This window comes from Globicephala melas, chromosome 2 (genome assembly GCF_963455315.2).
Source record: "Globicephala melas chromosome 2, mGloMel1.2, whole genome shotgun sequence".
NCBI classification, from domain to species: domain Eukaryota; kingdom Metazoa; phylum Chordata; class Mammalia; order Artiodactyla; family Delphinidae; genus Globicephala; species Globicephala melas.
This window is the reverse complement of record NC_083315.2, coordinates 152,251,123-152,509,121: the sequence shown is the minus strand read 5'-3', so window position 1 is coordinate 152,509,121 and position 257,999 is coordinate 152,251,123. Positions and strand designations below refer to the sequence as shown.

The following is a 257,999-nucleotide window of genomic DNA, read 5'->3' as shown; positions in this document are numbered from 1 at the left end:
AAGAAGAATTTTACTGACAGTTGCTGAATAGTAAGAAAGTGCTGATCGATCTTAGTCATTTTATCCCCCATTCATTCATTGACCTCTATTTACTGAATGTTTGTGTATAAGATGTACTTTGGAGACAATCATCAGACCTTCATTCCTTCTACAAACATCTCTTGAGCTACTTCGTGGGGGAACAGAGATGGGGTGGAAGATTGATCTATCAATTCAATGCAATTCTAATAAACTTTCCAACAGGATTTTCTCTGGACGTTTACAAGCTAAGCTAAAATTTACATGGAAAAACAAAGGACAAAGCATAGCCTAAACACTCTTGAAGAAGAGTAAAATGTTTCAAGGGCTTACCCTTACATATATCAACATTTATTATGAAGCTATAAAAATTAAGACTATGGGATATTAGTATAGGGATAGGCAGAGAGGGAAAATAAAACAGCCTAGAGAGCCCAAAAACAATCCAGGCACATGTGGAATCTTGATACATGACAGAGCTGGCATATGAGCTGAACCAACTGGTTCTCTGTTGGGCCCCTAACACAAAAAATTAATTCCAAGTAGATTAAGGAATTTTAAAGGAAAAAGTAAAATCAGAACTTTTGAAGGAAAATTTCCTACTATCTCAGGGAAGGGTTTATTAAATGACATCAGAAAAACGGTATGGAAAACTTTGATAAATTTGGATTACGTTAAAGTTAAGAACTTCCTCATCAAAAGGCATGAAGAAAAATACAAGCCACTAACTGGGAGAAGACACTTGCAGTACAGGGCTACAGTACAGAGCTAGCAGTATTATAGAGTTGCATAATACAGCTGCCACCACCTCGAGTTTGCAATGTATAAGTGTTAAGATGAAAACAAAGGAATAATTTCTGGGCTTCCCTGGTGGTGCAGCGGTTAAGAATCCAGCGGCCAATGCAGGGGACACAGGTTCGAGTCCTGGTCCAGGAAGATCCCACGTGCCGCGGAGCAACTAAAAGCCCATGCACCACAACTACTGAGCCCACGTGCCACAACTACTGAAGCCCATGCACCTAGAGCCCATGCTCCACAATAAGAGAAGCCACTGCAATGAGAAGCCCGAGCACCTCAGGGAAGAGTAGCCCCCGCTCGCCACAACTAGAGAAAGCCTGTGCACAGCAATGAAGACCCAATGCAGCCAAAAATAAATTAATTAATTAAATTAATATTTTTTTAAAAAGGAATAATTTCTAAATGGTGTGAATAGTGTTAGAATAGAGGTATGAACAAAGTGGTATAGGAACATAAAGAAGGGAGCATTAATTTTTCCCAGGAGATTTTGAAATGCTTTGTAAACTCAGACATGACTTACAGGCTGAGGATCAAAGGTTGAACAGGGGCTCCCTGGGAGAAGGGTGTTGGGGAGCAGACCAAGCATAGGAAAGTTCATATAAAAAAGCATAAAGATGAAGAATACAGTAAAAGACATTTAAATTAAAATGGAAAAATTTAAACCACAGAGAGAGAAAATATATTAAAAACTTAATACGGTTACTCTAATTGGACATTAACTTTAACTATGAAATTGTTACCAGCAGGCTAGCAGCTAACCCTGAAGAATGGGAATGGGGGAGGTGGGTCTGGAGTACTTTCAGTTTATACTGTACCCTTTTGTAATATTTGAATTTTTTACAGTGAATGTATGTATAACTTTTATAATTAAAATTTAATTGTTTAAATTTTTTTTAATTTTTAATTTAGCAGGTTTCCAGTTCAACATGCTATGTTTAGTATACCCATTTAAATCCATGCCTGCCTAAAATCCCATGAAAATGACAGGAAAGGAATAAAAAAGGCATAAACCCCAAAAGGAACAAGAAAAGAGACAACAGCAGATAGAAAAAATTTAAAAATATATATGGGAAACTCCAAAGCAGATAGGCGAGTGAGGCGCTTTTAAACAAGCTAGTGCCTGAGCCCCAGCCCCAGAAATTCTGATTTTGGAGTCTGGGCCTCTGTAATTCCTAGAAAGCTGCCTTGGTGATTTTAATGGGCAGTTTAGTGGAAAGGCTCTGTCAAGAAGGCAGTTCATATAGTGAAAAGTGGGTAGATTGAGAGCAGAGTTCTAGCCCCCGCAGAATCACCTGGAAAGCTTTAACAATCCTCCTGGGACACACCCTGGAGCTCTTGAGTCCATTTTCCAGGGACAGAACCCAGATAGAAGGAGTTTGCAGAGCTCCCCAGAGGATTTCCATGCACAGCCAAGGTTAAACACCACTGATTCACAGAATCTTGTTTGAACTGTGTGACTTAAAGCAAGTTTTCTCACTTAGCAGAGCTTTCATTTTCATCTTAATAAAATGGTGGTTTCCTTCTTGATAAAAGATATGAACTATCATCTGTCCTACTTACCTCAGAGGTTCTTGTGAGGATCAAGTGAGATGGTGTTTGTGCTTTGGAAACTGAATAGTGCTGTACAGATGTGTCCCATCACACTTAGAAGAAAATACAAACTCTTTACCCAACCCTCCCTTCTGCTCATGGCTGTTACCACTCCCTCTGTCTCCAGCCTTTGTTTCCCACCCATCTCCCCCAGCTCACACCACTCTAGTCACACCAGCTTCCTTTTTGTTCCTCAACCTGCCAATCTGCCTGCTCCCTTGAGGCCCTTACACCTGCTGTTCCCCCAAAGGTCTGCTCTGTCACAGCAATCTGTTCTCTCTTTCATCATCACCCCTCCAGAGAGGCCATCCCTGATCACCCTTATCTAACCACCACCCCCCCTCCACATTCCCTGAGACACATTCTATCCCTTACACTGCTTTATTTATTAAAGTACTCATCAATTCTAAAAATTATATCATTCATTTGTTTAAGATGGCTTTTATCTGTCTCTCCCACTAGAATATAAGCTCCACGAGAGCATGGATTTAGATCCGTGGTGCCTAGAACAGTGCCTGCCACACAGTAGGTGCTAAGGATATAACGGTGAATAAAATGGAAAAGGTCCCTCACAGAGTGTCATTTACCTGAGGTGGAGAAAGAGGAGACAGACAATAGACATGCAAAGAAATAACAGGATAGTTGCATGATGTAATAAACTCTGTGAAGGAAGGAAGCAGGGGGGTATGGTAAAGAGTAACTGGACAGAGGCCATTGATTGCGTCTTTGGAGAGAGTAGTCACACAAGGCCTCTTTGAGGAAGGTGCACCCGAATGGTTGAGGACATCAACCCTGGGGAAGATGAGGAAGCAGTTTCCAAGCAGGGGGAACAGCAAGCCCAGGGGTAGGAAAGAGCTCGGTAGGTTTGAGGAACAGGAAGGAACCCAGTGTGACTGAGCAGAGAGAATAGTGTAAGAGGAAGTAGGAGAAGCAGGCAGGGGCCTTTGGAGAGCTCATCAGTTTGGATTTTAGTCCAAGTGCACTAGGAAGCCACTGAAGGGTTTTAAATTGAGAGGGGACATGACCAGCGAAGCTAAACAGAAAATGCATTGAGCAACCAAAGCCATTAAGGAAAGCAACTAACTCATTCCAGAACCTGCCAGGGTCCCGGTTACATTTCTGGGACAGCAAGGCCTGGGTTTGGTACATTGAGTATTTAGAATGCTGTCCAAGAGAGGTTTTCATTCAGGGTGCTGTGTGGCTTGTCCCAGAGGTGGACCATCTGGGAGAAAGCATCACACAGCCAACCAGAGGAAAAGCAAGAGAAACCAAAGTACAAAATTCTTCCTTAAGGCAACAAGAAAAAAGCACGGCAGAGGAAGTAATAAGGGAACTGTGTTCTAGGCAGGGGGAGAAGGCTTAGGGCCTGTGGTAAAGGAAGCAGGAAAGCTGCATTGGCTCCCAGCAGCATCCCAAAGGGGAGCAATGCCCCACAGGAGTCCATCCACAGAAGCAGCAGCAGAAGGAAGCATGGGCTAGAGGCCCGAAGCTGGTGTTAGCACCTGCCCAGGACAGAATGTTCCAGTAGGACAAAGGAAGTCAACTCAGACCCAGGGCCAGAAGATCAGGATCCAGCTACCCCAGAGGGCAGTTTAGCATTTGCCAGAGGATTGGCGGCCCAATCCATGTGCCAATCCATGTACATCTGTGTAGTAGAGTGGAAGGGCAGAAACCTGCTTGGTCTGCCCCATGAGGTGGTCAGACGGGCCTGGACTTGATGGAAGCCTAAAGGGATTTTTTTTTAGTATCTGGGAGGAAGTAAATCAAGATGAGTAATCTGGAATTAATTTCCAACCTGGGGGCTGGAGTGATATTGAGAACAAGGATTTCTTATCTGCCTCTGACTGACTGAGAAATCCCACAAAAGGCACATCACCCAGGCCCTTCAGGCTTTTTTTGTTTTCCAAATTTATTGAAATCTAATTGACATACCCTTCAATTTTCTTATCTGTCATAAGGGAAAAGAAAAATTCCTTGTGAAAAATAGCTGATATATCTCAGTAAAAAAAACATATAAATTCTTAACCAGAATTGCAAATCTATTTATTGGAATATATACACATATATATTTCCCATATATATTTATATATCTGAATAAATATTATATATACATATATATGCTATCATTTATCAAGCACTCATTGCCAGATGCTAGTCTAAGTGCTTGAAGTATGTACGTTTTCTCATATAATCCTCATGCTATATGAGATACATATCACTATTATCCCCATTTTATAGTTGAACAAAGTGAGGAACAGAGAGTTAAGCAACTTGTCCAAGGTCATGCCGAAGGGCAGAGCTGGGCTTCCAACCCATGAGTCTAACTCCAGAGCCCACACTCTGGAATGGGCAGCCCACTATGATCACAGATGTATTTAGAGAGGGAATCATTTGAGGCAAACGTCTGGGGCCAAAGTACAATACACCCTGAGGTCTTTGAGCAGTTTTAACAGGAAATAGGCAAGCTGGCTCAGCAGTAATCCTTTATTACCAACGATTAATTGACCACAGTTCTCAAATTGAGAGGCATGATGGACTGGGAGCTAGGGAGCTGGGTTCCAGTCCTGCCTGTGCTACTAATTAGCAGCTGACCTTGGACCTGTCATTTTACATCCCTGGGATTCAGGATCCTCTTTTGTAAAGTAAAGGAATTCTATGGGCAGAACTCTAAGGACTCTTCCATCGTTCACATTCCACGATTCTTTGGGTCTGTAAGCACTGTCCTACCCCTAGAGACTGACACGGAGGGCAGGCTTGAGTAAGCCCCTTTGCTGAATATCCTCTGTATCCTCCCCGAGGTCAACTCTCCACCCTTCTCTGCCCTGCTCCATGCCCAGGAGGCTGACCAGTACAGGCTGCATCCCTGAGACTCCCCTGCCCTCTGTCTTCTAGTTGAGCTTGGCCAGTGGTAAGCGTGAGCAGGAGGCAGGGAGGCCAAAGAAGAGAGAGACCCCGATGTCTGCACACACACAGAGCCCCCTTCCGCATGTGCTCCCAGCCTTCCTGTCTGCGTTCTGGCAGTGGCTGGGTTCCTTTCCTGCCACAGCTCCCGTTGGAGCACCTCTGCCCTAGCCCCAGCTCCCACTGGGCTATAGGAGCACCACTCCCACACCACACCCCTTTAGACTTAGGGATGACCATGACTTCCTGCTCTGCTGGTGCCCAGCTGCTTCCCCGTAACGTCCCACACCTCCCCCAAGCAGTCCATCCGTTCAGTGCTCTGGATTTAAACCTTGAATGTGCCATCTCTTTCCCGTAGAACCCTGACTGCTGCAGCCCCTGGGAGTGGGGTGGCTTTCTTCCTTGTCATTGCCACCATCTCTCCATGTGTCATAAATCAACACAGGAATCCCAGACCTCCTTTCAGAGTCCTACAGGCATCCTCACCAAGTCAGAGGGCCTAGAAATAGGCACTTTCAGGGTGAGGGGGCAGGATTCCCCAATTCTCCTATGGTGGTGGGAGCATCAGTACCAATGTTCTATTCGCCAAAGTCTATAAAAAACTCTTGGGCTCTTTTGAGAGAGGTGACATGGAGTCGGACAGACCTGCGTTGGAATCCGGGCTCAGACTCACTGGGTTTGAACCCTGGCTCAGCTACTTACAGGCTGTGAGAACTTCCTGTGCCTTAGAATCCTCATCTGTAAATTGAGGAAAATAACATTTGCCTCTCAGCCTTGCTGCAAGGATTGAATATGATAATCTATGCAAAGGTTTTGTACAAATCCTGGCACATTCTAAATAGATGCTCAGTAAATGTTAATTCCCTTTCTCTACGAGGTAACTAGGAGGAAGAGAGGAGAAGCCATGAAAACAATTAGATGGGTTAAAGTGGCTTCTTGAGAAATACCATACCAACTCCTTCAGTTCTCCAGTGGGATAGCCAGGGCCTGATATGGCAATGGACCAAGGCAGGGGAAGGAAAAAAAAAAAGAACAACTCATCAGAAACCAGGCTTTTGTCAAAAAAAAAAAAAAAAAACCAACTGCAGCAAGCAATTAGGGAACAATAGCTAAATACTTTCTATAATTAGAGAGAGAAAGCATCGCAAGTGATCAGAGTGCCTTTGTCTGCACTGACCCTCTTCACCCAAAGAATATCTTGGCTCACATGATATGGAGACGGGGGATCTTTGTGGTTTTTTTAGTTTTCTTGAGAAATTTAATCTCACACCACCCTTCTGTTGCCAAGAAAGGAGGACAGCAGAGCCAGCGAGGACCCTCTCATCAGAAAGAAAGGCAATTGGAAATATGACTCATGTCTAGGACTAATTCAATCCTGAAAGAGGAGATGATCTTACAGCTTTGCCTGGGAGTTCCTGACACCCTGGCCCTATGCTGCTCGTGGGGCAGGTGGGTGGGTTGGAATTTCTGTAGGAAGAGGAGACGGATGGGTTTTGACATCCACCTAGCCTGCTCCTTTTGCTAAAATCTGGGGGGCAGCAAGTCCTTACTATTTTTTTTAATATTTATTTATTTGGCCATGCCAGGTCTTAGTTGTGACATGCAGTATCTAGTTCCCTGACCAGGGATCGAACCTGGGCCCCCTGCATTGGGAACTTGGAGTCTTAACCACTGGACTACCAGGGAAGTCCCGGGGTGCACAATTCTTCTTTTTTATTTATTTATTTAATTAATTTATTTTTGGTTACGTTGGGTTCTCGTTGCTTCGCACGGGCTTTCTCTAGTTGCAGCGAGCAGGGGCTACTCTTCGTTGCGGTGCGGGGGCTTCTCATTGCGGGGGCTTCTCTTGCTGCAGAGCACGGGCTCTAGGCACGTGGGCTTCAGTAGCTGTGGCACACAGTCTCAGTAGTTGCGGTTCACAGGCTTAGTTGCTCCGCAGCATGTGGGATCTTTCCAGACCAGGGCTCAAACCCGTGTCGCCAGCATTGGCAGGCGGATTCTTAACCACAGCGCTACCAGGGAAGTCCAAATCCTTACTTTTTTAACAATGGATATTCCAGATAAAAGCAAAGGAGAGGATATTTCCACAAACATTCGTGCTAGAGAATTGATCTCTTGGTCTTGACAGAAGGACCAAGCTGGCTTCCGCAGCCTGAATCTCTCTGCCTTCCCAGGCACTGCTATTCTCCCAAGCCCCCAGGTTCTAACCCAAGTCATCCTTTTTCCTTCATTCTTCTCAACCCCTCTTCATGAACTCAGCCTCTTGACACTTCCTTCTATAACCCTTCCCATCTTTCTCTTCCTCCCCATTCCTATCACCACAAACATTGTCAAGCTCCCCGCACATTCCATGACTAGACTTCCACAGACTTCCGTCCAGTACCCCTTCCTCCAGACTCCTCCCCATCAAAGACTTTCCACGAAACACCACCTAAGGCACTGCATTCACAGTGCCATTCTGTATACCCAGACTTTCTAAACTATGGTACAAGTGCCCCTGGTGGTAGATAATTTTAGGTGATGTGGTACACACAGTTAGTGTTCTGCCCAGGTCCCCTTGAGCAGGCCAGTGTGCCCATCACTCAGCTGCTGTGAATGTTGGCTGCTAACAGCTCACAGCTGCCTCAATCTCCAGAAAATTGATGGGCTGAAGGGAGCTGCCTCACCATGAAATGTCTGGAAGGTTACATCCTCACACATTGCTACATCATGTTTTCAAGAAGATATCCTCTTTCTTGAATGATGGGGTGCGACAAACCATTTCTTTGGCAGAAAACCAGGTCAGTCTAGGAAAATCTAGGACACCTGCAATTCCAGTCTGTGAGAGGCCATGGAGACCTAGTTGTTAGGTTAGGGAAGGTATTTTGTGATCAAAAGATTGGAACGGTGTGCTTGGGCTGGAGATGAGTAGAGCCTGATGGTGCCTGGTTTAAGGTTACAATATAGCTTTGCTAAAGTGACAAAACAATAGGGGCCTCCTGCAGAGAGCTCTTTCCTGCCGAAAGCTGCTTGTAAATCCCCACTTGTCAGAACATCATTCCATTTCTATGGGATTATGGGTGAAAGTCTGTCTTCTTTTTCTTCTTCATGCTAACATAGGGCGCCATATTCTCAGAGTGGAAGATGTTGACATGCGTCTGTAGGCTCTCTTGGCTGACAATTTTAGTTGCCTGCTTACTTACATATATGGGCAGAACAAGCTACAATGATTTTGATGCCCACAAAGATATAGATTATTATGAGCAACAGTGTTAATACCATTCTTTTAAGGCCAGTTCTTGGAATTGTGCTATAGCCATAGATTCAGTACTGCTCAAGGTGGAGCCGCTTAAGTCACGGCTGCAGTCTGGTCATCCCTCTGGTGGCAGTTATAGTATCTGTAAAACAACTCAGATGCTGAAAGATTCTGTGACTCTATTGTCCTGATCATTAACTGCTTGAGCCTGCTCTTTTGTGACACAGGGAGGCCTGGGAGACTTCAGTTTTTCTACAAAGAAGAGGCAGGGGACATGGAGGGGCCTTTGTACTTGGAGGGGCCCTGCAGGATTCTGCTCAGTTCCATGAGATATATCAACCAATCACAAGGGATAAAACTTACTTGGATCTCCATTCAGGTAAGCAAAACTGTGTGTGTGTGTGTGTGTGTGTGTGTGTGGGTGTGTGTGTAAAGCAAAACCAAGAACACATTAAAAAAACATGTAAAGCCTAATTTTAAGACAATCAGGGAAATTCAAACACTGGATATTTGATGATATCAAGGAATTATTTTTTTTAATTTAGGCATGACAATGGTACTGTGGTTGTGGTTTTTAAACAGGGGTCTATCTTTTAGAGAAACATAATGAAAGTTTTACAAATGAAATATAATGTTTGAGATTTGCATCCAAATAATCCGGGAGAGGGAATAGGAAAGGGTATGATAGGCAAGATTGGCCCTGTGTTGAAAATTGTTAAAGTCGGTGGTGTATTCTTCAGTTTCATTTTTCTGTGCTATTTTTTAATATCTTTGAAATTTTCATCAATAATATATTCTGGAAGTTCACAGCTGAAACTTGAAAGTTTCAGAAAAGTAAAAGAAGAGAACTTATATTATCCATAATCTCCCCCTGCAGAGATAATCACTACTATCATTTTACAGTATATTCTTCTTGACTTTTAAATAATATATAAAATAGAAATCCTGCTGTGAATATTGTTTTGTGATCTGCTTCTTTCACTTAAGGTAGCATTTTTTCTTGCCATTAAAAACTCTAAAACCTTATTCTTAATAGCTGCAATAGTGTTTTAGTTCCTAACATTTATTTAATGAAAGCTCTATTTTTACTGCTAAAAATTACTCTGCTATAAACATCCTTGAAAATCTTTCCTTGGGGGCAGCACTTATTTTTAAAAAGTAGAATTCATGTTTAAAAGACAATACACATTTTCAGGTATTTAATACATACCACCAAACTACTCTCTAGGAAGGTTATCCACTTAATGTCCTACAAATAGTGAGGTAGAATTCCCCTTTGCCCCAAATCTTACTCTTCTGGAAGAATTTAATTTTCCCTATTTAATAAAAAATTCTAAGTCAAAAGAGCAATTGATAAGTGTATTGGAGCCAGACCTTTGAATCCTATTAACTGTGTGACATGGGGAGAGTTACTTAACATCTGTGGTCCTGGGAAAAGAACAGCACTGGGAGGTCATACCCATTAAATAAGGTCATAAATGTAATGGTATATTATCTGTAAATTCCTAGCCACCATGCCTGGCTTGGCAGATGTTAGCTATAACTACCATCATTATCATTATTATTGTTATTACATACTACCTTCCTATAGAATAAAATTCATATTTTTGTAACAGCTGTTTTCCTTTTCATGAAGAGGCCTTTTTACTTGTTCCTGCATTCAAGTCTGTATTTAAGGTAGCTTATAGATGAGTTAGGATGCCTTTGGTTGCATCCAAAAAAAACGCCCAAGTTAAGCCAATAGAGCTGCAGCAACCAGAGGTACGAAGGATTCAGAAGATGTGGTCTGACTGTCCTCAATGATTCCCTTGGTTCTGCCCATCTCTGACTGTTGTTTTCAACCCCATACTGATGTCGCTAGAACAAGGCAGCTGTCAAATAAAAGAGACACAACTTTATCTACATGCTTCTTTGTTCCCTTCCGGCTGGAAAAAGAAAAAAACCCTGCCCCCTACCCTCCAGTTAGATCTTGAGATGTATACTGATTGAGAAAACTGTTTTTGTTTTATTTAGTTTTCAGTTTGTGTGTGTGTGTGTGTGCGTAACTTGATAAGCAGATTCTCAAGGTAAAGGGCCAAGATGTAACGTACTATTGAATAAGGAGAACAAGCTGAGAGGAATTGCTGAAACAGGAACAGAATAAGGAGCCCCCAAGCAGACCTACACATATGGTTACTTGCTACCTGACAGAGGCGGCCTGCAGAGCAGTGAGAAAAGAACAGATTTTTTAATAAATGGTGCTGATAAAATTGAGTATCCATGTAGAAAAATATTGAAATTGCACTTGTATCTCACCTCATACACAATAGTCAATTCCAGGTGGAATTGACCTACATGTAAAAGGGAAAACTATAAAGCTTTTACAAGATAGTACAGGAAAGCATATTAAAGACCTTGAGGGCTTCCCTGGTGGCACAGTGGTTGAGAGTCCGCCTGCCGATGCAGGGGACACGGGTTCGTGCCCCGGTCTGGGAGGATCCCACATGCCGTGTAGCGGCTAGGCCCTGTGAGCCACGGCCGCTGACCCTGCGCGTCCAGAGCCTGTGCTCCGCAATGGAGAGGCCACAACAGTGAGAGGCCCGCGTATTGCAAAAAAAAAAAAAAAAAAACAACCAGACCTTGAGACAGGGAAGAATTTCTTAAACAAGACACAAAAAGCAGTACTATTATAGAAAAGATTCATATATTTGCTTATTTAAGAATTAAAATTTTCTATTCATCAAAAGATACCATTGTTAGAGCAAAAAGACAAGCAGAGTAATAGAAAATACTTGCAATACTACAAAACAGACTCACAGACATAGAGCACAGACTTATTGTTGTCAAAGAGGTGGCGGGGGTGAGGGGATTGAGAGTTTGGGGTCAGCAGATGCAAACTATTATATAGAGAATGGAAAAACAGCAAGGTCCTACTGTATAGCACTGGGAACTAGATTCAGTATCCTGTTATATACCATAATGGAAAAGAATATGTAAAAGAATGTAAATATATGTATAACTGAATCATTTTGCTGTACAGCAAAAATTAACACAACATTGTAAATCAACTATACTTCAATAAAATAAATTTTTAAAAAATACTTGCAATAGACAAAGCACTAGTTTCCAAACCACGTGAAGAATTCTCACAAATCGATGAGAAAAAAACTTATCAACCAGTTAGAAATGGACAAGAAACTTGAGCAGGCTCTTCATAAAAGAGTAAATCAAAGACACTCCCCTCATCAGTAAGCATGGAAATGCAAATTAAAATCAATGCCATCGTTACATACCAGATGTAAAATTTTACATGATGAGTATATCAAGTGTTGGAGGTGGGAATGTAAACTGAATCAGCAACTTTGGAAAAGAGTTTGGCATTATCTGGAAATAGGAAGATCCACATACCCTGTGACTCAGCAATCTACTCCTAAGTGTGTACCCAAAGAAACTGATGGGCAAATACCCAAAGTTGCACTATTCATTAATTACACCAAATTGGAAACAGCTCAAATGTTCATCAACAGGAGAGCAAAGTCTTGGACAAGCTTGCCATTACCCTCTCTAATAAAAATTAATTAATAATAGCTAATCTTTTTATGAGGTATGGTTGAATAACAGCTAATCTCATTGGGCACTTACCATGTGCTAAATACTGTTCTAGGGTTTTAATATATAAATAATCATTAAAAATACTAATACAGAATTTACCATGTGCCAGGTACTGTTCTAAATAGGTTTCATATATTTAGTTATTTTATCTTCACACTTAACCTATGAAGGAGTCCCTGTAAGCGGCTATTTGCAGGAAAGAGCTCTCTGCAGGAGGCACCCTTTTGTCTTGTCACTAACCTTAAGTCAGGCGCCCCCATGCTCTACTCATCTCTGGCGCTAGCACACCTTTCAAATCTTCTAATCACACAATACCTTGCCTAAATTGTCGGTTCTTTCCGTAGATCAAGGAAGTAGAAATGAAGAATAAGTAATTAACAGATGACCAGATCTCTTCCCCAGCTTCCCCTTCAGTAATCTAACGAATACACTGTGTGAACAAGATAGCATCTAAAGAAAGATTACCAGGAGTCGACAAGCCTGCACACAGTGGGAGATGGCTATGAGTCCAGTCCCCTATCTCAGTGATTAACTGAGATTACTTCCCCTTTTCCCTTTATAAACTTTCATGGCCGAGCAGAATCTTCGGAGGTGGTTTTAACGTGGGACACTGAGTCCACCATTTCCGCAGATCGCTGGCATTCTGATTAAAAGCACCTTTCCTTTCTACCAACATTTGTCTCTCTCTCTCGAGTATTGATTTTTCCAGCGGCGAGCAGCTGGACCTGATTCAGTAACAATGCAATTATTATCCTCATTTTTCAAATGAGGAAATTGAGGTCAAGAAGTTAACTAATTTGCTCAAGATCACACAACCATTAGTGGTAAAGTTGGGAGTCTGCTTCATGGAGCATAACTAGAAAAGGGTCTAAAGCAGAACCTTAAGAAAAGCCAGCAGATAAGGAGTTAATGCGTAAAGAGAGGCTAAGGAATCTTTTTCCAAGATAAGGGGAGACAGACAAAAGTCCCTTGTGGCTTCTATTTATCTCAGACGGAGTGTGAAGAAACTTGGAGCAGAGATTTGTTTTAGTATCAGCTTTACTGAGATATAATTCCACATGCCATAAAATTCACCTTCTCAAAGTGTACAATTCAGGGACTTCCCTGGTGGTCCAGTGGTAAAGAATCTGCCTTCCAATGCAGGGGACGCAGGTTCGATCCCTGGTCAGGCAACTAAGATCCCACATGGTGTGGGGCAACTGAGCCCGCCTGCCACAAACTACAGAGCCCAGGCGCTCTGGACCCCACGTGCCAAAACTACAGAGAGGCCCTTGCCACAACAAAGAACCCACATGCCGCAACAATAAAAAAACATCCCGCATGCCACAACTAAGACCTGACGCAGCCAAAAAATAAAAATAAAAAAATCTGCCAGCAAAATAAAGTAAGACTAATATAGCTATTTAAAAAGAAGTGTACAATTCAGTGGGCTTTATTATATTAACAGAGTTGTACAACCATCACCACTATCTAATGTTAGGACTTTTTTAAGACTCCAAAAAGAAACCTGTACCAGTAGCAGTCACTTCTCCTTCCCAGTCTCCCCCTCCTGTCCTCCCACCCTGGCCCTAAGCCCCCGGCAACCGCTAATCTGCATTCTATACAGATAGGCCTATTCTGGACATTTCATATACGTAGAATCATATAATATCCAGTCTTTTGTGGCTGGCTTCTTTCATTTAGCATAATGTTTTCAAGATTCATGTATGATGCATCACCTCTGGGTACTTCATTCCTTCTTATTGCTGAAGAATCTTCTATTGTATGAATATATGTAACACATTCTGTTTACCCACTCATCAGTTGATGGACATTTGGGTTGTTTCCACATTTTGGCTATTATGAATAATGTTGCTATGAACACTGTGTACAAGTTTCAATGTGAACATATATTTTCATTTCTCTTGGGTATACACCTAGGAGCGGAATTTCTGGGTCATATGGTAACTCTGTGTTTAGCATTTTGAGGAACTGCCGGACTGTATTCCAAAGCGGCTGCATCATTTTACATTCCCACCAACAATGTATGAGAGTTTCAATTTCTCTACATCCTCTCTGGTACTTGTTGTCTGCCTTTTTTGATTATAGCCATCCTCGTGGGTGTGGAGTGGTATCTTATCGTGGTTTGGAGCAAATTTATCTTTTTTTTTTTGACCACACTGCACGGCTTACAGGGTCTCAGTTCTCAGTGCCCTGACCAGGGACTGAACCCAGGCCACGGTGGTGAAAGCCCCGAATCCTAACCACTAGGCCACCAGGGAACTCCCTGGAGCAAATTTCTTGACTATAGGTTGAACTTCACCTTGAATATTCTCTTCCATCCTCAGCTTTCACCCAGCCTTTGCCAAGTCTCTTAGACTTGGGATGGGCTCCCAATGCCCTCAAAAAAAAAAAAAAATTCTCAGTCTACCCACTATGAATAAGAGTATTTTTCCTACGGGCTGAGGCTGAGCCTGACCCTGTCCCTGACCATTCAGACAGGTTTCCATTCTCATGTTGAAAGGAGCTAGATTCCTCCTCTCTCCACTTTTCTGGATTCTCCCAGAAATACTCTCACCTCACCTCTGGAGGCTTCTCTTTACTGCCCTGGGAGGAATTTAACTTGCTTTTGTCAGGAACAGCATTTAGGGTGGTTATTTTGTAAGGGGATATAAATTCTACCTGCCACACGAACTAAGATCCTGCATGCACACGGCGTGGCCAAAAAAAAAGAAAAGAAAACAGTGCACAACTGCAACCGTGAATGGCCACTGACCCCCTCAGATACAATAGGGAGTGGCGGGGACTGTGGCCCACATTCCCACATTGGCAAACTGCCTCCTAGATGATTGCTGCCATGTGAGAATATAGGCCCAGTACTGCTATCTCTACTAGGTTTCCAAAGCTGGAAATACAGATGTTTATTAAAATCTCTCAATTTTTAAATGTCTGCAACTAATTCAAAAGTTTTGAAGCATGTGTGGACCAACAGGACACTTCTGAAGGCCAGATTCAGTCCACAAGCCCCCTGGTCTTTAGGACTCAGACTGTGCAGTATTTAACTCCAAGTCCCCCCAGATTAGCACAGGGTCTGGTACAGAGAAAGCACTTGATAGGTTTTTGAAGGAAAACACCTGATATTCATTTAGTACTCACTGGACCAAGCACTTACACACTGTATTATCTCATAGCACCCTCAAAGCTTTATGAGGTAGGTAGACTTGCTAAAGATTATAGAACTAGGAAGCAAGGGTGGCAGGACTCGAACTCAGTTCTGTCTGACTCCAAATTTTTAGAAAGGTACCCTCTTCCACTTGGGTGCCAGTATGGAACAGTGGTTAAGACCATATTTGGGGGGTTTAAGTCACTTTGCAGATTTGTCACTTTCCATTTGTCGTCTTGGGCAACTTACATAACATCTCTAAGCCTCCATTTCCCAATCTGTAAAATGGGGATAAATAAGAGTTAACTACTCATAGGGTTGTTGTAAGAGTTAAATGAAATAAATAGAAACAGAGGAGCTCATCAACACACAATAACTATTCTTATTGCCCCCGTATTTTCCCCCTTAGGGTTACTAAATCATAGCCATCCACGCCCACATCAGCTCCTTAGTACACAAACAGGCATATTTTAGTGGGATATCTTGTTACAAGACAAGAGAAAAGACAAGGAAGTAATGTAAGGAGTCACTTCAGGTATCAGATGGCTGCCTTCTGAGCCAGAAGCACACTTGATAGGAATGAAAACGATCAAAATAAATGACAGTGCTCAGGGCAAGGGGCAAATTGTTCCCCTGCCAGGCTGTTCAATAGCAAAAGGAATAGTTATCTTGGGTCTAAAGCTTCATCCCCACTGGAGCCTTGTGTTTCAAATCCCCTTGAGGTTAGAGCCAACTTTCAAAAAGAATAATTAAATCTGGAAAGAAATGGGGTCAGCAGGTCTCGCAGTGCTTTCAATCAGGAAGTCTCAGAGCTGGAGGAGGGAAGTAGCTGCCAGCAAAGCTGCTTTCCTCCATCTCAACCCAAAGAACTGCTCATGCCCAGGAAGAAGACATAGGAGCCCATCTCACCACATACAAGTTGACCTTAACTTTGGCATCTACAGTCAAAAAATTGATTCTATTCATAAATAGAACGTGATTATTGGCCATTCACATATTTTCTTTGAAGAAATGTCTACTTAAATCCTTTGCCCATTCTTTTAATTGGGTTATTTGTCTTTTTGTTGTTGACTTGTAAGAGTTCCTCTGACTACAAGTTCCTTATCAGATATATGATTTGCAAATATTTTCTCCCATTCTGTAGGTTGTCTTTTTACTTTCATGATGGTGTCCTTTGAAGCATAAAAGTTTTTAATTTTCATGAAGCCCCATTTGTCTATTGTTTTCTTTTGTTGTTCAGGTTTATCGGCTGATAGTAGACTACATGATAGAATTTTTACTTATTTTCTTAGGAGTATTAACGACAATGTGGTCACAAAGAGAATGCCCTTATTTTTAGGAGATGCATGCTGAAGGGTTTGGGAATGAAATGTGTCCCACTTTATGACATTGACATTTTGAAGATTCCAGGCCAGTTGTCCTGTAAAATGTCTCGTATTCTGGATTTTTCTGATTGTTTCCTCATGCTATTTAACCAATTCCTCTATCTCCTGAATTTCTTGTGAGGTCAAAGTTAGGTCTAGCTTGATCAGGTAATTTAGGAACATCCTGTCAGAAGCACCTAATATCAAATTGTCCCTTGATCCAGATTTCTCCACTATAAAGGTACATTTTTTCTTTTGCAGTTAATAAGTAATCTGTGAGTCTAGCCTTTTAAACTGTGCTTCAGTACAAATCAGTACTTTGATTTTAAAAATTTTTTTTAAGATTGTGAAGGCATATGAAAGGCTTCTAAAAAGGTAGGACAGTGCTACTTTTCACCAGGGAATGAATATAAATAAATAAAGCAGCAATAACTAAAGCATAATGGCATCAGAGCATAAAATACTGGCATTGCAATAAATAAAAACATGCATCATACAGAATAGAATGTTAGTTCGAAGGTACCCTAGAAATAAAATTGAGTTTAACTGCCTCACTTTACAAATGCAAAACCTGAAGCTCAAGAAGCTTAATAAATGTTGTTAAGGCCAATTAAATTAAGTCCAGAAAATAATAATAATTTTTTGAGTACTTACTCTATCCTGGACATTATTCCAGCACTTTATGTGATTAAATTAATTAATGAGTTCATTTATTTATCCCAACAGCTTTATGAGAATAGATTATAATTACTTTCCCCATTTTTTTGGCCAGCAAGAGATTTAGGCAGAAGTTAAGGGACTTGCCCTAATTCCCTAGTAAATTAGGGAGCTGGGATGGGAACCCAGGAAAGCTGACTCTAGAATCTGTGTGTTTAAGAGCTCCACGCTTCTACCTCACAAGTTATGTCACTGTGACTATGGGGCCACAGCTAGTTAGGAATCAAATTAGGCCCTCTGAGAACGAATTCCTCCCTCTATCTGGAATACCCAGAGTGGAGTCAGCTGATTGTTCCTCGTAATCTGGAGCATCACCAATTCCAGCCTACACTGGGCAGTCTGTTATGAGCAGGCAGCCGCTACTTACCTGTGATAATAAGGGAAGAATGCTACAAGGATGATCCAGCACAGCTGAACACAAGCCCCCTCCCCACAAAACTGAATAAAGTACTTGGCCTTGGGGTATAATATCGTGTTATTTTTTCAGTAGATTTGCCTTCATAATTATGTTTTGCTAACATTGCTATTAAAGTCAGTTGCTATTCTCTGTACACCCCATGGACAGCAAGGGACCACAAATGGTAGAAATGCTTCACATGGATATGCCTCTGTGAAACATGAGACTGGACTGTAAAAGCTCTTCTCCACCCCTTTCTTTCAAGCCTACATCCCAGACCTTGGTCTATATCTTACTGATCTCCCATGTTAATTATTTTAACCTTTTCCTCTGTGGGCTCCTTTGTCTCTCATCACCATAGAAACCCATTCTGCCTTAAGAACTGTCTTCCTTGCCAGTTTCTTTGACCCAGGCCCTTTGTTTATGTCCTCCTTCAGCTCCAAGTCACCTGCTGAATTAAATCTAAGCTTCTTGATCTTGGCTTTGGGACCTTTCTCTAATTTGCCCCTTTTTTATTCTCTTTTTAGAAATAATACATTCCTGGAGCAGAGGTTAAAGCAGATCACTGTCAGCCAAAATATTAACAGAAATAACTAATATATTTACACAGTACTTTAGATTTGAGTAAAACATATTCACCATTACCTCAATTAAGTCTCACAATCACTCTACGATATATACATAAAGCAGGTGATAAGATCAGCATTTTAAGTTTGATAAAATTGGGGGCCAAAGAAGTTCAGTGTCTTGACCATGATAACACAGCTTACCAGTGAAGCTATAGCTTGAATTTATATCTTCAGACTCCCAGATCATGCTTGGTACATCATACAATACAATCAATAACCCTGCATTTACCAAAATATTTTTTGTCTTTTGGCTTATATCCTGTGGCAGGCAGAATTCTAAGATCTCTCCCATGATCCTCTCCCCACACCCAGCTCTGTGTACATGCCCTGGGGCTGTGAATATGACGAGATATCAGTCCCCTGATTGTGTTATGTTTATAAGGCAAAGTTGATTTTAAAATAAGGAGATTATCTGGGTGAGCCTGACCTAATCTATGAGTCCTATAAAAGCAAAGACTTTTCTCTGGTTGATAGCAGAGGAGAAAGTCAGAGAGATGTGCTCCATCTGGCCTGGAAGAAAGCCAACAGCCATGATGTGAACTAACCACAGGGGTCATGTGGGAAGGACCTGAGAGTGGCGTGTAGGAGGTGAGGGTGATCCTCACCAATAGCCCACAACAAAACAGGGACCTCAGTCCTACAACTGCAACAACTAGAATGAGCCTGGAAGTGGATTTTTCGCCAGAGCCTCAGCCTGATGAGAATTCAGTCCAGTCAACATTTGATTTCAGCTTTATGATACCCTCAGCAGAGAGCCCATTCATGCTGTGCCAGCCTTCTGACCTACAGAAATGTGAGTTCATAAATGGGTGTTGTTTCAAGCCACTAAGTTTGTGATAATTTGTTATACAGCAATAGTAAACAAATACATCTAATATTCCCTTACTCTTCTTAAAAAAAACAAAAACACGTTTTCTGAAACCACTTCTATGGGCCTAGGAACCCAAGATGTGTTCTGAACCACAGCAAGTGTAGAGTAAACATTGCTGATGCAGAATGAGGCTAAGTAGGCCCTTCTAACAGTATGGTAGTACGAACTGGACCAGGAATTTTAAAAATTTTATTTTTTTAAGTGTCATACAGTAAAACTGACTTTTTGGGTGTACAGTTCTATGAATTTTAGCACATGTATAGTTGCATGTAACCACCATCACAGTCAGGATACAGAACAATTCCATAACCCCCCAAAATTGCCTTGTAGAGGGTCACATCTTTCCCCTACCCCTCATCCCTGGCAACCACTGATCTGTTCTCTGTCACTGTAGTTTTATCTTTTCAAGAATGTCATAAATAAAATCACATAACATGTAATCTTTTGAGAATGGCCTATTTCACTCATCATAATGCCTTTGAGATTCATTTAAGTTGTTGTATGTATCAGTAGTCCCTAAAATGGCATATTTTTAAACCTCTTTATGTAGAAGTTTAAAAACTAGAGAAAAGTACCAACAATCAAAGGATGTTGACACTAGAAGGGATGTGTGATATTACCTGAGCCTATGCTGTCCTTTAAAAGATGAGGAATCTGAAATCCAGTGAGGGTTGAGGACTTCCCAAAATTGTATGGCCACAAGTGAATGGTGAGAGAGATTCAATCTCCCTTGCAGTCACATAACCCATCAAAATCTATAAAGTGTGGTAAATGTTAAGACTGGGGGAAGTTCAACAGAGAAATTAAAACCTTTACAGACAAGCAAAAGCTAAGAGAATTCAGCACCACCAAACCAGCTTTACAACAAATGCTAAAGGAACTTCTCTAGGCAGGAAACACAAGAGAAGGAAAAGCACTACAATAACAAACCCAAAACAATTAAAAAATGGTAATAGGAACATACATATCGATAACTACCTTAAATGTAAATGGATTAAATGCTCCAACTAAAAGACATAGACTGGTGGAATGGATACAAAGACAAGACCCATATATATGCTGTCTACAAGAGACCCACTTCAGACCTAGGGACACATACAGACTGAAAGTGAGGGGATAGAGAAAGATATTCTATGCAAATGGAAATCAAAAGAGAGCTGGAGTAGCAATTGTCATATCAGACAAAATAGACTTTAAAATAAAGACTATGACAAGAGACAAAGAAGGACACTACATAATGATCAAGGGATCAATCCAAGAAGAAGATATAACAATTATAAATATTTATGCACCCAACATAGGAGCACTTCAATATATAAGGCAAATGTTAACAGCCATAAAAGAGAAAATTGACAGTAACACAATTATAGTTGGGGACTTTAACACCCCACTTTCACCAATGGACAGATCATCCAAAATGAAAATAAATAAGGAAACACAAGCTTTACATGATACATTAAACAAGATGGACTTAATTGATATTTATAGGACATTCCATCCAAAAACAACAAAATACACTTTCTTCTCAAGTGCTCATGGATCATTCTCCAGGATAGATCATATCTTGGGCCACAAATCAAGCCTTGGTAAATTTAAGAAAATTGAAATCGTATCAAGTATCTTTTCTGACCACAACGCTATGACACTAGATATCAATTACAGGAAAAAACCTGTAAAAAATACAAACACACGGAGGCTAAACAATACACTACTTAATAACCAAGAGATCACTGAAGAAATAACAGAGGAAATCAAAAAATACCTAGAAACAAATGACAATGAAAACATGACGACCCAAAACCTATGGGATGCAGCAAAAGCAGTTCTAAGAAGGAAGTTTATAGCAATACAATCCTACCTCAAGAAACAAGAAACATCTCAAATAAACAACCTAACCTTACACCTAAAGCAATTAGAGAAAGAAGAACAAAAAAAACCCAAAGTGAGCAGAAGGAAAGAAATCATAAAGATCAGATCAGAAATAAATGAAAAAGAAATGAGGGAAACAATAGCAAAGATCAATAAAACTAAAAGCTGGTTCTCTGAGAAGATAAACAAAACTGATAAACCACTAGCCAGCCTCATCAAGATAAAAAGGGAGAAGACTCAAATCAATAGAATTAGAAATGAAAAAGAAGAAGTAACAACTGACACTGCAGAAATACTAAGGATCATGAGAGATTACTACAAGCAACTCTATGCCAATAAAATGGACAACCTGCAAAAATGGACAACTTCTTAGAAAAGCAAAACCTTCTGAGACTGAACCAGGAAGAAATAGAAAATATAAGCAGACCAATCACAAGCACTGCAATTGAGACTGTGATTAAAAATCTTCCAATAAACAAAAGCCCACGACCAGATGGCTTCACAGGCAAATTCAATCAAACATTTAGAGAAGAGCTAACACCTATCCTTCTCAAAGTCCTCCAAAATATAGCAGAGGAAGGAACACTCCCAAACTCATTCTACGAGGCCACCATCACCCTGATACCAAAACCAGACAAAGATGTCACAAGAAAAGAAAACTACAGGCCAATATCATTGATGAACATAGATGCAAAAGTCCTCAAACAAAATACTAGCAAACAGAATCCCACAGCACATTAAAGGGATCATACACCATGATCAAGTGGAGTTTATCCCAGGAATGCAAGGATTCTTCAATATACGCAAATCAATCAACGTGATACACCATATTAACAAACTGAAGGAGAAAAACCATATGATCATCTCAATAAATGCAGAAAAAGCTTTCGACAAAATTCAACACCAATTTATGATAAAAACCCTCCAGAAAGTAGGCATAGAGGGAACTTACCTCAACATAATAAAAGCCATATATGACAAAACCACAGCCAACATAGTTCTCAATGGTGAAAAACTGAAACCATTTCCATTAAGATCAGAACAAGACAAGGTTGTCCACTCTCACCACTATTATTCAACATAATTTTGGAAGTTTTAGCCACAACAATCAGAGAAGAAAAAGAAATAAAAGGAATCCAAGTCAGAAAAGAAGAAATAAAGCTGTCACTGTTTGCAGATGACATGATACTATACATAGGGAATCCTAAAGATGCTACCAGAAAACTACTAGAGTTAATTAACGAATTTGGTAAAGTAGCAGGACACAAAATTAATGCACAGAAATCTCTTGCATTCCTATACACTAATGATGAAAAATCTGAAAGAGAAATTAAGGAAACACTCCCATTTACCAATGCAACAAAAAGAATAAAATACCTAGGAATAAACCTACCTGAGGAGACAAAAGACCTTTATGCAGAAAACTATAAGACACTGATGAAAGAAATTAAAGATGATACGAACAGATGGAGAGATATACCGTGTTCTTGGATTGGAAGAATCAACATTGTGTAAATGACTATACTACCCGAAGCAATCTACAGATTCAGTGCAATCCCTATCAAAATACCAATGGCATTTTTCACAGAACTAGAACAAAATATTCCACAATTTGTGGAATATTGGAAACACAAAAGATCCTGAATAGCCAAAGCCATCTTGAGAAAGAAAAACATAGCTGGAGGAATCAGGCTCTCAGATTTCAGACTATACTACAAAACTACAGTAATCAAGATAGTATGGTACTGGAACAAAAACAGAAATATAGATCAATGGAACAGGATAGAAAGCCCAGAGATAAACCCACACACATATGGTCACCTTATTTTTGATAAATGAGGCAAAAATATACAATGGAGAAAAGACAGTCTCTTCAATAAGTGGTGCTGGGAAAACTGGACAGCTACATGTAAAACAATGAAATTAGAACACTCCTTAACACCATACACAAAAATAAACTCAAAATGGATTAAAGACCTAAATGTAAGGCCAGACACTATCAAACTCTTAGAGGAAAACATAGGCAGAACACTCTATGACATAAATCACAGCAAGATCCTTTTTGACCCACCTCTTAGAGAAATGGAAATAAAAACAAAGATAAACAAATGGGACCTAATGAAACTTCAAAGCTTTTGCACAGCAAAGAAAACCATAAACAAGACGAAAAGACAACCCTCAGAATGGAAGAAAATATTTGCAAATGAAGCAACTGACAAAGGATTAATCTCCTAAATATACAAGCATCTCATGCAGCTCCATATCAAAAAAACAAACAACCCAATCCAAAAATGGGCAGAAGACCTAAATAGACATTTCTCCAAAGAAGATATACAGATTGCCAACAAACACATGAAAGAATGCTCAACATCACTAATCATTAGAGAAATGCAAATCAAAACTACAATGAGGTATCACCTCACACCAGTCAGAATGACCATCATCAAAAAATCTACAAACAATAAATGCTAGAGAGGGTGTGGTGAAAAGAGAACCCTCTTGCATTGTTGGTGGGTATGTAAATTGATACAGCCACTATGGAAAACAGCAATGGAGTTACTTAAAAAACTACAAATAGAACTACCATACAACCCAGCAATCCCACTACTGGGCATATACACTGAGAGAACCATAATTCAAAACGAGTCATGTACCACAATGTTCATAGCAGCACTATTTACAATAGCCAGGACATGGCAGCAACCTAAGTCTCCATTGACAGATGGATGGATAAAGAAGATGTGGGACATATATACAATGGAATATTACTCAGCCATAAAAAGAAACGAAATTGAGTTATTTGTAGTGAGGTGGATGGACCTAGAGTCTGTCACACAGAGTGAAGTAAGTCAGAAAGAGAAAAACAAACATTGTATGCTAACACATATGTATGGAATTGAAAAAAAAATGGTTCTGAATAACCTAGGGGCAGGACAGGAATAAAGACGCAGATGTAGAGAATGGACTTGAGGACACGGGGAGGGGGAAAGGTAAGCTGGGACGAAGTTAGAGAGTGGCATGGACTTATAAATACTACCAAATGTAAAATAGATAGCTAGTGGGAAGCAGTCGCATAGCACAGCGAGATCAGCTCGGTGCTTTGTGACCACCTCGAAGGGTGGGAGAGGGAGGGTGGGAGGGAGATGCAAGAGGGAGGAGATATGGGGATATATGTATATGTGTAGCTGATTCACTTTGTTATAAAGCAGAAACTAACACACTGTTATAAAGCAATTATACTCCAATAAAGATGTTAAAAAAAAAGACTGGGGGAAGAACAATTATTATGGGAGCACAGAAAATAACCTTTTTGTTGTAAATGATAATAAGCTCAAACTAGTTTAAAGCAACAAAATAATTTATTGGCTCACTTGGTTAAAAAAATTCAAGGTGGTGTGGTCTTTAGGCACTGCTGGATCCAGGAACTCCCATGATGTTGTTCAGAGGTCTCAACCTCTATCAATCTCTTACTCTCCTTCTCTTTACTCTCTGGTCTCTCCTTTTTGCATGGTGGCTTCCTTCTTCCCTGTCACAGGCTCTTGCTTTATGCCAGGAAAGATAGATACTGGTAAATCACACCTACAACCTTATAGCTTCTGATCCAAAAGAAAGGCCTATGCTTTCTCTCCTAATTCCATTGATCAAACCTCTAGCAATTCTCTCTCAGTCTCCTTACTGGTTCCTCCCATGTCCCCAACTTCTAAACTCCAGAAGTCTGTCCTTGGACTACTTCTCTTCTGTACCCACATTCCCTCCATTGGTAATCTCATCTGGTATCATGAATGTAAGTACTATCTGTCTCCAACCTAGATCATTTCCCCCATACTTCAAACTTGTATACAAACTGCCTACTTGACACATTTACTTGGCTGTCTAACAAGGCATTTCAAATGTAACATGTTGAAAACCAAATTCCTGATCTTCCTCCCCCCACCCCAAACATGACCCTCTTGCAGTTTTCCCATCTCAGTAAATGGCAACTCTATCCTGGTTGGAATCATCCTTGATTACTCTCTTTCACATCAATTCCATCATCAAAATGTGTTGCTTATACCTTCAAAATAGATCCAGATTCCAACTTCTTACCATATCCACTACTAACTCCCTGCCTAAGCCATCAGCATCTCTCCCCACATTATCTCAAAAGCTACGCATTGGTCTCCCCATTTCCTTCCTTGCTTCTTGGAATCCATTTTTAACATAGTAGTCATAATGATCGTCTTAAAAACATACGTCAGATCAAGTTTTTTCTCTGTTCAGAACCTCCGATGTAATCTCTATATCTTGCAAAGGAGTGATCTCCAAGATATATTGACAAGTGGAAAAAAGCAAAGTGAACAAAAGTGTGTATGGTATCTGCTACTTGTCTAAGAAAGAAAAAGAAGTATAAAAAAATATATATGGGGACTTCCCTGGTGGTGCAGTGGTTAAGAATCCGCCTGCCAATTCATGGGACATGGGTTCAAGCCCTGGTCTGGAAAGATCCCATATGCGTGGAGCAACTAAGCCCATGCCCAACTACTGAGCCTGCGCTCTAGAGCCCGCAAGCCATAACTATGGAGCCCGCGTGCCACAACTACTGAAGACTATGCACCTAGAGCCTGTGCTCTGCAACAAGAGAAGCCACCGCAATGAGAAGCACGCTCAGCACAACTAAGACTGGCCACCTTTCGCCTCAACTAGAGAAACCGGCACGCAGCAACGAAGACCCAACGCAGCCAAAAAATAAATTAATTAAATAAATAAATTTATTTAAAAATATATATATACTTATTTGTGTATACTTTTAAGTGGAAGGATAAACTATAAAAAATATTTTTAAAAGTTATCTACAGGGTGAGGAAAGGAAAAAGAAGGAAGAGACAGGGAAATAATCTAGACTTCTCTAAATGTACTACCTGCTTGGTAAATTTTGGATTTGAAACCATATTAGTGTTTCACAAAACTTTTTTTTTTTTAAAAAGCAGCTCCCAAAAATCCAAAGCAAAATGAAATATTCAGACCTAACTGGGTATCAAGCTAGTGGCATAATGACACACGGAGGAATTATTCCAAGTCACTTTAAAGCAATGCAACTTGACTGTACATGCCTAGAGAGATATACCCTGAGGACAGAAAAGACTTGAAAAAAAAATTCAGAAACTATTATCATTAGGCATATGTTTAGTAATCATATTAGAAATGTTATTCTGAAACCATTATATATATAGTAGGATAAGGCAAATGAGTAATTATGTTAACACCATTAGGTACTGAGATTTTCAGAAGAGATACACATATAAAATCAAAGTAAAATCTGTATAATCCTAAACTTGGATTGGAATATTAGTATAAATTCATGATGCATTTTCTCCAAAACTATGTGTATATGTGAATTTTTTAGCTCTGTCCACTGAAAAGGCTTACAAACAATAATTGTCCAGTAACGATGAGCATTTGTAGCATCCAGATTGTTTTCTTTAAATATCACTTTCCACTTAAAGAAAACCTTCTTGGATAAAGGCCTGATTCAAGGTCTGGGGCAGAAAAAGCACTAAATTAGCCTTGAACATCTTGTCACACCAGAAATCAAGTGATCCTGGATGTGGGGTGCTTCTGCTGCTGCTCAAACTAGTGTGTGTGGTTTGGAAAAATTCAAAGAACTGTACACTGAGTGCATGCACCTTTCTGTATGTGTGCTATACTGCTATTAAAAGTTCGTTTCGGGCTTCCCTGGTGGCGCAGCGGTTGAGAGTCCGCCTGCTGATGCAGGGGACCCGGGTTCATGCCCCGGTCCGGGAAGATCCCACATGCCGCGGAGCGGCTGGGCCCGTGAGCCATGGCCGCTGAGCCTGCGCGTCCGGAGCCTGTGCTCCGCAACGGGAGAGGCCACAACAGTGAGAGGCCTGCGTACCGCAAAAAAAAAAAAAAAAAAGTTCGTTTCTACATCATGGAAGATTTCAAACGTATACAAGAGTAGAGAGAATAATATAATAAATATCCATTTCCCCATTATCTAGCCTCAACAGTGATCAAAACTCATAGCTATTCTTGTTTCATCTACAGTATATTCCACCCACCTCCCTCTCCCCAATATTTTGAAGCAGATTTCATGTATCCTATCACTTCATCAAAGACTGTGTTTAATCCATAATCTATGTAAAAGACAATCTATCTAAAACACTTACGTATATAAAAACATACATACATAATGCACATAAGGAGTGTTCTAAAGGTAACTTACTAAGGATCACACAATACCTCCCCCCCGGAGAGTGTTTTGGAGGTGGAGTGTGGAGAAAGAAAGCGTGTAAAAATTTTTGAGTGTGAATGTTTTCACAGCGTCCAATAATTCTGCATTCGACAGTCTCACGATTTCCCACTCTTTTATTTAACGTTGCCGCCCCCGGAAGGCTTTCGTACTTGGGACCCCAACAAGGAAAATGTGATTAAGTGTAGAATAAAATAAAGAGACTTAAAAAGCATCTCAACTTCGTTAGTATTTTGCCTAGAGAACGCTCTATCGTGTCACAGTGGAAAAGATGCATTTGCTTTTTCTTAACTGAAGCGCTTATCCCGGGATAACTCCAGTTAGAAGAGAACCGAATTGTAGTCTTGTTCCAAGAACTACAAATCCCAGAAGGCCATTCGGCAAGGGCGCCTGCGCACCGCGCGCTCCTTCCTTTCCCCACCTCTCTACCGGGAAAGACCCGCCCCGCGGTGCTGTCGCTCGCGCTGGAAGAAGCGGAAGAAGATGGCGCTCACCAGGTGAGTTGTTGATTTGGGTCCTCGATACGGAAGGGTTTGGGAGTACCCACCTTTTTCATTTCTCTTCCCACACTCTCCGGGCAGTAACCCGGCCCGGGTCACAGAGCGACAGAGGCCGAGGCCACGGCTAGGCCCTCTCTCCGGCCGCCGGGGCGACTAGGCCTAGCCGAAGCTGGTGTCTTTCCTGAGCGGCTTCCCGGGTTGAGTTCGCCCCCTCACTAGGACCGAAAGCCGCGGCGTGGGGAATAGTTCTCTGGCTTAAGATGCCGAGGAGTTGCATGTGTTTTCGCTTAAGCATCTTGGGGGTGTGGAGAGAGCTCCCTCGGGTCCGCGGCTCGGGTGGGCGCGATGGGAGTGTGGAGGGCAGTGGCTTATTTGTCTTGGCAGAGTGAAGCGGGTGGGAGGCGACCGCCTGGCTTACTGCCCTTCGCCTGCCGAAGTCTCTCTCCTGTCTCTGTCCCTAAACAAGGATTCCCGGGGGAAAAAAGGTGGGGGCGCGGCACTGAACGGAGATTTAAAATCAGCCATAGTACTGGCCGCTGTCTACTAATTCGCGCCGCTGCTCCGCACTTTAACTTTGGGCCTTAGAATTTCTTCCCGTAGATGGAACCACTTCGGATTTTTGCTGTCCCGGTTGCCTTGGCAACCGCAAGTAAAGTGGTCCCCGCCTTTAAGAGAAAGATGCTTAAGGGGGAGATTCCAAGGAGTTACGTAACTCCTGTTAGTTGTCGACCTTGCTGCCCCATCTAAATAGAAAAACTTTCCATGCGAACGAACGCAACAGGAAAAGTTGAGTGTTACAGAGGGTAAAGAAAGTGACCACGTTAGTACATACGCTTGAGTTCCCTAAACACCCTTCATTCTCACATACGTTTTTCCTGGCTGATGACAGTTATGAATCCTAAACATATTTGAATGAGAAAATTCTTTCGGGAATTACTTTTGGATGCCTTGCTCTATCCTAGGGCTTGTGTGTATACAGAAGGAAATCTGACAGTCTTTGGCTGCAGGGAAGATGGGGTACAAGGCATACAGATATGAAACAAAGAACCACACAGAATGCTTATTGTGTAGTACTAACCTTAAGTGCAAAAAGAATTAGATGGAATGAGCTGAATGAAATGGAGCGTGTTCTTTAGTAAATGTTGCAGGCAGCAAACATTTGATTCAGTGCTCTCCAGATGGGAGAAGTGTGACAAAGACTAGTCAAGTTATGAGGAAAGGCTTTGTGGAAAAGGTGGAATTGGAAAAGGACACAAAGGAAAAATATCAGAGATATTGTGGGTATTGTGTGCTTAAAAGTGCAGTGGCAGGGACTTCCCTGGTGGTCCAGTGGTTAACACTCAGCGCTTCCAATGCAGGGCACGCGGGTTCAATCCCTGGTTGGGGGAACTGTGTGGCGTGGCCAAAAAATTATTATTTTTTTTCCTTAAAATTGCAGGGGCAGAGTGCAGTCTTTAAATAGCTTGACTTACATAGCTTTCAGATTTTGTTGAGTTTTAGCTAATTTGGTTTCTAGAGATGGTCTCAAGTTTCCAGGTGAACTGTTATCTCTGAAATCTGCCAGGGATTCTTAACAGCAGGGGCTGGACATGCTGATGTGTTACAGTCCTGGTGTTACTAACTAAAGATTTAAAGTCATACTGATTTAACTTTCTAAACTCGTGTGTTTAAGGTTATGTATCTAATAATATCACTTGCATTTAATACGCTTACTTTAGTAAAGGGGAAAGGATAGACTAAGATGTCTCCACAGTGGCACTACTGATGTTTTGGACTGGATAATTCATTCTTGTTTGGGACTGTCCTGCGCATATTAAGATGTTTAGCAGCATCTTTGGCCTCTACCCACTAGATGCCAGTGGAAACTCCAAACCCCTTTCTACCCCCTACCTCCCAAGTTCTAACAATCAAGATGTCTCCAGACATTGTCAAATGTCTACATTGTAGATATTTTGCTCCCAGTTGAGAAACACTGAGGTAGACTTTCTGCTGGCTTATGCAGCCCACCCCCACCATAGGAGTGTACCTCATGGGAATATCATCCTTTACAGGGAACAACAAAATTAAGACCCCCTGGAAGGCTAGGGTGTGTTCTAATCATAATCCAGGCCAGATTTTGTGTTTACTGGTTTGTCCAAACTCTGCCTTTTGATCATTTTACTGACTGGTTCTTCCAACAGAAGGTAAAGACAAGAGAAATGAAACATAAGTAAATATTTTGGCTTGTTACTGTCTTTGTATCCCTCCTATGTATTGGGTATACATGGTTTACTGAAAACAACTGTGGTATAAGCCCAAAACGTTTGACTCCATTCATCCAGTTATTAAATCGCATGTGTTGAAAGTCTACCATGTGTCAGGCTAGGGTTGGTTTTACAGTATTGAATCAGTCAGGCAAACCTCTTATCCTCACGGAACTTATATTCTAGGGAAGACAGACTGCAGGAGTAAACAAATCAGTAATGCAAGTTCAGGTAGTAAGTACTAAGAATAAAATACAAATAAAGGGATAGAGAGTGACTCAGAGTGTGGGGTGGAATGCTGTTTTGGACAAGGTGGTAATGTGACAGCTGTTGGGAGGTATAATTGAGCAGGGCCAATGAATACTAAGAAGCAAGCACTAAAAAATCTGGGGAAGAGTTTTCTTAATAAGTAAATAGACTACTTTATGGCAGTGGGAAAGCAAATGTAAAGATCCCGAGATGGCTTGTTTAAAGGAACAAGTAACATAAAAATGAGTGCAAAGAGAAGAGTGAATATATTTCTTTTGCCAACATTGAAGTAGGCCCTGCTGTGAGCTAGCTAGCCAATGCGTAGAGAGTTAGGAATAAAAGAAACAAAAGGCGTGATTCCTGCCCTCAAGTTGCCTACAGTCTAATGAGAGAAAGAAAGGTAAATAAATAGATGATAGCAGTAAATAAGGTAGATATTGTAATAATGATACATAGAGGGTCTTGTGAGAGCATGGGTGGTTAGTTTGGGCAACTGACCCAACTGGGGGAATTGGGGAACAGCTCCACATAATCAAATATTTATGGAACACATATTGAATGGTATTTAGACACCGTGCCAAGTGGTTCATGGGTACTGTCATTTAATACTTATTACAGCTCTGTGAGATAGGTAATCTTATGGTCTGTCATTACAGATGAGAAAACTGAGGTTCAGAGAGGTAAACAACTAATCCAGGTTAGTGAGTGGCATAGGTAGGATTTGAACTCTTGAGTTCTTAGCCATCACATTACCTGACCCGCCAGACTGGATTAGAGCCCTCTGACATACGCTGTCATAACACTCTGTACTTTTTCTTATCACTTAGTAAGTGGATTACTATGGATTTGTGTGATTTTGATTGTCTCTCTCCCCTGCAAGACTCAGCTGTCTTTTTCTGTTCATCATCTCATTGCCTACCTAACACAGTGCCTGCACCCCAGCAACCACTAAATATTTTTGAATAAATAAGCTGTACTGCTTATTCACATATTCTTTTTTTTTTTTTTTTTTTTTTTTTTGCGGTACGCGGGCCTCTCACTGTTGTGGCCTCTCCCGTTGCGGAGCACAGGCTCCGGACGCACATGCTCAGCGGCCATGGCTCACGGGCCCAGCTGCTTCGCGGCATGTGGGATCTTCCCGGACAGGGGCACGAACCCATGTCCCCTGCATTGGCAGGCGGACTCTCAACCACTGCGCCACCAGGGAAGCCCTATTCACATATTCTTACTAGTCAAGAATCACAAAGGAACCTTAACTTTTCCATTAAATGTATTATTCATATACTGGAATCCTTTTGTGGTACTTTGGGATATCTCTATAATAACATTTATCATACTTAAAAGTTAAGAATGGTTTAGTAGAAAGGCTGCTTTGATTCAAGAGTACCAAATTACATCTTTAGAATTTCTGCTTTGGATCTTTGACCTCTTAAATTTTAAATTCCATTCTAAACTAGATACCTTGGGAAAACACACTTAAATGTGCAACTCGTGTTTTCTTTTTTTATCCACCTCTTTGCTACATTCAGTGCTAATTATTTTTTTGTATTGATGCTAAAATAGTTAAAAGTAGGAAGCATAAGAGTAAAATAGTTAAAAATAAGGAGTAAAAGACTAGTAAAGACACTAAGAAAACCATATACTAAAGAGTTGACCCCTTGGTAATTGAGAAAATTTACTTATTGTAAGAAAAGAAAGGTGGAAGCATAAAAACTCAATGGTTTATTATGTGAAATATCTGTTAATTTTTTATTCTGGGCACCAGTTGCCTGCATCCTGGTCAGATATTTTTACTGTATGTCTGTTAGTACTTATTTCTTTCCAGGCATAATAAAATGACTGATAATCCTGCCATAAATCATTGGAAAGTTTGTTCTTTTGCTCAAAGGAAAAAGTATTACAGGAAAATAGTGTCTGATGGCCAAATTGCAATAATCAAATATAAGAGTTTTTAAAATTCTGACTTTTATTATCTTTGCTTATAGCTTTTTACCTGCACCTACTCAGCTATCTCAGGACCAGCTTGAGGCTGAAGAAAAAGCAAGATCGCAGAGATCACGACAGACCTCACTGGTCTCCTCCCGAAGAGAACCTCCCCCATACGGGTACCGGAAAGGCTGGATACCTCGGTTATTAGAGGTAAATAATTGTGCTGAAAATTATTATAGCACCTTTGTAAAATAAGTTTAAACCCTAGAACTTCTGCATATGAATGTCAGTATGATAGAAATTCTGGTTGTGAGCTCTCAAGACATGTACTTCCCTCAGAAGATTGAGCTTTTTCTTCTTGCTTATTCTCACTGCTTTATGATCACTGAAAAAGTGTACAATTTATGTCTATTCTTATGTCAAACTGTTACTTATGTACAGAAGAAACTAACAAACCCTTTATGTTTGGGGGGGATTATAGTATATGGAAAATAATGGGAAAGTAAGAGGAAAAAGATGAAAAATGGTTTCACATTCAGGTGCCTTTCCCTCCCTCTCCCCTTCATGCACAATGCCGCATCACCCTGAAGAAACAACTTTCTTCCAGGGAAAACTCCAGCAGCGTTTCCTTTTCTGATTTCTTCCTGTTGGTATAGTGGATAGACCATTGACAAGGAGTTTTTTTTTTAAAATTAATTGTTTTGCATTATAGCTGTGTTCCTTACTCTTTTTTTTTTTTTTTTTTGCGGTACGCGGGCCTCTCACTGCTGTGGCCTCTCCCGTTGCGGAGCACAGGCTCCGGACGCGCAGGCTCAGCGGCCATGGCTCACGGGCCCAGCTGCTCCGCGGCATGTGGGATCTTCCCAGACCGGGGCACGAACCCGCGTCCCCTGCATCGGCAGGTGGACTCTCAACCACTGCGCCACCAGGGAAGCCCTGTTCCTTACTCTTTGTGTGACCCTGGACAGGTCCTAAGCTCTCTTCATCTGTTTTCTTATCTTCAACTTGAGAATGTTAATATATCCTAACATACAGATTAGATAAATTTGGGGGAAGGTATAAGAGACAGAATTTGTTGGTTGATTCAGAGGCAGTGAGGGAGAAGGAGGAATCTGAAATGATCTTTTTATATCTCTAGCTTGTTCCCAAAGAACAAACTTTTTTGGCAGCACCTATTCACAGGATCTTGTGCGTCAGTTCAGTGCGTATTCCTTTCCCTAATTCCAGGGCATACTGCCCATGCTTGATCACCTTTTTTTTAATCTAGGGAGAAACGCAGACATTTGAGACTTTCCTCCTCCAAGCTGCTTCCTGTTCTCCATCTCCCTGTATTCATTCTGACACCTGCAGATTTTCCTCCTCCAATTCCCAAGGGATATACCTGCCCTATTGAAAACCTCTGTGCCTATTCATGTTTGTACCCAGTTATTTTCATTTTATCACTTTGTCGTGTTCTGTCTTTATATGGTTATAATTTTACTTTACAAATGGGAAGAGCCAAGTGTCCTTAGCTTTTTTTCATATGCCTGCAAGTGGTGATCATAGTGAACTAAGTATTCAGTGGATTGAAATATGTTGCTTAGCACCTATAAAAAGGCAACTGTATTCTCAGCCTCTCTCATGTTTGTCATTACCCCTGCCCTACCAAACTCTTTGTACAGCCTAGAAGAACACTCAACTAAAGAGATCATGTCTTCTCCTAACATATACCCTGGTGATTTTTTTGTTTCTCTGGTTGATTTTTGTTCAGCGGTCCTCTGGTCCTTATTAATTCTAGTGTGTGAAAGCCAGTCTTACCACACTTATGATGGGATTTTTGTTGTTGTTGCTTTTGTTTTCACTGATAATGTAATTTGTGAGAAGCAGAGCAAAATAAAAGATATCAAGGAAGCTGTGATGCCGTCTTATCTGTGGCAAGAAAGACAGAACTTGTCATTATCTAACAGAAGGCTTGAGTGTTTCTTTTTAGGGATTACAGATGCTCTACTTTTGGCCTCTCGATAGATTAGGGTGGGGTGGCAGGCATCATTTTACCTACAGTAGAAATCTCATCCTTACTTGCATTTCAGCATCAGGACATTCAGGTACTATTAGCTTTTAAAATCTTACTTGACTATCAAAAGTGTCATATATCCTGGTGGAGCAGAACATTTTATTTGAAAATCAAACCAAAATGGCCAGCTAATAGAAATACTGTGAGTGCTTCTTGAGGAGAGTGAAAGTTCTGTGGAAGAAAGCATCTTGTTCTAGTTTTTAAAGTAAAAGCTATGATTTTTCTGGCAAGCTTTATGACCACGTAATGCCACATCTACAGTCTTGAAGTGCTTATTATAGTTGAAGAACTCTAGTAAATCTGAGCCCATGTCAGATTGATGGCCTGGCTACAGGTAGTACCTTTCTTGGGAATACCTTAACTATTTTCTGCCTAATTTACAAGAAAACATCTCCTTTAGCTTTATTGTTTGTTTTAAAAAATGTCAAACCTTTCTTTAGCAAGTAAGCATGTTGTACCTAGAAAATCACATATCCAGGATCTAATGGAATATTTCTTGAAGGAGGAGATCATATAAAAGTGGCTATTTTCATAATTTTTTTCCATCAAACCCCCTCTAAATGATTAATATTAATATATTTTTTCTCTCATTTCTTAGTGAAATGATTTGCCTTTTTTTGAGTCAGGGTATTTCAGTTTAGTAAAAAATTTAACAACTTTTGGAGTCAAAAGATCTGGGTTCAGGTCCTCATAGCTATCCATGAGACCTTGGAAAAATCACTTTTAACTTTTCTAAACTTGAATTTTTTCCATATGAAAATATGAGGTGTTGAACTACAAGAATTAAATGAGAATATATGTGTAGGCAAGTATTATTAAATTTAACAAAACTATTTAAATTATATTTGATATTCATATATTAATTTGATGATATACATTTTTGTAATATTAAACTTCATTGACAGACTTAGCTTATTCTACTTTAGAAGTCTTAATTCTCTTCTAAGTAATTGTATAATCATCGTTAGAAATGTGGTAAACTCATTTCTGGGTCCTTCCTATTTATTTGCTTCTCATGGAACACTGAATAAATAAGATGTTGTTAAAATCTGAAGAAGAAATATAATTCTATACTTTTTTTTTTTTGGCTGTGCTGCTCAGCTTGCGGGATCTCAGTTCCCCGACCAGGGATTGAACCTGGGCCACAGTGGTGAAAGCCCGGAATCCTAACCACTAGGCCACCAGGGAACTCCCTAATACTTTACATTTTTGCTCTACCTATAGCATGCGTGACCTGTCCTTCACTAAGAAAATTATGTATGCTAAAATGAAAAATCTTTTCCTTATGTTAAACATTTTGTTTAATTTCTTCCTGTCATGTACATAAAATCCACATCCTTGCCATGGTCTAGAAGCCCTTTCGTGATCTGGTGTTTGTCCACCATGCAGACTTATCACCTATATGTCTGCTCTTCTGCCCTCAGTAAGCTACAGCCCCAATGGACACTCATTTCCTGGAACATGCCAAGTTCGTTCTTGCAGCAGGGCCTTCACACTTGCTGTATAATCTGCCTAGAAAATGCTTCCTTCAGATTTTCCCACGACTGATTTCTCATCATTCAGGCTTTAGCTCATGTTACCTCTTCACAAAGGTTATCCCAACCACACTATCAAAAATAGCCCCTCTTGGGACTTCCCTGGTGGCACAGTGGTTAAGAATCCGCCTGCCAATGCAGGGGACACGGGTTCGAGCCCTGGTCTGGGAAGATCTCACATGCTGCAGAGCAACTAAGCCTGTGCGCCACAACTACTGAGCTTGCACTCTAGAGCCCACGAGCCACAGCTACTGAAGTCTGCGCACCTAGAGCCTATGCTCAGCAACAAGAGAAGCCACCGCGATGAGAAGCCCGCACACTGCAAGGAAGAGTAGCCCCTGTTCACCGCAACTAGAGAAAGCCCGCGCGCAGCAACAAAGACCCAATGCAGCCTAAAATAAGTTAATAAATTAATAAATTTTAAAAATATATAATAAAGAAAATAGCCCCTCTTCCCAGTCCCTTTATTGCTTTCAAGGCATTTATCACAAGCCAAAAATTATGCTTTTTATATCTTTGCCCACTAAAATGCACACTCCACAAGGTCAGAGACCTCTGTTTTGTTTACTGCCATTTCTGTAGCATCTAGCATAATAAGGGCTCAATGGTTATTTGTTCAATAAGTGAATATATCTTAAATCTCAAACTACTATTAAATATTCTTTTTATTTCTTTTTAATATATAGGATTTTGGAGATGGAGGTGCTTTTCCAGAGATCCACGTGGCCCAGTATCCCCTGGATATGGGACGAAAGAAAAAAATGTCAAATGCACTGGCCATTCAGGTGGATGCTGAAGGAAAAATTAAGTATGATGCAATTGCTCGACAGGGACAGTCAAAAGACAAGGTAACCCTCTCATTGATTTTTTTTCCCCATTGATAAATATTTTGTGAGGAGTTTTTTTAATTGTATGAAAAATGATAAATCTGGCCATTTAGTTTATGTTAAAAGTAACAGTGACGTATACTTAGGCTAACTGAAGATGACTTCATAACAATATGAACAATATAATATGACTTCATAACAGCAATAACTTTTTCCTTTGAAATTCCCCAAATTGATGATAGGTTATGTATACTTAAGGGTTTTTTTTTTTTTTTTTGCGGTACGCGGGCCTCTCACTGTTGTGGCCTCTCCCGCTGCGGAGCACAGGCTCTGGACGCGCAGGCTCAGCGGCCATGGCTCACGGGCCCAGCCGCTCCGCGGCACGTGGGATCTTCCCAGACCGGGGCATGAACCCGCGTCCCCTGCATCGGCAGGCGGACTCCCAACCACTGCGCCACCAGGGGAACCCTACTTAAGGGTTTTTATGTATTTGTTTTACATTTAAAAAACAGTTCTTCTTTTTCCCTTCTAGTTTTATTGAGATATAATTGACATACAGCACTGTATATTAAAAACAATTCTTTTATAGTACTAACTTTTTTAAAGGCTAGCAAATTTTTTAAAATCTACAATCCTAGCACCCTAAAAAAATTAAATTTAGTTTTGTGTATAGTCTTCTATTTCTCTTCCATGTACTTAAAGTGTACATAGATACTGGGCTTCCCTGGTGGCACAGTGGTTGAGAGTCTGCCTGCCAATGCAGGGGACGCCGGTTCGTGCCCCAGTCCGGGAAGATCCCACATGCCGCGGAGTGGCTGGACCCGTGAGCCATGGCCGCTGAGCCTGCGCGTCCGGAGCCTGTGCTCTGCAACAGGAGAGGCCACAACAGTGAGAGGCCTGCGTACCGCACCAAAAAAAAAAAAAAAAAAAAAAAGAGTACATAGATACTTAATTATTTTAATGGTTCATTTGAATAGAATTAATCATATAAACTTCTTTCTCCCTCGATTAAGTACAAAACTGACACTTGCTACTTTTAGGATGGCCCTGCTTACAAAGTAATCCAAAGACCAAAAATGAAGTTTACTTAAAATAATCTCATCACAGAGCAGCCACACTCAGAGCCAAGGAACTGTTTTTAAGACCTAGTTTGGTTTTTTTTAATAAATACTCCAAGTATTTGGAGTATTTTGGAGGTAAAAGGGCTCTTCAGAATTGAAGATATTGGGGAAGGTACTTGAGAACCTTCACTACCTGTCCTTTGCTTCTCTCTCTCCCAAACATTTTCATTTTACCCTGTAAGACAGCACTAATGATAAACCATCCTTTGCTCCTCCGTTATGGCTGCTAGTTTTTGGGGAAAACAATTATGCAGTCATGCAAATTTGTATCTCAGGTTTCAGCAGAGCTGTCTTGATGTTCCTCCAAGCTTAGCTCCTACTCCTCTCCATCCCCCCTCAGTTTAATAGGCGACTCCCCATCTGTTTGCAGATAAGGCTATTGGAAGTAAATTGTAGCTTTCTTTATCCTGCACGTGTCTTTTTGTCTTGACTATTCCTTTTGTCTCCATAACAAATCTCTTCTCCTATCTAAACCTAATCTTGCCAGGTGTATTCTAGTGTATCCTGGATCTCGTCCCTTCCCCTTTTCTTTGTAACCTCAACTTTACATGTATTCCCACTTTACATATATACACACACGTACACACTCAAACATACACATCCTTTTTTTACATGAATGAGATTTTAATTCTCATAACTCCCATAGACGCTTTTTTTTTCTTACTTAAGATGTTTTGAAGATTTTCATTAAGAAAAATCTATATAGATATTCTAAGCATTAGTGGTTTCCAATTTTTTAGTTTTGCATACAGTGCTATATTCAAGATCCATACATAAACATCTTTTTGCACATGAGTATTTGTGTAAAATAAATTCTTAGTAGTCTATGCATTGGGTCAAAGGATATTCACATTTCAAATGTGACACATAATGCCAGTATGTTCTCTAAAAAGCCTTTGCTTAACAATCATTCCATTCTTTTGTGTTTCCCTCAGACCCTCCATCTGTTAGTCACCATGATTTATCTTATTTCCTTAACATTTCTCTAGTATTGTCCCTTCTTTGCTACTTAGTTCAGACGCTTATTTTTTCTTGCTTAATTTACTGCAGCAGAGTCTGAACCCATCTCCTTGGCATTTGTCTTGCCTGCCTGAAGAAACAGTCATTCACGTTTTTCTGTTTCTCTCGCTCTCTCCCCCACAAAAACACATACAAGCATGCACACTTAAAATCTTTCCATAGCCTTCAGGATAAGAACCAGCCAAGCACCTTACAGCACACTTGACCCCTTGCTTACCTTTCTAGCCTAGCATCAACTTTCATGACCAGAATACTGAAATCCAAAAATAAAGAGTCCAGTTTTAGCCGTTCTATTTATTTTCAATACAAAATAATCACCATAACAGGTGGTTGTTAAAGAAGAAGAAACTTGCAGGCATTCCCTATGAATGTCTGCTATGAGGAACTTCTTGCAGCTCCCCTATTATGGCACGTTCGTTCTTGCCTTGGGAGCTTCCCCTGGGTGCCCTCCGATGCTGGGGAAAGCCGTCTCCCTATTCTTTTTTCTGGCTAAATTCTATTGTTTTCAAGTCGCAACTCGCTCTTCACTATTCCAGGATACTGTCCCTGATCCTCCCTAGCTAGACTGGGTGTCCTTCCTCCCTATTCCCTGTGTTTACTATAAAGTAGCAGTTGTAATTATCCATTTTGTTGCAATTATCCTTTTGTTGTAGTTATCCATTCACTAACAATGTTCTATGTCATTTGACTAAGAGCTCCTTGAGTACAGAGCTTATATCTTTTCATTTTCCTCTTTGGCACCTAACTTAGTGCCTGACAGCTTGACACACAGGCATTCAGAAGTGTTTGTTGGAGGTATTATAGCAATATTTATTGAATAACAGAAAGCCACTTTTCCTGAAGCCACTAAGGAAGCATGATCCACTCCTGCAAAAGGAAAAATACGTCCCTATACTTGCAGGGCATATACTGGAAATTTACCCTGGGCCATGAAGGACTTCATTCACCTTTGTTTTGGTGCACCTCTCCTTCTCTGGAATAATAACTATGCTTTATCGGTATTTGCTACCTCTCCTCTCATTTATTAGGAAAAAGCAGCATTTTAGGACAATAATTTGACTTTGACAGGATGTGTAATTTTGAATGAAATACAGTTTTAGCCCATTTTACATGTATATTGGTGATTCTTTTGTATTGAAAGTAGAGTAGAAATGTTAAAACTGAACTGTTTATTTTTGGATTTCAGTATTCTGGCCAAATAAGGTCTCCATAGTATTGTTCGTTACACAGTAAAAGCCTTACATGTTTGCCTAGAAATCAGCCACTGGAAATGAACCCTAGACTAGTAGTTTATAGGGGTACCACTCTCAGGTTCATACTAACCCTGACTGTAATGGGGAGGCTGTACATGTGTGGGGTATATAGGAAATCTCTCTACATCCTGTTAATTTTGCTGTGAACCGAAAACTGCTCTGAAAACTGCTCCTAAGACTGCTTAAAAAAAATCATAATAAATAACCACAATGAAGATTAAAAAAAAAAGAATAGGGCACTCAATGAGTTGAGAGGAAAGATACTGAAGAGAGTGACTACCTGGAGTATTCTAACATTGTTTATGATGGATGTATTTCCTTGCTGGACTTTATACCCTGGAATATACACTTGAATTCCTTATACAAATTTAATTAATACGTTATTTTAAAAAGTGGATGTATTAATGCATGAAGTTCTAGACTGCATGTAATAATTCAGCATTAACTATGCATTGGCATTTAGAGGAGAGGGACACTTCTTGATTGTTTGGGACTGTCTTGAGCATTGTATTATGTTTAACATAACTGGCACTACCTATTAAATGCCAGTAGTGCCCCCTCCTGCCGCCCCCACCATTGTCTTAAACAGAAACATCTCACATATTTTCATAGGCCCTGGGAGGGGAGTTGGAGGCGTTAGCATTGCCCTGTGTTAAAACCACTGATTTTCCTGTTTTAGAAGTGGGAATTGGCTATTAAATGCACAAAATGAGATTTTTTAAAAATTTATTGTCATTCAGAATGCTGATATGCAAGGTCCTTGACATAGGATGAAAATGGCTTATTGGATTATTGAATTTGCGCTATACTGCAGTGGTTTCTGATTTGTATCAGAGGGATCTGGCATTCTTCAGAAACCAGGGACTTCTCACTGAAATATTAATAGTGAAAGAGCAAGAATGGAAAATACTAGCTGTAGGTATAAGAGGTGAACAAGGAAAGGTTCCAAGGGATAATATTCTAGGGCAAGTCTAAGGCGATTGATCTCTCTAAATGTAAAGTAAATACTGTGTACAAGACTTAATGGTAATACAAAATTGGGAAGGAGAAAAAAATTTTTAAGTAAATCTCAATAGAACTAAATCCTTTTTTTTTTCCAGTTGTGACTTCAGTCATAAATCTTGAAATAAAAAGCCTGGTGTTTACATTTTTCCTTCTGAAATTATTAAATAGGATATGTTACATACATGATATTGCCTAAAAGAATGCCTTCAACCCCTCAGCGCCCCCCAAAAAACTCCAAACAACCTTAACCCCAAGATAAATTGTATGTTATTACCTTGTTCATGGGATTTCACGAACTATGTCTATAAAGACAGTGTTTTCTTTCTCTACCTCTGAAATGGTAGCTATGCTGACAAGCTTATCCTTTTAGTCAATCCAATCCTTTGCCAGTTTTCAGTAATAAAAAACTTCTGTTTCATAGATGAGTTATTACTTTATCTTGCTCACAAAACTCATTTGTGCTCCTGATACCTTGGAAGGTATATTGTAATTTTTCGGATAATCCTCCCCAGCCCCTTTGCCCCCTGAGATATACTGAGTTTCTTCAGCACATTTGATTCTCAGGCAATAAAAATTGGGGGTTTTATAGTTAATACCATGGAGGAATCTTGCTCTTCAGATGTCCTTCATCAGTTTTGTGAAATGCTAGAATCTTACTGATGCTCATTTAAAGGGTTATTAACTTTGGAATACCCAAATAAGAAGCAGCAAATGGCTCTTGTATGCTAAATTAGTATTGAGACTTTATGTTGAGTATATACGACTACCAGGGAGTAGAATCCCTTCCTGTAGCAATTACTGTGTAAAAGTAATTAACTCTTCATAGTCTTGGTATTATTTTCTAGAGACTGTTATATAACTTTTAATTCTTATGATATAGATTTTTTCCATACTGAAAAGAAGTAAGACTTTTTTTTTTAATTTATTTTTATTGTTGGCTGCGTTGGGTCTTTGTTGCTGCATGCAGGCTTTCTCTAGTTGTGGCGAGCCAGGGCTGCTCTTCATTGCAGTGCGTGGGCTTCTCACTGTGGTGGCTTCTCTTGTTGCAGAGCATGGGCTCTAGGCACGCAGGCTTCAGTAGTTGCGGCACGCAGGCTCAGTAGTTGTGGCTCGCATGCTCTAGAGCGCAGGCTCAGTAGTTGTGGCGCACGGGCTTAGTTGTTCTGCGGCATGTGGGATCTTCCCTGACCAGAGCTTGAACCCATGTCCCCTGCATTGGCAGGCGGATTCTTAACCACTGCGCCACTAGGGAAGCCCAAGAAGTAAAACTTTTGAGGTCAGCTACAAGCTGTGTGATCTTAACGCACTGAGCCTTGCTTTTCTCACTGGAGTAAGCTTTAGGGTCCCTTCCAAAATGAACACTCTGAGAGGATGGTGACACTAGTAGCTCCCATATCAATAGACATGTTTTGTGGTAAATTAGCTACATTTCTTACCTGATCCCTTTTCTTATTCCTGAGAAAAACAAGCTAGAGATTTCAGTCTATAGTCATGATACAGTTTTTCCAGGAAATCAACAGCTTATGTAGAACATTCTGCAAGCCCCAAATATATGTACCTTTAGCATAGAATAGAGCATCTCTGAAAGTCACACATTCAATCATTTGTACAAAAACTATTGACTGAATGCCTCCTGGGGACCAAGCATTGTTAGAAGCACTGTAGATACTTTAATGAATGAGAGATTCCTCATCAATAATGTAGGTATAATCATTGTGCACACCTCATAGGGTTGATGCGAAAGTTAGGTTAGTTTATATATATAAAGCAGAAGAACAGTGGCACAAAATAAGTGCTTAATAAATGTTACCTATTATAATTGTTATTACTTTAATGGGCAAGACAGGTAAAGATTTAAAGTAGTTAATAATTTCATACTGTAAGCAGTGCTTTGAAGAGAGTAAACAGAGTTCTGTGACACTGAATGATTGGGTAGGGAGGGGGTTGCTCCTTTAGTGAGGGTAGTCATAGGAGGCCTCCCCCTTGCATACCTGACCTTTGAACGAAGACTCAGGTTGAGAACCCAATTGAAGAACCGGGAGCAATACTCTGTAAAGGCCCAGAATTGGGGGAAAGCAGGTTGTGTTTGAAAAACAGAAGAGTCCATGTGACTGAAGCATAAAGAATGAGGGAGCGAGAGGTACAGGGGAAGATTGAAGCTATAGGCAAAGCCAGGTCAGGTCGTATAGGCCATTAAGTTTTTTTGCTCTGTTGTTTGGAGTGAGAAATTAGCAATAGCATGCATTTCCTTTAAGCTGTTTTAAGGAATGTCATGGTAGAATGCAATTATTGATATAAGACTTTGACTTATAGTAGTAAACATTTTCTTCTGCAGAAAATTTCTGAAGATCTCAAGTGCCCAGGAATTTGGTTTTCTTTCATATTTATAAGTTGTCCTTTATCTGTATGTGTGTCAAAGAATTCCTAACTCAAGCAGCAAAATCTAGAATGCTGCTTATCTGTTAAATTTCCAGTACTTCTGTTTTTCTATAAAATCTGCCATGTAAGTTATTATGGAAGTATTCGAAAGGATAGATGGACATGAAAGTCAGTAATATTCTGTTCGGCAGAGGCCTACCAATCAGATAACAGTCCTAAATTTGGATAATGAGTGTAAAATAAGGTATGTGTATAGAATTTTTTTTTTTCATGGAAGAAAGTGTTCTGGGTTTTTTGACCATGGCATATGTTCATTTTCTTAGTCTATGAATAGAGTTGATGCCGTAAAAGACAAACATTATAAGTAGGGCGAGGTCAATGAAATTTTTTAGGCCTCCTGAATTTGGAAATTATTTAGTAACCTGACTTAAATTCCAGTGAGCTTGTAATCCAAGATAATGGTGCTATAGGCAGTTTATATCATCATTAATTTCAAGTCCTAGTGAGGCTCAAAAATAGGGATCACTGATGCATAAGGTTTTGTTGGCACAATTTATTTGGACACTGACTTGATTAGACGATCTCAAATAATTTAAATGCATGAGGTCAGAGGAAAATTATTAACTTTTATAGCCAGGGCAGCAATTTGTGTATATATATTTTAAACTTCCTTGGTTTTAGAATCTAAAAGACAAAATCTGTGTCCTAAATTTATAAGTGTGCTGAGAGGACATTTTGACTTCTGAAATGACTTAATGAGGTTGTTTCTCTTCATTCTTTGCTTTTCTTAAGCCTGCTTTTGTTTGAACATTTTAGGTCATTTATAGCAAGTACACTGACCTGGTTCCCAAAGAAGTCATGAATGCAGATGACCCAGACCTGCAAAGACCTGATGAAGAAGCCATTAAAGAGGTAACTGGGAATTGATATATATAATTATTTTAGATGACGTTTTACATCTTTATTAACTTTCAAACCACTCTATATGTTGTTTCTTATTTCAGATAACAGAAAAGACAAGGGTAGCCTTAGAAAAATCCGTATCGCAGAAGGTTGCTGCAGCCATGCCAGTCCGAGCAGCTGATAAACTGGCTCCTGCTCAGTATATCCGGTATGAATCATGCCTGGAGGTTTTAGTTTCATGTTGGAAGTGATTGTAGTTGGGGGTCCTGGTATTCTTTCACTATCTTTAGTCACAACTGTAAATGCAGTTTTTTGAAAAATGACTTGAAGCCTATTGACTCTTTGTGCATTCAGTTGAAAGCAGAATATTTTAAGCTATCCACTTTTAAGATATTAGCTATTATGCTATTTTTAAAACATTTTTTGTTTTTCAAAATTAACAATTACATAGAGTATGTGATGCAAACCACAATGATTATAGTTTTCCATTTTTATATAATATATAACATTAGTATATTGGAAATATTATGTAGTATAATACTATTATAATTATTTAATATAATAGTATACTATAAATATTAATATATTAATATCATTTATATAATAATAGGCATCCTTATAATACTTCCAAATTTTGAGGGATTTCACTCAACTAAATCTTTATGTGGAAAGATGATTCATATATAGATATTAACGGAGAATTGAGAGCTGGTAGGACTGCTGCCATTATTCTTTCTGTTTTACAGCCTATGCTTAGTCAAAAACTACTAACTATAAGTTGCTTGCTGAGGATATCATGAGGCATTTTTTCCTCAAATAGGTGCAGACTTACAAAATAGGTGCTATTTTCTAGACCTCTTATCTGTGAAATTGAACACTGTGGCTTCCATGGTTCAAAATGGACTGTGATGAATTATTTGCAAATTAATACAACTATAGTTTACATTGTGCTTATAATTCAGAATTGCTGTTAGTTCTCTTATCTCTGTTGCTATCTGCTCTGCCTAAATTTTGTTGCAATTTTCGATTAATACTTTGTGAGAGAAAATGACAGTGTAGTCCAGTTTAGGATTGTAATAGAAGAAAAATACCTATTGAAAACTTGAACTGGTTATACCTTTAGTTTCATCTACATTCTTTAGATATACACCATCTCAACAAGGAGTGGCTTTCAACTCTGGAGCTAAACAGAGAGTTATTCGAATGGTGGAAATGCAGAAAGATCCGATGGAACCTCCAAGGTTCAAGTAAGTAGGTGGTTTCATGAGAAGGAACCACTATTCCTAAAAAGAGATATCAAAGGAGGAAAATGTATATCAACATGTAAATGGGTAAACAGATCGTGAGACATCTATACGTGGAATACTGTTGAGCAATAAAAAGGAATAAACTTTATTTAATATGTGCAGGAAAGTGAAATGGGTGAATCTCAAAATAATTATGCTGAGTGAAAGAAGTGAGACACAAACAAGTACATACTGTATGATTCTTTTCATATAGAACTCTAGAAAATGCACACTAGTCTACAATGACAGGAGGCAGATCAGTGGTTGCCTGCTGGGAAGGAGGGAGTATGGATAGGCGATGAGAGGAAAAAGAGGGATAGGCAAAGGGGCATGCAGAAACTTTTGGTAGTGATGGGTATCTTCACTATGTTGATTGTGATGATGGTTTCACAGGTATTTACTTGTGTCAGAAGTTAATCAGATTGTACACTTCATGTATAGTTAATTGTACATTAGTTGTACCTCAATAAAGCTGTTTCTTAAGAAGGCAAAAGTATATTGCTCGATGAAATGATGTTAATAGTGTGGAGGTGAAGTGGGTAATGATGATGACAGAGTTGGCTGTGTTTTAATAATTGTTGAAGCTGAGTGGTTGTGATGAGAAAAACAACTTTTGAGGAAAACAACTTTTTTTTTCCTGAGTTGCTGCCTAGGCATTTTACAGTATGATAACCCTGCTCACACCTAGAGACTGGACATTTAGATTAAGACTTGTGTTTAGGATGCCGGTCATAAGTTCCCACTTTGCCTTTCCCAGGGAACCTTTCAAAATATAGTTGGCCCTTTGTATCTGCAGGTTCTGCACCTGTGGTTCCAACCAACCACAGATCAAAAATATTTGGGAGGGTTTTCCCTGGTGGTCAAGTGGTTAGTACTCTGTGCTTCCACTGCAGGGGGCACGGGCTCAGTCCCTGGTCGGGGAGCTAAGATCCCACATGCCGCGTGGCATGGCCAAAAGAATAGTTTGTAAAAAAAAATTCAGGAAAAAGAAGTCCAGAAAGTTCTCAAAAGCAAAACTTAATTTGCCACACCTACCAGAACTATTTATCTAACATTTACATTGTATTAGATATTATACGTAATCTAGAAATGATTTAAAGTATATGGGAGGGGCTTCCCTGGTGGCGCAGTGGTTGAGAGTCCGCCTGCCGATGCAGGGGACACGGGTTCGTGCCCCAGTCCGGGAAGATCCCACATGCCGTGGAGCGGCTTGGCCCATGAGCCATGGCCGCTGAGCCTGCGCGTCCGGAGCCTGTGCTCCGCAACGGAAGAGGCCACGACAGTGAGAGGCCAGCGTACCGCAAAAAGATAATAATAAATAAATAAATAAATAAAGTATATGGGAGGATGTGTATAGGTTATATGCAGATAGTACGCCACTTTTTTTTTTTTTTTTTTTTTTTTTTTTGCGGTATGCGGGCCTCTCACTGTCATGGCCTCTCCCGTTGCGGAGCACAGGCTCTGAACACGCAGGCTCAGCGGCCATGGCTCATGGGCCTAGCCGCTCCGTGGCATGTGAGATCTTCCCAGACCCGGGCACGAACCCGTGTCCGCTAGCGTCAGCAGTCAGACTCTCAACCACTGCGCCACCAAGGAAGCCCCTACGCCACTTTAATAAAGGACTTGAGCATTCACGGCTTTTGGTATCCTCAGGCGTCGAGGAACCAATCCTCCTCAGATACCAAAGGGTGACTATAACTACTTAGAGTTAAGCCCCAGGAAAAGTTAGTATCCTCTGTCCCAACTACCTTATAAGTAATAGGTATTGCTATGCTGCTCTCCATCTCCCGCTCACTTGTGGCCTAGGACAGAAGATTATCCTTCCTCCAGTTCTTTCCTCATTCCTCACTCCTCACTTCTGGGATCTGAAAGTAATAATAAATCTTGTGACTCTACTTCTTCAGGTGGGTGTATTAAAACTGCACCTTTAATTGAAACAACCCAATGTGTTTCACTTCCCCAGAGTGGGAGCTTGGATGCTCAGAGAGCTATCTGCGGACCCTGGGTGGGTGTCTTGTGCCCCTCATTCAGCAGGTCATAATCTGCACATTCTTAATTGAATACACCAGCTCTAGCTTCTCAACGCGTTGCTATATAATAGGTGGACATTTGTTATATACTCTCTGTTTTTGTATCTGTTTGAAGCTTTACGTAATAAAAAATAAGGAGGGGAGACGACATATTAACTAAAAAGGAAAAATCTGTATCACTCTGTGGTTGTGCTTTGGTTTATCCTTCAGGATTAATAAGAAAATTCCCCGGGGACCACCTTCTCCTCCTGCACCTGTCATGCATTCTCCTAGCCGAAAGGTAATCTTTGCTCTAGTTTAAAATCTCTTTTTGTACTCATGATTACTAATTTTATAAATAACCTCGCATAGAATAAAGTCTAGATGCCTATGTAGTTACATTTCACCACACTTATTGTTTCTTTAATTTGTTTTCCAAGACCAAATAGGGACCCACTCAAGACTATAATATGCAGTTCCAGAGTGCCTATGAGAATGTATGTAAAATATAGGCTAGTAGTTTTATTATTATTAACCTAACCCCTGCATTTAATGGAATGAAAAGGGTCTGGTATTTGACAAGAAGAATGTTATCATAGTTATAGGAAGGAAGTACCTGGGATCATTAGGTCTGTGCTTCATAGTCCAAGTGGCTTTTTTTAGATATTTTATTACCCAACTAAAAAAACAAGTTTCTCATCTGAAAGAAGTCACATCAGTTTAAATATGTAAAAATACTAACCAGCATTTATAACTGTCAAAAATAATTTACAGATTATTTTTTATATTAAAGTTATTACTAGAACCCATGATATGGGAACATAGTATATAGTGCCACCAAACAAATGGAATTAGGACCTTTGACTAAATCCATCCATATGTAGTGTATACTGAGCTGTCTTTGAAGAGAAAGATTGCACTTCGGTTTTTAGCTAGACTATAAATCTAAAAATGTCTCTTCTTCCTCTCTTTTCTCAATTCAGATGACCGTGAAGGAACAACAAGAGTGGAAGATTCCTCCCTGTATTTCAAACTGGAAAAATGCAAAGGTAATTAACTTGTCATAAAATCATAAAAGGTAATTAACTTGTCTTAGTTTTAGAACCTCCTGGAAAACACCCAGGAAGGACCTTCAGCCTGGGTACCTTTAGCTGAAACCTCAGCATCTCATTTAGCTGAAGATTTTCAAGAAGGAACACTCAACTTATGTGACTTTTCTCTTTTTATTTTAATGTAATAGAAATGTTAGTATGCCAGGCACATGAATACCATGTGGATTCTCCTAGTAAATTGTAGTTACTGGAAGCATATAGAGAAGGAAAGGGTAGAATAAAGTAACATATCAATGAAAGATAGTATTCTTTAGAAAACTCAAATTTATATCTAAAATTCTTCCTGAAAGGATTTAAACCAATTTAAATAATCATATGACAAAACAGAGTAAATGTTTGGATATATTCAGTGCTTTAATTTTTAAATTACTTGTTTCTGTTTATAACAATGCAAGTATAAACTATATGTACTAATCACCAAAGCTACCAGGAGTCATGAAGAATCTGTAAAATAATGCAGAATAAATTTCCTAATCACTGTTTCCTCTTTTCTGTCAAATAATATTTCATGATTCTGATGTTGATGGGTGAATAAGGCTACGTTAACCCATGGTTTAAATATAAATTATTCCTTAAAGGAAGTTAGGGAATTCCCTGGTGGTCCAGTGGATAAGACTCCGCACTTTCACTGCCAAGGGCCCAGGTTCAGTCCCTGGTCGGGGAAGTAAGATCCCACAAGCTGTGCAGCGTGTCCAAAAAAAAAAAGAAGAAGTTATACACTCATCCTGAAACAAAAAGATTGTTGGGTGGTCTGGTTTGGATTGATTAATATGTATGTAACTATGGTATCTTGAGCTGACTCTGTAACACTTCCTTATATTGGGAATAAAGACCATGGACTAGAGGTCAGTATTTGGGAGTGTAGTCAGAAATCTGGAAGAATAAAGCTAAGTCTGAAAATTACATGAATGTTCAAACGTATTCCTTGAGTTGTTGAAGTAGAATGCAAAATTTCAAAACACAGAATCTTAGTTGTCTAGCAAATTTTATCTTTTTTCCATTTACTAAAACTTGCAGGGTTCCTAGAATCTGACAAGTCATGAGAACAGTATAGCGGATTAAGCTACCTATAGACGCTGTGATTTTAGTGATTTGTTCTACCTTTGTATGGCTGTTACATTTACTTGATGAACAACTTTAACTATTTGATAGTGATTTCCTTTTATTATAACCCACAATCTTAACATGAGAATCTGTTTTCCCAGAGCGTGCACTCTGAAATCGTACTTCCCAAGTTTAAATCCTAGTTTGTCTGTTTATTAACTGTATGACCTTGGGGACGTTACCTCAGTATCCTTATTTGTGAAATGGAAATAATAATGTTACCAGTCTTACAGAATTGTTGTGAAGGTTAAGTGAGGCCATGGATATAAAGTGCTTAAACAATCCTCCACATAAAGCACTCATTGTTAGCTGCTGCTGTTGTTGCTTAATTGTGAAGAAAGATGTAAGGAAAAAACTTTAAATGGTTGTCAAAACGGACATATATAAATATAGTTTTAAAGACTCTGCAATAGCTCTTTTGTGACCAGTGTTTTCTATCTGCCTTCACACTAGGGTTATACAATTCCATTAGATAAACGTCTGGCAGCTGATGGAAGAGGACTGCAGACAGTTCACATCAATGAAAATTTTGCAAAACTGGCCGAAGCCCTCTACATTGCTGATCGGAAGGTTGATCTGTTATAATTAAGATGTTTAATGCTCTTGATAATTTGTAAATCCGTTCTCAGTTACCTAAGATACTGTTATTTTAGCTACACTGCTGAGTACCTGAAGAGGCTGTCACCTGTGGATGTGTTCGAGAGATGACAGGTGCTGGTTGCAGCTCTGTACCTGGTCTCAGCGTTCGTAGACTCGTACACCTTCCTCACCACTGGTGGTTCGGCTTCCTCACAACATTCCAGAATAATGATTAACTAGGCCGATCACATTTTGGGAAGATTGCCAGCTGCTCTTTTTAGGTTTCATCATTTTTCTCTCTTTTAAATGTAGGTGTCTCCCAAAAGGTATCAGGGAGGGGCAAATAAACATTCCGATGTGTTGAATGCTATAGAAAATGACATTCATAATATTGGCTGTCTATTAATATCATGGTATTAATATGTGTATTTGAACTTTACATACATCATGGCGTGTGTATAGAATATAGAAGAGTACACCTTCTGTGTCACAGTGAGCACCCTTATGGAAATTATCTCTTGCACATCTACACTAAGGCTTTATCTTTTTTTTTTTTGAATTTTATCTTGTTATACAGCAGGTTCTTATTAGTCATCCATTTTATCCACATCGGTGTATACATGTCAATCGCAGTCTCCCAATTCATCACACACACACACACACCCGCCACTTTCCCCCCTTGGTGTCCATACATTTCTTCTCTGCGTGTGTGTCATGTTTGCCCTGCAAACCGGTTCATCTGTACCATTTTTCTAGGTTCCACATATATGCGTTAATATACAATTTGTTTTTCTCTTTCTGACTTACTTCACTCTGTATGACAGTCTTTAGATCCATCCACATCTCTACAAATGACCCAATTTTATTCCTTTTTTATGGCTGAGTAATATTTCATTGTATATATTTACCACATCTTCTTTATCTATTCATCTGTCGATGGGTATTTAGGTTGCTTCCATGACCTGGCTATTGTAATTAGTGCTGCAGTGAACACTGAGGTGCATGTGTCTTTGAATTATGGTTTTCTCTGGGTACATGCCCAGTAGTGGGATTGCTGGGTCATATGGTAATTCTATTTTTAGTTTTCTAAGGAACCTCCATACTGTTCTTCATAGTGGCTGTATCAATTTACATTCCCACCAACAGTGCAAGAGGGTTCCCTTTGCTCCACACCCTCTCCAGCATTTGTGGTTTGTAGATTTTCTGATGCCCATTCTAACAGCTGTGAGGAGATACCTCATTGTAGTTTTGATTTGCATTTCTCTAATAGTTAGTCATGTTGAGCAGCTTTTGATGTGCTTCTCGGCCATCTGTATGTCTTCTTTGAAGAAATGTCTATTTAGGTCTTCTGCCCATTTTTGGATTGGGTTGCTTGTTGTTTTTAATATTGAGCTGCATGAGCTATTTATATATTTTGGAGATTAATCCTTTGTCCGTTGATTTGTTTGCAAATATTTTCCCCCATTCTGAGGGTTGTCTTTTCATCTTGTTTATGGTTTCCTTTACTGTGCAAAAGCTCTGAAGTTTCATTAGGTCCCATTTGTTTATTTTTGCTTTTATTTCCATAACTCTAGGAGGTGGATCAAAAAAGATCTTGCTGTGATTTATGTCAAAGAGTGTTCTTCCTCTGTTTTCCTCTAAGAGTTTTACAGTGTCCAATCTTACATTTAGGTCTCTAATCCATTTTGAGTTTATTTTTGTGTATGGTGTTAGGAAGCGTTCTAATTTCATTCTTTTACATGTAGCTGTCCAGTTTTCCCAGCACCACTTATTGAAGAGACTGTCTTTTCTCCATTGTATATCCTTGCCTCCTTTGTCATAGATTAGTTGACCATAGGTGTGTGGGTTTATCTCTGGGCTTGCTATCTTGTTCCATTGATCTATGTTCCTGTTTTTGTGCCAGTACCATATTGTCGTGATTACTGTAGCTTTGTAGTATAGTCTGAAGTCAGGGAGTCTGATTCCTCCAGCTCTGTGTTTTGCCCTCAAGACTGCTTTGGGTATTCGGGGTCTTTTTTGTCTCCATACAAATTTTAAGATTTTTTGTTCTAGTTCTGTAAAAAATGCCATTGGTAATTTGATAGGGATTGCATTGAATCTGTAGATTGCTTTGGGTAGTAGAGTCATTTTCACAATGTTGTTTCTTCCAATCCAAGAACATGGTATATATCTCCGCATCTGTTTGTATCATCTTTAATTTCTTTCATCAGTGTCTCATAGTTTTCTGCATACAGGTCTTTTGTCTCCCTAGGTAGGTTTATTCCTAGGTATTTTATTCTTTTTGTTGCAGTGGTAAATGGGAGTGTTTCCTTAATTTCTCTTTCAGATTTTTCATCATTAGTTTATAGGAATGCAAGAGATTTCTGTGCATTGATTTTGTATCCTGCAACTTTACCAAATTCACTGATTAGCTCTAGTAGTTTTCTGGTAGCATCTTTAGGATTCTCTATGTATAGTATCATGTCATCTGCAAACAGTGACAGTTTTACTTCTTCTTTTCCAATTTGTATTCCTTTTATTTCTTTTTCCTCTCTGATTGCTGTGGCTAGGACTTCCAAAACTAGGTTGAATAATAGTGGTGAGAGTGGACATCCTTGTCTTATTCCTGATCTTAGAGGAAATGCTTTCCGTTTTTCACCATTGAGAATGATATTTGCTGTGGGTTTGTTGTATATGGCCTTTATTATGTTGACGTAGTTTCCCTCTATGCCCATTTTCTGGAGAGTTTTTATCATAAATGGGTGCTGAATTTTGTCAAAAGCTTTTTCTGGATCTATTGAAATGATCATATGGTTTTTATTCTTCAGTTTGTTAATATGGTGTATCACATTGATTGATTTGTGTATGTTGAAGAATCCTTGCATCCCTGGGATAAATCCCACTTGATCATGGTGTATGATCCTTTTAATGTGTTGTTGGATTCCGTTTGCTATTATTTTGTTGAGGAGTTTTGCATCTATATTCATCAGTGATATTGGTCTCTAATTTTCTTTTTTTGTAGTATCTTTATCTGGCTTTGGTATCAGGGTGATAGTGGCCTCATAGAATGAGTTTGGGAGTGTTCCTTCCTCCGCCGTTTTTTGGAAGAGTTTGAGAAGGATGGGTGTTAGCTCTTCTCTAAATGTTTGATAGAATTCACCTGTGAAGCCATCTGGTCCTGGACTTTGTTGGAAGATTTTTAATCACAGTTTCAATTTCATTACTTGTGATTGGTGTGTTCATATTTTCTGTTTCTTCCTGGTTCAGTCTTGGAAGCTTATACCTTTCTAAGAATTTGTCCATTTCTTCCAGGTTGTCCATTTTATTGTCATAGAGTTGCTTGTAGTAGTCTCTTAGGATGCTTTGTATTTCTGCGGTGTCTGTTGTAACTTCTCCTTTTTCATTTCTAATTTTATTGATTTGAGTCCTCTCCCTCTTTTTCTTGATGAGTCTGGCTAATGGTTTATCAATTTTGCTTATCTTCTCAAAAAACCAGCTTTTAGTTTTATTGATCTTTGCTGTTGTTTTCTTTGTTTCTATTTCATTTATTTCTGCTCTGATCTTTATGATTTCTTTCCTTCTGCTAACTTTGCGTTTTGTTTGTTCTTCTTTCTCTGGTTCCTTTAGGTGTAAGGTTAGATTGTTTATTTGAGATTTTTCTTGTTTCTTGAGGTAGGTTATATAGCTATAAACTTCCCTCTTAGAACTGCTTTTGCTGCATCCCATAGGTTTTGGATCGTCATTGTCATTTGTCTCTAGGTAGTTTTTGATTTCCTCTTTGATTTCTTCAGTTATCCCCTGGTTATTTAGTAATGTATTGTTTAGCCTCCACGTGTTTGTGTTTTTTAGGGTTTTTTTCCCTGTAATTCATTTCTGATCTTATAGCGTGGTCAGAAAAGATGCTTGATATGATTTCAATTTTCTTAAATTTACAGAGGCTGGATTTGTGACCCAAGATGTGATCTATCCTGGAGAATGTTCCGTGCACACTTGAGAAGAAAGTGTAATCTGCTGTTTTCGGATGGAATGTCCTATAAATATCAATTAAATCTATCTGGTCTATTTTGTCATTTAAAGCTTGTGTTTTCTTATTTATTTTCATTTTGGATGATCTGTCCATTGGTGTAAGTGAGGTGTGTTAAAGTCCCCCACCATTATTATGTTACTGTCGATTTCCTCTTTTATAGCTGTTAGCAGTTGCCTTATGTATTGAGGTGCTCCTATGTTGGGTGCATATATATTTATAATTGTTATATCTTCTTGGATTGATCCCTTGATCATTATGTAGTGTCCTTCCTTGTCTTTTGAACATTCTTTATTTTAAAGTCTATTTTGTCTGATATGAGTATTGCTACTCCAGCTTTCTTTTGATTTCCATTTGCATGGAATATCTTTTTCCATCCCCTCACTTTCAATCTGTATGTGTCCCTAGGTCTGAAGTGGGTCTCTTGTAGACAGCATATATACGGGTCTTGGTTTTCTATCCGTTCAGCAAGCCTGTGTCTTTTGGTTGGCGCATTTAATCCATTTATGTTTAAGGTGATTATCGATATGTATGTTCCTATGACCATTTTCTTAATTGTTTTGGGTTTGTTTTTGTAGGTCCTTTTCTTCTCTTGTTTTTCCCACTTAGAGAAGTTCCTTTAGCATTTGTTGTAGAGCTGATCTGGTGGTGGTGAAGTCTCTTAGCTTTTGCTTGTCTGTAAAGCTTTTGATTTCTCTGTTTAATCTGAATGAGATCCTTGCTGGGTAGAGTAATCTTGGTTGTAGGTTCTTCACTTTCATCACTTTAAGTATGATCATGCCACTCCCTTCTGGCTTGTAGAGTTTCTGCTGAGAAATCAGCTGTTAACCTTATGGGAGTTCCCTTGTATGTTATTTGCCGTTTTTCTCTTGCTGCTTTCAATAATTTTTCTTTGTCTTTAATTTTTGCTAATGTGATTATTATGGGTCTCGGTGTGTTTCTCCTTGGGTTTATCCTGTATGGGACTCCTTGCACTTCCTGGACTTGGGTGGCTATTTCCTTTCCCATGTTAGGGAAGTTTTCGACTATAATCTCTTCAAATATTTTCTTGGGTCCTTTCTCTCTCTCTTCTCCTTCTGGGACCCCTATAATGCGAATGTTGTTGCATTTAACGTTGTCCCAGAGGTCTCTTAGGCTGTCTTCATTTCTTTTCATTCTTTTTTCTTTATGCTGTTCCGCAGCAGTGAATTCCACCATTCTGTCTTCCAGGTCACTTATCTGTTCTTCTTCCTCAGTTATTCTGCTATTGATTCGTTCTAGTGTAGTTTTCATTTCAGTTATTGTATTGTTCATCTCTGTTTGTTTTTTAATTCTTCTAGGTCTTTGTTAAACATTTCTTGCATCTTCTCGATCTTTGCCTCCATTCTTTTTCCGAGGTCCTGGATCATCTTCACTATCGTTATTCTGAATTCTTTTTGTGGAAGGTTGCCTATCTCCTTCATTTAGTTGTTTTTCTGGGGTTTTATCTTGTTCCTTCATCTGGTACATAGCCCTCTGCGTTTTCATCTTGTCTATCTTTCTGTGAATGTGGTTTTTGTTCCACAGGCTGCAGGATTGTAATTCTTCTTGCATCTGCTATCTGCCCTCTAAGGCTTTATCTTGAGTTGGTCTGATTGATTTTGAGAATATAACCAGTTCCTGTTATTGACATTGAAATTTTCTTTACTGGAATCTTGTTTAATTTTATTTTTTAGGTTGTTTCTGAGGAAACATTAGTGAAACACTGACTTACAAGATTGATTGGGGTCACTATAGTTTCAACCACTAAAACAATTCTCTGAGTGAAAAAGCTAAATTTGCAATGTCGTCTAGACAAGTAATCTTTTTGTAGACAAGAATCTTTGTTTTAATCGGCAGTAACAAATTTGAATTCTTTATAACTTCTTTCAAGCCAGAGTTTAGTCAGGGAGTTGCATGACAGCTGTAATTCTTTATCCCCAGTAGTGTCGTATTTAACATCTGACTTTACTAACAGGCTCGTGAAGCTGTGGAAATGCGTGCTCAAGTAGAGAGAAAGATGGCTCAGAAAGAAAAGGAGAAGCATGAAGAGAAGCTCAGAGAGATGGCCCAGAAAGCCAGGGAGAGAAGGGCTGGGATCAAAACCCATGTGGAGAAAGGTATGACATACTCCTTACTAAACTGAATTTGCATTGTTAATAATATCTATCTCATTTTAGAAAATCTCTATTGTTTTTTATTGCATACAGAGCAGTACATACATATAAATATAGATATTTCAGAAATAATTTAGAAGTGAAACAGTAGTTTCTGCCTTATTAAGCTGAAGCAGTAGAAAATAAAGAATGTGTATTTAAATGTGGGCCTCTAATATGCAAGAACACCAGAAGTTATTAAAGTTCTGAGCAGTATACTTTTAAAAATCACATATTACTCAAATGATAGGCTTGGTTTTCTCTTATTTTAATTTTCTTGAAACTTAGAGAAATCTTATCTCCATCTGAATAATTCATCTCCCCCACATGGTAAACTGATCGAGAGTTTTTCTATCTTGTAGGCCTTTGATCATTAAATTTGCCAGTATTTTCTCTCTGGCTTTATCTAGTGGTCTACATTGGTATATTAATTCAGGTAGAGTGAGAAGACTAATTCTAATTCAAGAAAATTATGAGGGTGGTTTTTCTTTCATTAATAAATCCTAGACTAGTGTAATTATTCAGTTCATACTGAGCACCTAATGTGTGCAAGGCTCTCTTCTAGACACAGAGTTTTCTACTAGACAGGTAGGGGGTATAGCAGTGAGCATTTTAGTGAATGTAGATAGACCAAAAAAAGTTAGTCATATAGTATATTAGAAGGTGATAATAGCTATGGAGAAAAATAAAACAGAGAAGGAGTATAAAAGTGCCAGAAGGAGAGAGTGGTTGGAATAGGCCTCACTTCTAAGATAGTAACATTAGCACAAACACTTGAAGGAAGTAAGGAACTGAGCCATGTGGATATCTGAGGGAGGAGCATCCCAGATAGAAGGAACAGCAAGTGCAAAGGCCCTGAGTTGGGAGTGTAACTGGTGTGTTCAAGGAAAAGCAGGAGGCCAGTATGGGTGGATTAGACTGAGAAAGCTAAGCAGTAGGAGATGAGGTGTCAGAGTACTTAGGGCAAAGTGGCCAGGTCATGTATGCCTTCTAGTCGTTGTAAGAACATAGCTTTTACTTCAAGTAACAAGGGAAGCAATTTGAAGAGTTTTGAGCAGAGTGACGTGATTTTGCATATGTTAGAAGGCTATGGAATGGTCATTTGGAGAAGCAGGGAAACCGTTTGGAAAGCTATTGCAGTAATCCAGATGAGAGATAATAATGAGAGGTAGTGAAAACATGGTCAGTTACTGGAAGTATTTTGGAAGTAGAGCTGACAAAATTTGCTTATGGATTTGGTAGAGGAATGACAGAAAGGGAGTCAAGGATGACTAGAAGTTTTGATCTAAATATTTGAGAAGGATTGAGTTGCCATTTACTAATATTGAGAAGACTGCAGGGGGACGATATTTGGGAGGGAAAGATTAAGAGTTTAGTTGTGGACATGTTAAGTTTAAAATGGAGGTGTCAAGCAGACAATTTGTTATAGGAGTCTAGAGTTCAACTATAGGGAAGTAACTAAGGTTATAAGTAGTAATCCACTTCCTTGAATCATATATATATGTCTTAATGAGGCAAGATTTAAAAAGCTACCTGTTGTAACCTAGCCTCTGAAGGTAATTCAGAGTAAAACTTCCCTGTATCTAAGTTCTCTAAACTGATTAAAAAACAAAAACAAAAAACAGAATGGTTCTTGAGAAATTAGTTAAAAATTTAAAAAATATCTTGCCAAATATTAATAAAAGCTAACGCTTATTGAGTGTTTATTATGGCAGGCACCACTCTGAGCACTTTACATATATTACCTTATATAATCCCTACAGCAACCCTATGCAGTGGTTCTGTTATTATCACTGTTTTACAGAGGAGGAGACGAAGTCTCAGAGGGGTTAAGTCATCAGCACAATTTCACATTTGCTAATCTGTTGTAGAAACAGGATTTGAATCCACACAGTCTGGCTCCAAAGCTCATGCTCTACACTGTATTCCTTCTATATCTACACTATATCCCTTCAGCCTGGAGAGGGCAGAGAAATGAAGATAGACATAAACACAATAGATACAGATCAAGGTGCAGCCAGCCCCAATGTACCATGAGCAAAAGGTTCTTTATTCGAAGTCAGTCTTTGAAAATATAAGGATAAACTTTGCATAATTCTTTTTTCCTGACATTTTATTATGAAAATTTTAAAACACATAGAAAAGTTGAAAGAATTGTACAATGAAAACCCATATCTCCACCACCTAGATTCTACAGTTAACATTTATTTAAAAACTATTAGCATTGCTAAATTTGCTTTATCACATACCTACCCAGCTCTCTCTCCATCTGTTAATCCACCATACTACTTTGATGTGTTTCATAAAGATATCAGTACACTTTATGCCTAAACACTTTAGCTGCATGCATGATTCTGGAATTCACATTCAAAAATTAAACGAATACTGTTGGATTTAAATTAATTGCAAGTAAGGTTAAAAGGGCTGAATGTGAGTACAAAGAAATTCATGGATTTTTCTGTCTAAGGTTAAAGAATATTCTCTTGTTCAAAATATTAATGGGTAATATAGTGATAAAGTAATTTTCAGGGCTTCCCTGGTGGCGCAGTGGTTGAGAGTCCGCCTGCCAATGCAGGGGACACGGGTTCGTGCCCCGGTCCAGGAAGATCCCACATGCTGCGGAGCAGCTGGGCCAGTGAGCCCATGGCCGCTGGGCCTGCGCGTCCGGAGTCTGTGCTCCGCAACGGGAGAGGCCACAACAGTGAGAGGCCCGCAAACTGAAAATAATAATAATAATAATAATAATAATTTTCAACTGTGTCCACACAGAGGATGGGGAGGCACGTGAGAGGGATGAAATCCGGCATGACAGGCGAAAAGAGAGACAGCATGACCGGAATCTTTCCAGGGCAGCTCCAGATAAGAGGTAGGTACTATTTGAGATAAATACGAATTATGAAGAGTGGCCTCTGTGAACCTTTTAGAGAGGAGGTTTAGTGCACTAAGACCAGTTTGCTTCTCTCTCTTTCCTCTTCAGGTTGATAACTTAATAAATCAGCACTTATTTTCTTGCACTTAACTGCTTACTCTGTCTTAGCAGAAGAAGTAACTACCCATGGAAGTTATCTTTTCTTCCATTACCTTGTAGAGTCAGCTAGAATTGAGAATGATGGGGATATAGAAAAGGGAATTGAGATCATGTTTGTGAATAGAAAGTTGAGGATATGCCTGTTCTGGTCTGTTCTTTTCCTGTTTCAAATGGTGAGACAAATTTATCATGTGCCTATTCCTCTAGACAGGAAATAAGCTTCTGTACCTTTATTGAGGTCCTTTCACGTGCAGAGTACTGTACCAAGTACAGTGGGGAAGAAGAGCAGGTTTTGTAAGAAGTGAAGGTCAGCCTCTTTTCATGAGCAGTTTTACTTAAAATTCAGAAAGACAGAGCTGTCATTTCAAATTACTTAGGAAAATTGACAGAGTGCTCTTAATAAGTACAGACTTGTATAGAACAAAGGAAATACATGTATGGAGACTGGGAATAAAGTAGAGATTAGTGAAGTTTGTGGTTCACCAAAGGCCGAGGACTGAAATTGCTGAAACGTTGAAGACATGCTGTAATACAGAGGTGGAATTCTGAGTAAGGGTTAAATGCAAATGTAAAACATTTTCTTTCCAAATAAGCAGTTTTCCATGCTCTCATCCTCCTCTGAGCTGATACAATCTATTTTTTCAAGTCATATCTACGACAGATTCCTGCTGGTGGTGTTCTTTGTTGTTTAATGGCATATTTCATCTCCCTGATGAGTGAAGTCATAGGGAAGCAGAAAATCTGAATTTAGAGTTGTGTTTAAATGTAGTGTAGGAGAGAGGAACAAAGTATGAAAGTGCACAGTTAATGACACTCTTAGTCTGAAATTCCTAAGCTGCAAAAATCAAAATGGCTCTGTGGATAAATTGAGCCCTTAAAACCAGTAATGTAACTATGAGAATTGATAACATAGAAAAGCTTTAAACTTGTGATTGTATGAAAATTAGATTGTCTATAGAAATCATTTTAAGACCTAAGTCTCTAGTAAAATAAATGATGATGGTTACTATGGTATCACTGCGATGTAGATTTCATATGTACTGAAACAGCAGGGGAATTAAGTTCATCTGAATGTCAAAAATCTTACTGAGTAATCCAGTCATTGACATGTTTACCTCAGAATTCTAATAGAATAAACTTACTAAGTGTGGTTAGGTAAAAGAACTGACTCTAGCTTATTGAAAATGATTCATGTGATACATCTAATTTGCATCTACTCCCCCTAACCCTTTATAATAGCAGATATAGACCATAGCAGTTTCATATCTCAGCATGCATTACAAGGTGATTGCTTGTATTAAAGACTTCCATATCAAGAATGATTCTTTTGAGAAAGGACAGTCTCTTCAATAAATGGTATTGGAAAAACTGGACAGCTACAGGCAAAAGAATGAAACTAGACCACTATCTTACACCATGCACAAAAATTAACTCAAAATGAATTAAGGATTTGAATGTAAAACCTTAAACCATAAAATTCCTAGAAGAAAACACAAGTAGTAATAAGCTCTTTGACATTGGTCTTAGCAATGTTTTTTGTGAATCTGACTCCAAAGGCAAAGGAAACAAAAGGAAAAATAAATGGGACTATATTAAACTAAAAACTTCTGCACGGTGAAGGAAACCATCTTCAAAACGAAAAGGCAGCCTACTGAATGGGAGAAGATACTTGCAAATCATATATCCAACAAGGGATTAATATCTAAAATATATAAAGAACTCATACAACTCAACAACAAAAAAACAAACCCAATTAAATGGGCAGAGGATCTGGATAGACATTTTTGCAAAGAAGATATGCAGATGGTCAACAGGCACATGAAAAGATAATCAACATCACTAATTATTAGGGAAATGCAAATTAAAACCACACACCTGTTAGAATGGCTGTTATCAGAAAGACAAGAAATAGCAAGCATTGGAGAGGATGTGGAGAAAAGAGAACCCTCATGCACTGTTTGTGGGAGTATAAATTGGTACAGTCAGTATGGAAAACACTATGGAGATTCCTTTAAAAATTAAGAATAGACCTACCATATGATCCAGCTATTCCACTTCTGGGCATTTTTCTGAAGAATACAAAAACACGAATTCAAAAAAGTATATGCATCCCTGTGTTCACTGCAACATTATTTACAATAGCCAAGATGTGGAAGCAACCTAAGTGCCCATCAACAGATGAATGGATAAAGATGATCTGGGGCATGTGTGTGTACTAGAATACAACTCAGGCATAAAAATGAAATCCTGCCATTTGTGACAACATGGATGAACCTTGAGGGTATTATGCCAAGTGAAACAAGTCAGAGAAAGAAAAATACTGTGTGATTTCACTCATGTGAAGTCTACAAAAACAGAACAAAATGAACAAAACAAAACAAGAACAAACTCATAGATACAGAAAACAGATTGGTGGTTACCAGAGGGGAAGGGGGTTGAGGGATTGGTGAAATGGCTGAAGGTCAATTGTATGGTGATGGATAGTAACTAGACTTCTGGTGATCACTTTGTGTAGGGTATACAGATGCCGAATTATGTTGTAGTCCTGAAACTTATATGTTATATACCAATTTTATCTCAAGGAAAGAAGGGTCTCTTAGCAGTTCTTTTCTGCTATCATGAAGGCTTAACTGTAAAACCCTATCTCTTATAATCATGTATCTGAAATGCCTTAAGAGCTGCCATCCTGATGATGCATTATCAAGGAATATATATATTCACAAGATGTGAATGTACATATTTACTCTGCTTCTGATATCGATTGTATTTAAATGGAAATTCAACTTGTTTGTGAAGAATTTTCAGTTTGTGACATGGTATTTCAAAACAGGTCGAAACTGCAGAGAAATGAAAATCGAGATATCAGCGAAGTCATTGCTCTGGGTGTGCCCAATCCTCGGACTTCCAATGAAGTTCAGTATGACCAAAGGCTCTTCAACCAATCCAAGGTACAAAGAGTCTAGAAATAGCATATATTAGCTGTTATATGAATACCAATCCTCAGGGAAAAGGAAATTAACATACTAGTATCCTCCAATTTTAAAGACCACTATGCTAAAGCAGTCAGTTGTTAGTGAGCACCACACTTAACCTAAGAACCCAAAGCGGGTATGAACAAAAGTTAATGGACTTTGTGACTGTTCTTTAATGACCTTTTTATTTGCAGTTCAGATTACTGAAAATGTGAGCTATAAATGAGCAAGGGTTTTTACTCTTCACAAGAATGTAATCAGATTCAACTTTTAATAAATAATAACGTACATTTTTAACATCCTCTATTTTTCCACAGGGTATGGACAGTGGTTTTGCAGGTGGAGAAGATGAAATTTACAATGTTTATGATCAAGCCTGGAGAGGTGGTAAAGATATGGCTCAGAATATTTACAGGCCCAGTAAAAATCTGGACAAGGACATGTATGGTGATGACCTAGAAGCCAGGATAAAGACTAACAGGTACCAAGGCAGACAGTTTAGTTTGTGTCTGCACCAGTGAAAACAAAGTAGTTCATGGTCGTTTCTTTTTCCTTAGATTTGTTCCCGATAAGGAGTTTTCTGGTTCAGACCGTAGACAAAGAGGCCGAGAAGGACCAGTTCAGTTTGAGGAGGATCCTTTTGGTTTGGACAAATTTTTGGAAGAAGCCAAACAGCACGGTGGCTCTAAAAGACCCTCAGATAGCAGCCGCCCCAAGGAACATGAGCATGAAGGCAAGAAGAGGAGAAAGGAGTAGATACTTTCTTCAGAGTGAATGAACTATTATTCATAACCCTAATGATGAAAGTCATATAGGGGAACACTTTGTAAATGGCCAGGATGAAAACAAAATCTGGGTGTCAGAGCCCAGCACTACTTTTTATTATAGGAGAAAGGGGGGGATGGAAAAATTCTACTTTGAATTATTTAGTTTTTTTTAAAGAGTGGGTTGTGTTTGTGCTTTCTCCCACCTTTTGGCATTTACAGAACATACTGCCCCACACATGAAATTAAGGCCACTTCCCTTTCGAGTGACATTAGTACTTTGGGGTTAATATTTTGTCTAAGAATGACTGCTTACAAATAAAGTTAGCCCAACCACAGTGCGTAGAAAGAAGGATGTTCACATATTGGAAGTGTCCTGCCAAATGATGTTGGCCCCTGTTGTGCTCTGTTTTAATTTGGAGTGGGGAAAGTAAGCTCTTGCTTGGTGCAACTATCTGTTTCCAATAAAAACATTTAGACAGAATTTCCAGTTTTGTTTACTTTATTTAATAGGCAGTGATGTTCTCAAAAATCTCTCTCTTCATCAGATGTTTGGTCCCCTTGCAAAGCTTTGGGTTTTTGAGCTTGAACATGGAGCTGGGAAAAAAAAGCAATCACATAATAAGCACTCTAAGGAAAGGCAATGTCTGCAAAAACATTAAAACTGAAAACTGTTGTTTTATTAGGGAGTCAGCACCAGGAAGTCAAAGGATGTTATTTGTTCCTTGTACTTAAGACTCTCTGAACTTCAATTAAAAATTGTAAATCAGTCTGGCCCAAGATCACACAGTAAGTGGAAAAGCCAGGATTTCAACCAGGGTCTCCCTGCTGTTTCCACCGTTCTGTGTTGCATATACCTTGCTAACCATTAAAGTGTCTTCTTGTACTTCCCTTTCCAGACCTTTTAGAACTGGGCACTCTCCCACCACCACCATTCTTTAACAAACATTAAATTACACATCTTCCAAAGTCCCTGTCATTTCACACTTCTGACCTATTTAACTGATATACAGAAAGCTCATGACATGATACAGAAAAATATTTACCTTTACTCCATCAATAACGTGATTTTCCTGTTGTAGTGCATTGTGAAGTTCTTCTTCTGAAGAAAATTGAATCCAACCCATACCTCTGTGAAAGCCAGTCTCTTTGTCCTAAAAATTCAAAATTTAGGAAGAGATTAATAATCATGAACTTGAGAAAGTTTCCAGGAGTTCCAAATCAAACTACCAACTTTTTCATCTGCCAAAATGGAGTAAAACACATTTTAATAAATATAAAAAACCCTGCTTTAATACAAATACTCTCCTATTTACCCAAAGCTTAATCTCTTAATCATAACACTCTCTCTGCTTCTCTACCGCCACTGGAGAAATAAAATATGAGTAAAGAGCTTTCTCTGTCATTCTAGATATAAACCATTAACAGCAACAGTCAAGCGAAATTTTGATCACATAAAGAAGTACTCTTCCTGTTTCTAACTTCTTCACTTCTAGAAACTAGAAAATTAACCCTTAAGACCTAGGTGCATTTCTAGTAATTTCTGAGATTAACTACCCTCATCACAACTACCATCATTATCATCACATGCTCCTAATGAAAAAGGGAAAAAAAGTTACCCTTATTTACCTAGTTCTAGACTTCTGGTTAATTTAAGCAGTTCTGCTACTTCCCTTTGTGCAAAAGACAGAGTGCTTATCATTCAACCTATACATCAGATTCTATATGTCTTATACATCAGAGATTCTAGTGTGCTTAGACGTACCCCGCCCAGCCCTCCAGCCCTTCTATGTAAAAAAGGCCAAGATGTCTATTCACTCAGTGTACATCATCAGTCTTGTTACAAAGTTATGTTGTGCTCTGCCCCCAAAAACACATTCTTGGAAATTGCCCCCATATACCTGGAAGGTAAGTTTATAAGTATTAACCTAGAACACAGGAAAAGTTTCTGTTAATGTCCCAGTGATTCACTCCTTACCTGAGATAGGACGATTTCTAAAGCACTCTACTCCAGGTGGCCATTTCCATTTGTAAAGGCATTAACATTTTTGTGCTAAAATTTAGATACTATGTATCTAAAATTGGAACCTGCATTTCTAACTTGAGTACAATGAACTTGTTACTAGAAACTAATTTTCTTCCTGTTACACATTACTTAATTTTCCCAAGAATCAAAACCTCATGTTTAAATCTAAAATCTGTTAACTCTGGCTCCTAAATTCTTTAACCAAGAAAAATGTTACCTTTTGGAGAAACTTTATTTTTTAATATTTTTATTTATTTTTTGGCCACGTGGCATGTGGGATCTTGGTTCCCCAACTAGGGATCGAACCCTTTGCCCCCTGCAGTAGAAGCACGGAGTCCTAACCACTGGACTGCCAGGGAATTCCCAAGAAACATTTTTTTTAATGCTCTTCAAAAAATACAAAGTTCATCACTTTTTTTGGGGGGGAGGGTACACGGACCTCTCACTGTTGTGACCTCTCCCGTTGCGGAGCACAGGCTCCAGACGCGCAGGCTCAGCGGCCATGGCTCAAGGGCCCAGCCGCTCCGCGGCATGTGGGATCTTCCTTGACTGGGGCACGAACCCGTGTCCCCTGCATTGGCAGGTGGACTCTCAACCACTGTGCCACCAGAGAAGCCCAATTTCATACACTTTTAAAACTATTTTTTATGCTTATAGATTTTCATGTCTGTAATACGCATGCTCATTTTTTTAATCAACTATAAATCCCATTGTATCAATGAATTAGTATCTATTTAACCAACCCCACTGATGAACACTTAGATTTTCCAATTATGATATTATTAAACAATGCTGTTTTGAACATTCTTGACCTCACATTTCTGTAGAATAAATTCCTAGAAATGGAACTGCTAGATCAAAGGCAAATTCTTACTGTTAATAGATTTTGCCAAATTACCCTTCAGTGAAGGTATCAGTTAACTTCTCAACAATTTCAGTACCAGTTTCCCTACACCTTTACTAGCACTGGATATGCGTAATCTGTTAGATCTTTGTAAGGCAAGTAACGTTTAACCAAGCGTTAAGAATTTAAGTTGATACTTTACCACAGCCTTTTCAGTGCCATGAGGAAAAAAGCAGTTTTAGTGAAGCATGTGTAAATCTGTGTATTCACATCACACACCCCAAAAAACAGTAATCTAGAGTCCACAGAAAAAGACAGCCCAGGATAAAGTAGAACAAATCTATAGATTGATTTTTTTAAGACTTTTTTTTGGAATTAAAGGACTCCATTACTTTTTTTTAACTTATTTACTTATTTATGCCATACCCCGAGGCTTGTGGGATCTTAGTTCCCCCACCAGGGATTGAACCCACGCCCTCCACAGTGAGAGCACAGAGTCCTTACCACTGGACCGCCAGGGAATTCCCTATAGATTGATTTCTGAACCCTCATGAGGAGGCAAAGAAAATGTAACAAATAGAAACACACACAAAAAGCACTCAACTCAATGAGGATAAAGGTTAAAATATTCTCCACCAGTTAGTTTTATGATAAAATTATCCTCTACTCTCTGAAGTCCTTATTACAACACTGTAATAGACAAAATTCCAAAACAGCCCCAAGATCTCCATGTGTCCCACCATGTTGACCCTGTATAATCTCTCCCCTTGAATGTGGGCAAGGCCTATGACACGCTTCTAACCATAAGAATATAGCAAAAGTGATGGGATATTGCTCCCTTGATCAGGTTATACAGCAAGGATGATGGCGTGTCACTCCAAAGACTACATTATAAAACTATCTTACCAGACCAGAGAAACTCCCTTGCTGACTTTGAAGCAAGCTGCCACATGGGAGAGAAGCTGGCTAACAAGGAACTGCAGGCAGTTCCTAGGAGCTGAGAGCAGCCTCCAGCTGAAAGCCAGGAAGATAGCAGACACCCCACTCCTACAGCTGAAAGACTGATTCTACCAACAACCTAAGGGAGCTTGGAAATCAATCGTTCCCAGTTGAGCCTCTGATGAGACTGCAGCTCCAGCTGACACCTGATCACAGCTACGTGAAACTCTGAATAGAGGACCCAGCAAAGCTATGCCTGGACTCCTGATCTGTACAAACTGTGAGATAATGTATGTGTGTTGTTTTGAGCCATTAAGTTTGTCATAATTTTATGCAACAATAAAAAACTAACACAAATACCTCAAATACCTAGGATAAGGTTTATTTTTTTAAAGCAGTATCACCCATAATTTAATCAACAAAGACTGAACAGCTTCACTTCATTACAAATTCTATAAATTGATGCTTTCACACAAAAAAATCAAGAATTAGAGGATAACATTATTACTTTTTTAAAAAAAGATAATACTCACAAAAGGAACAGTGCACTTTCGTACATGGCCAAATTGTGAAAAGTGTTCTCTCAGTTCACCTGTGTAAGAAGAGAAAACTATTAAGAGTTGTTAATTTTGTATCCTCCATCCTAGATTGATATAGAAACCAAAAGGGCTCCTAGAGCTCCCAAACTTCTTGTGAACAGGAGTTACTTTGTATTCCCTTGAAGCCTTAAGATCTAGGAAATAGCTATGGTATTGATTATAAAATTGTAATGTACTAGATTTGGGAAGGTGATGAGGTGGGAACATGGACAGATAAATTGCTGAGTTGACTGTAATCTTCATCCCCAGCAAATACTGAGTGTCTTCACCACACCAGGTACTGTGCTAAACGCATGGATTATAATCCCTCAGAAGATTACACAGAAGACAGAAAAACAATTACAGTACAGCATGTTGTTAGCTATATTAGAGATTTCCAAATAAAATCTCAATTTACTTGCCTTTCATTATTTACAGTTTACATTGGGTTATATCGTTGTTACTCTTAAGTTTGTTGAGTCGACCCTACCTATCCTTCCTGCCTTACTTCCCATTGCATGCCCATAGTTACTTTCTAGTACAACAAATGAAAATCTGTGTATCTGTCCTGTGGATTCCTGTCTTTGCCTGCTGTTCTTTCCCTTTAACATGTAGTAATCCAATCTCCTTTTGCCTAAATTGTATCTATCCTTCAAGACCCAGGCCAAAAACATTCACAGATTTTATTGGGCTCCTACCGCAAAACAAGACAACATACTAACCCTGTGAGGCCTCAAAGATGAATAGTGGATTATTTTAAAGATCAAAAACTACATGATCGGCGTGCCCGCGTCCAGGAAGTGTGGGGTGACGCTGTAAACGCTGGGGTGAGAGACTAATGTGTGGAAACTCTGCACCCCGCACCTGCTGCAGTAGCTGTGCAGGGCTGGGTGGGTGCGGGATCCGTACGTCATGATACTCTCGGCGCCCAGGAAGAGCGTGAAGCGTGAGACTGGGACGAGGAAGTGTGGGTGCTACTTTTCCTGCACAGCCTGCAGCTGCAAACCAGAACTCACAGGTTTGCAGAGGCCCAGGCTCAAATTTAACCGTGCAGCAGTGGCTCACCCCCAGTGTAGTTCACCAGGCCTGGGTACTCGAAGGTGTCCAACAAACTTGGCCGTATGCATGCAGCTGAGGCCTCACAGCTTCCCTAATGTCTCCAGCACTCTGGCTGCGCGCCCAGGTGTATCTCATTGAAGGGGACACGGAGGGCGCCGGCAGCTTCGGGGCTTGCTGCACACCTTTGGAGCCCGCCTCCCCCAGAGCGTCTGCTGAATCCTTACCAGATCCCACCTGGCCGCCGCTGGCCTCCTCCCCGCCGCGTGGCTGCCCACCCGGACTTGGATAAGTGGGTACCGCGTGTCCCTGACCGGATGGCTGCGCAGATGGCGGCAGGATCCCCGGTTTCCTTTTGGCCCCGAAGCTGAACGTTCGCGCTGCTCCTCACTCTGCCCAAAGTGCCTGCAGCCTTCAAGTGTGTGCCCACCGCCCTTGGTTTCCCAGTAAGTTACTGAGCAGCCTCACTGCATCAGCCCGACCGACCACTTGTACTGTGAAGAGACCCTTCCCTGGCCCTGTGAAACAGCCTTTATTGGCCTGCGACGCTGGCTGAGCCCATCAGCTGCTCCTTCTCCTAACTACTGTTTGTTGTTGACGCAAACCAGCAGCCTAACCTTAAAATACTGAAACACTGAAAATACTGCTGACCTTTTAGCTAGCAGGCAGCAGCAGGCAGAAGAGTTCAAAATAAGCATTGTTGAGGCGCAGTCCGCTTGCGCCCCGAGCCGCGCACGCGCGGTGACGGTAAAATGGTGGAGTTGGTACCTTTTGCGGTTCCCATCGCGGGTGACAAAACCTTGCTGGTGTGCTGAGCTCTGGACCCACGGCCGAGGCCTTGTAATCTTCTCCCAGTTTGGCCTTCTGTATTCGGTCCGAGTCTTCCCAAACGCAGCAGTGGCCGGTCCTGGGTTCTATGCCATCATCAAGTTTTATTCAGCAAGGGATGCCCACAGAGCCCAAAAGCCATGCGTCCAGAAGCAACTTTTTCAGACATCTCCAGTGAAGGTTCGTCTCGGCACCAGACATAAGGCGGTTCAACATAATACGCCTGCCCTAAACAGCTCCAGATGCCAAGAATTGGCAAATTACTACTTTGGTTTCAATGGGTGGTCAAAAAGGATCATCAAGAGGTGGTGTTGCCCTCCCACGAGTGCAGGAGTCCCGAAGTTGGCATGGCTGAGGAACCTTTGGATAACTTGCAGGAAGGGTCATTATCATTCCTTATGAAAAGGAAGGTAACCCAGAAGGTTGCTGTTCAGAAGGCTATGAGAGATGCATTCCAGAAACTGCTGACTGTGGTTTTAGAAAGTGGTAAAATAGCTGTGGCATATAGACGGTGTGAAGAGGTCACAGATGCTAGAACCGAAGAGGAACTACAGGATTTAATTCAAGTATGTGGAGATAAAAACTCAAGGGGTACACAGCCAGTGTAGCCATAATTCAAAACAACCAGCAGGATTTGGAAGACTTTGGCATGTCTACTCAGCTCTGTCATCCTTCGGAAAAGGTGAAACTCTGAAACTGCTTTGGAGGCAGGGAATTTCTAGGACTTTTCCAAGTCCCGAGCCTTGTCTCTGGCCCCTTATTTGAAGTTTGGAGAGCAGGATTGAGGGCCATCAGTGTACGTCTACAGTTGTGGACACAGGAGAAGACACAGGCCTTTTAGAACTCCCCTCTAATAGAATTGCAGGGATTTGGGAAGAAAGTAACTATGGCCTTAAGTGTGATTATGCTACAGTGTTTAAAAACTATTCATGCCTTTCAAGTAACGTATATTACCCAGATCTCAGCATCTCATATATATCTTGTGTTAAATATTTTGCCGAAGAACCTTTCTGTAAACCAATTATATGGATGCCTCAAATTAGGGATTAAGTTGTCAACGTAATTTCTAAAAGAAAACATTAACGTACTGCATATAGGATTTTTATTAAAAAGGAGCAAAAAATGTGTTTCATGTCATTGAGAGCTTAATTTGGGGCTAGATTTCTGATTATTTAACTCACCCCAGTGTTGCAAAGTTTGTTTCGAAGGGAAGAAAGTAGAGAAAGAAAAGGTGGTTATGTTCTGAAAAATGTAAAAATTTTGAAAGTTTTTCCTGTACAATATAATTATTTTAATTCAATTTAAATCAGTCAAGGAAACTTCAGACGTATCCATGTTTGGGCTTTAAGAAGTTTAGCTTCCTGTGAAATGTGAGAGGAAAGGATTCCGTATTGATACTAAAGATTTCGGAAACCTGATTATAACAACAGATCCTTTCCTAAATGAGGCCAATTTTGGAATCAGTTCCATTTAGAAACCATTATGTGCTAGGCACTGGAAATAAGATGAAGCTCCTTCTCTCTTGGAGTTTAGGTGTTAAAGGTGTACCAGACAATTAAAAAGGACTAAAATTAAATAGATTATGAAAAGGACTGTGAAGAAAGTAAATAGGGTGCTAGTTACAGTATTTCAAGAAAATTGCTTAACATGCTGACTTTAACATTCTAAGTGTCTTCTCCATGTGTGCACACAGGGTAGACCTCTGAAAAGTGACACTGTAGTTTTTTCTAGGTTAATGGCTCTGTTGAGACAAGGTGGGATGTGGGAAGTCTGCCCATGCTAATTTAACGGCCATTCACTTGCTTTTAGACTCTCTTTCCCAGAATGAATTGCTCACCTGCCCCAAACCCCTTCTACAGAAGTTCTGGAGTCATCACTGATTCAGTGGTAACCCCTAATAACAGAGTGGTGAATTAATAACGAGACGTGAATACTGAGAGTTTGGAGGAAATGGCAACATTTTATTTTATTGTTTTTTATTTTTTTAACATCTTTTTTGGAATATATTTGCTTTACAATGGTGTGTTAGTTTCTGTTTTATAACAAAGTAAATCAGTTATACATATAAAAAAAATAAGCATTGTTCACCTAGCAGAGTCAAACTGAGGCACACACAGACCTTCCGGGATGTGAGTGTGTAGTGTGTGAGTAGCTGTGCTAAAGTTGGGAGTAGTAAAGGTGATGACCCACAATACTATGTTAAAACACACCAGTGGATCCATAGAGAAACTGGATGTTAACCTCAATATAGGACAAAAAGTCACTTATTTAAATTTGTTCTCTAAGAACAGGAAGTAAAAGAAGAAACAATACATTAATTTGTCCATCTCTACCAAGAACAAATTAACAGCTCTGGGAAGCATAGATAGGAAGCTGAACCGTTCTCTGGAGATTGATGTGATCATTGGGCATGGCCAGAGGAGAGACCCCACAAAATGAACATAGATCCTCTTCCCTGAGGTGTAACAGTTAAACAGTGAGGAGTTTTCAAAAAATTGCTTCCTGAATTAGGTAGTGACATCTACACATATTGGCTGCAACCAGAGATGTACAAATCCACCCACAATCTAAATTCAGTCATTCTTAACATTTTGTCATATACACATATCTATATGCATGCATATATATGTAGTTTTTCAAAAACATTTTAAGTAAGATACACACATCAGTGCTATTACGTCTCTCAATACTTCAGCACTCCTGTCCTAGGAATAAAGACATAATTTATAGCCACAATATCATTATCACACAAGTCAATGATAATTTCCTAATTTCATCTAACTCCCAGTGTAATAGGGAAGAACTTTTGTATTCTATGACAAGTTAATCACTAAAGGGATGTTGCCTATAAAGCTTAAATTATACATAATGGGGCTTCCCTGGTAGCCCAGTGGTTGAGAATCTGCCTGCTAATGCAGGGGACACGGGTTCGAGCCCTGGTCTGGGAGGATCCCACATGCCGCGGAGCAACTAGGCCCGTGAGCCACAACTACTGAGCCTGTGCTCCGCAACAAGAGAGGCTGCGATAGTGAGAGGCCCACGCACCGCTATGAAGAGTGGCCCCCACTTGCCACAACTAGAGATAGCTCTCGCATAGAAACAAAGACCCAACACAGCAAAATAATTAATTAATCAATTAATTAACTCCTACCCCAACATCTTCTTTAAAAAAAAAAAAATTATACATAATGGCCCATCTCTGGGAACCCTGCCTCCCTGGTAATGAGTGTTAAGCTAAAATACCTTTGTTTAGCTCATAGGAAATGTCCGGACCAGGCCCACCTGTGAATGGCTGTTCCAAAGAAGAAATTAACACATCCCCTCCGGAGTCTGGCTGGAACCAGGGGTTTACCCGCTTCCCTTTCAGCATAAAAGAAGCCTGAATTTTAACTCAGGGAAGGTGTTTCTTTGGAACACTAGTCCACCGTCTTCTTGGTCTGCTGGCTTTCCGAATAAAGCTGCTATTCTTTGCCCCACCCAACAACTCATCTCTCAATTTACTGGCCTGTTGTGCAGTGAGTAGCACAAGCTTGGACTTGGTAACACCAGTATATATTTTAAACTTCCAAATTGTTTCCTAAATGTGTTTTTAAAATGTCCCCCCTCAACACAGGATCTATTAAAAATCACACATTAAATTTGAAAAAAACAAAAAACAAAAAACTACATGATCGCTTTCTCTTCTGTACTACAGTGCTTGTACTTTCACTGATTTACATTTCATGTTACCTGTTTCACCACCCTAGTTCATTTAAACCTCACTGGTTCAAAAACTGCCTATATTTGTTGTTTGTAAGTCTCCTCAGCCCCACCACTATACCATAAGCTTGCCAAGTGTTTAGTCCACTATGTCCACAGTGATTGGTACACAACAGGGCAATATTTGCTGAATGAATAAATAAATGTCCAGTAATCCTTCAACCAGCCACAGGGGCTAAATTTCTGTAGTGCTCTAATAGTTAATCAAACCAGTTGGCAAGATCAGGCTCTCACACAGAACATATTACTGGAGGATAAACAAAATAGTTTTAAACCAGGTATTAAAAGTTCTAGAAAACATTCACTTCCAAAACAAACTAGCTCTAGAAAGTAACCCTTTTCCCAAATTACCTACAACTGTTATGGAAAAACAGCTGCAAACACCAAGAACAATGCCTACCACATAACAGATACTCCTTAAACATCTGCTGAATGAATGAACTGAGAGAGACTGTAGTCAAGGTCGTATTTTATACACTCTTTAAGGATCTTGAGCAAGTCCATTATGGTCTGGAAACGCATCTGCAAGATGCTTGCAGAAACCCCTCGGCCTTTCCAGTTTCACAGGGCCTAAAACAAGACATTCTGCTGGGTGTGGTCTGAGAAGGTGGGGCACAAACTGATCTATTTCCCATTCTACTACCCACACTCATTCCATTCCTTGTTTAAGGGAGCTGACCTGATACCTGAATGTCTGCAAAAGTGACCACGGATTTTTAAAGTTTTGTAAGCATATGTAAAAACCTTAACTCAAAACTGCAGCTGACAAAAATCAACGTTGGTGAGAGATTTCAGTACTGATTACTCCCAGCCCTCTATCTCCAACCTAGGCCTCTCCCATGAGCTTCAATTTTTGTAATCATGAAAACAACTATCATTTATTGAGTATTTACTCTGTATTGAGCACAAGTCTAAGCAGTTTACATATAAATTCATTTAATCCAATCAACAATCCTAGGAGGAAGTTATTATTGACTCCATTTTGTAGATGGTGAAACTGAGGCACGGTAGTGAGCCCTTTTCCCCAGTTACTTCCGTTAGTCAGGTTACACAACTACCAAATGGCCAAGCTGGAACTCTAACCCAAGGAGTACGGCTTCAGAGTGCATTTCTCCATCGATACACACCGTCCTCTGTCCAACTAACGGAGACCTCACAGGTTTTTCAAACTAAACACATTTAAACTTTACTCCTCATCTTCTTTCGATGTGCTTCTCCTACATTCTAACCACGAAATTCACCAACGCTAAAAACCTGTAAGTCATTCCACCCTTTCCCCCATCCGTACCCTTCCCCCATTCAAGCCATCTGTCGATTTTGTTTGGTTAACATAAGTGAATCTAACCCTTCCTTCTATCACTACCCTGAAATCCTCACTTTTGAACTAAATCACTGAAACTACTTTTGCCACTTTGAATCCATCCTCCACCCTGCCGTCAAAATAACCCCTTCTAAATCGTTAGTCTTAAATTTCCAAGTAACTAAACCTTTAAACTCCGAAAGGCTAGAGACCGTGAATACGTGCCCCAAAACCTCAAGGGGCATCCCTACACGGCTAATTGCAAACAAACTTTTTTTCTACTCAGTGGCTTGCTCAGAAGCATACTCAGCCGCCTTAATCCAACCGCCACGCTGATTTAAGTGCTCCGCAGAAAGCAAGGTTTTTCAGGATTGCTTGGACCTAAAACTTCCGCCCTTACTACATCTGCAACTCACTCGAGGCCGCGGTCCATGGAATTTTTCTGACAAACGCAACCGGCCGGCGGATATTCGTACGCAGCGCGACCGCTCTCCTCGCTGCCGAAGCCGCCATCTTCAGAATGAGAGACCTCCAGTGACCTGAGGTCACGACCCCGGAAGAACTTGCCTGATCCGGAGCACGGAAATCAGCTTCCGGGTCAAAGGAGACCGGGCAGCGAGATGGGGGAGATGGGGAAGATGGCGGCCGCCGTGGGTTCTGTGGCGACGCTGGCGGCGGAGCCTGGGGAGGACGCCTTTCGGAAGCTTTTCCGCTTCTACCGGCAGAGCCGCCCCGGGACCGTAGACCTGGGAGGGGTCATCGACTTCTCGGTAGCCCACGCAGCCCGCGGCACGGGGCCTGGTGCCCACAAGGTACGGAGAGAGGAGCGGCGCGCACCTCCCCGTCGCCACGCCTCGCTTCTTGGAGAGGTTTCAGTGTTCTCCTATCCTCTTTTCGCTTCCAGACTGATGGTTATTGAGCGATCCCCGCCTTCCATGGGTGCACAGTTGAACTGCCCAGAAAGTATCACACTTTGGCGATGAAGGGCTCTATTGACCATTTTTCCACGCAGCTATTCCTGGCTGCGGCCTCGGTCAAAAAATGCTTGGGAATTGGTGTTTATTACTTACATTAACTGTCCATTTGAATTTGCACCTAGATTTGTGTGAAAACCCGTAAATCGTGTTCGCAGACGTTACGGTAGCGTTCTACAGCTTGAAACCAGTTACCCGAGTCTTCCTAGAAGCCGTTGTCCATAAAAGGGCCTGTCTTCTCTGGGACTTTTAGAAAGAGGGCATTGAAAGATTCTGAGATAATCCCTCCAGGTTGAAAGTAAAGGGCAACTGAATCCAAGCATTATACATTATTTCTACCTTATTTCTGCATTATTCCTCATGGAAATTGAAGAAAACATGGGGAGAGGGGGAGGGGACGCAGGGAGAATCACAACTATAACGTATGTTTGTTTTCAATCGCTTTAACACTGAAGATAGATCCCTAATTTGCCATTGGTGTTGTCCACAGATGGCTGGTTGAGGCATTCTTTTCAAGCTTAGTAATAGATCTCAATAAAATTGGAATACTATAGTAACATCGTATTTATCTAGAACTCAGCTTCTTAGAAACTTCATTTGTTAGCAGAGATGGTCTTAGAGTTGTCAAAATAACATAGAGAAAGTCCAGGAATAGTGTACTTGGCTCATGGAAGAACCCCTCAGACTTTCATTCAACTCCTTTTGCCCATATTTTACTGTAATACTTACATAATTTTAAAATGTAAGCCACCTGAGAAGGGGACATTGTATCTGGCACAGTACCTAAAACAGTAAGTACACAGTAAATGCACTATTTATTTAGTACATAAAAACATGGGTAGTATTTCATTCTCCAGCTCAAAACAGATTGAAAGTAGCAAATTAGAGAAGAAGAAAGTTGCTATTAATAAGACATCAGATGAGAGCAGAGGAGAAAGTGATGGCTAACAGTCTGACAAGGGAGGAAGCAGACAAACTTTAAAAGGCTGAGAGGTTTGATTCAGCTTAGAATATGATAGATTAGGTCCACAGACTTCTTTCCAGTTTGAGGGTGTTGCTTAATTACAGTGCAGTATTAAGTAAGATCTATTTAAGAAATCATTATGAAATGTTTGAAATAAAAACATTCTGTTCTCTGGGTACTTGAAAGAGTTAGGTGGTCAGGACTCTCAGAGTTTCAGATAGCCATTTCATTATAGAGACTGGGTATACAGCAGCCACTTGTTGGTGGTTTGTCTGGAAATCTACACTCTTGGCAAAGTTAATAGATTAAGAGATCATCATATCTTTTGGGGAGAGAACATTGGAGGTATTCTAAGGCAAGCCAGACCCTAAGTTTATTACTAATGTAAGAATAGTTTGGTTTTTTTTAAATATCCTTAGTTACTTTAGTGACTGAATATTGGATTTCTCAACTAGTTTAATGAGCCATCCATAAGATACTCTTAAATGCAAAGAAACCTTCATAGGCCCCTTAAAAGCTTAATTTTTAAGTAACTAACAAAGACAAAAAGTTACAAGTTTCATTTTGAAGCTCCATCTAAGAGAGCAAATATTGTACTTCTAGCAAACAGGATTCCCAATGTTTTATTGAACCATTTTTTCTGAGTGGTTTGAGCACTCACCCTCCCCAGCCTGGTGTTCCTCATAGCTCTGTTTAAGCACCATCTGTGTACAAGTTCCTCAGGAGCATTACTGTTAGCCCTAACCGAAGTAAATAGCATTGTGACTTAGAGTATTCCATATACCAAACACCTTTCATAATTCAGAGTCCTATAAGAAATCACAAAGGTGTGGTATCATAGGAAAAGATAGTCTTAAAGGCCAAAGTCAGTCTGCTGCTCATCACTACTTCAATTTTGTATAGCTCTGTTGTGTTTTTTAGTACATAGCTGAGGAAACTGAGGTTCTAAGAAGTTAAGTGACTTATCTGAGTCATGCATTAAGTAAGTGATAGAGCTAAGTTTAGTACCCCAAACTTAGGACTCCTAACTGCCCCATATCACAAATGCCTTTAGAGGTTTGAGATTCTCACAGTTAATCTGTAAAATAGCTCTAACCCACTGACTTCTGTTTCCTTCCTCTGCCAGGTGGTCAAATCTCACCTAAATGTGTCCTCAGTCAGTGACCATGATGCGTACAGAGCTGGACTTCAGCCCGTAAGCAAGTGGAGAGCCTACGGTCTCCAAGGCTATCCTGGTGAGTGCAGTTGAGCTCAGAAGGCAAAATCAATCATTTGTCTAATTTTGGAGGAGGAGTTATAATCAAGTAAATAGACAAAGAAGAAAACTAAACACACAAATGTTCCACTCCCAAACCCCTCCTGAATTCTGCCATGTCTAAGATTTCCATTTATTTGGCATTCCCAAAGGATAGAACAGGAGTCAGTAATGCCTGCCTTATAGTGCAGAAAGTGACAAACCAGGTACGAATCAAAAATTAGGGCACTGACTCTGGACTCCTTGTTGCAGCTCTGAACATCTACTCTGGCAAAAGAAGCACTTTGAATTGATAGAGTAACTCATAATGTTCATTCAAGTCGCATAATCCCTACATTCACGAATGGCATAACAACTTAAAAATTGTTGCTATCATCAAGGCTGAATTTTTGAAAAGAGAATTGAGGTTAATGAGATCAAAAGTCCTAAAAGACTAAATAATCTAGAATTTTGAATTTTAGTGATATCAGGTAGTTCATTTTACAGGTAGAGAAATTAATGATGAAGAGTGGGTAATGTTATTAACCCTTTTTCTAGGCTCATGGGACCATTGTGTTGATAGATTAATTATCATGAATGATTTAGAAAATTTGTAAATGCCTTATTTGGCCGAACGATTTTATATTTGCATCCTGTTTCTAGAAGACATAAAGTTAACATTGCACTTGTGATTTCAAATATGGGTTAAAAGCAAGAAAAATTCCTTTAAAAAAATTAATTTTCGTTGTACCAAGGGCCAGGTCTGTGTTACAGTTATTAGTACATTATCAGCACTGAAGTATATGTTAATAACATTGGAAAGGGTAACAGCTTTAAAACTTTTATAAAAGGCCTTGTGCACTTTAGTTCTATATTAAAGAACTAAAGACCAGTTCTGTGTCTGAAGTCACAAAGAAAACAGTTGAATGGTGGCTTTTATATATGAAAGCATTGCTCTTCATGAGTTTGAGTAAATGAGGAGCATACATGAGCAGTAGTGTTTTGTGCACCTTTTGTTCTTGAATGCTGCTCTTTACCTTTCAGGCCTTGCTCTTGTTTTCACGGCTATGTTTCTGTTGTTGTGCCTTCTTCCCTTAACAGATTGTTCAGACTACAAAGTTATCAATCCCACTTCGGTTTTCTGTTGTCCAGATTGGAGTATACCTCATTTTATTGTGCTTCACAGATACTGTTTTTTGTTTGTTTGTTTTTCTTTTTTACAAACTGAAGGTTTTTGGCAACACTGCATTAAGCAAGTCTGTCAGTGCCATTTTTCCAACAGCATTTGCTCACTTTGTGTCTCTGTCACATTTTGATAATTCTCGTAATATTTCAAACCCTCCACCAGCAAAAAAAGTTACAACTCATTAAAGGCTCAGATGATGGTTAGCATTTTTCAGCATTATTTTATATAATTAAAATAAATTAATTAAATTTTTTAATTAAAGTGTGTTCATTGTTTTTTTAGACATAATGCCATTGCACAGTTAATAGAGTACAGTAGAGCATAAGTATAAGTTTTATATGCACTGGGAAACAAAAAATTCATGTGACTTGCAATATTTGCTTTATTGCTGTGGTCTAGAACCAAAGTCGCAGTGTCTCTGAGGTATGATTGTACTTGCTATTTGAGGTTTCCTAGGACTTCACACTTAAGCCACATCATTTGAGTTGGTACCTCATTGTGTTATGTTTCCTGCCATTGTAAGCTGCATTTAATTGAAGTACAATGTCCAGAACATGGGAAAGGAGTCTCCTCTTACTCTGACTTGATCAGAAGGATTATGTTTACTTCCGGATCCTGCTTATTCTGAAGGAATCTGAGTATACCACAAGCTGTCCTTACAAGAGTGAGCAGGAAGGTGATGGGTCTGAAGACCAGAAGCTGAGCCTGGGGAAGAGTAGACCTGAGTGGGAACATGACAGCATCAAACATTTGAAAATTTGTTGTACACAAAAAGGGGTGGGAAGCAATGCATACTAGTGATTAAGGTCTGACACCAGACTACATGGCTTCACGTCCTGGTTCTGTCACTTCCTACTGTATGATCTTGGGCAAGTTTCTCAATCTCTCTTGGCCTCAGTTTCTGCATATGTAAAATGTGTCTAAAGGTAGTACCCACTTCATAAGATTAGGATTAAATGTGAGTGTACATGTAAAGTACTTAGGTCAGTGCCTTGCACATAGTAAATGTTCAGTAAATGTTAGCTACAGAGTTAGAGGCATTTATCAAGAAGAATTGACAACTGATTTGGGGTTGCTATATGTGTCAGGACCTGAGACCAATGCATGAAAAATTAAAAAGAGGCAAATTTTAACTCCATAAAAGGAAGACAACAGTTGTCTGGAATGGACTGCCTATAAAAGTATTCAGTTTCCTGTCACTGTTCAAACTTGAATTAGATCAGAAGTATTCTTCCTTTGATGTGATATCTTTGTGGGTATTACAATATTCTTATTTTGTGAAATAGTGGTGATAGCAGACAGTAGGTTATTGGAAATTTTTTTCATATTTTTTTTCTTTATAAATATTGGCAGTCCTGTTACTCCTAAATTACTTGGAGAATTTGACTAATACATGACATGCAGAAGTGGCCTCCACACTTATAAGTGAACGTCCATTCCTTCCTCCAATTTTAGAGGAAAATGGATTGCTTCTGTTCAAAACCACTCCCTTCACCCTTTAATCCCACCTTCTTTTACCCCTTCCAGCTTTCAAGACCTTGCTGTGGTTCTTTCTTCTCTTCTGTTTTCAGCCAGTTCCTTTCTGCTGGCTCTTTGCTCATGTAAGCATGCTTAGGTCTTTCCAAACCCTAAAAACGATAAACTCCCACCTTGTTCTTCTGTGACTACTCCTCAGCCTTTGTTTCCTTTCACAGCCAGACTTCTAAAGGCATTATCTGTATAACCGTCTCTACTGTTCTATCTCCAGGTACTTAGGACAAAGTTTTTCATCTCCTTATCTCTAATTCTTAAGAAAGTACATATAGTGTATGTTTGTTGAATGTTTGATGAATGAATCCTTAACCATGCATAGGATTCCAGTTAAGTATTGTTATTCGTCTTTTACAGAGGAGAAATGGTTAGGTATTTGCATACTGAGCAGATGTGTATACCACCTTTCTTCCCTGTTATAGTGATCAAAGTTCAAAGGAAGCAGAAATCACACCAATTATTTTAACAGATGATTTTATATTAAAAAAATCATTAGCACAGATATTAGAAAACAAAAAAGGCAACACTGCGATATCACAAAAGTAGTAACTACAGGAAGCAGTTTCCACCTCTCTAAATGATACCTGGTGAAATTTGAGAGGTGACTTGTCAGTTTCAGTTTTGAAGTTTGCTTTGGAATAACACAATTGATAATTGTGTAGTATTTGTTTCTCTTGAGGATAACCCAAAAAACTAGAGATAATTGCATAGTGGTAGATGTCTAACATTCATCATCAAAACAGCTTTTATTAACTTGAAGGAACTCCTCTTCCTCTGAAATTAGAGAATAGGAATGAGAATATATGCTTATGTGTGGAAGCCACTGGAAGCATTAGCAAAAGGAGACACGGAATAAATAATAATGTAATGGGTATAAGGATGTCACCAAAAATACATGATCTGATTAACTGATGGAGGATTTCCTCCTCTTCTTTTTTTCTCATCCATCTTTTGTATAGGATTTATTTTTATCCCAAACCCCTTCCTCCCAGGTTACCAGTGGCACTGGGTGAAGCAGTGCCTTAAGTTATATTCTCAGAAACCTAATGTATGTAACCTGGACAAACATATGACTACAGAAGAGACCCAAGATTTGTGGGAACAGAGCAAAGAGTGTCTAAGGTAAGTCTTACCAGTCACAGTAAAGCATTCGTATTCAGCTCACGTCATCACAGATCTTTAAATGAACTACTCTATAATAGTTCAGTGAAAGTCACTAACATTTATTTTTCCCCATTTCCATTCAAATACAGCACAGTTATATTCTTTCCCCCAGGAACATTTGGACAGACACTTTGACAGTTATATTAAATTGAGGCCAACTTTAAAGATTTGCTTATCATATCTTAGATAATGAGTTCATCCTCAATCATCAGATGATCCATTTTCTTTTTTTTTTTTTTTTTTTGCGGTACGCGGGCCTCTCACTGCTGTGGCCTCTCCCGTTGCGGAGCACAGGCTCCAGACGCGCAGGCTCAGCGGCCATGGCTCACAGGCCCAGCCGCTCCGCGGCATGTGGGATCTTCCCCGACCGGGGCACGAACCCATGTCCCATGCATCGGCAGGCGGACTCTCAACCACTGCACCACGAGGGAAGCCCAGATTATCCATTTTCATTCGGCTTCAGCCCTTTTTTCTACCTAAAGTAGAAAAGACTTCAGAAGTCTTTTTTGAAGACTTACGGTATCCTGAAGAAAGTAACACTGAAAGCACTACTCTCCTAGATGAAGTCAGTGTTACTGCCTGTTTTACGGTAGGTCAGCTGTTGTTCGTGGAAACCAGTTCTTGTACCTTAATGTTGTTTCAGCATTTCATTCATTCTACAGATATATATTTTTAATTTATTTATTTTTATTTATTTTACTATCATTTGTATTTATTTAGTTATTTTTTGCCTTCATTGGGTCTTCGTTGCGGTGCACGGGCTTTCTCCAGTTGTCGCAAGCAGGGGCTTCTCTTCGTTGCGGCGCGCGGGCTTGTCATTACAGTGGCTTCTCTTGTTGTGGAGCACGGGCTCCAGGTGCACAGGCTTCAGTAGTTGTGGCACATGGGCTCAGCAGTTGTGGCTCGCAGGCTCTAGAGCACAGGCTCAGTAGTTGTGGCGCACAGCCTTAGTTGCTCTATGGCATGTGGGATCTTCTCGGACCAGGGCTCGAACCTGTGTCCCTTGCATTGGCAGGCAGATTCTTAACCACCGTGCCACCAGGGAAGCCCCTACAAATATTTTTTGAGGGTCAGTTATGTACCAGGTGTGATGCTAAGCATTGGAGATAAAAAGATAAACAGGACACTGTCCCTGCACTCAGGAGTGCATAGTCTACAGCAGGAACTCGGTATCAAAAGGAATAAAATAATAGAGCTCAGAAACTGCTACGATAGGTGTTTAGGAAAATGCATTGGGGGCCAGAGGAAGAAATAATTCTTCTAGGCAAGAAGGAGGTGTCAAGGAAAAATGATTTTTTAATTGGGCCCATTATCCTCTTTTTTTCTCTGTCCATTTGAAATGAGTCTTCAAAAATGATTAGGAGGGCTTCCCTGGTGGCGCAGTGGTTGAGAGTCCGCCTGCCGATGCAGGGGACGTGGGTTCATGCCCCAGTCCGGGAAGATCCCACATGCCGCGGACCAGCTGGGCCCGTGCGCCATGGCCGCTGAGCCTGCGCATCCGGAGGCTGTGCTCCGCAATGGGAGAGGCCACAACAGTGAGAGGCCTGCGTACCGCAAAAAAAAAAAAAAAAAAAAAAAATGATTAGGAATTTGCCAGTCAGAAAAGCAAGAAGGTGTTGTCGATAGAGAAAGCAGCCTGAGCAAAGACAGAGTAACTTGTTCTGTGAGATAGGCGCACAGAATATGTACATTCATGTGTTCATTCAACAAATACCTGTTGAGTTTCTGCTGTGTCAGATAACTGCGCTTGTGTGTTAGAGATTCAAGACCAAAAAGACACACTTCCTGTCTTCAAGCAGTTTGTAGGTTAGTCGACGACAGAGACATGTAAACATAATTAAATACAATTTGGCATGTACAGGGATAGAGTTTATAAGATTATGAGTATGGTCACTTAAGTGGCTAGATTAAAGATAGATGATGGGAGATGCTTCCTGGAAGTCGTGAATAGAATTGGCAAGAGATGACATCGGAAAGGTAGGTTAGGGCCAGATTGTAAAGAGTTCAGTGATGTAAAGTACTAGTTCTAGCGTCAGATTGCCTGGGTTCAAATCCCAGTTCTGCCACTTACTAGCTTTGTTAACTTAAGCAGTTTCTTAACCTTTCTGTACCTCAGAGTCGTCTTTTCCTCATTTAATAGTGTGAGGATTAAACAAGATAATATGTGAGAAATCCTTAGAACATCCTGTTAAAACCATTATACCAGCTTTGTGTGGTCTGTTTGAACTTAAGTGGCTCTAATGGTATAGTTTTCAGAAACTATGTCATATTAATTCTAGCAGGGAAATAGACGATTTTCTTAAGTTGAAAGGAAAATGAAAATTAAATGCATTGGTTCTCCTTTAAAACCTTCTTGGTCTGTAGGTTATGTTATAGACAAGAGCAGTAAGGAAAATCCTGTTCTCAAGTGTATCTTCTGTAGAATTGAGAGCAAAGTAAAGGAAGATCATGGCTGAGTGAAATTAGTCAGAGAGGTTAGAGTTTGTTACTAAGCCAGCCTGTGTTTTCAAGTAATTGATTTTTTTGTTTCTGACAAATGACTCTGTAGAAATCCCAGTTGTCATTTTCTATAATAGCTCAGATGAATCTCTTTAATAAATCATCCTGTAAACAATGGTGAGATACCTTTTTTTTTGGTCTAATAAATTAGCAAAAAATGAAAAATGCTATGGTCATACCTTCTGTTGTCAAGGATTGGAAGAAATTGATATGCTCAGACATTGCTGGCAGCACTGAAAATCGATGAGGGACTAGTTCTCCTTCTGTCACTGTATAGAATGTGTGTTTCAGTTTCCTCATCTGGGAAACAAAGGGATTGGGCTGGATAAGCCATTCAAGGTGACTGAATCACGGTCAGAGTCACCTAGACAGTACATGCCAGTTCTCCCACTGTCCCAGAGCATATCAGAAAGGGAGAAGGTCTGTGGTTCAAAAAGATTTCCCTAGAGATTCTGATTATCTACCATAACATTCACATTGAGAACCACTGAACTAGAGGACCTCTAAGAATCCTTTCGATTTTAACTTTCTAGGTTTCTGTGGTCAGGGAGGAAGAAACTTTTAAGTAGGAAATGAAGGAATATTTGGAACATATTAGCAAAAATAGTTTGTTCACAATATTAGGGCACCTCAATTCTATGTTTTGTTCAAAGTTTATTGTCAGTGAATGGTGTAGCTAGAGATTCTTGCACAAGCGTACTATAGTTAGGTGTAAGCATCTTTATTGCAGCATTGTTTGTAATGGGGGGAAAATGAGAAACAAGTGTCTGTCAGCAGGAGATCAGATAAATCAAGCATGACAGACCCCAGCAGTAGAATGCAGCCACTATACAGCCATTAAAAAATCCTAACTCCAACCCTCCAGCAAATATAGTAGGGTCTACAGTTGTAATAAACAAAATCATTCCTCAGCATCTCCATCACAACCACTGTAGTCTAAGCCACCATCATTTACTGCAGTAGCCTCCTAACCAGTCTCCCTGTGTCTGCTCTTGTGCCTCTTCAGTCTGTTTTCTACAGAGTATAGAAATTGTGTCATTTCTTTTATAGTTTCTAATGTGCAATACTGCAGTTCAATTCTAATGCAAACCATCCAGAGTCAGCACAGACATCGCAAGTTAAGGGCGTGGTCCTTAACCAAATTACCCTCACTTCAGACACCACCTACAAGTTTGGGAGGGCCCCAGGCTGTACAACACTTCTTAACAACTGGTTACAAATTCAGGGGAATTCCCATGACCTCCTCGGGTTCATTAACTCACTAGAACAGCTCATAAAACTCAAGAAAGCATTATACTTATGATTATAATTTCACTATAAAGGATACAAATCAGGGCCATCCAATGAAGAGATCTGTAGGGTGATGTCTTGGAGGGTCCTGAATACAGAGCTTCCATGTCCTCTTCCCATGGAATCAGGGCATGTAGCCCTCCCAGGAAGCTCTCCCAAGGCCTAGTGTTCACAGCTTTATTGGGATTTCACTACTTGAACATGACTGATTGACTCATTGGCCGCATGCTTGAACTCAGTCTCTAGCCCTCCACCTATCGAGTAGGTCATGCTAATATCACTTCAAGCCTAAACCCTCTAAGTTGACATTGGTCTTTCTAGCTTAACAAACCCACATCCTGAGTCATCTTTTAAGCATAAATTCAGGTGTGGTCTTAGGGTCCACAGTGAATAACAAATACTCCTATCCCTCCCAGAAATTCCAAGGGTTTAAAACCTTGCTGTAAAGAACCAAGGACAAAGGCCAGTCAGATTCTTTGTTTACAGCCCCATCACACTTAGAATAAAATCAGACGTCTTTATCAAGGCCATGAGGCCTAGATGATCTGGCTCTCCCACCTCATCTCCTATTCCTTTTCATTTATTCTCCAGCAGTACTGGCTTCCATTCTGTTCCTTAAACACATCAGGCATACTCAGATTCTTTGTACAAGCTGTTTGTTCTGGTGTCATTTTATGAGATGATTCCTTTATTCAATTAAAAATAGCCCGTCCTCTTTATCCGTCCTCTTTACCCGTCCTCTTTATCCCGTCCTCTTTATCCCTTTGCCCTGTGTTTTTATTCTTCAGTGCATGGTAGTTACTAAATAAATATTTGTAGAATTACTTAGTTAATGGATACTTTTTTATGCCTTTTGAATTTTGTGAATGTATTATCTATTCAAAAATAACTTTTTAAAGAATAAGGCAGGGCTTCCCTGATGGCACAGTGGTTGAGAGTCCGCCTGCCGATGCAGGGGACACGGGTTTGTGCCCCGGTCCAGGAAGATCCCACATGCCGCGGAGCGGCTGGGCCTGTGAGCCATGGCCGCTGAGCCTGTGCATCCGGGAGAGGCCACAACAGTGAGAGGCCGCATACCGGGGAAAAAGAAAAAAAAGAATAAGGCAAGGGAAAATATACATTTAAATAAAGCAACTTAGCTTTATTTATTCCATAAGTTAGCTTATGAAGTGCTTTGTATCCATTTTTGTATGTGTGCTTTTTTCCATTGATATTCTCAATGTGGAAGCAGAATTAATTCCTTCCCCTTTCTATTTCTTTAAGACTTTATGATGCTGTTATAGCATTTATTGTAGTGAATCCTGTCATCTGCCCCCTTCTCCTTCCTACTACCTGCCCTGCCCCATCCCTGCCCCCAGACCTTGAAATTCTTGTAGCCTTGGCACCAACCACAATTCTTAGTATGTATTAGAAGGTGTTCAGTAAATACTAATTTTAAGTAAATTGATATCTTCTCTATTAGTCCAATAAAAGCATAATGCTGAACTTGAGAATCATCAATTAAAAACTGTATAGTACAATACCTTTCCATCTTATTTTCATTAATTTATTAAATAATGTACATTTGTGCTTTAGGAAATATTTGGTGCTAGCATGGATATAAAACTCATTACATGTCTTTGAGGAAGGGACTATTAAAGGAGGAATTCAGGTGCTTTCATAAGATATTTACAGCACTAAAGCTGTATTCTTTAATAGAGGAAGTTGCAAGGTGCTGTATGGGCACAGTAGATAGAGGGAGAGACTGAGTCGAGGATAAAGATTTCCCTTAAGTGTTTAAACTGTGTGGAAAAGCAAGTTAGAAAAATCTGCTATGCAGAGAGTAGAGTAGGAGAGGAGAGAGCATTTCAGTAGAAAATTGTATGGTCAAAAACACAGCCATGAAAGAAGGAAGGTAGGTTACCTTGTAGGAAATGTTTGAAGATGAAAGTAGAAAGGTTTGTGCCAGATTATAAGGGGGTTTGCATGCCATATACTGTAGACAAAAAATTAATTAATCGATCTAAGAAAGAAATGGAAACATTTTATTCGAGCCAAATTGAGGATTATTATTTGGGAACAGCATGTCAGAAAGCTCCAAGCACTGTTCAGCCATTAGAAGTCAAGGCACAGTTATATAAGTTTTTTGACACAGAGAGTTGTATATTAAGTGATGGATTATTGACAATTTACACAATCCAGATCTAAGCATCCCCTTACAAGATCAAGAAGGAACATTATCTTTTAAGGAGTTGTCTTGTTGCTAAGAGAATGTTGCTCTTTACGTGAGCAGGTATTTCTGCCTATGGGGGGAGGTTTGCTCGATGCATAATGCAGATACACAATGCACAGTAAGGGGAAGAGAGGGAGCCAAAGGGCAGAGAAGATTTTTTTATGTTTAAATTTTTCTCGTCTTGGGAGTTCCCTGGCGGTCCAATGGTTAAGACTCCACACTGTCACTGCCAAGGGCCTGGGTTCAGCCCCTGGTCAAGGAACTAAGATCTCACAAAAAAGTGCGGCGCAGCAAATGAATGAATGAATGAATGAATTTATCTCATCTTGCCATAAAACATAAATTTCATTTCACAATAGGAAAATGTGGACTTTGTCCTTATAAACAGGAGGAATTCATCAAGATTAGTAATAGATTTTTCACTTTAGAGAGATAATTCTTGTGGCAGTGAGGAAAATGGATTGAAAATTTAGTCATTGCAAAAAGTACAATTAAGAACTTAGCTTGGGCTTCCCTGGTGGCACAGTGGTTGAGGGTCCGCCTGCCGATGCAGGGGACACGGGTTCGTGCCCCGGTCCGGGAAGATCCCACATGCCGCAGAGCAGCTGGGCCTGTGAGCCGTGGCCGCTGAGCCTGCGCGTCCGGACGGGAGGGGCCACAACAGTGAGAGGCCCGCGTACCACAAAAAAAAAAAAAAGAATTTAGCTTAAGGGACTTCCCTGGCGGTCCAGTGGTTAAGACTCCCCTGGTCGGAGAGCTAAGATCCTGCATGCTGTGCCGTGCGGCCAAAAAAAGAAAGAATTTAGCTTAATAACCCACACAAAAGATGAAAAAGGCCTGGAAAAGACATTTTGTATAGGGCTTGGGAACCAAGAGATTATGAAAAGTGACAGAGAAGTAGTTAAGGATTATGCACAGATTTCTAAGTGACAGGCAGGTTTACACTTCAGTTGTGGGGGTTCCCCCAAGTTTATTGAGGTAATTGACACATAACAGTGTGTTAGTCCAGGGTGTACAGCATGATGATTTCATACGTGTATATATTCCAGATGGTTATCACGATAAACTTCGTTCACGTTAGTCACCTCACATCGTTACAAATTATTTTTCTTGGTGATAAGAACTTTTAAGATCTACTCTCTTAGCAACTTTCTAGTATATAATACAGTGTTAACTATAGTCACCATGCTGTACTTTACATCCCCAAAACTTACTTCTCTTACAATGACAAGTTTTTATCTTTTGACCACCTTTACCCATTTCTCTCTCTCTCTCTCTCTCTCTCTCTCTCTCTCTCACACACACACACACACACACACACACACACACACACACACACACACACACACACACACACACACACACACACACACACACACACACACACACACACACACACACACACACACACACCCGCCTCTGGCAACCACGAGTCTGTTCTATTTTAGATTTTTCGGAGTCCACATAAAAGTATGATCGTTTGTCTTTCTCTGATTTATTCCATTTAGCATAATGCCATCAAGTTTCATCCAAGTTGTCACAAATGGCAGGATTTCCCTTTTTGATGGCTGAATAATATTCTGTGTGTGTATCACATCTTCTTTATCCATTCATCTGTTGTTGGACCCTTAGGTTGTTTCCATGTCTTGGCTGTTGTAAATAATGCTGTAATTATTTATTTATGCAAAACAGTATAGAAGTTTCTCAGAAAATTAAAAATAGAACTACCATATGATCCAGCAATTCCACTTCTCAGTCTGTATCCAAAGAAAACAAAATCATTATCTCAAAAACATACCTGCACCTCCGTGTTCCTCAGTGGAACATTATATACTAAGATTTAATGGAAATAGGGTTTGGAGGAAGAGGAGAATGAGCAGAGGTGATCCTTAGTGTAGTTTGGGGCTTATTGTTTTTGAAATGCCTGTGGAGTATCCACATGGAGATGTCTAGTATGCCTTTGGAAATATGGAACTGAGCTTAGGAGCATAATGAGAGAGAGGGAGAGAAACAGAGATAGATATAGATGTGGGAGTTACACATGAAGGCCATAGTGAAGCAAACAGTGGGAATAATGTGTTTTTTTGTTTGTTTATGGAAAACATACAGAGAAAGGCGGCGATTGGCCCTAGGAAGCATCAGCTCTGGGTGGGAAAAAAGGTACTATTAGAAGCCAAGGCAGGGAAGTGTTTCCAAAATAAGAGAAGGACCAACCATGTCTGTAGGCCTGGGATTTGACAATTAAATGGTATAATTGAAACTAAACTAGTTTTGGTAGAGTGGTGTAAGCAAAAGTCAGATCTCAGAGGAGGGGTGGGGGCAGCAAATATTGAGTCCTTTTAGGAACATTTAATTGTGAAGAGAAGAAGCAATGTGGAGCAGAGGGAGGCAGGACATATAGGGTATCCGAGTAAGAGGTCAAGTTGAAATGATGTTTTCTCAAGTATGTGGAAATGTTGAACATTTTTGCAGATCAAGAGGAAGAAACAAGTACACAGGAAGAGTTGAAAATATGAGAAGAAGGATGATAATGGAGAAGGGCCTCAGAGGCCACATCAGGGAAATGGGAGATAGTATAGATGGAGAATTGGCCTTAATGAAAAGAAGTAAGACCACTGCTGAAACCAGGAAGGAAGGACAGAGTAAGGATTTCAAAAAGTTTAGAGGTGTAGGGGAGGAAAGTTGAAATCAGTAACTGGATCACTTGATCAGGCCTCTGTATTCTCCTTGTCCTGGAAGGGAGCAAGAGCAGGACTGAGGACTTTGTATAAATGGTGAAAGTTTACAGCAGAAGGTAGAAGATTAGATAAGACTAACATTTGCAAGATAGCAAAAGAGTGTTAAGGTAGAGTTGGATGTCTATTTGCGCTGACTGACAGATTCAGGTTGAGAAGGGAAACAAAACTGGAAGCACTCAAATACTGAAAAAATGGAGTTCTAGGGACAGGAGATGGAATTTTAGCTTTAATGGAAATGAGAGACTAGGAAAGGATGAAGGACAGAAAGCTGTAGTCGTGGAGGGAAATATTCAGAGTTGTGAAAGACTCAATCCCTAAATCTTTAAAAATAATCGAAAAAGCAATACCTGCAATAGGATTTTGAAGGTTTTCTGTCATAAACAACCTTCAGACTTCTGCCCTGAGTGAGTAGTTTTGCTTTCACAATGGTTCACTACTGTCCCTTGAGGCAAGAAAGAAAAGAAAATACCAGTGCTTACCCACTGCATAGAGAGTGGACAAGCAGGACAGGAGTTCGTTTCCACCCAGTTAGGGTTCAGTTGAAAGCAGTGCTATAGGATGAGATTGCTGAAAGAAATGCCAACGCTTACATTAAGATTTTACCCCTGACAGAAAGTGAGCAAAGTGCTGGGTGGGCACATTCACCAGGGGAGAAGGTGCCAGCCCACCCATCCATCATCCTCCAGCTAGTGCCTGGAGGGGCAGCATGTTTCTGTTTGCAGTGAGAAGCAATAATTAGGGGCACACCTGCTTGAAAACATTCTTTTGGATAATTGGGTGAAGATTTAAAGTTAGGTTAGGTGCCAGCATGTTCCCTGCCTTCCTTTGGGTGGATAAGTGGCTCCACTGGCACTGAGCCTTCTTGGCTTCTTTTTTGGACAAATCAGGTACAAAAAAAGAACAGCCCACCCATCCTTTCATTAATCCCTCAGTATTTTCTGTTTGAAAAAGATCTGGGAGCATGTGAAACTTGGTTTGGGCCTTATACTATTCACAATGTTCAAGTGAATTTTTTGGAATCTTTGTTAACCCACGAGGCCCGTGGGGACCAGAAAGGTCCCTAAATGGTACTAAGACAAGAAATGTCTAGCACTGGCCAGTCCTTCTCTCACATCTTGAAGGCAAGTGTTACAACAATTGTTGCTACTTTTCCTTCCAGAAATTCTATACAAAGGCAAGAATGGAAGTCAAGTTCTCAGAAGAGTATATGAAATAAGGGATAGAATCTCATACCTACCTGGGTCTAACACAGTACATACATACACACACACACACACACACACACACACACATTTTCACCTCAAAATGGCATACTCGGTGATCACAACTGTTCTTTCACTAAGCGTCTTTAAGCTTTTTTTTTCCTTTTTGTTATGAGGACTGGACTTATTGCTTGTGAAAGCATGGCTCTTCTCTGACTTCTTTTGCATCCTGGACCTATCCCCCTCTATAATATAGGCAAAACCCAAAGCCTTTTTTATAGTGATACAGTTAAGGTAGAAAAGACATGTTCTTTTTGGTTTCCTAAAAAAGAAACTAAATTTTAAAGGATATGTTATAGGCTATATGTTCGTGTTTGGTTGTTACTATAATTTTGATAATTTTATTAATACCATAAACCTGTGTTAATTATAATAATGTATACCCTGTTCTTAAAGAACATTAGACCCAATCTTTTGATGAAAAGCAGCTTATTGGTGCCATATCAAATGTCTAAAATGCCGTCAAGTTTTCAGAGCTGCCTTGTTATCTTTATTTGTACAGATCAATCTGATTTGGGGTTCTTTGTCAAGAATAAAATGATCTCTTATTGAGCTAGAAAGAGATAGAAGGTGTTTTGTTTTTTAATTTTGGCTAGAAAAGTGTGGTTCCTGGACCAGCAGCATCAGTATGATTTAAAGAAGCTCAGTGCCCAGATTTTTACTAGGGGATGGCACATAGGCAATCTCTGCCTGACAAAAATTCAGACTCCCAGAAGGGAGGCAGGTGTTCAGCATGAACTGTATTGTTTATACAGACAATGTAGGCACAGTGAGTTCTGGCAATGGTGTGAACCTCCCCAGAATCCAAGTTCCAGATGCTTGCCAAGGGCCAACCTAATATGCAGTGCTTTCAAAGGATAGCAGTCGGACCTGCTATGCTTCTTTCTTCACAGCTGTCCTCAATATATCAGTGTTTGATCCATTCTTTTTATTGAGTTACTGGTCTTGATGTATGTCTGTGTGGCAATCTCCTTAGAATGTAAACTCTTTGAGGACAGATAGCATCTATTCTGTAAACTTTGTCAGACCTCAAGATGAGTGCCACTTACAGTGTGAGCCTGTAATAAATCCTTGGCTTCTGTTCATGCTTTGTGCCTATATTGCCTATTGCATCACTCCTTGTTTAAATGCTGACCATTCTTCAATGCCATACTCAACTCCCCAACTCTGCCATGAAGCCTTAACTGATTAGACTTGACTTTGAGCTCTGCTTTTTCTTAATTCTAGTGGCCCTCCAAGTCTTGTGCTATTCAGTTTAGTGCCAAATTTTATACTGCCTTAAATTTTCCCCTCATTTCTTATACTTATCTGTCATCTCCTGTCAAAATATAAACTCCTTAAAGCAGCCTAATCTTTTCTTTTTTAAAGAGCAGTGGTTCCTAGACCCCCCCAAAAATTTTTTTGATTCATTAATGATGTAAATTACATAGAAAAAACAAACTAAATAAAATGATTAGACCTAGCATTCTTGTATTTTTAGATACTTAGAGGTAAATCAAACAATCTTCCTCTTTAGAAGGAGAGTAGTTAGGGAATTCCCTGATGGTCCAGTGGTTAGGACTCCGTGCTTTCACTGACAAATGACCTGGGTTCAATTCCTGGTCGGGGAACTAAGATCCCGCAAGCCATGCAGCGCAGCCAAAAAAAAAAAGAAAAAGAGTAGTTAATCCCATAGATTTGATTAAACAAGGTATAATTACAGAAATGATACCTCCATTTTACAGAAACCTCCTGTGGTTTGAATAAGGGAATGTCAGAAACCAAATCAATTACAGTGGCCCTTAATTGTTAGCTGGGCCTCAGTTATCTAAGTTGTTATATGGGGTTAAAGAAGTCATGTTAAACCAGTAATTTTTGATTGTATACTGTATTTTGCCAAATGTTTTTTCCCCAAATTGCAATTCTGGGAAGCCGCCATTATTCTAGACATAGTTGATAGCTGTAATTAATCACGTCCTGCTTTTAGCAAACCAAATTGAACATGTTCTGTTAGCCAAATTTTCGGTTATCTGTAGGGCTCTTTGTCCCATTTCCCATGGACTGGTAAAGGCATTTCTGTTGTCATTTTGTTTAATTATTATTGAGATGCTGGAAACTCGACATTTAAAATTGATCCCATTCAGCAGAGGATTTAGAACCAACGATTAGAAATTAGAAATGCTAACATGTGTTTTAGTAGTATTGTATTCTTTTTTTATAAATTTATTTATTTTTGGCTGTGTTGGGTCTTCGTTTCTGTGAGAGGACTTTCTCTAGTTGTGGCGAACGGAGGCCACTCTTCATCGCAGTGCGCGGGCCTCTCACTGTCGCGGCCTCTCTTGTTGCGGAGCACAGGCTCCAGACGCGCAGGCTCAGTAGTTGTGGCTCGTGGGCCCAGTTGCTCCGCAGCATGTGGGATCCGCCCAGACCAGGGCTCGAACCCATGTCCCCTGCATTGGCAGGCAGATTCTCAACCACTGCACCACCAGGGAAGCCCCAGTAGTATTGTATTCTTGGTCAACTCATTTCTGTTCTAATTTCCCCTGTGGAGATCTTGGCTAACAGCTTATATAGAATACCAAATTTAGACTCCAGGATCCATACAACAGGCTATTGCTGCCATTTGAAGTGAATAAATCATTTTTGTCTCCAATCTTTGCAGGTATAAAGAAGTGAATAAACTGAGACCCCGAAGTTTACTAGAGAAACTGCGCTGGGTGACCCTAGGCTACCATTATAACTGGGACAATAAGGTATTAAAATTTTCTTGCTAATTCCATTGTTTTTCCATTTTTATTCTTTTTGGACCCACATAGTTTGACTTCTTCCTAGCCAAGCTTAAAGTATCAGATTATACATATGTGGAAGGATTTCTTTCATTTATCCCCTCCTAAAATCCTCTTGATATGGTATCTCGAGAGTAATGAATAATTTATCAAGAGAAAATTACTTTTTCATATGTTCTCAGGTTATATTATTTTATCAGAAGTCATTGGTGCTTCTTCTGGGGAGGTTTCAGGGATACAGATTTTTCTTTACTGTATTCAAGAGCAGTTCTCAATTACAATCTTTATTTCCATTATTATTTAGTGTTTGTTGATCATTTATTTTCTACATAATATGTGCCTGGAGTAAAAGAAGCTCCATGTGCTTCTGGTATTCTCTTCCATCAACTCACAAAAGAACTTCCAAGATCTAGACGCCTTTGACTGCTGTATAAGGTCTGAGCAGGAGAGAGATGGGAAAGAATGTCCTACAGTTAACAAAGTTCCATGTTTTCTTGAGGTACAATTTCTTCTTTTGTGACCCCTACGATTCAGAAAACGCCTCCTTTATCGCTGGCATCTCAGTGCTTCTTTTCACAATGATATGTTTGCCACCAAGTGGAAGGACTAATTCTGAGAGTAAACTGAATAAAGCAAATTAGTATAGACCATCTTCCTACTAATCAGTTACTTTTTAAGAGCTCCATAGTTTCAGTCAACCCAGCTCATTAATAAATATGTTAACTACTCAAAATAATGGTAAATGTTGCTCAGAACTATTCATGATAAAATTCTTATTTTCAGTGATATAGATTTAATGGAAAACTAGACATCTGTATTTGGGGAAATGGCCATGTGGTTTTCTTTGGGTTAGACACCTTGGATTTGAATCTTGCCTTCAATATGGATAGTGCCTCCCTCATAAGGTGGTTGTGAGGATTAAATGATTAACACCTTTGTAGTATTAACAACAGTACCTGGCTATTCTAAGCAGTTAAATGTATTAACACCATAAATGTTAGCTTATTGTTTTTTATGATATGAATTTTACTGTAGATATTGTTATTCTCCAAGGAATAAGTTAGCCTCATTTACTAAGAAAAACATGGAGTGAAAATTATCAAAAGCACTGAAAGGGTAATCAGAAAAAGAGAAAGAGAATTAAGAAAGAAGAGTAGTGCATAGACAGTTTGGATAGGGATGAAAGCCCAAAAAGGTAATTCTTATATTATAGCAGAGGCAATCTAGTGATAGAATAAGAGCTCTAAGTGGCTGGTCTTCTGAAGGACTAAAACAAAATGTTAGAGAAAACCTTAAAGTTCTCTAACTACACCCTTAGTTTTCAGAAATTAAATAGGAGCTCTCATATGCAGTTCAGGAAAAGAAGAAAAAAGTAAAACACATTCCAACTGAAAAGGCTTGGCCATCCATCAAAGACTTTTCAGAAAAGTCTTTCTTAATGAAAAGTTAAAGCTCACTTCTCAGCCCTGAACCAAGACGCTGGTGTAGAAGGACGTGCTCTCACTCCCTCTTGTGAGAACACCAGAATCACAGCTAGCTGCTGGACAATCATCGACAGGAAGACACTGGAACTCACCAAAAAAAGATACCCCACATCCAAAGACAAAGGAGAAGCCACAATGATATGGTAGGAGGGGTGTACTCACAGTAAAATCAAATCCCATAACTGCTGGGTGGGTGACTCACAGACTGGAGAACACTTATACCACAGAAGTCCACCCACTGGAGTGAAGGTTCTGAGCCCCACGTCAGGCTTCCCAACCTGGGGGTCTGGCAACAGGAGGAGAAATTCCTAGAGAATCAGACTTTGAAGGCTAGTGGGATTTGATTGCATGACTTTGACAGGACTGTGGGAAATAGAGACTGCACTCTTGCAGGGCATACACAAAGTAGTGTACACATTGGGACCCAGGGGAAGGAGCAGTGACCCCAGGGGAGACTGAACCAGACGTACCTGCTACTGTTGAAGGGTCTCCTGCAGAGGCGGGGGTTGGCTGTGGGTCACCATGGGGACAAGGACACTGCCAGCAGAAGTTCTGGGAAGTACTCCTTGGTGTGAGCCCTCCCAGAGTCCGCCATTAGCCCCAACAAACAGCCCAGGTAGTCTCCAGTGTTGGGTCGCCTCAGGCCAGAAAACCAATGCGGGGTGGGGTGGGAGGGGCGACCCAGCTCCACCCATCAGCAGTCAAGCCGATTAAAGTTTCACTGAGCTCTGCCCACCAGAGCAACAGCCAGCTCTACCCACCACCAGTCCCTCCCATCAGGAAACTTGCACAAGCCTCTTAGATAGCCTCATCCACCAGAGGGCAGACAGCAGAAGCAAGAAGAACTACAATCCTGTAGCCTGTGGGGAAAAAAACCACATTTACAGAAAGATAGACAAGATGAAAAGGCAGAGGGCTATGTACCAGATGAAAGAAAAAGATAAAACCCCAGAAAAAAAACTAAATGAAGTGGAGATAAGCAACCTTCCACAAAAAGAATTCAGAATGGTAGTGAAGATGATCCAGGACCTCGGAAAAAGAATGGGGGCAAAGATCGAGAAGATGCAAGAAATGTTTAACAAAGACCTAGAAGAATTGAAGAGCAAACAAACAGATGAACAATACAATAACTGAAATGAAAACTACACTAGAAGGAATCAATAGCAGAATAACTGAGGCAGAAGAACAGATAAGCGAACTGGAAGACAGAATGGTGGAATTCACTGCTGCGGAACAGAATAAAGAAAAAAGAATGAAAAGAAATGAAGACAGCCTAGGAGACCTCTGGGACAACATTAAACGCAACAACATTCGCATTATAGGGGTCCCAGAAGGAGAAGAGAGAGAGAAAGGACCCAAGAAAATATTTGAAGAGATTATAGTCAAAAACTTCCCTAACATGGGAAAGGAAATAGCCACCAAGTCCAGGAAGCGTAGAGAGTCCCATACAGGATAAACCCAAGGAGAAACACACCGAGACACATAGTAATCAAATTGGCAAACATTAAAGATGAAGAAAAATTATTGAAAGCAGCAAGGGAAAAACGGCAAATAACATACAAGGGAACTCCCATAAGGTTAACAGCTGATTTCTCAGCAGAAACTCTACAAGCCAGAGGGGAATGGCATGATATAATTAAAGTGATGACAGGGAATAACCTACAACCAAGATTACTCTACCCGGCAAGGATCTCATTCAGATTCGATGGAGAAATCAAAAGCTTTACAGACAAGCGAAAGCTAAGAGAATTCAGCACCACCAGACCAGCTCTACAACAAATGCTAAAGGAGCTTCTCTAAGTGGGAAACACAAGAGAAGAAAAGGACTTACGAAAACAAACCCAGAACAATTAAGAAAATGGTCATAGGAACATACATGTCAATAACTACCTTAAATGTGAAGGGATTAAATGCTCCAACCAAAAGACACAGGCTCGCTGAATGGATACAAAAACAAGACCCATCTATATGCTGTCTACAAGAGACCCACTTCAGACATAGGGACACATACAGACTGAAAGTGAGGGGATGGAAAAAGATATTCCATGCAAATGGAAATCAAAAGAAAACTGGAGTAGCAATACTCATGTCAGATAAAATAGACTTTAAAATAAAGAATGTTACAAGAGACAAGGAAGGAAACTGCATAATGATCAAGAGATCAATCCAAGCAGAAGATATAACAATTATGAATATATATGCGCCCAACATAGGAGCACCTCAATACATAAGGCAACTGCTAACAGCTATAAAAGAGGAAATCGACAGTAACACAATCATAGTGGGGGACTTTAACACCTCACTTACACCAATGGACAGATCATCCAAAATGAAAATAAATAAGGAAACACAAGGTTTAAATGACACAATAGAACAGATAGATTTAATTGATATTTATAGGACATTCCATCCAAAAACAACAGATTACACTTTCTTCTCAAGTGCACACAGAACATTCTCCAGTATAGATCACATCTTGGGTCACAAATCCAGCCTCAGTAAATTTTTAAAAAATTAACTCATATCAAGCATCTTTTCTGACCACAACACTATGAGATTAGAAATGAATTACAGGGAAAAAATGTAAAACTCACAAACACATGGAGGCTAAACAATATGTTACTAAATAACCAAGAGATCACTGAAGTAGTCAAAGAGGAAATCAGAAAATACCTAGAGACAAATGACAATGAAAACACGGCAATCCAAAACCTGTGGGATGCAGCAAAAGCAGTTACAAGTAATGAAATTGAAACTGTGATTAAAAATCTTGCAACAAACAAAAGTCCAGGACCAGATGGCTTCACAGGTGAATTCTATCAAACACTTAGAGAAGAGCTAACACCCATCCTTCTCAAACTCTTCCAAAAAATGGAAGAGGAAGGAACACTCCCAAACTCATTCTATGGGGCCACCATCACCTTGATACCAAAACCAGACAAAGACACTACAAAAAAAGAAAAATTACAGACCAATATCACAGATGAATATAGATGTGAAACTCCTCAACAAAGTACTAGCAAACGGAATCCAACAACACATTGAAAGGATCGTACACCATGATCAAGTGGGATTTATCCCAGGGATGCAAGGATTCTTCAACATACACAAATCAATCAATGTGATACACTGTATTAACAAATTGAAGGAAAAACCATATGATCATCTCAGTAGAAGCAAAAAAAGCTTTTGACAAAATTCAACACTGATTTATGATAAAATCTCTCCAGAAAGTGGGCATAGAGGGAACCTACTTCAACATAATAAAGGCCATATACGACAAACCCACAGCAAACATCATTCTCAATGGTGAAAAACTGAAAGCAATTCCTCTAAGATCAGGAAGAAGACAAGGATATCCACTCTCGCCACTATTATGCAACATAGTTTTGGAAGTCCTAGCCACAGCAATCAGAGAAGAAAAAGAAATAAAAGGAATCCAAATTGGAAAAGAAGTAAAACTGTCACTCTTTGCAGATGACATGATACTATACATGGAGAATCCTAAAGATGCCACCAGTAAACTACTACAGCTAATCAATAAATTTGGTAAAGTTGCAGGATACAAAATTAATGCACAGAAATCTCTTGCATTCCTATACACTAATGATGAAAAATCTGAAAGAGATATTAAGGAAACACTCCCATTTACCATTGCGACAAAAAGAATAAAATACCTCGGAATAAACCTACCTAGGGAGACAAAAGACCTGTATGTAGGAAACTATAAGACACTGATGAAAGAAATTAAAGATGATACCAACAGATGGAGAGATATACCATGTTCTTGGATTGGAAGAAACAACATTGTGAAAATGACTCTACTACCCAAAGCAATCTACAGATTGAATGGAATCCCTATCAAATTACCAATGGCATTTTTTACAGAACTAGAACAAAAATTCTTAAAATTTGTATGGAGACAAAAAAGACCCCGAATAGCTAAAGCAGTCTTGAGGGAAAAAAGCAGAGCTGGAGGAATAAAACTCCCTGACTTCAGACTATACTATAAAGCTACAGTAATCAAGACAATATGGTACTGGCACAAAAACAGAAATATAGATCAATGGAACAAGATAGAAAGCCCAGAGATAAACCCATGCACCTATGGTCAGCTAATCTATGACAAAGGAGGAAAGGATGTACAATGGAGAAAAGACAGTCTCTTCAATAAGTGGTGCTGGGAAAACTGGACAGCTACATGTAAAAAGAATGAAATTAGAACACTCCTTAACACCATACACAAAAATAAATTCAAAATGGATTAGAGACCTAAATGTAAGTCCAGACACTATAAAACTCTTAGAGGAAAACATAGGAAGAACACTCTTTGACATAAATCACAGCAAGATCTTTTTTGATCCACCTCCTAGAGTAATGGAAATAAAAATAAACAAATGGGACCTAATGAAACTTCAAAGCTTTTGCACAGCAAAGGAAACCATAAACAAGACTAGAAGACAACCCTCAGAATGGGAGAAAATATTTGTAAACAAGTCAGCAGACAAAGGATTAATCTCCAAAATATATAAACAGCTCATGCAGCTCAATATTAAAAAAACAAACAATCCAATCCAAAAATGGGCAGAAGACCTAAATAGACATTCTCCAAAGAAGACAGATGGCCAAGAAGCACATGAAAAGCTACTCAACATCACTAATTATTAGAGAAATGCAAATCAAAACTACAATGAGGTATCACCTCACACCAGTTAGACTGGGCATCATCAGAAAATCTACAAACGACAAATGCTGGAGAGGGTGTGGAGAAAAGGAAACCTTCTTGAACTGTTGGTGGGAATGTAAATTGATACAGCCACTATGCAGAACAGTATGGAGGTTCCTTAAAAAGCTAAGCATAGGGGCTTTCCTGGTGGCACAGTGGTTGAGAGTCCCCGTGCCGATGGGGGGGACGTGGGTTCGTGCCCCGGTCCTGGAAAATCCCACATGCCGCAGAGCAGCTGGGCCCATGGGCCATGGCCTCTGAGCCTGCGTGTCTGGAGCCTGTGCTCCGCAACAGGAGAGGCCACAGCAGTGAGGCCTGTGTACCGCCAAAAAAAAAAAAAAAAAAGCTAAGAATAGAATTACCATATGATCCAGCAATCCCACTACTGGGCATATACGCAGAGAAAACCATAATTCAAAAAGACACATGCACCCCAGTGTTCATTGCAGCACTATTTACAATAGCCAGGTCATGGAAGCAACCTAAATGCCCATAGACAGACGAATAGATAAAGAAGATGTGGTACATATATACAATGGAATATTACTCAGCCATAAAAAGGAATGAAATTGGGTCATTTGTTGAGACGTGGATGGATCTAGAGATTGTCATACAGAGTGAAGTAAGTCAGAAAGAGAAAAACCAATGTCGTATATTGACGCATATATGTGGAACCTAGAAAAATGGTACAGATGAACCAGTTTGCAGGGCAGAAATTGAGATACAGATGCAGAGAACAAACGTATAGACACCAAGGGGGGAAAGCGGCGGGGGGGCAGGGGTGGGGGTGTGATGAATTGGGAGATTGGGATTGACATGTATACACTAATATGTATAAAATTGATGACTAATAAAAAAAGAAAAATGAGGAAGAGGAAGAGAAAGAAACAGGAAATAAGTATATTGTTAACATACTGAAATAACAAAAATATACTGAAGCCCATTTTTTAAAATGTGGATGAAAGATTAGTGTGTGTGTGATAGGTTTCTAGTTGGTGTTACTGTTCGCATTCCTGTTAATGGATTGTTTCTGCTGTATAGAATCCTCTGTGCTTTGGAGCAGATGTGTACCAAATTGTCTTTTGTCCCAGTAATAATCACTTACTGAAGACAAAAAAAAAAAAAAAAGAACCTCACATCTCTCCAGAGCCATGACCATTGCTCCAGCTAGTCAACACTAGTGGGGATGTGAGACAAAAGTGGATTTTCTAATCAGATTTGAGGTTGACTGAGTAACGGGAGGAATGAGAGAGGAGCATCAGCCCAAGGAAGAGATCAGGATGCTGCTGGCTTACATAGCCAGACTAGCCGTCAGCCTCATCTGCGTAGGAGGCTGCTGCCTTGTCATTCTCTGAAATTGTATATGTTTTGTAGAGAGAGTATTCTGGCCTTTGTTTTTTTGTTTTTTAAGAGAAAAAGGATATTTATGATCCTTAGGTACAAAAAATAGAGGCAGTTCAGGGGGTAAATTGCTGAAAATTACTTCCATTTTAAGGTCGTGCATTGACCACAGTGTAAGTCGGTTTAAATTCAGATGTTTTGAGCATGTCATCCCATCAGATTGACCAGTGAAATCACATGAAACTACGTTGCAGGCTGAGGGGTCCAAAATCAAACTGGCTATAGTATTTGAGGGATGGGTAAATCATGCTATATTAATATTACATGTAATAGAGAACAGACTTGTGGTTGCCATGGGGGAGGGAGGGATTGGAAGTTTAGGGTCAGCAGATGCAGACTATTATATAGAGAATGGATAAACAACAAGGTCCTACTGTATAGCACAGGGAACTATATTCTGTATCCTGTGATAAACCGTAGTGGAAAAGAATATTAAAAAGAATGTAGGGCTTCCCTGGTGGCACAGTGGTTGAGAGTCCGCCTGCCAATGCAGGGGACACGGGTTCGTGCCCCGGTCCAGGAAGATCCCACATGCTGCGGAGCGGCTGGGCCCGTGAGCCATGGCCGCTGAGTCTGTGCGTCCAGAGCCTGTGCTTCGCAACGGAAGAGGCCACAACAGTGAGAGGCCTGCATACCGGGAAAAAAAAAAAAAGAATGTATACATAGGTATAACTGAGTCACTTTGCTGTACAGCAGAAACTGACACAACATTGTAAATCAATCAATCAATATATTACATGTAAATTAGATGATTTTAAAGTGGTAATTAATCTTATGCCACACTTTCCTATTTTCCTGAGATCATTGTTTATTTTTCTTATTCTCCCTACTTTTATCAAAGAAATACTCAGCAGATCATTATACACCTTTCCCTTCTGACCTGGCTTTCCTCTCAGAGCAAGTAGCCGCTGCCTGTGGATTTCAGGGTTTCCGAGCTGAAGCAGGTATCCTGAATTACTACCGATTAGACTCCACACTAGGAATCCATGTAGACAAATCTGAACTAGATCACTCCAAACCCCTGCTTTCATTCAGGTAAGTTGGGTCTAGGGATTTTGAATTACTTATCAGTTCATTCCTTTTTCTAAAGCACTTTTAAGCTTAAATAAAACATTAGATTTTTTAAATGGTTGGACTCTATAATCTTTCACTTCTGGGCATCTTAGCCATGTATCATAAGTAAAATTAGCCTAGTCCTTTTCGAGTAATGACCAAATTACAATGAATATTTCTGTTTAAGATGCATGGAGTCTGTCTTATAATGAGAGGTATTGTCAGTGTCTGTGGAATAGATAAGTGGTAGAGGCCATAAGGCAAAGTGAGCAACCTTTTTGGAATAGAGGAGAGCAAAGCACAGAAGCCTGAAAAGTTTACTCTCCTTTTCTCCCTAAATGTAAGTTTATATTTCTGCAAAGTACTGCACCTGTATCTCATGAGGAAAGTGCAGGAACAGAATCTTTTATTAATTGCATTATCTTTAAAGTGAACAGGAATTATAAATATATATTAAAGGACCCAAATAAATTTTAATTTGCTTATTTAATTGCTTCAGATTTTATTTTGCAGCAGTTCTCTGGGCTATAATAAGTTTAAATAACAGATCATGGGCTGGTCGCTCATAGACACAAGCCAGAAAAGAAGGATCTTAGCATGGTATAAAAAGGAGGATTGGGACTTCCCTGGTGGTCCAGTGGTTAGGACTTGATGCTTTCACTGCTGTGGACCCAGGTTCAATCCCTGGTCAGGGAACTAAGATCCCACAAGGTGCACAGTGCAACCAAAAAATAAAGCAGTGGGCAGTAACTTTCTCAGTCATGGCTAGTAACAGAAACTTACTATTCGTATTGTTTTACTTTTTTTTTATAGCTTCGGACAGTCTGCCATCTTTCTCCTGGGTGGCCTCAAAAGAGATGAAGCGCCCACCCCCATGTTTTTGCACAGTGGTGACATCATGGTAATGTCAGGTTTCAGCCGCCTGTTGAACCATGCAGTCCCGAGGGTCCTTCCCAGTCTGGAAGGGGAAAGCTTGCCTTGCTGCCTAGAGACGCCTCTCCCAGCTGACCTCCCCAGAGACTCAGTGGTGGAGCCCTGTTCTGTGGAGGACTGGCAGGTGTGTGCCAGCTACTTGAAAACTGCTCGTGTTAACATGACTGTCCGGCAGGTGCTGGCCATAGGTCAGGACTTCCCTTTGGAACTCATGGAGGAGAATAAAAGAGACATCACCCCAGAGGGTTCCTGCCATCTGGATGATGAGAACAGCCAAGTAAAATGAGCTAGGTTAAACCCTGACTGCTGAGACTTGGAGAGCCCCACTCTTTTACTCAGGCAGGTCTTAACGGTAAATGACCGTGCTGTTTTGTATTGCCGCAGACTTAGCACAAAGACAGGCCAAAAGCAGAGACAGGGAAAAACTCATCATTGATCACACTGTTGCCTTGGAACCCTTCCTGAAGAGAAAACTGATTAACCACTTCGGTCAGAGAAGTGCTTGACGTGATCCAGTCCCGGTTAGGTTTTGGCACTAACGTATGTGCGAAGTCCAAGGAGGTATGAGCTCCCACAACAGCCTTCTCAGCCTCGCCGTTATCTCTGAGCAAGGTAGACGTGAATTTCCATGTCTGTGGAATCTTTAAATACCTCAGGTTTTATTGATGGGAAACATAATTCCCCTTCCACCACCCCATCTAGTGATTTGTGGTTCCATGAACCAACCATTAGTCTTACCTTCTTAATTCTTCCAGTCAACACCAAATTCTTTGATCTTCTCTGGCCTTCACAGAAAAATCCTATACACTTAAGACAGTGGAACTGGAAATCGCATCTCCTAGAAAAGACAATCACAGTTATCTCTCTTGCCTAAAGGGTAAATATATATAAACCCAAGGAAAGAGGGACAGTAGTTTCTCCAGATGTCTTTCAGGTCTGTAAATAAACTCTTCCCGTTGGCTTTTAAATGCAATTTTAATTGTTGGACTAAAAAAGTCCTAAGGGTATTCTGTAACTGTTTTCCCCATGAATAAACTTACTCAGTTTTAAATTAAAGATCTGTATCTATGTTTGAGGGTAAGTGATTCTGGGATTCGTTTTTTTCCTATTTTCACTTGCTGTATTCATGCTATTGAAGCCTTCTAGCTGTTTCTGCCCTAAGTATTCTTTGTGGCTGTCTCACAGGAGAGAATATTCCTTGATATTCCAGTCACTGCTGTTTTTGGTATTGTAGACAGTATGGAAAATGCATGAAGCACTGCGTTTAATCTGTGTACCCCCACCAGTTCACCTTGGTACACCCTGAGCCTTTAAGTTACCTTGTCTCGGTGGGCCTCAGTTTCCTCACTCATAAAATGAAAATATTTATTACCATCTTCCTAGATGGATATTGCTATTTCAAACAATAATGGAAATTTAGTGCTCCTTTCTAGAAACATAATATTGCCAATATTTTATTACTATCTGGACTCTTAGAAACATTCTGGCTTATTTGTTTGTGTGGACGACTGACCAGAAGCTGCTTTGATACCTGCTGCTTGCGACATGACTTGCCAAATTTGCATTTCTCCTCTGTCCTGCCTTTTTTTTCTTACGAGTGTTGAATATTGAGTTTATATTGTAATCCTTGGTAGGTTTTTTTTTTGTTTGAAGGAATAAAAGTTAACAGGTTCATCCTTTATGTGTACATACATAGGTTCTAAAATTCGTTTGTGATAGGATAATTTTATATAATTAAAATTACCACTGGAAAAATCCCTTAAATTTTTAATAATGTACATTATATGAACACTGTGTACGTTATATGTGACCCACTGAACACCAACACATGTCATTTAATAAATCCAGCAGTCAGCTTATCTTTCAGCATTAGAAGATTGCTCTTTAGTCAGTTATCAGATGAAGGTATTGCCTTGTGTTCAGGGTCAATATTTTACAAAAAATACATGTTCCAACTGTAAACTCACACTCCATCAAGCAAGATATGTATGCTGTGAGAAGCATGTGGAAACTGAGGCCAGCCAAGAGGATGGAAGACTCCTGTCTCCCAGCCCACGCTTCCTCTAGGGATGTGCTCCTGGACTCATTTGTGGGGTGGAGAGGGTTGAGCAGAATTGTTTGCACAGTTCACTTCTCTCGTTTTTATGTATATTTCTGTGAGGCACATATAGTTGAAGATGTATATAATGCAACTATACTTTGACAGCAGAAATGATACAGCTCAAGGAAAAAGGAAAAGTTGGTGATTTTTCTACATTTAAATGAGGATGATCCCCCCCCACCACCAAGTTTGTTTTAGTTGTCTACCAGATGTTTTCTAAGTCAGGTGTCAGCAAACTGTGAGCTACCCTCTGTTTTTGTACTGCCCATGGACTAAGAATCATTTGTACATTCTTAACTGGTGGGGGGAAAAACTCAGAAGAATAATATTAGTGACACATGAAAATTATATGAAATTCAAGTTTCTGTGTCCATAAATAGTTTTATTGGAACACAGCCACACTAATTCATTTCCAGATTATCTGTGGTTGCTTTCATGCTAAAATGACAGAGTTGAATAATTGCAACAAAGTCTAAAAGATATGATCCAGGCTGTACAGCAAACATTTGCCAACATCTAGAAAGGAAACAAAACCCCTAGAAAGGAGCCTGAAACCAAGAGAAAACATCAAGGGGAAGATATTTTGTTTTCTTTATTATTTTATATCAAAAATGCCAGGGTAGATACTCTGTGTTCTAGGATGTATATGATATTAAGAGTGGAGTCACAAATGTTAGGTCTGGGGAAACTGGCACTCATGCTCTGCAAGTGGCAGTGTAACTTGCTATATAACCTTTAAGGCTCAGTTTGGCATCATGTAACCTGTAATTCTGTTGTACATCCCAGTTGGGCCAGGGCAGGCCTGAATGATGTTCCCTTTTCCTCTCAGAAGGGTTCTGGTTTGATGATAAATTATATGGTCATCCTAATAATGTTCTAAAATGTGTACCATTTGACCCAATAAATTTCACTTCTAGTTGAGTCTAAGGAAGTAATTAGAGCTGTCTGCAAGATTTTTGTATAAGAATGTAATAGTCAGTTTGAAATAAGCTCAATGTCCAGCAACAAGGAGTTGATTAAATTCATGTATGTGTTCAATAAATGGTTATTGAGCACTGTTCTTTGATTTGCACAAAGTACCCGCTTTTGTGGTGCTTATATCCTAGTGGAAATGACATAACCATACAGAGGAAAACTATAGCCATTAAAATTCATGTTTTGGAAGAACAAGTAAAGATATGAGGAAATACTTGTGTTTAATGAGAAAACCCACTTATGAAACCATGCATAGTAACCTAATTCTGTATAGATTGTTTATATATTTTTTTAAAACTGGAAGGATAGGTATACCAAAGTGTGAATGATAGTGGGATTATAGTTGATGTTTCTTCTATTTGTGCTTTTCTGTATTTCTATTTTTTTTTACATTGAAAATTTTTTTGTCTTTTTTTTAAATAAATTTATTTATTTATTTATGGCTGCGTTGGCTTCGTTGCTGCATGCAGGCTTTCCCTGGTTGCGGCGAGTGGGGGCTACCCTTTGTTGTGATGCGGTGGCTTCTCTTGTTACGGAGCACGGGCTCTAGGCGCGCGGGCTTCAGTAGTGTGGCGCGCGGGCTTCAGTAGTGTGGCACGCGGGCTTCAGTAGCTGTGGCTCCCGGGCTCTAGAGCGCAGGCTCAGTAGTTGTGGCACATGGGCTTAGTTGCTCCACGGCATGTGGGATCTTCCCGGACCAGGGCTCGAACCCGTGTCCCCTGCATTGGCAGGCGGATTCTTAACCACTGCGCCACCAGGGAAGTCCCTGAGTCATTTTTTAAATAAAGAATACATGCTTGAATTTTTTTTCCAATTAAAAAAAATAGTCCTTTACGTTGTAATTCTGCCTCTACCTGAAATATATTAGAATGCAAATCTAGGAACATCAGCATTGTCTAACAAGAAGAGCTTGTTGGGCTTCCCTGGTGGCGCAGTGGTTGAGAGTCCGCCTGCCGATGCAGGGGACACACGGGTTCGTGCCCCAGTCCAGGAAGATCCCACAGGCCGCGGAGCGGCTGGGCCCGTGAGCCATGGCCGCTGAGCCTGCGCGTCCGGAGCCTATGCTCCGCAATGGGAGAGGCCACAACAGTGAGAGGCCCGCGTACTACAAAAAAAAAAAAAAAAAAAAAGAAGAGCTTGTTGGAGGAAACTATTTTATGTAATAAGATACTATATAACCACTATCAATCACGTTTTAGGGACATATTCAGTAATCAGAAGAAATGCTCAATATGTTAACTGAGAAAAACAGCTTAACAGAATGCACAAGCATTTTACCAGTGCTTTTTGTATGCACAGAAAAGGCTGGAGGGTTATAATCTTACATCTCCCAAATTTTCTGTCGCCAGCACAAACTGCTCTTTTGAAGAAGGCCTTTGTGTTGCTTTTTTGGAAGGGGCAGGTAAGGCACACACTGCACTCAGCAGCAGCAGCTTTGTAGTGTCCACTCACCTTTTTAACTGCCCTCATCAGCTCCGTTCCAGTCTGAGGCCCTTTCATCTGGCTAAGATGGATCTTCTCACTACTGCTTCCTTATTATTTCAGTAGAGCCTCTTGCCCGTTTCCAGCACCCTACATCAGATTTTTCCTAAAGCATCCCAGGCCTGCAGTGAGACAGAGATGTGCTGAACAGGACAAACTCAGCAAGACTTGGCTTGCCACGTTCTAATTTTCCCAATTCCTTTTTTACTAAGATAAGCTGGTCTTACCCCTTTTCTGTTTTCCCTTCATCTAAAAGGTTGGTTTATTAGAGTAGGGGAAAAAAATAAAACCCTAATATCCTAGGTAGATTATACTAAGGCAAATTAGAATGGTAATGAGGTGGAAGGGAGCCCGAGGAATGATTACTGATCTCAGTGTGAATGAGGGGCTGGCAGAGCTAGGCAGGAAAGACACCTCACCTGTTTTCTCCTGCTTCGAAGATTACAGTGGAAAAAGCAATGCAAATCTAGTTTCTTAGCCTGCGTAGTAAATTTTTATTGACAATCCTTTTCATCAACTATCCTATCCAAATTTGAGCCCTCATGGAAATGAGTTTGTTGGTTCTCAATTAGTTTTATTGGAAAAACAGATTTCTAAGAAGATGGTATAGACGATGGAAAGTGAAATAGAGTGGTTATCAGGAAAGCTAAATTTTAGTAAAGCTCCAACACTTAGCTGGGTGACCTTGTATAAGTCACTCCACTGAGCCTCAGTTAACCTTTTTGAGCAACCCAGTTTTCTCACCTTTAAGGAGGTTTGACCAAGTAATCCTGTGTTACCTACCAGCTCTGCAATGCTGTTCTTCTAAAATGAGAAATTAATCTCAGAGTTTGGCCTAAACAGCAAGGCTACCCAGTAAGCAGGATTGTTGGTAAGGAAATCAAGTGTTAACCAAGAGAAAGAGGAGGGTAAGGAGGGATTAGGGAAAATTCAAATTAAAGCAATGAGACGTAAGTAAATTAGATGTTTGTACCCATCTATTTGGAAAATTTAAGGAGATTTTAACCTCTTGACTGTTCTTTTTACTTCCACCCTATTTCTTAATGGTCAGTATGGCTCTGCTCTCAAAGTATCCAGAGTCTAATCCCTTCTTTTTGCCTGTAGCGCCCTGACCCAAGCCACTATCATCCGTCAACTGGATTATTATTGCAGTAGCCTTCTGACTTCTTCCATGCTTGTCCCCACCTTCTACTCCTATAGTTTATTCATAGTTTATTCTTAACTATGGCCAGAGAGAGGCTGTTAACACCTAAGGCAGCTCATGTCACTCTGGTGCTCAAAACTTTCTAATGTCACTTGTTGCGCTGAGTAAAAGCCAAAGCCCTTTTAGTTGACTACCAGTCCCTCGCCATTCTGGCCCCCCATTTTCTCTTGGTCCTCTCGCCCACTCTGTTCAAGCTACACTGGCCTCCTTGCTGCCCCTCTGAACAGACCAAGCACGTACCTCACCTTTGAGCTGGACTTGCCTTTGCCTAGAACACTCTCTTCTCTGAGATTTGTACTTACTTCCTTCAAGGAAGGCTCAGAATCACCGGGGTGAGGCCTGCCTTCACTATCCTATTCAAAATCTCAACCCCACTGCCATTCCTCATTTTCTTTACCACACTATTTTCCATAGCATTTATGACATAAAACTTCATTATAGGAAATAAGGAAATAATTTCTTTTTAATAGGAATTTCTTTTTTCCTTATTTTTAAGAAATAAGGAAAAAATATTGTTTCCCACCACTAGACTCTAAGTGCCCTGAGGCAGAGGTGTGCCCTAGTTTTCTAGAACAGTGCCTGGCACATAGTAGTTTCTCACTATATATATATTGAATGAATGGATGGATACCAGTGTTGGTGGGATGTGTGAAAATGAAATTTACATTGATAAAGCTATTATATTATCAGTGTTTAGCTAAATTTTGACGCAGCAATTCTAGGTATCTCCCCTATAGAAATGCCTATCAGGGACACAATGATATGTGTAAAAAGATGTTCATTACAGTGTTCAAAATAGTGGAAAACTAGAAACAACCCAAATGTTAATCAGTAGGGAAAGAGTTATTTGAATTATGGTTCATACACACTATGGAATATTAATACTATGGAGCCCTTCACAATAATGTACTGACATGAAAAGTGCTCCAAGGGACTTGCCAGGCAGTCCAGTGGTTAAGACTCTGCGCTTCCACCGCAGGGGACTCTGGTCCAGGAACTAAGATCCCGCACGCCACACAGTGGCCAAAAAAAAAAAGTGCTCCAAGACAGATTGGTTATTGAAAAACATGAAATAGCAAAACTCTATGTACAGTGTATGAATTAAAATGTAAAAAGTAAACAAGACTATTATCTGTATATGCACGTACATGTGTGTAAAGATGGGGGAAAAGATACATCCAAACATAACAGTGGGAAGGAGAGGGGCTGGGCGGTGGTAGAAGGGACTTTTTACTCTATAGGCTTTTGTGAGGTCTGATTTCTTTGTAAGAACATATTTATGTATTATTCATATAATTTTTTTAATTATGCATGGCAAACCCTATAAAGAATTATATGCAGTAATGAAAAATGGAGGAAATACATCTCCAAACTCTCTGGAAGTTTCCTATTATAAATAAGATCGGGTACTGTGTTAAGTGATGCAGAAAGCAGCCAGTTTCAGCTGCTCCCACAAAGGCTTTAGTTCTCGTTTCTGGGTTGGGATTCTCCATGGGCTGACTAGGGAGTGTATGATCCTATCCATCCAGGCAAGAGAATCAGCCTCCGTCACGTTTGTGTCTGTCCTAAGCTCAGCTCGCCACGCCTGGAAACCCTGTTCTACCTCCGCCATGGAAACACCAGCGTGGGCTTTGCTTGCTAGGGCAGTGAACAGTCAGCCTTAAGGTTGAACCAGTTGGCGAGGGCCACAGTCCTCCCCTGAAAATGATTACTGTATTCTAGGGATATGGCTGGCTAGATAGCATTGAAGTCCTCAGGGCCCTAAGATTTATTGTTTATTAGGTGAGGGGAAGAGGGAGGAGAGGTAAAACCTGCTGTTGGGGCACACAGGTGGGTGTTCGTGCGCGTGTACCTTTCCTGGGTTCAGTGTGTGTTCCCTTTTGGTAGATGTTAACTGTCCTGTCTCCAAAGTGAGATTAGGCCTGAAAATGAGCCCAACTGATGGCCGGCTGCTCCCATTTGCTCCCATCAACAGGAATGAAGCACTTCCTGAGAGCCACCAGATAGAGGCCCTAAACGTTTTGCCTTCGTTTTTAAGAGGTGCTCAACACCAAAGGCTCCGATCTCAACAGCTGTAAAAGAGTTAACAAACCGCCTTGCCTGGGTTCTGGCCATGGAAGAGTCTTCTCCTATCTCTGAAGACAACCATGCCATGTCTGTGTCATTATCCAACTACTCCTGCCTTTGGAGGGGTCACATGGTAGAAGAATTGCCTACAGGAGTTGTAGAAACATCAGTGTTGCTGCTGTCTGTCAAGCAGCAGCCCTTGTTATTTATTAATCCAGCAACTTTATTAAGCATCTATGCAGTGTGAGTCACTGTGTTATGTGAATGCGATGGGCATTGTTCCTGCCCTCAGGTCCTACAGTACGTGGGAAAAATACCTCTGTAAACAGGCAATAAAGTATGCTGTGATGAGCCAAGTGCAAGGTGCAACAGGAGCGGCATGTAACAGAGAGCTGGAAGGGAAAGGCTTCCTACAGGAAGGAACATAAAAGCTGGCAAAGAATGAGCCGGACGTAGCTTCACTACCCTCCTGTGTGGCTAAAGGCCATTTATTATCTCTTTTGTTTCTTTGGTCTTGTGGGAATAAAAGCATCTGGAAAACTTTTGAGGACTTTTTCAAACCTTAATAGTTTATGATTCTGTATGATTCATTCGTTTTGTTCATAGCCCTTAGCAATGTCTGCTATCATGTCCTTTGTTCACTCTATTATATGTGTCCTCCAAAGAACAAGCTCCCTAAGGGCAGGTTCTCGTCTGTCTCGTTCACTGATATTTCCCTAACATCTAGAATACTGCTTGGTACATAGCTGCTCAATAAAATACTGTTGGACAACTGAAAATTTTCCAGGCAACCTTTTTTGAGGAGTTTACTGCTTATCCTGAGTGGGAATGTGGCTAGAAAAGGCACTTCCAGCATCATCAACCAAACCCTATCCAAGTGCTCCTCATGCCTTAATCAGGGACCATTCCACTGCAAGACACAAACTTACCAAATTACAAAAAGCATCTGAGGGCAGGAAATGCACAGAGCCTCCCTGAGAACCAGAAGCAGGAAAGACCCGTGGACCACAGCAACTGCCACATTTCCCTCCCTCAACCACCCTCTCTGGTCTTGACTTCCCTCTGCCTGTGTCTGCTTCCTGGGACTGCAGACCCTCTTTGCTGACTTTACTTACACAAAGCTGCCCCCAAGTTGCACCTTAAACCTTCCAGGCTGTTTGCAAGTAGATAATTAACCCCCATCCAGACTGCTGGAGGGGAATCTGCTTGGTATTCTACATGTTCCCCCTGTCCGGTCAGCTGTGGCCAGGGACACAGGGATACTTTGCTCATCAAAATCAAAGGAAGGCTAATGGGTGGAAGGAAAGGAAATGATTAGCAGAAGAAATGATTGGCATCTCTACTGACATTCATTGTACAAATTTCCTTCTAGAATGAAGTGCTGGAGAATGTTAACCCCAGATCACTGGACTCAGAGATAATAGAAGGGGGGGCCTATCCATGGCTGTCCCCAAGCCCCTTCACCAGAGGCTACTCCCAGGGCCTTCCCCAGACAAGATTCATCAGTGCCCCCATGTCACCTCCCCTGCTTATTACCTCTTGGGCTTTGTGAAAAGGTTGGAGATGAGGCATCTGCTGCCCCCGCACCCCCATTGCTTGGGAGACCAGAGGTGATTGAGGCGCTTTCAGCCAGAAAAATATAATTTAAGGGCTTGGCATCTGGCTGGGAACAGAGAGCTATGTTGCCATGGCAATGCCTCGCTTCATTTAACAGCAGCATATCCCTGAGTTTGGTCACATCCACACTCAGGCACATGTAGCTCCCTGTCAGCAGCCCCCGTGATGCGCACACACACACACACACACACACACACACACACACACACACACACACACACACACACACACACACACACACACACACACACACACACACACACACACACACACACACACACACACACACACACACACACACACACACACACACCCCCCACTGGCAGAAATCCCTCTGCAGAAGCAAAGCCCATTCCTGCGCCTGCCTCCCCATCGTAGACACCCAAGCTCATACCCTTTCCTGCAACACCTCGGCCAATCATGTGGACTCCAAAAGCACCCCCAGACAGCACAGAGCCCTCCAGGGAATTTAAAGGGCTACATGAGTGCAGAGCCCCCATACAGGTCCACATGGAAGCCTGCCAGGGTCCATATGCTTTCCTGCATTCCTAACACAGAGCCATATCTCCATCTTCCTTTATAAATCTTTGTGCGTCATCTCCAACCCTTTCATGATGCCCAAGAAGATAAGAGAGAGAGGAACAGTGGTGGCCGGGGCACAAATGCTTCTTTGTTTTCTAGAGAGGAAAGGGGTTAGGCCAAAACCTTGCAGATATTTACCCAGAGGCCCCTAAGCACCTACTGAGGTTCTGTCCCTGCCCCTCCCTTAACTCAGGCAGCAGTGGACAGGATGGATCAGGGCAGGGAGACTTGAAAGCACAAGGATGTTTGTAGCAATGATATTCGTGGCGGTGAACAATCAGAAATAACCTAAATGTCCATTAGTAAGGAACAGGTAAATAAATTTAGAGAAAGAGCAAAGAAAGTATAGCTATTTCACTAGATTCCCGATGATAAGAAATAAATGTAATCAGACTTTGAAATAGCTGTATATGTGAAATAGATGTGCATATTATTACTGAGCTATCAAAATGGATGACAGGATTTTCTGTTCTCTTCTGGATCTCTGCCACTGCTTGCTGATCATTAAGTAATTTTCAGAACCACATTTTCACCCATAAAATGTAATGATTCTCCTTGATGAGGTCTTTGTGAAAAAAAAAAAAAAAAAGAAGATTGATGATTTCACACTTATACAATATTCCTGCAAAGATGGTTTGGTCCATCGGCACTGATGGTTTAATAAAGCAGTGCCCCCAAGGCTAGGAACAACAGGGCAAGCTAAAGAGAAAATAGAAAACCTCAGTCTCAAAATGGCAAGTTTGAAGCATCGTGATTCCCAGCATGTCCTGAGTGAGGGCCTGTTATATGCAGAGCACTGTGCAAAGCATCAAGTTCCCAGGACACAACAGGCATAAGAATAACACTATTAGAAAGATGCCAGGGGTGCCAACCCTAGAGGGAAGAAAGAGGTCACAGGTCACGTGCATGGGATAGGACCACAGACAGATAGAAAGGAAGGATATGAGGGAGGGAACTTCTTCCTCACTCCTGACATTTCCTCCCGGAAGGAAGCTTGATTAGTGGAACTTCTGGAACTCTCTCTGCCCCACTGCTCCTCCTGCCCTGGTGAGTAGAGTGGTGAAGAGTGAGTAGAGACTGACTGTTAATTTTGGAAAGAATATTTGGGCATCCTTGACTCGGCCCACATCTTGTCTCCCTTGGGTGTGAGCCCACCTGTTGAGTAAACATTCTTCCCACCTTCTTGCTTTTACTCTTATAGGGCAGGACCCCTCTGTGAGGGGAAGGACTGTCTCCACTCAGTGTTGGGATTGGGTGGGTACGTCTGCTTAAATTCTGGGTCTCAGTATTAGCAGACTCAGTTGGCTAAAGACTGGTCTCTTACTACCAATAAAGGTGATATTTCATCTTGCACGTTTCATCTGTTTTATGTCTTGACTTATGCAAAACCCAGGCAGGAAATAAGAATGCTAACTTTGGGGAACCCCTTGAAGCCTGCAGTAGTTATCCGTTGCTGCATAACAAACTACCACCAAACTCAGTGACTTAAAATGACAAATGTGTATTATCTCACACCGTGTCCCAGGGGCACCTTAGCTGAATGGTCATGAGGCTGCAGGTCAGGGCTGCCTTCATCTGAAGCTTGTTCAGAGCTAGAGCATCAGCTTCCAGCATGGCTGTTGGCAGGAGGCCTCAGCTCCACCCTACGCAGCCTCTCCACAGGACTGCCTGAGGGCCCCCTTGACACAGCTGAGGGCGTCACCAGAGCAGTTAGAGGAAGTCACAGTGCCTTTATAACCTAGTTTCCGAAGTCGAACACCATCACTTTCTCTGTATTCTTCAGAAAAGAGTCCAGCCCCGAAGGGGAATTGAGCTCCATTTCTCCAGAAGAGTGTCAAAGAACTCGAGATCTTTCTTAAAACCACAGAGTCCTCGACAAAGGAAAAGTGACTCTGCTCTCTCACACAAGAGGCCAGTCAAGAGCTGGAGAAGGAGAAGCAATTCTGCCCACTAGCTTCTGGGCTTCAAGCTGGATATGACGTGGAGAGACAGAAATAACACAAAATCCTTCACTCAGGATCTGGGTGAAACAGGACACATCCTTTGCTCCCTGCTTTAGCCACAATCCTCTCCTCAAGGCCCAACAGAGGTGCCTACCCAGAGCTCTTAACCTCTTTCTAGACTGTGCTCTGAGCACCCAGAATCCCAAAGTTCTCTTCCCAAATGGCCCGAGCCTGCTCCCTGGGCCTTTGCAGTCCTCACCCTCAGGTTCATTTTCCCACCAGTGTATGCACCCCTGGGCCCGCAGGTTACTTGCTGGAGTGTGGACAAAGCTCGGCCATGCAGGCTGGGGTGTCCTCACACATGGTGTGGAGGCGAGGCAGGGACAGGAAGAGAAGGAAGATGGGCTGGGTCAGTTGTATAGATGCATGTATCTATAGATGCATGGAGGTCAAGGTGCCCACAGCATACCAGGGGCGTTCCTTTTCTTCCTAACTTGCCAGTGTGCTTGTCCATAACCTAGCAAGCCTGCCTCAGCCGAAGGGCTGATGTGAGTCAGGATTTGACTGCCTCCGTAGCATCCCTTTTAGGCCAGGGACCAGCAGACTGTCAACAACAGGCAGTGAGGCGCCACTTCTGAGCCCAGGCCTCCCTCTAGTGACCAGTCCGGGGACAACAGCTAGAGGCTCTTGGCCACTTTCCTGAATGGACACCTCTTCCAGAACCTACTTTCCAAAACCCATATCTGATCCTACTGTTCTTTGCTTAGAAACCTCAAATACAAGCAAAATTTCTCAAGCGCCCCACACACCCCTCCATGGGCTTCAAATGAAAAATAAAGCCCAAGCCTTGGGCTTCCCTGGTGGCGCAGCGGTTAAGAATCTGCCTGCCAATGCAGGGGACACGGGTTCGAGCCCTGGTCAGGAAGATCCCACATGCCGCGGAGCAACTAAGCCCGCAAGCCACAACTACTGAGCCCACGTGCCACAACTAATGAAGCCCACGCGCCTAAAGCCCATGCTCCGCAACAAGAGAAGCCACGACAATGAGAGGCCCATGCACCACAATGAAGAGTAGCCCCTGCTCGCCACAACCAGAGAAAAGCCCGCGCGCAGCAACGAAGACCCAACACAGCCAAAAATAAATAAATAAATTTATTATTTTTTTTTAAAAAAAGCCCAGGTCTCAGCCTGGTTGACAAGGCCCTTCTCAATGTTAAGTGAGCCTACATTTCCAGGACCCGCCTCTGCCCCACCACCACACACACACACACACACACACACACACACACACACACACACACACACACGTACACGCACGCGCACGCACGCGCACACACACCTCCACCCCCGCAACCTCTGCCTCCCACGTGGCACACACACCTGTGCTTAGGTCAGGCCAGAGGGCTTGCTCTTTTCGCACCTGTTCTTTTGCTGGCAATAAACTGCCCATCAAACAAACTCTTACTCCTCCATAGAGACCCACTTCACTCTTCTTTGCGGCTCCCTGGGGGAGAATTCACGACCCCTCAGGGGGTCCCTCTGAGCACTTTTCTATAGAACAATAGCTAATGCTGACTGAGCAGTAATGCCAGTCCCAGCGCTGAGGGCTCTAGAGGCACTATGTCCTTTAATCCTCACTATAACCCCAAAGCCAGGCGCTATGATCATCCCCATTTTACAGACCAGGAAACTGACAGGAAAGGGGTTAAGTCACATTCACAGGACACATGGACAGCAAGTGAGAGCGGGGCAGCCACAACGCTCTCTTGCGCTCCAAGCCACCTCCTCGACCACGGCTCTCGGACACATGTCCTTGTTTCCTGCCTAAGAGCCTGAGAGAAGCCTGTTCTCTTGTCTCTGGATCTTGAGCATGGGACACGGCCACCCCTGTGACTGGTGCCTGGAAAGCCCTCAGTCTAGTTCCTGAACTAATGGCAGACAGGAAGGGTTGGCTTTGCCTGCCACACTTCTTCTCACTTCTTCTCACTTCCTTTGGTTCTGAATCTTTTAAAAATTTATTTATTTATTTATTTAATTTATTTTTGGCTGCCTTGGGTCTTCGTTGCTGTGCGCAGGCTTTCTCTAGTTGCAGCGAGCAGGGGCTACTCTTTGTTGCAGTGCTGGGGTGTCTCATTGCAGTGGCTTCTCTTGTTGCGGAGCACGGGCTCTAGGCGCACGGGCTTCAGTAGTTGTGGCACATGGGCTCAGTAATTGTGGCTCATGGGCTCTAGAGCGCAGGCTCAGTAGTTGTGGCGCATGGGCTTAGTTGCTCCGCAGCATGTGGGATCTTCCCGGACCAAAGCTTGAACCCGTGTCCCCTGCACTAGCAGGCAGATTCTTAACCACTGTGCCACCAGGGAAGTTCCTGGTTCTGAATCTTGATTCTAAATCTCCCATCTTGTTCCAGACTCAGAGCCGGTCACACATTCTTAACAAGGAAGGGCAGACCCGTGGGCATAGTTTGCAGTGTAAAGATTAAGAATAAGAAACAGGGTGTAACTTTGAGCTATTTGCCAAAACAACTGATCCCTGATTCCCCATCTCTAAATTAATAACCCAAATTGGCGACCTGTCAGGGTTTGTGCTAACACAGTCAGCTGCTCCCACAGGACTCTCTGTGCCCCGGAGGGCTGCCCACAGTCCCTGCTGTCCCCCTTCCCCTGGCGGGACCAGCGTGTGTCATCCCTGCTCCCTCCTTCCTTTCTCCCGACTGCCTGCCTTCTCTGCTCTCTGTCCTCTAATTTAGGCAACGAGCATTAAATTAACACTTTTTTGTCCACCCGAAATACTCAAGTGACTAGGCTGCTATCATTTCTTCCTTTTTTTCTTCAAAATGGAAATACAGGATCATTTTTTTTCTTCCTGATTATGAAAGTAATACAGTCTTGTGAAAAATGCAAGCATACACGTTTAAAGTGAAAGTGAAAGTTGCCAGCCATCCCACCTGAACAAGATAATCACTGTTTTCAGTTTGGTTTGTAGCATTCCAGATGTGTGTGTGTGTGATTCCATATTAGTCTGAATTGTAAATGAAGACCTATCTCGTGGTAATTTTATTCCAGCAGTCCTGGGTTGAAACAATAATGCTGCTACAAGATCCAGGTCAAAAACCAACCAGATTCACCTGAACAGAATTCTCATACTTCCATGGGGGAAGACTAAGAACAGGGATAGGGAATATTGGAACCTTTGGTTCCAGAAGATTCCTGAGGTCCTTATACCAATTGGTCATAAAAGGTCTATGTATAAAGTGGCTTTTATTAAAGCCATAGGAACGTCATCTTATACTATTTGCTCAGAGCTAAGTTCCTACCTACTCATATTACCAAAACTAAGGGAGCCAAGCGACATGGTATTTCCCTCCATAGTAATGAAACACTGCTCTCTTGGGTAATTTGCTCTCTTCCCTTTACAACTGAGCAGACCATGGCACAGGGTTTAGGGAGAGAGGGAGACGAAGCCACTTCAGCAGACAGCAGGCTTTCATCCCTTCCAGAAGCGCGGACTGTGAAGCTGATACCTGGTTTCCGCCCAGAGAAGCCCACAGACTGTGGGAATAATTCCTCCAGAGTGGGAGGCACTAAGGGTAAATTTCTCAGCAAAAGGAAAAATGCCAGACTGTGTAAAGCAGGACTCATGCCCCCATGGCTGATTCACACCACCAAACCCCGAGAGACCGATGTATAAAACCAGGAGAGCTGTTTAATCATTTTCTAGTAAGAAGTAAAACTTGTAAATGGATGGATAGGCTACTTGTGTTTGCTGACCAGCAAGGTCTCTCCCTATGCGCTTATGACTACAAAGGAAAATAATAATATATAAATAGTAACGATAACAATCACAGTTACTCTGTTGAGTGCATACCGTGTGCTAGGTGTTGTGCTGAGCATTTTATCTTCATAAGTAAGTCTCTCTACAACACTATACAGTGGGTACTATTTTTATCCCCACTTTGCATTGGGGTTCAGAAATGTTTAGAGCAAATAAGCGGTGGACCCACAATTCAAACCCAGTTCTTCCTGCCTCTGAGACCCAAGCTCTGAATCTCCCACCTCCCCGGCCTCTCCTCCCATCTGGGAAACTGGATTGCGATCTGGACTCAGAACAAGGGGCATTATGTGGAGTCTCAAACACAACTCAAATGTAACTGGGCCTCTTTGCAGCCAGTCTCAACACAGTGAGGTACAGGGTCTGCATCCCACATACGCAGCGCCCACTGTACTAGCCATCCTACATAGAGGACTTGAGCATCCTTGGATTTAGGTATCCGCAGGGGTCCTGGAACCGAGGGACCACTGTACAAAGAAAGCACAGATCTGACTCCCAAAGCGCCTGTGCTGAAAGTCTTATTTTCCTGAAGGTTTTATGAAAAGAAGAGTGAAGAGTTTACACATCATGAAGCTTTCTAAATATTCTGTCTCAACATCTCTGTCTTTTTTCCCAGGTCCGTCTCCCTCTAGGATCTGTCCCCATCCCTTTCCTCCTGCTGCTCTGCTCCATTCCACCTTCCCTCCTTCCGGAGTCCTTCTCTACTTCTCTCCAGATTTCTCCTCCCTCCTCCAAATCTCTCTATCCTGGTTTACCTACTTCAGAGATGGCAGATTGATAGCTCGAAGCTTAGCCTACAACAGTGTTTAGATTGGCTCACACAGTTATTCAAAAATTTGAATTAGTGACAAAATTTAAAATCAGCAGGTTTCACACATAAATTTAATTTGCAACTTAAGGAAAAAAAGGTGTTTTTTTTTTTTTTTCTACATAGCAACCACTGGTTGGAGCTGAGTAGCACCTGCTTTTCCTGGAAGCTCAGATTCTTCCCTTTGTCAGTCTCCTCCCTTCCCCCTAGCCTGCTGACAATGAGTTTGAAGGCCAAGGGCTCTTTGTCATCCTTTTTATCACTAAAGTTATCACCTGACCTTTTCAGGTATTCGAATTTCCAAGCCCTATTTCTTTATTTGGGTACCACAGCATGGTAACTAGTGCAGCTAGACTTTGGAGCAGTCCTTGGGATGGGTTTTCCTGGCACGTCTATGAATATACTTGAACACCTTGTAAATGGGACCCTGACGGAGAAGACTGTGGTTCTGTACTGGTTTTTATTGAAAATACTAGGCCTGGGCATGTATGCTCATGGGACATTATCCAAGTGGGTACACCACAGGAGCACATGCCCTGTGTACTCAATTGAATACTGAGCAAAAGTCAGGTTTATCTCCTAGAGACTTGCTCTTATCACAGGGTAAGAATCAGTCGGGCAATAAAACATGAATACTTAACACATCACATGGTGATAGTAACACAATATAGAGAGCTTAATGTTTGTTCTAAGATGGGTGCTTCTTATCTGACTTTTATATTTATTATAAGAATAAGCTTAGTACCTAGTGATTCATCTTTGAAATAAACTTTCTCATTTTTACTTCAAGCTTGGGAATTCATTTAATTAGAATCCTTGAGATCGTCAGGTGAGCTTTTATCATTTCTAATGAATCCAGTTTCTGTAGTATCTTGCTGTGGTAGACTGTACTGTTGTTTAAGAGTATTCACTGCTTCTCCCTTGGATGAGATTATATGTCCTTGCCTTGTTGACATCAGGCTTGACCATGTGATTTGTTTGGGACAATAAAATGCAAGTGGAAGTGATATGTGTCACTTCAGAGCCAGAGCTCTAAGAGCTAACAGACGTTCATCGTTGTTCTCTCTTCTCTGGACCACAATGAGGAGAGCCAGGATCTGAGGTGAAGGCAACATGGAGCAGAGTCTGTTCCCTGCTGGATATAGAGCCTGAATGAGAAATAAACCTTTGTTACATGCCACTGAGATGTTGGGATCATTTGTTATGGCAGCATAATCTAACTTATCCTGACCAAGACATGGGCAAAAAAAGCAAAAATACTAACTCTGATGCCTCTGATATCACAACAGATTGCAAAAATTTCAATTTTTTTTCTGTGTATCAGAATGATTTACATTTTCTCATTCATTGAGAAGTAAATGCCATAAATTTACTTATTTACTTATTTTTGGCTGCGTTGTGCCTTCGTTGCTGCACGCGGGCTTTCTCTAGTTGCAGCGATCAGGGGCTACTCTTTGTTGCAGTGCACAGGCTTCTCATTGCGGTGGCTTCTCTTGTTGCGGAGCATGGGCTCTAGGTGCACGGGCTTCAGTAGTTGTTTCACCACGGGCTTCAGTAGTTGTGGCATGCGGGCTCTAGAGCGCAGGCTCAATAGTTGTGGTGCATGGGCTTAGTTGCTCCGCGGCATGTGGGATCTTCCCGGACCAGGGCTCGAACCCGTGTCCCCTGCATTGGCAGGCGGATTCTTAACCACTGTGCCCCCAGGGAAGTCCAGTAAATGCCGTAAATTTAAACTCATAAAATAATTATATACTCATAAAATGCTCTCTTTATATGATACATAAAATTACAGATATATAGATACACATATCAGATACACATGTATCACCCTCCCAGGACAAAGCTTAGATGGGGCACTGTCAATGTTTGCTTTTTTGCATATCCTTTTTTAAGTACCCATTGCTGAACAAACCCCTTTCCAACAGACATATTCTTTCTTGAGATAAGCCAATGGCTTCAATCAAGCTACTGTGTCAAGTTCTGCTAACCTGGAAGGCATTTTGCCCCTTTAAGGTGGCTGTGTATGTCTCAGCTCAAATCCATTATGAGTGAAATATTTTTAAATTATTGCCATAATACATGTACCTGGAAAAAAATGCCAGAGTATAAAATGATAAGCAAATTCTCCCTCTCTGCCCCAATTCCCAGTACCACTCTACAGAAGTAATCCCGTTAGGAGTTTCTTATCAGGGCCAGCTTCATGGGTGTACTACCTCTGCAGTCACCCAGACCCCCATGCTCAGCCCTCTGCACTTGGTTTAATGTGCTACCATTACCATCTGAAATTCTTAATCACGTTTGAACAAGGACCTAGCATTTTCATTTTGCACTGGGCCCCCAAATTATGTAGCTGGTCCTGCTTATGTATATCCTTCCAGAAACATTTTTATGCACACACAAGCATATGTTTGCTTATTTTTTAAAAAACACAGTGGTTCGGAGGTTTCCCTGGTGGCGCAGTGGTTGAGAGTCTGCCTGCTGATGCAGGGGACGCGGGTTCGTGCCCTGGTCCGGGAGGATCCCATGCGCTGCAGAGCGGCTGGGCCCATGAGCCATGGCCGCTGGGCCTGAGCGTCCGGAGCCTTTGCTCCGCAACGGGAGAGGCCGCAGCAGTGAGAGGCCCGCGTATCACAAACAAAAAAACAAAAAAACACAGTGGCTCATCAAGCCCTTTTCTTCTTCCTGGGCCTGCAGAAAGACTACATTTCTCAGCCTCTTTTGCAATTAAGTTGGAACTCTGTGACAGCTCGGGCCAGTGGAAGGCGGGCAGAAGTGATATATACTACTTCCAGAAGGATCCCCTAAGGGGACCTGCCCACTTTTCTGCACAGCCCTTCTGCTATATGTATGGCTCTCTATGTTTGCCTGGAAATGAAGGACTCTAAGGGGGCACAGTTACATGATAGGAGGATCCCATCATAAGTCATCACTGGAAGGGGAGCCACTTGGAAGAACCTCTAGCCCACATTAGACTGCTATCCTGTAAAGCTACGGAGTCTTTGGGGTTGTCTACTACAACAGCTATAGTGTTAATTACCGTAAGACATACACAGGCGGGACCACGGTATGTTTATACATAAATATATGTGTGTGTGTGTGTGTGTGTGTATGTCTTTTGGCACCTTTAAAAAACCCACATATTTTAGGAGTGTTTTCATTACATGTATGTTGAATTTATACTTAAATTCATCATGAGTTCTTGGTAGGCAACTCACCACGGCTCTTGAGTAATGACGACCTAAGCTATGTTTGTCAAGCACAGAGCAGGAGAATTTCTGTGAAGCTCCTTGGGCCAGTCCAAGCCCCAGATCTATTTACCTACTCCCCCTGCTCTGTGCCAAAGCAGGACTGGCTCCTGTAGACTGCATTTCCCACGACTTCCTGAGTCAGCTGGCTTCCTGCTGGGCCTAGCCAATAGAAGACAGGAAATCAGGAGGTGGGAGAAAGGGAAAGGCCAGAGTGTTTTCCCCTTTTCTCATTGCCTTGAACAGCATCTGTAGCAGCTGCTGAATCTTTTTTTTTTTTTTAAGATTTATTTATTATTTATTTATTTACTTAATTTATTTTTGGCTGCATTGGGTCTTAGTTGCGGCATGCGGGATCTTCCTTGAGGCACACAGGATCTTTCGTTGTGGCACGCAGGCTTCTCTGTAGTTGTGGCGTGTGGGTTTTCTCTTCTCTAGTTGTGGCGCGCAGGCTCCAGGGCGCATGGGCTCTGTAGTTGTGGCACGCAGGTTCCAGAGCACGTGGGTTCTGTGGCTTGTGGCACGCAGGCTCTAGTTGAGGCGCGTGAGCTCAGTAGTTGCAGCATGCGGGCTTAGCTGCTCTGCGGCAGGTGGGATCTTAGTTGCCTGACCAGGGATCGAACGTGCATCCCCTGCACTGCAAGGCAGACTCTTTACCACTGGACCACCAGGGAAGTCCCAGCAGCTGCTGAATCTTTTCAGTGCCTCTACCTCCTGCTGGGCAGGCCCTCCACAGTTATGACTTAAACCAATTGACCCCATCCCTGGTCTCCATAACACCACCTTCCTTTTTTACCCTTCCTTACAGACTGAATGGTTGTGTCGCCCCAGAGTCAAATATGTTGAAGCCCTAACCCTCAACATGACTGTACTGGAGGTAGGTCTTTTATGGAGGTGATTACTGTTAAATGAGGTCATCAGGATGGAATACTGATCCTTTTAAGAAAGACACCAGAGAGCTCTCTCTCTCTCTCCCTCCCTCCCACCCCTTCTCTCCCCCATCACACACAACACAGTGAGTCGGTAGCGGCCTAGAAAAGAGGCCTCAGAATGAATTCTACCTTCCTGGCACCTTGATCTTGGACTTCCCAGCCTCTAGAATTGTTAGAAATAAAGTTCTGTTGTGTAAGCCACCCAGTCTGTGGCATTTTGTTATAGCAGCTTGAACAGGCGAAGACACCCTTGCAGCTGAGGAGCTCTGGTAGCTGCCTGGCATTGCTAAGTTCTGGGCTGTCTCCTTCGGGCTTCTCCTTCGGGCTTCTCAGCTTTTCTATCACCAATTCTCTGCATTAAACTCCCTCTATTTCAAGTGCTCACAGTGGTTTCCCGTTTCCTGATCAGACCCTGAATGATTCACTCTATCATTCTCAAAGACATTGCATGGACTGAGATATATCCAGCTTCCTTCACTGACAATGCAGTGTGCTGCTTAAGAAAGACACTATCAAATTAGGCTGACCTGAGTTTGAATCCTGACCCCACCCACTTCCTTGTTCAGTTGCCAAAGTGTAACATTAGTCTCACTAAGCTTCAGTTTCTTCATCCGCAAAATGGGGATAAGAATATTAAAGTCTAGCCCACAGAGGAAATAATGCTTGAAAGGTACTTAGCATAGCGCCTGACACAGAGAAAGTGTTCAGTAAGTGTTAGCTAATATAATAGGAGGAGGGACAGGGCCTGGTGAGGAGCTGACATTGTCGGCCATAATTACCAGAGCGTTCTTATAATTTGCGATGTGCAGTCAGTCTCCTAACAGTGCTGGGAGCCTTTGCGCAGCATCCTAGAAACTTGTTTATAATCCCCTCGTTTATAATCAGTGTCCGGAACACATTATGGGAGAGTCTCAGGAAGTCAGGTTGGCCCTGATTTCCTAATTACCACAGACCACCTTACATTAGGCCTGCCTTTTTTTCTGTACTACCTACACCTGGCCCTGAACTCACCCTTGGTTTCCGGGCCTTTAACCAAAGGACCCCAACATCAGACTTCCCTGGTGACACAGTGGTTAAGAATCTGCCTGCCAATGCAGGGGACACAGGTTCGAGCCCTGGTCCAGGAAGATCCCACACGTCGCTGAGCAGCTAAGCCCGTGCGCCACAACTACTGAGCCTGCGCTCTAGAGCCCACGAGCCACAGCTACTGAAGCCCATGCACCTAGAGCCCGTGCCCTGCAACAAGAGAAGTCACCTCAGTGAGAAGCCTGAGCACCGCAACAAAGAGTAGACCCTGATCTCCGCAAGTAGAGAAAGCCCGTGCGCAGCGACCAAGACCCAACGCAGCCAATAAAAAGCACCCCAATATATGCAGTCCTCTCTCCCCTCACCCCTCACCCTTCACATACCCCAGCCAGTCCCCAGCATCTAAGGCCTTCCAAAGCCATCGAAAACCTAAGGAACTGCTGAGAATTCCCGACCTGGAATCAGCAAATGTTTTCTGTAAAGGGCCAGATAGTAAATATTTCAAGGTTTGTTTGCAGGCCACTTACAGTTTGCATGCTAACTACTCAGTTCCACCTTTTTAGTGTGAAAGGAGCAGAAAGTGAATGGGCATGGCTGTGTACTAATCAAACTGTATTTATAGACACTGATATTTGACTTTCATATAATTTTTACCTGTCACAAAATATTATTCTTCTTTTGAGTTTTAGCTATACCTAAAATATAAAAAATATTCTTAGCTCTCAGGCTGTACAAAAACAGGTGGCAGGCAGAATATGGCCTGCAGGCCATAGTTTTCTGATGGCTTTTAGTCAAGTTCCTATGCTTTTTTAGTTGTTGCCCTTTCTTTCCTTCTTTGCTGTGTGACACTGGGTAAGTCACTTAGCCTCTCTGGGCTTCAGGGTTTTTTAATTAAATTATTCAGTTTTATTGAGATATAATTGACATACAATACTGTATACGTTTAAGGTGTACAGCATAATGATTTGACATAACATATATTGTTAAATGATTACCACAATAATTTTTTTTTTTTCTTTTTGGCCCTGCTGCCCAGCATGCAGGATCTTAGTTCCCTGATCAGGGATCGAACCTGCATTCCCCTGCAGTGGAAGCCCGGAGTCTTAACCACTGGACTGCCAGGGAAGTCCCATACCACAATAATTTTAGTTCACATCCATCTGGGCTTCAGTTCTTTCCCAGTAACCCCGGAGTAGTAGTAAATGAGTGTTTATTAAAACCAGCTCTTCCGTGAGGATGGGGCAGGAGAGCAGCTGTTGGTTTTGCTGTTCCTGTTTTCAATCTTTTTTTAATTGTTTAGGTTTCCAGGTAAAAATGTCATTTCAACAGAAGTTCCCCGCGAACGAATTAATTTGAGAAATCACTAATTGATCCAGGGGTTCCAAATCTTTCCCCTGCCTCCTCATTCTTTACCAGCACAAAACAAATCCAACATTTCAAAGAGACGAAGTGGCGTAAAAGTTTACTTTCCTCCCTGAGTACTCCCTTATCAGACGATCAGTATGTTTGTTTATGTCTTGTTTATATATTTGTTCTACGCACAAAGTTCCATTCACTCATTAAAGAAACATTTGTGAAGCATCTCCTATGTGCAGCGCACACCCTGGAGGTTCTGAAGTGAACAAAACAGACTTGATTTCTCCCGAAGGAGCGGAGTGATGAAAGAAGGGGCGGGGGTGGGGTGGGGGGATGGCTAGTGCTGTGCGGATGGACCACGTACGAATGCTGGCAAAGAGGGAGGGACAGAGGGAGGGAGGGACAGTTGGATGGAAATCGACCCCAGCTTGTGTGTTCCAAGAACTGTCCAACTGTCATTCCGAACCCCTGCTATCTTACCTCCCCGACTTCCTTCCGGTGCTTTACGCCAAACACAGGCTTCAGTTTCCTGGGCTAGCGCCTGCGCCAGCGCATCCTTTCCGCCCCTGCCGTTCCCAGCGCACAGGAGGGGAAAGAGTTTGGAAGTCACACCCTCCTGCTCCGCACGCCACCAGCCCCCCCTCCCTCGCGCTTCTCGGAACTGCTCACTGCCCCGCTCACAGCCGACGCCCCATTACTGCGCTTATCAGTTCGGGCCACGTGAAAACCTGGCGACCCGCAGGGCGACGTTCTGGCCTCCATGCAAGTGTTCTGATCTCTGTAGGGAAACAATATTAAGGCTAACCCCAATCTGTTTCAGTGACCTTTTCTAGACAGAAACGTTGCTGCCAGCTATTGCTAGGGAATGCATACCTACGCACGCTCTCTGTGGGACTTCGGCCTGAAACAGACTCAAGTCCTGGCTTTCACTCTTCCGGGGTGGGCCTGGGCTGAGAGGTTAGAGGGATGCCTAATCCTGCCCTCTATTTTCTCAGTGACAACTCTTTTTCTTCTCTAGGTCCAGTCCTTTCTTTCCTTCTTATTTCTTTACCCACCTCTTTTCCTCACTCCTCATTCAAGAAAAGTCCTTACAAGATCGAAGTTTGACTTCTTTTCTGAGGAATTTTCAGCAATGCCCAGGGATAGCTTTTACCTCTCAGCTTTTCACCTGCTGTTGGAATCTGTTTCTCTCAAGCTGATTGGCCCCTTCTCACCCACTCCCTAAAGTACATAACATGATTTTTATCTCCCTTCCTTTCTTCCTCACCCAATATGGTAGACACTTAGGGGTATCTTTTAGCCCCTGTCTCTCCCTTCTTTGAGAACTTCACACACACCACACTTCTGGGTGAGCCCTTGGCAGCACATGACCTTGCCTCCATGGTATTAACTGGGCCAGGGAGGTATGGGACTCACAACTGGGTCAAGCCTATTCTCTCTTCCAGACTTTGGAATTGAGCTGGAGACTCCAATGGCAACCTGAGCTGGTCTCTTAGGTGCAGGAAATGCAGACAGGGAAGGCTTTGCCACGTGAATGTTGAATCAGTGAAAACTGGTCTGTAGAGAAGAAAGAAGGACACAAATTCTCAGAAGCAGAGATGAGGCTAGAAGAGTAACTCCCTAAGGATATGACAGCTTTCTTGTTCCAGCTTCCTGACCTTTGAGAGCAGCTGCCCTTGGGTTCCTTGAGATTCGCAATGAATGTGATATATAAGCCTGTGTGAGATAGGATGTATTTTACTGCAAGTAAGAGATAACCTAAATCAGGGGTCCCCAACCAGGCTGCACAGCAGGAGGTGAGCAGCGGGTGAGCCAGCGAAGCTTCATCTGCTGCTCCCCAGTCACTCCCCAATCGTTCCCTGTCGCTCACATCACCGCCTGAACCACCACCCCACCCGCTGTTGTCTGTGGAAGAACTGTCTTCCACGAAACCGGTCCCTGGTGCCAAAAAGGTTGGGGACCTCCGACCTAAATGACAGTTGCTTGAACCATTAGGACATTTTTTTTCGTTTAAAAAGTCTGGAGGCAGGCATAGTTGGGGTGTGTTCAGTTCAGCTATGTCATTAAGGACCCAGGTTCTTTCCACCTTTTGGCTATGCTACTCAGCATGATGAATTTCCATTCTTGTGCTTGTTGTTGCCTCATGGTCTCAATATCGCTGCCATGGCTCTAGACATCATGTTTTCACATCATTGCATCAAGTAAGAAAGAAGAGAGGAGAGAGGAAGGGGCTCAATTTTTGTTAATAAAGAGAAATACCTCTTTCTCAGAGGCTCTGCAGAAGACTTCCTCTTATATTGGCTAGAACAGTGTTGAGTATCTACTCTACCTGCAAGGGAGGCTGGAAAAGTGAGTGGCAAAGGGGAATTATCTTTCCATGATTAGCTTAGACCAATTATGATTCGTGGGGTTGGCAGGACAGCTGCTGTGAAATCAAGGAATATCCTTCCTGCACCTGAATAAAATCAGCAAGGAAGAAGGTAAGAGGGGGAGGGGGTTGGTGTTGCATATAAAACAAACAGTGTCTGCCACACCTTCCTCAAACTTCCAGTTCCATTTAGGCTAATTTAACTCTATCTGTTACTTGTAACTAAAAGAATCTTGACTAAGACTCCTGTAAAAAGAGAATGCCTCTTTCTGCATTTCTCTGACTTACCTCCTGCCCCTCCTTCCCCAGGGAGGTGGAATGGGGTACCTGGTTGGTGTGGGGTATGTTCTCCCCTGGGTGGCGATGCTCTATTGACGGTCCTGGCTAGGAGGATCTGGTTTCTTTCTTTCTCTCTCCACCAGGACCATTGGGAGACGGAAACATGCATATGTGTTGCAGACTCAAACTTTCCCTTAGGTGGGCTGCCCAAGGTCTAGATTGGAGGTGAGAAGTTGTCACTCACACACAAGCCACAGATCCCTTATAACAGTAATAAAGGTGACATTTTTCAGGTGACATTTTTGTAAGCTACGTAATTTGGGGGACCCAGTACAAAATGAGTCACTGAAAATTTCAAGATGGTGATGGCAGAACATTAAACCAAGTACAGGGCCCTGTGCAATTCACAAAGGCCCCAAGCCCATGGATTTAACCCAACGCTTTAATTCTGCATCTGCTGACCCTTTTGTCTTACTTCTCAGTTGGTTCAGAACTTTAGTGAAGTTAAGGTTATTATTTACTGGGCCCCTTTGAACCCCAGTGACACTTAACATGGATTTTCAGCAGTTATCCCTTTCCTTCCCCTCCCAGTGCCCCCATCAATGCCCTGATGCACATGCATCTACAGTTCTCTTACTCATATCAAGATAGCTGAGATTCACCCCTATATTTTGAAATCTGTCCTTAAGCCTCACCACCAGAATTATAGAAATTAATATACAGGCTATTTATTGGCTTCGGTGTATACAGCCTTGGGTTCTGATTTTCCCTCTGCCATTCACTACTAGTATATGGATTTGAGTCTGTTACTGATCCTCTAGGGCAGCGGTCCCCAACCTTTTTGGCACCAGGGACCAGTTTCATGGAAGACAATTTTTCCATGGATGGGGGTGGGGCAAGGGGAGTGGGGTGGTGGTTCAGGCGGTAATGCGAGCGATGGGGAGGGGCAGATAAAGCTTCGCTCGCTTGCCCTCCGCTAACCTCCTGCTGTGCGGCTGGGTTACTAACAGGCCGAGGAGTTGGGGACCCCTGTTCTAGGAGACTCAGTTTCCTCATATGCAGGGTGGGGCCAGTCATAATGTATGTTAGCTCTCGGCACACTATAGAAAGTGAATAGTTTTTGAAGGAATATCACAGTCGTATCCATCCATTCCTTCCTCCCCTCCCCTCCCTCCTCCCTTCTCCCTTCCCTCCCTCCCTCCCTCCCTTCCTTCCTTCCTTTTATTCAATTATTATCAAATACTCCATGGGCCAGGTACTGAGGTAGGTGCTGCTGAAATTACAGAGTTTATAAAACACAGACCCTTTCCTATCAAAGAAGACGACAGTATCCTGGTGAGAGTTGGTTGTTTTTTTGTTTTGTTTTGTTTAGTAAAGTATCTTAGGTTTTGTTTTTCACAGCTTTATCATGATGTAATTTATATATATTAAACTTCAACACCTATAGTATACAATGCAATGAGTGGTTTTTAGTATATTTATAGAGTTGCACCGCCATCACCATAATCTAATTTTAGACTATTTTCATGATCCCACCCCCAAAACCTGTACCCATTAGCAGTCATTCCCAATCCCTCTGCCCTCTCCTTATTCTACCCCCACATATACCCCACCACACCCCAGCCCAAGACAATCACTAATTTATTTTCTGTCTCTGGTTTGCCTGTTCTGGACCAATATATAGTTTTTTTGGTCTGGCTTCTTTCACTTAGCATAACGTTTTCAAGTTTCATGTATGTTGTAGCATGTATCAGTACTTCACTCCTTTTTTATTGCTAAATAATATTCCATTGTATGGATATATGACCCTTTATCTATTCAACAGCTGATGTACATTTGAGTTGTTTCTACATTTTAGATGTTATGAATGATGCTGCTACGAAGATTTGTATACAAGTTTTAGTGTTGACATATGTTTTCATTTTTCCTGTGTAGGTATCTAGGAGTGGAATTGCAGGGTCATATGTTAACCCTATGTTTAACATTTTGAGGACCTGCCAAACGGTTTTACAAAGCTGCTGAACCATTTTACATTCCCACCAGCAATGTATGAGGGTTCCAGTTCCTCCACGTCCTCATTAACATTTGCTATTGTCTGGCTTTTAGTTTTAGCTATCCTAGTGGTTATGAAGTTGTTGGGGTTTTTTTTGGTTTTGTTGTTTTTTGGGTTTTTTTGCGGTACACGGGCCTCTCACCGCCGCGGCCCCTCCCGTTGCGGAGCACAGGCTCCGGACGCGCAGGCTCAGCGGCCATGGCTCACGGGCCCAGCCGCTCCGCGGCATGTGGGATCCTCTCGGACAGGGGCACGAACCCGTGTCCCCTGCATCAGGAGGCGGACTCTCAACCACTGCGCCACCAGGGAAGCCCGAAGTTGTGGTTTTGATTTACATTTCCCAAATGACTAATGACGTTGAGCATGTTTTCATTTGCTTATTAGACATTTGCATTTCCTCTTTGGAGAAATGTTTATTCAAATCCTTTGCCCATTTAAAAATAAAGTTATTTGTCTTTTTATTATTAAACTATAAGAGTTCTCTATATGCTCTGGATACAAGTCTCTTATCAGATGAATGATTTGCAGATGTTTGTTCCCATTCTTTTTTTTTTTTAAATAAATTTATTTATTTATTTACTTTTGGCCGCGTTGGGTCTTTGTTGCTGCACGCGGGCTTTCTCTAGTTGCGGTGAGCAGGAGCTACTCTTCGTTGCGGTGCACGGGCTTCTCATTGCGATGGCTTCTCTTGTTGTGGAGCACGGACTCTAGGCACACGGGTCTCAGTAGTTGTGACTTGCAGGCCCTAGAGCACAGTCTCAGTAGTTGTGGTGCACAAGCTCAGTTGCTCCATAACATGTGGGATCTTCCCGGACCAGGGCTTGAACCCGTGTCCCCTGCATTGGCAGGCGGATTCTTAACCACCTGCCACCAGGGAAGTCCCTATTTGTTCCCATTCTGTAGGTTGTTTTTTCACTTTTTTTTTTTTTTTTTTTTTTTGCGGTACGCGGGCCTCTCACTGTTGCGGCCTCTCCCGTTGCGGAGCACAGGCTCTGGATGCGCAGGCTCACCGGCCATGGCTCACGGGCCCAGCCGCTCCGCGGCATGTGGGATCTTCCCGGACCGGGGCACGAACCCGTGTTCCCTGCATCAGGAGGCGGACTCTCAACCACTGCGCCACCAGGGAAGCCCTGTTTTTTCACTTTCTTAATGGTGTCCTTTGAATACTAAAATTTCTTAATTTTGATGAAATCCAATCTTGGTATTTTTTCTTTGGTTGCTTATGCTTTTGGTATCATATGTAAAACCATTTCTAAATCCATGGTCACAAAGATTTATACCATTATTTTCTTCTAAGGATTTTATAGTTTTTATCTCTTACCTTTAGTTCTTTGATCCATTTTGACTTTGCTCACTTCCTGATGTTGCGTCACTCTTACTTGGGCTTTCCTTTTGGTAGCCAAATGGCTACAGCAGCTGTAGGCTTCACATTCGTACAGCACACCTTCTGGAAGAACAGGTAGATTTCCTCCCTCCAAGCACTGAACCCAAATCTCCAGTCTTACCATGACTGAATCAACTAAGTTCCTGTGTCTGTCCCTGAACCAATCACTGTGGCAAGGCTCCGGGCAATAGTTAACTCTAAATATATGACTATTGACCAGTGAAGGAAGAACGGAATAGATGATGGAGAAGCAACCAGTTGAAATGTGAGATATAGACTGGCAGATTAGCATGGGATGGTCAGCATGGGGAAAGGCAGGTTTGGATTGAAATAGAAGGTGACTCTATAGTTGTCATTTGTGTCTTAAAAGGTGTTATTGATATAAAACAGAAATATACTGTATTTTGAGACGTTAGAGTATCAGTGTCATAAAGTAGGTACAAGAAAGTTCCTTTTCCTTGTCAACTGCTTGAGCACCTCTGTTGCATCCCCAGAACTTGTTCTAATTCCTGTGCTTTTCAAGACATCTACTGAGAGAACTTGCAGTGTGACTTTGGAGATACCCCGAGAGCATAAACAACAGAACAGCCCTCTTCTAGATACAAATTGAAATGGCTCTCCCAGACAGCAGGTACCAGAATTGGTTTGGGGGGTAGTAAAAGATAGGAAAAAAAGTGCAAAAAAGTTAGGAAATATTGAGGATGGGGGAAGAACCCCAAAAGGCCATTTTAAAGGTAGTTATTTTGTACAAGAATTATGTAGCATTGTCAAGTGAATATAAAGAGAGTGATGGGGAAGACAGCAAAATCTTTGAAGAGTTCTATAATGAAGTGGAAAAGAAATGGCTGCCTCACCGTAAACAAATTCTGCTTAAATATGTAAACTTCGCACTCCATAGAGTACATATGCCACCTTGCCTCAGGATGAATGACCTTCTTATTTATGTCATTTTTCTTTTAACTATTTTTTTATTGAGGTATACTTTACATATAGTACAATTTAATTTACATCATTTAAAGTTGACAATGCATAACATTCAGAGCTGGTATGCTTGTCTCTGGGTCCTTTGTCACGGTTAATGCTCTCTTAAGGAGTAAATTCTGTCTATAGAGATGATATTTCTATTTTTTCTTATACAACTACATACACAGAGGATGTTTATTAATTGCTTTGAGATGACAGTTTGATGAAGATGATAAGATATTATCACTTTAATCAGTTTAACTAAACGTACATTTGGGGTAAATTTCAGAGGTTAGATTTGGGAAGAGGGAGCACCTAGAACCAGTATTTCTTAAAACATCTTCTAAAAGTGTTGAGAATCTCCTAGGCATTCCTTTCCCCTGCTTCTTGTCATCGTCATATTTAACATGAGCAGTATAATGGACATCTGTTGTTTATGCCTGCCCAACGCCCCTTTTTCTGGTAACAGCACCCATCTCTTCCCCATTTGGGAAACCACTGATCTCCCATTCTCAGAGCCTGTGGCTCAGAATCGGAGGAGTGGGTGGGCACAAGATTCAGGCCTGGCCAAACAATTCAGCATCCACCTGAGACATGTGACCTGAGCTGGGCCAATGGGAGCTTAGCTAGGACTCTCACTGGGACCCCAGAAAAGAGGCTTTCTCTCTCAGCTGAGATTTTAAAGCTGGTGGAAGGCAAGCTTGCCAGCCGTGGGCCATCTTTAACATCACTTGGTGAATCTATCTGGGAATGAAGCCAACTCAGAGGGACGCTAAACCAAGGAACCTGTTTCTGATTCCTGATCACCTGGATCCAGTCAGATCCACCTCTAGTCTTTTTGGTTATGTGAGCCGAACCTCCTCTATGCTTAATCCAGTTTGAACTCAGTTTCAAAACTTGCAAAGCAGAGTCTTGACTAATACCACCACCATCATTGTAATCGTTATCTGCAACACCACGCCCTTCTCCTCCTTCCTGGAGCTAGATGCAAAAGTCCACTTCCTGAAGCAGAGCCTCAGATGATTACAATAATCAGTGGAGTGAGTGCCCACAGGAAGTCCAGGGTGGCAGTGCGAGTGTGGTGGCTGAGTAGGGCAAAGGAAACACCAGGCAGAGCTCTACCACTGAGAGACAGGCTCCAGCTGCCTATTCTTGGAGTGTTCATCTGTCTCATCTCTGAGCTCTGATTGCAGATGCCTTGTTAGACACAGATTAAAATCACTCTACTGGATGCTCAGCAGGCACCCCAAACCAATCAGGAAACATCATTCCTCTTAAAGCTTTGCTTTTGCAATCATTCCTTTAAACAGCTCAGGCCTCACAACAATGCAATTCTAAATTCTTGTCTCAGGGCCTACTAAGTTTTGTGAATGCAAACATTGTCACTGAAAATGATCCAAAAACGTTATTCAAGATATTCCAGCAAAAATAGGGCCAGAAACTCTAGGAGAGAAGAAGTAACTCTAAATTCATTGTATTAGCTTAAGAGTAATAAAAAGGGAACTAACGGACCCATTTCTTGTAAATCAAGACTTGTAAATGGGGAGGGGGAAGGGTAAACGGTGACAAAGCAATAAAGAGGCATGGACATGTATACACTACCAAATGTAAGGTAGATAGCTAGTGGGAAGCCGCCGCATAGCACAGGGAGATCAGCTCGGTGCTGTGTGACCGCCTGGAGGGGTGGGATAGGGAGGGTGGGAGGGAGGGTGACGCAAGCGGGAAGAGATATGGGAACATATGTATATATATAACTGATTCATTTTGTTGTGAAGCTGAAACTAACATACCATTGTAAAGCAATTATGCACCAATAAAGATGTTTAAAAAAAATAAAAAAAAAAAAAAAAAAAAAGACTGTAAATTCGGGGACTTCCCTGGTGGTCCAGTGGTAAAGAATCCATCTTGCAATGCAGGGGATGCGGGTTCGATCCCTGGTCGGGGAACTAAGATTCCCACAGGCTGCAGGGCAAGTAAGCCTGCATGACACAACTTCTGAGCTTGCATGCCTCAACAAGAGAGCCTGCGTGCCACAAACTACAGAGCCCATGTGCCCTGGAGCCTGCACACCACAACTAGAGAAGAGAAAACCCACACGCCACAACTAGAGAGAAGCCCGCGCACCACAACGAAGAGCCCGCATGACATAACGAAAGATCCCACGTGCTGCAACTAAGACCCGACGCAGCCAAAAATAAATTAAATAAATAAATAAATCTTAAAAAAAAAAGATTGTAAGCTCCACAAGAGCAGAGACCATGTTTCTATCTGCTTATCATTGTATTTGCAATACCTAGAATGATGCCCAGAAAAAACTATTTGTTGAATGATTGGCCAAAGAGATAACTGATTTTTTAAAAATTAATTAGTTAATTAATTAATTTTTGGCTGCATTGGGTCTTCATTGCTGCGCACGGGCTTTCTCTAGTTGTGGTGAGCGGGGGCTACTCTTTGTTGCGGTGCCTGGGCTTCTCATTGCGGTGGCTTCTCTTGTTGTGGAGCACGGGCTCTAGGCACACGGGCCTCAGTAGTTGTGGCTTGCGGGCTTAGTAGTTGTGGCTTGCGGGCTCTAGAGCGCAGGCTCAGTAGTTGTGGCACATGGGCTTAGTTGCTCCGCGGCATGTGGGATGTTCCTGGACAAGGGCTCAAACCTGTGTCCTCTGCATTGGCAGGCAGATTCTTAACCACTGCTCCACCAGGGAAGTCCAAAAGAGATAACTGATTGAATGAAGCATGAAAGGTTTGGAAAGGGAAGACCAAGTGATGCTCTTAGAGTCAGGATCAGATCGACTCAGCTCTGAGTTGTCCAGCCCTGGGTTTTGTACCAAAGCAGATTTCTTCTGGAGGGCCCTTTCTACCTTATGATTCTATTGTCATTTTAACTACTATTGGACATTGGCCATTTTCGCCTGCCCAGTGTTTGTTCCCTTTTTCTATGAGGTCCTCAGTTTCCTTTTGGGAAAGTCCTCTGCTCATTTTGTGTCCTCTTTTGGAGAGGTGGATCCTGTTAGGCACCTTCCACCATGAAAGATGAAGGTATCACACCCTTTTCTTTGTTTGCCACCCACCCCCATGGACCAATGTGACCTAAAGTCAGCCAATCAGATACTCTCTCCCATGACTGACTCTTGGGCAAGTGACTCAAGGATGGAAGGGCTGGTTAGAGCTCATTTATTTTGATGGTGGTGCGCTCACCAGTTTCTGCCACAAACCCTCGCTAAGGTCCTTGCTGCCTAGCCCTCTGGATCTCCGCTCACTCCTGAGTTTTTCTAAGCCTGGTCCCCCAGCCTTTAGCCAGGTCTCTGAGCTGCTAATAACCTTCCAGTGAATTCCCATCTGTGCAAGTCAGGCAGCATTAACTTGTGCTGCATGCAACCAAGACCCCTATTTGACAGCGCAGGCCAGCTGCTCCTCCGGCTGTACAGTTTCTCTCACTTTATTTCTCTTCCTAGGCTGCAGTCCTGCATGGTCCTTTAAAAAAATACTATACTGGAAGCCTCCTCCTTTAATACTGATTCCAAGCAATTGTTATTTGTCCTTTCCATTCCATTCCTTGTAGTGGGCAATGATAGGGTTGTTCCTTCCTTCTCCACAGTGAATCCTCCTTCTCTGTAACTGATTCCTCACCTCCAGCAGCTTGACCTTGGGCTTTGACCATCATTGATTGGTCAAGCATTAGATATCTCACCTTAAACTGGGCCAATCAAATTTCTGTTTCCTGGGAATTTATAAGCTTTACCTAGGGAATGTGAAAGTTGTAGGTGGCTGACCGCTAAGCCTCAGAAGTGAGCTGGTTCTAGGGGGAAGGTCTATAACTTTCTGTTGCTGAGGTTTGGGATTCTTTTCTGGGTCCCAACACTTACCTATCTTGAGGAGAGTGCCAATAAATATATATAACTCTCTCTCTTTTTTTTAAAAAACATCTTTATTGGGATATAATTGCTTTACAATGGTGTGTTAGTTTCTGGTTTAAAACAAAGTGAATCAGCTATACATATACATATATCCCCATATCTCCTCCCTCTTGCATCTCCCTCCCACCTTCCCTATCCCACCCCTCTAGGTGGTCACAAAGCACTGAGCTGATCTCCCTGTGCTATGCGGCTGCCTCCCACTAGCTATCTATTTTACATTTGGTAGTGTATAACTTGATTAAGTTTTCTAATATTGGCTTATCTGCAGTCAAAACAACCTTAATTCAATTCACAGTCTCCATGTGATAGAAGGCTCCTTGGAGGCAGGGCCGGATTTTCATTCATTCATCCATTTATTCACTGATCAAACATTTATTGGGGGCTTCCCTGGTGGTGCAGTGGTTGAGAGTCCGCCTGCCGATGCAGGGGACACAGGTTCGTGCCCCGGTCCAGGAAGATCCCACATGCTGCGGAGCGGCTGGGCCCGTGAGCCATGGCCGCTGAGCCTGCGCGACCGGAGCCTGTGCTCCGCAGCGGGAGAGGCCGCAACAGTGAGAGGCCTGCATACTGCAAAAAAACAAAAACAAAAAAAAAACAAACAAAAAAAACATTTATTGGGCACTTACTATGTTTCAGGCACTATGGTAGGTGCTGAGAACACCAAGAGGAATTAGACAATCCCCTGAATTCACGGAGCCTGCTCTCTGTCTAGTTGGGGTATTAATGTCTTCAATCATTCATTCATTTAACAAGTAGTTCATTTATTCTAATGAACTAATCATCGCCAGCACTTATTGAATATTATGTGACAGGCCCTGGTACTAAATGCTTTTCTTATTTAATTCTCATAATTCTATGAGTTATGTCCCAATTTACAGTGAAGGAACTGAGTCACAAAGAGGTTAGGCCGCTTTGCCAAAGTCACAAAGCTTCTAAGTGCTGGAGGTGGGGCTCCAATCCCGTCTGACTACAGAGCTCTTGCTTCTAATCATTGTGTGACCTCACTCTCAAAATAAAGAATCCCAAAGCAATGTGACATATGCCTACACAGGTGTGTATAAAGTCCACAGAGAAGAAAGTGACTGATTTTGCCTAGAGGTTGGAGTTCAAGAAAGGTTTCACAGCTGAAGAGGTTTGAGCAATCTTGGAGGAAGAGAAGAATTGTAAGCCTGGTGCCTTGCACAGAACTTTGCACATGAACTCAGTAAAATGATGATAAGGCAGCTTATGCCTCTGGAAGGAGTTGTTTTCCTGTGTACATGGAGTCTGGGGTGTTTCCTACTGCCTTCTGAGGCATCCCTTTTGTGATTTAGCAATGGTGTGCAAGATCATCAGATCATTTATGTATTATATCATTCATGTTCACAAAAACTTTGTGAGGTAAGTAGTACAGGTATTAACTTCGTAAGATGCGTGAGGAAGCCAAGGTTGATGTTGCATAACTTGTACAAGACCACACATGGTGAGTAAGTGGCAGAACAAGACAAGGCCCTGGTGTCCTACCCTCTGGAGGGAGGGATTGCCTAGCAGGATTCCTTAATCTAGCCAGGCTCCTTAACTCTCACTCTCCAGTAAGGCATTGCTGTTTCCAGCCTCTATACCTAAGCTTCCAAAGGTTCCCTCTCCCAGGATCACCCACCCCTTCCTTCTCATTTCCATCTCTCCAAATACTGCTCATCCTTCAAGATCAAGCTCATTCCACATCTTCCTCCCAGGCCTTCCCTAGCTTCATTCAGCTCACTGTCTAAGCCCCAGTTAAATCCGTTACCCGTGCTTCCAACCAGATTCCTGCCCTGAGAACTTCCTGTATAGAAAGTCTAGACTTGTCACTGTCAACCAGCCTTCCGCATCAGAACTCCTGTTGCCTAATCATTCCAGCCTTTGGTCAGCCTTTTATTGTTGTTTACTTTATTTATTTATTTAAACATTTTTATTGGAGTATAATTGCTTTACAATAGTGTCAGTTTCTGCTTTATAACAAAGCGAATCAGCTATACATACACATACCTCCCCGTATCTCCTCCCTCTTGGGTCTCCCTCCCACCCTCCCTATCCCACCCCTCTAGGTGGCACAGCCAGTATTCAAACCCAGACTGACTCCAGAGTCCATACTCTTAAACATGACACTAAATTCTTTTTTTTTTTTTCTGTACGCGGGCCTCTCACTGTTGTGGCCTCTCCCGTTGGCGGAGCACAGGCTCCGGACGCGCAGGCTCAGCGGCCATGGCTCACGGGCCCAGCCGCGCCGCGGCATGTAGGATCCTCCCGGACCGGGGCACGAACCCGTGTCCCCTGCATCGGCAGGCGGACTCTCAACCACTGCGCCACCAGGGAAGCCCCGACACTAAATTCTTTATGGGTAACCAAAAGTTTCTTGCTACAATGTAAATCCATTTCTTCTCTTTCTAATAACTATGGGAATATAGAGCTAAAGAGATGAAAAATAATATGTATACATTATGCTTCTAATAGGAGCCAGGTATTGTGATAGGTGCAAAATGGCTTATTAATGTAATTCTTGCAATGAGTCTATGAAGCAGGAAGTATTAACTCCATTTTGAAGAATTTGGCTCCTAAAGTGGTTAAACCCTCAAGGTTTAGATTCTGGTTACTGTCAGAGCTGGAACAACCAGGTTTCTTGTTTTTCAAGGAAGTGTTCTTAAAAGGAAGTTGTACAGAAAACCCTGATAGGGACAGATGTGAAGGGCAAAGAGACACCCGAATCATTACTTAAAATGTGTTAATGTATGATGCATATTGAAGAATGGTGAAGGAATGTCGAAAAAGGCTTACTATAAAAACCCACAGAAGAATTAGCTAATTAAATTAAGGGCTGGGATTCAAACCCGACAACTTCCCGGGAGGCAAGGGTAGAGAGGGTGCCACCTGTCCAGAAGAGGGAACCCGCTCTAGAGACCTGGTCCCAGGTCCAAAGGTCGCTTCAGAAAACCCCCTTGACACCCGCGGGCCGTTTTATTCCATCCCGTCATTGGACAGGTAGGAGCCTGGGGTCCGCCTCCTCCTCCTCCAGATTGGTCAGCAGTCCTCAGGCTCACGACACTCCTGCGCGCCCCGCCTGGTCTCCAGCTCCCGGGCCCAGCCTACGGCGATCCGCTGCTTCGTGGGGGAGTGGGTCCCGCCCCCATGTGACGGCCCGGCAGGGAATTGGCGGCGGCGTGCAGCCATTTCCGGTTTCGGGGAGGTTGGAGGGGTGCGGAGGGGGACTTGGAGCCGCTGCCGCCTCGGCCGCCGCTTACGGATCCTGCCTTGCGCCTAGTGCTGCCGGGACGATGCGGACGGAGCCCGGAGGGTGCTGCTGCCGTCGCCCGGTGCGGGCGAACGACTGCGTGGCGAACGGGGAGGTGCGCAACGGGTACGTGAGGATCAGCGCCGCTACTGCCGCCGCCGCTGCCGGCCAGGTACTGTGGGACCAGGCGGCCGGGCCGGGCTGGGGGCGGTGGGCCGGGACCCCGCGGGCTGGCGCCCTTGCGGAGAGGCGGCGGGGCCGGGCGGGGTCGCGGTGACTGTCCGCGGGGCCGGGCGCGGCTCAGGTGTGTTGGTGGCAGAGTCCGGGCACTGACTGGGCCTGCCCCGGGCCGGAAGGCTCAAGGGCGGCGCTGGGGCTCCCCAGTCTCTCCGTGCCTGAGGTCTTCCTCACCTCTCCCCGGAGGTTGGGCTCTACTTCCTCTACCCGATCCCGCCAGAAGTGGGGTCTGCCCTCCAGGAGAGGCAGGGAGTGCCCCCTCGGACCCCAGGAGGATTCCCCCGAGCCTCCCTCCTGTGGCCTTCGGGTGGTTGCTTCCTCCTAGAGCTCTGAAGCCCTCCAGGGAAAACCACATTTAGGATCCTCAGGAGGCAAAGCAAGTTAGGAGGTGGTACCAGGCGGAAACACCCAGTCTTTTCCTACCACGTACCTACCCCCGTCTACAAGTAAGGCCTTGGACCACAAGTCTGGCAGTGAACCCGGTCCAGAGCCTAAAAAGCGTTACGGTCTTGGCCCGAGGTGAGACCCCCATCTCGGGCTCCAGGTTGAGTTAGGTGGTCCTGCTGACCCCTTGAGCAAGAGTGCTATCTCACAAGGGGATGGTTTAGCCTGGTGGTGACATGTGATGAGTCTGTACTAATTCACCAAGGCTGAATCACCAACCCAGTCCAGGCAGTTCTGAAATGTTTTGAAAAGTTCTGAATTCAAGACAGTAATTATCATCAAGCTTCACGTTCTCTGGACTGACAGCTATTATGCTGAAATGTCTTTTTAACGATGAGCTGGTTAAAAAGATGCAAGGTCAGTGTTGGTGGAAGAGAGTGTTGAGACGTCTGCAGTTGACTTTGGTACTTATAAATCTCTTTAAGAAATTAAGGAAATCCTTTTTTTTTTTTTCACAAATAGTCCGTTCCCCACGGCAGGAAATGTGACTGTTGTAATTTGGCATTACCATAAATATCTGGCAGCCTTCTCCCTCGGTCAGTAGATAGGAGAGACAGGCCTGTTACTGTTTGGTGTGAAACAGAAAGTAAAGCATTTCTCCGGGTCAGGTTGAGATATTAAGACCACAAGAGTTGGGGGGAAATACATAAAAGAGACTTGACCTCCCCTGAAGTTGTAAGGTGTAAGGCAACATAATATACAGATTCAAAAAATTTGTTTTCATTTTTGAAGAAATAATTGTGTGAGACAGGAAGTGATAAGAATCAGCTCATTGTAAGCCATGGAAGAAGTTGTTTTCCCAGCAGTGTAAATGGCTAATAAGACAAAATTGTTGTATAAATTGTAAAAGGGAAACCTCATGGTGGGAGTTAGAAAATACATTGCAGGCCAATGAGTGCGTTATGATTTTTAAGAGGGAGAAGGAAATCAAGAGCAAGGTGTACACACGATAGAGGTGCTTCGTGTTTAAGTGCTCTTTTCATTTAACACACTTATGTTCTGAGTTAGTAGTGAATCAGATTTCTCCCTCCCATAATCCTGAACAGTTTAGCATTGGTGGGCATGACATTTCTTCAGAGATTGCTGACTGATAAGATGAAGAAATATCAAGTTGCTAGCATGAAATTTAAAAATCTGTATAACTGGAAAATCTGCCTGACTTTTTCTAATATATTTTAGTGAAAAAATTCACTCAAGCCACAATGGTGGCATTTGGAAGAATGGTCTGGTGGAACGCCCTAAAGAATGTTTAGGGGTGCAGTATCCCTTCTAGAAAACAATTTCTCGGGAGTCTTTTTAAAACAAAGACTTTAGGTATGTAGCTTTTACACTATAAGAGGACTATTGTCTGTGGGGTGTTTTTTTCCCCCCGTTTCTTTTTCCTTAAGCAAAAGAAACTTCATAAGAGCAAGAGTATCTTTAAAATATTTTTGAAAGTTGTTTTTGTTTCGATTAAAGTGATGTGCTAGTGCTCCAAGCCCTGTATATTTTTCCCCAGTTTCTGGGGGAAATATTGCCAATTATGCCGTAAAAATGCACATAAGATGTCAAGTGCACAGGCGTGTGTCTTGCCTTTTCTAAAATACAGTGTAACAGGGTTTTGTTTTGTTTTTTCTTAATAAACTTATTTATTTTTGGCTGCGTTGGGTCTTGGTTGCTGCACACAAGACTTCTTTAGTTGTGACGAGCAGGGGCTACTCTTTGTTACCGTGCGCGGGCTTCTTATTGCCGTGGCTTCTCTTGTTGTGGAGCACCGGCTCTAGGCGGGCGGGCTTCAGTAGTTGTGGCTTGCGGGCTCTAGAGCGCAGGCTCAGTAGTTGTGGCACATGGGCTTAGTTGCTCTGTGGCATGTGGGATCTTCCTGGACCCATGTCCCCTGCACTGGCAGGCAGATTCTTAACCACTGTGCCGCCAGGGAAGCCCTGTAACAGGGTTTTTAAACCCAGGATATAAGTTCATTTCCTCACATATACCACCATTTGCCTTTTAACGAACAGAAGAGAAGTTAGAAACTTCTAAGATCCCTCTACTTTCTCAGGAGTCTATATGCTTGCCTCTTTGTTGGATTTGGGTTTAGAGTTTGAGTAAATAGCTCCTGTGGTAGAAAGGATGTTATGAAACAATCAGACATTACTGTTTGGTTTTGTTTTCTGGGTTTTTTTTTTTTCCAAATTTTGTGTGTGTGTGTGGGGTAAAATACACATAACATAAAATTTACCATCTTAACCATTTTTTTTTCTTTCTTTTTTTTTTTTTGCGGTACGCGGGCCTCTCACTGCTGGGGCCCCTCCCGCCGCGGAGCACAGGCTCTGGACGGGCAGGCTCAGCGGCCATGGCTCACAGGCCCAGCCGCTCCGCGGCATGTGGGATCCTCCCGGACCGGGGCACGAACCTGCGTCCCCTGCATCGTCAGGCGGACTCTCAACCACTGCGCCACCAGGGAAGCCCCATCTTAACCATTTTTAAGTGTACAATTCAGTGGAATTAAATACATTCATAATGTTGTGCAGCCATCAATACCATCCATCTCCATAACTCTTTTCATCGTGTAAAACTGAAACTCTGTACCTGTTAAACAGTATCTCTGCATTCTCCCCTCCTCCCAGTCCCTGGCAACTACCATTCTGCTTTCTGTCTCTAGGAATTTGACTACCGTAAGTACCTCATATAAGTAAAAGTACTTGTCTTTTTGTGACTGACTTTATTTCCTTTAGCATAACATCCTCATGGGTCATGCATGTTGTAGCATGTATCAGAATTTACCTCCTTTTTAAGGCTGAATAATATTCCATTGTATGTATATACCACATTTTGCTTAGCCATTCATGTGTCAGTGTACACTTAGGTTGCTTCCCTGTTTCAGTTGTTGTGAATAATGACACTATCAACATGGATGTACAAATATCTCTTAGACCATGAATTCTTTTGGGTATATACCTAGCAGTGGAACTGCTCGATCATGTGGTAATTGTATTTTTAATTTTTTGAGGTAACACCGTACTGTTTACACAGTGGCTGTACCATTTTACATTTCTATCAGTAGTGCACAAGGGTTCCAGTTTCTCTACAGTCTCACCAACAATTGTTCTTTTCTTTTTTTTTTTTTTGACAGTAGCTGTGAGATTATAGGGACAAAAAATATATGTATATAACTTCCTCTGCTGCTGGCGTAGAGCTCCTAAAACCTGTGTAGTTTCCTAAGTGATAAGAGCACTAGGAGCATCTTTTGTCCTAATGTTTCGTCTTTGGCCTCCAGTTTCTGACACAGGGCTCCTACATCCCTTGACATTTCCTAGACAATAGAAACATCTTCAGTTCTAATGAGCTGACTCTTGGTGGGCTCCTGGATGGGGTCACCAGAAAGACCAAGCCATGAATAGAAGCTTGGATTTCTCAGCCCCACCTCCCAGTTCTCCAGAGAGGGGAGAGAGGCTGGAAATGGAGTTAATGATCAATCATGCCTGCATGATGAAGCCTCCATAAAAGTCCCCAAAGTACTGGGTTTAGAGAGCTTCTGGGCTGCTGACAACGTGGAGATGCTGGGAGAGTGGCACAGCTGGAAGCTCCGTGACCCTCCCCACTTTCCCTGCCCTACATATCTCTTCCATCTGGGTGTTCATCTGGATCCTTTATAATAAACTGGTAAACAGTAAGTAAACAATTTTTCTGAGTTCTGTGAGCTGCTCTACGAAGAGAGAGTCCCAGGAACCTCTGGTTGATCAGAAGCACAGGTGACAACCTGGACTTGAGATTGGCATCTGAAGTTGAGGTGGAGGCAGTCTTGTGGGACTGAGCCCTTACCTGTGGGATCTGCCGCTATCTCCAGGTAGATAGAGATAGAAGTAAGTTAAATTGTAGGACACCTACACTTGAAACTAACACCACGTTGTAAATTAACTATATACTTCAATTTTTAAAAAAAGGAAAAAACAATGTAGGACGCCCAGCTGATGTCACAGTATTGCTTAGTGGTGTGTACCCCCCACCTCCCAAACATCTGGTCAGAAGTGTTAGTGGCAAGGTAGTGTGAGAGTAAAGGAGAGACATCGCAGGAGAATTAGGTTTTTTCTTTACGGTAGCCATCCTTATGGGTGTAGACATTACTGTTTTTTAATGATGACGGTAGATAGAGTTTTCACAAGGAAGAGAAATGGTAGTTTTTCCTCCCTGCCATTCAGAGGAGTGAGAGAAGCGGGTCAGCCTTTCTTGAGGTAACAGGTGGCAATTAGTATTAAGGAAACAGAAAGAGAATTGGAAGCTTTGGCAGAATTAGAGCTAGAAGGAACCTTTAGGGGTTTATGTAATTCATTCCCTTTTCTATTTGTAGGACTTTATTAAAGCTAATCTTGATAGATGATTCTATCCTATTTTTAAAGACCTCTAGAGGCTTTGCAGGAAATTTTCTCAGCAGCGATTTGGAGTATTCAGTGATCTTAATTACCAAGAGTTTATTACTGTGGATTTAACATTTGATTAAATAAATGGCATATTTTGGTTGCACCTGAAATATAATACAGTTGGTTTCTACGTTTAAAGCCCCTTGTTAACATTACTTTCTTTTGGTCTTCCATTTCTTTAAAGAACTTTTGAGATTTGTTCACACATTTAACCTTCCTTAATTAGCTAACAAATATGGAAGAAAAAAATTATCTGCCTTGGAGAGAGTTTGGACCTAAGATTCTTCCCTTTAGGAATAGTTTTAATGAGATATTAGAAGGATGATAGCCTTCTACCTGCCAGAATAAATAAGATTCTTAAGGAGGAATTGGGGTACAAGTTATGTTCTTATTTAAATGATAAGAAAAGTAGAAAGAACAAAGTGCTGGTTTTGCTTCTTATGCTTAGAAGAAGGCAAATGAATAACTAATGAGCGGTGGTTTACTAAGTAGCGACTAGGCTTTTGTTTCCACTGAGAGGAAACATTACCTGGGAAAAGGAGAAGTTAGTTATGACAGAGGAACTGGAGGAGGAACTAGAATGGCCAGTATACCTGTTCAAGTTTTTCAGGGCCTGATGAGACATCCAAAGACCTCAAAGCTTTGCAAAAATAATGCTGTTAACTGTTTACAACTCGTGGGACTAGATTTTTGTTTCAAATGCTTTTTGTTCCAAGGGGAAGAACATTTCAAGTCTTACTAGTTGGATGTGAAAGATTCCAGAGTCATTTGAGGTACTCAGGAATTCTCTTTAATAAAAATTCTTGGGAAATGAGACCCGTGTTTAATATATAAACCACTGTATTCTTAATATAGTATTTTAGAACTTGGATATTCAGGGAATGCAGACTTGCCCACTTTTTAAGGTTGGACTAGGTGCCCCAGAAACTTCATAGTGTTCTGAACGAGTAGTTAATTGGTTGAGATTCAATCAGATTCCATTTTTCTTTTTTCTTTTTTTTTTTTTTGCGGTACGCGGGCCTCTCACTGTCGCGGCCTCTCCCGCTGCAGAGCACAGGCTCCGGACGCACAGGCCCAGCGGCCATGGCTCACGGGCCCAGCCGCTCCGCGGCACGTGGGATCCTCCCAGACCGGGGCACGAACCCGCGTCCCCTACATCGGCAGGCGGACTCTCAACCACTGCGCCACCAGGGAAGCCCCAGATTCCATTTTTGAAAGAAAGAAGCAGTGTTTATTGGCAGAATAGGCAATTGAGAGGATGGGTAGAGGCTGTGTTTGCATTCTGAGTGGGTGTGTCTTATTTGATTAAATACATGGTTTGTGGCCTCAAAAGCCAGTTGCCTTCTGAATAGCTTCTAAGAAGGCTTCTATAATATAATTTGTAATTTGTGACCCATTAAACCCATTAAGCAAGTAAGCCTTTTTCTCTTGACTGATTTAAGCTCAGAAAATTTAGCTTAACATTTGTTGTCTTTAAGACTACCTTCAAGACCCATTATGAAGGTTAAGGTGGCAATTTTTCCTTTTGTTTTAAAATAATTTTTGCTTCTGATTGTAGGAAAAATACATGTATACTCTAAGACCCTAAAGGATTGAGATAACCCCTGTGGTGGTGGCTCATTTTTATTTATTTTTATTATTATTATTTTTAGAAATATTTATTTATTTATTTGGCTACACCAGGTCTTAGTTGCAGCACGCGGGATCTTTCATTGCTGCGCAAGGGCTCTTCGTTGGCGGCGCAGGGGCTTCTCTCTAGTTGTGGTGCGCAGGCTCAGTAGTTGCGGTGTGCGGGTTTAGTTGCCCCACTGCGTGTGAGATCTTAGTTCCCCGACCAGGGATCGAACCTGCATCCCCTGCATTGGAAGGCAGATTCTTAACCAATGGACCACCAGGGAAGTCCCAGCTTTCTGATAATTTCTAAGTACAGTGAAATATGCAGTTATACTGAGACTATGGTTGTGATCCAGCCTTACTCCAAATAATACATATTGAGGTCGGGGAAAATATTCAACAATTTTTATGACTTGGAAAGCTTTAGAAACTACTGTACAGATGAAGTACTGACCTGTCAAATGTGGTGGTTTTGAATTATTCTAAATAAGCCTCTTGCTGCCTAATAAGTCAGCCCCTTCAGCAAACATCTGAGGTTTTACTGTTTGAATTGTGCCTGGTATGTAATAGGAACTCAGGAAATCTTAGTTGAAGGAATGAATGGGTGGTAGTTAAAGCCATGGGAATTGGTAAAGTAGATAGAAGAGGGCATTAAGCAAGAAGAGGAGGCACTAAGGATGTAATATTGGGGAATCAGTGTTCTTGCGAGAAGGCAAGCACAAACACACACCACTGCTGTAGAAGGTTGGTTGAGAAAGAACAGAAGTGTTGGCAAGTGGTGTGTGAAAGCCCAAGGAAACGGAGGGTGTTTCTTTTTTTTTTTTTAAAAGAGAAATTATGTATTTAATTATTTATTTATTATTTATTTTTGGCTGTGTTGGGCCTTCATTGCTGTGCACAGTAGTTGTGGCACACAGGCTCAGTAGTTGTGGCTCAGGGGCTCTAGAGCGCAGGCTCAGTAGTTGTGGCTCACAGGCTTAGTAGCTCCGCGGTATGTGGGGTCTTCCCAGACCAGGGCTCAAACCTGTATCCCTTGCATTGGCAGGCAGATTCTTAACCGCCACGCCACCAGGGAAGCCCGAGGGTGTTTCTTTAAGCAGTGTAAGCAACATCTTGGTGGTCAGAAACCAAGAATAATAATGGTAATAGGTATCATTTACTGTGGCCAGGGCCTCTCCCAGCCTTTTAACCTATCTGATCTTCACAGGGCCCTTGGTAGGTGAATATTATCTCCATTTTACAAATAAGACTGAATTCCAAATCATTTAAATAACTGACCCAGTTAGGAAGTTAATAGAGCCTGGGTTGTATTCTTTATCTTACTCTATCACGTCACTGGATTTGGCAATTCAGAACTTACTGATGATTTTTGAGGATTTTAAATTAGATATTAGGGATGACAATAGATTTCATCTCTTGAGAGTTGATTATAGAGGCTGATCTTTTCTTGGAATTTTACTGAAATGTACTAGCCTCTCACTACTGCCTACCACACATACTAGAGAAAATAGTTTGGAGCTTTATGCCCATCACACAAGCTGTGCCACACTCTGAACATATATTTCCAGAAGTGTCTTCATTTTCTTGGCAGGCAAATTTTGAAAAGTTGGGAGTCCACATTTTTTCTTGCAATCAGGATAAGTTCCCGAATTTTTGTGGGTAAGTATCTCGTATGGAATGGACTAAGGAGTGCTTCCAAAGCCAGCTGTGAAAAAAACCTATATTTTGACATTACCATATTCCTACTGAAAACTCAAAAATGCAGACCTCCAAGTATATATGCACTGCAGGATTTCAGTCAGTGTCATCCTGTGCACTCTGGGCAGTGATGTTCTGCACAGGAGTTATTATTTTCACTTGCCACTCACAGCTCTGTAGCACTTCCCTATCTCTAGATAAGCATCAAGGTATGACAGACGGATGTAATAGGAGATTTGCGTACCAGTGCAGTTCTGCCACAAATTCCATGTCTTTTTCTGAGCTCTGTTCCACTTCTAACATGTTCTAGGCCTGTAACACCGTGCCCTCCACTTTGGCTTTGTAGTTGACATGAACTGGAAAGGCAACCCAGTTTGCATCAGTCTCCCTTCTCTGGGAATACTCCCTTATACCAGGGGTGGGTCCCTGGTGGTCACATCCGTGCAATATGACCGATTTCCTGGGTCATAACTGACTGGCACAGCAGTAGGCACCTATGCCAAAATGAACCCAACAACCCTCTCTCGTGGGGATTTAAAATTTCAGTGGGGAGAGTTTGCCCTTAAGTAGACTAGCACCTGTGTTACACTCTTTACAATAGTTCATATACTTGAAAGTTCTAAATTTTTTCGTTTTATAAAGAAGTATTTCTTGAAAATTTGCATACTTTCAATAAGATTTAAAATGAACAGATGTAGTGTTTCTCTTGTAAAGTCAACATACTTTACATACTATTTTATATGAAAATATAGGAGTTGGAAAAATACCATACTTGCAGAACATAAAATATGTTAATGTTTAAAGAAAATAAATTAAGAAATTAAATTAAAATATGAAGAAATATGAAATAAATGAAGAAATATGAAATATTTCTTAAATTATGAAGAAAATAAATTCAGTTGACCCTTGAACAACTCAGGTCTGAACTGCACCAGTTCACTTTTATGCAGATATTATTCAGTAGTAAATACTACAGTACTGCACAGTCTGTGGTTGGTTGAATCCGTGGATGTGGAGGAACCTTGGATACGGAGGGCCAACTATGAATTATACTGAGATTAACTGCAGCATTGTTCAAGGGTCAGCTTTATCTCCTGAAATTCTATAACCTGGAGATAAATACTGTAACATTTGGATATATATCCTGCCATGTATTTAGATATGTGTGTGTGTGTGTATATATATACATATAAATGTGTGTATGTGTGTGTGTATATATATATATATATATACATACAAATGTGAGAGGGAGTGGGTTACAATTTTACATAAAAGAGATCGTACTACATCTATTTTACAGTTTTTTTCTCTTAGTATCATGAATATAATCTATCATCAGTCAGTAGAGACAAACATCATTTTTTTACAATGTATTTTTAAAAACATTATCTACCTATTTATTTGGCTTTGTTGGGTCTTCATTGCGGCATGCGGGGTCTTCATTGCAGCATGCGGGATCCTTTGTTGCGGCACAGGCTTCTCTCTAGTTGTGGTGCACCGGCTCCAGAGTGTGCGGGCTCTCTAGTTGCAGCATGCAAGCTCAGTAGTTGTGGCATGGGCTTAGTTGCCCTGCGGCATGTGGGATCTTAGTTCCCCGACCAGGGATCGAACCCACGTCCCCTGCACTTGAAGGCGGATTTTTAACCACTGGACCACCAGGGAAGTCCCTACAATGTATTTTCTTTCTTTTAGTTGAATGAAAGATTCTGTAAATTCTACAGTGCTTTACAATTTTCAAAAGTTTCACACAGGGGAATTCCCTGGCAGTCCAATGGCTAAGACTCTGTGCTTTCACTGCTGAGGGCACGGGTTCAATTTTTGGTGTGGGAACTAAGATCCTGCAAACTGTGCAGCATGGCCAAAAAAAGAAAAAAGTTTCACACACATGATTTCATGTAATCCCATAATAACTCTTTTTCTCCTTACCCCTATATAGCCCCTCCCCCACAAACATCATTCTTTAAAAGGGTGCATAAATTCTATAGTACAGATACATAGCGTAATTTATTTAACCAATTCTCATGCATAATGTTTAGACTTTTCTCAGTATTTCTGATATATGAGCCCTTTGTACTTCTCTTAACACTTTTGGGTTTTTTTGTTAGGATAAATGCCTAGAAATGAGATTGCTCACTCAGAAGATGTGTGTGTTTGTGTGTGTGTGCGCGCGCATGTGTATAAAATCAGAATATCATTTTGTAAAATAAAGGAGGTTTAAAGATTAAAATTTTTTTTCTGATTTCTAAAATGCAGTGAACCACCACTTAAGTGATCCAAACCGTATCTTTTTAAAAATTTTTTATTTTATTTATTTATTTATTATTATTTTTTTTTTGCGGTACGTGGGCCTCTCACTGTTGTGGCCTCTCCTGTTGCGGGGCACAGGCTCCGGGCGCGCAGTCTCAGCGGCCATGGCTCACGGGCCCAGCCGCTCCGCGGCATGTGGGATCTTCCCGGACCGGGGCACGAACCCGCGTCCCCTGCATCGGCAGGCGGACTCTCAACCACTGTGCCACCAGGGAAGCCCCAAACCGTATCTTTAAATGAATAAAACCACTATCTCAAAATATAATGTTACACAGAGTCAGCTTGGGTTCCTAAAATTCACAGGTGAAAATGTGTTACAAGTGTCAGTTTCCTCAAATTGATCTTTAAGACGATGCAGTTCCAGTTAAAATCCTACCCTCCAAGTGTTTTTCTCTTCTGTTTTTCTCCCTCCCTCTCTCTTATTCTTTCTTGACAAATTGATTCTAAAATGCATGTGCAAAAGCAAAGGGCCAAGAAGAGCCAAGGCAGTTTTGAAGAAAAATTAGATGGGAGTAGTCATCTTTATTAGATAATAAGACTTGCCATAAAACTACAGTTATTTAGGCAGTAGATTTTGATCAGATAGTATATAAATGGAGCAGAATAGAAAACACTATGAATATGGAATTTGATAGATAAGGGTGGTGGCATTTCAAATCAGTGGGGAATGGATTGCCTTTTTATTAAGTGGTGCTGAGACAAGTCGTATGGAAAAAAAAATAGATCCCAACTTCACACCACTCTGTAAAAATCAGTCCTAGGTTGTTAGATATTCATATGTGAACATCAAAAAATATAAAGCTATAGCATATAAAAGAAAATGTTTATGACCTTAGCATATAGAGTGATTACCCTAATGTCATCAAAGCACAACTTTTGCACACAATAGCATCAAAAAGAATTAAATGATTAGAAAAAATGCAATAGAAAAAGTGCAAGACTTGTACACTGAAAACTACAAAACATTTTGAAAGAAATCAAAAAAGATTTAAATAAATGCAAAGACATCCGATGTTCAGGGATTGAAAGACTTAATATTAAGATTAATCTACAAATTCAGTGCAACTCATTGAAATCCCAGTTGGTTTTTCTGGTGATATTTACAAGCTGATCCTAAAATTCATATGAAAATGTAAGGGACCCAGAATAGACCAAGTCTTGAAAAAGAAGAACAAAGTTGGAGATCAGTGGAATATAATTGAGAGTCCAGAAATAAACCCTTACATTTATGGTCAGTTGATTTTTTTTTACAAGAGTAGATAATTCAAGGGGGGGAAAGAATGACCTTTTTAAAAAAATGGTGTGGGGGGAACTGGACGTCCACATGTAAAAGAACTAGCTTGGATCCCTGCCTTATACCACATACAGAAAAATTACTCGAAATGGACCAAAGACCTAAATATAAGAGTTACAGCTATAAAATTCCTAGGAAAAAACATAGGTATAAACCTTTATAGACTTTGATCAGGCAGTGCTTTTTTGGCTATGACTCCAAAAGTATAAGCAACCAAAGAAAAAGTAGATAAATTGTACTAGATCAAAATTACAAGCTTGTATTTCAAAGGACACCATGAAGAAAGTGACATGACAATCCACAGAATGAGAAAATGTTTGAAAATCATATAGCAGATAAGAAACTTGTTATCTGGAATGTATAAAGCACTCTTATAACTCAACAATAAAAAGACAACCCAAGGAAGTTCCCTGGCGATCCAGTGTTAGGACTTGGCGCTTTCACTTCCGTGGCCTCAGTTCAATGCCTGGTCGGGGAACTAAGGTCCCACAAGCCGCCATGCAGCACGGCCAAAACTGAAAAAGACAACCCAGTGTTAAAATGGACAGAAGACTGTGATAGAAGTATCTGTTGGAGACCTCTGCTGTTCATGCTAAAGGATAATATCTTTATCGCCTCCCGTACAATTGTGGCTTTGTATGTAGGCAAAGGAAGCAGGTTATTTCCAGGGCAGCTAAGTTAATTAGCGTTCATTCTGGTTTCCTAAAAACAGACATTTTTTTAGCAGGGGAAACGAAACTCATATCCATTTATCTCAATCCATGTATAGCTGATAATATGAATAGCAAAAATAGCTAATTATATGAAATAGCAAAAATGAGCACGAAGGTTGAGTTTAAATTCTAATTTTAAGCCACTGATAATTTTAAAACAATCATTTTAAGTTGTATTATCTCTGAAATAATTAAAAGAAAATTTGATTCATAGAAAATCTCAGGAATATGACTAAGAAATGGTAACAAATGGAAAATGTAGAGACTTGGATTCTCGTCCTGACTTTGAATCTAACTTTCTTGTGACTGGACAAGTAGCTTAAATTTTCCTTGGTTTTGTCATTAGTAATGTGAAGAAGAAAAGTGAGACAACTTGAGAATTGCTTGTAATAGAAATGCTTCTCACTTTGTGTGCATTTTTCGTCCTCTGCATTTATATATAAATCCCTTTAGACAGTATCCCTTAAAATAGTTTCTTTATTCTTTTTTTTATTTGTTTTTTTGTTGCGGTATGCAGGCCTCTCACTGTTGTGGCCTCTCCCGTTGCGGAGCACAGGCTCTGGACGCACAGGCTCAGTGGCCATGGCTCACGGGCCTAGCCGCTCTGCGGCATGTGGGATCTTCCTGGACCGGGGCACGAACCCGTGTCCCCTGCATCGGCAGGCGGACTCTCAACCACTGCGCCACCAGAGAAGCCCTCTTTATTCTTTTATCTCAAAAATCATGTTGATCTTTGCATGTTTTTTCTCTTAAAAAATGCAGAATTCTTGAAGACTTGAAAAAGGACTGTCTCTTATTTGTATGGTCAAATACCTTGTACAGATCTTGACATATAGATAGAAATGAAATATTTGTTGAATGAGTGAAAAGAATGAGATGATTATGATGATTTTGAGCTCTTTGGTAAAAAGGGGGCTCTGGGTTCCTAGGGGAGTCTTTGATGTCTGAAAATTATTCTTGCAGTTTTAGAAATGTTAAAAAACTTTAACAGGAATCTACACTTCTGAGGACATGAAATTAAAGGGAGGGATCAAGGGGTGAGAGATTTCCCAAGACTAGCAGTACTGAAATATAAGGTGACTGTAGACTACTGTATACCGTGCCTTCTCTTTTTCAGTCATACTCCTATTTTCTCTCCCAGCCTCTTGGGAAAGCAGGATTTTTTGATTGATTGCTGGACACTGTGAATAAAAGACCTGCAGAGGGCTTCCCTGGTGGCGCAGTGGTTGAGAGTCCGCCTGCCGATGCAGGGGACGCGGGTTCGTGCCCCGGTCCGGGAGGATCCCACATGCCGCGGAGCGGCTGGGCCCGTGAGCCATGGCCACTGAGCCTGTGTATCCGGAGCCTGTGCTCCGCAACGGGAGAGGCCACAGCAGTGAGAGGCCCGCGTACTGCCAAAAAAAAAAAAAAAATACCTGCAGAGATTAAAGTCAGTGTTATTTTTGCCTTTTGCTATTTTAGATATGGCAAGGGCCTGAGCACCTCCATCTAACCAGGGATTGAGCTGGGTGGGCTGGGCTGAGTTTTTTTTTTTTTTTTTAATAAATTTATTTGTTTATTTTTGGCTGCGTTGGGTCTTCGTTGCTGTGCACGGGCTTTTTCTGGTTGTGGTGAGTGGGGGCTACTCTTCATTGCAGTGTGCGGGTTTCTCATTGCGGTGGCTTCTCTTGTTGCGGAGCACAGGCTCTAGGCACGCGGGCTTCGGTTGTTGTGGCACATGGGCTTAGTAGTTGTGGCTTGCGGGCTCTAGAGTGCAGGCTCAGTAGTTGTGGCACACGGGCTTAATTGCTCCATGGCATGTGTGATCTTCCCGGACCAGGGATTGAACCCGTGTCCCCTGCATTGGCAGGCGGATTCCTAACCCCTGCATCACCAGGGAAGTCCTGGGCTGAGTTTTTAGGTAGATTCAGTTCACTCTAGTGAGTACAGTGTCTCAAGGATGAGATCCATTGTGTGTTTGTGGTAGGCCCCTCCCTCTGGTATGACTTTACCTCTTAAGCATTGTAAGACTGTGGTTGATTTCAAGTCACCTTTCTAGTCCATCTCCCCAGCTTCTCCAGCACTTAGTAAACGTCCTATGCAGAAAACTGGTCACTTTTCTGTGACTCTTCATACTAACCTATATAGCTGTTATAGACTCTGTTGGTTTTTCTTTCTCTTGGTAGAGTTTCTCTGCCTTTGGCAAGTCCAGTTATGGTCAGTTCCTGTTCAATCTCTGCAAGTACCACGAGGAGAGAAAATGACTAGCAATTTCAGCTCAGTAAGGAAAGGCTTTTCCCTCTTCGGAATTTTAGGTCATCTTGTTCTCTTTGCATGGAAAACAATTCTTCATTGTCTTTAAAACTACTTCTTGTTTTGAGTAATCTGTTCAGTTTTATGTAGTTTTTCTGTGAAAGTGATGGCTTGCCTCTACATATTACCTCCAACTTGGAAGCAAAAGTCTCAATATTGTTTTCTGATTTATTTGTTTTTGTTGCTATAAATGTGACATTCAAATAAACAAGATGGAAATGATTTCTCTTTGTGAAGTCTGGAGATAGACAGGTAGTCCTGGGCAGGTAGGTTATGAGGTATCTTCTCTGTTGTCTTGTAGTCTTTGAGGATGTTGTCTTCAGTTAGCATCTTCAACCACATCTATGTTCTAGGCCACAGGCAGAAGGAAAGAGAAGTGAGGGAAAGCAATTGCTGTTTTAAAGGATGTAATCCAGCCCTGGTACTCATCATTTCTATTCACTTCCTATTGGCCCAAATTCCTCACATGGTTACCTTTTGCTGCAAGAGAGATTGGGAATGTGGACTGTAGCTGGGTAGCCTTGTACCCAGCTAAAACTGAGAGAGTCTATTACCAATGGGAACTTACGGAGAATATATACAAGGGGCGAGTTAGCTGTCTCTTCCACAGTACGGTATGAGGAAAAGCTCTAACTAGGGGTTTGGGTTTTTTTTTCCTGAACAGTCAATTTTCTTAAAAAATTTTTTTTACATTTTATTTTATTTTTTTGGCTGCTTCGTATGGCTTCCAGGATCTTAGTTCCCTGATCAGGGATTGAACCCAGGCCCACGGCAGTGAAAGCGTGGAGTCCCAACCACTGGACCGCCAGGGAATTCCCTACATCTTAGTTTATTTCTTTGCAAATTAAAGGTGCATTGAAAAATAAACTAATGAAGAGAAATGAGAGGTCCAGAGCAGGGGTATCCCAGGCTGGGAGCAGGCAAGCCTGGCCACCATTGAGCCTAGCCCTTGTCCGGCCGCAGCCAGGTCAGGTTGGGAGATAACCGTCAGCCACTCTGTCAGTACGAAAGCCTGAGTGGTGTCCTGGCAGGAGAGACTAGCCACCTCTGCCTCTCTCCCCAGCAGCCCCCAGCTTGGAGAGCAGTGTTTCCAGCAGCAGCTCAGAGTGGGATGCGGGCTGGCTCTGTGAGGTACTGCAAGTTGATGGCCAGGCTCCCTACAGAACCATCCAGTGCTGGGGCCTCTCCAGCTGGAAAGGAGGCTGATACCTCTCCCAGGTGTTAATACACTTTACAACTCTGTTCCCAAGCTCATTCATCTCTGATGATGTTCCTCTGTCCACCAAGCGGTCACCAATCATTGCAGGAGAGAGAAAGAACAGTGGAAGCAGAGCAAGAAAGCTAGTCAACCACCCTTAGTGACTCTTGAGTTGGCTATTGACTTCCAGGCCCTAGAAAACTGACCCCTTTTCTGTCTACTGTGTATGGTCTATACCTGACTCCTGTGCACCTGTATGTATGTTTATCCCTAATAGAGGAAGTTGATTACACTGAGATGAATTAGCAGCCCCTCCCCCTGGGATCCCTACTCCTTCCCGCCTGCCCTTCTCTTCTTGGAGGCTGGTCCAAAGGGACACATAATATTGCGAGGGTCTGGGTGGCTCCAAATCCTCCAGCACCAAATCATATACAGTGAACTGAGAAACTCCATTCATTACGACAGGATTAGTTAGAAAAAGGAGGGTAAAGTGAGGGAATAGGGGCACCTTCCAACAGCAGGATGTGATAGGGTGGTCGGATACTTGAGCCCAGAAAAAAGGTGTCTCCTTATTCTTCCCTCTTCCTCCAAAGAGACTGAGGTCAACTTACATAACTTATAAGATATGGAACTGTCCCAATTTCTCTGCTGTCCTGGGGTATCTTCTGGAAGCTGGCCTGGACCCTATGCTGTTTACCCACTTACTATAGCTTGGTAGCTGCCAAATCTCCTTGTGCATATGACAGACAGGGTCCACGTCGGATCCTCCCCCGCCCAGGCTCTTGTCTTCTTCTGGGAAGTGTTTGTGTGCATATGACAGACAGGGTCCACGTCGGATTCTCCCCCGCCCAGGCTCTTGTCTTCTACTGGGAAGTGTTTGTGTGCATATGACAGACAGGGTCCACGTCGGATTCTCCCCCGCCCAGGCTCTTGTCTTCTACTGGGAAGTGTTTGTGTGCATATGACAGACAGGGTCCACGTCGGATTCTCCCCCGCTCAGGCTCTTGTCTTCTACTGGGAAGTGTTTGTGTGCATATGACAGACAGGGTCCACGTCGGATTCTCCCCCGCTCAGGCTCTTGTCTTCTACTGGGAAGTGTTTGTGTGCATATGACAGACAGGGTCCACGTCGGATTCTTCCCCGCCCAGGCTCTTGTCTTCTGCTGGGAGGTGTTTGTGTGCGTATGACAGACAGGGTCCACGTCGGATTCTCCCCCGCCCAGGCTCTTGTCTTCTACTGGGAAGTGTTTGTGTGCATATGACAGACAGGGTCCACGTCGGATTCTTCCCCGCCCAGGCTCTTGTCTTCTGCTGGGAGGTGTTTGTGTGCGTATGACAGACAGGGTCCACATCGGATTCTCCCCTGCCCAGGCTCTTGTCTTCTACTGGGAAGTGTTTGTGTGCATATGACAGACAGGGTACACGTCGGATTCTCCCCCGCTCAGGCTCTTGTCTTCTACTGGGAAGTGTTTGAACAGCATCTCCAGCTTGTCCTCTTATTTCACCATGATAAGCTTCAGGTACCATCATCTCTGTGCCCTCAAACTATCAATGAGGCCTTGCACCTTGGACAGCAGATTATCCAGAACTGGCAGAACGCTCCAGCCACTGGTGATCTGACTGAAGGAGGAGACGCCGAAGAGCCTCTGGACAACACCCTGCTGGACACTTGTTCCACGCAGAGGAAGAGGTTGAGCCTATTCTCCAGCAAATATTGGGTTGGCCAGAAAGTTTGTTCAAGTTTTTCCATAAGATGTTATGAAAAACGAACGAACTTTTTGGCCAACCCAATATATATCCCCGTTGTTTAGATGCTCTTCAGATGCTCGAACTGCCTGTGGTTCAGTGGTATTCTCAATGGGGAGACTTGGTTAATGGTAGGAGCTGAGGATAGAAGAAGACGTTGGTCTCAGCCATGTCCGTGGAGGTAACTAGCTGTCGGACACAGGCACGGTCATCAGTAGTGACTTCAGCTCCAGGCTGCAGGACGTCACTCTTCAACAAAGAGTTCAGGTAAACTGGGAGTAGCTTCATGTACTCAAGAAGGATCAACTATCCCACAGAGCAGGGGCTGGCACAGTTCTTTCTGTAACAGGCCAAGATCTGGACACACTGAGTGATGAGAGTGTCACAAATAATTTTCACGGGGCTGTTCAGGAGGCCCCGGTATGCAGACTTGGCCATGTAGTTGATGAGCACGTCAGTCTCACAGTTTCAGTACAGATCAGCCAGCTGGATGCAGCAGTTGAGGGCCAGGTTGTGGATGCGGAGCCATCACTGCCCTGCGCAGCTGGTGTAGAGCAGGGCACACTGCAGGAGGGCTCCACTCTCTTCATTGAGCCGGTCGTCGTGCTTGAACTCCACAGTCACCGTCTCGTCCCCATCCAGCCCAGCCAGCTCCACATCTTTTGTGTTGCTCATGTAGAAAGCCCCAAAGAAATCAGCACGGATACCAGTGCTTGTCGGGACCCTCTTTACAGCATCAAAGCCAGTGACCTTCTGTACATTCTGACCAGGTCACTAAGGAACTATTCCTGGTCATTCTCCACCTGAAAGCAAGCATATTTATGGACAGAGCCACCACTTAGCTGGGGTATGACAGAGAGCATGGCCACTTCCACATACTGGCTGGGGAAGAGGAAGAGGTCTACACAGCAGCTTTGGGCCACACACTCTTTGGCAGTGTCTGACAGGCACCTGTCTGAGGCTGTAACAGAGTCTCCTCCTTGTCTGTGTTGATCAACTTCCTGTCGTCTCTGTTCTTCAGTTTCCCTGGGACCTCTGCGATGGGCAGGGAGGTGTGGAACAGAAATAGCTTCCCTGCACACTCAGCAGCCTTCAGAGCCTCCACGCCAGCCTGGATAACAGGAGCAAATACTGTCTCCGTCTCCCTTGTGTCTGCAAATGTTTCTGGAATCTGATCCAATAAGCCGGTGATGACTGCCCGAGACTCATTGACGTTGACCAGGAAGCCATCCAGCAGTGGCACAAACATGTCACCCACATCAGATACAACCATCATCTGTGGCTGGGCCAATGAGCTCTTCACATTGTAGAAGCAGAGCACCTTACTATAGGTGACAAAGCCAACGTGAATTGCTGACTTTTCTGCTCTGCCCTCCCTAGGCAGAAAGTCTAACAGTGACTTGAGCTCCTCACAGAGGAGCCTAACAAGACCACTCCTGATGCCATTGTAGGAGACATCAGTCATGAAGATAAGGCAGGAGGGCTGGGGAACTTACTGTTCTTGCAGCAATCTACAGTGGCCAAGAATTCATAAGAGCCCAGGGATAGCTCAGGACGGTCATAAGCATCCACACATTTGCCAGTACGATCCGGATGTTGAAAATACTGGGGGGGAACATCGTTGATACAGCTGCAAAAGCAGCACTGGAAACGCCTCCCTCCCCAATGAACTGCATGAAGGGGCACATGTATGCTTTGCAGCGATTGCAGCACGCAGGACCAGGTTCCCCGTGGTCAGCAATATATGGTGAAGCCTCCTCTTGGGGCAGGCTTGCCAGCAACTTGATGACAGCTGCCAGGGGCTCCTGAGCCTGCTAGACACTTCAGATGTGCAAGGGATATTATAGGATGTGCATCGGATATATCGGGGGCTTGCATTTCCTTGGTCTCTCACCAGGAAGTTGGTGTTGACTAAGGGTGGCACCTGGCCCCATACACCAGCAACCATTGGCTCTGAACCCTGGTTGTTCCTGTCATCCTCAGCAACCTGAATAGGGCTCGGGATGGCATCAGGGTACAGGCGCTTAGGAGGCAATAGTTGAGGTGTTCCTGGCTGGCTGCCCAAAGTGTCTGCTCCTGGGTAGGGACTTCCATAATTGGGCTGAGGGCCCTGGGCTGGTCCAAAGGAACCATTTTGTTGCAACTGGTAGCCTGGCTGCTGGGAGGAGTGCATAGGTGGTGGTGGTCCTGGGAGCCCAGTCATTTGGGTGCCAGAGGGCAGAGCTTGAGGAGGTGAGGACACATGGTTGGGCTCGCTCCCTGGGGGCCCCCCCAAACTCTGTGCAGGCAGGAGTGGACCAGTCATCAGAGGCATTCAAGGACCCCCTGAAGCTGGGATATGAAGCTGGAGGCCTGTGGTGGGGCAGATTGCTGGGAAGGCTGGGCCCCAGGATGACCCTGGGCCTGGCTAAGGGGAGAGGCCTGGCCCTGAGGGTAGGAGCCATGCAGACCGGTGTTAGGGAAACTTCCTGAGGTTGAGGCAAGTGGTGTTGGCGGACCATAGGCTAGACCCAGAGCGGGAGGCGCTGGGGCCACAGCACCACTGATCTGCATTCTGGCCAGCTGAGCAGTCACCTTTGTACTTGTCAGGGGAGGGCCATAGGGCTGAAGCACAGCTGGCTGGCGGACCACGGGAGCCAGTGGGACTAATCCAAATGGCTGAGACCTAGGGAGCCTCTGCATCTGAACAGTGGAGCTTGGCCCATTCTGTACCTCTCCTTGGCCAAACTGGCCATATGCTGTCTGGCCACAAGGGCCCTGTGTTGTTGAGGCTGGAGGTGCCCCTGGAGAAGGTGGGACTCTTGAAACACCTGGGGGAGGGGTTTGCCCATAGCCTGGCACTGGGCCACTGGAGGCTCCACAGGGGGTGGGGCTGTGGGTCCTGGTTGCCCACCACAGCCAGATTGATGACACCCTGGGTGGACAGGCTGAGGCTCCCCAAATGGCAGCACAGGTGGGGCTGACTGACTTGGTTCCACCCGGCTCCAGATCCAGGTTCGACTTCATTCCTAATGTCAAGGCTCCCAGGCTCCACTTCCAGTTCCCTTAAAATCTTGTATTAAGGCTTCCCTGGTGGCGCAGTGGTTGACAGTCAGCCTGCCGATGCAGGGGACACGGGTTCGTGCCCTGGTCCGGGAAGATCCCACATGCTGCGGAGTGGCTGGGCCCGTGAGCCATGGCCGCTGAGCCTGTGTGTCCGGAGCCTGTGTTCCGCAATGGGAGAGGCCACAACAGTGAGAGGCCCGCGTACCACAAAAAAAAAAAAAAAAATCTTATATTAAATAGTCTATTACTTGCCCTTTAGTTTGTGATTTTTCTACTGTGAAAAGTTAGTCTTGTTTAACGGTTATGAGCATATTCTCTGTAGTTAGATGAGCTTAGCAGACAGATACTGTCTGAATTTTGATTTGAGGCATTATATTGCCCTTTTTAAAAAAAAATACTAGTTCTGACTTTTTTTCTCTTTTGGCTCTATCTTCATGGGTATTATTGAGAACCTGGGAAGAGGTTAGTTATAGCGGGCAAATAGAATCTGATGTCCCTTAATATAGGGAAGTAAGTACTTAGGATTTTGAACCAGGTATCCCTTATCCTAGATAAGACAGTCAACAATATTCCAAATGCACAAAATTGACAAAGTGGGGAGCCATTCTTTAAAATTTGCTAAAGACGTAAAAGTTTGCAGGCTATGCCAACATATAAAAACCTGTTCAGTAAGTGCAGAAAAGAAGTTCTAAGAATTTTAACATAGAGTCTGTATCTGTTAAATTTCTTTCAGTTGATAGCAACTGACTCTAGCTAAACAAAAAGGTGATTTGTTGCAAGGATGATAGGTATACAACAAAAGAAAAGGAAAAAGTAGGGAGGAATTGATGAACAACTCAGAAAAGGTAAAATGGCAGGAAATAACACAGCGCTTGACACCTTGGCAACAGGAGTTTATGGACCTTTTCTCCAGGACGTTGGCAGTCCAGTGTCCTTCAGACTCCTTCCCCACTGAAATTTTAAATCCCCACGAGAGAGGGTTGTTGGGTTCATTTTGGCATAGGTGCCTACTGCTGTGCCAGTCAGTTATGACCCAGGAAATCGGTCATATTGCACAGATGTGACCACCAGGGACCCACCCCTGGTATAAGGGAGTATTCCCAGAGAAGGGAGACTGATGCAAACTGGGTTGCCTTTCCAGTTCATGTCAACTACAAAGCCAAAGTGGAGGGCACGGTGTTACAGGCCTAGAACATGTTAGAAGTGGAACAGAGCTCAGAAAAAGACATGGAATTTGTGGCAGAACTGCACTGGTACGCAAATCTCCTATTACATCCGTCTGTCATACCTTGATGCTTATCTAGAGATAGGGAAGTGCTACAGAGCTGTGAGTGGCAAGTGAAAATAATAACTCCTGTGCAGAACATCACTGCCCAGAGTGCACAGGATGACACTGACTGAAATCCTGCAGTGCATATATACTTGGAGGTCTGCATTTTTGAGTTTTCAGTAGGAATATGGTAATGTCAAAATATAGGTTTTTTTCACAGCTGGCTTTGGAAGCACTCCTTAGTCCATTCCATACGAGATACTTACCCACAAAAATTCGGGAACTTATCCTGATTGCAAGAAAAAATGTGGACTCCCAACTTTTCAAAATTTGCCTGCCAAGAAAATGAAGACACTTCTGGAAATATATGTTCAGAGTGTGGCACAGCTTGTGTGATGGGCATGAAGCTCCAAACTATTTTCTCTAGTATGAGTGGTAGGCAGTAGTGAGAGGCTAGTATATTTTCAGTAAAATTCCAATAAAGAACCATTTCAGCAGAACTTATTTTAAGGAACAACACAGCGTATCACTGGAAATGAATAGGGTTCATTTAAAGGAAAAGACATAACAGTCCTTTGATTGCTGATGCATAATGGGTGGTTCATATTGGACATTAATTTTTAAAATAATGTCCCAAGCTGTCTACCAGTTGGGCAGGTTCTGTTGTGATAGGCAGGTTCTGTCATCCTGCTGTCACATTAAGCGGGAATGTGTTTATTTGCTTTAAAAAATCATGCTTATGTGATTTTGTATCTATGTCAGGAATGTAAGCTTCTGTTTTCCAATAATTACTTCCCCAAAATTGCATAGTTACTTTGTGTCCTTTCATGGGATTCTTGAAACCTCTGCTCAGGATTATTCCTTCTAAGTCATTTTACAGAGTAATGAAAACCCCCTTTTTTTTTTCTTTTCTGAAACTAAAGAGAGAATACAATACATTTTCCAGGACTTTCTTTTGCTGCAAAGGACACTCTTAGGACGATTAGCGGAATCTAAATAAAGTACGTATTAGTATTCTAGCAATTTCCTGATTTTGATAATTGTTCTGTAGTTATGTAAAAGAATATCTTTGTTTTTAGAAATATGCACTGAAGTATTAAAAGATAAAGGTACAGTATAACTGCAACTGACTCACAAATGGTTCATGAAGAAATTCTCCATCATTCTGTCTCTCTCTACACACACACACACACACACACACACACACACACACACACTCTCACACTTATTTTTTCCTGAACCAATTGAGGGTAGGATATGTGCATTATGTCTCTTTACCTCTGTCTTAGTTCAGGCTGCTATAACAAAATACCATAGATGGGGTGGCTTAAACAACAGATATTTATTTCTCACGATTCTGGAGGCTGGTAAGTCCAAGATCAGAGGTGCTGGCAGGTTCAGTTCTTTGCGAGAACCCTCTTCCTGGCTTGTAGACAGCCACTTTCTCATAGTATGCTCACATGGCCTTTCCTCAGTGGAGATCTCTGTCTTCTCTTCTTATTAGAGCACTAATCACATCGAGAGGGTCCCACCCTCATCACCTAAACGTAATTATCTCCCAAAGGCCCAACCTTCAAATACCTTCACACTGGGGGTTTAGGGCTTTAACATATGAATGGGGTTAGAGACACAAACACTCAGCCTCTAACATTCTGCCCATGGCCCTCCTAAAAGTCATGTTTTATGGTGTGTGCTTAGTCGACTTTAAAAAAATTTCTTCCTTTGCCTTTTTTTTTTCCTTCTTCATTTTCTAGAAAAAATATTACTGTTCAGGCAAATGTGTCTTGGTATTCATTGGTGTTCTTAAACTTCTCTTGAATAATAATACAGAGTGTCACACTCGTGTCTGCTTAATGTGAAATTTTTTGACCTGGAGGGAGTGATATGCTAATATTTTTCTTGATTGCCTTGTCGACAGTGTAATTCTCAAGTTAGAGTGACTGAAAGGCCTCTTAAGAGCCCTCTTGCATGGTGAATCCGGAATATGAAATATTCTGTAAGTGTTTGTAGACTGTGTTTGTTTAGAGTGAACTTGATCTCCAGTCCAGTTGAGACTAGAAGGTATCAGATATGGGTTCTAGAAATGTTCTAATATTAATTGTATAATCATCATAAGTTAACCCCTTCTGTGACAGAGCAAAGAGCAAAATGTGTATTTTCATTTACAAATACTTGTTGAGCTCCTATAAGGTGCCACTTTCTGTAATACTAATAGTAATAAAAGGAAACGTTATTATTTTTCCTTTTTTTTTTTGGCCAGTCCACGCAGCTTGCAGGATCTTAGTTCCCCAACCAGGGATCAAACCCATGCCCTTGGCAGTGAAAGCTCGGAGTCTAACCACTGGACTGCCAGGGAGTTCCCAAAAGGAAACATTATTGAGTACTTATTATTTGTTAGCACTTAATAAATACTATCCTGAGTGCTAGTTGTGCAGTGAACAAAATAAGCCTGGTGCTTTCCCTTATAGAATATTATACACGTATAAGATGGTAATACCATTATTTTTATTTGAATCATGTCAGAGATAGCATTTAGCATCTGCATTTGAAGATCAAGTAATTTTGTTTTCTCTAAGACTTTTTCACCTATCAGAAGTTTGCATGTCAGTTGGTCTGTCCATTCTGACTCTGTGAATGATCATAGTGAACTGTGCTTTGAGGCCACATTGTAAAAGTTACTTCATAGTTGAATCTCAGTTCCTTAAAATGCATTTAATTTTATTAAGTGAGGCTATGATAGAATCACACAATATTTAAAAGCAAACTAATGATTTAACTTTCTCCTTCCTAGTCAGTCCAACCAACTGTATAAATATACTTGGTCTTGCTGGTTTGGGTGTGTCTGAAATAAAGGTGGATCTCCTTTTAAAGAGATCCACCCACAGCATTCCTGGCATATAAATCTGCCACACGTTTGTTAGAGACTTAGGAGCTCTGAAAATTGCCTTACCTTTTACTAGTATGTTCAGTTGAGAGAAAATAGTGTAAACAATTTCAGAGTTACAGTGAGTTGGGTACTGGTGTGTTCTTATGGCAAAGTATTTTTAGATATAGTTTTTTAAAAAGATAATCAGGGGCTTCCCTGGAGGTGCAGTGGTTAAGAATCCGCCTGCCAGTGCAGGGGACATGGGTTCAAGCCCTGGTCCGGGAAAATCCCACATGCCACAGAGCAGCTAAGCCCATGTGGCACAACTACTGAGCCTGCACCCTAGAGCCCATGAGCCACAACTACTGAGCCCACATGCCACAGCTACTGAAGCCCGCATACTTAGAGCCCGCGCTCGGCAACAAGAGAAGCCACCGCGATGAGAAGGCCGCACACCGCAGGGAAGACCCAGTGCAGCCCAAAATAAATAAATAAAATAAATAAATTTATTAAAAAACAAGATAATCAGAATGTTATTTTTCTTGTGTTTTAAGTGCTCTTGATTTTGCTTTTTCCAGGTTAATTGCTTGCTTACATGTTATTACTAATTTTTAAACAATTTTCTATATTCAGATATTGGTTCATTTTTAGCTATTCTGTTCTAAACACATTACAACTTTGCTCCTGCATGAAAGTTTAAGCAGTAAATGTTAGCACAGAATTCCACCACTGGGGAAGAGATTGATGAAGACCTAAGTCAGTTTTATGAATAGTTTTCAGAGGTTCTTTAGGCCATCAAATTGAATCATTACCAACAGATTTCATGTATCATGCCTATCCAAGTGTCTTTCCTTTGTCAAATACAGTAATTTGTTTCCAAACTGTTCTAACTTGTAGCATTCTAGTAGCTTTCCCAAACTAATATTTAGCTCTTCGATCAGGTTGCCTGAGAGGCCAAGAAAGAATCTTTTATTCCTTTCGAATTCTTCTTAACTCTAGTACAGTGCTCAGTAGAAAATATGTTCCTGGTAAATTGTGACTGACCATCCTCACAGCAATGTGTTGTTTCAGAGTTAAGATTAAAGTTGACGCAGAAACTACTTTAGTGGAATTTTTCTGTAAAACAACATTTCCATTAAAATTGACCAAAGAGTAAACAGCTTTCAGCTATGAGATCAAAGTACAGTACCTTGGTGTTTGTATGTTAAAATTTGGATATCCCTAAAGAGGAAAGTAGGGATAATCTTATGTTTGGAAAAGGTCACTTGGTCAAGATGAAGGAGGACAGAATGATTTCAGGACTGTTAGTGATCACTCTAACAGTTTTTCCCCTTGTGTTGGATTTCACTTTCTTCCTGCGTTATACAGTGCTGGATCACTTAATGTAAGCGTTTTATTTTTGTGAATAATTTATTTGTGTTACCACTGACAACAAAGCTGGTATAAACTATGTGTTTCCATAGATGCCTAGTGCTAATAATTATTTGAAATGCTGTGGCTCGGTGGCTTTAAGAATATTTGGCAGTAAAACATTTACAAATATTTTATTTTATTCTAAAACTGAATTTACTTTCGATTATTTGTAAGCTAATATACTATTTTCAGGATAGGCTTTCTCTTTGTTTTATATTTTTTATTTTCTTCATTAGGACAAAGAAAATTATGCATTCTCTAAGCATAGCATTCTAGGATCTCTTGCATAAAATCAAGTGATAGAAATCAGTGTTAAGTGTTGTTCTTACACAGTCCTTCTCCCCTTGCTTTTCTTTGCTGTTCATCTGAAGTATGTATAACTTAAAACTTATTTCCACAGAAAAAAATTAGGCCCCTCTTAGAACTTAGCAGATGTTTGGTAGTGGTGGTGGGGGGGGGTTGACAATTACTTAGAGAATTCTGAAGGTATGCAAATCTGTAAGGACTCAGATTTTAAGTAGCACTCTTTTTGTTACCATGACTGAAAGAAACATTTTTAACCTCCCTTTTAGATACATCATGTTACACAAAATGGAGGACTATATAAAAGACCGTTTAATGAAGGTTTTGAAGAGACGCCAATGCTGGTTGCTGTGCTTACTTATGTGGGGTATGGTGTCCTCACTCTCTTTGGATATCTTCGAGATTTCTTAAGGCATTGGAGAATTGAAAAGTGTCACCATGCAACAGAAAGAGAAGAACAAAAGGTAATTGTTAGTCTTTGATTCTGTAAATGGAAGCCTCTTATCTTGCGGTTTTCACTCATTTTTTTCTTTAGATATTTGGGTATACATTAAAATAAAAAATATTCTAGATGCAGTTAAATGAAAACATTCCACAAGGGAAGCTAAAAACAAGGGTAAAGCCATGGAGAAACCAAAGCATTTAACATGTTTTAATTTAATCATCACAAGAATCTATTCTTATTTTATGGACAAGAAAGCTAAAGTTCACAGGTTAAGTAACATTTCCCAAAGATGCCTAATGTCAGAGCTGGTATGTGGACACAGTTCTGTGAAGAGCCAGAAGCCATGTCCTTTCTGTTCACAATACCATACTGTATCCCAAGTTGTGTCTGCAGTCTTCTGGAAAGATTGTGTTCTTCAGAACTCATGTTGTGTTTTCACATAGGCACATTACACATACATGTCTGGTTCATAGATCGCCTCTTCTCCACGAAAAAACAAGCCCTGAAGCAGAATTTGGCTGAGCTACTCTGTTTCTGTGGAAAACTATCTTGTTTTAGTAATGGTAAACAGATGATACTGATTGTCTCTGGGGAGGAGGACGGCATTCACCTCACTTCACTTTTCTCTGCATACTCCTTTGTGCCTCTAGAGTTTTGTACAGTATACATGTATTATCTACTCTTTAAAAAAAATAGTTGTAAGTCAACTGTACTCCAATAAGATTAAAGAAAATAAAACAACCTAATTTGTCTTGGACTAAGGAACACTATGTTCTTTCCCAAACCAAAATATTTCTTTATGGGCATTTTTTTTAATGCTTTAAATTTTATTATTTAAAATGATAAAAGATTTTCTTGATCCCATAATAAAGTTTTTTTTTTCATTAAAAAAATAAATTAGAGTGAAAAATGCCTGATTTTATGAAAAACAAACTTGTTTGTTCTTGGCATGTGAAGTATGGGGAGGGTTGTCCTCTAGCCCAGGGAATGCACTAGATTAGAGAAGGGATTCAGAAGTTAGAAATTTTTTGTCTATCATACGTCTCACTTTCATGGGACATTAGAGGAGAGAGGCAGATGTGGTGGCATTAAGATCAACACTGAGAGGGGAGCCAGTAAACACTGGGAATGGATGATGGAGACATGGGAAGGGGGAGAAAGCACCAAGAAACATGGGAAAGGAAAGGACCTCATCGTCTACTAGGAAGCCAAAACCAATCAGCATAGGGATTGAGGATCCTGAAGCTGGGAGAACTGAGGATCCAGGTGTTCTCCTCTCATCTCAACCATTCTGCACCCTTCACAGCCCTGGTACCACAAGTTGGCCCTCTTTCTCATTGCCCTGAAATGCCTACAAGTTCATTTCATTAAGAAGGTATGTTTTGGATAACTAATAAGAACCTGCTGTATATATATTTAAAAAAAAGATATTTTTTTGCTAAAACAAGCAAAGCCCTGCATTCAGAACTTGGTCCAGTAGGCGAAACTAATTTTCATCATTGAAAAAAAATTAAATTTCTTTGATTCACTTTTTTCTACCCCTGTACATCCCAAACAGATTTCCTGGTAGGGTGCGTCCACAATATGTTGATTTTTTTACATCCCTTAGGCATGGCCTACTTACTATAGGTTATTAGCTTACTATGTACTTACTGTGTTGTACAGTATTACAATGATTTGTGTACAAACCAATATCTTCCTGCTAGACTGAGGTGATGGTGGCTGTGACTGATGGGGGCTAAAGTTTTATTCGTATATTCAAACTAGAAAGTCTTTATATACAGGGACCTCTCATAGTGTCTAAACACTATAGAGACCTAATAATTGACATGTAGAGATGGGGGTGGGGGGGAGTGCTGACTGTGGTGTAGACAGCGTTCCTGCTGAGGGGATAGAAGTGTACGCAAAGGCATGAGGAATGTTTGCGAGAACCTGGAAAGTGAATGTATGAGAAATTGTGTTTTGAATGTTTGGTAGGCAATGAGGAGTCCTGGGCATTTTTGAGCAGGGGAGTGACTGGAGAGTTTGCACAGCTGGTGCTGTCTCAAAGTATGATGAACGAATGAGTGAACCGGTGGGGATGCATCTGAATTATTTTGTGAATGAGGACATTATCTTTGGAACTTTTTCTTGTCTCTAGAGGGTAAATTGACTGTTTAAGTATTGGGGCTGCCTGTGTGTACTTAACTTTGTGTAAAAGAATTGGAGGGGTCTTCCCTGGTGGCACAGTGGTTAAGAATCTGCCCGCCAGATGAATGGGTAAAGAAGATGTGGCATATATATACAATGGAATATTACTCAACCATAAAAAGAAACGACATTGAGTTATTTGTAGTGAAGTGGATAGACCAAGAGTCTGTCATACAGAGTGAAGTAAGTCAGAAAGAGAAAAACAAATACCGTATGCTAACACATACATATGGAATATATATTTTAAAAATGTACTGATGAACCTAGTTGCAGGGCAGGAATAAATATATAGACATAGAAAATGGACTTGAGGACATGGGGTGGGAGGACGAAGCTGGGGCGAAGTGAGAGTAGCATCCACATATATACACTACCGAATGTAAAATAGTTGGCTGGTGGGAAGCAGCAGCATAGCACAAGGAGATCGGCATGGTGCTTTGAGATGACCTAGAGGGGTGGGATAGGGAGGGTGGGAGGGAGGCTTAGGAGGGAGGGGATGTGGGGACATGTGTATGCACGTGACTGATTCGCTTTATTGTGCAACAGAGGCTAGCACAGTATTGTGAAACAATTATACTCCAATAAAGATGTTAAAAAAAAAAAAGATCTATTTTAAAGAAAAAAAAAAGAAGAATCCGCCTGCCAATGCAGGGAACACGGGTTTGATCCCTGGTCCAGGAAGATCCCACATGCTGTGGAGCAACTAAGCCCGTGCGCCACAACTACTGAGCCTGCACTCTAGAGCCCTCGGGCCACAACTACTGAGCCTATGTGCCACAACTACTGAAGCCCATGCGCCTAGAGCCCATGCTCTGCAACGCGCCTAGAGCCCATGCTTTGCAACGAAGGGTAGCCCCGCTCGCCGCCAGTAGAGAAAAGACAGCATGCGGTAACGAAGACCCAGCACAGCCAAAAATAAATTACTTAAATAAAGTAAATTAAAAAAAAAAAAGAATTGGAACACGTGGATTTTCTTCTTAAGTAGTTTCTAATTTTGTTGAGGGAACATAAACACTTCAAAATTATGGACCTTTGCAAAGCACTATGCAGGTAAATAGTACTTGAATTGTATGCAGATGTAGAACAAAAAAGTAAACTGAGTAGCATAGAGTTAATCAGGAAATAATTCTTTTTTAAAAAATTAATTAATTTTAATTTTTGGCTGTGTTGGGTCTTTGTTGCTGCGTGCGAGCTTTCTCTAGTTGCGGTGAGTGGGAGCTACTCTTTGTTGTGGTACGCGGGCTTCTCATTGCAGTGGTTTCTCTTGTTGTGGAGCACGGGCTCCAGGTTTACGGGCTTCAGTAGTCGTGACACACGGGCTCAGTAGTTGTGGCTCTTGGGCTCTAGAGCACAGGCTCAGTAGTTGTGGTGCACGGGCTTAGTTGCTCCGTGCCATGTGGGATCTTCCCGGACTAGGGCTCAAACCTGTGTCCCCTGCATTGGCAGGTGGATTCTTAACCACTGTGCCACCAGGGAAGTCCCCAGGAAATAATTCTTGAAATAAATAATAGGAGGAAATATGTAGGATGGAGGGGGACATTTGCCTCTAGAGTTTGTTTAGGGGAGGACTGTACTAGTTTATCCAAATTCATTTTAGTAGGATTTTCACAGAAGATAATATTAGCAGTTAAAATAGCTGAATTCTGCCATTTTCTTATAAAAATTCAGCTATTAGAAGGGAAGGAAGGCTCATTTAGCGTTATGGCAGATCGTGTTTGTTTTCTGATGCTGGTTTAGATGTAGTGAGAGGGATAGGGCAGTTTTTAAGTGTTACACTGGGAAGAGGTGAGGGAAAGTGCTTGCTTAGGATCATAAAATGCAAATATAATGTTGCTACTTTCTCATTTCTCTGAGTGAGTAGTGTTCATAACCACATCCTTATTTTCTCCCTCATTCCATTACAAAAGAGAGCCTGTTTAAACTATTTATGCAAGTTCTTCATATGTTGCTTTGGGTAGAAATGAACCACATGGTCATGCTAATAAAGATGAGTTAGCATAAATGTGTTCTATTTTATATAAATTGCTAAAATTACTGGAATTCTTTACTGCTTGATCTTCTGTTATTGGTGGTGTTTTGGATAAAAATGTTTTCTCTCAGTCTGGTTTTTTTTGTGTGTGAGGTGAGGCTAGTAGTTCAGAAACATGTATGTGATAGGTATAGTAAAAGCTTGAATTAATAAAAATGTTCTAGTATCTAGATAGGAAATACCTAGAAATCTAAGGAGTAAGTTGTGGTAGATAGTTACCACACACTTACTAAACTTTAACATTTGCCTCTACAGTTCATGATCATATATTCAGAAATGGGAGGGATAGGATACTGGGAAGGGACATTATATGTCTATATCTTGATATATTTTAATTTTCAAGATACAAAAGAATTAAAATACATTAATTCAAATTCCTGGAAGGATTTATTCTTGACCTCCTTCAAAAAGTAGCTTACTAAGAATATTCTGATAATTGTCACTTTAGCAGTATCTTTGGAAACAATGAGTATAGTTGCTTGATATATTAAGCTGGGGGATTATCAATTGGTTTGTCTTTTTTAGTTCTGTGGGTTTAAAAAGAGCTCTACTTTCCATAGTTTTGTGGTAAGTGTGGAGCCCAGGACAGCAGTCAAGCAGTCACCTTTTTTGGGGGCCGCACTGTGCCACTTGCAGGATCTTAGTTCCCCGACCAGGGGTCTAATCCATGCCCCCTGCAGTGGAAGCACAGAGTCCTAACCCCCGGACTGCCAGGGAATTCCCTACTTAATTTTTTTTTTAAATAGCTTTATTGAGATATAATTTATGTACCATAAAGTTCACCTGTTTAAAATGTACAGTTGAATGATTTTTATTACTATTTACAGAAAGTGTACAGCCAACACCATAAGCTAATTTTATAACGTTTTCATTATCTGAAGAAGAAACCCCATACCCATTAACAATCACCCCTTCCTCCTGCACCTCATGCTAGGCAACCACTAATCTACTTTCTGTCTCTAGACATTTCATATAAATGGGATCATACCGTGTGTGATCTTTTGTGTCTGGCTTCTATCACTTGGAATGTTTTTGAGGTTCATCCATGTTGTGGTATATTTTGGTAATTCATTTTTTTATTGCTGAATCATATTCCATTGTATAGAGCAGTCATCTATTTCCTCTTGGGATTTCTCACTGAAAAGCTATATCCAAAATAAACCTTTTTAAAGAGTTTTATTGTACACTATTACTGTGTGTGTGAATGTGTGTGTGTGTGAACGTGTGCTTCTTTGTGTGCTTGCACATACACACATGCTGGCTGTAGGCCGACCATAGGAAAGGGGTGGGAGGGCCAATAGTCCAGTGGTCTTAACATGCTTTGAATGCCGTAGAAAGTGATTTCAGATTGACTTAGTAGCAGCACAGAATGGGAGGCATTGTGGCTAGGGTTAGGAGCATAGACTCTGGAATTAAAAGACCTGGATCAGTTCCTGGCTCTGCTTCTGGCCAGGTCTCTAGGTGGGAAAGCCATTTTGCCTTTCTGAAAATGGGAGTAATAGCTTCTGTAAGAGAGTTCAGGGATACTTAAGAGAAAAAATATGTGAAGCCCTTGGCAACACATATCATAAGTACTCAGTAATTGGGAGCTCCTGTTTCTATTGATGTGATTATTCATCATCTTTATCCTCATCATATAAAAGTATCTGGGCATGCATCTGTGTTGGCCTGAATTGTCTTAACAAACATGGCCCATTTTTATAAAGTCAACTTCTGAAAGTGGTAGCACCCAACCTTTTTCCCCTGTGACTTTTTTTTGAAATTAGCTTTCAGAACTCATTTACGTGCAGAGGTTAACATGGTGCCTAAATATGTAAATACCAGAATAATGCTTGTGTTACTGAACCAGGTCTGTTTGCCCGAGATGCCGCAAGCCGAACACTGAGACTCGGGTTGGTTTACAGCCAAGAGCTTATTCATAAGGCAGCCAAGCGAGGAGATGGAAGAACAAGCCTCAGGTCCACCTCCCTGAAGGCAAGGAGGTTGGGGTATTTATGGGATAAGCAAGAGTGGTCTTAGGCATAGAGAAAGGTGATTAAAGGCAGAGAAAAGGTGAGGTAATCCTTGTTCTGCACAGGCACATTTGGGTTACATGCTTCTTCATATTCAAACTAGAGTCGCTTAGCTTGGTCTGAGGGTAGAGTTTTCTGGCCCTCTGATGTTAAAAGGCCATTTACTGAACATCTGCGCAGCCCCAGGTTTAGGGTCAGTGGTCCCATGCAGCCCCCAGCCAGCTTACACTGGGCGGGAGCAGACTCCAAGTTCCTTTAAAACAACTGGGGCTGTGTGAAAGCTGGGAAGGCCTGCAGTTATAGAAGAGGCAAAAAGAGAGAAAGAAAAAAACTAAGGCGAACTTAATCAATGAAAGCAGTTTACGAGCAAAGGGTTTTTAACAAGCTGTTCCCTTATCTGTTGTTCTGTAAGACAAGTTCAAGACTTTCTCTTAGTTATCAACTTCTGTTAACTCTTTGGGGCACAATTTCACTTGTCAGGATCATCCTGTACTTTTCCAGAAGGTTCACAGTCCCATATCTACAATCAAAACTCTAAAATATCTGAAAACCAAAAGTTTTTTTTAACACATTTGGTGGTAAAACCTGACCTGAACAGATGTGTTGCTCTTTACAGCTCTTTTTTATCCCACTTGGTATGAACAATCATAGCTTTCCTGCAGATATATTAAAGTGTTGGGTTTTGGGGTGCTGCAGATCCCACTGGTTATATATTAATAGATTACCCTGTGATCTTAAGGCCTGTATAGACAGTAGAATAGGTGCCTATTTATTTTAAACAATATATAGGATGTTTTCTACAAGACTTACCTCAAATAGGCTTAAATAATAAAGGATATTTATTGGGTGATTAAGATGACCCCAGACTACTTCGGGTAAGGTCTTTACTGATCCCTAATTAACAAATCCATGAATTTCAATTTTACCTTTCAGGCCAGTAGTAGAAGTCACTTAACTTGTGAGTACCTCAAGCCCAACAATCCAAGGTGGTCTCAGCTAGGTTTTATTTCTGCTTATCATGGATATGTGCTGGTGTATGGGGTTTGTAAAGATCTTCAGAGGTGTCCATGAGGAGGGTATCCGTAAGGCTGTTTGAACTTGACTCTATCATTGCCACTCACCTACCAGTTAGGCTGTTTCTGGGCAGGCCTCCCTCTACAGTACTTGTTATATTGTGTTGTAACTTTATCTGTGTGCCTCTCCACTACATTAAGAGATCCTTCAGTGTGTAGAGGTTGTGTCTTACTCATTTTTATCCCCAGTGCCTTGCTTAAGTGCCTGGAAAGTACTGCTCAGTAAATGTTGGTTCAGTGCCTGAACAAATGAGTATTAGGTTGGCCCTGACTAAAGTCATTTCACAGTGACTAAACTGAGGAGGAAGAGGAGAGGGAGGGGGATGTGGAGCAGGCTGGGGTGTGGGGTGTCATTGTTTGCAGAGAGAACTCTCCTGTCCTTAATGTATCCCAAGTCTAGCAATGAATCAAACATATATTGAAAGATTTGAAAGAATGAATGAAAAGTCCTCTAGTTTACCCCTAGTCCTAAAATATTTAAAGTGTAAAGTGTATATGTTTTTAGAAACAGACGTTCTTATTGCCTAGAACTAGAACCTCAAATCGTGGTCCCCTTCCATCCCCTTTCTTACTTCATCGCAAGGCTGCAGCGAGTTTGGTTAGCATCCCTTCAGATCTCTACTGAACCTTCTAACTGCAGTCAAAGCTGCTACCCGGGCCACAAGTCCCTGTCTTCTACCATCTATCTCACCTGCTTTGGGTCTCAAACATCCCTCACTGTGACAACTTCCTCACTGTGCAAGCCTGTTCCCTTCTCAGGGACTTAGTCGTTCTCTCCTTGTAAGGAGAGGCAGAGCTCCCTGATCTTGGCGGTCTCTCTGTTCAGATCAGAGCCCATCCCTGCCCTCCTAACCTCAGACAGCTCTGTCACAGGTTACCCAAAGCTCACCTCATTCTGGTCTGCAGCCCTTTTCTCTTTGGGGTTTAGTAACCCTTCTGGTAGATAGGACCGGACTCTAAGTTTTTCCTGATATTTATATACTAAAAGCAAAAAATACTGCGTTTTGTCGCTAATAAAAACTTGTCCATGATGAAGTATTTCTCTCAAGTATTTGAGTTAATACCTTTAACGTTGATGTGCAGTTTTAGGAAGTTGTAAAGAAATGAGATCAAGAAGAGTTAGTACTGTTTACCCATTGAGAAGGACTGGAGACTGGTTTTTTGTTTTTTCCTTTGTGAAATAAATGCATGGTGAATAATAGTTAAAGGAAAGTCCTTAATTAGAATTTGGGTGTCTCTGTTCCAGTTTTAATTGATCCAGTATGTTGAAAGAAAAGACTATCAAACGGGACATAGTATTTAAGTAATAAATTTCCAATTGTGACAGACACATTATTTATGGATATTTTCTCTTTAGGAAATGTAAATGTTAGAACCAGTTGCAGGAGAGATGGTATCAGCTACCACAAATTCCTGAGTTCTTCGTGACTCTGCTTAGCTTTATTTAAGGAGATTCTTATCTACTGTGAGGCTTATTTAGTAGGCACTTCTAGAGTCCAATGTCAGAGAAGGTTAATTTTAAACTTTTATGTAGAGCCTTCTTTAGCAATGAAAATCTTTTACAGAATAAGGCTTAAACTTTTAATGTTTTTGACTAGCTTATTTAAAAGATGAATTTAGATTGGCCCCAAGCCAGATCTGAGGGCTAGAAGCTCAGTGATTTGCTGGCTATCATAAAGCGGTAGTACAGTTTTCTTTTTGTTTGGTTTACTCTTTACCTTCAAGTAGACCTCGTGTGGTCTGGTCACTGTGTTCTGAGCAGAACATTGTGCATTAATTAAAGCTCCACTGTGACTTAATTTTTACAGACTTAAATTTTAGCATAACTTATTTTCAGGGAGGAAGGGTGAGCTTTAAATCCCTGATCATGAAAATTCATTTTGAGATTTTTTTTTTTTTAATTATTTTTTGGCTGCACCGGGTCTTCATTGCTGCGTGCGGTCTTTTTCTAGTTGAGGCAAGTGGGGGCTACTCTTCCTTGCGGTGCGCGGGCTTCTCATTGTGGTGGCTTCTCCTGTTGCGGAGCACGGGCTCTAGGTGTGTGGGCTTCAGTAGTTGTGGTTCATGGGCTCTAGAGCGCAGGCTCAGTAGTTGTGGCGCACGGGCTTAGTTGCTCCGCAGTATGTGGGATCTTCTCGGACCAGGGATTGAACCCGTGTCCCCTGCATTGGCAGGCGGATTCTTAACCACTGCGCCACCAGGGAAGTCCCATTTTGAGATTTTTAAAAAATGCCCATCCAAGGAAAGAAACCTCAAGTAGCTGTCCTTCTATAACCTACCTTTTAGTGTTTCTTGTTTATAATTTTTCTTTGGATTTGTTTCATTTTGATCCTTGAAAATATGCAGAGGATGAAATCTTAATGTTGGAATTATTTTTCTTGGTTGAAACTGGAATTATAGGGGTTTTTATGGCATTTCCCCTAATATATTACTGGTGGGGGTGGGGCAGAAGAGCCATGTTTTTAAGGTTTTTAGGAAAGAAAACCATTTAATGACAGAATTGTACAAACCAGGTTTATTTTTATGAGGCCTGCTTTACTAAGCTAAATTCTTTGGCTCTACTTTCAAGCTGTCAGATAGTTACTTGCAACCATTTCTTACAGCTCAATGGTCAAAGCTAAGTGAATTTTACCTGATTGAGTTGTTTAAAAATAACATGAGGAATTGATGCCTTTCCAATGTTTTCCATATCAATTAATTCTGTATAATTGACGTCTTAGTCTAAAGTGCTTTTGCATTACAGAAAGGGAAGTTGTAAAACTTTCAAAGGAACTCAGTTTAATTTATAGTATTTTCACCATTTTTTGGCAGGACTTTGTGTCATTGTATCAGGATTTCGAAAACTTCTATACAAGGAACCTCTACATGAGGATTAGAGACAACTGGAATCGGCCCATCTGCAGTGTGCCTGGGGCCAGGGTGGACATCATGGAGAGACAGTCTCATGATTACAACTGGTCGTTCAAGTGAGTCTCAGTTGGGAAATTGTTTCTTGACAACAAAAAAAGAATTTCTTCACTTCAGAAGATGTTGTATTGCAATTTGAATATTCCGTCAAAATAGGAGTGGAAGCTGAGAGTACAATACAGCATGATTAGTTTCCTTTCATATTGTTCATTGTTACTGAGATTTTTTTAAAAAAAATAAATTTATGTATTTATTTAATTTTGGCTGCGTTGGGTCTTCGTTGTTGCATGCGGGCTTTCTCTGGTTGCGGTGAGCGGTGGCTACTCTTTGTTGCGGTGCGCAGGCTTCTCACTGTGGTGGCTTCTCTTGTTGCGGAGCATGGGCTCTAGGTGGCTTCAGTAGTTGTGGCGTGAGGGCTCAGTAGTTGTGGCTCACGGGCTCTAGAGTGCAGGCTCAGTAGTTGTGGTGCACGGGCTTAGTTGCTCCGCGTCATGTGGAATCTTCCTGGACCAGGGCTTGAACCCGTGTCCCCTGCATTGGCAGGTGGATTCTTAACCACTGTGCCACCAGGAAAGTCCTGAGATTTTTTAAATGCATTTTGCTACTACATTTGTCACTGTGTTGGATTATAGTTGAAAACAAAATTTGACTTATTAAAAAAACTCACACAAAGAAAAAACATCCTTTCTCTTATGCCATTTACCAGAATCAGTTATCTGAATTTATTTATGGATATTTTGATTTCTCAAATGATTCAAGGAGTATTTTTACTTAAATGGATTGAATTGTTTAGAAAACTTTTTATATTCGTAAGATTTTGTTTTGTTTATATTGTACATGGTTGTATGGTCATTATTTTAAAAAAAAGACAAGTAATACAAATAAACTGAAGGTTCCCTATGACAGCTGACCACTATCCTTTTGCAAATCCACTTCGCCACAAATCCTCACTTCCCAGAGGTGACCATTGTTACCAGTTTATTGTATATTATTCCTCCATATGTTTTCTGTGGCGTGTATATATATGTATATTGTACTACTGGGGTTGCACACAGGTAGTTTTTGATTTACAAAAATAGGATCATACTATGGAAATTATTTTATATCTCGCTTTTTTTACTTGCTAACATACCGGTAACAGCATCCTTCCTGTGTACGTTCACAGCAGGCTCACTATTTGTAGTGGCTGCTTAGTGTTCTACAGTATAGATACATATAATGTAGAGTAGATTGGGCTACGCCATCCTGTGTTAAAAACCCACAAAACCTCAGCGTTGAGACAGAAGCAGTTTATTTCTTGTCCCTACTTCATGTCCATCTTAGATCGGTGGAGCCTCTGAACCATGTTGTCCTCACTCGGGGTCCCAGGCTGACTGAGCTTCCACCATGTGGAAAGTCACTGGTCTGTGTGCCTGGGAAAGGGACACAGTAGACAAATTGTGTAGTGACTCTTAAAGGATCCTTAAGCGTATATCCTTTTATATGTGTGTAGGAATTGCTGAGTCAAAGATATGTATATCTTTTAATAGAGAAGTACTGTCAAACTGCCCTCCAAAGAAAGGTACTGACTGATATTCTTATCTACAGCGTATGAGAGTGTCCTGGCCAACACTGGATGTAGTCAGTTTTTATTTTTATTTATTTATTTTAAAAAATTAAAAAAAATGTTTTTTGGCTTTGCCTCATGGCTTGCAGGATCTTAGTTCCCTGACCAGGGATTGAACCAGGGCCACAGAAGTGAAAGCGCCAAGTTCTAACCATTGGACTGCCAGGGAATTCCCATGATATGGTCAGTTTTTAAACATCCCTATTGATAAGTAAAAACTGGTATTTTGTTTTAACTTCCGTCTTCCTAATTGGTAGTGAGTTTGAGTTGCTTTTCATCTAGACCATATTCTCTCTACTTCCTATAGATGGTGCTTCCTTTTGTATTATCAATAAGTTTATTATCACATGTATTTGATTTGCTTTTGAGTTTCATGAACTTTTATGCTATTGAAATACAGGTACACAGGGAATGTAATTAAAGATGTTATAAACATGGGTTCCTACAACTATCTTGGGTTTGCACGGAATACTGGACCATGTCAAGAGGCGGCTGCCAAAGTCCTGGAGGAATATGGAGTTGGAGTGTGCAGCACTCGGCAGGAAATTGGTAAGTGTAGGCTCTGTTTGGCCAGCTGATGTTCTTATTCTTAACTTTTTTACTCAGGAGGGAATAATACTGAGATAGAGCTAGAATACTGTATAGAGCATCCAAATACATACTTTCCCATGTAGTTCAGATCAGGTAAAAAGAATGCTTTATTTTTCTGAAGTGATGGATGATTTTAATGCTTTCAGTGTGTTTTGAGATATATTTATCTTTTCCATTGTGCTACACTTACAGAACATCTCTAGAGAAGTTCCATTAAGTATTTGTTTCATTTATAACTTAAATGTTGACTTTATTGGCTTTTGCAAATGATAGTGATTGAGAGTACTACTTACTAGTACTGAGCTCATGGGCATATGAGCATTAATCTGCTTCCATACTGGTAAATTGGGGCTAATAATAATTCCTACACTATAGAGGTGTTTCAAGAATTAAAGAAGCTAATTCATGTAAAGTGCTTGTAACATGGTAAACCCTCAATAAACATTAACTCTTTTATTATTATTACAAGTCTATAAAATGTGAAAGTGAACAGATTGCTACAAAGAGATTTATTTAAGTTCAAAGGAGGACTCCTAATTTTTCCATTTTGTTCAAGAGAACTGATAACCATAAAAGTTATAAGGCAACTTTCTGGATGTTTATTACTGTGAATCACCCCAAAACTTAGTAGATTAAAACAACAATTCATTATTATTTCACATGGGTCTATCCCCAGTGATGTGGTTAAGGGAGCATTGTGCAGTGACGACATAGAGTAATCATACCTTACATCTTTTTTAAAAGGATACTTTTTAATTTTTATTTATTTATTTTTGGCTGCATTGGGTCTTCGTTGCTGTGCGCGAGCTTGCTCTAGTTGTGGTGAGCGGGGGCTACTCTTCGCTGCGGTGTGTGGGCTTCTCACTACAGTGGCTTCTCGTGGTGGAGCACAGGCTCTAGGTGCGTGGGCTTCAGTAGTTTTGGCGCATGGGCTCAGTAGTTGTGGCTCACGGGGTCTAGAGCGCAGGCTCAGTAGTTGTGGCGCACGGGCTTAGTTGCTCCGTGGCATGTGGGATGTTCCCGGGCCAGGGCTTGAACCCGTGTCCCCTGCATTGGCAGGCGGATTCTTAACCACTGCGCCACCAGGGAAGCCCACCTTATGTCTTTACGGCGCTTTATATTGTATAAATTTCTTGAACATCTTATCCCTTCTGATCTTTACAACAATGTCATGGGGTAGATAGAGCAAATATTATTATTGGTATTTAACAGATAAGAAACAGGCCCAGAGAGGATAATGACTTGCTTAAGCTTTAAGGACACAGAGTATCCAAGTTCAGCAGTCTTCTTTCTCTGCTGCTTTTCTCTCTGCATGCAGCCATTATCGTTAATCAGTGTTGTTCGGTCCTTAAGGATTTGAGCACTTGATGTAAAATTTGAGCATTTGATGTAAAATCATAATACAAAGTGAGGGAAGGTGTTTTTTAACTTGGCTTTTGCTACATAACAGATCATTCCAAACCTTAGTGGCTTAAAACAGAAACATGTACTTATTTGCTTGTGATTCTGTAATTTGGAAAGGACTTGACATTTTATCTCGGCTCCATGTGGAGTTGGGTGGAGCATTATGACTGACGATAGAGTATCCAAGATAGTGTCACTTACATGTCTGGCGCCTCAGCTGAGTGGTGAGCCCTGCCCCTTCCTTCCATGGTCCCTCATCCTCCAGAGCCCCTCCCTGTCCACATGATCTGTCTTTACAACAGGCTAGTTAGACTATTTTACATGGCAGCTGACTTCAAATGTATAAAAGCAGATGCTGCCAGTCCCCTTAAGGCATAGACTTGGAACCAGCATGTGTGAACAGGAATGGGAGAAATTGTTGGCAACCCTTTTTATAGAAATGCCACCACAGGTGCTGCATCTGATTTTATTCAACTATTGTATTCTTTATGAGCCTTTACTCTTCGTAATACTGACTCCTTCATAGACCTTAGTCTGAAAAGGTTATAACACATAGACTATGATTTCTTTTTATAAAGTAATGAGTAATTCTTAGATTTGGGGTTTGGTGGTATTGACTTCATTAACTTCATCACACAGGAAACCTGGACAAGCATGAAGAGCTAGAGAAGCTTGTGGCAAATTTCTTGGGAGTGGAAGCTGCTATGACATATGGCATGGGATTTGCAACAAACTCAATGAACATTCCTGCTCTTGTTAGCAAAGTAAGATTTAGTCTGTCATTTATGAAAACTCCCTCGTATATATCTTCTTTTGTTTTGTAAGGCATTCAGGCAAGCCAGAAGCTCTTGTAAACTTTAAACATAGTTTACCCAAAGATATTTCTATCATAAAATTTTATATAATTTGTGTGTAAGTGTATCCCATGGAGACTTTTATCAGTTGAAGCTTTTTCTCTGGAACCCATGATCTTTTCTCCTTCCATTAGATGACTCTTGCCTTCTCCGTTTCATACAGTTTTAAAGGGATTCTCATAACTAAATTCTCATAACAGACTAAAATTATGGAAGAAAGGATGTTTAGTTTGGAAATTATTTATCAGGTGGTTTTTTTGTAATAGAAAAATATGAAAATATATAGGTCCCTAATACTTGTTCTTATGGTAATGCATGTTGATCAGAGATATATGGGCCAATTATGTGTGTATATATATATAATACATATATGTATAATATAGGTAATAATATAGGTTAAAAGTAATAATATAGGTAAATAATAAGTTAAAAGTAATATATATGTATGTATCTTACTTTCTGTGGGTAGAGTTTGTGAGGGGACAGTGGAAGAGATAAAAGATAAGAGACCTTGTAAATCACATTTTAACAGATTGGCACTATCAACTTGAAAGGGCCCTCAAGGGCTGGCCCTACACATCTCATTTTAACATTGATATCTAGGCATGGTATATTGAAAAATCAGTGTATTAATGAGCAGAAGACCTGAGATTTTTTTGGTTGGTTATATGGTCAGATTTAGCTGTGTGACCATGAGCATGTCACAACCTTTCTGAGCCTCAAATTTTCCTTTTTGAAATGAGGTACTTGGACTACGTTAACATACATATATGGTTCCTCAAGGAATAGATGGGACAAATAGAACACAAAAAGCAAGAGAAGAGATTTAAACACAACTATATTGATATCATATTAAATATGAATGGTTTATATATTACAATTAGAAGATAGAGATTGTCAGACTAGATAAAATTAAATAGGCTTCCACCAGAGACCTACTTTAAATTTAAAGACACAGGGAATTCCCTGGTCCAGTGATTAGGACTCAGTGCTTTCACTGCTGTGAGCCCAGGTTCAATCCCTATTTGGGTAAACTAAGATCCTGCAAGCTACACGGCATGGCCAAAATTAAAAAAAAAAAAAAAAAATTGAAGACACAGGTTAAAAGTAAAAGGATGGAAAAAGTTATAGCATGTAAACAGTAATAATATTTTATTATAATATAATAAACTAATAAATATATCAATATCATATATAATATTAATATAATAATATAAAAGATTTCAGAGCAAATTGATAACTTTGCCATTGTGCAGGCTTTCCTTAATAAGATATAATTATTAATGATTTTAGCATTTTGTAGTTTGGCTAACTAAACCTTTCCCCCCAGCTTCTTACCTTCCTGTGCTTGTGGTTTTGCAGGGTTGCCTGATTCTGAGTGATGAACTGAACCATGCATCATTGGTTCTAGGAGCCAGACTCTCAGGAGCAACCATTCGAGTCTTCAAGCACAACAGTGAGTTTGTTATGGAATTTACTGCTGGCTTTAGTGTGTAATATTCTTTGGGTTAGTGGCAGTGGTAACATTAATTACATTAATAGGAAATACAAGTGAAACTGAAGTAGCAACATTTAAAATGTCTTTCTGGTCCAGTCTTTTAAAAGTTATTATCTTTCTCATTGGAATAAAAATAAAGGCTGAAGGAAGGCTTTTGGTACAAAGTAAAAACATTGAAAAAAAAAATTGTTCTTTTTTTTTACTTTGAACTTTTTCATCTTCCTTGTTTACAAGTCACTTGTTTAGTATGCACTTGCTAGATGCCTGTGGTATGTCTTGCCATAACATTAGGGGTATTAAGGTGAATAAAGCAAGCTCCCTGATCTCAAGGATCTCTGACTGGTTGCTAAAGAGACTATAGACAAACCAGTAGTTAGAATACAACAGACGAATACTGAAATGCAGATATGAACAGGTGCTGTATAAGCACGGAGAAGAGTGGCACTAAGCCAGACCTTTCTCTCTAAATGGAAATATCTTTGTGCATTATTAAAATAATCACAATAAAAATGCATAACTTTTCAAGTTAAAACCCTCATGTAGAGAGGAAGGATTACCAAGCTGTTCAGTATCATCATTTACCAGACTGTACATGTATAGACAAAAGGCTAAAACAATATACGCCCAAATGTTAGGTCTGTGCCTCTGGATGGAGGTTTATGGATGGTAATAACTTTCTTCCTTTTGTCTTTGTTTTGTATAAAATGTTTTACAGTGAGAAAGATATATACAGTATTTTGTTTTATGTAAATGGGATTTATTAAACACTGTTGTGTGACTTGCTGTTTTCTTGCAACACATCGGGAACTTTGGAGTACGTGTGACTGTCCTCCTCCCATAATGCCGGGGTGGCAGGCAATGCCCTCATTCAGTCCATCCCTCAGTTTGAACATCCAGGTTGTTTCTGAATTTTTCTGCTAGAAACAGTACTACTTAACATTCACATTTTTGCTCACTGGTCTGGTTAGTACCTTAGGATAAATTCCCAGCAGTCTTTAGAATGCATGGTTAAAATGGTATAAATTTGCTATGCTTTTCCAGATTGCCTCCAAATATGGTACAAATTTTTACACAACAACTCAACTCAAAAACAGTGACTGTTTCTACTCACAGGCCAACATAGGCCATTATGCATCATTTAAAATCTTTTCTAATCTAATAAGTCCAATAACATATTAATTTTTATTGCTTTGATTATTAAGTGTTGAGCAACTTTTTTTTTTTGGTGGTACCTGGGCCTCTCACTGTTGTGGCCTCTCCCGTTGCGGAGCACAGGCTCCGTCCGGACTCACAGGCTCAGCGGCCATGGCTCACGGGCCCAGCCGCTCTGCGGCATGTGGGTTCTTCCCGGACCGGGGCACGAACCCGTGTCCCCTGCATCGGCAGGCGGACTCTCAACCACTGTGCTACCAGGGAAGCCCCAAACTGTTTCTCTTTTTACTGATTAATAAAGCCCTTTATGTTGCAGTATTTTTTATTTTTAACTTTGTTTTTAGTGTCTTGCTGTGTAGACTTATTAAAATGTTTATGTTGTCACATTTATTGTCTTAAGACTTTTGTTTGGATTTTGTGTAATGGCCTTCCCCATTTTTATCTAAATCTTTAGTTTACATGGGATTTGGAGAGTATACTATGAGAGAGATATTGAATTTTTTTTTTCCTGAGTAGATAATATGGTCAAGCATTCCATAGATATTTCCTTTCATCTAAAATTTTGAATCAGTGTTTATTTTTCCCTTCCCTTCTGTATATAAACAGAGGAAACTGAAACAATGAGTCCATTTTTACTTGTCTCCTGCTGTTTGCCACATGTCGCCCTCTGCAGCAAGACTAGTGGCTTCAGATGAGACTTTTTACTTTGTGGGAGCATCTCCTATCTCTAGGTTAGATAGCAGATAGATTATTTTGTTATGAATAACCAAAGGTGTAAACACAGTCACAGCTTTTGGCCATTTTGTGTTTGTAGTATGTGTTTTTATTATCTTATTTCTCTTTTCTGCCAATTTGCTCTCTTCTTTTATGAAGAGAGCAAATTCATGTAAGTTTGTAACCCCTTCCTTCAGTGATGAACAGTAAAGAATATAAAATCAGATTTATGGGATGCCTCCCACCCCTGGTAAACACACCCTAGACTTAATGTTGCATAGATTTTTGGGCGGGGGGTTCGTAGGGGCGTTGTTTCAGGGCAGGTATTTTAAGTATGCAGTCTGTAGTGGTGGTAGCAGTGGTCTTCAAAGCATTTGTCTTTAACAGGAAAATTATGCTCCTCATTAGTGGTAGTACTAGCCAAGTGTTTCCTGGGCCTGTTAACCACCTTAATGACCAACAGAGCCAGAAGACCTTGGTTGTGGACAGGCAACTGGTCAAGTCAGACATGGAACAGTCTCAACTGATGGCCAAGCTTGCTAACACATAGATTCGTGCTTGCCCAGACTGGTGTATATTCAACCCACTACCAAGATGAAGCTACTTAGCAGGCTTTTATTGAATATATCCTAGGTGAAAGGAAATGGGGTGTACACTTTGAAGCTTTTCTCCCATATTTTGCTTCTTAGGAGGTGCATGTATTTGTAGTACTTCATTCACACTTTCTTGCTCAGCCTTCTTTATGCATTTACTTCTGAGTGACTCACTAGGATTAAAGATACAGTTGATTGTATAAATACAAAAAGAGCTAACTGAATGGCAAGGTATTTCACATGAAACACTGGTCATTTCATAAGCATGCTAACCAACTGAATCACTTGTGCCACACTCATTTAGTCGAGTTTCTGTGGTTTTGAACACTTGTTACATTCTAGATGAGATTTTAATTCAAGCCAGCAGTAGCTTACCCATTTGGCCCTATCTTTTTCTGCCCAGTTCTAATTATGTTAATGTCCTTTGCTATCTGAGACACACTTCCTGAATAAGAAATGTATATTTGCACTTTAGGAATAAAGTTAGCAAAGAGGAAGATACTTTGTGCTGAAATTATTTTTTGTGTGCCATAGATATGCAAAGCCTAGAGAAGTTGTTGAAAGATGCCATTGTTTATGGTCAACCTCGGACACGAAGGCCCTGGAAGAAAATTCTAATCCTTGTGGAGGGAATATATAGGTAATCCTGCTTTATTATTCTTATGTCTGATTTGCGCCATGGAGTCATAGACTAATCTAGACTCCTCTGGAACTAAGGAGACAGGGTTTCTGACTTGTTAAAATACCTGGCTCTTCTTTATTCTTTCCATCATGCTGTATGATCTCCAGATCTCCTTTCTATTTGGCTCCTTTATTTTTTCCACTGTTTGTAGAGGGGGTTTATACATAGGGGCAAGAATTGGAATATGTTTCCTAATATGTCAGAACAAATTACACGCCATTTAATTTTAAGAAATACTTTATTTTGCTTACCTATTTGCAGCCCTTGCATTTATTCTCTCATCTCCTAATGTTTTTTATTCTTTTCATGTAATTTTAATTACACATGCAATGTGATGCAAAGTCTAATGTTGCCTATAATTACAAACTTCAGAAGAATCTACTGTGACCTCTGTCCCTCTGTGGTGAATTAAGATCACTTGTATTCTGGTGTTTGTTTTAAAAGATCCAGTCTCCTTTCCTTTAGATATCTGCCTATCCATGGCATTGTCTTTCTTTGCCAGTTTAAAACCAGAGGTATGCTTCTTTTAAGGCTGGCTAATTTCCTTCACCATGTGCTGCTTTGTAGTTTAGCCTTTGGAGGGTAATCTTATTTTTTCTTGTTCCCAAATCTTGTTGTAACTCTGAATATGGAAAACTAGTGTAATGAACTCGGCACCTTGTTGATGTTCAATAAATATTAATCCTTTCTTTTTCCTTTGGGGGATAAAAAACCATTGCAGTCTATTAATGAACAAAGATTTAATAAGTGCTGGAAGAGAGTAGTGAGTTAATAACAGAACTGCCTTATAAAATGTACTGGAAAAGTAAGTTAAGAACTGTTACATGTTTTATGTAGAAGACTAATAATATAGATTGCAACTTGGTTCCAATGGTATTGTTGAGACTGAATGAGAAGATTATGGACCACAAGTGTAATATATCTGGGGAAAATTTTTTTATTCTAAAGTTGTCTGGAAGTTCACCTGAATTAGTATGAACCCAAGGAAATAAAGAATTGTTAAAACTGCTAAAAAAAACACCACAGGCAGAGTTGTCAGACCATTTAGAAAGGCAGTAAACTTAAAAAATTAATAATAATAAAGTGTCCAACTCCTAATTTTTGAGAGTTAAGAAGTCTCAGTGTGTGTATTTTTTACCCTGTTTTGCCAGCATGGAGGGATCTATTGTCCGCCTTCCTGAAGTGATTGCCCTTAAGAAGAAATACAAGGCATACTTGTATCTAGATGAAGCTCACAGCATTGGCGCTCTGGGCCCTACAGGCCGAGGTGTGGTGGATTACTTTGGCCTGGATCCTGAGGATGTGGACATTATGATGGGAACATTCACAAAGAGCTTTGGTGCTGCTGGAGGATACATCGGAGGCAAGAAGGTAAATGGGCCCCGAGAATCAAGCAGTTAAGGTTCATAAAGGTACTGGCTACTAGATTTCGATTTGGTTACTCACATTTAGCAGATAGAGTCCCAAACTTGGATGTGGAGATCCTAAGTTTGTTTGTGATTTAGGCGTATAATGCCAGCACACTTCACACTTCAGCTGCCTGGTGAGTGACTCTGATAAGCTGGTTCTGTTCATTGTTGTTTTCTTATTCGTTCTAAACTACATCCTGGTCTGAGTACAGAATACCCTCTTGTATGAAAGAACACACAGTGGTGCTGCCTGTTTGCCATAGTCTTCTATTGGGTTTGAGCTGTGCTCACTATTTCAAACATAGTGGGGGATGTCAGGGGAACTGGTGGGGGATAGAAGACCAGTTTCTTCCCCTACCCTTGGATTCAGATGCATCTTGGGTGAGCATCAAGACAGGAAGAAAAAAGATTACTCTGCTAGCTCTCGTGTACTAACAAGGCATTGTATTTTCCAATTCAAAAATTATGTAATGAACTCTGGGGTATTTGAGAATCAATGTAGCATGGTGGAAATGGTTCAACCATGGAGACAGAGCCCTAGGTTTGAGTATTTCCCGAACTTCATGAGACCTTGGGCAAAGTATTTAACCTTCCGATTTCCTTATCAGGAAAACAGAGATAAATGTGCCTGGCTTATAAGATTGTAGTTAAGGTTTAAAAAATAATACATGTCCATGCTATAACGTAGAAATAACCTTGAAAGCCTTATGTTCAATTAAAGAAGTCAGTCACAAAAGGCTAAAGTATTTTTTTTATATGATATATCCAGAATAGGCAAATCATAGAGACAGAAATAGGTTAGTGGTTGCCAGGGCCTCAGGAGATGGGGGAAGTGGAAAGTGACTGCTAATGGGTATGAGGTTTCTTTTTGAGGTAATGAAAATGTTCTAAAATTAGATAGTAATGAAAGTGGCACAGCTCTGTGAATATACTGAAAGCCACTAAATTATACAGTTTGAAAAAGTGAATACTATGGTATGTGAATTGTATATCAATAAAACAGTTATTTTAAAAAACTCTCCAGTATTAGGAAAAAAAACAGTGTATGTCAAGTATTTGTACATAGTACATGATAGGTGCTTAAATGTCCTTACATAAATGTCCTTAAATTCCTCTTTAAAATTTGACGCTGGGAGTCTTAAAGCATGGACTTTCTCTTAATAATTCATTGTCTTTTAGAGAAACCCCATTATCAGTGGTTTTAGTCAAGTTCAATAGGTATTTACTTCAATTTTTGAAAGGACCAGGCTCACTTTGGAGAATTGATTGGTTTTTGGTAAGATTTGTTGCTAAACAAAAGGATAGAAAAATAATGCTCTGGGAGATCATTGAGGTACCGTGTATTTATGTTTTTTTTGGTTTTGTACAATTTTTAGTATCTACACTGTTTTCTGGCGGCATTTTCTGTCTCCTGTTTTGGTTCTGGAACATAAGCTTCTTTGTGTGCACATTTTATATAAAGACTTAGTGAAGTTAAAAGGTATCAGAGAATAGAGATATACAACTGATTGTTTTGAAATTTTTGTGACTGACAGACAAGTTTTTTTTTTTTTATTCAGTGAGATGGCTTTAGCGTCCTTATGAAAGACCCAATGAATTTCTGTTTAACTTTTGCCACATTTATATCATTTTATAAATCTCTGTTTATCTGGAGAGGACATTTAGTGTCTTTAAAATTGATATTAGAGACCTGTCTCTTATTTGGGAATGTAAGGATGAGCTTTGCAGGCATGGGATAAGATGCAAATGATATTTTCTGTAATACTTAGAAGTAGGTTGTATCTAAACAGCAATTCAAACGCTTTCTTGTTGAATTTAGCATTGCAGAGCTGTTTATAACATTAAATGATACGTTCTCTAAGTTTAGAGGTCTTCTTTCAAGCTAGTTCTTCTTCCTTTCATGTTGTGGCACGTTTAAAAAACGAAACAGAGAATTCCCTGGCGGCCCAGTGGTCGGGACTCCTCTCTTTCACTGCTGAGGGCGCAGGTTCAATCCCTGGTCTGGGAACTAAGATCCCACAAGCTGCGCAGCACAGCCAAAAAAAAAAAAAAAAAAAACAAAGCCTAAGGATGTTGCCATGTGTCTGACCCGGTTGTTGCTGACAGTGTGCTTTGACCGTATTGGTTGATCTCGTGTCTCAGATAGATGTGCCTATTCCAGTGCTATTGAAGGGAGGAGGCTTCTGTCACCTGGGTGGAAGGCAGTGACATTGCCGGTGAATTCACGCACTGCCTCTAATGACTTGCTTCTGTGAACTCCCCAGGAGCTGATCGACTACCTGCGGACACATTCTCATAGTGCAGTGTACGCCACGTCACTGTCACCACCTGTTGTGGAGCAGATCATCACTTCTATGAAGTGCATCACGGGGCAGGACGGCACCACCCTTGGTAAGTCTTTCTTTTCTTGGAAAATTTCCTGGGCTCAGTAAACACTTAGCAACCAAAAGTACTCTTTTTCTTGAGCTCTTTTCCTAAAAGGAGGAGTCAGGTATACTAATGGGCAGCGCTGGCAGGTATGTGAGGTCTTGGTTTCTAGGGACACTTTTCAGTGTGTTTACACACACCATGAGAACTAGCCTGGCTCGTTTCCTGTTGAATTTTCTTGTCTACAGATGGTGAGGCTTTAATCTCACTATCCTACGTATTCTCATATCTTAGGTGATAAGTCTTCAGGGTCTTTCTTTTTTTTTGCGGTACGCAGGCCCCTCACTGCTGTGGCCTCTCCCACTGCGGAGCACAGGCTCCGGACGCGCAGGCTCAGCGGCCATGGCTCACAGGCCCAGCCGCTCCAAGGCATGTGGGATCCTCCCGGACCGGGGCACGAACCCGTGTCCCCAGCATCTGCAGGCGGACTCCCAACCACTGCGCCACCAGAGAAGCCCTTCAGGGTCTTTCTTGAATTGCATAATTTTATGTGAAGATGTAATTCACTGTGTAGCGATGTTTTGTTCCCATAGTATTTAAAAGCTGCTGTTTCCGTGAATTAGTGTCCTTGATTTAATACCTTTTAAAAGAGTTTCTAATTTAACATACAGTATATAATAAAGGTCATCCTGAATCTATTTATTCTGTCTTTGGTGGGATTTGTAGTCCAAACTAGATTCTCTGACTAAAACATACTCAAGTGAACCAACAGTGATCTTCACTTTCTGATATTTGACTTTTATATCACTAGAGGGCAGTGTTGACTACAGAAAAGTTATAAAGGGGGAGCAATTGGGTTTTTTTGTTTTGTTTTTTCACTTTGAGAAGAATCTCCATTGTGAGTGTGAGACATACATTTGCTCTTTGCTTTTTTAATACTTCTAAAATCACTTTTGCTCTAGTGAAATATTTCATGTTATCAGCCTTGAGCTCTCTACTCTTCAGCTGTATAATATTTTGTGGTAGGATTGATCTGGTTTGCATTGAAAAACAAGAAAAAAGTAGTATGTCTCATTTTCATTGATTTAAGCCTGTTTTCTTAAATCAGAATTTTCCCTTAATATTTTTTCTGATCTGTGGTACATGCATCCTTGTTGTCTCTTGGAAGTGTTGATCATTTTTAGTTTCATAAATTGATTCTTTGGGGAAGAATATAATTCATTAATGTCGTGAACACCACATGGAGCCTTGTGAGAAGCTCCCTGCTAACAAAGCTACAGCGTTACCTTCTCTCTCTCATATAAGGTATTAACTAGAAATAGTATGCTTTGACCTAAGTGTACATATATGTTCATATATGTAAATGTATGTGTATCTATGCTTTTATATATATATATATATATATATATGTACGTAGCTAGCACTTAGCTAGTTATTTGCCATAGGTGCATCAGCCTTGTTGACTCAGCACACAGATTCAGGTGACTGAAAAACGAATGGTAACAGCTCTCAAAGTTACCGTAGATAATTTCTTTGCCCTATCCTAGAGCATGGATCCACGTGATGCGTGACCTCTGGATAAATGACCTATCTGTGCTAGATAATGAAATCTAGGCTCTACTGGTAGACAGAAAATGAAATATGGTAATTAGATATAGACTTCGGGTTAGCACTCATTTTCCAGTTTATCTGTTGGCTCTCTAACCACCCCCTAAGCTTAGTGGTGTGAAACAACAGCCATCTTATTATGCTCACAGATTCTGTGGGTCAGGAATTCGGTCAGGGCACAGCAGGGATAGCTTGTCTTTGCTCCACAGTGTCTGGGGCTTGAACTTGGAAGACCCAGGCGGCTGGGGAAGACTCTGATGGCTGGGGGCTGGGATCATCTGGAGGCTTCTTCACTTACACATCACTTGGGCTGTAGTGACTTGAAGGCTGGGCTCAGCTGAGGCTGTTGACCAGAGCACCTTCACGTGTCCTCTCCATGTGGCGTGGGCTCCTCACAGCATGGAGACCAGGTATCCAGATAGGACCCTGCAGAGAGTGAGCATTCCCAGAGAACCTGCTGAAACCCCATGACCTTCTGTGATCTGTTGTTAACAAGCAAGTCACCAAGGCCAGCCCAGATTGCAGGGCATGGGGAATCAGACTCCACTGCAAATGGGAGGCAGGTTAAAGAATTTGTGGCCATTTTTAAAACTTGCCACTACCAGCCTTTAGATAATATATTTTAAAATTAGTCCCTAAAACTTTTAATTAGTGTGACAGACTTGTGCTGGTTATGTTGTTTCTCTCCCAGAATAGAGGATAATAAAAATCTAACCATTTCTCATAAAGCCTGCTACCTGATCCTATTTAAATTTGGCCTGATTTCTTTTAGATTTGAGTGGGTTAAGGCAGTGCTTATTTTTATGACATTTTTTTTTTTTTTTTGCGCTACGCGGGCCTCTCACTGTTGCAGCCTCTCCCGTTGCAGAGCACAGGCTCCGGACGCACAGGCTCAGTGGCCACGGCTCATGGGCCCAGCCGCTCTGCGGCATGTGGGATCTTCCAGGACCGGGGCACGAACCCGTGTCCCCTGCATTGGCAGGCAGACTCTCAACCACTGCGCCACCAGGGAAGCCCTATGACATCATTTAATGCATCTTTTCATTGTCCTTGAAGAAAAAAAGGTGGAACCAGACAGTAGCCTTTTGACTATGCCTTAAGGTGACCTTTAAAAAAGAGGTATCTGCAATTAATTATCTGAGTGTGATTTTATAATAGAAGTCACCTACCTTAAGAGAAACTTAATTTCATATGTTCAGAACATTGAATTTCATTAATTCCACAAACATTGAGTATCTCACTACATGTTAGACTCTGTGAATCAGAATTCATAGGCAGTGGGCATCCAAGCAGGTCATTTGAATGAGGTGTACACTTGGGGGTTACTGGGGCTGTAGAGGGTAGTGGGCTGTTGTATTAATCCCAGAGATTACTGTACCATAGAAAAATTGAAGTTTTATTAATCATTCACCAAATATTTGAGTGCCTGCAGTGTGTAGTAGGTGCTGATTCATCAAAGAATAAAATACCCCCAAATTCCTGCCTTGCGGGGTTTCTAATAAGGGAAATAAATCATACAGTTGCTAGAAAGTGGTAAGTACTCTGGGAAAAAGCAGGAAAGGTAGGTGTTGAGGAGTTCTGGAGACACAGTTTGTAATTCTAAATAGGGTGGTCATTGAGAAGGTAAGATTTTATGGAGCGCTTGAGCGAGGTGGGAATTTAACCCTGAAAATCCAGGGCTAGAAGGCCCCGAGATGTAGGTGACTCCATGTTCAGCAATAGTATGAAGGCCACTGTGGCAGGAGCATAATAGTATAGGTAGAGTGCCCGAGGATGAGTGAGTGAGGTGAGGACAGCGGGGAGACTCTTGTCCTGCAGGGGTGTTAGGTTGATATGAGAACACAGACACACTGGTTCTCTTGCCTTGTCTAGTATCAAACTCAAATTCTTGAATAGTTTCTGTGGGCTTTTTAATATTGGCCGGCTTGTGGCCTGTTTCAGATAGGTTAAGAATTTTACTGCCCCTTCAGATTTCATGAAAAGTACAGAATATAATATACCCATGATTATATTTTGAAGAAATTTGTCTAGAAAGAGTCAGATTTGCCTAAGACCTATACGAGTGGTTTTCCTTTCAGTGAATTTCAGTAGCACTGTGAGTTGGGAATGGAGGAAGCAAAGTGTAACCCATATATGAACAGAAGAGACTGTTACATGATAATACTGATATTGCAAATGGAAGAACTCTCTCTTTACTTTGTGGTAAATATCTCACATATGATTTCTATTTAGGAATGAGAGGGGAAAAGATCATGTAATGTTAGGGTTTGGTCCTAGATTTAATGTTGGTTTAAGGGAATATTAAAAGTAAGAAGCTGGTTTTCTTGCCATGTCCGTACTATTATTCTCTGACTTTTGTTACCAGGCATACAAATATTAAGCATTATTTGAAAAAGCTCATTTTTGACATAATATCTTCTCCTTCTTGTAAGACATAATAGTTTTATATATTGCATGTTTTAAATTTCTCTGTTGTGTAAACTTATTTCATCATAAACAGTCCTTCCTGTGGGGCCACTCCAGAAGCTTTTCTCACCAAACAGGATGCCTAGCCAATGGAATTCCCTTGCAGATGGGACTAAAGACAGCAAAGAGTCACCAGGAACTTGATTTCCTTTATTTATTTATTTTTTCCTCCTGTTTCAGTTTCAAATAATTCAAAGAATTATAGGAGGCTTTAATTATAAATTATAAATTAATTTAAATTATAGAGGCTTTAAATAAGCTGTAATTAGCACAGCATTTATTTATTTATTTATTTTTATACAACCGGTTCTTTTTAGTTATCTCTTTTATACATATTAGTGTATACATGTCAATCCCAATCTCCCAATTCATCCCACCACCCCATCACCCACCCCCACTTCCCCCCTTGGTGTCCATACGTTTGTTCTCTACATCTGTGCCTCCATTTCTGCCTTGCAAACCGGTTCATCTGTACCATTTTTCTAAATTCCACATATATGTGTTAATATACGATATTTGTTTTTTCTCTTTCTAGCTTACTTCACTCTGTATGACAGTCTCTAAGTCCATCCATGTCTCTACATATGACCCAATTTTTGTTCCTTTTTATGGCTGAGTAATATTCCATTGTGTATATGTACCACATCTCCTTTATCCATTCATCTGTCGATGGGCATTTAAGTTGCACCCATGACCTGGCTATTGTAAATAGTGCTGCAGTGAACAGTGGGGTGCATGTGTCTTTTTGAATTATGGCTTTCTCTAGGTATATGCCCAGCAGTGGGATTGCTGGGTCATATGGTAATTCTATTTTTCGTTTTTTAAGGAACCTCCATACTGTTCTCCATAGTGGCTGTATCAATTTACATTCCCACCAACAGTGCAAGAGGGTTTTTCTTTTCTCCACACCCTCTCCAGCATTTGTTGTTTGTAGATTTTCTGATGATGCCCATTCTGACCGGTGTGAGGTGATACCTCATTGTAGTTTTGATTGCATTTCTCTTATAATTAGTGATGTTGAGCAGCTTTTCATGTGCCTCGTGGCCATCTGTATGTCTTCTTTGGAGACATGTCTATTTAGGTCTTCTGCCCATTTTTTGATTGGGTTGTTTGTTTTTTCTTAATATTGAGCTGCATGAGCGGTTTACATATTTTGGAGATTAATCCTTTGTCTGTTGATTCGTTTGCAAATATTTTCTCCTGTTCTGAAGGTTGTCTTTTCGTTTTGTTTATAGTTTCCTTTGCTGTGCAAAACCTTTTACGTTTCATTAGATCCCATTTGTTTATTTTTGTTTTTATTTCCATTAGTCTAGGAGGTGGGTCAAAAAAGATCTTGCTGTGATTTATGTCAAAGAGTGTTCTTCCTATGTTTTCCTCTAAGAGTTTTATAGTGTCTGGTATTACATTTAGGTCTCTAATCCATTTTGAATTTATTTTTGTGTATGGTGTTAGGAAGTGTTCTAATTTCATTCTTTTTACATGTAGCTGTCCAGTTTTCCCAGCACCACTTATTGAAGAGACTGTTTTTTCTCTGTATATCCTTGCCTCCTTTGTCACAGATTAGTTGACCACAGGTGTGTGGGTTTATCTCTGGGCTTTCTATCTTATTCCATTGATCTATGTTTCTGTTTTTGTGCCAATACCATATTGTCTTGATTTTGTAGCTTTGTAGTGTAGTCTGAAGTCAGGGAGTCTGATTCCTCCAGCTCCGTTTTTTTCCCTCAAGACTGCTTTGGCTATTCGGGGTCTTTTGTGTCCATACAGATTTTAAGATTTTTTGTTCTAGTTCTGTAAAAAATGCCATTGGTAATTTGATAGGGATTGCATTGCATCTGTAGATTGCTTTGGGTAGTATAGTCATTTTTACAATATTGATTCTTCCAATCCAAGAACATGGTATATCTCTCCATGTGTTTGTGTCATCTTTGATTTCCTTCATCAGTGTCTTATAGTTTTCTGAGTACAGGTCTTTTACCTCCTTAGGTAGGTTTATTCCTAGGCATTTTATTCTTTTTGTTGCAATGGTGAATAGGGTTGTTTCCTTAATTTCTCTTTCTGATCTCTTGTTGTTAGTGTATAGGAATGCGAGAGATTTCTGTGCATTAATTTTGTATCCTGCAACTTTACCAGATTTATTGATTAGCTCTAGTAGTTTACTGGTGGCATCTTTAGGATTCTCTGTGTATAATATCATGTCATCTGCAAACAGTGACAGTTTTACTTCTTTTCCAATTTGTATTCCTTTTCTTTTTCTTCTCTGATTGCCATGGCTAGAACTTGCAAAACTGTTGAATAATAGTGGCAAGAGTGGGCATCCTTGTCTTGTTCCTGATCTTAGAGGAAATGCTTTCAGTTTTTCACCATTGAGAATGATGTTTACTGTGGGTTTGTCGTATGTGGCCTTTATTATGTTGAGGTAGGTTCCCTCTATGCCCACTTTCTGGAGAGTTTTTATCATAAATGGGTGTTGAATTTTGTCAAAAATTTTTTCTGCATCTATTGAGATGATCATATGGTTTTTCTCCTTCAATTTGTTTATATGGTATATCATATTGATTGATTTGTGTATATTGAAGAATCCTTGCATTCCTGAGATAAACCCCACTTGATCATGGTGTACGATCCTTTTAATATGCTGTTGGATTCTGTTTGCTACTATTTTGTTGAGGACTTTTGCATCTATGTTCATCAGTGATATTGGCCTGTAATTTTCTTTTTCTGTAGTATCTCTGTCTGGTTTTGGTATCAGGGTGTTGGTGGCCTCATAGAATGAGTTCGGGAGTGTTCCTTCCTTTGCAGTTTTTTGGAACAGTTTGAGAAGCGTGGGTGTTAGCTCTTCTCTAAATGTTTGATAGAATTCACCTGTAAAGCCATGTGGTCCTGGACTTTTGTTTGTTGGAAGATTTTTGATCACAGTTTCAATTTCATTACTTGTGATTGGTCTGTTCGTATTTTCTGTTTCTTCCTGGTTCAGTCTTGGAAGGTTATACGTATCTTTCTAAGAATTTGTCCATTTCTTCCAGGTTGTCCATTTTATTGGCATAGAGTTGCTTGTAGTGGTCTCTTAATGATGCTTTCTGTTTCTGCAGTGTCCATTGTAATTTCTCCTTTTTCATTTCCAATTTTATTGATTTGAGTCCTCTCCCTCTTTTTCTTGATGAGTCTGGCTAAAGGTTTATCAGTTTTGTTTATCTTCTCAAAGAACCAGCTTTTCGTTTTATTGATGTTTGCTACTGTTTTCTTTGTTTCTATTTCATTTATTTCTGCTCTGATCTTTATGATTTCTTTCCCTCTACTAACTTTGGGTTTTGTTTGTTCTTCTTTCTCTATTTCTTCTAGGTGTAAGGTTAGATTGTTTATCTGAGATTTTTCTGGTTTCTTGAGGTAGGATTGTATAGCTATAAACTTTTCTTAGAATTGCTTTTGCTGCATCCCATAGGTTTTGGATTGTCGTGTTTTCGTTGCCACTTCTCTCTAGTTATTTTTTGATTTCCTCTTTGATTTCTTCAGTGATCTCTTGGTTATTTAATAATGTATTGTTTAGCCTCCATGTGTTTGTGTTTTTTATGTTTTTTTCCCTGTAATTAATTTCTAATCTCATAGCGTTGTCAGAAAAGATGTTTGATATGATTTCAATTTTCTTAAATTTACCGAGGCTTGATTTGTGACTCAAGATGTGATCTATCCTGGAGAATGTTCCGTGCGCACTTGAGAAGAAAGTGTAATCTGCTATTTTTGGATGGAATGTCCTATTAATATCAATTAAATCTGTCTGGCCTATTGTGTTATTTAAAGTTTGTGTTTCCTTATTAATTTTCTGTCTGGATGATCTGTCCACTAGAGTAAGTGAGGTGTTAAAGTCCCCCACTATTATTGTGTTACTGTTGATTTCCTCTTTTATAGCTGTTAGCATTTGCCTTATGTATTGAGGTGCTTCTGTGTTTGCTCATACATATTTATAATTGTAAAATCTTCTTCTTGGATTGATCCCTTGATCATTATATAGTGTCCTTCCTTGTCTCTTGTAACAGTCTTTTTTTTAAAGTCTATTTTATCTGATACGAGTATTGCTACTCCAGCTTCTTTTGATTTCCATTTGCATCCCCTCACTTTCAGTCTGTATGTGTCCCTAGGTCTGAAGTGGGTCTCTTGTAGACAGCATACATTTGGGTCTTGTTTTTGTATCCATTCAGCAAGCCTGTGTGTTTTGGTTGGAGCATTTAATCCATTCACATTTAAGGTAATTATCGACATGTATGTTCCTATTACCATTTTCTTAATTGTTATGGGTTTGTGTTTGTAGGTCTTCTTCTCTTGTGTTTTCCACTTAGAGAAATTCATTTAGCATTTGTTGCAGAGCTGGTTTGGTGGTGCTGAATTCTTTCAGCTTTTGCTTGTCTGTAAAGCTTTTGATTTCTCTGTTGAATCTGAATGAGATACTTGCCGGGTAATTTAACCTTGGTTGTAGGTTCTTCCCTTTCATCACTTTAAATATTTCATGTCATTCCCTTCTGGCTTGTAGAGTTTCTGCTGAGAAATCAGCTGTTAACCTTATGGGAGCTCCCTTGTATGTTATTTGTCATTTTACCCTTGCTGCTTTCAGTAATTTTTCTTTGTCTTTAATTTTTGTTAAGTTGATTACTGTGTGTCTCAGTGTGTTTCTCCTTGGGTTTATCCTGCCTGGGACTCTCTGTGCTTCCTGGACTTGGGTGGCTATTTCCTTTCCCGTGTTAGGGAAGTTTTTGACTATAATCTCTTCAGATATATTCTCGGGTCCTTTCTCTCTCTCCCCTCCTCCTAAAACCCCTGTAATGCAAATGTTGTTGCCTTTAATGTTGTCCCAGAGGTCTCTTAGGCTGTCTTCATTCTTTTCATTCTTTTTTCTTTTTTTTTTTGCGGTACGCGGGCCTCTCACTGTTGTGGCCTCTCCCGTTGCGGAGCACAGGCTCTGGACGCGCAGGCTCAGCAGCCATGGCTCATGGGCCCAGCCACTCCGCGGCATGTGGGATCTTCCTGGACCAGGGCACGAGCCCATGTCCCCTGGTTCGGCAGGCAGACTCTCAACCACTGCGCCACCAGGGAAGCCCTCATTCTTTTTTCTTTATTCTATTCCGGGGCAGTGAATTCCACCATTCTGTCTTCCAGGTCACTTATCTGTTCTTCTGCCTCAGTTATTCTGCTATTGATTCCTTCTAGTGTAATTTTCATTTCAGTTATTGTATTGTTTATCTCTGTTTGTTTGTTCTTTTATTTTTCTAGGTATTTGTTCTTTAATTCTTCTAGGTCTTTGTTAAATATATCTTGCATCTTCTCGATCTTTGCCTCCATTCTTTTTCCAAGGTCCTGGATCATCTTCACTATCATTATTCTGAATTCTTTTTCTGGAATGTTGCCTATCTCCACTTCATTTAGGTGTTTTTCTGGGGTTTTATCTTGTTCCTTCATCTGGTACATAGTCCTCTGCCTTTTCATTTTGTCTGTCTTTCTATGAATGTAGTTTTGGTTCTTTGGGCTACAGAATTGTAGTTCTGCTTGCTTCTACTGTCTGCCCTCTGGTGGATGAGGCTATCCAAGAGCCTTGTGCAAGCTTCCTGATGGGAGGGGCTGGTGGCAGGTAGAGCTGGGTGTTGCTCTGGGGAGGGCAGAGCTCAGTAAAACTTTAATCCGCTTGTCTGTTGACGGGTGGCGCTGGGTTCCCTCCCTGTTGGTTGTTTGGCCTGAGGCAACCCAGCACTGGAGCCTACCCGGCTCTTTGGTGGGGCTGGTGGCGGACTCTAGGAGGGCTCACGCCAAGGAGTACTTCCCAGAACTTCTGCTGCCAGTGTCCTTGTCCCCGTGGTGAGCCACAGCCACCCCCCGCCTCTGCAGGAGACCTTCCAACACTAGTAGGTAGGTCTGGTTCAGTCTCCAGACCTACCTATGGGGTCACTGCTCCTTTCCCTGGGTCCCGATGTGCACACTACTTTGTGTGTGCCCTCCAAGAGTAGAGTCTCTGTTTCCCCCAGTCCTGTTGACATGCTGCAGTCAGATCCCTCTAGCCTTCAAAATCTGATTCTCTAGGAATTCCTCCTCCCGTTGCCAGACCCCAGGTTGGGAAGCGTGATGTGGGGCTCAGAACCTTCACTCCAGTGGGTGGACTTATGTGGTATAAGTGTTCTCCAGTTTGTGAGTCACCAACCCAGCAGTTATAGGATTTGATTTTATTGTGATTGCATCCCTCCTTCCGTCTCATTGTGGCTTCTCCTTTGTCTTTGGATGTGGGGTATCTTTTTTGTTGAGTTCTAGTGTCTTCCTGTCAGCGATTGTTCAGCAGTTAGTTGTGATTCCTGTGCTTTCGCAAGAGGGAGTGAGCACACGTCCTTCTAGTCCACCATCTTGAGCAGCACAGTATTTTTTGGTTTGCTTTTTTCCCTGGGCCAGTTGCACTACCATCTATGGGTTCTAATCTCATTACCACACCCTTACCCCTTTGAGACTCAGATTCACTTTTCTGAACATACAGTGTTTGAAAGGTATGTGTGTGTGTGTGTGTGTGTGTGTGTGTGTTTTAAGATCATGAATTTTTATATCTTCTCTAAGCTACTCTGTTATTGGAGCTGTTAGCATTTTATATATGATCATAAATTTGAGGCACAATTTCATTTTTGAGACTGATTTAGGAACTTAAGGAGCTCATATATTACATCTACAAAAGTATTTATTTTCTTCTTTCTTGGCCCAATATGGACCCTTGTGGATATGTAGTGCACGTCTCTTGTTGCTGTACAACGATCATCTTTCCTGTCTTTTATTTTTACATGTATATATTATTTCATTTTTTGAAACTTCCTGCAACTTCTGGAAACAAATGGACATTGTAGGGAAAAACAGGAGCATTCTAATCTTCCTTGGTGTTCTTGCTTTTCCCTGTTGGCTTTAAGGAACTGGGGGCTGGGGAAGAGAACTAAAAATTATGAAAAAAAAGTCACAATAATTTCAAATGTTTGTCCCTAAATTCTGTGATGTAGACCTGTAGGCATATGGCAGAGTTGATGTTTCTCATCATAATTTTTTTTAATATTTATTTTATTTACTTATTTATTTATATTTTTGGCTGTGTCGGGTCTTAGTTGTGGCATGCAGGATCTTTCATTGTGGCTCGTGGGCTCTTCGTTGCGGCACGAGGGCTTCTCTCTAGTTGTGGCACGTGGGCTCCAGAGCGCATGGGCTCTGTAGTTTGTGCCGTGCACAATCCCTAGTTGTGGCATGTGGGCTTAGTTGCCCCGAGGCATGTGGGATCTTAGTTCCCCAACCAGGGATTGAACCCACATCCCCTTCATTGGAAGGTGGATTCTTTACCACTGGACCACCATGGAAGCCCCTCATCATAATGTTTTTAAATCTTTTTCTTATCTGTAAAACAATCACAAGCTTACATAAAAGTTGGAAGTACAGCCCCCAAAAAACCTTTTTTCCTGAACCAGTTGAGAGTTAGTTGCTGATCTGAAGCCCCATCATCCCAAATGCTTTAGTGTGTACTTCCTACAGAACTATAATACAACCGACCACAGCAAGAAATTTACACTAATATGTTATTTAATTAACTAATATGAACATGTTATTAATTATTTCAGTAACTGATAATGATACATTATTACTGTCTGTTCCTCAGACTAGCATCCTGAGGCTGTGGATGTGGTTTAGAGTCACCTTTTGTACTTAGTTGTCACGTCTCTTTACTCTTCTTCAGTCACAGTTCCTCGGTCTTTCTTTGACTTCTGTGACGTTGACACTTTCAACAATTACAGGCCAGTTATTATACAGAATATCCCTCAATTTGGGTTCATCTAGTGTTTCCTCGTGGTTAAGATTCAGCCTACGTATCTTTAACAGGAACAGCACAGAAATTATGCTGCTTTTTCTCATTGTATCCTCTCTTCATCTTCTCAACTAAATATGTAACTGTCTTCAGGTTATGTAGGCCTGAAATCGTAGCCACATTTCCCCATGTCTAAGTCAAAATCTGTTGATTCTGCCTGTCACTTCTGCTTATTCCCACTGCCATATGACTGTTTCAGGCCCTGACTCCCTGTTCCTTAAACAGTTGCACCACTCATAACTGCATTTTCCTTGCTCCAGTCTTTCCTGTACCACTTATTAATCTTCCTAACATACAGCTTCTGTTGGTGTCTGCCTAAAGATGCCGAAATATAGAATAACAGTCTTTAGTAACTCCTAGTTGCCTACAGAATAAAGTTCAATTCTTTATATGATGTTTGAAATCCTCTATAGTTTGACTTTAGCTTAACCATCTTTTCCTGTACCCTCATTTAAACCAATTTGGTGCTTCTGACAGAATGCTCATCTTCCTGTCACCGAAATTCTGTTCATTCTTCACAGCAAAGTGAAATGCTGTCTTTTATGACACCTTTGTGCTGATTCATTTTTTCCTTCCAAAAGCCATGTTTCACAACTTTATATCTCACATTTATAATTTTGTCTCACAGAGCCAGTGCTTAATGTTTGAACACAATGTTTTCTTCAAAGTGTGTAAGTCAATCAATAGACTTATATGATAGATGTTACAATTGTTGTCCCAGTCCTAAAATACTGAACATATAATGAAATCTCTAAGCCTTTTCATTGCAATTCTCTAAGCCTTTTCATGCAATTTTTTAAATGTAAATAAGATTTTTTTATTTAAAAAATCTTTAACTTCTTAAACAAGTTTTAAAGGTTACTTTCCATTTACACTTATTACTAAATGTTGGCTATGTTCCCTGTGTTGTACCCTACATTCTTCAGCCTATCTTACACCCAATAGTTTGTGCCTCCCACCCCTCACCCCTCTATTGCCCCCCCTCATTGTAATTTTGACTGTATATCTCAAGTATTTTATGTTACTGAATTTTGATTTTTTTCTCTTTAACATGTCGCTAATTGGCTAATAATAGCATAATTCCAGTGAGTATATGAAGTTTATTATTGCCACATTCAGCATGTCTAATAATTTTTGGGTTTGTCCTGAATGAATTAAGTTTGAGTCCTGTGTATCTTATTAGTATTCATACTTTATTTTTTCTCTTCAGAGTCAGTAGATACCGTCTTAAGTTTATAAACAACACATTTTGAAATTACGAAATAGTCTTTAGGGAACTCCTTGGCAGTCCAGTGGTTAGGACTCGGTGCTTTCACTTCTGTGACCTGGGTTCAGTCCCTGGTTGGGGAGCTAAGATTCTGCAAGCCACGCAGCACAGCCAAAAAAAAGAAAAAAGAAAGAAATACTCTTTAAATTTATAAAGATAACTAGCCACTAGAAGAATTTTAAAATAGTAGTATTACAAAAAGTGGTGGTGATTAGTGGAGGAAACATGGAAAGTAGGAGTACAGATGCCTTATCTAAGCACCATCCAGGGTTGACGGAAGAGGCAGCAGAGGTGTAAGTTTATTATTCAGCATTTTGGTACTAGCCACGAAGAGAGCCAGAAACAGAGCCTGGAACTTCTTGCTGGGAGTGGGAATGGAGGTGGCTGGGTGGAGGAGGGCAACTTCTTTTTTTTTTTTTAATAATTTTCTGTACTATTAGAATTTTATTTTACCAGATTGAATATGTTACTTTTATATTTAAAACTTTTTTTGTTTTAGACTCCAGAGTACATTAATAACTTACATGAAAGTAAATCCTGCCTAAGATAAGTTTGAAAGTAAGCCTTAAACATACACACAAATAGTCTGTGGTTGATTATTGATAAATGTTTTCATCTTTTTTGAGGGAAGACTTGTTATTCTTCGGTGATGAGAGTGTAGAGCCTTCAGAAAAGCTGCAGCATGCAGGGGCAGTTGAGATCCTTTCCCTACCCTACTTTGTAAGCACTCCTTTCTTCTTTCTCCCAATCTTTTCCACATTTCCCCTCCAATTCCTATCCTTTTCTCAAAGAAGAGAGGGCCATGTGACTACAGTGATGGGTAGATACTGAGAGCCGTCTTGCCTAGGAACCACCTAAGAGCTGTCTTACCTAAGATAACAGTGGTTAGGAATTGTGTTGGTACCTTGAGTAGACATACTGAGTTAGAACAGGCTGGTGAGTAGAAAAAAATGAGACCTAGGAAATTCTGACAAATTACACAAGACATTTGAAATTCTAGATTTTACTTCACACGTCACTAATCCACGTCCAGTAATAGAAATTTAGCTGTAAGATCTATTTATGAATCAAGGCAAAATGTCTGACCAAAGGAACTAAAATTGCGCTTTTCCATTTTCCAGAGTTGTGTTTTGATGTATTTTATTTCTGTCCAAAGATGTAGTTAATAACAAGCACAGCACCTAGCTTAGTGTCTGAAATCTAGTAGCCTTTTGATAAATTTGGTGAATGAATGAACACACACATGATCGAGAAATATTAGAAAATGGATGGGTTCTTAAAGTACGTTGCTTGTATACTTGAATGTTAAGCCAGAATGGCCAAATTGTGGAACAAAATAAACTAGATAGGTACATTTTACTAGATAAATTTTGATATGATGACAGAAATAACTTTCTTTGTAGAAAACTGCACTTTTTGTACTTCTTAGTATTGAAGGGAACTGAGAGCTCATTCAGGTGGCTGTTGGCATAGGAGGAAGAAAAAGAATACCTTGGGCAGATAGAGGTTTAATTAAAATTCTGTTTGGCTCATTTGAATTAATTCCTATAATAGACTTGTTAATGAGGTGTTAAATGATCACCTTGAGAATCCCAAGAACTGTCAAAAGCTAATTAGAACTGAGAAGCTTTTTTTGTAAATTTCTATTCAGATTCTCTGCCCATCCTTTTTTTAAAACTTTTTTTTTTTTTAAAGCATTCCAGGATCCCCATGCTGAGGGGGCAGAACCCTTAAAGAAAACAGTCTTGAGAGAGGGTGGCGGTGGGAGTGGTCATAAAGAGAATTTCCTGCTTCTGGAGAGGGGGTGCTGACATCCGCTCGTTACCTTTGGCAGGCAGGCTTTTCATTTGGTTGAACCTGGGTACCCTTCTTTCCAATCCCTATGCTTTCTGAGCCTAGGAATATTTGGGTTCCACTTTTTTCTTTATTATTATGTATCTGCTTTTATGTAATTTGTTTATTTCACTATTAGAGATTCATCTAAGTAAAAATCAAGTTTTCTAGAGAACACAGTTTAATTCTTAGCCACAGTACAGTTTAGCAGTATATCTAATGCTGAAGAGTAGATTAGATCCCTCCTTTCTTGTAACTTACAGCCTAGAACACTGTTGAGAAATATTTAATTCTTCATTTATCAAACATTTCTCAAGCACTTGCTCTGTATCCTGTGGTGGGTATGCTGTTGAGGGGTACAGAGTTGAACAATACATGATCCTTGCCTTTGAAAATGCGTATAGTCTAGTGGTAGGGGTAAGATTCCAGAAAGGACTGGTTTCAGAGCCACAAATAAATTCTTCTTTGTTTCAGCTTCCCCTTTTCTTGTTTTCCCTCCTTCCTTCTCCTCCTCCCTCACCCCCACCCCCAAAAAACCCCCTTAAACTTCCTTAAATCCAGCTAATTATTTGAAGCAAATTCAGATCTTATTGATTTTATGTTTCTTACTAATTTTTCTATCTAAATGGATTTTTCCTATGGAATATATATCACTTTAGTAAATTACCAGCAATCAAAGAAAAAGATTTTCTTTCTGTAAAGTAGCCTCTTTATTACCTAGCAAAAAGGGCTTTTTAACGAATGGCTAAAGCCTTCTGAAATCAGCAAGCAGTATAACCACTTTACAGGTAGAGAAAATTGAGCTCACACACAAGATAAGTTTTCTCAATATTTTGTCTTCAAGTAGAATGTGGCTTTCCTGAACTCCATCCACTTCATAATCTATTTTTAATTTTCTGATTTCTTGTCTGCGAATTTTCAAAAAAACAGCTAAGTTTAGTTGTGAGTAATCGCCCCTACAAATGAAAGCCTACCTCTTTCCTCTCCATGGATCAGTAACCCCTTTAACCTCCCTCTCTACTTCAGAAATCTGTCCTGAATACTCAAGAGCTTTTGTAGCACGGTCTGTCTATTACTTCTTCCACTCCCATTTATTTCTTTCAAATCCAAGTGCTAATAAAAATTTCTTGCCACAAGAGTGGTCTCTCCTTTTGCATCTTGTTTCAGAGTTTGTTTTAAGCTGGCTGTTAAGATGCCCACAGGCAGCAGGCTGGAAGCTAACCTTTGAGCAAATGTAGACTTGTTCATTTAGTAGAATGTTGTTATTAATGCACAACATAAATAAGGAGTTTGAGGATGTTCCCCTTGGACAGGAAAGGAGCCCCAAAGTCGATGCCCCTCATATTGGAGAAGATGTGGTAAGATGATATAAGGGAACTAAACTCTTAATTAAACTACTGTGAATCACATTATTATTATTTTTTTAAGATTGAAGTAGGTGAACTACCTTAGTTTTATTTCATAATAAAATTAATTTTAAAGATTTTTTTCCATGATTTGATTTGTTCATTTACTGTTTGGGTGAGATGAATGACCATTTCTTCTCATCACTTATAATTTGTCAGCTTTATAGCCCAGTCTCTGTTTTGTTTGTTGAAGAGGAATAACTTTCTCAATCTTTTCTTTTTTAATATTTATTTTATTTATTTATTTAGTTGTGCCGGGTCTTAGTTGCAGCAGACGGGCTCCTTAGTTGCAGCTCATGGGCTCCTTAGTTGTGGCATGCATGTGGGATCTAGTTCCCTGACCAGGGATCGAACCCGGGCTCCAGGCATTGGGAGCACAGAGTCTTAACCATTGTGCCACCAGGGAAGTCCCTTTCTCAATATTAACACAGTTGGAATTGCTTTTTTTCCCCAAAAATTATTTTTTTATTTGTCTTTTCTTTTATTTAATTTTGGCTGCACTGTGCAGCATGTGGGGTCTTAGTTCCCTGACCAGGGATCAAACCTGTGACCCCTGCGGTGGAAGCACAGAGTCTTAACCTCTGGACCGCCAGGGAAGTCCCTCCCCCAGAATTATTATTATTATTATTATTATTTTTTTTTTTTGCATTATGCAGGCCTCTCACTGTTGTGGCCTCTCCCGTTGCAGAGCACAGGCTCTGGACACGCAGGCTCAGCGGCCATGGCTCACAGACCCAACCGCTCTGCAGCATGTGGGATCTTCCCAGACCGCGGCACGAACCCGTGTCCCCTGCATCGGCAGGCGGACTCTCAACCACTGCGCCACCAGGGAAGCCCCCCCAGAATTATTTTTGAGGGCTTTATCTAGGAGACTTGATCCTAGATTTTCATCAACTTTATTGCAGTTTATTGCCACAGGAATACTTAATATGTATAAATAAGTGACAAGATAGATGGACTCTTCTCAGTTAAGAACAGATATCCTCCTTAAGGCTTTCCTTAAGATTTGAGAGCTTTTTGAAGAGCATTTGATTTTTTTTTTTGCGGTACGCGGGCCTCTCACTGCTGTGGCCTCTCCCGTTGCGGAGCACAGACTCCGGACGCGCCGGCCCAGTGGCCACAGCTCACGGGCTCAGCTGCTCTGCAGCATGTGGGATCTTCCCGGACCGGGGCACGAACCCGTGTCCCCTGCATCGGCAGGCGGACTCTCAACCACTGCGCCACCAGGGAAGCCCTGATTTTTTTTTTTTAATTGTCACCTGTGGTTTAGAAAAAATAAATTATCTAAATACTTGTATCTGCCTGCTATCTACGTTGACGTAGATACGTGGAATGAGTTTCAGAAGGATCTCATTAAGGTGTACTCTTTTAAGCCCCTGTTCTCAAACTTTGTCCATGGACCACCTGCGTCAAAGTTACTTTTAGTACGGTGGTTCCTAACCTTGGTCACACACAGGAAAGCTTAAAAATTAGTAATAATGCCAGTGTCACGCCCCTTTGCAGACCCATGACTATCTGGGGGTGAGGCTCCTGCAGGATGTTATTTAAAAGCACCCCAGATGATTCTAATGTGCAGCCAGGGTTGAGCACCACAGTTATAGAGCTTGTTAAAAATGAGGATTCGAGTCTGTTTCACCAGACCATGAGTCTTGGTGGACAAAGGCCTTAGACTATGCATTTTAAATAAAATCTCAATTAATAATGCAAACTAACTTTTAAGAGATTTGAGGATTCTCTCTCTTTTTTTCTTGAGCTCGTTTACATCAATGAGAACCAAAAGCCACTCTACTGATTGGTGGTAATTGGGGAAAAGAAAGGAAATTGGAAGACAAGATATTTGATCTGTTTCTTTTAAAAGAAAAATAAGGGAAATATTGGCCTGTGGAACAGGAGTTTGGTGGTGATGTTAAGTTGCCAATTTTCATTGTTTTTGGAAATCTAAATGCATTGATGCTTCCTTCTAAAGAGCTGGTGGTCCTTGCTGAATGAATCAGTGGCATAGGTGAAGTTAGAACAAATTAGGAGAGGGAAAAGAGACAAGTAAGGATTCAGAGACCTATGTTCAGGTCTCTTAAGGATGGTTGGAATTACTTTGTTTTATTTTTTTTTTAATGCTACTTGTATTTTTTATAGCCTATTAATTCAGATTCTCAAATTTTGTACGTAACCTACAAAAGGCCTTGCTCACTATATACTCTTTTTTTAAATGTTCAATACTAACCAGTTTTGTGAAATTCTTACTTATTGCCTTGCCTTCTACCTCTGAAGCTAGTTTAATTCCAAGCCTCGCTTTCACCAGTGATTGCTGTATTTGCTAACCCTCTTCATCTGTCCGTGGGTGCTTGACCACAGTACGCATATTTGCTCATCCCTTCCTTTCTGTCTAAAAGTAGCTTGTAATATGTTCCAGTACCAAAGGAGGACAGTAGGACAGTCTGGACAAATTAAGCCTTTCTGTCCTAATTGTGAGCTGGCACCCTTTAAAACTCAGTTCCTTAATTTTTCAGAGGCACTTGGCCTCTTTTCTTCCTTTTGTTTAGGGCCCTGTTTCTGGCTCTGCATTAGCAACCATTTTTAAAAATTCTTGATGATATTGAATCAACAACTTAAAGCCTTGGCCCCTGCTGCTTGTTGCACATCCTGGGGCAGTCCTCAGGAAATCCTAGTTTGGGGCATTAAAACTAATTAAAGGATTAAACTACTACTAGGGACAGGGTGATAAACAAGTGCTTGTGACAGGAATTCACTGTGCAGTGCTTGGTGTTAAGGAGCTGCTCTAGCTGTTGGGGAGAGAAATAGCAGTAGTAATAATGGGAGAGTAGATTCAAATACTTGTATGCATTCTTGTAGGGAGATGAAGAACCAAAGGGCTGCTTTAGAACAGTATCCCTAGGGTAGGGAGGGGCGGGCTGTCTCCTTTGATGATCATTAACTTAACAATTGCCCAAGCTGAGCACTTTGATATTTGTTGACGGTCTAGCAAAACAGGGGCTGTGTCTAGAAGATGGTAAACCTAGTTCCCACTCATTTTGCTTCAGTGTTCCAAAGTTACTGAACTCTTGCTTCCTGAAAGTCCCTTATAAATACCCTTTTTACAAGACTGTTCACTGGAGCAGAAAGGTACATTTATTTTCCTCTGTTCCCTGGAACTCTTAAGAGCCTAACGGGAAGATTGTCTAGTGCCATTTAATTGGGACTTAAATGTTATTAAAGTCAGTCTGCCCTGCCTTTCAGCTAATATTTCTTTTACTTTTGTTTTAGGTAACATTTTTATTTTTATTTTATTTATTTAATAAATTTATTTATTTTTACTTTTGGCTGCATTGGGTCTTCATTACTGCGCACGGGCTTTCTCTAGTTGCGGCTAGCGGGGGCTACTCTGTTGCAGTGGACGGTCTTCTCATTGTGGTGGCTTCTCTTGTTGCAGAGCATGGGCTCTAGGTGTGCGGGCTTCAGTAGTTGTGTCACGTGGGCTCAGTAGTTGTGGCTTGCAGGCTCTAGAGCACAGGCTCAGTAGTTGTGGCTCACGGGCCCAGCCGCTCCGCGTCATGTGGGATCTTCCCGGACCAGGGCACGAACCCGTATCCCCTGCATCGGCAGGTGGACTCTCAACCACTGTACCACCAGGGAAGCCCCGGCAGGTGGATTCTTAACCACTGCACCACCAGGGAAGTCCCAAGGTAACATTTTTTAAATAGGATACTTTATTCTTCTTTGTCTGAGGTCATGTGAAAAACATGAATAGATAAATTCAAGTTCCAGCATAGTGTGGTTTTAAAAATAGCTTCATTGATGTTTTTTTTACATCCTATGCTCTATTCTCTCTTCCACCACTACTTCCTTCTCCAGTCCCTTTTGGTATTTTAAGATATTTTTAGATATAATGATGTTAATTTTCATCTACATCTCTGCAGGTGTTCATGTAGAAGTTAAAGAACTAAGGATGACCATAAAGGTCAGTTGATTTGTGTGTTTGCTGGCATTCTTTTGTCTCTCTTGCTCCTTCCAGGAGGCCATGAGTTGCTGCTCTTCATGATGCATCCTGACTGGATACTTGTGACAAGTACATAATTTATTGATCTAGAAAGTGCTGTGGTGAGAGTTGAGAGCGTTGTCTGCTGCTTTGCCCCCTCACTTTAGAGCTGTTCAAAGAGAGTGACTACTGATGATTTAGAAAGATGAATGAAGAAGAGACTGATTCTTTAACGAAGAAAACTTTAGGACCTAGTTAAGGATTAATCCCTCTTCTGCCCAACTCACAAACTACGGTATCATCTAAATGTGAAAAATATATATATCATGAAGTAGAAGTTCCTTCATGGTTTAACCTTGTTAATTATCAATATATTTCTGTTGGCATGAAAATCAACTTCAGTATCTATACATTTGTAAGATTCATAAAATAAGCAAAAAGTATCAAAATTTTAACAAGTACCAAATATTTGCTACTACTTGTAGAAAAGGTTTTTTCCCCCCACTGTTACCTTTACTTATTCAGTTTTTTTAAACAAATATTTTGTTTATTTTAATGAAGCTGGTACAGACAGTGTCCATTTAAAACCCATATCCCAGGCCAAAAAGTACCAAAAAGAGCAGTGTTCTGTTGTATACACTTCTGCATGAATAACTTTAACTGCTAATGAAAAGTAGAACTTTTCTGGGATCTTCAAGCAAGGTTTTTTTTTTGTTTTCTTTTTTTTTTTTTTAATTTTTTATTTATTTAGTTTATTTTTGGCTGCACTGGGTCTTTGTTGCTGTGCACGGGCTTTCTCTAGTTGCGGCGAGCGGGGGCTACTCTTCGTTGCGGTGCGCGGGCTTCCCATTGCAGTGGCTTCTCTTGTTGCAGAGCACGGGCTCTAGGCGGGCGGGCTTCAGTAGTTGTGGCACACAGGCTCAGTAGTTGTGGCTCGCAGGCTCTAGAGCGTAGGCTCAGTAGTTGTGGTGCTCGGGCTTAGTTGCTCCACGGCATGTGGGATCTTCTCTGACCAGGGCTCGAACTCATGTCCCCTGCATTGGCAGGCGGATTCTTAACCACTGCACCAGCAGGGAAGCCCCTCAAGCAAGGTTTTTCTTTCATCTTAAAATGCTTTCTCTGCAGTGAAGCCATCTTTGGAGTTAGTCATTATTCTCACCACCTCTGTCATCTTGACTCCAACCTGATATTCCTGTTCTTTTGGTCCAGACCCTCAGATTTTAAAAGTAGCTTTAAGTTAAGGAAAGGGCATTTTTCCACAGTTCAGTTCTCTGAAAAACTTCCATCTCCCACTGAAAGTCACAGTCCAGGAGTGAAGCAATCACATGCTAGAACTTCAGGGCCAATTGGAAAGTCATTATGAACACTCGCATTAGTCGCTGTTATTTATCACAAGCGTGCAAATGCACAGTCCTGGAAAAGGCGGCCTCTCTGTGCACACATGTAATTTTTAAAAAGGAGAGGGCATTATGAAGGGGGCTGAGGTTTGATCACCAAAATCAGCACAGTGAAAACAAACAGTAATGAATAATGGGCACTAGAATTCAAATTACCAGATGTTTTAAAGAGATGCGGTGCCAGTTTTCAATTCTGTTTTGAACACTACATTACAAAAGAACTTTTTTTTTTTTTTTTTTTTTTGCGGTACGCGGGCCTCTCACTGTCGTCGTCTCTCCCGTTGTGGAGCACAGGCTCCGGACGCGCAGGCTCAGCGGCCGTGGCTCACGGGCCCAGCCGCTCTGAGGCACGCAGGATCCTCCCAGACCGGGGCACGAACCCGTGTCCCCTGCATCGGCAGGTGGACTCTCAACCACTGCGCCACCAGGGAAGCCCAGAACTATTTTTTTTTTTTTTAAGTGCCCAGAACTATTTTTAAAAATAAAAAAAGGATTGAGGGAGAAGAATAAAAAAATCTAAACCATTGAATGCCCCCATTTGTTTCTGATAAACTTCAATCACATCTTCTTCCTCCATTCCCAGTTCTTTTGGAGTGTGAGTGTCAGCAATTCTCTGACCTTCAAAGAGAAACCTGAGTGAATTCATGGGAACTCCCTGTCTTTGACAGTATGATTCTTTGAGTTTCTTGTGATGCGTCATCATTTTCACCTTGAAGTGAATCTCACTGCTATCCTGTCTGATGACTTTGAGTTTAGTGTTCTCTCCTTCCTTCTTATCCCCCAAGTCCTCAGTTGAAGGTTTTGCCTCCTGGTCAGACATGGTGACAGTGGCTTCCCCCAGGGTCTCCACCCAGCAGTGGCCTCGGGTAGGCAGAACCTTGCTCTAGGATTTACAAATCCGTCTCTTCCCCACAACACAACACTATGGCTGGAGGGACTTCTGCTATGCCTCCTACTTGTTCAGTTTTTAATTATTTAGGAAGCCTGCCTGCTCTTGTGGGGATATATAGAGAGCATGGCTACAAGATTTTTTATTCTAAGATATTTGCTGCTATATGTGATTTTGAGTAATGTCTCCCATTCAGTTTTTCCTGAACAACACCCCGTCAGTGACAGGGTGCTCTGTTCCCGGGTCCTGGAGAGCTGTTTGTTTTTGCAGTTGATAAAGGATAAAAGAAGTACTTAGTCATTTTTATATTTGATGTGGGGAGTGGTTCTTATCTCTTCTTTATAACCAAAACCATTTAAGTGAAGTACAGTAATTACATGGGTTAGTATTCTTTCCAATTCCATGCTTATACTTCAAATGATAGTACTGGGGATTGTGGCCATTTGCAGAGAGAAGTAGAAAAGAGAGTAGAAGATAAGTGGCTCTAACAGCAGTTAGAAATTGTTCTTAACTTCTAAGTAAAAGTATGGCCATTAATCAAGAAAATTTTCTGTTAAGTATCATCTAAGTCCCATTGGACCTGGAATAACTTGGTCAAATGAATAGATTGCTGTCTCTTGGAGAGGGTTCCACGCTTTCTAAGGCATCAGTGCTAAAATCATCATCATAAAGCATGTGCTGGGCTTTCCTTGTGTAGTATTTTTACAGGGAGGTAGAGGGAAAGAGGGAGAGAAAGATGTTATAAGGAATCAGCTCATGCAGTTATAGAGACTGACAAGATTCAAGATCTACAGCAGGCAAACTGGAGACCCAAATGATCTAGTCCAGATACCATCAGTCTCAAGATCCAGGAGGAGCTGACGCTTCAGTTCAAGTATGAAGGCAGGAGGAAAAAAAAAAATGTCCCACCTTAACAGGCAGGAGGAATTCCTTCTTACCTGGGGGGACCTTTTTGTACTATTTCGGCTTTCAGCTGATTGGATGTGGCTCACCTACATAGGGCAGTCAGCCAATTTAAATATTACTCTCATTCAAAACACCCCCACAGACACATACAGAGTAATGTTTGACTAAATATCTGGGGCCCATGAAGCCTAGTCAGGGTGTTACATAAAATCAGCCGTCACGGGGACTTCCCTGGTGGCGCAGTGGTTAAGACTCTGCATTCCCAATGCAGGGGGCCCGGGTTCAATCCCTGGTCAGGGAACTAGATCCCACATGCATGCCGCAGCTGAGTTCACATGCCACAACTAAGGAGCTGGCAAGCCGTAACTAAGGAGCCCGTGAGCCACAACTAAGGAGCCTGCCTGCTGCAACTAAGACCTGGTGCAACCAAATAAATAAATAAAAATAAATATTTTTTTAAAAAAAAAGCCATCACAGTATCCTCAGTTGATTAGCCCACTTTTTTTTGGATACTGAAATTTGCCTCTAATGTTTTTCAGCTTCAGGAGAAGTAAATGAGTGAATAAACTCTGTCTAAGCCTATCAACTTTTTTCCCTCCATATTGGGCTTGACAGTGAAGACCCAACTTTGGGTTCTAAAGTCTGGTTCCCTTGAAATGTTGACGGTTTTACAATATTAAGTTCAGTTAACTTTATATTTTAGTTTCTATTCATTAATTAATTTTTAGTTGGTTCCATACATGATGTTTATACCCTTGGCAATTTGCTAGAAAGTAGATCATCAGTAACAGCCAAGAAGAACAAATGAATTAATTTGGGAACTTTGTTATATGATTCTAATTAATGAAAGTAAGAGACCAACAAGTAAAACTGATGGATATAGAGTTTATGTTTATCTGTACAAATATGAAGATGTGTTTTTATGTTCTGATTTAAGTTCTGATTTTGGAATTCTTTTTCTATATAGTTTTATTTTGTTTGAGTCCTCTTGCTGTATGAAAATATGCAATTCGGGGATCAGCCTGTTAAGGATCCAAAAACAGATTTTTAATACTCCTTTTTTTTTTTTTTGGCCGCACCGTGGGGCTTGCAGGATCTTAGTTCCCCAACCAGGGATTGAACCCGGGCCCACGACAGTGAAAGTGCCGAGTCCTAACCCTTTAATACTACATTTAAATGAATTTACCTATTCATTCATTCTTGTTTTGTTTATAGAAGCAATACATGCTCATTTTCAAAAACCCAAATATATGTCACAGAAAATAAACAGGAATAACCAGTGTCAGTTATTTGGCTTATAGTCTACAGATTTCTTTTGCATGCATATATATACACATATATACAAATAATATACATCTATACAAATAATAATTTTATTCGCGTTACTTTTAGCAGTGGCACATAAATAACACCACAGGATTAGAAGAGTTTTGACTAGTAGTCATTTATGGGAGGGAAGAAAATGAGGATATTAATTGCCTATTTAGCAGTTTTGGAGGACAGTTTCATTCTAGGGTTGTTAGAATTTACTCCATAATTTTGGCAAGAACAAAAAGCTGATGAGTTCTGCTAGGATACTTCCCCTCCCACACAGTGTTTAATGGTGCCTACGAATAACAAAAGATAAGGAAGTCACATTGTGAGAGGTCTGTCAGCTTGTGAATCCAACATAAATGGGGACTCTGACAAAGCATAAAAGAACTGACAATATTTAAAACAAAAAGTCATAAAAATTATAATCATCTTCATCAGTTCATTTAGTCCCATGGAATTAATTCATGGTTTTGATCTTTTGTTAACAGTTTTATGAAGTCATCCATTTCTAAGTTAGAATTCTATAAATTCTTACCCTGGCATGGTTAGAGATCTGATGACAGTGCAGTTGACAAGGAAATTGGGTTATTTCTGTGACATACAATATTTTAAGATAACTAGAATTATGACTGATAACATTATTTCAGGACATACCAGATTTCTAGGAATTTCACATAGTTTCTGAAATATTTATAACACATATCTATACAGACATACAATAAAGAAGGTTTAGTATTACTTATTTGGAAATGCTTCCCATGTAATTTAATATATGAAATAAGCCTAGTTAGCTTAACATATCCCTTTTTATAAGGAGAGAACCAATCTTTGAGATATTTCAGGGGCCTTGAAATAATATTTCAGAGTTAGTTCTAAGTCAAAAAAGACTTTATTTAAAATTTTATTTTTGAAATTTGTCAAAAATATCAAAAGTTTTAAAAATACTTCGTCAAATAGGATCATAGGTCACTGTGGAACAATGCTCAGTTATCCATTTAATCAAAGTGACAAAGATTTCACAGGCAATTTTTTTTTTTTTTTTTTTTTTTTTTGCTGTATGCTGGCCTCTCACTGTTGTGGCCTCTCACTGTTGTGGCCTCTCCTGCTGCGGAGCACAGGCTCCGGACGCGCAGGCTTAGCGGCCATGGCTCACGGGCCCAGCCGCTCCACGGCATGTGGGATCTTCCCGGACTGGGGCACGAACTCGTGTCCCCTGCGTCGGCAGGCGGACTCTCAACCACTGCGCCACCAGGGAAGCCCTCTCAGGCAATTATTCAAGGTTATATATTTAGTACTGTGCAAAACTTAGCTCTTTTAATATTGAGAGGACTAGGTTTACTTAAATAATCAAAGATCTGATAAAGACAACATAGAACGTAAGTGATTATTTTGACAAAACATAAGATCTGTCTTTTATAATCTTACTATCAAGAGCAGACGAATAGGGGAAAAAACGCTCGTCCTTTTAACCTAAGGAGGAACCAAATTTTAATTTTGCACCAGCTTACTCTTCGTTGCGGTGCGCAGGCTTCTCATTACAGTGGCTTCTCTTGTTACGGACCATGGGCTCTAGGCACACGTGCTCAGTAGTTGTGGCTCGTGGGCTGTAGAGTGCAGTCTCAGTAGTTGTGGCACACGGGTTTAGTTGCTCCACGGCATGTGGGATCTTCCCGGACCAGGGCTCGAACCCGTGTCCCCTGCATCGGCAGGCAGACTCTCAACCACTGCGCCACCAGGGAAACCCGGCATGTGGGATCTTAGTTCCCCGACCAGGGATCAAACCCGTATCCCCTGCATTAGAAAGCGGATTCTTAACCACTGGACCACCAGGGAAATCCCTGGAAGCAGTAGTCTTGATATACTTAATTTTAAACCTTTAGACTCCAAAAATACTTGTTTCCCAAAGTTGTTTTGTTTCTCTAAAGTTTTTAGCCTTTTCCATTTGTTTCCCCTCAAACCTGCTTTTTTTGTGTTCCCTATTTCAGATAATGGCATCTTTTATTCATAAAGTTGTCCGAAGAAGAGATCATTATTATATTTTCTCTCCTTTTTTATTCCGTATATTTAATCACCAGAGCCTGTGGATTATGCCTCCTTAACGTCTTTGAACCTCTCTACTTCACTGTAATCCCCACTGTTATTTATTTGACTTAGACTCCTGTCTACTTTCACCTGGATTTAATAACCAGTTAGAGGGATCAGTCAAGCGAAAAATGGTTTAGAAGGATTCAGATAAATGAACAATGCTGAAAATTAGGAATAGGAGCTATCCATGCAGAGTACCAGTAAAATTTTATGACTGATACCTTTCTTGAGTACTCTAGTTCACATTGGTTTCTCCCACCTTTCAAGATTCATTTTTTCATTAAATGTTTATTTAGCATTTTCTATGTGCTTTAAGCATTGGTAACAGTTTAGTCTACCTTCAAAATATATCCTCCCTCCACTTTTTATACCTATTGCTGTCACCCTAGTCCAAACCACAGTCATCTCTCCAGTGCTCTCTCTGCTTCTGTCTTTGACTCTCTTCTAAATGTATCACTCAGGGTGATCCTGTTGAAGCATAGGAGGTCATGCCAGTCTTGTTTAAGAACTCTCTCAGAGGGCTTGTTTAAGAACTCTCTCAGAGGGCTTCTCCTGCTTCTTAAAGTCAGAGTCTTAACATGAAGACCTATGAGGCCCTTCTGATTTGGCCCTCTGGACTTCCCTGGTGGCGCAGTGGTTAAGAATTCGCCTACCAAAGCAGGGGACACGGGTTCGAGCCCTGGTCCAGAAAGATCACACAGGCCGTGGAGCCACAGTTGTGGCCTGTGTGCCACAACTACTGAGCCTGTGCCCTGGAGCCCGTGAGCCACAAGTACTGAGCCCACATGCCACAGCTACTGAAGCCCATGTGCCTAGAGCACATGCTCTGCAGTAAGAGAAGCCACCAGAATGAGAAGCCAGCGCACCACAAGGATGAGTAGCCCCCGCTTGCCACAACTAGAGGAAGACCATGCAGCTACGAAGGCCCAGCGCAGCCAAAAATAAATAAGTAAAATAAATAAATTTATGATTTGGCCCTTTGTTGACCTCCTCCGGTCCCACTCTTCCCTGCTTGGCTCGCTCAGCTCCAACCAGACTGGCTTACTTGGTCCTTGGAAATGCAGGTGTGCTTTGCTTTGGGGTCTTGACGCTTTATGGAGGCAGCGCTTGAGCAGAATGAGTGCTTGAGTGAGGTTCATCTTTTTTGTTGTCTGTCCCCCATACTGGAATGTAAGCTCGTAGCAGGCAGGGGTTTTTGTGTCTTTTATTCGATACAGTCTACCCAGGGCCTAGAGCAGGGTCTGGCACATAATAGATGGGTGCTCAGGATAGATTTGTCTAGTGTGTGCTTACCCAGCACGTGATGTATTCTCCCCTTTCTGTGTAGTCTTCCTGGTGAGATTTTTGCCTTTGGTGTAATGGCTATCATACCACTTTTGTATCTCCTGTATCTCTAGCAAATGTATACTGAAATAAACGAAATCTTTTTTATTTAATTATTTTTATGTACAAGATTTCTGTTTTTTAAAAAATAGTTTTATATCTTAAAGTTAGGCTGCCCTGAGGCTTAAAAAATGCTAGTAGCCCCTAAATTCAGCTTCTTTAATGTTTAAGTTTCTCTAAGAAATCCTGAAGCATATACACAACTGCTGTACATGCAGGGTTTTTTAAAAACTCTTACTTGATAGACTTACCAATATAAATTGGTCATCTTTCTCAAATATGAGCACTTTTGTTTTAATTGACAATATTGAATGTGATGAAAGAGTTCATCATTTATATGGAGTAAGTAATAAGATGCGGAACAAATTTACATGTTCTGTTGAGTTTTATAGATGTGCATATTTATTTTTATAAAAATGGTAGCCGTTATAATAGGGATTCAAAATTCAGTTGGTTTCCACTGGGCTCCCCAAAATTTCAGAGATTACAGAATAATTCTTATTACTGTTGGTGTCAAATCTAAGTGTTCACTTGCCAACCCACTTCCCCTTTCTTGGAAGAAGTAAAAGTTATTTTTGGAACCAATTGGAGTCAGGAATCCCAGCAATTCCCCCTATTAAAGGATATGCAAATGTCCCATAGCTCTCCTAAAAGGCAGTCTTACAGTAGGCAGTCTGAACCAGATGTGTTAGTAATACTTGGTGCCACCTTTTATCAGCCTCTCTCTCGACAAAGTATGTATAAGAAAAACTGATACTAAAACATCCTAGGAAAAAATAACTTTATGGGAATGAAAGTAGATGCACAGATGAAAAATAAATATTTTTTGCCCAGTATTGTCTGATTTGTGCGTTCATTCATATGATTTTTTAAAAATTTTACTTATGTATTTATTTTTGGCTGCATTGAATCTTCGTTGCTGCACGTGGGCTTTCTCTAGTTGCGGTGAGCGGGGGCTACTCTTTGTTGCGGTGCGCAGGCTTCTCACTGTGGTGGCTTCTCTGTGGAGCACTGGCTCTAGGCACCTGGGCTTCAGTAGTTGTGGCACACAGGCTCAGTAATTGTGGCTCACAGACTCTATAGAGTGCAGGCTCAGTAGTTGTGGTGCACAGACTTAGGTGCTCCATGGCATGTGGGATCTCCCCAGACCAGGGATCGAACCCGTGTCTCCTGTATTGGCAGGCAGATTCTTAACCACTGCGCCACCAGGGAAATCCCCATAGGATTTTTTTTTTAAAAGGAGAGAAAGGAAGGGCCAATCCCTTTGTGCTTTCATTTCCTGCCTCAGGGCAAGGGCTTTAACTCCAAAGTGCTGTTTTTATAACACTTCCCCTGTCTTACAAATTCCTGGAACACCCAGCACTAAAAAGTTTGGGTTTTTTTTTAGATTTGTCTTAAACAACAAAGGCTAAGAGGAAAATGCTTGAGCCCACCCCTGTAATGTCTAGATGGTTCTGTTTTGGTTTTGTTTTTTAAGTAAAACGGTGATTATTAAATGGTAGTTAGATATACTTAAGATTATAAAATGAGAGATCAGACATTTAACCTCATTCCAGTTTTCTTTCCAGTTTATTTCCCAAATAATTAAAATTTATTTTTTTTGAAGTATTTACATGGATACAGTGAAGTGCAGAAATCTTAAACATACAGTTTAGTGAATAATGCGCACTTGTCTAATCACCACCCAGATCATGTTGTAGAACATTTTCAGTATCCCAGGTTATCTTGTACCTCTTCCCAATTCATTCCTCCTTGCCAAAGATAACCATTATTTTGACTTCTATCACTATATATTAGTTTTGCCTGTTCTTGAACTTCATGTAAATGGAATCTTACCTACAATACAGTACACACAATCCCTCTTGAATTTAGTGTATTTTATCCATCATATGTCTTTGAGATTCATTCACATATTTTGGTGAAACAATAATTCATTTTCATTGCTGTCCAGTATCCCATTGTTTGCATATATCACAGTTTTTTCATTCTGCTGACGGAAATTGGGTTATTTCCTGATTTGGGCTGTTATTAAGAGTGACATTCTTACCCGTGCCATTTGGTACATAACTCTGTTGGGTATATGTACTTAGGAATGAAATTGCTGGGTCATAGAGTAGGCATATCTTTAGGTTCAGCATATATTGCCATTTTTAACAAAGTACCAGTTTACAGTCTCTCACTGGCAATGTATTGTTCCATATTTTTTGCCAACACTTGTAACCTTTCAACTACTTTAAAAACATTCCATTCCCATTAGGGGAAATTAGAAATGGAAGTAGAAAAAAAGAGAAACATTATTTATTCTTACTCCAAATTAGGAACATATCATTTTATATTTAATGTGTTTATTCATTTCCTCCTTTTGCCCTATCTTCCCAGCTCAATTCAGTATTTTGAGAATATTTACGTAATTCCACCCAAGGAAAAAAATATACAGAAATGAACAGGACGAAGACCTAAATAAATGGCAGGATATCTGTGCTCATGGGTTGGAAGACTTACTATGGTTAAGGTAGTGATACTCCTCAAATATGTAGATTCAACAACATACCTATCAAAATCCCAGCTGCCTGTTTTTAGAAATAGGCAAGCTAATCCTAAAAATCATGTGGAAAAACAAGAGACCCAGAATAGCCAAATTGTCTCGGAAAAAAAACAAAATTGAAGGACTCACATGTCCCAAAGCTGTAGTGACAAGACATTGTCATCCTGGCATAAGTATAGATATATAAACCGTGAAATAGAACTGAGAATCCAGAGGTAAACTTTTCTATTTATGGTTAGTTGGTATTCAGGACAATTCATTGGGGAAAGAATAGTCTTTTAAAAAAATGATTCTCGGACAACTGGATATCCACATGCAAAGGAATGATGTTGGATCCGTACCTCACACCATATATAAAAATAACTCGAAATGGATCACAGGCCTAAATGTAAGAGCTAAATTTATAAAACTCTTATTTTTTTTTTTTTTTTTTGGCCATGCTGCGCGGCATGTGGGATCTTAGTTCCCCGACCAGGGATCAAACCCGTGCCCCCTGAACTGGAAGCGCAGAGTCTTAACCACTGGACTGTCCCTAAATTTATAAAACTCTTAGAAGAAAACATAGATGTAAAATTTTCATGATTGTGGATTAGACAGTGGTTTCTTAGTTATGACACCCAAGAGAACAAGCAACCAAAGAAAAAAATAGATAAATTGGACTGAATCAAAATTAAAAGCTTTTGTTCTTTAAGGGACACTCTAGCAAGATAGTGAAAAGACAGCCCTCAGAGTGGGAGGAAATTTTGCAAACCATATATCTAAAAAGGGTCTAGTGTCCAGAATATATAAAGAACTTTTACAACTCAAATTAAACAACTCAATTTAAAAATGGACGGGACTTCCCTGGTGGCGCAGTGGTTAAGAATCCGCCTGCCAGTGCAGAGAACACGGGTTCGAGCCCTGGGCCAGGAAGATCCCACATGCCACAGAGCAGCTAAACCCGTGTGCACAACTACTGAGCCTGTGCTCTGGAGCCCGTGAGCCACATCTGCTGAAGCCAGCACTCCTAGAGCCCGTGCACCGCAACAAAAGAAGCCACTGCAATGAGAAGTCCGCACACCACAACAAAGAGTAACCCCCACTCACTGCAACTAGAGAAAGCCCACGTGCAGCAACGAAGACCCAACACGGCCAAAAATAAATAAACAGATAAATAAAAGCAATCATTAAAAATAAATAAATAAAATAAAAATGGGCAAAGAGGGCTTCCCTGGTGGCGCAGTGGTTGAGAGTCCACCTGCCGATGTAGGGGACATGGGTTCGTGCCCCGGTCCGGGAAGATCCCACATGCCATGGAGAGGCTGGGCCCATGAGCCATGGCCGCTGAGCCTGCACATCCAGAGCCTGTGCTCCGCAACGGGAGAGGCCACAGCGGTGAGAGGCCCGCGTACCGCAAAAAAAAAAAAAAAAAAAAAAAAAAAAAAAAGGGCAAAGAATTCGAATAGACACTTCTCCAAAGAATATACACAAATGGCCAAAAAGCACAGAAGAGAAGATGGTCAACCTATTAGTCATTAAGAAAATGCAAATGAAAACCACAAAATCCCACTTTACACCCACTAGGATGGCTAAAATAAAAAAGATAAATAATAACGTTGGTGAGGATCTAATAAAATGGAATACTCCCATATTACTGACAGGAATGTAAAATAACCCAGCCATTTTGGAAAACAGTTTCCAGTTCCTCAAAAAGTTAAATATATAGTCACCATATGACCCAGAAATTCTATTGTTAGGTATATACCCAACAGAATTGAAAACGTATGTCCACATGACAACTTGCACAGGAATGTTTATAGCAGCATTATCCATGATAGCCAAAAATCAAAAACAACCCAAATGTGCATCAGCTCATGAATAAATAAACAAAATGTGGTATATTTGTACAAGAATATTATTCGGCCATAAAAAGGAATGAAGTACTCATACATGCTACAACATGAATGAAACTTGAAAACGTTATGTTAAGTGAAAGAGGCCAGTACAAAAGGTCACATATTATATGATTCCATTTATATGAAATGTCCAGAATAGATAAAAACTGCCGAATTGTACATTTTAGAAGGATGAATTTTAAAGGATGTGAATTATATCTCAATTAATAATAATAATTGAGGTGAAAAACTCCAAAGAGTAGAGGAACTGGGGAGTAAATTTTATTATATATAAGCTATATATGTAGTTTATAAATACAAGTAATTATATATATCTTATATATAAATATATAAATTACACATGCAATTATATATTATATGTAAGCTATAATAATTTGTAACAGTCCAGTTAATGAAATAGAAGTAAAATTCCAGAAAGGAATCCAAACATATATAAAGAAAGGGCCTACTGAATAAAGGCCCTACTTAACCATAAGTATATGGTACTTTTAATATACTGTTAATCAGTTAGCTTGTATTTTTATATTAGGTTTTCCTAGGTGTGGTTTTGTACTCTAAATATATCAAATTGCCCCACGTTTATATCCTCCTCTAGAATAAATGTGGTAATTGAATCTAAGGGACGTAAAAACATGCCCCAAATCATATAGCTAATGCATCTCCAACTCAGGTTTAAGGATACAAAAGAAAAGAAATCCATGGTTCCTATAAAGAAATAACAGGGCCAATAGGAGTTCTCAACCAACCAGCAACAGTGCTGCCTTCCTAAGGCACATTTGGAAGAGTCTAGGGGCATTTTTGATTGTCACAGACTGGGCTATGGAGAGATGTTATTGGCATTTATTGCCGAGAGGCCAGTGATTCTAAATGTTCTACAGGGCACTGGACAGCCTTAACAACAAGGAATTGTTATGCCCCAAATGCCAATAGCAGTCTTATTGAGAAACACTGGCAATGATTGACCAGAATTTTGTAGGATGCCCCCTTTTGGAAGATGGGGGAATGACAGAAATCTTACAGTGGAAATTGGGAAGAAGAATGCAGGATGAAAGGAAGTCTCTGGGCACCACATCTTTTCCTGAGAGCAGAGCCAGATAATTAATTTTTATTTTATATTGGAGTATAGTTGATTTACAATGTTGTGTTAGTTTCAGGTGTACAGCAGAGTGGTTCAGTTATACATAGTGTTTCAAGTGTACAAGCTTTTAAGTTTATTTAGGTCCCATTTGTTTATTTTTGTTTTTATTTCCATTAGTCTAAGTAGTGGATCTAAAAAGATATTGCTGTGATTTATGTCAAAGAATGTTCTGCCTATGTTTTACTCTAAGAGTTTTATAGTATCTGGTTTTACATTTATTTTAGGTGTTTAATCCATTTTAGTTTATTTTTGTGTATGGTATTAGAGAATCCTCTAATTTCATTCTTTTACATGTAGCTGTCCAGTTTTCCCAGCACCACTTATTGAAGAGCTTATCTTTTCTCCTTTGTTGTAGATTAATTGACCATAGGTGCATGGGTTTATTTCTGGGCTTTCTATCCTGTTTCATTGTTCTGTAAGTCTGTCTTTGTGCCAGTACCATACTGTTTTGATTACTGTAGCTTTATAGTATAGTCTGAAGTCAGAGAGCCTGATTCCTCCAGATCCATTTTCCTTTCTCAAGATTGCTTTGGCTATTCAGGGTCTTTTGTGTCTCCATACAAATTTTAAGATTTTTTTTGTTCTAGATCTGCAAAGAGTGCCCTTGGTAATTTGATAGTGATTTCATTGAATCCGTAGATTGCCTTGGGTAGTATAGTCATTTTGACAATATTGATTTTTCCAATCCAAGAACATGGTGTATCTTTCCATCTGTCTGTGTCATCTTCAGTTTCTTTCATCAGTGTCTTACAGTTTTTGGAGTACAGGTCTTCTGCCTCCTTAGGTAGGTTTATTCCTAGGCATTTTATTCCTAATATTTCCTTTTAGTCAGTTCTACTTAATATAGAAGCCAAAGTGGATCAATGAGTAGTGGTTAAGACAACAGTCTGAAACCAGAAGAATCAGAGAGTTCAAATCCTGGTTCTTCCACTTGGAATTACATAACCTCTTCGGGTGTTAGGTTAGTTTCCTCAGCTGCAAAATAATTCTTAGAGTTGCCTCTGTTTCCAAAAGTGAGAAATGAGAATGTCTACTAATAGTCTGTTCTTCTTCTCAGAAATTACGGATGTGGTGTATGAAAGATGCTGTGGTTTTAAGTGTTGAGCAAGAAAGGAATTTGAATTCTTCTTAGCCCAGGTTTACTTGTCTCTTTTGAAAGTGTCATTGTGATTGCATCTGAGATTTTCTGCCATGCCAACTATTTACAGTTCTTGGAGCTGCTATAACAGCAGTAATTAAGGCACACCTAACTCCTCCTTTGCATAAGCCCAGAGTACTTCCAGCTGAGAAGGAGATGGAGCTGTTGTCCTAATATTGGATTTAGATATAGTACCACTAGTGCAAGAGAATGCCAAGTTCGTTTAAATTAATATAAATCAACACGTTCGTCCATTCACTTATGGAAGACTATAAAGTAGTATCTTATCAGGAAGTAAGGCTGGTTAGTAGTTGACTTGGTAATATTTAGAGATATAATAACTGAAGCTAAATATAATTTTCCCCTGATTAGAAATTGCTTTACCGGCAAAAGGAAAATGAAGAAGCATTTATTGAGCCTGGCACTGTGCTTACTATGTTACATGGTTTCTTTGCTTTAAAGGGAGTCAGTACTAGAAGCTTCCATAATTACTTTGGAAATAGCCTTTGAAAACATAGTTTGCATGTGATTTGAGTTACCTGATACTATAAAGACTTGTATAAGAAGTCTTCAAGATATAAGCTCCAGTTTTAGATATCAATGGAGACATGTGTTTAACATAGGCAGAGTAAACACTGAGGATGTCTGAGTTTATTCTATTTTTTTAAAGAAGATGCTTTTCAAGAGAAAAACCACAGGAGTGAAACATGTTCCTTTTCACTCTGCAGTATAGTCCAACCAAAGTAAAATATTAGAAAAAGTAACCTTCCAGATAGTAAAAATAAGTCTTTGGACAGATGAATAAACTGAAAGATTGATAGTTAAGTTCAATTCTTAGACATAAAGTATTAAAGAGATATTATGTGAAATATCCATAATGTAATGTCTTTGATAGTATAAATTAGAAGAAGGCGATGGGTAGTATTTTTCCATATTTTATCCTGCCTTATGTCCCATAACTCCTAATTAATGCTGAAAGCTAACTGAAACCATTCTTGGGGCTATGTATTCTGTTTTGGGAACCCTAAACTGAGAAAACCCGTATGTGCTTTGATATTATGACGTTTAAGAAGAAGTGGGGAGGGGGGAAGAAGCTCTTCAGTTTCAAATTCTTCTAGCCCATTATGATTAATTGGAAAGTATAAGTCTGAGGAATAGCAGTAACTTTATTTTATTTTTCCCAGGAAGGCAGATTATATCAGCATATCCAGGAAATCTAAGAAGATTAGGAGCTGTGTAATGGAGTATAATGTGAGTTAGGGGATCAACTCTGACTGAACATCAGTCATATTTGTGTCCTTTATTTTGAAAGATTTTGGTTAACACCGGAAATGTTTTTTTTGAAGTTGCAGACTCAAACTCATTTTGCTGATTATAAGTTATATAAAAGCTCATCAGCTAAATTGAAAGTTATATTGCTGTGTAAACAGGTGAGTACTTGCTATATTTTTGAAGCCTGAGTTCTGAGTAGTTAGCACTAATGCCATTTAAGACAAAATATCTGCTACCTTTTGTATTTCTTGTTTTGTGCATAGATCTTATCTTTTTTTTTTTTTAACTGGCCCTGAGACTTCAGAAAATTTTTATCTCATAGAACACCATCTGTTCTGATTAGTAACTGTCTGGGAGGGCTTACAGAATTTTATTTGAGTAATAACAGAGTAGTTCCTTCAAACCCTAAGATTACAAGCCTGAGAACCCAGAGAAATCTGGATTAAGACTTGGTAAAAATATTTCTTTTGAAAATGTCTGGAATGCAGTTAGTACAACTGCAAATCTGTTTAGCAGTGGTTAATAAATATAACTCTCTTTGTAATTCTGTATTGTAAAAGTGATTTAAAGTTATCAATATATAATGGTTATCAATACGTAGATAATTGTGCTGTTCCTTCTACCTCCATCTTCCACCCTTTTTAGGCTATTTCCTTAAAAGAAATAATGATGCCATCACAACCTATTGATCCATCATATTCATTACTTCCCTCCTTAGCATAAAATTTATTACAAGAAGTTGAGGACTAAAAAATGACCAGTTAAAGTTATCTGCTACATTTTCTGGGACATTAACTACACATATGTGTTTACTTTTCTCTCTTTCATGCCAGGCTGTAGGTTTTAATTGAAGAGATTCTAAAAATGGCTTCGTTCTAACAAATTGTATTAAGGAATTCCAGAAGGACAGCCAACACAGTAAGGTTCATTTGTGAACTTCAAGAGAATCAGTACCGAGGTTTTCTCTAAATTGCTTTTACGCTTTTTATCACCCTTAAAAGTAAAGATTTATGTTTGAAAAGTAGAGAAGAATGCTGATCTCTTACATTACCATCTGTGTTCTCTCTGAGGCAAGGATAAAGACCTTTTAAGAGTTAGTATCTTTTTTTTTTAATATATTTATTTATTTTTGGCTGCACTGGGTCTTTGTTGCTGTGCGCGGGCTTTCTCTAGTTGCGGCGAGTGGGGGCTACTCTTCGTTGTGGCGTGCGGGCTTCTCATTGTGGTGGCTTCTCTTGTTGTGGAGCACGGACTCTAGGCGCTCAGGCTTCAGTAGTTGTGGCATGTGGGCTCAGTAGTTGTGGCTCGCGGGCTCTAGAGCACAGGCTCAGTAGTTGTGATGCACGGGCTTCGTTGCTCCGCAGCATGTGGGATCTTCCCGGGCTAGGGCTCGAACTTGTGTCCCCTGCACCTGAAGGCAGATTCTTAACCACTGCGCCACCAGGAAAGCCCAGTATCTTTTTTTTTAACAAGGCTAACCTTTCTTTGTTTTTAAGTTTGTGTTAGACCAAATACTTGCTGCAGCTCTGCAGTAAGAAAACTCTTTAGAACTGAGCTAGCAGATTGGACTTAAGTACCATGCTTCTTGTATTAATATTAACTGGTATTTTATATGATATTTAATTCAAAATGGGTAACAGTGTTGTCTTTAAAATTCAGTGTCACTTCAGGAATAAGGGACAACCACTTTCCCAATACGTATAACTGCAAAAGCTTACTGATTTGTAAGTAACTTAACTTGGCTGCTTTTCCTATTATTATCTTTGAAATTATTAGGTTGAATCAGAAGAAATCGCCTTTTTAAGGTCAAAAATAGTCAAATATTGGCAGTTTCGTGGTTCAGCCTAGTAGTTTTGTTGGATAAACAGACCACTTAATTTCTGGGATTCACTATGACCACTATTTCTAATTGAGTTTGCTTCTTTCTCCAGCACTGGTCTTGATTCTCCCCCTCCGTCTTTACTCCCTACTCACCAGTGGTGATTGCAGTTTGCTATTCCAGATGAGTTTACTGGAAGAACTACTTTCCACTTGTCTCAGACTTGCCTTGTGTCTTAGGCTCCTTCACCCATTCATCCCTATCCTATTCATTGCTAGTAAGTGCCGTTTAAAAAGTAAAATACAGATATTGTTACCCAATAAAGGGTTAAACACTTTAAAGTTTGAAAAGTACATAATTTCTTGCTGTGGTTTAGAAGAAAAAGCGCTAAACAGGAGTCAGAACCTTGATCTTCCTCCTACTGAATGAAAAGCCTTAGAGAAAGTAGTTTAACATTTATGGGCCTGTTTCTTTGTGTATAAAGAATAAATACAGTTTACCTGTGAACAACAGAGGTTTAAACTGCCCGGGTCCACTTACATGTAGATATTTTTCAACAGTAAATGCTGCAATACTACGTGGTCCCTGGTTGGTTGAATCTGCAGACCTCAGCTATGGAGGGCCGACTCTAAATTATATGTGGATTAAGGGTCAACTGTAGTACATTCTTTTACCATATCCACCTAAAGCAGTTAGAAGCAAATGAAACTGAGCTGTTAGTTGCTAATTATAGTAATTCTTCCCTTATTTGGGCATGACTAAGATGCTTAAATAAATATTTAGGAGAGAATTTTTTTTAATTGAAGTATAGTGGATTTACAATATTGTGTTAGTTTCAGGAGTATAGCACAGTGATTCATTATTTTTGCAGATTATATTCCATTATAGGTTATTATAAGATAATGGGTATAATTCCCTGTGCTATACAGTAAATTCTTTTGCTTATCTATTTTATGTATAGTAGTTTATATCTGTTAATCCCATACTTTTAATTTGTCCCTCTCCCCTTCCCTCTCTCCTTTGGTAACCATAAGTTTGTTTTCTAAGTCTGTAAGTCTATTTCTGTTTTGTAGATAAGTTCATTTGTATCATTTTTTTAGATTCCACATATAAGTGATATCATATGATATTTGTCTTTCTCTGTCTGAACTTAGTATGATAATCTCTAGGTCCATCCATGGTGCTGCAAATGACATTAGTTCTTTTTTTAATGGCTGAGTAATATTCCACTGTGTGTGTGTGTATACACAAACACACACACTTGCACACACACATCTTTGTCCATTCATCTGTCGATGGACGTTTAGGTTGCTTCCATGTCTTGGCTGTTGTAAATAGTGCTGTGAATACTGGGGTGCATGTATCTTTTAGAATTAGAGTTTTCGTCTTTTCCAGATATATGCCCATATAAGTGATACCATATAGTATATGTCTTTCTTTGTCTGACTTATTTAACTAAGCATAATATTCTCTAAGTCCGTCCCTGTTGCTGCAAATGGCATTATTTCATTCTTTCTTATGGCCGAGTAATATTCCATTGTATATATTCCATATCTTCTTAATCCAGTCATCTGTTGATGGACACTTGGGTTGCTTTCATGTCTTGGCTACTGTAAATAGTGCTGCTGTGAACATTGGGGTGCATATATCTTTTAGAATTAGTGTTTTCTTTTTTTCCAGATATATACCCAGAGGTGGAATTGCTGGATTATATGGTAGTTCTATTTTTATCAGTAGTTTTTTAAGGAACCTCCATACTGTTTTCCATAGTGTCTGCACCAATTTACATTCCCACCAGCAGTGTACAAGGGTCCCTTTTATCCACATCCTCTATTTAGGAGAGAATTCTTCTTTTTTTTTTTTTAATTTTTTGGCTGCACCACATGGCATGTGGGATCTTAGTTCTCTGACCAGGGATCAAACCTGTGCCCCCTGCATTGACAGCACAGAGTCTTAACCACTGGACTGCCAGGGAAGTCCCTCAGAGAGAATGCTTTTAAATCTGAACTTTATAACTGCCAAAATGGAAGTTGGTAATCTCAAGTCTAATGTCCGTTAACACATAAATGGGTAAACAAATTGTGGTATATCTTTGGTAAGGAATACTATTCAGCAATAATAAGGATATGTAAGTTGGGAATTTTAAATGTCTATTCTCAGTATCTTCCAGTTTTGCCTATGAATGTTATTTTAGATGTGTTTTCTTTTGGGACTCTTCTTGTCAAGGAACAGATGACAAGGAATGGTGAGACTGAGATTTCCACTTGCTTTTGTTACAGAGAACTTGCTTAGAATGATATAGCCATAGGTGGAAAAGGTAAGGTCGAAATCTCTTAGCTTTTCTTCTTCTCCTTGATAATTTGTCTTGATCATCTTGGAATAAGAAAAAAATATTTTAACAAAAGGTAGTTTGTGATAAGAAAAAGGTAGCAAGTTGTAAAATAATAAGTGGTACAGGAAAAATTAATGTACACTAAATTAGCAGATGTGTCACACAGTTTCTAAAAACCTTTAATATCATTTATATACAATAAAATTCACCGATTTTAAGTGTGTGATTCCATGAGTTTTGACAAATGTATACAGTCATGTAACCATACCATAACTGAAGTATAAAATGTTTTTGTCGCCCCTGAAAAGTCCCCTTCATACTGCTCTGCTGTCAGTCCTCTCTCCATTCCCTGGCAACCACTGATCTGTTTTCTATCATTGTAATTATGTCTTTTTAAGAATTTCCTATAAATGAATTCACAAGAGTATAGTCTTTTGTGTCTGACTTATTTCATTTAACATAATAATCCTTTTGAGATTCATCATTTTTGCATGTATCAGTTGTTCCCTTTTTATGTATTTTCTTTCTGTCTTCATCATGGTTCCTCTACTTTTCTGAATGTATGGAGTATATTTATAATAGCATTTTTGTATCCTTGTCTGCTAATATTCTGTCATTTCTGGTCTGTTTCTATTGATAGACTTTTCTCCTAGTTGGTGGGTCATATTTTCCTGTTTCTTTGAATGCCTAGAATTTTTTATTATACGTCACACATTGTGAATTTTACATTACTAGGGGCTGCATTTTGTATTCATTTAGGTAATAATGTTGGACTTTGTTCTTGGAATCAATTGGATCCTTTTAAGACTTGCTTTTAAGGTGTGTTAGGGTGGGCCAGAGCAAGTTTTAGTCTAGGGCTAATTTAGCTCCACTACTAGTGTGATTCTGAGGTCTTTCCATTTTGGTTGGTGAAAATAGAAGCTATTCCCAACTGTATGAGTGCTGGGAATTGTTCAGTCTGCTGCTTTCTGTTGGAGCTTTCTCCAGCCCCTCATAGTTTCTTCTCATACGTGTTCAGATCAGCACTTTGCCACATGCTCTTCTGTAGACCCCCAAAGGTCTCTCGTGCACCTTCCTCCTCCCCTGTTGTGTGCCCAGTAAATTCTAGCCACCTTAGCCTCCCCAACTCCAAAATCTGATGTCTTCGACTGACAAGACTAGGTCCCCACTCCTGGAGCAGCCCGGGACCTGTCTCCAGGTGGTATGAGGACAATCCAGACACTCACTTCTGTTTTCCCTTCTCTGCAGCAGCACAGTCCCCCACGGCCTGGGGCCCAGTGTCTGAAAACCATTTTGTAATATACTCTGTCCAGCTTTCTGTTGTTTACAAACAGGAAAGAAAATCCGGTTCCTAGTACTTTATCATGGCTGGAAGTGGAAGTCTCTTATTCTAAATGTAGAGTAAGCATGTGTTGGTATTTCTAGGGGAAAATTAGAGTACGTGGCTCATCAGTTGTCAACATAAACTTAACATACCTTAATGTCTGTTTTAATATGTGTAAGATGTATGTCATAACTTAAGTGATGTTCTTCAGTGTTCACACTAAACTAATCTAAGCTTGTATGTGCTTCTCCGGTCAACTTGAAATTATTTACATATAGAGTATTAATTTGGGGTTATTTGTAGCAAACTTATCTAGAGTAGTTTCCCGTCAATGACGGATATGTTAGTGTTTTGATTCTAAGGACATTTGTTAGTCATCTGTATTTGCAATTGATTAACTTACCTTTGAGCTGTATGGTTGTATTTTTTAAAATATGAATTTGCTTGCTTTCTAATGTATGTGAAAATGACTGCAACCTTTTCTTATTTGTGAGTATTTGTGATTTAGAAAAACATAAAACAGTTCTTAGCCCTTTGCAAGCTGATCTTTTGAATTTATGTCTTGCTCTCTGTAAGAGAACGATTGTTTTTGGACATCTGTTCATAGATTGACCTACCGTAAAGTCAAAACCAGGCCAAATATTTAGTCAATCAGCAGTTAGAGAAATGTGTGTCTTAATCCATTTGTGTTTTAGGGAAGATGAACAAAGTAGGCTTAAAAATATGATTTTTACATTATCATATGTGTATGCTATTGCTGTCTGGTAGAAGTTTTAGGGAAATGGTAACATAAACTCTTAAGAGGAAAATATGGGGCTCTGAATGGTTCTGTCTCTGGTCTTATGTGTAAAATTATTTGCAGCACGGTGTTTGGAATGAATATTGAAGTTGAGAGGCCTAGCTTCTAGTCAACTGTGCCACTCATTATTGTGTAACTGTAGGCCACTCACAACCTTTGTGAGTCTCCTAATATATAAAATGAGAATGATGATAATTATCCAACCTACTGTAAAGGGGTGGTAGAGTGTTAAATGAGGTAGTATCAATGAAAATGTTTGAAGACGCTAATGTGCCACAGAAATACTGGTCATTAAACTTTATTTTGTACATTACTATAAAATCTGCTATCAACACCTACTATGACAGAATACAAACGCAAGATATATTTGTTTCTACTTATATTCCATACAGTTTACTGTGCAAAAATATTTTATATGGGAAAGGAAGAAACAAAACATAGAATTGATTGATAGAATAGAGATGGAGGAGACTGCTGTCTTTTTCCACTTCTTCTTTCTTAGTATTATTTTGTTTCCCTCCCCATGATTTTCCAGGCAAAGAGTGTATACAGCAGTTAGCTGAAAACGTCAGATATTTCAGGAGACGTCTGAAAAATATGGGCTTCATCATCTATGGAAATGAAGATTCTCCAGTGGTGCCTCTGATGCTCTACATGCCAGCCAAAATTGGGTACCTTTTTGCAGATTACAGATTGCCCTCTTATTAGACTTAAGGTTTACCATGATGTGAGACCAGGCTTATATATTTTGTTAGGTAAAATTGTCTTGGCCTCATTATGTTAACCTTTGTTTGCTAGATCTGCCGTAGATTAAACAAGTGGATTCCAATTTGTAAAATATGTTAACTTGTTAGTCTTTCCTTAAACAAACATTTGAGTTTAATGCACTCTTCTGGGGGATTGAGATAGATCAGTGAACAAAACACAGAAAAACCCATGTCCTTGTGGAGTTTATGCTCTACTGGAGCAAGAGTCAGACAAACGTAATAAATAAAGAAATTACGTAATATGCTAGAAGGTGTTAAGGGCTATAGGAAAAAAAAGAGCAGGATATGGGGTTTGAGAGTGCACTGTGGGTGGGCAGATTACAGTATTAAATGGGGTGGTCACCCTCGACAGCCTCAGGGGTAAGGGAAGATGACATCTGAGCTTGAACTAGCTGAGCAAGTTAGCCACTCGGAGGAAGAAGCTTCTGTGCAAAGGCCACAATGCAGGAACATACTTAGCTGATGGAAGACTAGCAGGAGGTGAGTGGAGCTGAAGTACAGTGCCCAAGGGGGAACAGTGAGCCATGAGGTCAGATGTGCACTTTACACCAGCCTCTCTGGCTTGTGCAAGGCGTGTATAATGGAAATCTTTGCCCTGGAATAGCTTTCAATGTATTTGAGAAGTACAGATGTATAACGAAACCAAAATATATATGAAAAGCAGATATGAAGTGGACAAATCTAATTATTTGCAAAATAATTATGTGCAAAATTGCACCAGAGATATAAAATAAAGGAGTCAGGCTTCCCTGGTGGCGCAGTGGTTAAGAATCCGCCTGCCAATGCAGGGGACACGGGTTTGATCCCTAGTCCAGGAATATCCCACATGCCGCAGAGCAGCTAAGCCCGTGTGCCACAACTACTGAGCCTGCGCTCTAGAGCCCGCGAGCCACAACTGCTGAGCCCGCGTACCACAACTACTGAAGCCCACGCACCTAGAGCCCACACACTGCAACGAAGAGTAGCCCCCGCTTGCCGCAACTAGAGAAAGCCCGTGCACAGCAAAAAAGACCCAACATAGCCAAAAATAAATAAATTTATTTTAAAAATAAAATAAAGGAGTCATCTGCTTAGTATAGGTTCAGTAAAAAAGGCACATCTTTTCAGATTTGTGAGTTTTGACTGGATTGTAAATATAAAATTGAGTAAGGATCATTTCTCAGGTTTAATGGAACTCATTAAAGGAGCAAATATTTCTATTCATCTTTGAATCCCCAGTGCCCACCACAGCCCCTTGCACTCAATAAGTGTTGATTAAAGTGAATATAGGAGGGAAAATTAAATCAGGGAACCTGGAAGTATGGTGATTCCAAAGTTAGTGAATGGGGGATATTGGGAAAGGGTGCTCATTGAGGGAAAAAGAGGAGTTTAGTTTCCAGTAGGAAGTCATATGGGCAATTGGCATTATGGCCTTCAGAGGAGATGGAGGAAATGAGGGAATCCTACACCAAAGCAGAGGTGTAGGATTTCCCTCATTCTTCTTTAAATGGAATTATCATCATAAATAAACTCAAAAAGTTACCTGTTCTGGAGGATTGACTTAGTCTAGAACGCTTTCTTTAGAGAGGACTGTGTCTAATTTATTCTATACAGGTGAAACTGACTATGTACGTTATAATTAAGATTTAGAGAGAGTAAGGCAGAATTGGAATAAAGCACTAGACAGTTCGGGAGCATGTGCTAAAGATGCAGGACTTGGCCTGACACAAAGGAAACACATTGAAGAGGATGTACTGTTACTAGGAGTGGGGAAAGCTGGTGCTATTACTAAAGTGAGTGGAATTTTTTATTCTCAAACAAATGCTTTAAACAGCTAAGGGAAAAGTCAGAAAGGAATAAGGTAGGTCAACAAGAGAAAAGGACAAAGAATAACATAATTTAGTAAATAACAAAATTTACATGAAAGTTAGAATTGTATTAATTAGGCAAGATACAGATGTAGAGTAAGGTCACATGCCACGAGTTTGACTTGGGATGGGGGGTTAAACAAGAACTGTGTGGTCTGGGTGGTCATCTGAAGTCTGGGGATGAGCTGGCCTCACAAACACCAAAGGAAACCCTGAATTACAAAGGCAGCTCAACACTTAAGTCGATCCAAAAAATGCCTGGTCTGGAAGGCTAGTGCTTGGCCTTTCTGCCAGCAGAAAGATGTCCAGATCCTTTGCATCCTTAATCTTAAGAACTTTTTAAACTGCCAAGCCTGCAAGGACCAGGTTTTAAACAAGTTCATTTTGAAACCTCTGAACCACTGTTACATGTCAGTGACACCTTAAGGCTACAGTTGCAAATTACTTTAGGCAAGCCCTATTAAAAATTGGTCTGTGCCAACAATATTCTTTCACCTTTCTGAAGGAAACTATTTGGGAGAAGACCACTTTAGGATTGAATAAAAGTCTTTGTAAACTGTCAATTTTAACTTTCATAGAAGTTAGAAGAAATTCCTCATAGAACTGTCTAGTGCCTGTATCACCCAAGAGTTTACATCGTTCAGGCCTTTGAACTGTGTGATTTATTATTCTTCCTGGTTTCTTTTCTTGTTTTCCCTCTGCAGCGCCTTTGGACGGGAGATGCTAAAGCGGAATATCGGTGTAGTTGTGGTAGGATTTCCTGCTACCCCAATCATTGAGTCCAGAGCCAGGTTTTGCCTGTCAGCAGCTCATACCAAAGAAATGCTTGATACTGTAAGTAGACATTTTCACTTTGATATAATATACCTTATACTAAGAAGGCCTGTTTATCAGATGAAATTAATCATCTGTTGGTCCTGATGCTCTCTGAGCACCTGAGATATTTACTGGTGAAGTAGAGGAGGGAGTGCACAATGCTGCTTAATACATTGCTATTTAAAAAAAATTGCAAAACTGTTAGCATCACCCACCAGACCCTGCATGATCAGGGCTCTAGGGAATTTTCTGGCTTCATCTTGTTCCACTCTCTCTCATTATGATCTCTACAGCTCTACATTCTCTTTCTACTCTAGCTGTTTCTCCCCTGAGCTTTCTTGTGTGTTGTTCTGTCTGTGGCAGTTTCTCTCTTGACCTTTCTCTCCCCTTTGCCTGGCTGACTGCTACTCATTCTTAACATCTCCACTTAAAAGAAACTTGCTCAAGGGTTTTCCCAAACCCTCTTGGCTAGATATTTCTGGAAATCCTAAGACTCTCCCCTAGGAAATTCTTTACACCTGTAATTATTTAATGGCAATCTTTACCATTAGATAAATCTTTAGGAGGGACTAAGTCTATTTTTCTCATTCTGTATCCCCAGGACCTACCACAGTGCCAGGCACATAGTAGGAGCTCATAATTATTACTGAATGTAATTATTTATGGTCTCTTAATATGTTCTCATCTCTTGATGTTCTCTTAATATGCTATTATTTCACACCTGAGACTTCAGACTTCTTTTTTTAGCATTTTTTATTTAATTTTTTTTTTTTTTAGCATTTCTAGTGTATTTTTCCCTTTTGAATTTTTTCTTATCCTTCTGTTGGTTTATTTTGCTATTATTTTCTAACTTTTTGATTTGGATAGGGATTTTCCAATGAACACCATGTCAGTGGAATCCCACATATTTTAGTAAAGCACACCTTCGTATCAATATCAGTATTTCTAATGTTTTTCTTATTTCTCTCTGAATTAGGATTGGCTTATTAATTTTTAAAAAATATTTATTTTATTTTTGGCCGCGTCGGGTCTTAGTTGCGGCATGCGGGATCCTCCACTGCGGTGCACAGGCTTCTCTCTAGTTGTGGCATCTGAGCTTAGTCGCCCTGCAGCATGTGGGATCTTAGTGCCCCGACCAGGGATTGAAGCTGCATCCATTAAACTTTTAAATTCTAGTCCCTCTAATATGTATATTGGATAACATGATGACTTTAGATTGTATTTCCCTAATCACAAATGTTGTTGAACCTTTTTTTTTTAATGTGCTCAGTTGCCATCTGTGTATCTTCTGTGATAAAGTATCTGTACAAGTTTATGTCCAAGTTTCATTATCTTTTATTTTCATATTATCAAGTTTTTAGAGGTCTTTTAGGCTATTATTCATATTCAGCATCATTTTTTGAAAAAAGGCTATCATTCCTCCATGTGTTTTCCTTAGAAACTTTGTCAAAAATCAGTTGAATATATTGTGTAAATTCATTTCTGAAAAGTCTGTTCTGTTTCATTGATTTAGGTGTCTGTCTTCTCACCAGTATCTTGATTATTTTTATTTTTTAAAAAATTTTTATTTTATATTGGAGTATAGTTGATTTACAATGTTGTGTTAGTTTCAAGTGTACAACAGTGATTCAGTTTATACATATACATATATCTATTCTTTTTCAGATTCTTTTTCCATATAGGTTATTACAGAGGAGTGAGTAGAGTTCCCTGAGCTGTACAGTAGGTCCTTGTTATCTATTTTATATCTAGTCATGTGTATATGTTCATCCCAAACTCCTAATTTATCCCACACCCCCACCATTCCCCTTTGGTAACCATAAGTTCGTTCTCTAAGTCTGTGGGTCTATTCCTGTTTTGTAAATAAGTTCATTTGTATCATTTCTTTAGATTCCACATATAAATGTTATCATATGATATTTCTCTTTCTCTGTCTGACTTCACTTAGTATGATAATCACTAGGTCCATCCATGTTGCTGCAAATTATTTCATTCTTTTTTATGGCTGAGTGATGTTCCATTGTATATATTACCACACCTTCTTTATCCATTCCTCTGTTGATGGACATTTAGGTTGTTTCCATATCTTGATTATTGTAAATAGTGCTGCTAGGAACATAGGGGTGCATGCATCTTTTTTAATTTTAGTTTTGTCTGGATATATACCCAGTAGTGGGACTGCTGGATCATATGGTAGTTCTAGTTTTAGTTTTCTGAGGAACCTCCATACTGTTTTCCACAGTGGCTGCACCAGCTTACATTCCCACCAAGAGTGTAGAAGGGTTCCCTTTTCTCTACACCCTCTCTAGCATTTATTGTTTGTAGACTTTGTAGACTTTTTTTTTTTGAAGTGTGTGCAGTGGTGAAGAGTACCATGATGTCTAGTCAAGCCTGGTCCACTGTTTTTTTTTTTGGCTGCATTGGGTCTTCATTGATGCGCCCGGGCTTTCTCTAGTTGTGGTAAGCAGGGGCTACTCTTCTTTGCAGTACGTGGGCTTCTTGTTGTGGTGGCTTCTCTCATTGTGGAGCACGGGCTCTAGGTGCGTGGGCTTCAGTAGTTGTGGCACGCAGGCTCAGTAGGTGTGGCTCGCAGGCTCTAGAGCACAGGCTCAGTAGTTGTGGTGCATGGGCTTAGTTGCTCTGTGGCATGTGGGATCTTCCCAGACCAGGGCTCGAACCTGTGTCCTTTGCATTGGCAGGTGGATTCTTAACCACTGCGCCACCAAGGAAGCCCTGTTAAGTAGACTTTTTGATGATGGCCATTCTGACCGGTGTGAGGTGATACCTCACTGTAGTTTTGATTTGCTTTTCTCTAATAATTAGTGATGTTAAGCATCTTTTCATGTGCTTTTTGGCCCTCTCTATGTCTTCTTTGGGGAATTGTCTGTGTAGATCTTTGCCCATTTTTTGATTAGGTTGTTTGTTTTTGTGATATTGAGCTGCATGAGCCATTCGTATATTTTGGAAATTAATCCTTTGTCGGTCGCATCACTTGCAAATATTTTCTCCCATTCTCTGGGCTGTCTCTTTGTTTGTTTGTTTATTTATTTATTTATTTGGCTGCGTTGGGTCTTCATTGCTGCACGCGGCCTCTACTTAGCGGTGACTGGGGTCTACTCTTCATTGCGGTGCATGGGCTTCTCATTGCCGTGGCTTCTCTTGTTGCAGTGCGTGGGCTCTAGGCATGTGGGCTTCAGTAGTTGTAGCGCATGGGCTCAGTAGTTGCGGTACGCAGGCTCTAGGTCACATGGGCTTCAGTAGTTGTGGCACATGGGCTTGGTAGTTGTGGCTCACAGGTTCTAGAGCGCAGCCTCAGTAGTTGTGGCGCATGGGCTTAGTTGCTCCGCCGCATGTGGGATCTTCCCAGACCAGAGATTGAACCCGTGTCCCCTGCATTCGCAAGCAGGTTCTTAACCACTGTGCCACCAGGGAAGTCCTGTCTCTTTGTTTGATTATGGTTTCCTTTGCTGTGCAGAAGCTTTTAAGTTTAATTAGATCCCACTTGTTTATTTTTGTTTTTATTTTCATTACTCTAGGAGGTGGATCCAAAAAGATACTCCTGCGATTTATGTCAAAGAGTGTTCTGCCTATGTTTTCCTCTAAGAATTTTATAGTATCTGGTCTTACATTTAGGTCTTTAATCCATTTTGAGGGGTTTTTTGTATATGGTGTTAGAGAATGTTCTGATTTCATTCTTTTACATGTAACTGTCCAGTTTTCCCAGCACCGCTTATTGAAGAGATTGTCTTTTCTCCATTGTATATCCTTGCCTCCTTTGTCACACATTAATTGACCATAGGTTCGTGGGTTTATTTCTGGGCTTTCTATCCTGTTCCGTTGATCTATAAGTCTGTCTTTGTGCCCATACCATGCTGTTTTGATTACTGTAGCTTTTATCGTATAATCTGAAGTCAGTATAGCCTGATTCCTCCAGGTCCATTTTTCTTTCTCAGGGTTGCTTTGCCTATTCAGAGTCTTTTACGTCTCCATATAAATTTTAAGATTTTTTGTTCTAGATCTGCAAAAAATGCCCTTGGTGATTTGATAGGGATTGCATTGAATCTGTAGATTGCCTTGGGTAGTATAGTCATTTTGACAATATTGATTCTTCCAATCCAAGAACGTGGTTTATCTTTCCATCTGTCTGTGTCATCTTTGATTTCTTTCATCAGCATCACATAGTTTTCAGAGTACAGGTCTTCTGTCTCCGTAGGAAGGTTTATTCCTAGGTATTTTATTCTTTTTGATGTGACGGCAAATGGGATTGTTTCCTTAATTTCTCTTTCTGATCTTTTGGTGTTAGTGTATAGGAATGCAACAGATTTCTGTGTATTAATTTTGTATCCTGCAACTTTACCAAATACATTGATGAGCTCTAGTAGTTTTCTGGTAACATCTTTAGGATTTTCTATGTATGGTATCATGTCATCTGCAAACAGTGACAGTTTTACTTCTTTTCCAGTTTGGATTCGTTTTATTTCATTTTCTTCTCTGATTTCTGTGTCAAGGACTTCCAAAACTATGTTGAATAAAAGTGGCAAGAGTGGACATCATTGTCTTGTTACTGATCTTAGAGGAAATGCTTTCAACTTTTCACCATTGAGTATGATGTTAGCTGTGGGTTTGTCATATATGGGCTTTACTATGTTGAGGTAGGTTCCCTCTTCTTTTGGCTGCACTACGTGGCTTGTGGGATCTCAGTTCCCCAACCAGGGATCAAGCCCAGGCCACTGCAGTGATAGCACTGAATCCTAACCACTAGGCCACCAGGCAACTCCCAGAAGTAGGTTCCCTCTATGCTCACTTTCTGGAGAGTTTTTATCATAAATGGGTGTTGAATTTTGTCAAAATTCTGCATCTATTGAAATGATCATATAGTTTTTATTCTTCAATTTGTTAATGTGGTGTATCACACTGATTGATTTGCGGACATCGAAAAATTCTTGTGTCCCTGGGATAAATCTCACTTGGATGGTGTATGATCCTTTTAATGTATCATTGGATTCAGTTTGCTAGTATTTTGTTGAGGATTTTTGCAACCATCTTCATCAGTGTTACTGGCCTGTAATTTTCTTCCATTGTGGTATTGTTGTGTGGTTTTGGTATCAGGGTGATAGTGGCCTTATAGAATGAGTTAGGGAGTGTTCCTTACTTTGCAGTTTTGGGGAATAGTTTCAGAAGGATAGGTGTTAACTCTTCTCTAAATGTTTGATAGAATTCACCTGCAAAGCCATCTGGTCCTGGACTTCTGTTTGTTGGGAGTTTTTATACACACACACACACAAAGTATTTTTATATTTATTTATTTATTTTTTGGCCACGCTGCATGGCATGTGAGATCCTAGTTCCTCGACCAGGGATCGAACCCACACCCCCTGCATTGGAAGTGCGGAGTCTCAACACTGGACCACCAGAGAAGTCCCTGTTGGGTGTTTTGGAAATTAGTTTATTGGAAATTAGTTTTGGAAATTAGTTAACTGCTATCAGTTTCAATTTCAGTATTTGTGATTGGTCGGTTCATATTTTCTGTTTCTTCCTGAATCAGTCTTGGGAGATGGTACCTTTTTGGAATTTGTCCATTTATTTTAGGTTGTCATTTTATTGGCATATAGTTGCTTGTAGTAGTCTCTTATGGTCCTTTGTATTTCTGTGGTGTCAGTTGTAACTTCTTCCTTTTCATTTCTAATTTTATTGATTTGAGCCCTCTCCCTTTCTTCTTGATGAGTCTGTCTAAAGGTTTATCAATTTTGTTTATCTTTTCAAAGAACCAGCTTTTAGTTTCATTGATCTTTTCTATTGTTTTTTTTAGTCTGTATTTCATTTATTTCTGCTCTGATCTTTATGATTTCTTCTACTAACTTAGGGTTTTGTTTGTTCTTTCTCTAGTTGCTTTAGGTGTTACGTTAGGTTGTTTCTTTGAGATTTTTCTTATTTCCTGAGGTAAGCTTGTATTGCTATAAAGTTCCCTCTTAGAACTGCTTTTGCTGTGTCCCATAGGTTTTGGATCATCATGTTTTCATTTGTCTGTAGGTATTTTTTGATTTCCTCTTTGATTTCTTCAGTGATCCATTGCTTGTTTAGTAGCATATAGTTTAGCCTCCAATTGTTTGTGTTTTTTACAGTTTTTTTTCGTGTAATTGACTTCTAATCTCATAGCATTGTGGTCAGAAAAGATACTTTGATTTCAGTTTTCTTAAATTTACTGAGGCTTGCTTTGTGGTCCAGCATGTGATCTATCCTGGAGAAATGTTCCATGTGCACCTGAAAAGAATGTGTATTCTGCTGCTTTCAGGTGGAATGCTCTATAAATATCAATTAAGGCCATCAAATCCAATGTGTCATTTAAGGCCTGTGTTGCCTTATTGATTTTTTGTCTGGATGATCTGTTCATTGATGTAAGTGGGGTGTTAAAGTTCCCCCACTATCATTGTGCTATTGTTGACTTCCCCTTTTATGGCTGTTAGCATTTGCCTTATATATTGGGGTGCTCCTATGTTGTGTGCATATATATTTCTAATTGTTATATCTTCTTCTTTGATTGATCCCTTGATTATTATGTAGCGTCCTTCTTTGTCTCTTGTAACAGTCTTTAAAGTCTATTTTGTCTGATATGAGTATTGCTACTCCAGCTTTCTTTTGAATTCCATTTGTATGGAATACCTTTTTCCATCCCCTCACTTTCACTCTGTATGCATCCCTAGATCTGAAGTGGGTCTCTTGTAGACAACATGTATATGAGTATTGTTTTTGTATCCATTCAGCCAGTCTGTGTCTTTTGGTTGGAACATTTAATCCATTTACATTTAAGGTAATTACCCATATGTATGTTTTTATTACCATTATGTTAATTGTTTTGGATTTGTTTTCACAGGTCTTTTTTCTTCCCTTCCTCTTCTGTTCTCTTGTTATTTGATGACTATCTTTAGTGTTGTGTTTGGATTCCTTTCTTTTTTGTTTGTGTGTACCTATTGTAGATTTTTGGTTTGCAGTTACCATGAGGTTTTGGTATAGCAGTCTGTCTACATACAAGATTGTTATAAGTTGCTGGTCTCTTAATTTCAAATGCATTTCCAATATCCTGCATTTGTACTCTCCTCATGATTGTTGGTTTTGATATCGTATTTGTGTGTGGATGATTTCCTACCTTTACTGTATGTTTGCCTTTACCAGTGAGCTTTCCCATTTGTAATTTTCTTGTTTCTAATTGTGGCCTTTTATTTTCAACCTAGAGAAGTTCCTTATGCAATTGTCGTAAACCTGGTTTGTTGGTGCTGAATTCTGTCAGCTTTTGCTTGTCTGTAAAGCTTTAGATTTCTCCGTCAAAACTGAATGAGAGCCTAGCTGTGTAGCGTATTCTTGGCTGTAGGTTTTTCCCTTTCATCACTTTAAATACATTGTGCCACTTCCTTCTACCCTGCAGTTTCTGGTGAAAAAATCAGCTTATAACCTTATGGAGATTCCCTTGTATGTTATTTGTTGCTTTTCCCTTGTTGCTTTTAATATTTTCTCTTTGCCTTTAATTTTTGTCAGTTTGATTAATATGTGACTCAGCATGTTCCTCCTTGGTTTTATGCTGTATGGGACTCTGCACTTCCTGCAGTTGGGTGACTGTTTTTTCCCCCATGTTAGGGAAGTTTTTAGCTATTATCTCTTCACATATTTTCTTAGGCCCTATCTCTCTCTCTTCTCCTTCTGGGATCCCTGTAATGCGAATGTTGGTCTAATGTTTAATGTTGTTCCAGAGGTCTCTGAAACTGTCCTTATTTCTTTTCATTCTTTTTTCTTTATTCTGTTCTGCTGCAGTGATTTCCACCATTCTGTCTTCCAGCTCACTTATCCGTTCTTCTGCCTCATTTATTCTGTTATAGATTCCTCCTAGTGTATTTTTCATTTCAGTTATTGTTTTGTTCAACTATGTTTGTTTGTTCTTTATATCTTCTAGCTCTTTGTAATACATTTCTTGTACCTTCTCGGTCTGTGCCTCCATTCTTTTTCAGGTAGATTGCCTATCTCCACTTGACTTAGTTGTTCTTCTGGGGTTTTTATCTTGTTCCTTCTGTGGAACATATTCCTCTGCCGTCTCATTTTGTCTAACTTTCTGTGTTTGCAGTCTCCATTCCACAGGCTGCAGGGTTGTAGTTCCTCTTCCTTCTGGTGTCTGCCCCTTGGTGGGTGAGGCTGGTCTAGAGGCTTGTGCAGGCCTCCTGGTGGGAGGGACTGGTGCCTGCCCACTGGTGGGTAGAGCTGGGTCTTGTCCCTCTGGTGGACAGGGCCATGTCAAGGGGTGTGTTTAGAGGCAGCTGTGGGCCCAGGAAGACTTTAGGCAGCCTGTCTGCTGATGGCTGGGGCTGTGTTCTCGCTGTGTTGGTTGTTTGGTCTGAGGCATTCCAGCACTGGACCCTATAGGCTGTTGGGTAGGGCCAGGTCTTGGTGTCAAAATGGCAGACTCCCAGAGAGCTCATGCCAATGAGTACTCCCCAGTACTTCTGCCACCAGTAACCTTGTCCCCACAGTGGGCCACACCCGCCCCCCCCCCACCTCCCCAAGCGACCCTCCGAGACCAACATGTAGGTCTGGCCCTGGCTCCTATGTAGTCACTGCTTTTTCCCTTGTGTCCTTGTGTGTGCCTTCCAAGAGTGGAGTTTCTGTTTCCCTCAGTCCTGTGGAGTTCCTGTGATCAAGCCCCACTGGCCTTCAAAGCCAAATGCTCTGGGGGCTCCTCCTTCCGATGCCAGACCCTCAGGCCGGGATGCCTGATGTGGGGCTCAGAACTCTCATTCTTGTGGGAGAACCTCTACCATGTAATTATTTTCCAGTTTGTGGGTCACCCACCCGGTGGGTATGGGATTTGATTATATCGTGAATGCGCCCCTCCTACCATCGCATTGTGGCCTTTTCTTTGTCTTTGGATGTAGAATATCTTTTTTAGCAGGTTCCAGTGTTTTTTGTCAATGGTTGTTCAGCAGTTACTTGTGATTTTGGTGTTTTCGTGAGAGGGGGTGAACTCAAGTCCTTCTATTCCACCATCTTGTCTCTAACATCTTCAAGATTTCAGACTTTATATTACATAAGTATTACTTTCTGAGAGTTTATAGAGCTCTAGAACATATTTGCATAAAATTAGTTGATAGAAATATCATAATATTAATTCATTGGAGAGCTACTAATCTTAAAGAATATTATGAATGTATGTTTTTAAAAGTTTAATTGACATTTTAATTTTCTTAACTGCTAAAGATTTTGATTTTTCTTCCCTATTTCTTCATAGCAAAACTCCTACCAGTATGAGTATATTCTTAATCTTCTTCTGACACTGAAATTGAATTCAGTTTATTGATACTGTATCTTTGTTTTTCTTCTTTTTTATCTTGATTACACCTTTTGGATTTTTTCCAATAGATTTTCCCTTTACTCAAAAATCTTACTGGTGAATTTCTTCATTGATTATTTTTTAACCCAGCAATATCAACTTTTCTTCCACTCTACTTTATTTGGGTGTTTAGGAGTTTCAGCACACCTTTTTTTTCTTTTTCTTTATTTTATTTTATTTTATTTTTTTTTGCGGTACGCGGGCCTCTCACTGTTGTGGCCTCTCCCATTGCGGCGCACAGGCTCCAGACGTGCAGGCTCAGCGGCCATGGCTCACGGGCCTAGCTGCTCTGCGGCATGTGGGATCTTCCCAGACCGGGGCACGAACCCGTGTTCCCTGCATCGGCAGGCGGACTCTCAACCACTACACCACCAGGGAAGCCCAGCACACCTTTTAAAAAACATCTGTGTCATTAAATGCAATGGCTATAGTAATTCACTGTGTTTTCTAACAGTTTTTACTCCTGATAACTGTACACATTCAAGAAATCATTTAGGGACTTCCCTGGTGGTCCAGCAGTTAAGACTCCACACTCCCAATTCAGGGGGCCCGTGTTCAATCCCTGGTCAGGGAACTAGATCCAGCATGCCACAACTAAGAGCCCACATGCTGCAATGAAGATCCTGCATGCCACAACTAAAGACCTGGCCCAGCCAAATAAATAAATAATTTTTTTAAAAAAGAGAGAAATAATTTAGATGTAACCAGTATATCTTGTTATATTTCTGTTGCGTTTACCAGTTGAGAGTGCTAATATTTTTCTCATAAGATCCACTTGCAGGATTATTTGACTTTGCCTTCCATTTAGGTTTTTTTTTAAAATTTATTTGTTTATTTATTTATCTATTTATTTATTTTTGGCTGCGTTGGGTCTTCACTGCTGAGCGTGGGCTTTCTCTAGTTGTGTGAGCAGGGACTACTCTTCGCTGCAGTGGCTTCTCTTGTTGCAGAGCATGGGCTCTAGGCACACAGGCTTCAGTAGGTGTGGCTCGTGGGCTTCAGTAGTTGTGGCATGTGGGCTCAGTAGTTGTGGCTCGCGGGCTTAGTTGCTCCACGGCATGTGGGACCCTCCAGGGCCAGGGCTCGAACCCACGTCTCCTGCATTGGCAGGCGGATTCTCAACCACTGCGCCACCAGGGAAGCCCCATTTAGGTTTTTTAAGCATAAAGTGCATTTTTTGAAACCACAGGTTTGTTGAAGTCAACAAACCTTATGATTTGTCTTATGATTTTTTTATGTCTTATGATTTTGTCTTATGACTTTTGTCTTATGATTTTTTTATGGAAGTAAACATGAAAATTATGAGATAAAAATGAACTTTCATTTATTAATGGGCCCCATGACATGATTCTGTATATAGAAAATGCTATACAATTCACACACAAAAAACTAATCTGCTAGAGCTAATAAATATATTCAGCAAAATTGCAGAGTAAAAGACACAAAAATTAGCGTATTTCTATACACCGGCAGTGAACACATGAAAAGGAAATTAATATTTCATTTATGAGAGCATTCAAAAGAATATACTACCTAGGAATAAATTTAACCAGGGGAGGTGAAAGACTTGCATATTGCTATGAAACATTGCTGAAAGAAATGAAAGAAGATTTAAATAAATGGAAAGATACCCTATGTTCATGGGCTGGAAGATTTAGTATTGTTAATGTGGAGTACAGCAAGATCTGTAGATCCATTGCAATCCGTATCAAAATTACAATGGCTTTTTTTTTGGAAGAAGTAGAAGAGCTGATCATCAAATTCATATGGAATTGTAGGGGGCCCCAGATGGCCAAAACAATGTTGAAAAAGAAAACAGAAGTTGGGGGACTCAAATTTCCTGATTTTAAAACTTACTTCAAAGCTACAGTAATTGAAACAGCGGAGTACTAGCATAAAGATAGACTTATAGACCAATGGAATAGAATTAAGAGTCAAGAAATAAACCCAGACATCTATGGCTAATTGATTTTCAACAAGGGCCTAAGACTAGTTAATGGGGAAAGTATAGTCTCTTCAACTGGTGGTTCTATACAGCTGGATAACCACACGCAAACGAATGAATTTGTACCCTTACAACATGGAGGAGCCTTGAAAACATTATGCCAAGTGAAAGAAGACACAGAAGACCACATTTATATGAAATGTCTGAAATAAACAAAGTCATTGGGTCAGAAAATAGATTGCTGGTTGTCAGGGCTTAGGAAAGGAGGAATGAGGATATGAGTATGGGGTTTATTTTTTGAGGTGATAATGCTTTAAAATTAGATAGTGATGAAAGTTGACAACTTTGTGAATATACTCAGAAGCACTGAATTGTAAACTTCTAAAAAGGTGAATTTTTTGGCATGTGAATTGTATCTCAATAAAGCTATTATTTTTTAAAAGAAGAAGAGCAAGCTTATTAGCTCAGGGGTGCACAAGTATCCGAGAATATTCTCTTATTCAAGGGCCATACTCAACCCTAAATTAACATGTTTTTTCCCTAAGAACCCATCTTACCCTGTGATCTGGAGGTTCAGTGTAAGTGTAGACTATTTGTTAACAGTTGGTACTTGTAATGCTTCATTATTCCTAATCTAACCAGGTAACCCCACATCATGACCAGCAGTTTCTAGTTACAATTTTATCTCTTTTTTTCCTTTTTAATATTTATTTATTTATTTATTTGGCTGCACCAAGTCTTTAGTTGCGGCACACGGCATCTTCGTTGCGGCATGCGGGATGTTTAGTTGCGGCATGTGGGCTCTTTTAGTTGTGGCATGTGGGATCTAGTTCCCTGTCCAGGGATTGAACTCAGGCACCCTGCATTAGAAGCACAGAGTCTTAACCACTGGACTACCAGGGAAGTCGCATAATTTTACCTTTTATATAAATAAAACCCATTCGTCTGAGATAGTTGGTGTGGTATCCGTCATAATCTTGTTATCTAGATCCCTTTGGGCTACTGTGGCTTTTTTTCTGTCTCTATTCATTTTCTTTTTTAATTGATGAAAAATATCATGTTCTTCTGAATATCCTTTACTTTGTGATCTTAGTAAGTCATGTATTGTTTTAAATTAATAAATCTGTATCAGAGGTCAGGGGAATAAACAGTTAATGGGTTCGCTCAGCTGAAATTCCATCTTAAATTGTTTCTATATGGAGCTTTTAATTAAACCTCTTCTCAAAGGTACCACTGTTCGGATAGCATGTTGAAGTCCAGCTCTTATTTGCTTTTTATATTTTTCACATTTGGAGTGAAGAGTATTTTTTTCTTATGCTAGAATAAATAAGGAATACTATTTCTTGGTGTTTCTTTTTCCTCTCTACAAACACTGATTTTTTAAAAGTTAAATTTAGGAACAGGTATATGTGTCTGTTTACTGATAATCAACTGATTCCCTTTTCTGAACTAGAAGATGTACATTTTCATATGGGATTACAACCATGAGAGTGGACAGAAGATTTATACGATGTGACGGAAATTTGGAGAGTCAGACTTAGGCAATAGGGCTTCTACTGCCCACATTACCCTTTCTTAGTCTAATGAGATGGTGTCCTAGATAGAGCCATTGTCTCCAGAGCTGAGGCCTATTAGACCCACTAGGCAACATCCACATGTGCTTGGGGAGTGAATAACAGGGCTGGAGAGCTGCCATGACCTGAAAATGCATTCTGTGACCTGAGCCAGGTGCTTTTATTAGAAAGCCTTAGAATCTAGGATTCGAAAATTTTTGCTGTCTTCCATGGATTTTTCTGAGAGGTATCTGGGGCTTGGAATTTCCTTGTCCTTCCATTAAACATTTTCTAAGAAATTCTGAACATATATCCCTTTCTTATATTATCATTCTCTATTCTGACTCCCTGTGTGCTGCTTTTTGGAAAGTTAACTGTGTGAACTATGAGTTGTGTACTTTGCTGTATGTATGTATACTTCAACCAGGAGTTGGGTTTTGTTTGTTTGTTTTTAAGTATGTATAAGAAACCATACACAGATTACCAGGCCTACCTGGTAATTGCAATCAGGAAGAGACTTTTCATCACTTGTCTTAGTGTTTTAATTTTTATAAGAAACATATTTGAAAAATAAAAGAGCAGGTTTTATAGAAAAGAAAGTTATACTGAGAGAGTTTTGATGGAAAGACAAGATAATCTCTCAATGGTAGGATTTGGGGGTTTTAAATCAAACCTGAGTTTAAATGCTGGCTCTGTTTCTTTCCTTGCTGGCTTCCACGTTTTCTTACTAAGTCTGCACAGCAGCCCACTTTGGGGACTCTCTTCATCTTGCATCTAGGAAGCATCCCAATGCAGACTTCTCACTTTTTTGGTAGTGTGATAACAGAAAGAACAAGTACTGGAGGGTAAAAGGAGAAATGACAAATTATAGCCAGCCTGGCAAATTCAGGATACATATTCCTTCTTCTTCCAAGCATGTCATATATTTTTTAAAAATATTAAAATGCTCTTTCTCTTTTTAAAAAATATTTATTTATTTATTTATTTATTTATTTATTTATTTATTTATGGCTGCGTTGGGTCTTTGTTGCTGTGCGCGGGCTTTCTCTAGTTGCGGCACGCGGGGGCTACTCTTCGTTGCGGTGCGCGGGCTTCTCATTGCGGTGGCTTCCCTTGTTGTGGAGCACCAGCTCTAGGCATGTGGGCTTCAGTAGTTGTGGCGCACGAGCTCAGCACTTGTGGCTCTCGGACTCTAGAGCACAGGCTCAGTAGTTGTGGCACACGGGCTTAGTTGCTCCACGGCATGTGGGATCTTCCCGGACCAGGGCTCGAACCTCTGTCCCCTGCCAATCCCCTGCATTGGCAGGCGGATTCTTAACCACTGCGTCACCAGGGAAGTCCCAGCGTGTCCTATTTTGATGAATTATACCCTTTATTCTGCATCCCTGCTCTTCACAACCTGTTCTTCATGGTCAGCCTGATGTCCTTGCTCAAAAAGCAGCTCTTTCCATTGCTAGACTCTAGTCTTCTCAGAGTAAATGCATTGGACATGGTCCCACCACAGGATAATCTTGCCATGATTGTTTTTAGAAAAATAAAGCACCAAATGTGTCTTCCTCCTCCTGGCTCTGACTAACCTCTGCTCTGTCTTGTATATTTTAGGCTTTAAAGGAGATAGATGAAGTCGGGGACCTCTTGCACCTGAAATATTCCCGTCATCGGTCGGTACCTCTATTGGACAGGCCCTTTGACGAGACTACATATGAAGAAACAGAAGACTGAGCCTTTTGGTGCTCCCCTAAAGGAACTCTCCCTCACCCAGGAGAGTGTGTGGCCTTTCCAGTCCAGTTGCAGGAACCACACTTCCTGTGCAAGAGATTTCCTCAACTACTGACGGTGGCCACCTCCACTCTAAATGATATTTTGTAAATAGTGAAAACTGCTTCACATCCTTCCTTTGCTACATCACCTTTAAAAAGAGAGGTGACTCACTTTGCTTTTTTGTCCATTAAAAAATGTTTTATTTTATAACTATTCTACTTGTGAAATCACACTGACCCTACCCTGTCTCTGGCTAACCACGCAGGCCATTTTCCTCTCCCAGCCGCCTCACAGATGTGGGCCCATCCAAAGCTCCTGCTGGCCCTGACATTACAGTCTCGAGACTCACCTGGCCCTCCTTCCTGGGGAGCAAGTGCCTTCCACTTACTTCCAGTCCAGGTCTCAGAGGTTGCCAGCCTTGGAATCCTTGTTTAACCAGTCACGTAATCAACCAAAGCGTTTTAATGTGTCTTAAGTTTAGCCATTTAAGAAAAGTAGTAAACACTAACATTGCTGAAACTCCCTGTCATTGTATATCCCTCCCTGGCCAGGAGCCTCCAAGGCTTGGTCTTATTCCATTTTGTTCTGGTCACCAGATGATATCTTCCTTCACCATCAAATGTTTCTTCGTAATGGTCACCATCTGAGGGCATGTCCAGTTTCTGGGTTCTTCCCAAGCTGGAATCTAACACTCCCACCCCCTGTTTAAAACACTTAAATGTTTTAAAAGCACCCACACCCGCCTCTGGTCAGACCTCGGTGCCGAAGTCGACTCACCCCGCACTCTTCTGTGTACACAGCTGCTCCACAGAGTGACGCGCCCTCCTGCGCGGTGAGGGCGGGGGTGGCGGGGAGAGGGGTGGCTGCTCCTTGTAGAATGTCTGTGGTTTCCTTCTGACTGCTTTCTACTTTTCAGAACCATGACAGCCTCTGCCTGGGTTTGGGTCCATATTAGGGTTTCAACTGATAAAGGAGAATGTTGGTAAATCTCCGCTCAGAAATCATTTGTCATGTTCCTAATTTAAGGATTAAAGTTTATTAACTTACCCTTCTTAGAAGATGACCCATTTAAATATCACTCTGGGGCTTCCCTGGTGACTCAGTGGTTGAGAGTCCGCCTGCCGATGCAGGGGACACGGGTTCGTGCCCCGGTCCGGGAGGATCCCACATGCCGCGGAGCGGCTGGGCCCGTGAGCCGTGGCCGCTGAGCCTGCGCGTCCGGAGCCTGTGCTCCGCAACAGGAGAGGCCACAACAGTGAGAGGCCCGCGTACCGCAAAAAAAAAAAAAAAAAAAAAAAATCACTCTGAGTGATACTTCTCTTTTATTCTTAATGTCCTAATGCAGTTCTAACCTGGCATCTGGGGCTTTAGGGGCTCCATCTCCTTCCATTACCCCTTGTTTTTTCCCTGAGAAATTCTGAACACTTATTTATTGCTAAACTGGGATTCTCTATTTTGACTCTGTTTTCATACCAAGTAAGGGGATTTCTTTCAGCGAGCTTTATACTGCTTGACCAAAGAGCAAATCTGAAAATCACCATGTTAAAGTTCTTACTTTCTTCTGTTGACCAAAGCTTAAGTGAAGAGAACTTTTGACTTTTTTTATACCCAAGATCAGCTTGTCTTTTAGTATTATAGGGGAAGGACTGGGAACAGAATGGAAAAACTTTGTGTGAAAGTAGTTTTGTACATCTCTATTTTTGAAATCACTCCTTTTATTGGTAAAAATTTTCAGTCCAAATTCTCCTGGGCATCTTGTCATCAGCTGTGGTATTTTTGTGCAGATACATGTAGTGGAGGATGTAAGCAATGCTATTGTTTGTGAAGTTTTGTTTTCATGTCTTAAGTTATCTTTGGTCACTCTCAGCATCTGAGAGCCTTAAGCCCTTGAAATATTCCAAGGTTTTATTTTAATTTTTTAAAGAATAGGAAAAAGTGAAAAGAACCAAGTAGAGATGCCGGGACTGCATTTAGCATGTACAAGTTGAAGTAAAAAAGATTGTGGTAACTAAGTAATTAGTCCTGTAAAATAAAATACATTACTAACCTTTCCTGCACATCTAGGTCCTCACCATAGAACCCCATTAGAACCAGAGAGCTTTTGCGCTGAAGTTACTATTTAGTGATGTAGGGTTTGCAGAAGTCACAAACTTAAAGCAATGAACTTAATGGCCAGTCTTTTATTTTGGCTTGCATGAAGTCACTGCAACTTAAAATGTCACTTAATATGGGCATTTAAATATATATATATATATCACTTTGCTATGCAGTTATTTCAGGATAAATGCAGTTAAGTTACAGATTTATTTTGAAGAGAGAAAACTCCTGTGATCTCTCTAGGACCTCTACTTTCTAGAGGACAAAACATTACACACACTGGTTGTCTCTTCTTGAAACTGTAATATAAATCTAGGGTCCAGTCATATCACAAATATCATTACTTAACCAAGCACTTGGGGAAACACAAGTGTATGTAAATACTGCCATTGGGAATGAGTAGAAGTCTGGGACCAATAAGTATTGTTTAGTACATGGTTTAACACAGCCTGCTTCAAGAATCTGATGGGATTCAAACAGGCATCAGCTAACCATTACTACCAAGGCTGGTCATCAGAGTTAGTCGATAGAGGTGTGACTAATCCTTATTACTTTTTCTCATCCCTCTTATTTAGCTTTGTCTTCATCCATTTCAGGTTTATACCACCTTTTTCTGCAGATCACATCAGAAACCAGGAAGTTTATAACTAGGGGACATCAAAATCACACCCAAAGAACGGATCAAGTGGCAGTGGCAGATTCTCCTCCCACCTTTATTTTAAAAGCCTTACCGTAGAATATGGCGTACGTTCTAGAGCATTGAAAGAGAATGTTCAGGGGCAGGGTCTTTGAAGCACTAAACTTTTCGCTTTGCTTTGGAACATTTTTTCCCTTTAAAAAAACATTCTGGTCTCCAGAGCCCAGAGTACTGTTTGCTTGTTTGAAGAACTTCTCGTCACTGTCTTAAACTTTCGTGATAAGGTGAGGATTTCATATGGTCAGACACCCCTCTTCCGCGTGTAGTCATGGAAGGTGAACAGAAATAACCCGACACAACTACTAAGGGCTGCGTGTTTGCCTGATGCCCTTTCAGAGGCCAAGACCCTATTTCTTCCCCCATGTGCCTCTTTCCAAATTGATGAGGATCTCTGGCCCCTTGTCATACTGGATTGGGCAGCAGCACAGAACTTCTAGTCATGTCATAGGCAGTGAAGAAAGAGAATTTGGGTTCTTGTTTTGTATGAATTTGTGGCAAAACCACCTAGAAAAGGTTAAATACAATTGACTGTCTCCTGGTTCTCTCTCTTTTTTTTTTTTTTGGCTGTGCCACGTGGCATGTAGGATCCTAGTTCCCCGACCACGGATCAAACCCGCACCCCCTGCAGTGGAAGCGCGGCGTCTTAACCACTGAACCGCCAGGGAGGTCCCTCCTGGTTCTCTTGTATAAAGAATTGCTGTGCCCTAATTCCCAGGGTGTCTTTCCTGGTGTTCTAGGTAAGCCAGAATAGGTTTTAATCTGTACTTGCTATAACCCATGTGGTTAGAAAAAATGGGAAAGTTGTGGTTTTCCTCTGTCCACTTTCATGAAGGTCAAGAACTGCTGAGTACTTCACACAGGTAAAATCATCTTAGCCCAAAGGAGTTATGAAGAGGGAGTTACGAAAATCAAAGGATTCTTCTTGGCTGTTGAACAGCTGTTTTCTTAATCCATTAAGCCAGTTAATTAAAACACCTTCCACATAAAGAAAAGCTTGTCCATTCTCTCTTCAGCTTTATCCACATGAAATGCAGTGTTCAGGCTCCTAGCCATTTGCCATGTGCCCAGATAGCTGGGTTAGAAGGCTGGCTTCCTCCCTTATCATACAGAGGAAATGCCAGGACTGGCCAGTGATCCCTTTGCTTTTAATGTGTAGAAAATGCTGTTGCCCCTTTTGTCATTTCTAGTGACTTCTGTTTTTTAAGCACCTTTTGCTATAGATTGAGCCTTTTCTAGGGAGGAAACCGAAGGGGCTAGCTTGAGCCCTTATTGGAAATGTTTATTCTAATGTCTCTGCTGAGTCTGAGGTATCACATTCCCAGTCATCCTTGTGACTGACTTGGGGGAGCTGTGGGCAAGGTCTTGTTTACTGTGTAGTGCACGTGATAAATGGCCTTATAAACTGTGATTTTTTTGTGGTATGATGAGTTTATTAAACTGACCATAAAGAATTCAGTGGCTCTTAAACTGCCTTTACTGTGTTTTTAATGAAGCACACCCAAAGCTCTGTTCTTTTGGAGCAGTTACGGGGAGGTTGAATGAAAGGTAAAAATTGGAGCAGTGCCCTGATGTGCCAAGTGTCCTGCCTTGTCGCTGTCTGCGTGGATAGTGCATCCTTCCATACACAAGGAGCCTTAAGCCCACTCAGTGTCTGCTTTTTCCAACACAGTTCCCGAGTTTCTTGTGCAAAGCTTTGTCGTTTGGCCCAGGCCTTCCAAGGAAGTGTGGGACATATCACTGACTAGGGGGGAGTGGTGACTTGTCTTCCCCCTTGATGTTAGGTCTTGAACCTCAGTGGTGTTAATGGTTGGACGATAAAAAGCATCCTTGACGGTTCTTCACAGGATACTAGTGAGATCACCATGTCAGCCAGCATGCCAACAGTCTTGATGATCCCCCTCTGGATAAAGGTAGCTAACATTAAGAAGGGGGAAAGAGAGAAAATAAGAATAGAGAAATAGCTTATGGAGAGCCGAGATCATATTTTGTTGGCCCATATTTTTTCATTCCTGTAAACTGGAATTTGCAAGAGGTGCTGTGATAACCCTTCTCCAGTCCTGTAATGCTCATACAATCTGAGAAAGAGAAGGGGAAATATAAATAAAACCTTTTAAAATTTAGTGTTGTGTTAAAATGTCACTCTCTCCCTTACCCACACCCCTCCCTGGTCTCCTTTTTTTGCCAGATGACTTTTCGTTGCTGTTGTTGTTGGATGACTGTCAAGCTATAAATGATGGGTTGGGGGAGGTGTGTCCATTTTGAGAGTGCCTGTTAAGAGCTGAAGGGGAACTACTTGAGATGACTTAAGAGTCATCCCATGAAATATATTGTTTTGCTCCAATAAAATACTCTGAAAGCTGTATCTGCCTCTATTCATTAAACCAGTAAATACTGAGTGCTGTTTCCATGCCAGGCACTGCACTGAGCATTACCGATAACAGCGAACAGAAAGTTATGGTTCCTACTTTTGTAAACAAACAGGCACGTGAACCATATATGTTGTATTAGAAACTGCTAAGTGCCATGAAGGAAAGGCAAAGAGCCTGATAAGATTGGAACCAGTGTCTGGTTTAGACAGAGGTGATAGAGGAAACTTAGAATTCTAAGGATGGGAGGATC

General features: G+C 40.7%; 5 protein-coding genes and 2 pseudogenes across 7 annotated transcripts; 4 read left to right on the top strand and 3 right to left on the bottom strand.

Moving 5' to 3' along the window:
- The first annotated feature begins 27,796 nt into the window (after positions 1 to 27,796).
- Positions 27,797 to 63,877, top strand: SNW1 (SNW domain containing 1). The gene is made up of 14 exons (XM_030831900.2): positions 27,797 to 27,869; positions 32,350 to 32,503; positions 36,568 to 36,729; positions 44,303 to 44,398; positions 44,491 to 44,597; positions 45,532 to 45,636; positions 47,916 to 47,985; positions 48,668 to 48,733; positions 50,354 to 50,470; positions 56,458 to 56,599; positions 59,405 to 59,501; positions 62,494 to 62,611; positions 62,953 to 63,116; positions 63,193 to 63,877. Exons 1-14 carry the CDS (start codon positions 27,856 to 27,858, stop codon positions 63,389 to 63,391), a joined length of 1,611 nt encoding a protein of 536 aa, XP_030687760.1. The 5' UTR covers positions 27,797 to 27,855; the 3' UTR covers positions 63,392 to 63,877.
- A 6-nt stretch (positions 63,878 to 63,883) lies between these two features.
- On the bottom strand, positions 63,884 to 75,273 carry SLIRP (SRA stem-loop interacting RNA binding protein). The gene is made up of 4 exons (XM_030831904.2): positions 75,146 to 75,273; positions 67,742 to 67,800; positions 64,446 to 64,553; positions 63,884 to 63,996 (listed from the first exon to the last, which is right to left on the bottom strand). The coding sequence occupies exons 1-4, from the start codon at positions 75,240 to 75,242 to the stop codon at positions 63,925 to 63,927; spliced, it is 336 nt and encodes a 111-aa protein (XP_030687764.1). The 5' UTR covers positions 75,243 to 75,273; the 3' UTR covers positions 63,884 to 63,924.
- Positions 69,595 to 70,278, top strand: LOC115839758 (RAD52 motif-containing protein 1-like; annotated as a pseudogene).
- Positions 75,274 to 75,349: 76 nt separating the features above from the next.
- ALKBH1 (alkB homolog 1, histone H2A dioxygenase) lies at positions 75,350 to 107,843 on the top strand. 2 transcript variants are annotated; one of them, XM_030831902.3, is made up of 6 exons: positions 75,350 to 75,541; positions 77,794 to 77,902; positions 81,577 to 81,739; positions 94,424 to 94,514; positions 103,000 to 103,193; positions 104,025 to 107,843. In XM_030831902.3, exons 1-6 carry the CDS (start codon positions 75,350 to 75,352, stop codon positions 104,428 to 104,430), a joined length of 1,155 nt encoding a protein of 384 aa, XP_030687762.1. In that variant the 3' UTR covers positions 104,431 to 107,843. The 2 variants fall into 2 exon arrangements, with proteins under 2 accessions (XP_030687762.1, XP_060151100.1); XM_060295117.2 differs by having other exon boundaries at positions 75,353 to 75,541; positions 81,610 to 81,739.
- Positions 107,844 to 141,438: 33,595 nt separating this feature from the next.
- Positions 141,439 to 257,732, top strand: SPTLC2 (serine palmitoyltransferase long chain base subunit 2). Of its 2 annotated transcripts, XM_030831896.2 has the most exons (12): positions 141,440 to 141,690; positions 168,624 to 168,818; positions 178,915 to 179,069; positions 181,017 to 181,165; positions 183,251 to 183,375; positions 184,828 to 184,921; positions 187,957 to 188,062; positions 189,256 to 189,475; positions 191,778 to 191,904; positions 235,063 to 235,198; positions 237,846 to 237,975; positions 252,428 to 257,732. In XM_030831896.2, exons 1-12 carry the CDS (start codon positions 141,562 to 141,564, stop codon positions 252,545 to 252,547), a joined length of 1,686 nt encoding a protein of 561 aa, XP_030687756.1. In that variant the 5' UTR covers positions 141,440 to 141,561; the 3' UTR covers positions 252,548 to 257,732. The 2 variants fall into 2 exon arrangements, with proteins under 2 accessions (XP_069901101.1, XP_030687756.1); XM_070045000.1 differs by lacking the exons at positions 235,063 to 235,198; positions 237,846 to 237,975; positions 252,428 to 257,732 and adding an exon at positions 228,166 to 228,232 and having other exon boundaries at positions 141,439 to 141,690.
- LOC115839651 (protein transport protein Sec24C-like) lies at positions 153,950 to 164,936 on the bottom strand (annotated as a pseudogene).
- Positions 214,164 to 214,508, bottom strand: LOC115839650 (small ubiquitin-related modifier 1-like). Its single transcript, XM_030831536.3, has one exon. The coding sequence runs from the start codon at positions 214,506 to 214,508 to the stop codon at positions 214,164 to 214,166; it is 345 nt and encodes a 114-aa protein (XP_030687396.3).
- Positions 257,733 to 257,999: the final 267 nt, after the last annotated feature.

Excerpts from the sequence above, each read along its gene's own strand:
- SNW1 (XM_030831900.2), top strand. Across the intron at positions 44,399-44,490 it reads ATGAAGAAGCCATTAAAGAG|ATAACAGAAAAGACAAGGGT; the intron begins GTAACTGGGAAT and ends TTCTTATTTCAG. Across the intron at positions 50,471-56,457 it reads TCTACATTGCTGATCGGAAG|GCTCGTGAAGCTGTGGAAAT; the intron begins GTTGATCTGTTA and ends CTTTACTAACAG.
- SLIRP (XM_030831904.2), bottom strand. The coding sequence starts at position 75,242 with ATGGCGGCTTCGGCAGCGAGGAGAGCGGTCGCGCTGCGTACGAATATC. Across the intron at positions 67,801-75,145 it reads TCCATGGACCGCGGCCTCGA|GTGAACTGAGAGAACACTTT; the intron begins GTGAGTTGCAGA and ends CTTCTTACACAG. Across the intron at positions 64,554-67,741 it reads GAAAGTGCACTGTTCCTTTT|GACAAAGAGACTGGCTTTCA; the intron begins GTGAGTATTATC and ends TTGAATTTTTAG.
- ALKBH1 (XM_030831902.3), top strand. The coding sequence starts at position 75,350 with ATGGGGGAGATGGGGAAGATGGCGGCCGCCGTGGGTTCTGTGGCGACG. Across the intron at positions 75,542-77,793 it reads CGGGGCCTGGTGCCCACAAG|GTGGTCAAATCTCACCTAAA; the intron begins GTACGGAGAGAG and ends TTCCTCTGCCAG. Across the intron at positions 94,515-102,999 it reads ATTATAACTGGGACAATAAG|AAATACTCAGCAGATCATTA; the intron begins GTATTAAAATTT and ends CTTTTATCAAAG.
- SPTLC2 (XM_030831896.2), top strand. The coding sequence starts at position 141,562 with ATGCGGACGGAGCCCGGAGGGTGCTGCTGCCGTCGCCCGGTGCGGGCG. Across the intron at positions 188,063-189,255 it reads CTTGTGGAGGGAATATATAG|CATGGAGGGATCTATTGTCC; the intron begins GTAATCCTGCTT and ends CTGTTTTGCCAG. Across the intron at positions 189,476-191,777 it reads GATACATCGGAGGCAAGAAG|GAGCTGATCGACTACCTGCG; the intron begins GTAAATGGGCCC and ends TGAACTCCCCAG.
- LOC115839650 (XM_030831536.3), bottom strand. The coding sequence starts at position 214,508 with ATGTCTGACCAGGAGGCAAAACCTTCAACTGAGGACTTGGGGGATAAG.